General features: G+C 48.8%; 8 protein-coding genes, 2 non-coding genes and 1 pseudogene across 21 annotated transcripts; 1 reads left to right on the top strand and 10 right to left on the bottom strand.

Annotated features, from left to right (window-relative positions):
• Window positions 1-491: 491 nt before the first annotated feature.
• Window positions 492-14,340, bottom strand: PABPC4 (poly(A) binding protein cytoplasmic 4). 6 transcript variants are annotated; one of them, XM_061412408.1, is made up of 16 exons: window positions 13,596-14,340; window positions 10,722-10,915; window positions 9,882-9,997; window positions 8,513-8,652; window positions 8,085-8,179; window positions 7,289-7,426; window positions 6,664-6,759; window positions 4,655-4,927; window positions 4,233-4,305; window positions 3,952-4,071; window positions 3,364-3,450; window positions 3,139-3,269; window positions 1,929-2,022; window positions 1,676-1,806; window positions 1,308-1,410; window positions 492-801 (listed from the first exon to the last, which is right to left on the bottom strand). In XM_061412408.1, exons 1-15 carry the CDS (start codon window positions 13,786-13,788, stop codon window positions 1,321-1,323), a joined length of 1,971 nt encoding a protein of 656 aa, XP_061268392.1. In that variant the 5' UTR covers window positions 13,789-14,340; the 3' UTR covers window positions 492-801; window positions 1,308-1,320. The 6 variants fall into 6 exon arrangements, with proteins under 6 accessions (XP_061268392.1, XP_061268394.1, XP_061268391.1 ...); XM_061412410.1 differs by having other exon boundaries at window positions 4,000-4,071; window positions 13,596-14,339; XM_061412407.1 differs by having other exon boundaries at window positions 4,218-4,305; window positions 13,596-14,337.
• Window positions 6,260-6,394, bottom strand: LOC133245459 (small nucleolar RNA SNORA55). The gene has a single exon (XR_009735716.1). It is a non-coding gene; the product is annotated as a small nucleolar RNA SNORA55 (small nucleolar RNA).
• A 159-nt stretch (window positions 14,341-14,499) lies between the features above and the next one.
• LOC133244792 (uncharacterized) lies at window positions 14,500-31,412 on the bottom strand. The gene is made up of 2 exons (XM_061412414.1): window positions 15,894-31,412; window positions 14,500-15,303 (listed from the first exon to the last, which is right to left on the bottom strand). Exon 1 carries the CDS (start codon window positions 24,195-24,197, stop codon window positions 23,289-23,291), a length of 909 nt encoding a protein of 302 aa, XP_061268398.1. The 5' UTR covers window positions 24,198-31,412; the 3' UTR covers window positions 14,500-15,303; window positions 15,894-23,288.
• Window positions 31,413-50,018: 18,606 nt separating this feature from the next.
• HEYL (hes related family bHLH transcription factor with YRPW motif like) lies at window positions 50,019-65,601 on the bottom strand. 4 transcript variants are annotated; one of them, XM_061412404.1, is made up of 6 exons: window positions 65,463-65,550; window positions 63,706-63,835; window positions 57,969-58,031; window positions 56,867-56,950; window positions 55,541-55,622; window positions 50,019-52,980 (listed from the first exon to the last, which is right to left on the bottom strand). In XM_061412404.1, exons 2-6 carry the CDS (start codon window positions 63,760-63,762, stop codon window positions 52,307-52,309), a joined length of 960 nt encoding a protein of 319 aa, XP_061268388.1. In that variant the 5' UTR covers window positions 63,763-63,835; window positions 65,463-65,550; the 3' UTR covers window positions 50,019-52,306. The 4 variants fall into 4 exon arrangements, with proteins under 4 accessions (XP_061268388.1, XP_061268387.1, XP_061268390.1 ...); XM_061412403.1 differs by lacking the exon at window positions 63,706-63,835 and having other exon boundaries at window positions 57,969-58,035; window positions 65,463-65,601; XM_061412406.1 differs by lacking the exon at window positions 63,706-63,835 and having other exon boundaries at window positions 65,463-65,547.
• Window positions 65,602-67,484: 1,883 nt separating this feature from the next.
• Window positions 67,485-67,557, bottom strand: TRNAG-CCC (transfer RNA glycine (anticodon CCC)). The gene has a single exon. It is a non-coding gene; the product is annotated as a tRNA-Gly (tRNA).
• A 13,405-nt stretch (window positions 67,558-80,962) lies between these two features.
• NT5C1A (5'-nucleotidase, cytosolic IA) lies at window positions 80,963-104,778 on the bottom strand. The gene is made up of 6 exons (XM_061412402.1): window positions 104,484-104,778; window positions 96,601-96,768; window positions 95,438-95,567; window positions 93,871-93,993; window positions 91,299-91,483; window positions 80,963-89,745 (listed from the first exon to the last, which is right to left on the bottom strand). Exons 1-6 carry the CDS (start codon window positions 104,616-104,618, stop codon window positions 89,380-89,382), a joined length of 1,107 nt encoding a protein of 368 aa, XP_061268386.1. The 5' UTR covers window positions 104,619-104,778; the 3' UTR covers window positions 80,963-89,379.
• Window positions 104,779-109,827: 5,049 nt separating this feature from the next.
• HPCAL4 (hippocalcin like 4) lies at window positions 109,828-122,792 on the bottom strand. Of its 2 annotated transcripts, none has more exons than XM_061412400.1 (4): window positions 121,640-122,792; window positions 115,649-115,818; window positions 115,290-115,505; window positions 109,828-113,962 (listed from the first exon to the last, which is right to left on the bottom strand). In XM_061412400.1, exons 1-4 carry the CDS (start codon window positions 121,797-121,799, stop codon window positions 113,765-113,767), a joined length of 744 nt encoding a protein of 247 aa, XP_061268384.1. In that variant the 5' UTR covers window positions 121,800-122,792; the 3' UTR covers window positions 109,828-113,764. The 2 variants fall into 2 exon arrangements, with proteins under 2 accessions (XP_061268384.1, XP_061268385.1); XM_061412401.1 differs by lacking the exon at window positions 121,640-122,792 and adding an exon at window positions 119,230-119,416.
• Window positions 122,793-164,141: 41,349 nt separating this feature from the next.
• Window positions 164,142-180,322, top strand: PPIE (peptidylprolyl isomerase E). 3 transcript variants are annotated; one of them, XM_061412395.1, is made up of 10 exons: window positions 164,142-164,208; window positions 165,208-165,306; window positions 167,892-167,935; window positions 168,616-168,642; window positions 170,222-170,303; window positions 170,967-171,067; window positions 172,338-172,461; window positions 177,131-177,316; window positions 178,286-178,428; window positions 178,619-180,322. In XM_061412395.1, the coding sequence occupies exons 1-10, from the start codon at window positions 164,178-164,180 to the stop codon at window positions 178,685-178,687; spliced, it is 906 nt and encodes a 301-aa protein (XP_061268379.1). In that variant the 5' UTR covers window positions 164,142-164,177; the 3' UTR covers window positions 178,688-180,322. The 3 variants fall into 3 exon arrangements, with proteins under 3 accessions (XP_061268379.1, XP_061268380.1, XP_061268381.1); XM_061412396.1 differs by lacking the exon at window positions 167,892-167,935; XM_061412397.1 differs by lacking the exon at window positions 167,892-167,935 and having other exon boundaries at window positions 164,164-164,200.
• Window positions 180,323-183,765: 3,443 nt separating this feature from the next.
• On the bottom strand, window positions 183,766-214,145 carry BMP8B (bone morphogenetic protein 8b). Its single transcript, XM_061412399.1, has 7 exons — window positions 213,809-214,145; window positions 198,241-198,430; window positions 197,659-197,807; window positions 189,647-189,847; window positions 188,864-188,943; window positions 188,271-188,381; window positions 183,766-184,387 (listed from the first exon to the last, which is right to left on the bottom strand). Exons 1-7 carry the CDS (start codon window positions 214,143-214,145, stop codon window positions 184,238-184,240), a joined length of 1,218 nt encoding a protein of 405 aa, XP_061268383.1. The 3' UTR covers window positions 183,766-184,237.
• Window positions 193,918-195,757, bottom strand: OXCT2 (3-oxoacid CoA-transferase 2). The gene has a single exon (XM_061412394.1). It carries the CDS (start codon window positions 195,678-195,680, stop codon window positions 194,127-194,129), a length of 1,554 nt encoding a protein of 517 aa, XP_061268378.1. The 5' UTR covers window positions 195,681-195,757; the 3' UTR covers window positions 193,918-194,126.
• Window positions 214,146-230,029: 15,884 nt separating the features above from the next.
• LOC133244781 (etoposide-induced protein 2.4 homolog) lies at window positions 230,030-231,068 on the bottom strand (annotated as a pseudogene).
• Window positions 231,069-243,793: the final 12,725 nt, after the last annotated feature.

The following is a 243,793-nucleotide window of genomic DNA, read 5'->3' as shown; positions in this document are numbered from 1 at the left end:
TATGGACCTAACAGAAGCAGAAGGTATTAAGAAGAGGGGACAAGAACACACAGAAGAACTATACAAAAAAGATCTTCATGACCCAGATAATCATGATGGTGCGATCACTCATCTAGAGCCAGACATCCTGGAATGCGAAGTCAAGTGGGTCTTAGGAAGCATCGCTATGAACAAAGCTAGTGGAGGTGATGGAACTCCAGTTGAGCTCTTTCAAATCCTGAAAGATGATGCTGTGGAAGTGCTGCACTCAATATGCCAGCAAATTTGGAAAACTCAGCAGTGGCCACAGGACTGGAAAAGGTCAGTTTTCATTCCAATCCCAAAGACTTCTGTTTACATCCTTCCATAATAGAACACAAGGGGACAGTCCTACACACCTTGTTAACCCAGAAAATCTGCTCACAGAACTTCATTTGACCTTATTTACATCCAAAAGTTGTTTTCAGCAAACACTGGAATTTACAGAAAACTATAGTCTGAGAAAAACAGAGTCAGTTTTATGGAGTTTTTTTCTTTATTGAGAAACTTAAGACTTGGGTACATCAAATAAAACCAATTTCTGGGGGGGAAAAAGCAAAACCCACAATAGAAAAAAAAGTTAACACTGTCTGGGCCACATCAGAACCCAGAGAATATATTCTTTAAATTGAAAAATTCTAGGTGCTTCATAATTGACCTTTTGATACAAAATGACCTATTAAATTTGCAATTGTGGTTCTTGGTGTTGAGGTCCATAGGACAAGCTAGGAAGTCTTCAAACCTTGAGCTGAATTCCATGAGGGTTTATTTGGCTTTTGAATCCTGAAAAGCAAAGCGCCAACACAATAAATACATAATCAAAAAAACCTCAGAGACTCCCAGAAATCTCTTACAGAAACACAGCAGAGTAGGGTTTCTCAGCCTTGGTGCCCACTGACATTCTGGCCCAGATAATTCTGTTGGGGATATTCCTGTGTATCTTAGGCTATTTAGCTGCATCCCTGCCCGCTACTCAATTAGATACCAGTAACACATTCCCAGTTTTGACAACCAAAATGTCTCATGTCCTCTGAGGAGGCACCCCTGGTTAAGAACCAGTGACTCTGTGGCTACTGCACGGAAAGCCCCACCTCTGACCTTTCCTGAGCATCCCTACTTCAACTCCAAATGACAGGGCTTAGGCTGTGAACAAGCAGGACAAGCCCTACCATCACTCCAGCCCCGGCCCTCACCGTGGGCTCTTTTCCCCTGCCTCTGCCCATGTTTATCTTTCAGGCGGATATTCAGGAGTTAAAATCATTGCAGAAAAGAAAAATAGCCAAACATACGGTTCGTCCTTGTCTAAGAGGTAGCAGCAGCGACAGCGCCCACCTTCTGAGCAGCTTCTTTCTTGGCATGATGAGCCTGAAGGACCGCCACAGCCTCATCCACCTGTGAGAAATGTCCAGGTGGTCAGTGACATCTGAGGAGAGCTCCTCTGCCCCTCCCTGGAGCCAGGCCCCGTGGGGCATCTCCTGGTGCTGACCACTTTCCCAGATCCCCACAACCCAGCAGTACTTAGGTCACAGGTGAGGCACCAAGGAAGTGGTCATGGGGGTAGCAGACTCTTCTCTCTGCCACTCCTGGGTGTTCACGGCCACCCCTCGTCCTCCTGAACCCAGTGAGCAGAGGCCAGAGGTTCTGAGAACCCGCTCACCTTGGAGCGGAGAGACTCGGGGGACTCCAGCATGTGCAGCAGCTCTGAGTTGTCGATCTCCAGCAGCATCCCAGTTATCTTCCCAGCCAGGTTCGAGTGCATCGTCTGGATGAGTGGGAACAGACGTTCACCTGTGGGAAGGTATTCCATGAAAAACCCAGTGGAATCCCAGTAGAGGATGGACGCTGGCGTCTAGATCAGTAGTTCAGCCCCCTCCCCACCCCCCACTTCTGCAAGCGCATGGATCCCTCACCCAGCATCTGCTTCTGTTCCTGGGGGGGTGCTGCAGCCAGCATGGAGGCGGTCAGCGGCTCCTGCCCCTGCACGTGGACCGCAGGCTGGGGTGCCTGGGAACCAGGAGAGGCGGCAGGTTAACACACGCAAAGGACAGTGACAGCGGTCATGAGCCCAACCGCTCAAGTCTACTGAGTGAAAGAGGAGATGGACGCAGCTGTCCTTGCTGTCGGGGAACTGACTTCAGTCTTGGCGGACTGAGAGGGAGGAAGAGAGTGGTGTGAGGAAAAAACCAACAACCAATTAAAATGGCACGCTACTCGAAGGCAAGGGAAATGATTACGAAAAACCTACAGTGCTAGGCAGTCATCTACCAAGTAATTTTAATTGACTCAAGGCCAGTGATCATAATTTACGGAAGGCATCAAAGCCTTGATAATAAACAAGGTCCTGTGAACATTGGTATGTGCAGTTGTCTACTAAAAGTTTTCCTTTAGTGGTGAATTTCAGTAGAAACTGGGTGAAAGGACAGAAATAGCAAAATGCTTATAACTGCATCCTGTACCTCCTTTACTGCACCACCTGTTTATTATATCAAATGCTTGAGGACCGTCAATTCGCAATGTCAATACCAGTCACAGTCGTTTAAAAGAAGGGCTTTGTAGGCAAAGTTCACATAGGGCCTCCTGGGAAATTTCCCACCTACAGCATGGAGCAGGAGGAAACAAGGCCCAGCAGCACTCCCCCAAGCAAACTGCAGAGTTCTATCACAAGCTCCCTGTCTGACCTCCCTGAGGGGCCCAGCTCGAGAGACAGCAGTTCCAGATCAGAAACCCTGGGATCCGGGTCCAATTCCTCCAACTCACCCTAATACCTCTGAAGCCAAGCCTTTCATCTGTAAGATGTTCACCCCATTACCTTGCAGAGCAACTAAGGATCAATTCAGCCGCTGGATGTGAAAGTGAAATGGAAGCTCAGAGCTGCGAGAGCCCCTGCACATGGTGAGGAGGAGAGCGGGAAGCAGGCTTCTCCTCTGGGGCATTGCTGAGTCAACTCTCATCAGGAAGAACACCTGCAAGCCCCTTCTCTCCCACTAGAGTCCCCCACAGGACACAGCCCCCCGACACAGAGCAGGCATTTGATACCTAGTAAAGGAATCCAAGCAAGGCAGCTTTGAAATCACGGGGAGAGGGGGAAGCCCTTCTAGGGTTCTGTTTGGTAGACCTCACCTGCAGGGGCTGGATGGCCGGGTGAGGACTGCGGATGCTGGAGGCATATTTGTAAGGTGCAACAGCCCGAGGAGCAGCAGCAGCAGCAACAGCGGCACGAGGCGCTAAGTTCTGCACAGCTGTGGGAACACCTTAGGAGAAGGACAAGTGAAATTAAAGCCCAACGGTCTGGGCAAAGACCCGTCAAATCCCATCTTTCCCCATTCTCTGTGCATCCAATACCACCTCCAGACTGGCAGCTGTCAGTCAGCCCTTGCTGGGCGGCACCAGCCCCACCAAAGTCCATAGCCAAGCGGTCCGGGCACTCAGACCCTACAACAGACCAGCAAATGCACATCAGTGTTGGCGGCAGACGTCCAACTGGCCACGTCCCACGGAAGGAGCAATTCCAAAGCATGTTCACACAGCACACACGGGGCCACTAGCGCTACTTTCGAGGAAAAGCCAACAGATAACATACAACTCTCGCCACCTCTTGGTTGGAATACAGGACATAAATCTGCAAAGAAGTGCCTTGAATCTCCCAACCCCACCCAAAGAACAGGCTGCCTCTGCAGTCATTCAGCTAACACATTTCTACACTTAAACTTTTACACACAGAGTCACCGATGAGGCAAAGAATCTTAAAAGGAACCAACACTCAGAACACAGGTTGTTTTCCTGCTGCTCAAGTACCTACCTAAGCACACAGCTAAGATTACAGAACCAGGACCGGACAACACGGTGAGCCCAACGAACGGACCAACCCTGGGCAGAGCCTAGTCGTCCTGACTCCCTCCTCCCCGGGCCACACTTCAAGGCCAGTTTGCTCACCGACTCTCTGAGCGGTAGTAGGGAGGCCGCGAGAGGCCGGAGCATTACCAGTTGGAGCCAGATGGCGAAGAGCTGGACGAGGCCCAGACTGGCGTATAGCACTTGGCATTCCTTGGAAGCCTTGTGAAGAGACAAAAACCGCACATCACTGGTGAATGACATGGACCAGAACCTAGGTTGTACCCCAGAGCAGGCAGGGAGGGGAGGCGGGGGAGCCCAGGACAGGTACATCCTGGAGGATCAGACCACTGTTCCCCACCACCTACCTTGAGGTCTCCCACCTTGCTGCCAGCGTGGATTAGGCCTCATCTGTGCTAACTGGTTAGGTGTGTAATATGGAGGTCTTCCCTGAGCCTGGAAGAAAGAGCAACCAAGCCCTTTTACTTAAGGACCTGAAGCCACACTAGAGTAGTATCTCATCTCATCTCCGTATCGGGCTCTAGGCTGATTATTTGGGACAGAGGCACTCTCTACTCAAGGGCGTGGGTGAGGGGCAGTCAGATAACAGGGACTCTTCTACTCTACCCCTGCCACTGTGTGTGCACGACCACAAGTAAGTCCTTCCTTGTTTTATCTGAAGGATCTTTACTCTGACATTCTAAAGCTCTAATATCCAAAAGTCCATCTCCCCCACCACTGTGGGCTGTAGGACCAGGTGTTAGCAGGCAGGTTCCAAAGAGGTGTGAACAGACAGCAGACCCACCTGTGGAACTGCTGGCACAAAGTAGCCCCCAGCTGCAGGCTGAAACTGATTTAAGATGGCATTGGCGGGCAGTGCCCTCATCCCGGCCACCCGCTGCATATATTGGTTGGTCAGGTGAGCCTTTCTCTCCTCCTTTCTCTGGGCCAGAGCGACATAAAGTGGCTTGGAGCCCACGATGCGTCCATTCATCTCTGTGACTGCTTTGGTTGCCTCTTCAGGGGATGAGAAGCAGACAAAGCCAAATCCTTTGCTTCTCCCATCCTCCAGCATCACCTACAAAAACAAGACCAGCCACTTAGGACAAAAGTGTCCATGTGTTAAAACCTGGGCTCCCTACTCTGAGAGTTGCCAGGTCGAGTCAGGGCATCTCAGCCCAGTCCCATGATGGGCCCCAGACCAACTGAGTCACCAAAGGGAGAACCTAAGCATTTTGCTTTTTTAGATCCCCAAGTGACTGAAATTCCCAAATACTGTGAGATGCCTAATGGCTGAAGCAGGAACCCAAAGATGTTTTCTGAAACCCAGAGACATAGCTATCTCTGGGAACTCAGAGATCTGGACAGCAGCGTCAAGCAATTTATCTGTAGAACTCATCTGCCTAAGACGTTGGTGAACTGAACTTCAGGAGTTGTAAAATCAATGTGTGCCACCCTCAATTCAATGGGAATAAACACAGCAGAAAGACAACCAGCCAGGAGACAGAGCTGGATTCGAGCCCTGCTCTGTAATCTCTATGCTATACTGCTTAAAGAAAAAAAAAAAAAAGGCGTTTTCCTCGCCTGAGCAGCTCATTTCTTGCTCTTCCCAGCCTCTCTCCTCAGAAGCACTGGGAGCAATGTGACTATGTGGGGTTGGATCATTAGCTCACAGCCTGGAAAATCTCCTAAAGAGGCGCCTGGGGAGTGAAGACTTGTAACCACCCAACAGCTGTCTACCAACAAAGTGGACCAATAATGCATGTGAAAGTCCTATGACATCCTCATCTCGGAAATGACACCCAGCAAACTTCAAGACACAGTGCTTCTGCTCTCTTCTGGCAAATACCATCATGACTCCTGTGCTGGGCAGCTAGAAGAGACTATCTATCATTTATTACACTACTGGAGGCCCATCAAGAGGGTGATAAGAGGGAGGGGGCGAGGAACTGAGGAAATTCCTGAAGGTGGCCTCTGGCCAACACCCTGCTACCACTGATAACGCTCCTGGGCTCTGAGTGACAAGCTAAGGGCCAGGGCAGGGTTGCCAAATCTTAACTGGCCCACTGGCCTCCCTTCTCGTCACCTGAAGGACTCTGTGATGTGGGCTACACCTCTATGAAGTGGGAACAGAGTCCGTATGAGGCTCTGCCCCAAACTTTCAGGCGCCACCAGTTCCTACCACAAACGCTGAGCACTTAGGACATGGTGTGACATCTTCACCTAACCAGTATTCTCTTGCTCCTTATTTTTACAAGGGGGTTTGCACTTACTCCTCCTGGCTAACTCGGTTGATATAATTAACAAGGAAAATCAAGCAAATGCAAAACACAGAAAAACAAACTTTCTACTGTCCTCTCCTTCTTACAAGACCCAATTCGAAAAATCCTCAAAACACCTCCGGTTTGAGAAGTGTGGCAGAGTTGTAGAGACAGGCCCCAAGACAAATGGCTAACAGCCTGTCTGGATTTCCTCTGCTCATACTGTAGCACCATCTGTCCCCACACCAGCACGAAGCAGCAGAGAATGGGAAAGATTCAGGTGCTCTCGGGGGCTGGAAGAGAGGGACTGAGTCAGGTTCACCTCCACACGCCAGGGCCTGGGGGACAGCACAACGTTAACCCAGTGAACTGTCCTTCTCCAGAGCGCATACTCAGATGGTAAGTGAGGCCAGGAGAAACTCCTAGGCCAATGTGGTAGCTACTCTCAGAAATGAACAAAATTCAGATCCTATCCCTTCAATGAAATAAATGCAATAAATTTCTACACGATTATAACTTCTGTTTTCAATCCCCAAACCTCAGTATCAAATACCTTAGCACTGGTGATTGACCCAAAAGGAGAAAACTCTTTCCTTAACTTCTCGTCGTCGATGGTGTCATCCAAGTTCTTAATGTAGAGATTCACCCCCTGAAGCAGAAAGATCTCTGTTACACATGCCCTGAAATTCTGGTTCTCAAAATGTGATCCCCAGACTCGTTAGAAATGCGAATTCTCAGGCAAGCACCTGCCACTGAGGCAGAAGCTGTGCGCCCAGCTCCATGTCCTCCCAAGCTCTGCTGGGGACCCTGATGCAGGGTCTAAGCTGAGGAAGGGCCACCTGAAGACTCGACGGGGCCATCAATGCAGTCCCAGCCTTCCTCACAGCTGCACAGGCTCGCCACCAGCCCCAGCAGGGCTCGCCTCACCACCATTCCAGACAAATGGCTATCATTTAAGTACACAGAACAGAGTCCCTACACAAATAATTTAAACCTTTGTCCCTGTCCTAGAATTGCTGCTATATCTGGTAGGTATATCCTTTTAAACCTGATGATCTTGGGAGAAATCAGAAGAGCAAACTCGTGGTCCCCAAAGAGAAAGCCTACCAATCAAAGGGTGCTTTTGCCAATACTTTGAGGTACATCCTTGCTGGCAGGCTGGGCTGAGACCACCTCACCTGATAGCGACTAATCCTCTCCTGCTTCAGCTGTTCAAATTTTCGCTTTAACTCGGCCTGCCGCTCCACTTTCTTTTGTGCACGGCCAACGAAAATGACCTTCCCAGTGATTTCTTTTCCATTCATCTCTTCCACAGCCTGAAGAGGAAATACATGACTTTAAACCAAGATGCAGAGGCAGGGGTCTTGCTCTGTAGGTATGTTAAATCCCACCAAATATTCTGAGAGAAAGAAATCTTCCCTATAGGGCTAAAAACTAACTTCCCTCTGAAGTCAGCTAAGCCAATCCAAACCTTCTCATCAGTAAAATAGGGTTAATATTTAAATAGGTCATTGGTCGAGATAATACAGTGAAAAAATCGTACAGCTGTATAAATACAAGCATAGCAGACACGAGCCTAGGCTGATAATTTGGCTGTCACTACATTTCTTGGGTTCTTTCGAGGATACTGAGTGATACTGAGTGCTGAGGGCCTAGCACAACGCTTTCCCCAGAAGTGGCTACTGCTCACAGATCAGCGACTCTGGGCTCTTGGTTCCCTCACCTACACGTGGGAACAAACCCCTGCCTTACACTTTCAACCTACAGGCCTGAAGAGCTGAGGTGACAGGCACATGCCAAATGCTTTGAAAAGTTATGTGAAATGCCTCGGGAAGATAACTCCAGAGCACAGAGACTGCACATAACTACTAGATTCTCAGGGAATGCCAGCTCCACCCTACGTGATGGTAAGACCCTGCCCACACGCTGGGGCCACTCCCTACAAATTTTCCCCAACCCTCATATTACTCTCACCTTATTGGCATCCTCGTGTTTTTCGTAACTCACAAAGCCAAAGCCTTTGGATTTCCCACTGGGATCTCTCATCACCTTGACACTTAGGGTCTTACCTATTGCCAAAGGACAGAACTATTAGTCACAGCATCTCCACCACAGCTCAGAGAGGCTTCTTAGGGAGCTCACTTGACGCTCCTGCTGAGGCCAGAAGGACTCAAGAGGCACCATGCCTGGCCTTCTAATTCTGACCAAGCTGCTGAGATGGTCTTGGGAATGGGACGGAGTAGGATGAAGCCAAGAGCTGAGGCCTGGGCTCTATTCCTATCTACCCTGTGGCCTTTGTCATTAAGGCATTTTACTTCTGGGTCTAGATGCCCTCATCTCTTAAGTAAAAAGATGAATTGCAGGTCTGGTGGGACACAGGCGGGCAAGGGACCCTGACTTACCAAACTGGCTAAATAGCTCTTTCAGATTCTCATCATCAACCTCTTCCCCAAAGTTTTTGATGTAAACATTGGTGAATTCCTTGGCTTTGGCTCCAAGTTCGGCTTCCCGCTCTTTTCGAGACTTGAATCTGCCCACAAACCTATAAAGAAACCATGAAAAATACTCATCACTCAGAGGAACAAAACATGATTTCCAGGGGCCCAAAGGAATGCAGATTAAAGGCTGACAGGAGAGGTTAAAACATGAGTCCCCCTCCAACCACCAAGAGAGCAAGCTCAGAGATGCCCCAACTTCCCAGCAGAAAGAGAAAGAGGCGGGACTATCCTTCGAGGATCAGCCCCAGGGCTCCTGGCTCAGGCCAGGGCCCCTCCTACCACATCACACTGCCTTCGTGAAGAAACCTGATGACCATGTTTTTAAAACGTTCATTTCTGTACATCTATGTAAATGCATAGAAAAGGTCTGGAAGGATACAAACCAAACTGTTAACAGTGGTTAATCCTAGGAATGAGATTGTTGGAGTGAACCAAGAGGCAGCCTTTGTTTTTCACTGTATTCGTTTCGGTGCTGCTTACAGTTAACTGGAAAAGGTACCCTTACATTAAAAATCTTTTAGATTTCTTTCTAGTGATACCTTTGGAAGACCTGACCACTGAGGCAACCCATTCCCTGGTCCATTCAATAACACAATGGACAGAAAAGACTTTTGCTTGTCATAACTAAGATTTACTGTATGGTCCCTTCTCTCTCTGCGTGACTTAACTAAGATCACCATCTCTCCACTCTAAAGTAACCACACCAAAGCAACACGGTCTATTATGAACAGCCTTCTGCACCGGGATGAGATTTTTCACTGTTAAAGTGCTACTGTGGAGCCAGCCTAGTATTTTGAAGGCCACTGACTCATAAGTTAGCCAAGTGGAGGGGACAATTTGGCATCAACTCCTAGCGAGTGACCCCACGGACAGACCTGAGTCATGGAAGGTCAAGGTCACATGGCTAGTACACAGCTTCTGGTCAGTCCAGGGCCCTCTCCACTCTGCTGCTGGCCAAGACCCCTGCTCAGAGTGGGCTCAAGAGCTGCCTTCCAGCCAGCCCCTGTTGTCAATGCTCACAAAACCCACAGACGGATGCTTCTAAGGGAGAGGCGGCAGGCAGGCCATGGCTTGGGCTGGAAGCCCACCTTGGCGAGTCAAAAGGGCTGCCATGGCTCAGGCAGGGAGACTCACCAGCCCTGGAGTGGAGAGGTAGGAGCAGGCCACACTTGGGCCGAGAGAACCAGTAGCCGCCTTGTGTGTGCCAGTTTATACCGAGGTGGGGCCACGGCTGGCTCATGCGATGGCTGTCGCTCCGGACTGGGACACTCACACTTTGCGGTCATTGAGGAGCATGCCGTTCATCTTCTCGATGGCCTTGTCGGCAGCCTCCTGGGTCTCGAAGTGGACAAAGGCATAACCCTTAGAGCCGTTCTCATCACACACCACCTGTCAAAGATAAGGCGAGCCACTTCAGCACCACTGCCCAGCTCCAAGGACTCGAGAGCCGTGTGGGCTCCTGAGTCTGAGAGGCTTCTAGCCCACCATCCATGGTCAAAAGGAAGGAGATTACAGCAGGTACCTAGTGATGCTCCACTTACAAATGGTAGCCACCATTAGGCTGTGTTCTATTCCAAAAGTTTTATTTCATTAAAAAAATATTTTGATATCTGGGTACAAAACCACAAGGTTACAGAAAGACAAACCATTTTCCAAGCCCACAACAGAATTTCAGTCTAGTGTGGAGTCAGCTATGCAAACCACCACCACACAAGTTGCACAAAATGCCCCCAGAGAAACAGGTGCATGGAGAAGGAAGAGGGTGAATTCATGCTTCTAAAATGACTAAGTACAGCTTCCTGGAGACCAGGCATTGCTCGGGTACTTGCTACCCTCCCCCCCAAGAGAACCTTTTGATGCCTCCCAAAGTTAGGAAACAGGAAGGATATTTCAGGCAAAGGGAAGAATAAACAAAGACAAGAAAGCACCTGCTGGTTTATGCTGGGCTGTGGCACTGAGATTATCTACAGGGAACTTTTAGACTTCTGAGCCATTTCCAGCATTTTGAAAATTATCATACCCAGCCACCCAACTCCAAGGCAATTCCCCACTTAATATTTGTTTTTATGATTCAGTTAATTATTCTGCTGGAAATCATTTAATCAGTGTTTACCTTGCAGGACAGAATGTTCCCAAAAGCAGAAAAAGTATCATAAAGTGCCTTGTTATCTATAGATTTGTCCAGGTTCTTGATGAAGACGTTTCCCACACCAGATTTTCTCAGAGACGGATCCCTCTGAGACCACATGATCCGGATCGGCTTTCCCTTAATTACATCAAAGTTCATGGTGTCCAAGGCCCGCTCAGCTGCAAAATAGAAACACGTTCCTGTCAAGGATATAAAACGCTACCTTGCGTACTTAAATGACTGTCACCATCCCAGGAACAGATAGCTCCAGGACTTTTCAAGGTAAGCACTCTGATACAGGGAATTCTATTAAAATTAAACGACATCCATCTCCTCTAGCCTGCAACACCACTGAGGACAGAAGTTCTAGCGAATCGTCCTCCTGCATGGCAGAAGTCTCAGTGCCTCTGGACTAAGGCAGTTAGACAAGATAATCTAAGTGCGTTTATGGCACCAGGATCAAATGATAACACCTTACATTTGATTAAGCTTCATCATCTATAGAGACTCTGCAGCCTATGCAGCCTACTACCCACAGGGAGGGAGATGGAAGAGGTGAAATGATCCATCTTATCAAATGGACAAACTTACGATCAGGACGGCTAAACAGTATAGCTAACTACAGATTAAGAAACTAATGGCCGACTTTCTGATTATTTTTCAGTAACATATTGCATCAGCGTTATCAACTAGCTGTCACTTAGTTTGTAACTCGTCTATTGGACGAATGACTAAAAAATCCTGTGAACAATCAACTGGGGAAAATGTGCTATCTGAATTCAGCCCAGTTTCCTGTATTTTTAATTTCTGGGAAAATTCAGACAAAAACCCTTAATTATCAAAACGATGGTCACACATGGAAACATCCTTTGTATTATCAGAATGAGCAGGATGAAACCGCAACACCTCGCTGTCTAAGTTGCCAGCGCACGCAGGCCCTGCACCTGGTGGTTTCTAGGCTATCAAGCCTCCATCTAAGTTCCAGGGAATTCCAGGAATTCCAGATGTCCCAGTGCCCAATCAAGTTCTCAACCCAGTGCTCTGGGATGTTCCTTCACTTCTCAACCAAATCCAGGTACACACCATCTGTCAGCAGAACACTTCTTTTCACTGGCAGTAAATGATTCAGACCCACTTTTCCTGACTTACGCACTGACATCACCCAGAATCTCCTCCTCCACGAAGGGATGGGGGTAGGGGGTGTTACCCCTGCCTCAAGACACCATCTCCCTTAAAACAGGGACAAGATCCCTAACTCTGCCCCTCCACAAGCTCATCTGTCCAGTCAGCCAGCAGAGTAGCTCCTTTTCAGTACTTCCAACCACCTTTCCCACTGTTCTCAGCTAGATTCGTTCAGTATGAAGGAAGGTGGTCAGGGAAAGGGGAGACGGCAGGTCCAAGTCAGCAAATGTCCAGGACAGAAGGGCTCGCTTGTGAGGACTCTGATCCACAGCCTGCGACCCCAAACTGTGTTTCATGAATTAGCAAGGAAGAAGCCCATTTCAACACAGCTCCTGTCTATTTCCAGACAGCACTGCACAAGGCAAGTCGGCTTAGTCTGACAAATCTGGCTGCACTTATTTATAGCAGGGAGAGGTCCTGCAGAGGTATGTGTTGGCAGACACACTAACCAATGGCTTGTGCTACTATCTCTAAGTGACAGGACTTTTGTTCAGAAGAGTCAAGGAGGCTGACAAGAGCCAATGGGCCCACTGCTCCCCCCTAAAAAGGCCACACTTAGCTACTTCCTTGTGCCCTGTGGCCAGAAAAACCCCAGAGCCCACTGAACTGACCGGAGCAGTGCTCAGTCTCTCAAGTCCACTTCTCTGGTCTCAGCTGCATCCTGGGCAAGTGACATTCTGTGGGTTTCACGGACAGTGGACCAAGTGGGGGCAAAAATAGGGACCTGGAGATCCTCTGCCACAGGATGGCTTGTTTCTCCCAGTAATGGTCTGTCTCTACAGTTGTTCCCTTCCGTTCTGGAGTCACGTGCAGCCCCCGATTAGGTTTCTTCTGGCCTCACTCAGGCCAGGCCTGCAGCATACCTCAACATGCTCCAGCCCCCCAGTTAGGGCTGGCAGAGCACTGCACCCACAGTCCCAGCTTCCACAGCCTCCAACCTTCCGCAGTTCCTTTTCCTCTTCGGAAGTCCTATCTTTTTCAGATGAGACGAAGTGAAAGGGTTTTTGACAAGTGTAAAGCACTGTCCACAGGTGAGGTGATAATCCCCAACAGCTTAGCGGATTTCCAAGGGGCGCCTCCCTGACTACCTGCGCAACCTGCTCCAAAGCCCAGGGAGCTGGCCTGGCACCACACTCTCCTGGTGCTAACACAAGTGCCTGCTCAAGTTCAACACACAGCATTGTTCCCCTGCTTCCTACCTGCCCTGAAAGATCCATCAGCACAAAACCAAAGACTCTTAAGCTCAGGGTCAAGTGAGGGGAGGGGATAGCAGCTTTGCCATGTAAAATTTTGGAAGAAATTGTGTTTTAATCATCCTACCTTTTCCTCAAGCCTGTGAGGGGCCAGAGCCTGTGGCCAAGGCTCTAACAGAGCAGACCCCCCCAACCCCCACACGGAATGACAGCAAGTTCCTTCTGGTCCTCCTTGGGCTCCAACACCCCCTCCTCCCACCACTGATTAGCCCAAGGTCACCCAGTTAGCAAGTGGTGGAAGCAAGACTGAAACTCTAGTCATCTGATGCCAGGACCCCGGGTTCTCAACCCCCGCAGCCAGTCCCCCACTACGGCTTCTGTGCGCTGTGGCAATGCCCCCTCCCCGGGGGTGGGGACCGGCCTGGAGAAGGACCCCCAGGGTCTCCTGAGAGACCACAGGTTTGTGGCCACAGCTTGTACTCACCGTCAGCCGGCTGCTGGAAGTTGACGTAGGCATAACCCAGGGAGCGGCGGGTGATCATATCGCGGCAGACCCGGATGGACAGCACAGGCCCCGCAGGACTGAACTTTTCGTACAGCATGGCCTCGGTGACGTCCGAGTGCAGGTCACCCACGTACAGGGAGGCCATGGGGTAGCTGCTGGCCGCAGCGTTCATCTCCCCAGCCCCCACCACCCCGAGCCCCGCCAGGAGGACTTCTTAAGAGGGACCGCACAGGACAAAGGGGGCTCCGCTCGGAGCCGTGGCCCACGCCGCGGCTCACAGGTGGCAGTGAAGCTCGGAGAAGCTGGGAGTCGGCTCCGAGGGCCGGAGAGGAGTTCGGGGACGGCTCGGACGAGACTGCCAAACCGCAGACAAAAGGCTCTCAAAAACAATATGGCCCTCCCTGGGAGTTTTTAATTTTTCAGCTGTCCTGGTCTGAAGCTCCCAATTTCAAAAAAAAGGAAAAAAATTAAAACGGGGACTCCCCTCCGAATGACAAAAAAATTTCCAGAGGCAACCCAGCGGTGCCCACGGCGGCCTCCGGGACGCGCGTTTCTCTATAAATATAGGCCTCGGGCTCCCGGTGGTTTAAGATTACAGCAGCCCGGGGAAGAGGGAAACCAAATATTTGTCGGTGCCGACTCGGCAAGCCCCGGGCGGCCCGAGCGCGCAGCCGCCTCCCACGCCGGGCCGGCGAAGGGCAGCGCGGACACGTGGTGCGGGGAGGCTGGCGCGCGGGGGGCGAGGGCGGCGGGCGCGGGGCTGCCACGCGGCGCAACCGGGCGGCGGCGCGTGGACGCGGGCGCGCGGGCGGCTCACCACCGGACCGACGGACGGGGACCGACAGACGCCCAGGTGCGGCGGCGGCGGGCAGGCCGGAAGCGTGCGAAAGTGACTTCCCCGCGGTTTCTCCGAAGAGGATTCGTTTTTTTCTTTTCCTTTCTCTCTCTTTTTTTTTAAATTTTAAAGCGTTTTCGGGTTTTTTTTTCTTTTTTTTTTTTGTCTTCAGGCTACTAGGCCCGAAAGTGGTGGAGGCTGCGGCGACCCGGGGCGGAGAGAGGCGGCCAGGGGAGCCACCGCTCCATTTATACCCGCCCGCCCCGGGCGCTGCTGGTCGAAGGGCGCCTCGCGACCTGGGCGCAGTCGTGCCCGCCCACTCGGCCCGGGGGCCCGAGGCGGGGCGGCCACACGAGAGCGTCCCGGCGCGGCCGCTTGGCGCCACAGCGACCCCTGGCGCTCGGAGGACCGCTCCGCTGGGGCCTCTGCCGGACCCAAGCGCCGCTTTCCCTACGGAAGGCTGGAGTGTAAACCACCCGCTCGTCTGTGACTAGAACGTAAGGATAATGTCACCCGCTCGCGCGCATCATGTTTGTAATCAATGTCTTGCCGAAGTGTAAAATAAAGATGATATAAAGTAGATTATAGTTACATAATAGGTGCTCCATGTACATGATTGGGCCCAAATAAAGAAGCTTTTAGATTACTGGGACCTAAAGGTAATGGAGAAGGAAATGGCAAGCCACTCCAGTATCCTTGCCTGGAGAATCCCTTGGACGGAGGAGCCTGGTAGGCTACAGTCCACGTGGCGGCAAAGAGTCGGACACGACTGAGCGACTTTTACTTTAAAGGTAGAAGCATCGGGAACACGACAGCTACTCCTGCAGTAGTACCCATGGGTGATGAGATGCTCTGGAAAGATGAACAAATTTTGGAAAAGCTTCACTAAAACAAGATACAGTCATCCCTCTATTTACAAGGTTGTGGTCTTCCTGGAAATTTAGTTGATATTTAAGGACACAGAATCTGTTCTGTTCCCATGTAAAAGGGAGTCACAGTCTAAGATCTAATCGTTATAAAAAGATTTTTCCTCTGTATGAGGATCCAGCAGGTCCTTTGAAAGTCATGCAGTACATGGGACAAATCTACTCCATGTGGGACTGTCCCTGTGGACATGGTGTTGTAAGATATAATCCCTTCTTCCATAAATACCAGGAACCACCCTCACTGTCACTGTGATCATTGATTTGATTAAATGAATGAAGAGATAATAGTATTTATATATTTACTCAAAGAAATGGGCTCACTCTATGTCAACACCAGATAAAGGTGCTAGTGGATACCGTGGCGGACAAGGCAGATGAAGTCCCTCTCTCCCTCTTGACATTTATACTCTAGGTAGTGTATTAAATCAAGAAACATTTATGGAGCACTCCATCTTTAGATAGATCCCCTCCTGAGGGAAGCCTTCCTAGACCACCAAGTCGTTTAAAGTAGCTTACCAGCACTGTACATCTCAGCACACCATTCTGTCTTATCTTCAAGGCTCACTATCTGGAATCATGTCATTCACATATGTGTTTGCCTGTTTGGTTTGTTTCCCACTATAAGAATGCTTCATGAGAGCAGAAACATGGACCGGTACCTATATGGCACATACTAAATAATAAATATCTGTTAAACAAATGAATACCATAAGCAAAGCTTGCATAGTCCCTAACCTTGTGTAGCTATCTAGTGGGGAACTTACTACCTGTGTGACCTTGAACAAGCTAGTTTACATCTCTGACTCAGATTTCCAATCTGTAAGCAAATTAATTGGGCTTTCATGGTGCTTCAGACGGTAAAGAATCCACTTGCAATGCAGGAGACCTGCGTTCAATCCCTAGGTTGGGAAGATCCCCTGGGGAAGGGAATGGCAACCCATTCCAGTATTGATGCCTGGAGAATTCCATAGACAGAGGAGCCTGGTGGGCTATACTCCACAAGGTCGCAGAGTCAGATATGACTGAGCAATTCAGGGTGGGAACACAGCCCCATCCATCAGCAGAAAATTGGATTAAATATTTACTGAGCATGGCCTTGCCCACCAGAACAAGACCCAGTTTTCTGCACAGCCAGTTCCTCCCATCAGGAAGCTTGCACAAGCCTTTTATCCTCATCCATCAGAGGGCAGACAGAATAAAAACCACAAACACAAAAAACTAACCAAAATGATCACATAGGTCACAACTTTGTATAACTTAGTAAAACTATGAGCCATGCCATGTAGGGCCACCCAAGATGGACCGGTCATGGTGGAGAGTTCTGACAAAACATGGTCCCCTGCAGAAGGGAATGGCAAACCACTTCAGCATTCTTGCCTTGAGAACCCCATGAACAGTATGAAAAGGCAAAAAGATACGACACTGAAAGATGAACTCCCCAGGTCAGTAGATGTCCAATATGCTACTGGAGAAGAGCAGAGAAATAGCTCCAGAAGGAATGAAGAGGCTGAGCTAAAGTGGAAACGATCCCCAGTTGTGGATTTGTCTGGTGGTGAAAGTAAAGTCCAATGATACAGGAACATGGAATGTTAGGTCCATGAATCAAAGTAAATTGGAAGTGGTGAAAGGAGACAGCAAGAGTGAACATTGACATTTTAGGAATCAGTGAACTAAAATGGACAGATATGGACGAATTTAATTCAGATGACCATTATATCTACTACTGTGGGAAAGAATCTCTTAGAAGAAACAGAGTAGCGCTCACAGTCAACAGAAGAATCTGAAATGTAGTACTTGGGTGCAATCTCAAAAACGAAAAGGCAAACCATTCAACATCACAGCAATCCAAGGCTATGCTCCCACCACTAATGCCAAAGAAACTGAAGTTGAACAGTTCTATGAAGATCTATAAGACCTTCTAGAGCTAATACCAAAAAAAAAAAAAAAGTCCTTTTCATCATAGGGGACTGGAATGCAAAAGTAGGAAGTCAAGGGATACCTGAAATAACAGGCAAGTTTGGCCTTGGAGTACAAAATGGAGCAGGGCAAAGGCTAACAGAGTTTTGCCAAGAGAACACACTGGTCAAAGAAAACAGCCTCTTCTAACAACACAAGAGATGACGCTACACATGGACATCACCAAAATCAGAGTAATTATATTCTTTGCAGCTGAAGAAGGAGATATAGAGCTATACAGTCAGCAAAAACAAGATTGGGAGCTGATTGTGGCTCAGATCATGAACTCCTTCTTGCAAAATTCAGACTTAAATTGAAGAAAGTAGGGAAAACCACTATGCTATTCAGGCATGACCTAAATCAAATCTCTTATGATAATACAGTGGAAGTGACAAATAGATTCAAGGGATTAGATCTGATAGAGTGCCTGAAGAACTATGGATGAAGGTTCATAACATGGTACAGGAGGCAGTGATCAAAATCATCCCCAAGAAAAAGAAATGCAAAAAGGCAAAATGGTTGTCTGAGGAGGCCTTACAAATAGCTGAGAAAAGAAAAGAGGTGAAAGGCAAAGGAGAAAAGGAAAGATATACCCACCTGAATACAGAGTTCCAAAAAATAGCAAAGATACATAAAGCCTCCCTAAGTGAACAACGAAGAAAAATAGAGGAAAACAACAGAATGGGAAAGACTGGAGAGCTCTTCAGGAAAATTAGAGATACCAAGGGAACATTTCATGCAGAGATGGGCTCGATAAAGGACAGAAACAGCAAGGACCTAACAGAAGAAAAAGATATTAAGAAGAGGTGGCAAGAATACACAGAAGAACTGTACAAAAAAATGTCTTAATGATAACCATGATGGTGTGATCACTCACCTAGAGCCAGACATCCTAGAGTGTGAAGTCCAGTGGGCCTTAGGAACAAAGCTAGTGGAGGTGATGGAATTGCAGCTGAACTATTTCAAATCCTAAAAGATGATGTGGTTAAAGTGCTGCACTCAATATGTCAGCAAATTTGGAAAACTCAACAGTAGACACAGGACTGGAAAAGGTCAGTTTTCATTCCAATCCCAAAGAAGAGCAATGTCAAAAAATGTTCAAATTACCACACAGTTGCACTCATTTCATGTGCTAGCAAAGTAATTGTTCAAAATCCTTCAAGATATGCTTTAACAGTGTGTGAACCGAGAACTTCCAGATGTACAAGCTGGATTTAGAAAAGACAGAGGACCCAGAGATCAAATTTCCAACATCCACTGGATCATAGAAAAAGCAGGGGAATTCCAGAAAAACATCTGCTCCTGCTTTGTTGACTATGAGAAAGCCTTTGACTGTGTGGATCACAACAAACTGTGGAAAATTCTTAGATCTGGGAATACCGGACCACCTCACCTGTCTCCTGAGAAAACCTGCATGCAAGTCGAGAAGCAACAGTTAGAATCAGACATGGAACGCTGGACTGGTTCAAAATTGGGAAAGGAATACGTCAAGGCTGTATATTGTTACCCTGCTTATTTAACTTACATACATAGTACATCATGAGAAATGCCAGGCTGGATGAAGTTCAAGCTGGAATCAAGATTGCTGGAAGAAATATCAATAACCTCAGATATGCAGATGACACCACCCTAATGGCAGAAAGCGAAGAACTAAAGAGCCTCTTGATGAAGGTGAAAGAGGAGAATGAAAAGGCTCAACATTCAAGAAACTAAGATCATGGCATCGGTCCCATCACTTCATGGCAAATAGATGGGGAAACAATGGAAACAGTGACAGACTTTATTTTCTCATGCTACAGAATCACTGTGGGTGGTGACTACAGCCATGAAATTAAAAGACACTTGCTCCTTGAAAGAGAAGTGATGACCAACCTAGACAGCATATTAAAAAGCAGAGACATCACTTTGCTGACAAAGGTCTGTCTATGCTTTGTCTGTAGTCAAAGCTATGGTTTTTCCAGTAGTCCTGTATGGATGTGAGAGTTGGACCATGAAGAAGGCTGAACACCAAGGAATTGATGCTTTTGAACTGTGTTGCTGGAGAAGACTCTTGAGAGTCTCTTGGACCTCAAGGAGATCAAACCAGTCAATCCTAAAGGAAATCAGTTCTGAATGTTCTTTGGAAGGACTGATGCTGAAGCTGAAGCTCCAATACTTTGGCAGCCTGATATGAAAAGACCCTGATGCTGAGAAAGATTTCAGGCAGGAGGAGAAGGGGATAAGAGAGGATGAGATGGTTGGATGGCATCACTGACTCAATAGACATGAGTTTGAGCAAGCTCCGGGAGAGAGTGAAGAATAAGAAGACCTGGCGTGCTGCAGTCCATAGGGTCGCAAAGAGCTGGACACAACTTAGTGACTGAACAGCAAAGTACACTAATAAAGGTGCTTACTTAGTAAGGTTTTCATGACAATACACATAAATACACATGAATCGCTGGTGTAAATGATAATTATTATTATCAAGCTACATTTGTACTGAGAAGAGAGGAGAGTTACCTAAGTGAAGACAGGAAGAACAGCTTGTGCAAAGGCCCTGAGAAAGAATGGACTGGAGTGGAGTCTGAAGGACAGACTGGTGCTGTGAGAGGTGGACAAGACAGCCTGCTCTAGGAGATTTGAACCGTTTTGGACTTTATCCTGAGATCAAAGGGCAGAGCTAAAGGATTTTAAGAGAGAGCTGCCTTGGTTCAAATTACATTTCTTAAAAAACCTTTTGGGAACTTCCCTGGTGGTCCCATGGTTAAGAATCCACCTTGCAATGCAGGGGACACAAGTTGGATCCCTGATGTGGGAGCTAAGATCCCACATGCCATGGAGCAACTAAGCCCGCCTGCCGTAATCACAGAGTCTGTGCCGCTAAGCAATATCTTGCATGGCACAATGAAGATCCCAAGTCTGCAGCTAAGATGAGATGCAGCCAAATAAATTAACTAATTAAAAAAAAACCCTTTTGGGCTACAGAATATAAAAGGATTAGAGGGTGATTGCAAGGAAGAGACTTGGGAGGTGAGGGCCACTAAGGTGGTGGCCGTGGCAATGGAGAAAGTGACTTGATTAAAAAAAAATTTAGTCAGTCTAATCTGTGACTAGTCAGATGTGATAACTGAGAGAATAAGCGTCAAAGAAAATAAAAAAAGAATTCTGGGAAAATGGGGAAAAAAAATTTAGATTCCTCACATGTCAATACAAGGATATCACTTAATAATAAGTCTTAGAGGGACGCAAAGCCACCAGAGGAGACTTTTGGATTCCAGGCCTGCAAAATCCAAACAGGACTGGGTCAGGGTCTAGTCAGATGGGTAGAGGCTGCACAAATGACCAGACTGGTGATCAGGAAGGAGGCCTGAGCACATCAGTGCAAATCTACCTTTGCTGGGATGGGAAGGGGTGCGATGTTTTTTTCACTGGGGCAGAACTTACTCTCAGCGGGTCTATACTTGATAGATGGTATGATGTGTCAAGAGAAAGAATGAGTCCAGGGTGGGAGGAGGAAGGGAAAAAAAAACTTGATGGTGACGACATGGCTGCAGGGGAGGTCTCTGCAACTGAGGATTCTGTAGTACAGCAGAATGTCAGAGCTTTGCTTTCTGGAGTCATTCATTTGTCATTTAATTAAGGTCATGTGGCATTTCTAAGAGTCAGGCTTGCTCTGTTCCTGGTGCTGGGGACAACCTGTGAGCTAAACATTCACAGAATGTCCTGCCCATACGAAGGAGAGAGATAAAAAAGCAACCAAATATGTGTGTGTATGGAACTTGTGAAAAGTGCTTTGAATCTAGAAACTTTTTGAGGGTAAGAGCAGGGGAAACCCAGCCCCATCCTCCCAGCAGGAGATCATTCCACCTACAAAAGCTCCATTTCCTATAAGCAACAAAGGCTCTGCCTCTCAGGAAGGAAGACCCTTCCTCATCCACAGACAGGGTCTCTGAGATCATGGAGGTTAGGTTCAGGCAAAAGACGAAACGCACAACTTCGGACCATCGTCCCATCTGCGGGCCTCCTCCATCGTGTGATGGGCTCAGCCGGCCCTTTAAGGAAGAGGGACGTAGAATCTGCCAATAAAGGGAGGATGTTCTTTCCTTTCTGTCTTTCCAGGGAAAACTTCCTGGAGCTGAACCTTTAACAGAAGGTGGTGTTTTGTAAGGTAGAAATGGAATGGAGGCCAGGAAATCATTCGACAGACAAAAGTCCAGTGATGCATAAAACATCTACTTGTTTAGTAATGAAGTTTGGGCCTCAGTTTCCTCACTGATAGAATAGAAATGTATGAGATAATATAGATAAACTTTGTACACAGTACCAGGCATACAAAGAGCATTTGGTAGACAGTGGATAATACAATACTGTATTATTACAACATGACATTTTCAAGGTTGCTATGAGTGGCCCAGTGAGGCTAGAACTTGGAGTGTGTGTCTGTGTGTGTGTGTGTGTGTGTGTGGTAGGGAAGGGAACTGCAAAATAAAGTTGAAATCTTTCAGAGGTTTTGAATACCATTCTGGAGTGTAGCATTTCCCAGGAGTAATTGATCCAATGAAGACTATTATTTGGAAATAATGACATTAATAGCTAATGCCACGTGGTATTTTCTACACCCTAGGCACTACTCTACACTCTGTAGAGTAGCTGGCCAAGATCAAAACACTGACAAGCGTGGGTTGAGGCCTAAGTTTTTTCTTGCTCTAAATCTCGTGCAATCTAGCATAGCACAGGCAGATCTCATTTTACTGCACTTTGCTTTCGCAGACACTGTGTTTTTTACAAACTGAAGATTCGAGGCACTCCTACATCAAGCGAGCCTATCAGTGCCATCTTTCCAATGGCCTTTGCTCACTTCGTCTCTCTTTCACATGTTGGCCATTCTCACAATATTTCGCATTTTTTCATCAGTATTGTATTTGTTAAGGTGGTCTGTGAACAGTGATCTTTGATATCATTATGGCCAAAAGATTATATGATGTGCTGATGGTTAGCAATTTTTTAGCAATAAAGTACTTTTTTTCTTAGCAATAATGTACTTTTTGATTAAAGGTAGGTATATTGTTCTTTTCTTTCTTTTTTTGAATTTTTGGCCACGCTGTGGGGCTTGGTGGATCTCAGTTCCCCAGCCAGGAATCGAACCTGGGCCACGGCAGTGAACACCTGGCATCCTAACCACTAGGCCATCAGGGAACGCCTGGCACTGTTCTTTTAGACATAATGCTATTGCACATCTGACTACAGTATAGTGTAAAAATAAATATTTTGTATGTACTGAGAAACCAAAAAAATTCACGTGACTGGCTTTATCGTGAGACTTGCTTTATTGCAGTGGTCTGGAACAGAACCCACCGTTATCTCCAAAATCTGCCTATACTAATCCCGGTAACTAACGTGTATTGAGGCTTACACACATTATTTCACTTAATGTTCACAACAGTCATAGAAAGTCAGCGCTATCATCCATCAATATGCAGATGAGGGAACTGAGGCATGGGAGAATGAGTGACTTGTCCGTGGCCTGATCACTGGTAGCTGGTGGGACACTGGGAGCCATGGAAATGTGCCAACCGAATTCCTTCTGGAGAGCCTGCTGTGGGGTGCACTTGATTGACAGCTGCTGTCCCTTTGGCTCCACCATGGTGTTCACGAGGGGCCACAGCCAATGACAAACGTGGTGGAGGTATGAGTGCTGGCCTATTGCTGCCTGGTATGAGACTCTTCTACTGGGTGTCCTTGGCTTGAGGACTCACCATCTATCTAGCCAAGATTCTCTCAAAGCTGTAGTGTGAAGCTCTTCCTACCCAGTCCTTCCTTCCTGCTCTCCCAGCAGGTATCAGATCTGCAACCTGGTGTGAAGGCTCTCCACACCCATCTCCTTTATCCTTCATTGACATTTTCCTGATAAATCTCTTGCATACTTAACCCCATCTTAGTGTCTGCTTCTTGAAGGACTAACAGACAGAACACATGTTATAGATTCTCAACAATCCTGTCTCTTGTGGATGACCCCTGAGGTTGACAAAGCAGTTCACACACACTGATTATTTTGTGTTGACAAGAAACGTGTCCAGCAATGGGTTTCTCTGGTGGCTCAGTGGTAAAGAATCCACCTGCAATGCCAGAGACATGAGTTTGATCCCTGGATAGGGAAGATTCCCCAGAGGAGGGCATGGTAACCCACTCCAGTATTCTCGCCTGGAGAATCCCATGGACAGAGGAGCCTGGTGGGCTACAGTCCATAGCGCTGCAAGGAGTCAGACATGACTGAGCGACCAAGGACACATCTACATGCTGACTCCTCATTTGATATCTCTGATTTTGGAAAGAACTCACCCACCCACCACTCACCCACAAAAAGAGGTGATCTTGGTGGCTAACGGGATTAAAGGCATGTGGATGCCTTGTATGAGAAAGAACCCAATTTCCCTGCCCAATGGGTAGAAATCCTCTGTATCTCTCAATAACACCTGAGAGCTTCCTAGCAATGTAGCACCTCAAGCCCCACTCCCTGCCTACTGAACTGCTGCTGCTGCTAAGTCTATTCAGTCGTGTCCGACTCTGTGCGACCCAAGAGACAGCAGCCCACCAGGCTCCCCGGTCCCTGGGATTCTCCAGGCAAGAACACTGGAGTGGGTTGCCATTTCCTTCTCCAATGCATGAAAGTGAAAAGTGAAAGTGAAGTTGCTCAGTCGTGTCCGACTCTTCGAGACCCCATGGACTGCAGCCTACCAGGCTCTTCCGCCCATGGGATTTTCCAGGCAAGAGTACTAGAATCTGCATTTTATCAAGATCGCCATTAAAATTTGAGAAGCTATATACTGTTGTGCCTACCCACCACCACTCTGCTCTGCCCAGGGCCCAGGCCCTTGGAATATCCATACAATTCAATATTATTCAGATAATAATAAAAAAATAGTAATAATGTACTGTTACATGCTACAACATGAAAGAACCTTGAAAACATCATGCTAAGTGAAAGAACCAGTCACAAAAGACACCATATTGTAGGATTTCATTTACATGAAATATCCAGAAGAAGCAAATCCGTAGAGACAGAAAGTGCATTGGTGGTACCTAGGGCTAGGAGATGGAGGTGGGTGGGAGGAAATGGGGGATGACTGCTAAGGGATAAGGGGTTTCATTTTGGGGTGATGAAAAATATTCTAGACTTGATTGTGATGATGGTTGCACAACTCTATACTCAAAACAATTAAATTGCACACTTTAAACGGGTGAATTGCATGAGTTGTGAATTGTAGCTCAGTGAAGCTGGGATATATGTAAGAGGGTCTGGCCTCAAAGAATTGTTATGAGAACTCAATAGCACACTCATGTGTGTAGAGCTTTGGTTCTGCAAGAGTAGCTACTGTGGAGGAGACACAGACCCTGTCGCTGAGTGGCTCATAGTCTAGTGAAAGAAATGATAAAGTCATAAGAAATAAAAAAATCCAGAAATGAATGGACAATGATCTCTAAATTAGGCACACGTACCATGTTGGGCAGATCATAAGACAGAAGTAACTTGCCTATTCATCCTTCCAGCCATCCATCCATGCATCCATCCACCCAGTAATTGCTTGATACCTATTATAAGCTGGATATGGGGAGCAGAGATGAATAGTATAAGTAGGCACACAAACATATACATTTCGTCACAGTACGGTAAATGCCTTGGAGAAGACACAGTGTAAGTCCAAGATGGGTGTAACTGACTAACTAAAAAGAGAAAAGTTCTCTCCAAAAGGGGACAGCTGGGCCCTTCTCTTTGTTTCTGCTATACCTACTTATCATTTCAAACTAAAGAGCAATGCTTGCTTATTGAAATAAGACAAATTGTAAGGAACAGAATAAAGATGAAGGCAAATTTCCCTCTCCCCAGTGGAATCATGGTTTTGTGAATTCCTTCTATACTTTCTCTCTGTGGTCACACAAATGTGTATCTACTTAGCACTGTGTCATGTGTGACCTGTCATACACAGATCAACCCAGGTAGATCTAACTTACTCCTTGTCAATAAGAGTGAACCATAATTCCTCAAACATTCTCTACCCACAAACACACAGTGTTTCCAGGTTGGCTGCTGCTGCTAAGTCACTTCAGTCGTGTCCGATTCTGCGAGACCCCATAGAAGGCAGCCCACCAGTCTCCTCCGTCCCTGGGATTCTCCAGGCAAGAACACTGGAGTGGGTTGCCATTTCCTTCTCCAATGCATGAAAGTGAAAACTGAAAGTGAAGTTGCTCAGTCGTGTCTGACTCCTAGCGACCCCAAAGACAGCAGCCCACCAGGCTCCTCCGTCCATGGGATTTTCCAGGCAAGAGTACTGGAGTGGGGTGCCATTGCCTTCTCCGTTCCAGGTTGGAGCCATGATAAAATATTGCATAAACAACTTGACCTTAATTAGCAGGGCTTTTAATTTGACTGAACAGAGTCTCAAAAGGATTACAAGGGTCAACGAGTACATGTATTTTAAGTTTTAAGAGGCACTACCAGGGTTTTCTAAAAGCTTTCTTTAATTCAGTCTCCCAAGAGAAATGTATGAAAAGGCCCAGTTCTCTGCATCTGTGCCAGTTCTGAATGTTATCAATTTAAAACATTTTCCTCAAGCTGATAGGCAAAATGGTATCTCTTTGTTGTGCTGTTGATGCTACTAGGGTTACTGCCTTTTCATATGGTTATTGACATTTCCATGTCTTTATTTGGGAGGTGACTGAGCCTGACTTTGAACTAAGTAAATGGCATTTAGAAAGCAAATGGGATCCTTAGCAGAAGACATTCCATGCAGAGGGTCTATGCAAAGAGCTGCGGAGGAAATCTGTTGAGAGAATTATGAGTGGTTTAATGTCGAAAACTTTTCAGGATGATGAGAATGGCAGGAAATAAAACGATGAAATGGCAGGGTATATGTGGGGCTTCCCTGGGGGTCCAGTGGTCAACACTCTGAGTTTCCACTGCAAGGGATGTGGGTTCGATCCCTGGTCAGGGAATTAAAATCCCACAAGGTGAAAGGTATGGAGAAAAAAGAAAAAAAAACAATTGAGAGGAAATGAAAATGGACATACCTTAAAAAAACTGGGTAGGGCTTCCCAGTGTCGCAGTGTCGATAGGTGTCGCAGTGGGAAAGAATCTGCCTGCCAAACAAGAGACTCTAGGTCCATCCCTGGGTTGGGAAGATTCTCCATTCACCAGAGTAGGAAACGGCAATCCACTCCAGTATTCTTGCCTGGGAAATCCCACGCACAGAGGAATCTGGCAGGCTACAGTTCATGGGATTGCAAAGAATTGGACATGACTTATCGGCAAGATAACAGCAACAATAACAGATCAGTCTGGGCTTCCCTCGTGGCTCAGTGGTGAAGAATCCACCTGCCAATGAAGGAGACACAGGTTCGATCTCTAGTCCAGGAGGATCCCACATGCCGCGCAAAAATGAAGACCCAGCACAGCCATGAATAAAACAGACAAACAAACAAAAGCTGGATATATGGACAGAGGACAAGATCTATTTTTTTGACTGTGTTGGTTGCAGTTGCAGTACATAGGATCTTCATGGGTCATGAGGGATCTTTCGAACTCTCTCTGGCTGTAGTGCCCTGGCTTAATAGTTTCAGTGTGTGGGTTTAGTTGCTCCACAGCGTGCAGGATCTTGGTTCCCTGACCAGGGATTGAACCCTTATTTCTTGCATTGCAAGGTGGATTCTTAACCACTGGACCATCAGGGAAGTCCAAGAAAGGGCCAGATCTTAAAGTGACTTCATGCCATACCCAGCATCAAGGTCTTTTCCAATGAGTCAGCTCTTTGCTTCAGGTGGCCAAAATATTAGAGCTTCAGTTTCAGCATCAGTCCTTCCAATGAATATTCAGGGTTGATTTCCTTTAAGATTGACTGGTTTGATCTCCTTGCTATCAAGGGATTCTCAAGAGTTTTCTCCAGCACCACAATTCGAAAGCAACCATTCTTTTGCACTCAGCCTTCTTCATGGTTCAACTCTCACATTCATACATGACTACTGGAAAAACCATAGCTTTGACTATACGGACCTTTGTCGGCAAAGTGATATCTCTGCTTTTTAATACACCGTCTAGGTTTGTCATAGCTTTTCTTCCAAGGAGGAAGCGTCTTTTAATTTCACCTTCCATTATAGTTCCAACTTTTTGATATCTTCAGCTCAGAACTCTCTCCCTTCCCTTCTTCCTGCAGCTATACTGGAAAGGCCTCCTCCCCCACTGCCCAGGTATGCCAGGTTGTCAGTCTTGCTCACCACCTGATTTCCGGTTTTTAGCAGAAGGTGTTATGGAGCATCCTCCTTCTCTGTGTGCAGTGCTCAGTTGTTCCAATCATGTCCGACTCGTGTGACTCTCGGGTGACTCCGTGGACTATGGCCTGCCAGGCTCCTCTGTCCATGGAATTTTTCAGGTAAGAATGCTGGAGCGGGTTGTCATTTTCTACTCCAGGGGATCTTCCTGAGTCAGGGATCGAACCCCAGTCTCCTGCATCTCCTGTGTTGCAGGCAGATGCTTTACCTGCTGAGCCATCGGAGAAGCTCCTCCCTTCCCAATCCAATAGTTAACGAACTGGAGGCATGGACAGCAGTTTTGTTTTAAAGGAGACTTGAGGAGCCATGGTTTTTCAGCAGCAATGAGGACAGGTCACTTCTAGAAGGAGTGGGAGGATGAGCAGACAGCCCCTCAGGGAGGCAATGGCAGAGAGAGTCAAGTCTTCCAGAAGGTAGAAGGCTTTTGAGTGAGGCCGTCAGGAGATGGAGGGTAGGGCATGAGGATGAATGAAGCAATGTGGTCCAGTGGTTAAGGGCAGGGCCTGAGTCATCAAGATATTGTTGTTATTCAGTTGCTATGTTGTGTCCAGCTCTTTGTGACCCCATGGATTGCAACACGCCAGGCTCCTCTGTCCTCCACTATCTCCTGGAGTTTGCTCAAACTCATGTCCATTGAGTTGGTGATGCCATCCAACCATCTCATCCTCTGTCTCCCTCTTCTCCTTTTGCCATCAAGATATAGGTAATAGAAACCATGGAACCTTAGTTCCTGAACATGCAGAGTGATCAGTCTCTTGTTTTTGAACTGGAGACCATAGGGCCTGATTAGACGTGACCCCAGAGTCCTAACTGTGATCAGCCTGAACCAGTCCAGGAAGCTGGGCTCTCGTGAACAAGTAGTCCAGAATTCTGGGGCTGATATGAAATGGTAGGATCACAGAAGAGCCTACTTATCTGGGAAAACCTTGAATCAGCACAGGGAGATAAAAGAAAAGAGATTTTTGGTTTGGGTGGAGGGAGAGGCTCATGTGGGCGCTGGTGGGCAGGGCCAGCTCCCTCTCCCCTCAGGTCCCCATGGCTCTTCCCTGGAGGCCTGCCTCCTCCTCTGTCTCCTTCAGGAGGCCCTGCCATACACCCTGCACTTGGCAGCCAGAATCTGTTTAAAAATATGTAAATGAGACCATGCTATTGGCCTCGCCCAGTCAAAATACTGTTAAAGTTTTCCCATGTCTCTTAAGATAGAGCTGTTGATAAAATGGTATTTTCCAAACTCAGATGGGAAAGGGGGTGATTTTAGGTGGGACAGGGAGGAACATTTTTAAAAATTTTCTACTGTGTATTAGGAAAAATACGTGGTATGCCAATCCTTTGACGTCATGAATATTTTTGCCTAGGGTAAGGATACAAAGGGAGCCGACGAAAGAAAAAATGTAAGGCAGAGAGTACAGGTGGAGGCCCATGAAGGCCCTTCTCCAGTCTCATCTGGCCTCTTGTCCCTCCCTCCCTGGCTCTAGCTGGGCTGGCCTGCAGGTCCTTGAAGACGTCACCCACTTATCTACTAGGCCTGTGCCTCACCCCCACACCACTGCCCCCACCCCTCTTTGGCTAAGATAACATCCACTATCAAGGGCAGGAGAAGGGAGCGACAGAGGATGAGATGTTGGATGGCATCACCAGCTCGATGGACATGAGTTTGAGCAAACTGTGGGAGTTGGTGATGGACAGGGAAGTCTGGTGTGCTGTAGTCCATGGGGCTGCAAAGAGTCAGACACAGCTGAACAAGTGAACAACACCAGCAACATCCCTTAGACCTCCACTCTAGTGCCATTCTTTTGTGGGGGGCATCTTGTGGTCAGGGGCTCGCAGTGATTATTTCTCAGGGCCCCCTGTTTGGCCTTCATAGCATTTCCCATTTTGCGTCTGGGATTAAATCCGAGGCTTCTGCTAGAAGGTAGGCTTCTTGAAGCTGAATGTGCCTTGCTCACCACTGTAAGCCCAGCAGCTAACATAGCACCAGGCTCGTACTAAGCACTCATCTGAATTAAAGATGCAGGAGAGCATGAATGAATCCGGTGATAGAGGCTCTTGTATGCTGATATTGCCCAGCTGGGGCTGCCTTTGTGGAGTTAGGAATTGCTCCTCACCAGTTCACCAGTCTTTTAACAAAGTACCCCACATTCCCACTGTGCACTGGGCATCATAATTAGCTGGTGCCGAGTTGAAAGTGAAAGTGTGAGTTGCTCAGTCTCGTCCAACTCTTTGTGACTCCATGGACTGTAGCCCACCAGGCTTGTATGTCCATGGGATTCTCCTGGCAAGAACACTGGAGTGGGTAGCCATTCCCTTCTCCAGGGGATCTTCCCAACCCAGGGATCAAACCCAGGTCTCTTGCATGGCAGACAGATTCTTTACCACCTGAGCCACCAGGGAAGCCATAGGGAAGTCCCAAGTGGGAGCCTGAGGAATTTGGGGGACAAGGGAGTGGGATTCCAGTATGGAGATTCCTTCCAGAAGTGTGGCTAAGAAGGAAGGAAGAGGGGGCATCTCAAACTCTCTCTCCAGGGGTCTTAGAGACCAGATCTGAGCTCTTTCCCTGGAGGGCCCAGGAGAGACCTGCAGGAGGGGTGAGGGGCTTCTGCCCCAGGCTTCTGTGGGCCTCCAGTCACTTCTTCCTGACCCTAGGCTGGGCCTCCTCCTGGCCTCTCTCCACCCCTCAGTGTTTGCTTTTCCTGGCCTCCCCCACAGCCCCCTGATGCCAGAAGTTCTTTTTCTTTGAAACATTTAAGAATATTTCAGAAAAGCCCAGAGAATAAAGTACTGAAAACCCCTGTGCTCATAACCAACTATTAACATTTTTGCTTCAGATAGATTTTTTTGTATAAAATAAGTAGAACATCACAGATAAAGCTGAAGGTCACTCTGTTCCCCTCTCTGGTGCAATTTGCCTTCCTCCCTTTCATTCCCAGGCACAGTTGTTATTATTAATCTAATGTGTATCCTCCTAAGCTGTTTCAATGCACAAAACAGAATGTTGATAGCAGGACTATTCACAACAGCCCCAAAGTGGAAAACAACCCAAATGTGTATCAACTGATGAACAAATAAATTAGTGTGGTATGTCCATATGATGGAATATTATTAAACAATAAGAAAAAAAGCACTGCTACCATGCTAACACGGACCAGCCTTGAAAACATCATCAGTGAAAGAGGCCAGACAGAAAGGGCCACATATTATACGACTTCTTATCTACAGGTAAGTCCACAGATGCAGAAAACAGATGAACTGTGGATCAAACCAGTCCATCCTAAAGGAAATAAGCCCTGAATATTCACTGGAAAGACTGATGCTGAAGCTGAAGCTCTAGTACTTTGGCCACCTGATGTGAAGAACTGACTCACTGCACAAGACTCTGATGCAGGGAAAGATTGAGGGCAGGAGGAGAAGGGGACGACAGAGGATGAGATGGTTGGATGGCATCACTGACTCAATGAACATGAGTTTGAGCAAGCTGTGGGAGTTGGTGATGGACAGGGAAGCCTGATGTGCTGCAGTCCATGGGGTCGCAAAGAGTCAGACATGACTGAGCGACAGAACTGAACTGAACTGATCTGTGGCCAGAGACCAGGTGGGGAGGAAGGAGGAGGGACAAGTAACTTTTCAACTCGTATGGAGTTTCTTTTTAGGGTTATAAAAATGTTCTGGAAGTAGATGGTGATGCTGTTACTGCTGCTGCTGCTGCTGCTGCTGCTAAGTCACTTCAGTCGTGTCCAACTCTGTGCGACTCCATAGACGGCAGCCCAGTAGGCTCCCCCGTCCCTGGTACTCTTGCCTGGAAAATCCCATGGACAGAGGAGCCTGGTAGGCTGCAGTCCATGGGGTTGCGAAGAGTTGGACATGACTGAGATGGTGATGATGGTTGCATAACTCTGTAAATAGAATAAAAATCACTGAATGTTCACTTTAAAATGGTTAATATGGTAAATTTTGTTGTGTGACTTTTATCTCAGTAAAAAAAAAAAAGAAACGTGATTTTAAAATATTTTCCTAAGTGATTTCACACTGCAGGTATATTTCTGCACCTTGTTTACTTGCTCAGCATGATATTGATACGTATAGCTCTGGTTCATTTATTTTTAGCTCCTCGGTTATCTTTTATTGGAGGAACATACTATAATTTATTTTTCTACTGGTGGGCATTATTGGTGATAAAATGTTTCTCTTTTTTCTCACTCAAGCAGTGCTCCCAGGAACAGCCTTGACAGTTTCCTGGGGCCCATTTGGGGAGAATTTCTCTAAGGCATACCTTTGCTGGGTTGTAGGAAATATAACTTTTCACAATATAGTCAGTGGTATCAGTTACATTCCCACTGGCAGCTTGTGAGTATTCCAAGCCCTGGTTATTTTCCACCTTTGACTTTTACCTATCTGATGGTTGTGCCATTTTAATTTGCGTTGCTGTTGCTGCTGCTGCTGCTAAGTCTCTTCCGTCGTGTCCGACTCTATGCGACCCCATAGACGGCCGCCCACCAGGCTCCTCTGTCCATGGGATTTTCCAGGCAAGAGTACTGGAGTGGGGTGCCAGTTAGTATTTCCTTTATTTCTAGCTATTTTTTCTTTTGTTTCCCCCCTTCTCTCTTTATTCCTTCTTTCCTTTCCTTTTTGGTATTTTCTTGACTATTCTTGAATCTTTATCCTCCATATGGATTTGGAATCACTTTGTCTAGATCCATGAAAAACCTTGTTAGATTTTTGACTGGAACAGATGTGAGATCATAGATTTACTTGCAAGTTACCTGGCATCTTTATTCTATGAGCAAATCCCATGCATGAACAAATAATATATTTCCATTTATATAGATCTTCCTTTACTTTAAAAAATATTATTTATTGGGCTGCACCAGGGCTTAGTGTGGCATGTGGGATCTTCGATCTTCACTGTGGCATGCAGGACCTTCTTTTTTTTTCAGTTGCAGAACATGGGACCTATTTCCCTCCCCAGAGATGGAACCCTGGGCCTCCTGCATTGGGAGTCTTAGCCACTGGACTACCAGGGAAGTTCCTCCCTTTATGTTTTAAAATAGACTTTATTTTTTAAAAAGTAACTTAGGTTCACTGCAAAATTGAATGGAAAGTACAGAGAGTTCGCAAACATTCTTTGCCTCCCTGCATGCACAGCTTCCTCCAGTATCAACATCCTGCCCATCTGCACATTCCCCACCAGAGGGGTCCATTTGTAACAATCAGTGGACCTACATTGACACATTACTATCATCCGAAATCCATAGTTTACATGAGGGTTCACTGCTTTTAAAAAAATGTTTGTTTATTCATTTATTTTTGATCGTGCTGGTCCTCATTGCTGTGAGGGCTTTTCTCTAGTTGGGCTACTCTCTAGTCACTGTGTTTAGGCTTCTTATCAGGTCGACTTATTACCGTACTAATCCAGACACTTCTCTTGTTGCGGAGCACAGGCTCTAGGGTTGGAGGGCTTCAGTAGTTGTGGCTCCAAGGCTCTAGAGCACAGGCTCAGCAGTTGTGGCGCATGGGCTCAGGTGCTCCATGGCTTGTGGGATCCTCCAGGATTAGTGATTGAACCCGTACCTCCTGCATTGGCAGGCGGATTTTTGACCACTGAGCAATCAGGGAAGCCTAAGCGGTTCGCCCTTCGCCTTGTACATTTTATGGACTTGGACAAATGCATGATATATATCCACCGTGATCATACAGAGCAGTTCAGTTCAGTCAGTCAGTCAGTTCAGTCGCTCAGTCGTGTCCGACTCTTTGCGACCCCATGGATCGAAGTTACACTGTGCTAAAAATCCTCTGGTCTCTGCCTCTCCCCAGCTGCTTCTGCCCGACACCTTACAACCATTGATTTTTACTGTCTTCATAGTTTTACCTTTTCCAGAAAGTCATACGGTTTGTACCTTTTCAAATTAACTTCTTCCACTTAGCAACGCTACACGTTTAAGTTTTCTCCGTGTCTTTTCATAACTTGACAGCTCATTTCCTTTTAGAGCTGAATAATATTCTATTGGCTGGATGTACCACACTTTATCCATTCACCTGCTAAAGGACAAATTGGTTATTTGCAAGTTTTGGCAATTATGAATAAAGCTGCTATAAACACCTGTGTGCAGGTCTTTGTGTGGACGTCTTTTCAGCTCAGTTGAGTAAATGTCCAGGAGAACAGTTGTTAAATTATTAAATTATTATTAAACTAAACATAAGAGTACATTTAGTTTCATATTTCTTTACATTAAGAAAAGTTTTACAATTTTCTGAAAAAAAAAATCTAGAAATTTTTGTATATATATTCTTAGATGCCTTGTAATTTTTGTTGCTATAGGAAATGGTATCCTTTTAATTACATTTTCTTGTTTCCTGTTGGTAATCCAGTAAGCATTCAATAAAATGTCATTGATTTATGTAGGATGCTCTGCTGCTGCTGCTAAGTCACTTCAGTCGTGTCCGACTCTGTGCGACCCCATAGACGGCAGCCCACCAGGCTCCCCCGTCCCTGGGATTCTCCAGGCAAGAACACTGGAGTGGGTTGCCATTTCCTTCTCCAATGCATGAAAGTGAAAAGTGAAAGTGAAGTTGCTCAGTCGTGTCTGACCCTCAGCGACCCCATGGACTGTGGCCTTCCAGGCTCCTCCGTCCATGGGATTTTCCAGGCAAGAGCACTGGAGTGGGTTGCCATCTAGTATTCAACAATTCTGCTAAAAACTCTTATTCGTTCTAATACTTTACACGCAGATTCCTTTATTTACTGGAAAGAGAATAAACCGTATGCATATAAGGATGGAGTTAATTCTTCCTTTCTATTTTCTAAACCTCTTCTTTTCTTTTACTACATTTAGCTAAAAGTTTCAGTAAAGTTGAGAGTAAAGAGCATTCTTATCTCATTTTTTATCTTTATTCTAGAATGCTAGAGTTTCACCCTTAAGTAAAATGTCTACATGTTTATTGAATATCTTATCAGGTTGACTTATTACCATATTAATCCTAATTTGCTAAGATTTTTTAAAAAATGAATGATTTCATCAAATTATTTTTACACATTTATTAAAGTGATCATATGCTTTTTCAGTCACTCAGTCACATTTGACTCTTTGCAACCCCATAGACTGCAGAATGCCAGGCTTCCCTGTCCATCACCAACTCCTAGAGCTTGCTCAAATTCATGTCCATTGAGTTGGTGATACCATCCAACCATCTCATCCTCTGTTGTCCCCTTCTCTTCCCACCTTTAATCTTTCCCAGCATCAGGGGCTTTTTCAATATGCTTTTTATCTCTTAGTACATTAAGGTTCAGAATATAGGAATTTTTTTCTGGTGTTAAACTACCCTCACTTTTTTGGCTAAACCCTACTATATGTTTCTATATGTTTGTACAATATGGATTCTGCTTTCTGTTTTATTATATAGGATTTTTGCATCTTGTAATTACAATTAGGCTTATTCTCTGGCGTTCTTGCCCCTACGTACCTTGCCTTGGTCTGCTGTCGAGGTCACACTAACGCTAGAAAATGAGTTAGGTAGTTTCCTTTTATTCCATCTCCTAAAACAGTTTGCATAAAATAATCAGGGTTCTCTAGAGAAAGAGAACCGATAGTATGTATGACAGTGTGTGTGTCTGTACCTATTTATCTGCATCTATCTATCTTTAAGGAGAGGAAGAGATTTATTATTAGTAATTGGCTCACATGATTGTGGAGACTGAGAAGTCCTAAGACCTGCAGTTGGGAAGCAGGAGACCCAGGAAAGCTGCTGGTGGCTTCACTCTGAGTCTGAAGGCCTGAGAACCAGAACAATCAATAGTATAAGTTCCGGTCTAAAAGGAGCAGGCTTGAGACCCAGAAAGATCTGACATTTTAGTTTGACTCTGGAGGCTGAAAAAGGCCTATGGCCCAGCCCACCCGTCAGACAGGCCAAGTTCCCTCTTACTCAGAACTTTTGCTCAGGTCAAGCCTTCACCTGATTGGATGAGGCCCACCTGCATTATGCAGAGCAATTTGCTGACTCCATCTACCAATTCCAATGATAATCTCATCCCAAAATACTCTCACAGACACACCCAGAATAATATCTGACCAAATGTCTGTATATCCTGTGGCCCAGCCATGTTAACATAAAATTAACTGTCATTTACGTAGAATATGTTCTTGGAAGGTCTGAGAAACTCAACTGTAAAACCTGCCACAATTTTTTGTGTGTTTGTTTGGATGGGGCTTCCCAGGGGGTGCAGTGGTAAAGAATACACCTGCCAAAGCAGGAGACACAAGAGATGTGGGTTTGATCCCTGGGTGGGGAAGATTCCCTGGAATAGGAAGTGACAACCCATTCAAATATTCTTGCCTGGAAAATTCCATGGACCGAGGAGCCTGGCAGGCTGCAGTCCATGGGGTCACAAAGAGTAGATTATGACTGAGCTACGGAGCACACACACGTTTGGATGGAGAGCTTGGATAACTTATTTTATTTATCTATTTCAAAATATGTATTTTTATTAATTCGGCTGCACTGGATCTTAGCTGCAGCCTGCAGGATCTTCCGTCTTTGTCGTGGCATGCAGGATCTTGAGTCGTGGCATGTGGGATGTTTTCGTTTAGGATGCTAACTCTTAGTTGTGACAAGTAGGATCTAGTTCCCTGATCTGGGACTGAACTTGGCCCCCCTGTTTTGGGAGGTCGTGTCTTAGGTGCTGGACCACCAGGGAAGTCCCTAGGGTGACTTATTTTTCATGAGGATCATGTCCTTGGAGTCAATCTGCCATTCAGGGACCCATCTGGGCTAGTCCTTTCTGCTTCCCTTTGGGGAAGCCTGATCCTCACTTAGCCCCTGAAGACTAATAGGATCTAGGACACCAAAGGAATCAAGAACCCTGGACTATTTTACCTGCAGAAACTACTGGCTTTGGGTCTACACTAGGACTGTGTTTCACATAGAAGGTATGAGTTATTTTGACTGACCACTAGAGGGCAGTGATTGACTGAGCACAGGTGTTCCGCCTGGTGTGAGGACTCTTGGACCCTGTGGACTGGAGCACACCAGGCTCCTCTGTCTTCCACTGTCTCCTGGAGTTTGCTCAAATTGATGACCATTGAGTCGACGTGAAAAACAGGTCCAGTATAACAAAACGGCTGAAACAGCAAACATTTGGTAGATTTTCCCATTTGGGCCCATAAGACCCTGAGATTTAGAGAAGATAAGAAACCTATCCAAATCTTGTATTCTAGTACACAGAAAATCTGGCATTTTACCCTACTTCTGTCTGATTCTAAACTTCATTGTTTCTGCTGTGGTTGCAATAATAACTCATTCATTTTTTTTTTCATTTATTAATTCATTCATTTGAGAGCAATATAGCAGAGTGGCTAAGAAGTCAATATCTGGAGTCAGCTATCTGGATTAAAATTCTGGCCTCAACACATATTAGCAAGCACCATAATAGCTCTGTGCTTCAGTTTCCATATCTGTCTATGGGGATATTAGGATTTGCTCATGAAACTATGGCAAAAATGAATTGAGATGATATGTGAAAAGTATTTTTGAAACAGCGTCTGGCACTCAGTAAATACTTTAGCTACTGTTATTAACTCAGCAAATATTTATTAAGTGGCTCCTGCGTTCTAATACTACCACCATTGTAGGTACCAAGGATGGAGCAACCACACACATGCACACGCAGACCTCCCTGCCTCCTGAAGCTTACATTCAAGGGAGGGAGATGAATAATAAACAAAATAAGAAACAGTTTGTATTTGTCTTAGCATAAGTAATGAAGATGGCCAAAAATAGAGCATGGAAGGGGACAGAGCACGGGGCTTGAGGCGGACTTGCAGTTGAAAACGGGGCTGTCAGGGATTTCCCTGGTGGTATAGTGGATAAGAATCCACCTGTCAATGCAGGGGACATGGGTTTGATCCCTGGTCCAGGAAGATCCCACACGTTGCACAGCATCTAAGCCCATGCACCACACTACTGAGCCTGCGTGCTGCAACCACTGAAGCCCAAGCACCTAGAGGCTGTGCTCTGCAACGAGAGAAGCCACCGTAGTGAGAAGCCCGTGCCCCACAGTGAAGAGTAGCCTCTGCTCGCCACAACCAGAGAAAGCCTTCTCACAGCAAAGAAGACTCAGGACAACCAAAAAATGGTCCGCATCAAAAAAATTCTTTGATAAATAAACTGGGATTGTCAGAGAAGGCTGCATCGAAGTGATATTACAGCAAAAACCAGAAGAGAGTGGGCCAACTTCTGGATGTCTAGGAGCCATGTGGATTCTGGAAGTCAAGCATTTGGGCAGAGAGAATGTCTTCAAGGAGTGGCAAAGAGGCCAGGGTAGCAAAAGATGGAGGGCAATGGGATGACTACCATGACATGGGACCAGAGGTGAGGCGGGGAAATAGGGAGACAATCTTGTCGGGCCTTGAAGCCTGGCAAGCGCTTTGGACTTTATGTGGGCTGGTAAGACATTGGCAGGTTCTGAGCAAACCGGGGGGCCTCATCTGATTTCTGTGTTCCAAGCCCCCTGCAGTTGCTGTTAGGGGAATGGACTGCAGGGAAAATGGAGGCAGGGAGCCCAGGGAGCAGACCACCGCAGAGATCCGGGGGAGAAATGGAGAGGCACCGAGGGCTTGGACTGGAGGATAAAAGTGCTGGAGGTGCTGGTGGTGAGACGTGGCCAGATTCTGGATCTGTTTTGATGACAGAGCTGATAGGATTTGCTGACAGATCCAATGTGGGCTGTGAGAGAAAGAGGTGTCAAGGACAACTCCAGGGACTTTAGCCTGAAAAACTAGCAGGACAGAACTATCAAATCCTGGGACCTTGAGGATTCAGGGAGGACAGTGTCAGGGACGGGGGGCAGGGTGGGAATCGGGACTTTGGTTTTGTGCCTGTTAGTTTGGACGCTTCTTAGACACTTGGCTGTTGGGCATCTGAATCTGGACTTTAAGGGCCTGGGCTGGGGATGTGACTCTGGCAGCTTTGAGCTGACTCCGCCCACAACCACCCAGGGAGGCCAGTGGAGCTCTGCCTGGGACTGGGGCCTGTGTTCTCCACTCAGAACCTCAAGCCTGGGTTGTGTCCTAGGGAGCCTGCTGCAGCCCCCCTACCTCCCAACAAGGGGTCTTCAGCAGAAGCACCCACTCCCTAAGAGTGGGTAACACCCAGGCCTCCTCCCCACTGTTCACTGCATGGGGTCATTGCACTGCAGGTCACAGTTGTTCACAGAAGACAGGACAAGCCCCAAGCCCAGTTACCCATTAACCCAGCCCCGAGTAACAGCCAAGTGGACAGGCCTCATTTTCTCACCAAAGTTGGTTAGTCCAGGGAAGGCACCTTATATGCCAACCTCAGTTAACTGGGTTTGGCCCAGGGTAGCACTGTCTTAACAAGGGGAAGGCATGTGGTGATTGATTAGCAATGTCTGCCACGCAGACAGGATCAGAGAGTGGTTGTTCATGTACCAGATATTTGTTATTCCTGATCTACCTGCAAATACTCACAGGTTTTTGCTTGAAAGGACCTGTTGGACCACTGTGTAGTGTGGTCAGCTTGCCAGCTTCTCAGATTGAGTGAGAAGCTTTCAGTCCTTCTTGAATCGAACAGAAAGAGCCCCCAAAGCCAATACCTGTCACAGTTTCACTCACCCCACCAGCTATGTATTGAGGGCCTCTCCGTAGCTCTTTGAACTGAATCAGAGATTCACCTTCACAAACGGAATTTGAGGTCCTGGTGAGGATGTGGCTGGAGACCACAGCCTCACAGCTGTCTTTCTTAGTGGACCAGTGACCTCAATGGATGAGACGGCCGTGGTTTTGTTTTTTTTTTTTTTTTCCTCTTAAGCAGAAACACATCTTTCAACCCTAGGAAGGTTAAGAGTTAAGTTCTGCTACCTGGGTGGAACTTTCTCTTTTAGAGAGTACTTGATGTGGGTATACAACTTAGCTAAGGATGATTTAGGATTAAGTGCATGTGTGTGTGCTAAGTCGTTCAGTCATGTCCAACTCTTTGCAACCCTATGGACTGTAGCCCATCAGGCTTCTCTGTCCATTGGATTCTCCAAGCAAGAATACTGGAGTGGGTTGTCATGCCCTTCTCCAGGGGATCTTCCTGACCCAAAGATTGAAGCTGCGTCTCCTAAGTCTCTTGCATCGACAGGCGGGTTCTTTACCACTAGTGCTACCTGGAAAGCCCCTTAGGATTAAGTAAGTACAGCATGCTAAACAAGAATTAAAACTTGAGTATTATTAATAACATTTCTGTTTAAAAAAGAAATCTCCATACATTTAGCTTCATATGTAAATAGATTTTTAAGAGAACTTAAGGCTCATCATATTTATAAGTTGGATTTATTAGATTTATAAGAATGAAACTTTAGGAAGGTTTTGTTTATATCAGGCAAATGAGATACTGGAAAAGGAAATCAAAGGTATTCATTTATAAATGTACTGTAAATGTTTGAAGAGGCAAGTTTGTAAGAAGTCCCTTAATAACACTTGCTAAAATCTGCTAGATTCTCAAACATGATTTGTAGGCTGAGTTTTAAAGGTTAAGAAAGAACTAGTGGAGAAGGCGATGGCACCCCACTCCAGTACTCTTGCCTGGAAAATCCCATGGACAGCGGAGCCTGGTAGGCTGCAGTCCATGGGGTCACGAAGAGTCGGACACGACTGAGCGACTTCCCTTTCACTTTTCACTTTCATGCATTGGAGAAGGAAATGGCAACCCACTCCAGTGTTCTTGCCTGGAGAATCCCGGGGACAGGGGAGCCTGGTGGGCTGCCGTCTATGGGGTAGCACAGAGTCGGACACGACTGAAATGACTTAGCAGCAGCAGCAGCAGCAGCAGTGTTTTGAATTAGTAACGTTAATGAATAGAAACATATTGTGTACTCCCAAAATAAACTTCTAAATAACCTTTTTGTATTCTTAGAGAACAACCCAAATGATCATCAACAGGTGAACGAATCAACAAAGTGTGGTCCATACTTGCAGTGGAATACTACAGCTCTAAAGAGGAAGGAACAGCTGATGGACAGAACTTGATGAATCTCTAAAGCATGATTCGAAGAGAAGGAAGCCAGACTCAAAAGGTTATACACTGTACGATTCCATTTATATGAAAATTCTTTAAAAGGCACAAATGTAGTGATGGAAAGCAGATCAGTGATGGCCGGGAGCTAGAGTAGGAGCAGGTGATTGACTTCACAGCAGTAAGTAGAAGGGAACTTTCTGGGTGACAGAAATGTTCTATGCTGCAATTGTGGTGATTACCTGCAGGTATACATCGTCAAGACTTACTGAACTGTACATTTTGAATTTTATCAGATGTAAATTATACTTCCATACTGTTGACTTTAGAAAATAATATGATTCTCAAGGTCACCTAAAAGCTCCATATTCAATGTGAGGGATGAAGCAGGACCATCATATCTCTTTTTGGTTCTTTTTCTTTTGTTTTGAGGGGATCATCTTCTGATGATGGTTCAGGTAGGGCAATGAGGTTGTGAGGAGAGAGACCAAGTAATACTGTAGTTATCTTGAAAAGCCTGGTGGAAGAGCTGATAATGAAACAAACAGGTTTCTGATTATGAAACAAATCAAACCAATGGCTTTTCTAGTTGGTCAAATGACTCTTTTTTAGCAAGTGTAAGACAGGCAGGACGTTGGTTGTAACCAAGATTCAGGTCTTGCCTGGTGTGTTAATTATCTATTGTTGTGTAACTGTGACCACAAACTTAGTGCATTAAACAATACACACTTATCTCAAGGTTCTGTAAGTGGGAAGTCCTGGCATGACTTAGCTGGGTCCTCTGTTCAGTGTCTTAGGAAGCTGAAATCATGATGTTGGCCAGGCTCATCTGGAGCCTCTCCTGGGGGAAAATGCACTTTCAACCTCATTCAGGTTGTTGGCAGAATTCATCGTGTGGTGGCTGATGGAGCCCTAGCTGTTTGCTGGCAGTTGGCTGAAGGCCACCCCCAAGGCCCTAGAGACCACTTACAGCTCCAAAGTGGCCACTTACTTCATCAAACCTGCAAGGAGAGCCTCTCTCTCCAGTTGGTTAAGACAGACCCCCCCTTTTTTTTTTCAATAAGTTGTGAGCATCACTTTACAGCTGGAAAGCCCTGCAGTAATCATCCAGTTTAAGCTCAAGGAAATTGAGGTCCACAAAACTTAACAGATTTAACCGTGGGTAGCAAAAATGAAACTAGAATTTAAATTAATTGATTCCTAGTCCAGGCATCTTTTTAACCAGACCAGGTTACTTCCTATATTTGCTTCATTGTTTAAATGAGAATGGCAATCAGTCAATACACACTATTCATAATATTTGAACATAATATTTTCCTTAATATTGATCAATATTCTCCCATTTTCTGGAATATCAGCCAACATAGGGAAAAAAATACCAGTAATAATAGTGAGTGCCTTCTACTTGCTGGGCCTATAGAATCTTCACTGATTTTCACATAAAACACAGATGAATAGATAGAGAAGATGTGATGTGTGTATACTGCTGCTACTGCTAAGTCGCTTCAGTCGTGTCCAACTCTGTGCGACCCCATAGACGGCAGCTCACCAGGCTCCCCCATCCCTGGGATTCTCCAGGTAAGAGTACTGGAGTGGGTTGCCATTTCCTTCTCCAATGCATGAAAGTGAAAGTGAAGTCGCTCAGTCGTGACCAGAGACTGGAGAGGGGGTGGTGGGGTCAGTGATTTGAAGACTGTTTAAAAAGTTTTACTTATTTATTTATTTTGGCCACACTGAGTGACTTGCAGGATCCGAGTTCCCCCAGCAGGGTCAAACCTGGGTCCTTGGCAGTGAAAGCCCATGTCGTAACCCATGGACTGCCAGGGAATTCCTGAAGACCTTCTTAAGTTTGAAAGTTTTCACCATGGGAAGGTTGAGCAGAGGGAGCTTGAGGTGAGATGCAGTGGCTGGAGAAGGGCTTGTATGAAGTCAGGATTTCCCAAAGGAGCCATTTTGGGGGAATGGTGAGTTCTTGGCTAGCAGGCAGTTAGGTAGTGTGAAGGAGGTCATGGAATTGGGGAGGTTCAGATGGCCTCCCTGCTCCTACCCTGGCCCCGTCTAAGTCTGTTCCTAACTGCATGACTCCTGATATGCTCATCAGATCATGAGTCTTCTCTGCACTTAACCCTGCCAGGCCTTCCTGCCTCATTCAGAGTAAAATCTAACACTCTTCCATGACCTGCCTCCCACCATCCTCAGCTACCCTCCTCCCCTCACTGTCTACACTTCAGCTACGCTGGCCTCTGGGACTAGCCCTTGATGTTCCTGGCCTGGAATGCCCTACTCACTGATGGCCTCGTGGCTTCCTCCCTCCCTCTAAGTGTCTGTTCAAACGGCTACTCTGGACTTGCCTGTCCAGCCTGTATAAAACAGCACCTCTCCCCAGTCGCTCTCTGCCCCCTTAGCCACCTTATCCTTCTTTCCTATCAAGTATTTCATGTATGTCTTCTTTTTTTTAAAGATATTTTTAGTTATTTATTTGCTGTCCTGGGTCTTAGTTGTGGCACACGAAATCTTTGTTGTGGCATTCAGGATCTAGTTTCCCGACTAGGGATCGAACCTGGACCCCCTGCACTGGAAGCGCAGAGTCCCAGCCACTGGACCGCCAGGGAAGTTCCGCATGTGTGTCTTTGTCCAGGTGTTTATCATTTGTCTCCCTTAACAAGAATGTCAGCTCCAGGAATCTAGGGGTTTGTTTTATTCACTGCTGAATCCCAGAACCTAGATGGATGCCTGGCACATGGAGTGTTATTATGAAGGCAGACAGAGCTGAGGGGTGTCTTGAGGAGTGGCTGAGTTTATACCAATGGGTCTGAGGCCAAAGGGTTGAGGTGTAAACTAGGAGCTGTTTTGGAGGCCTGAGCACCACCTCTGATATCTTTAAGGGGTGAACATGGAAGTTACAGCACTTGACAGACTGTGGAACTTGGCAGTTAAGAGCTCTGCCCCTTAATAGCTGTGTTACCTGAGAAAGTTACTTAATATCTCTGAGCCTTTGTTTCCTCGTATGTAAAATGGAGATAATGATAGAACCAAAGTCTAAATCATGGACTTATGCAGATAAACACACACTCTGCATGGAAGGTACTTGGTTCAGGACCATATGCATATGGTACATACTTGGTAGTAACTGGATAATGTTATATGACTTCTCTGTGCCTGCTTACAATCTGAGACTTTCCTCTGCTGTCCAAATAAGCTTTGCCGTTTACTATTATTCCAATCTGGGCAGATCATTTTACCTGAAATGAGATTCAGTTTCTCGTTTGCATCATGGAGATAATAATTCCTGCCCTGACTCCCTTGACCAAACTGTTGAGAGCTGTAAGTGAGGTGATGCATAGGAAAGCACTTTGAAATGTTTTGTTGATGTGTGACATAAAGGATCACTGCTTTTCATGCTTGCTGACTGGTTCCCTTCAGGGTTGCTGGAGTTGTAGGCAATGAGTGGTTGGTTAATTTTCAGAAGCTCCAACAGAATACCTGGGGTGCCCGAGACAGGGTGTTGCCACAGTGGACTTCCTTGAGCAGAGGAATGGAATCCAGATTTTGCCCAAAGCCTGAATTTAAATGGCCCATGTGTGTGTGTGTGTGTGTGTGTGTGTGTGTGTTAGTTGCTTAGTCGTGTCCAACTCTTTGTGACCCCATGGACTGGGGCCCACTAGGCTCCCCTGTCCATGGAATTCTCCAGGCAAGAATACTGGATTGGGTTTCCATGTCCTTCTCCAGGGGATCTTCCCGACAGAAGAATTGAGCCCAGGTCTCCTGCATTGTAGGCAGATTCTTTACTACCTGAGCTGAGCTTGGCAGGAATGAATTTAAATGGCCCTTGGGCGTCACTTCAGTCCTGTTCGACTCTGTGCGACCCCATAGACGGCAGCCCACCAGGCTCCCTCGACCCTGGGATTCTCCAGGCAAGAACACTGGAGTGGGTTGCCATTTCCTTCTCCAATGCATGAATGTGAAAAGTGAAAATGAATTCGCTCAGTCGTGCCCGACTCTTCGCGACCCCATGAACTGCAGCCTACCAGGCTCCTCTGCCCATGGGATTTTCCAGGCAAGAGTACTGGAGTGGGGTGCCATTGCCTTCTCCGTCCCAGACAAGAGCTAGTGGTAAAGAATCCACCTGCCAATAAAGGACACATAAGAGATGACTCAGATTTGATCCTGGGTCGAGAAGATCCCCTGGAGGAGGGCATGGCAACCCAATTGAGTAGTCTCAGGGCTTCCCTGGTGGCTAGGATGGTAAAGAATCTGCCTACAATGTGGGAGACCCAGGTTCTATCCCTGAGTCAGGAAGATCCCCTGGAGAAGGGAATGGCTACCCACTCTAGTATTCTTGCCTGGCGAATCCCATGGACTGTAGCCTTCCAGGCTCCTCTGTCCATGGAGTCTCAGAGTCAGACACGACTGAGGGACTAACTGCAGAAATAGAGAACAGACTTGCACACACAGCAGCGGAAGGAGAGGGTGGGACAGCCTGAGAGCAGCATTGGCACCCATACATCACCATGTGTACAACAGCTAGCGGGAAGCAGCTGTGTAGCACAGGGAGCTTAGCTCAACGCCCTGTGACAACCTAGAGAGGTGGGATGGGAGACAGGTTCCAGAGGGAGGGACACATGTGTACTTATAACTGATTCATATTAACGTACAGCAGAAACCGACACCACATTGTAAAGCAATTGTCCTCTAATTTAAAAAAATGGCCCTTGGGCTGAGGGCCAGCAGCTTTCTGAGACTCACGGACTGAACAACAGCCTGGCTTCTCTTACCTCCTACACGCATGCTCAGTCGCTCAGTCGTGTCCTACTCTGTGTGATCCCATGGACTGTAGCCTGCCAGGCTCATTCTATGGAATTTTCCAGGCAAGAATACTGGAGTGAGTTGCTATTTCTTACTCCAGGAGATCTTCCTGACCCAGGGATCGAACCTGCGTCTCTTGTGTCTCCTGCATTTTGGCAGGTGGATTCTTTCCCACTGAGCCACCTGGGAAGCCCTCTTTTAACTCATACATGAAGCAGAAAAGAAGAATCCAGAGCCTGGATGTCTGTCTTTGGAGACTCGGCACCTGGCCCCCTTTCACCTGCTGTCAAGTAACTAATGGAAGGCATCTCAGAGGCTCTATTCACGTGAGGTTCAACTTAGATAAACAGAACCCACAGCCCTGTGAGACCCAGAGCTCCTGAGCTGGCTGTGTCCCTGGTAGCTGGGAAGACAAAAAGACACAACAGCCATCTAGGTCAGGGAAGATGTAAGCATTTATCCGTGCCTCCTCCCCAAGTGGGAGACAGGATGCAGAAAGGCCCTTAGGGTTCCATGTGGTACACAGTCCCTAGGTGATGATCATCAGCCAGCGTGGCGCCCACTGGGCACCCACTGGGCATCCTAGAGCAACAAATGCTCCTTTCTTACACGGTGTGTCCCTAGGCAATTTCTCCAGGGACCTGGGTCCAGTGGACACAATGCTATTCATGGGTATCCAACCTACCCCACTGGAGCCCCTATACTTGGTTCCTCCAACTCAAAGTGAATTGTCTTCCAGATCAAGTGCGCACACACACACACACACACACACACACACACACATACACACAACCAGCCAGGTGGTAGCTACTGATGACGCTGATTCCCACATTGTTTTTAGCCTCCCAGGATAGGAGGTAAGCGTGAAGTGATAGAAACTATCTACCAATATTTATTCACACTTATGTCAGAGAATAGGGCAAAAATTCACTTCCCAACCTCCTTCACAGTTCGATGTGGCTATTCATTAACGTTCTCACCAGGGAAATGTGGATGGATAGGACACCTTTGTGCCACTTCGAGGCCCAGGCTTTAAGTCTGTGGCCACATCTCTGCCAAGTTCTCTTTCCCTTCCTGCTGGCTTGAATTCAGGGAGACCTAGCATAACAATGCAGGGAGAATGCTCTGCAGAATGGCAGGGAATCATGATGGAAGGAATCTGGGCTCTACAATGTCTGCAATGGATATAGCTTCTGGCTGCTCTGGAATGGTCAACTAGGCAGTTAGGTGAAAGATAAACTTCCATCTTCTTTTGTCCACGGAGTTACTGGTGGGCCTCTTTGTTACAGCTGCTGAGCTTTACTCTGACTAGCACTGGGGAAAAGAGCATGGCCAAGCTGAAGGGCTTCCCAGGCTAACATGGCAGGCCAGACCACCAGCCCTATATGACCTGCCACTGAATGGTTTGGGTTTGTGTTACAAGAGGCCGCTGGGGAAAGAAGCTGTGTTCCGTATTAAGATGGAATCAGACAGGGACTTCCCTGGTGGTCCGGTGGCTAAGACTATGAGCTTCCAATTCAGAGAACCTGGGTTCTATCCCTGGGAACTAGATCCCATATGCTACAGCTAGGATTCAGTGCAGTCAAATAAATATATATATATATATATTTTTTTTTAAGATGGAATCAGACAGACCTAGGTTTTACTTTTGGTTGAAAGTGAAAGTGAAGTCGCTCAGTGACTCTTTGCGGCCCCATGGACTGTAGCCTACCAGGCTCCTCTGTCCATGGAATTTTCCAGGCAAGAGTACTGGAGTGGGATACCATTTCCTTCTCCAGGAGATCTTCCCGACCCAGGGATTGAACCCAGGTCTCCCACATTGTAGGCAGACTTTACCATCTGAGCCACCAGGGAAGTCTAATTTTGGTTAGAAAATTCATTAGTGTTTTGAACCTTGGATACTTTCACTAACAAATTAGGTCTCAATTTCTTCTGTAAAATGATAATAGAACCTACTACTACATGAAATATCATCCATATGATTATATGAGATAATATAGCTCAAGGGCTTGAAAATGTTTGCTGCTATTAATGGGATCAGATGATATCCAGATGTGATTTTTCCCACCCTCATTCTCTAGGAAGGAGGGAAGGAAGCTAATGTCTTTTTAAAAATATTTATTTATTTTTCTTTTATTATTTGGCTGCTCTGGGTCTTAGTTGTAGCATGTGGGACCTTTTAGCTGTGGCTTGTGGGATGTAGTTCCCTGACCAGGGATTGAACCCTGGGCTTGCTGCAATGGGAGCGTGGAGTCTTAACTGTTGGACCTTTGGGAAGTCCCTCTGGAATTAAAAAAAAAATTTTTTTTTGATCCGTGGTTGGTTGAATCTGTGGATGTGGAAGCCACAGATACAGAGGGCAACTGTGTAAGTCCCTAAAGTTTTCAACACATAAAGTTTCTTAAGTATCTACTATGGGCCATGGACTAGGATGGTGCTGGAGAACAGAGATGCCCTTGTGGAAATTAACTTTTCTCTACTTTTCAGAAGGCAGCAGCCTTTACAGGCTCATAAACTGGAGTCCAGACCACCTATTGAGTTGAAATTTACCTTGACCAAGAAAGAAGTCCTGATTCTTCACATTGCCTTATGGGATGCCCAAATCCCACTGCAGGTAAGTTAAACCATCATCTCTAGAGCCTGGACACTGATGTTTCAAAAGATTGAGGTGTCTCCAGTGAACAGGTGGCACTGAGTCTGAATACTGCTCCTCCCAGGTGTCCACACCACACCAAAGAGAAGTTTCTTAGACAAGGTCTGAGCTTGGCATTCACCTGGCAAAACCTTCCATGGCTTCCACTGCCTATAGGCTGAAGTCCAAACTCGGCATGACATTCACAATTTGGATCCAGCCTCTTTCCATCAATAACACTAATGGCTTGGACCGGGCATTTCATATGTTTCATACATACCCCTTGGCATTGTACCAAGGACTTTCTGTGTGTTATCCATTCACTTGTTGCCTAGCCGTAGTAGACTATGTCTTGCCCAGCTTCTATATTGTAATAAGATGGGGATGTTCCAAGAAAAGCATTTAGCACAGTGGTATGTAGTCTACTGCTCAGTTAACAGTAGCTATGACAGCTATCGTCCCTGTTCTAAAGATGAGAAGGTTCAGGGGTGTTAAGTAACTTGCCTAAGACCACAGTCCTGATAAGTGAACAGAAATGGGGCCTGAACCTGAGAAGTCTGGCTTCAGTGCCCAGACTACCTGTCTTTCACTCTGCCACTGAAAACAGTGCTTGTCTCAGGCCATCTTCCAGAGCTGCCCCAAAGGATGTTCCCTTCATGGTTAGAACACCTCCCTTCATCCTCCTCCAGGAAGGCTTCCTTCCTGCACTTCCTTCCCTCACGACCCCTGCTAAGCAGAGGCTGATACCCCTTAGCCTTCTCAACAGACCTCCCTCTCACTCTCATTCCACCCAGCTGCCACTTAGAGGGTGCACCCCCTCAGGGGGACATTGTCCTCATCACCTCTGGCTCTGCCATGCCTGGCCTGGCATGGAGCAGACCTCTGTAAATGTTTGCCTGGATTCACCACAAGCCAAATCCATTGACGAGAACCGGGCCAAGAGTGGAGAACAAGACCTTCTGGCAGAAACGGCCTGCCTGTTCCCAGCTGTCAGAGTGCACTCCAGAGCAAGCACGCTCGTGCTTTTATTTGGCCAGAGTCCCCTCACCATTGGCCAGAACTTCCAGTCCCCTGGCCCTGGCTCTCAATGTGCTCTCCAGCCACCCCATGAAGTTGACCAGCACGGGGTTCAGCCCAGAGGAGCCCGAATCATCCAATAACACAAGTCTATAAGATTCCTCACCTCCCCCAGTTCATTTTTTCAACAAATATTGATTGAACCCTGACTTTGAGCCCAGCACCGTGCTTGGCACTGGATACAGGGTGGAGTGCAAACCAGGCATGGTCCCTGGCCTCATGGAGCTTATGCGCCAGTGGGGGAGACAGTTCACCAGCAAGTAAACACACAAATGGATGTGCAATGGTAAATTCCATAGGAGAAAAAAAGAATAGAGGACTCTGAGATAGAGTCAAGCCCAGTAGTCAGGGTGGGACTCTCTGAGGAGGTGACATTTCAGCCAAAGCCTGAGGGTATGAAGAGCTTTCAGCCTGCAAAGGGTAGAGGAAGAGCATCCTTGGCAAAGGGAACAGCAGATGCGAAGTCCTAGAAATGGGAATGAGGCTGGAGTAAGGAAGAAATGAAGGAAGGCCAGGGTGGGGGAAGGCCAGGGTGGGAGGAGCACAGGCAACAAGCTTGAGATTGGCAAGAAAAAGGCTGAAAGTGAATTTGGGAGCAGAAAAAAAAGAGCTTGGCTTTTATCCTTAGAATAATAGGGAAGTGGAGTAAGGACGTGAAACCAGGGTTGATATGCTATGGTTTGCATGTTTAGAGCTCTCTCTGGCTGTGCTGAGAACTGACTGGCAAAGCAAGAAGGAAGCAGAGTGACCTTTCGGAGGGCAGAGGTCTGGGGAGAGGTGCTGTGGCCAGAACAGGGTCGGGGCTGTGGGCTCAGAGAGAAATGGATGGACTCCAGACACATGCAAGAAGTAGAACTTTGCAGAGGTTTTCAGAAAAGCTAAAAAAAAAACTTTATTGAATATGTGTGACAACCCCAACGATGGGGTGGGAGTCAGCGGCACCAGAAAGGTTTGGGAACATAAACAAAGATACACGTGCCCTCAGCCATGGAAACCAATACACAGAGTCACTGTTTCCCCCACAGTCTCTCAGGGAGAATGAACCCGAGAGCAACTAAGACGCTGAAGGTCCTGGGTCATTCCTACCTCATTCAACGGTGTCAACTGATTCTTTTGAAACAGGGTATTTGAAACGTGAAAAACGTTTCCCACTATCCTGCCATGAGATGTTGGATTCTTGGGCTAGGAGGTGGTCAAACTGCAGGACTGGAGCACTGACCTGATGTCCGGGGAGCAGTGGCCGGGGAGGAGGAGGGTGCCAGGGAAGAGAGGAGGCGGGGGAGGGGCCTGCCCCTTGTAAGAAAGGTGAAGTTGGTCTTTGCCTTCCACCACCACCCTCTGTGGCCCCTCCCAACTCCAGGGAACCTGCTGGCAGCCCCCCTCCGTCTCTGTGTCCCTCAGCAGCAATCCCGGCCAGGGACCTGTTCCCTGAAATGACGTCTCTCTCTCTCCACACAGAAAGAGGTGGAAGACAGCAGAATCTGATCCAACCACCTCACACTGAGGCGTAAAAGAATGCCTTTAGTTCTTTATCCCTCCTTGAGGAATTCGCCTTCTCAAAAGAGCCTTCTGGGTCATTTAAATGATCTCTGCTCTCCTACCCACTTGTCTGAAAGGGCCCTTTCTCCCCAGGGCTTTTGCAAACTCTACTTTTTAAGCCCATGCAGTCTCCTCAAACTCAGCCTCTGGGGATGGTAGTTCCATCACAGGGTAGGGGTAGGAGACTCCTCCAGGGGTGGTAGAAGCATTTGATAACCGCACAGTCAGCACCAATGACTTGCCAGCGGGAGGGCCCCAAGGCCTTGGGGCAGCCAGGAGTTAACCAGCCCAGGGTCCTGGGCAAAAGCCACGTGGTGGGGGCACCCGGAGGCAGTCGGGGAAAGCAGATACTTGTCAATAGGCACAGAAGTGCTTCTTCATTTTAACAGCCATCTGGCAGCGCTGGGCGGGCGGTGTGTCAGCTCTGGCCCTCCCCATCTTGTTCAGTTTCTGTCCCACCGGGGGCGTCTCTGGGCCGTTTGTCTCCTTAGAGGGAAAGTGGCGGGCGGGAACTGGGGAACCCAAGGGCCTTTGGGCAAAGCCGGCCAGCACATGGAATCCCAGGTGAAGAGGATCCCAGGCCCTCGACCCACTGCGTGACCTTGAAGGGCCGAGCCGCCTCTGACTGTCCTTCTTCTCGCCCCTCCTCACAGCTATTTTTGTCCAGCCTGACAGCCCTTGGCGATCCCAGCCGTCTGGGCTCCGTGAGCCGGATGCAAACCAGGCAGCACAAACGTCTGGTGCTGATTCCCAAGAGGATTCCTCTCTGGACGCCGTCACGTGGGAACGCGGCTTCTGTGCTGTGTATCCGACGGGGCCACAGGCCCGGAGGAGGTGACCATCCGGGAGGCAGGGAGCCGGGTTCTCTGCTGCACAAGCCTGGCTCCTGTCTGGGGACACTGTCTGAGGCCTGGGGGTGAGGACACCCAGTCACGGAGCCCAGAGACCTCCCAGCTGTGTGCAGAGAGCTGTGGTCACCTGAAGGGTGGGTGTCGGCAGCTGGGAAGAGCGTAGGCGCCGGCCCTGCTGGGCTCCCAGTCCCCAGTCTTGGCTGTGGTGGACAGCAGGTCTGTTCTGGGGTTCACTGGGATGGGGAGCAGATAGGTGGGCTGGGGCAGACAGGGTTCCCAGGAGACCTCTTAGTGGCCCCGTGTGGTTTCTATCTCAGGAAGTGAAACAGACACTATGTTCCGGCCCAGGGGCCTGGGAAGGCTGCAGCCAGGCAGTCACTGCGCCTGGCTGGGGTCTGATCTCTGGGGAAGCAGCACGCCTTAGGTCATTGGGCCTTTTAAAGCGTTGTTCCCAGACCTGAGATTAACGCCTCCTGCCCCTTGTGTTCTCAGGCAGAAAGGGGGTCCGGGCACAGTTCTTGGGGGACTCTCCTGGGACTCCTCTGTCCAGGGAGGACATGAGACCCAGACTCTGAGATCAGAACAGCTCCAGGAGAAGCTGGGACAAGCAGTGAGGAGGGGAGATGGGCCAAAGGAGGAGGGTTCCTTGGATGGGTGAAGATACCTTCATACATAACCAGTCCAGGAAGCAGAGCAGAAAAGGCAACGCCGTTTTTAGAACTCCTAGAAAAAGAACTCTCCTCCTTCCTGGGGGCAAAGCCAGCTCAGAAAGCCCCAACTTCAGTGATCTCGGAGACCCAGGAGCGGCAAAGCATAGCTCCTGCTGGCCTCCCAGCTAGCCCCGGGGAAGAGGGCCTGGGGGCAGGAACAGCCATATAAGCAGGAGACCCCACCATGCCAGGGGAGACAGGGGAAGGAGACCGAAGGAGGGGTGCCATGTGGCTGCCCCTGGTGGCCCTGCCACTGGGGGCCGCAGGCAGGGGGGCAGCTGGCCTTTCCAGGGGGCGTGCCCTCCGGGTAGAAGATGCCCCTCGACTGGGCAGCAAATTCCTCCGGGCTGGCAGGATGGTGCCAGCAGCTCTGCGCAAGGGGGCTGCTCGGAGGGCCGGGATGGGGTAAGCCAGAGAGGAGGCATTGGGAAGCATGGGACCAGGCACTCTTCCTAGGATGGCGAGCTGGTTGCTCGGGGCAGAGAGCCCTGGACAGCTGTGGAAGAAGGACCAGGGCCAGGCAGGGAAGGCCAATGGGCCGGGAGGTGTGGGTGAAGGCTCCATCTCGGCTGCATAGCTGTTGAGGTGGGAGAGAAGGCGGATCCGCACGGGGTCTGCACGGCTGCTGGGTCCTTCCAGGACCCCCAGGTACCTGATGACCTCAGTGAGGCACTCCCGAAAACCGATGCTCCGGAAGTCGACCGCCAGGGCTCGAGCATCAAAGAATCCTGAAAAGTGAGGCATGATGAGGGCATGCCGGGCAGGGGACAAGCACAGAGCCTGAGATCAGACTGTCCTGAGTTCTGAACCTGCTTTCCTCACTCACCCCCTTTGTAACCTTGGGCATGTCACCTCACCTTTCTGAGATCCAGTCTCCCCATCTGTAAAGTGGGAGTGGTAAAGAACCCGCCTGCCAATGCAGGGGACACAGGTTTGATCCCTGGGTCAGGAAGATCCCCTGGAGGAGGAAATGGCAACCCATCCCAGTATCTTGCCTGAAAAATTCCATGGACAGATGTGCCTGGTGGAGTACAGTCCATGGGTTTGTAAGAGTTGGATACAAATGAGCACATGCACACACACCTGGGGTTGAGGAGGTGAGGTCTGAGGACCAAATAAATTCACTAACCACAGAGCATTATAAAATATATTGTTTTCATCATAACTCATGATTAACCCAAAGAAGAAACTCTGTGGCCAAGATAACTTCATTTAAGCAGACGCTTGCCAGGTGTACACAGAGGTGTGGAACAGCTCTGAGGATGGGGTGGATGCTGGGCAGTGGTGTAAGAGCCATCAGAGCTGGGAGAGTCCTTGGAGAGGGGAGCGGAGAGTAGCAATGGAGCGTGAGGTCTTCGGAGGCCAGCTGATTGACCATGGACTTAACCAGCACTCTGACTACAGACAAGATTCTTAATCTTTCCATGTCTCAATTTCCCGAGCTGTGAAATGGGCATGTAACAGTACTTGCTACACACAGAAGGGAGGACAAAATGAAATGGTGCACAGAAATACCTAACAAATGAAAAGTGAACTATCATTTATATGACTGCTTGGGCCCCCATAGGTATTGGAGTTTGTTTCCCAGCACAAAGTGCAGTCTAGGAAGCAGGATCCCACCCTGGAGCTCAGCTGCTGCCCTCAAGCCAGAGACCCTGTTTTGGGGACCTGTTAATTTGGGGTGACCAGGGGGACTGCCAACAAGAGTATTCACATTCTCACTGCCTCTCCACTCCTGCCCCTCTCTCAGTCACCTTCTGGGCAAGGATGGAACAGCCCCATTGAGGACTGGCCTCATGATCATGGCAACAAATATCAGTCCCCTGGTTCATGGTTGAGGCCCCCACAGAGGGACAGCTTGGCAGGAGACTATGTTTGGAGCCAGGCCTCCCTGGAGGCAAGACCTGGCCCTGGTGTCTACTTAGTTGTGCAACTTTGAGCAAAGTAAATCACCTCTCTCTGTAGACTGTTCTTTTTTCACTGACATTTGCTGGGTTCTTCCTAAGTACTTAATTTGCACTAGCTAATTTGAACCTCATAAAAACCTATCATTAGTCCCATTTCAGAGATGAGGAAACTGAGGAATAAAGGGCTTAAATCAATCATCTAAGGTCCTAAAACTAGTAAGCAATAAAGTCAGGGTTCAGATCCAAAGCCAGTGCTCTCAGCCACAATTCTCTGTCTTTCCATCAGCCCTTAGCCAGAATACAGTGAGGACACCACCACCCACCCTCGAGATTCTTATGAGAATCAAATGAGATAACATTAGAGAAAGCATTTTGGAAACTATAAAATGATGCCAAAATATTAGTCACTATTTTTCTTTAAATTGGATAAATATAAATGTAGCTTGAACTGTCTCCTCCCTTGGTTGATTAGAGACAGTTTCCACTGTCAGCCATGCATTCCTTTAGTGGAAGTTTTCCAAGTCACTCCTTGCAGCAGGGTCACCAGGCATGTTTGCTAAACTGGCAGATTCCTACACTCCAATCCAGACCTGCTGCCTTGGGATGGCTGGGCTGTGACCCACGACTCTGCCTGCGCCTACATGACACCGCTGCACACCAAGGCTTGAGAGGCACCAGGCTGGCTCACTTAAAATGCAACTGTCTCCTTGACGGGTAGCAAGTTAAGGTTTCAGGGCTTAAGTCTTCACAGCCAAGGTCTGTGGAGCTTTCACAGTTTCCCAACGGTGAAATTACGAAAACACACAGAGCACCTTCAAAATTTCCATTTGCCCAGAAGTCTTTTAAAAACCGCAGTTCCGTGACTTTTTTGTAGTGGACTAGCTCAAAATCACAGAATGAATTACATTTGCATCTTACTACCATCCCACAACTGATCTTTAACTGTGAGTGTGGCAAGTTCCCCCCAACACCACCAAGATCACAAGAGTCCAAAAGCCTAGATCAGTGGGTTGGCACACCAATGAACCGCCATGGCTAAAAATCTCCCACTGGGATTGCACTGAGAATGCGCTCATTCAGGCCGATGCTTAACAAGGCCCTGGAGGAAGGGAGGGACCAGTAGTCTGTTATAGAAGAGTTCCTCCAAGGTTCAAGGTTGGCAGGAGTGGAGCTGAAGAAAGGCCAGGACACAGGGAGACAATGAAAGTAGAGAGGGTGATGCCAAAGGAAGAAGAGAGACAAGCTCTGCTTCAGCCCCTCTGTGAACAGTGAGCTCCACGAGGGCAGGGACCGTGTCTGCTTTGCTCACCACTGTATCCCCAGGGCCCAGCCCCCAAATACTGGCTGTAGGAATGACTCCGGGAGAGTTTAGGATCAGTACCTGTGCCTCCAGTGGCGTGGAGCATTTTCAAGTGATCTACCGTCATCTGCAGGACCTCAGCTTTCTCCAGCTTGGAGGAGCCCTGTGTGTACAGAAGACAGAAGAGCGATGGTCTTTAGCTGACCTCTGTCACTCACCTCCCCTGCACAGCGTAATCAACACTCATTGCCTCAATTTTCCCCTCTTCCTCCAGTTCCACCAGTGCCTGAACCTGGGCTTCTCTTTTGGCCAAGCTTTCCAAAGCTAATAGATTCTCTTCGGTTCTCATTTTAGCCTGCTCTACCATCAGTTCCTAAACGCCCTCCTCCCCTGTCTTCTTGCTCTAACTGACCCTTAAAACAGTGGTGTTCCCAGTGGGTGATGGCCCACTTTTCTTGCTCTGTGCAATCTCCTCAGAGGGTCCCCTCTACCTCCGTGGCTTCCAGCACCATCACCAGAATGTCACTCCTGCATACCCACCTGCCTCCTAGATCAGCTTTTCCAGAAATCCAACTTCATACTCACTACACACACACCCAAGATCTGGCTCATAGTCTTACCCCAAAGCACCTGCTCGTCCTTCATTCTCTCTTGGGAAATGTTTCTGGAGACTCCAGCATCACCTGGTCTCCCAGGTGAAACCTAAGGGCTGGACTCTCCATGCGAGTCCCTTGAAGGTAGGTACTGAGTCTAGTTCATGGCTGGGCTTGTGAAGGTTTTAGTAAAGGTCGGTGGAACGACTCACTTGTTCTCTCCAGCAAAAGGAAGTCACAGGACCTATGATGGTGCCGTAGTGCACACAGTGAGAGTCTTTGAGGCTGTCTGATTGATTCAACTGTCTGACTCCCGACTGGAGTCCCTCCACCCCAGCATGTTCAATGACAGAGCCTTACTCCCCAAGCAGCCTGTTCTACTTTCACATAGCTCTGGAAATGTCAGTAGTGCCGAGGGACAGGGCACTTTAGGATCACACAGTCTGTTCCAGTTCCACTCTGCTATTTACTAGCTGTGTGATCTGGAGTACGGAGTAAGTTACCTCACCTCTCTGTGTTTCAGTTTCCTCACCTGTGCAATGGGCATCATAGTCCCAATCCTTCGGCATCATTTGAGGATTGAATTCAACCCGATGATGGACATAAAGCCACAGCCCCTAAGACACCCCAAAAGCCACAGCCCCTAAGACACCTTGGTCAATTTGAATTTCCATCACCCTTATTCCTGGCCATCGACAGGCACTTCATGGCACTTCAGGCAGCTGCCACCAATCAATAAGAGATGCCATGAGAAGTGAATCCTATCTGCAATCCACACTGTATTTCCTCGAGCACATTCAGCAGTGTCACATACCTGCTTCTCAAAGGCAGTGGGGACCAAGCGCCGCAGTTCAGAAAGGCTGCTGTTGATGCGGTCCCGGCGCCGTTTCTCTATGATCTAAAAAGCAATGAGGAAAGAAACAAAAACCAAGTAGGCACTTCATCACAGTTTCCAACATGTTTTGATGGGCACTGACTCATATCTTCCTTCACAATATTCCTGTGAGGGCAATAAATCCATTCTTACATTATGGAGGAAGAAAATAAGGCTCAGAGAGGGGCAGCAATTTGCTTAAGGTCACACAGCAAGGAAGTTCAAGGCTGGGAATAGAACTCAGATCTCTTGTCTTGATCTGAGGAGTGATATTCAACACATTTAACCACTGATACAACAGGGCACCAATCAATTAGAATACAAACACCAGCCACAGCCCCAGAGCAGACCCTGGAGACCTCTGCTGGGCCAGGGAGACCCCCTTCAGTTGCTGGGTCATGAAGTCAAGGAGTCCTAGGCATGGCTCTCTGCAGCTGGGAAGGCCTTTCATTCCCAAGAGCTCATTCTCAGCTCATGACACTGGTAGCGGAATGCTTATCTCAGGATGGAAATTATGACGCCCATTTTACTGACAAAGAGAATGAGGCTGGATGGAGAAGGTTTTTTGTTTAGTGAGTGGTGGGGCTGGTCTCTGCTGGATTCTGGGTCTCTGGACTTCCAGGACAGAAGCATGGCTACATCCTTCTTCTGTCCCCCTAACTCACCCCTCAGCACACTGGGAGGGAGTGAAAGTTCCTGGCTCAGAGAGAAGTGGGGAAGACTGGGATAATTAATAATGGCTAGCTGCGTGTCACCTTTTGTTCTGAGCACATTATATTAATTCACTTCAAAACAGCCCTTTGAGGAAGGTGCCATCCTGATTTCAGTTACACAGATGAGACAATGAGGCACAGAGAGCTTAAGTGCCTGCTCAAGGTCACTCAGCTTGCTACCGGCAGAACTGGGACTTGAACCCAGGCAGCATCACTTCCCCGCTCCCCCCACCCCCTGGGGGGTGTTTCTGACCAGGGTTTTCTGGGCCAGGCCCCTGGGAACTCAGGGCAAACCTCTGTTCCGCAAATCTGCTGAGAAAGACACTCACCCCTCTGCGTTTCTTTCTGGCTTGCATTTGTGAAGGGCTGGGGGTGGACAGCGGCCGGGCCATCTGGCTGGAGAGGAAGAGAAAGGCTGATTTTTTAGAGGACCATCTCCCTGGCCTGGGCTGACCTCAGAGCCGGCTGTAGGCGGGCACAGCCCCCTCCCAGCGCCCGAGGTCTCCCAGGCCCGGGGATAGGAGGCACAGGGCAGGCGTGGGTGGGGACGCTTTCTCTCCCCTTCTCCCCGGGGGCTCTTTTCTCCTTGGGCCAAGTCCTCCCCTGCACCGAGTTTCCTGCCCCAGTGTGGCCGGCGGCTGGGGCCATGGGATGGGGGGGCTTGACTCTCGCCCGGACCTGACCCACTGGGCCTCGGCCCCTGCCCCTCGCCCTCGGGAGAACCGCACCCGGCCAACCGGCTCCTGCAACCCGATCCCCCGGGCGGGGCGGGCGAGGGCACGGGCGGCGGCGGCGGCAAGGCCGGGCCGGCGGGTTGGGTTTCAGAGGGAGCCGCTGGGAACGAGCGTGGAAAGAACAGATGCCGCCGCTTCCCACGGGCCGGGCGCGCCGGCCGCCCGCCCTCCGCCCGCCTGCAGCTGCCGCCTCCTCCCACGCTGCGCGGCCAGGCCGAGGGGGAGGCAGCATCTGGGTCACAGGCCCCTCTCGGACTCTGGGGACGCGGCCCCGGCCTGCCCAGAAAGCCCTAGCCTCGCATCGCTTCGGGCCTCCGGTCCGCCGCGCTTGGCTGAAGGATGGATGTTTGCTCACACCCCAGGAGTTCCCATCACGTGGAGGAGGCTCAGCCCTCTGGGGCTTTCTGTGCCCGTCTGATATTCTCAGCCCAACTGCTTGCCGTCTTAAGGGTCTCCTGCTTCAGAGGCTCTCCTGGAGTGAAGGGGATTTGCTGGGCTGCACTTAGGATCATTCGTTTGGCCAACATGCCAGGGGCCCCACTCAGACCTAGGACTGGACTGGATGCCCTCGGCCAGGCCCCGGACCCCCAGAGCCCAGCTCCCATTGAAGATATCACAGCCACAAATCACTGCAGACAAGGGGACTCCTCCTGCTTTTTCAGACACACATCTGAACAGGAACCCAAGAGCTCCTCTCCACCTAAAACCTCCCCGCACCCTCCCCACCCCCGCCCGGGTTCTCATCTCAGCAAAGGCACCCATCTCCCATTTCTGCAAGGTGAGCACTCGACCACCATCTTTGATTCCTTCTCTGTCCTCACCTATCCCATCAAAACCTGCCCACTCATGTCTAAAATATATTTTACATCTGTCCCCCATATCTCCATTGCCAATCTTAGGATCAAGCCTCTATCACCTTTCTAGTCTGCAGGAGTCTATTGTATCCCACTACCCCCTACAAGCAGGCAGAGAGATCATCTAAATGCAAATGCTGGGACCTCCTTGGTGGTCCAGTGGTTAAGACTTTGCTTTCTTATGTAGGGGGTGCAGGTTTGATCCCTGGTCGGGGAAGCTAAGATCCCACATGACTCGTGGCCAAAAAACCAAAATATAAAACAGAAGGAATGACATATACATTACCATATGTGAAATGGATACCTAATGGGAAGTTGGTATATACCAGGGAACTCAACCTGTGACAACCTAGAGGGTAGGATCGGGTAGGGGTGGGGTGGGGTTAGGTTCAAGAGGGAGGGGAAATATGTATACTTAACAGCTGATTAGCACTGTTTTATGGCAGAAGCCAACACAAAATTGTAAAGCATCTATCTTCCAAATAAATTAACAACAAAAAATCCCAGAAACAATATTGTAACAAATTCAATAAAGAAGTTAAAAAAAAAAAAAGTCTTTAGTATTTCCCTGGTGATCCAGTGGTTAAGAATCCACCTGCCAATGCACAGGATGCGGGTTCGATCCCTGCTTGGAGAAGATTCCCTGCACCACGACTACGGAGCCCGAGCACTGCAGCCCACGCTCTGTAACCACAGAGGTTACCGTGGTTGTGTTGTGCTCAGTCGTGTCCGACTCTCTGCGACCCTACGGACTATAGTCCACCAGGCTCCTCTGTCCCTGGAATTTTCCAGGCGAGAACACTGGAATGGATTGCTGTTTCCTGTTCCAGGGGATCTTCCCGACACAGGGATAGAACCCACATCTCTTGCAGCTCCTGCACTGGCAGGTAGATTCTTTACCACGGTGCCACCTGGGAAGACAGTAACAAGAGAAGCCACCACAATAAGAAACCTGAGTCCTGCAACCAGAGAGTGGCCCCCACTCACTGCAACTAGAGAGCCCATGTGCAGCTTCGAAGGCAGAGCGCAGACAAAAATAAATAATTTTTTTTAATCTTAAAAAAAAAAAATCAGATCATGTCTCTCTCTTAAACTCCTCACGACTTCCCAAAGATCAAGGCCATCATCTTTCAGGTAGCCCCGCTGGCCCGTCACCTCCTAGACGCAACTCTTTTCGGCTCTGTGTGCTCAGCTTGTGAATGCACTAATCCCTTCTTGTGGTGTCACATACTGTTCCCCTGGTCCACCCCATCTCCTCACACCAACTCCAGCCCCTGTGCCTAGTAACTTCTACCACCTTTCAGATCTCAACTCAAATGCCAACTTCCTGGGGCAGTCTTCTCTGACATCACCCCTCCCACCCGATACTTGATTGTCTATCTCTCCATGAAGTCCATAAGTTCCATGAAGCCATGAACCATGTCTGTCTCATTCACAGTTGTACCCGGTACTCAGCAAAGCCTAGAACATGACAGAGCTCATAGTTGAGCTCCGTCTCCTGCCCTTGCCTTTGGCATCACTGAAGGACAGAGAGGTGACACCATAAAATCCGACGTCTTAGGCCTTCATGAAACAGCATATGTGACTCACCCGGAGAGTTCTAGCCCACTTGACAACGCTCTTGGCATTAGAGGCTGGATCATTTTCATCACTGCTCAAAGAGAGAAGGTTGCAAGGGAGACCAGATCAACATTTGCCAAACCTACTGCTATGGCCCTGGCTTTGTCCAGCTACATCTGGAAAAGGCTATTTCCATCCAAACATCTGGACAAGAATGTAAGGCGGGTGAAAACTCCTGGGAGGGATGGCTCAGCAAGCTAGGCCCAGGGCTCAAGGGGCCAGATCCTGAGATCTGTAGGGCGGCTTGTTTACAAAGCTTCACTCCGGACAAGCCACAAGAGCCAAGGTCTACTAAGAAACAGGGCCTTTGTCCCTCCAGGGTAGGTAAGGTGTCTCCAGGGGTATTGGGTTAGCACTGTGCGCGTCACTGCCTCTCAGCCTGATCCCTCCTCAGGGACCATCTGCTGGAGGCTGACACCCCCCTTTCAGGGGAGCTCAGCCATCCCTTTCCCCACCCTCCTGATTCTCTGCAGTGTCATCCCTCTCCCTCCACTCTTGTATCCCACAGGCATGCCTCATATCACAGCTTTCCAGGCATCACTACAGGTATTAATACTTCTCTGAGGGACAGCCCCATTTCACCCAGGCATCACCACAGGTATTAATACTTCACTCCTTTGAGGGAGAGCCCCATTTCACCTGGGCATCACCACAGGTATTAATACTTCACTCCTTTGAGGCAGAGCCCCATTTCACCCGGGCATCACCCCAGGTATTAATACTTCACTCCTTTGAGGGAGAGCCCCATTTCACCCGGGCATCACCCCAGGTATTAATACTTCACTCCTTTGAGGGAGAGCCCCATTTCACCTGGGCATCACCACAGGTATTAATACTTCACTCCTTTGAGGGAGAGCCCCATCTCATGGATGAGGATGCTGAGCATGGGGAGCTACAGCAGCTTGCCCAGCCTATGCAGCTGCTGAGAAGCAAAGCCCACGTGGGAATCCATGTCTTCTGGCTCCAAATTCAGCATTGTTTTCCCTCCTAATTCCTACTTCCTGTCTGTCTGAATAGCCCTCCAGTCCCCTTAGCCGTACAGCTCCCAAGAGCCCAGCCAGAGCGAGCTCTTTTCCAGGCTGTGATCTGGCCCTGACACCGGGAGAGGGTGTGAGAGCTTCTTGACTGAGAGCCTGAAAATAAAGCAGATTTTCAGGGACTCAGAGAAAATACATTGAGTCCCAAGATCGGTTCCATGGGCATCAAGGGATCCCTAGCCAGAATTCTGGGGTGGTCTCTTGAGGGAGAGGCAGCGTTCCAGGTGGTCTGGCCACCAGTCATGACCACTGTCAGCGGTCAGCCTCAGTTCCTTTTAGAGAAATACCCTGAGGAGCCTTTGCAGGTGACCCCATTCATTTTCCATCAACCAGAGGCAGACTCACAATGTCTCCAGTGAAAGGCTCTCACAGAGCATTCAGCCCATTTGTAAAATGTGGAAACTCAGAGAGGGGAAGGGATCTGCTCCAGGTCACACAGCAAATTAAACGAAATTCCAGAGCTGAAGCCAAGTCTACTGGTTTTTCATCCACTGCTCCCCATGTAGTCATCATCCCACCGTGTATACTTCATAGCCAGTACTTTCTGTTCTAGACAGCACTTCCACATTTGCTTGTTTCATTTATCATACAATAACTCTGTGCGTTAAGTATTGGGGCCATTTCACCGTAAGGAAAAATAATCATTTGATAGCTGAAGGGACAGAGACACAAAGTCCAGTCTACAGACATCCAGGCTTTTCATCAGACCATGCTGCCTCATGAACATGGCACCTTCCAACTAAACAGTGACCCCTTAGAGAGCAGTTTTTTTAAAAATTAATTAGGCTGCATTGGCTCTTCATTGACTCACAGGGCATCTTTCCCTGAGGTGCAAGGACTCTCTCGTTGTGACCCATGGGCTTAGTGGCTCCACGGCATGTGGGATCTTAGGTCCCTGCCCGTGGATGGAACTTGTGTCTTGTGCATTGCAAAGGGGATTCTTAACCACTGAACCATCAGGGAAATCCCTAGAGAGCAGCTTTATTTGGATATGCCTTAAGTCCATTACCCTATCAAAGCCTCATCCTGTGAGGTAAGGTATTAGCATCCCCATATTGTAAAGGAAGAAAACTGGGATTCAGAAAGGGGTAGTCACTTGCCTAAGTTAATGGTGGTGAGAGTCACACACAAGTCTGTCTGACTTCAAAGGCCACCATGTGCCTCAAATCATGTAGAAGCAGCCCACAGACCCTGAACCAGTGCCTGACATGTGGCATGGTGCTCATTAAATTTTTGCAGAGGGGAAGGGGAGAGGTATATTCCCAGTTTGGACCCACATGTGTCAGGGGGCTGGGTTCAGATAGGAGCTCTGAGGGTGATTCTCACATGTGGGGCAGGACACGGCCACCAGGCAGATGCCCACAGTGACAACAGAACACGCCCTGCTCTTTACTCTGAGTGGGGAGGGCTTTGAGCCCTGCCTCTGACCCTGGGGAGAGGCTGGCTGCTTCAGTCCCCTGGCCCTCGCCACTGTTTATCTGGCTTTCTTTGTCCATGAAGCTCTTCTTCTCAGAGAGTTCCCTGAGGGCAGAGGCTGAGCAGGATACATCTGGGCACCCCCCTCCCACCCACACCCAGCCCAGGGTCTGGGCCACAGCAGGCATCGTTCAGCGCTCCCTGAATTAAAGCATTGATGTCTGCCTGGGGGAGGGCCTTTTGGTGAGTGCTACAAAGAGGGGTCTATAAGTCCGCCTCTGCCAGATGTCCAACTGCTTTCTCTCCTCTGAGGGGGTCTGCTCGCCAGAGAATCTAGACAGTCTCAAAAAATGGGCTCTGGTTGAAAGGACAAAATGTTGTATAGGAAAAAAAACAACTACGTACCGATCCTTTATGCCATAGTCCAAATGCCACTGCCTTCAGGAAGTCCTCCTGGCACATTTGGTTGTGCGTGACCTCTCCCCGTTCAGGTGCCCTCACAGCTCACAGTCTGTCTCTCCTTCCATCTTCCATCCTGCCCATGGACTTTGTGTGACCTGGCAGGTCACTGACCAGGCTGCAAATTCTTGGGAGGACAGAAGCCAGCTCCCATTGGCCTAGCTCTCTGACACCAATTTCACGCCTCTGATTCATGAAGACCCAATGACACTGAGCTTGAGACACCTCCCCCAACCCCCCCATCCCACCCCCCCACCACATGGCGTTGGTCCCTTCCTCTGCTCCCAGCAGGCACAGACTCAGAGAACTGATTCTTTAAATAGCAGTTTCTGCTAAACAATTTTTAAAGGCTAGTAAGTTGCATAGGGAATTGTATTATATACTCCCAAACCTCATGGACAGGAAATTACCTCCTATTATAAGCTAGAAATAATTGGAAGGTGGTGGCCCTTTACTGGACTCGTGATTGAAAAGGATCCCCTGGTCTCAGAAAACTGGAGCTCACTGAAATTATGACATACTCTCAGAAACATCCCTAAGAATGAACGGAATTCCCTTTGCAAATCTAGTCTAGAGATTCAGGTTTAGATGAGCCAGGAGGCCTCCCTTTTCTACTCCCTGTTCTCCTTTATTTCCTGATGAGGAAACAGGCTCACAAACAGAAAGCAATGGCCCAAGGTCAAACGGTGAGTTGATGGCAGATTTGAGGCTAGGACCCAGGCCTGCAGGCTACAGTCAGTCCCCACTGCTCTTTCAAGTCCTGGGTATCACATATGGAGTGCCTGATACTAATTAAGCATTTGCTATGTACTAGGCTCTGTGTGAAGCTTTTGATATAGGTTATCTCATTTGATTTTCCTAATAATCCTATGAGGTCAGATCTATTATTTATACCCATTTTACGGATGAAGAAACCGAAACTTAGCTTGTTCACAAAACTTGGATGTAGCAGAGCTTTTACAAGTCTAGTTTGTTCTACAGGTTTGACACCAGGTCTGAAAATGTACCAAGAGTTGAAAGACATTGGCAACAGGCTCTTGTGGTAGAAAGGGCACTGGAATTGACTGGAGTCGAGGCCCTTGCATTGACCATGGGCAAGTCAGCGATTATTTTTTTCAATATTCAAACCTTAATTCCAAAGTCCAGTTTGCTTAAGGGGTATTTTCTTCCCCTGCAAATTTTTCTGTGTGTAGTATATGAAAACCCACTCCAGTGTTCTTGCCTGGAGAATCCCAGGGACGGGGGAGCCTGGTGGGCTGCCGTCTATGGGGTCGCACAGAGTCGGACACGACTGAAGCGACTTAGCAGCAGCAGCAGCAGCAGTATATGAAAAGTGCACCCAAGCTAGAGTAGAATTAAGAAGGTGTGGTTACTCTTCATAGCCACTGCATTCTGAACCGGGGGTGTGATACCAACAGCCCGGGAGGGTTCCTAAGATCTTCAGGGAAAGTCCTTGCCAGTAGCCTCGCCCGGGCACTTAGAAAGACATCGCCAACCGGACCTCAGACCCCGAGCTGAACTCTCCCTCCATGAAGCATCCCCAGCCCTAAACGGCGGAGACGCGCGGGATCCTGGATATTCGTGTGCGTAACAGTGGCGCCACACCTGCGTCGCCCCAGGATTCGCCCAGCGCTCGCCAGCCCGGCGGACGGCCTCGCAGCCGGCTCGCCTCCGCGCGCCCCGCAAACCCCAGCCCGCCTTACCTCAGCTCGCCTTCGCGGCCCACGTCGATGGGTCCGTCGGACTCGCTGTCGGAGCCGCTCGGCTCCCGGGGCCGCTTCATCATGAACGCGGGCTGCACGGGTCTCCGCCGGGCGGCGCGGGCGGCGAGCCGGGAAGTCGGGCCCCGCCCCGGCCCCGCCCCGGGGGCGCCGCCACCGCCCTTTCCCAGGGCCCTTTCCTGCGCCGCAGCCCCGGGCGCCCCCTCGCCCCCGCCGTGACGCGCTGGCCGAGCCGTGGGAAGGCCCCGGGCGGTTGCCGCCCCCACCGACGGCTGGGAGGTCCGGCTCCGCTCCGCCGCCTCGGCCGCCGCGAGCTGGGTGGCCTTGGGCAGGTGCCCTTGGAGGCCCCCGGGGAGTCCAGGGGGCCCCCGGGGAGTCCAGGGGGTCCCCGTCTGGCCCTGGCTCGCCCCGGGGCGCTGCTGACTCCGCGATGCCCCAGACTGCCGAGGTCTAGTCGTGCTGGGGTCCTGGGGGCGGCAGACACGTCCGGTTTGGGAAGGTTGGTGGGGGTGGCGGTGGCCTGATCCTCGACCAGAATCCTCCAGCAGTTTCTCTCGAAAGGGTGGAGAACAAGTGCAATGTGGGGCGGGGGGCGGCTGTCATCCCAAAAGGGATGGCCGAAGTTTAGGCTGCACCACCTGAGCAGGACCGGCTCTGGCCAAGGTGCCTGAGGACCTGTCTTGGTGGTGGGGGTGCTGGGTGTCCCTGGGAATCAGTTCACTAGAGGCCAAGCTGTCCTGAGAGGCCAAGAAGTCTCGGAGAAGACCCATTCCTGAAGCGATGCCTCAAAAAGGAGTGGGTGGCAGTCTCCAGCCTCCCTTCCTGGGACTCCCCTACAACAGACCAAAGTGTTCATTCGGCAGGGGCTCCTACTGCTCTGCTCCTCGGAAGGGAGACTCAAGGAAGAGTCTGAGAGATTCATCTGCCATCCTCATGGACCAGAGGATTGACCCCCAGGGCTCAGAAGGAAACCAAATGGGGCATCCTGGAAGGTGGACTTCATGAGCAGGGAGGAGGAGGAGACGGGAAGGCCATCTCCATGTGGTGGGTCAGACACCAGCGAAGTCTTTCCCTTTGACTCACCCACCAGGACACGGAGAAAGCCACTCCCACCCCAGCCCCACTTGGGAGAGTGGGATTGGTCATCTGAGAATAACTGCATTTTCACTCCCTCAGCAAGACCTGCCTGGGGACACTTGATTATGGTCCGGGACGAAACCATCCCATGCCCCCTTCCACACATGACCACAGACAGTATCTCGTGGCCAGGTACACACACACAGGTTTCCTTGATGGCTCAATGGGTAAAGAATCCACCCGCAATGCAGGAGACACAGGAGACGTGGGTTGGATCCCTGGGTCAGGAAGATCCCCTGGAGGAGGAAATGGCAACCCACTCCAGTATTCTTGCCTGAAAAATCCCGTGGCCAGAGTATCCTGGTGGGCTACAGTCCAAAGGGTTGCAAAGAGTTGCACGTGACTGAGCGACTAAGCACAAGAACACAGACCCAAACATGCAGACACACAGATAACACAGCTGGCGTGCACAGGCAGAACCGACAGCCTGGGCTTCCTCGGGAGACCCTGACGGTCACACCAGCCACACCTGTGGGCTCTCTTCCTCCAGATGTCCTCGGCACTCACACAGCTTCCGTGGGCACCCATTAGTGGAATGGAAACTTCAACCAAAAGAGGTTTGCAGCCATAACATGTTGAGATTTTGTAATTTTTAAACATATTGGATTAATAAAACATTAAAAGTTAACTTGTCTTTTTAGGTTTTTTTTGTGGCTGCTGGAAAAATTTTAATTGTATATGCTGCTCCCCATTCTATTTCCGTTGGACAGTGCTAATCTAGTACAGGTTTTCTTTCTTTTCAAAAAATATGTATTCTTTTGGCTGCGCTGTGTCTCAGCTGTGGCACTCAGGATCGTCTGTCTTCGTGCAGCACGCGGGATCTTTAGTACAGGCATGCAAACTCAGTTATGGCATATGGGAATCTAGTTCCCTGACCGGGGATTGAACCCAGGCCCCCTGCATTGGGAGTGCAGAGTCTTAGCCACTGGGCCACCAAGGAAGTCCCTAGGACAGGGTTTCTTGACCTCAGTCCCACTTGACATTTTGGGCTGGAAAATTCTTTATTGCCTGGGGCTGTTCCGTGCACTTTAGAATGTTTAGTAGAATCCCTGGTTTCTACTCGCTCCATACCAGCAGTACCTGCCCAGGTCATAACAATTAAAAATGTCTTCAGATAATAATACCAAATGTCTCCTGGGCGAGAAATCCTGCACCCTACCCCACCCCCCACCCACTGAAAACCACTGGTCTAGAGAAACCCCCAAGATTTAGAGGCTGAGTAGAAGAAAAAGAGCTGCCAGAGGAGGCTGACAAGAAACAGCCGGGAGGTGGAGGAGAGCCAAGGGTGGGGGTTACAGGAGCCAGAGGGTGTTGCAAGGACTCGGTCATGATCATTTAAAACGTCAGTCAGATCACATCACTTCCTGCTCAGAACCATCCATAAGCTTCCCATGACATTCAGAATAAAATGCCAGCTGCTTACCCTGGCCTATACACAGGGTGACATGTGAGACTGGGGCACCTCTGAGAGTGAAAGAAAGCAGCCCTAGTAACTCTCAGGACCGCCAGGGCGTTCCTGGGTGTGAGGCCATCCCAAGCCCTGGGTCTGCCCCTCTCCTGTTCACCCATGCACTAGAGCCTTCGTGCCCTTCCGCTGACATTTCCTGCCTGTGGTTGCTGCAGGACTTCGAATTGGTTGTTCCATTTCCCCAGAATCCTCTTCCCCCAATTGTCTCGGACTCATCATCTCACTTCATTCAGGTCTTTGTTCATATGTTACGTCCTTAGAGAAGACTTTCCTGACCACCTGTCTAAAATGGCCACACATCCTCGGATCACTTTGTGCCCCCTGCCTCACACCATTTTACTTTACAACATCTATTAAGCTCATGGTTGTTGGTTAGTCGGTTGTGTCCGTCTCTTTGCGATCTCATGGACTGTAGCTTGCCAGGCTCTTTGTCCATGAAATTTCCCAGGCAAGAATACTGGAGTGAGTTGCCATTTCCTTCTCCAGGGGATTTTCCTGACCCAGGAATCAAATCTGCCATCTCCTACATTGGCAGGTGGATTCTTTACCACTGATAGGTTGAGATATTTATTTATCATCTGTGTCGTCCACCACAAGATAAACTCATTGAGGGTAGACACTTGTCTCTCCTGTTCCCTGCTGATTCTCCAGCACCTAGTACAATGCCAGGCATTAGGTAGATGTGCAATAAATATTTGAGAGCAGAATAAACTCATTTGAGATGCTTGACTACGATGGGAATGTAAGCTAGGATAATAACTGGAGGCAGACGTGGAATCTGGGTTTGTTTATTTTTGCTTTTGTTTTATTTTAAGATGGAAGTGAATAGGGCATGGATTGAGCAGCAGGAAACTATCCCTCTGTGGATTCTATGAAGGCGCTTCCACCTTAACTGTGAAGTTCTTGGGGGTAGAAGTCATTTGTGTTTTTCATTATCATGTCCCTTAGTGCCTAGTAAAGTGTCTCGTGCAGAGTAAACATTTAAAATTGTTGTGAGGGACATCCCCGGTGGTCTGATAGCTCAGACTCCGCACTCCCAATGCAAGGGGCCCGTGTTTGATCCCTGGTGCTAGTGATAAAGAACCTGCCTGCCAATGCAGGAGACACAAGAGATGCGGGTTGGATCCCTGGATCGGAAAGATCCCCTGGAGGAGCGCGCCGCAACCCACTCCAGTATTCTTGCCTGGGGAATCCTATGGACAGAGGAGCCTGGTGGGCTACAGTTCACAGGGTCACAAAGAGTCAGAGACGACAAAATCAACTTAGCGGAGCACAGCTCAGGGAACTAAATCCTACGTGCTGCAACTAAGAGTTTGAATGCAGCAACTAAAAAAAAAAAAGGTCCCGCAGGCCACAGTGAAGATCTTGCATGCCACAGCTGAGCTCTGATGCAGCCAAATAAAGCTCTGATGCAGCCAAATAAATAAATATTAAAAATAAACTTGTAAAATAAATAAATGATCATAATACCAACGCCAAAATAAATTTTTATTGTGCTTTTACTGCATCAGGTATCAAGCACTGTACTATTTGACATGTATTAACTCGTTTCAACCTCACAGGTGTTCTTAGTTGCTCAGTTGTGTCCAACTCTTTGCAACCCTCTGGACCCACTGAGCTCCTCTGTCCACGGGATTTTTCAGGCAAGGAATGGGACGCCATGTCCTCCTCCAGGGTATCTTCCTGACCCAGGGATCGAACCCACCTCTCCTATGTCTCCTGCATTGCAGGCAGATTCTTTACCTACTGAGCCCAGGGAAGCCCATTTAAACTTCACAACAACCCTATAATAGAAGTTACTATTTTTACTCTATTTTAATCCCATTGTACTGAGACATAGGGAAGCTGAGTAATTAATCCAAGATCACACAGCTAGTAAATGGTAAAGTTGGGACTCCACCCAGGTAGGCTGGCACCAGATTCATGCCCTGGAGTGTGGTGGACCAATCAGAAGCCTCGTACAATAGTCCAGGCAATAGGTTCTGGTTTAGAAGGGAAAAAAGATGAAACAAATCCGCATGATGCAGGGCTTCTGTCTGGATGACTGAGTGGGTGAAGGTGACAGGCACCAAAGAGAAACACACGAGAAGGTAAATGCACTGTGACCTTACTGCTTGTGTGACCCATGGAGAACACCCAGGAGGAGAACTCAGGGAGATGTCTGAGCTGGAATAGGGATTTGGGGACTCTCAGCTGAAGCTCCAGGGTACATGGGGTGTCTCAAAGAGCTAGTGCAGAGCAAGGAGGAGGAGAACTTAGCCTAGATCCCTGTGAACTATACCCAGAGAAACTCTGGGGGTGGAAGAGGAAAATTGAACAAGAATAGAGCACCTGGGGCCAAGGTCAGAGAGGGTCGGGAACACGGGTTCGGCAGCCAGTCCAGGGGCTCTAAGAGAAAGACATGTGCAAACACAAAATGATACTTTCGTAATCCCTGAGCCCACATTAGGTCAGCCCCCTTCTTCTCCTAGGGCTGGTAGTCAAATAACTAGACAGACATGGCTTGGTGCCAGTGGTTAGATTGCACATGGGCCATATGTTGGAACGGGGTTTCAGAGCCCTCTGCTGGGCCAGACACTGAGCGCCTAACTGCAGAGTGATAAAGGTGTTGGGCGTCCTAGAGGAGAGGGTGATTGTCATAGAGATGCTCTGGACAGGCATTGTGTGGGGGTGCTGAGTCGCTTCAGTCGTGTCTGACTCTTTGCAACCCTATGGACTGTAGCCAGGCTCTTCTGTCTATGGGATTCTCCAGGCAACAGTACTGGAATGGGTTGCCATGCCCTCCTCTAGGAGATCTTCCCGACCCAGGGATCCAACCCATGTCTCCTGCATAGTCAGGTGGTTCCTTACCACTAGCGCCACCTGGGAAGCTGGTAGTTAATCATGTGATAACTTATATCTGTCTCTGGGACATAAAGGCAAAAACCAAACTGTTTGCTCCTCATCCTCTCCTAACAAAGCAGTGTTTGGCACATAATAAGTGTTTGGTAAATATTAGTGAATGACAAGCGATGGGGAGGGAGCTGGGGGCTCCTGAAGGTCTCTACAGGAAAACAGCAGAGTTACAACAGGCGCAGTCCCAGTCCAGGGTCTGGGAGGAGTGGCTGGAGCACCTGGGTGCCACTCAGCACTCTCTCTGCAGGCCCTTGCCCTTCTCCATGTGTCTGTGGACACTGAGACTCAAAGAGGGACAGAACATCCCTAGCGGCCACACAGTGAGGCAAGAGGTGAGCTGGGATAAGAAAGAATTTCCCGTGCCTTGGTTTTCTCATCTGTAAAATGAGATGAAAACAAAACTACTCACTCCATAGTCTTGTTGTAAGAATTAGATGAAGTGAGATGCATAGCGCCATGCCTGTTGTTTAGAAGGAGTACTTGGTAATGTTAGCATTTGGGCTCAGCCTCTGTCTCCATGTATTTTCTCTCTAGGTGATTCATCTCCTCCCATGCCTTTACCTCTTATAAGCCAATCATTCCCCAATTCTTTCTGTTGGGCTGCACCTGGTATTAGTGGAGGCATGCTGAATCTTTTAGTTCCAGCATGTGGCATCTAGTTCCCTAACCAGGAATCAAACCCTGACCCCCTGCATTGGGAGCTTGGAGTCTTAGCCACTGGACCACCAGGGAAGTCCTGGTTCCCTAATTTTTAATCTCTAATGCAGACATTTTTTCTGAGCCGGACCTATGTATCCAACTGCACAGTCTTTCTCCTTACACTCGTGTCGGTCCGCCTGTGTGCCAACACCTCAAACAAGTAGAACCTAGCCACCCTGGAACTCCCCCAGGCTCTCTTTGCCAAGGTACATACTGCCAAGGCCTCCTGCCCAGACGTCGAGCATTCCCCATCACTGCCTTTCTACTCGGTATTCCATCCTGAGAACAAACTGAGCCTCCTTGCCTCACCGCCTCCCTGACTCCTGCTCCTCCCAGGCCCTTCCTGTCCTCCCTTTGCCCTCCTCCCCTGCTCCCCTGGGACCCATCAGTGCTCACTCCCTACCTCCCCAGCTGCCGCCACAGCTGGTCACTAATGGAATGTGCAGCTGCTGGGAGCCACATGTGCGGAACAGGCGGTGCACAGCCACCCCTGGGGCCAGCAGGGTGGGGGCTGGAGCCATCTGTCTATGTCTGTTTGTCTGCCTATAACACACACATACACACACACTCTCCCAGCTCCCTGTCCAGGGGAGTGATGGACAATACTGCTTTGGTTCCTTTCCCAATCCCTGGGCTGCAGAATTCAAAGGGGTCTTTTTCATCTATAGCAGGCTCAGCCTGGGACCCCTGAGAGCAACTAGCCTGGCCCACTGTCTTGATGCCCACACGCTGCCACACCTGTGTGCAGGCAGCGCAAAGCTCCACATAGGCCCCCCGGGGCCAGGTGGTCAGGGCTTGCCTAGATTTCTCAAGCCCTGGGGGTTGGCCTGTAACAGAGGAACCTGGAGGCCCTGGACGCATCCCAGAGCCCCTTAGGCAGCATCCAGACACTCTGCTGCTGGGGCGGCGCCAGCAGCGTCTGTCCGGGTTCCCACGCTCTGGCCTTTCTGGAATCTCCACGGATTTCTCTTCCATGTGTACATGACGTCAGCGGGATAAGGACATGGGGAGTGGGGGAAGGGGAGGGGCTGAGGACACCCTGCTCCCTGAAGTCAGATGGCCATGAGGGGTGGGGGAGAGCCTGGTCCCTGGTACTGCCCACCCAACAAGGAGAGGACCACTTGGCCTCTGGCTCTCAAGCCTGATCTGGTCTTGACACTGCCCAGAGCATTCCTGTCAAAGCCCCTCACCATCTCTGGGGAGGCCTCAGTTTCCTCATCTGTAAAATGGAGCTAAGCCGTCTAAGGGCAATATAAAGTCTGTAAAATCCTCAACCTTACTGCAGGTCCTTTATGGGCACAACTTACTCTTTCAGTGCTTCCCTGACCTCCACCCCCGCCCTGCCGTTTCTCTTATGTTTTAGGACACACAAATAACGTAGGTTCATGCCTCTGAGTCTTTGTATTCTGTCCATTTTGAAAGGCTTTCCCTTTTCTATCTGGGCAATTCTATTCCGCCTTCAAATGTAACTGTGTTAGTCAGTCAGTTGTTTCCGACTCTGTGAAATCCCATAGACTATAGCCCACCAGGCTCCTCTGTCCATGGAATTCTCCAGGCAAGAATACTGGAGTGGATTGCCATTTCCTACTCGGGAGGATCTTCCCGACTCAGGGATAGAACCTGGGTCTCCTGCATTACAGGTAGATTCTTTACCATCTGAGCCACTAGGGAAGTCCTCTGCCTCTAAAGCCCAGCACAAGTCCTTCTCTCAGAGGCCTGTCCATCCTCCTTCGGGCGCTGGTACCGCCTCCTTGTACTTCCATGCTTCCCTCTACGGCAGCCTGACCGCCTCGTATCACTACTGTCTGCTTACCTCCCCTGACCGTGGCTCCTCAGGGAGCTGTCGGTCCCGGGGTAGATGGCCACCCCCAGGAGTCCAGGCATGGCACTCGGCAACCTGTGGGATCAGACCATAGTCAGGCATGGTTCTAGGCCTGGCCTCCCTTGATGCTGTCAGGTAGAGCTTCCAACCTGTACCGTCTGGTCTGGTTTCAACAGCAGAAGCGAGTGTGTGTGCATGCTCACAGTCATGTCTGACTCTGTGACCCCACAGGCTGTGGCCTACCAGGCTCTTCTGTCCATGGGATTTTCCAGGCAGGAAGACCAGAGTGGGTTGCCATGCCCTTCTCCAGGGGATCTTTCCAATCCAGGGATTGAACCCACATCTCTTGCATCTCCTGCATTGGCAGGTGGATTCTTTACCACTTGGGCTGCCTGGGAAGTCCTAACAAGCAGAAGAATTAGCTTAGTCATCACTAGCTGCCAAGGCGTTTCTTAAACCCAGACCCCCTTATATCCCCCTTCCCCTACCTGGGCCAGTCAAGCCAAAGTCACACTGTACAGATGGGGAAAACTGAAGCCCAGAGAAGGGAACTTAGCCATAGGGACAGGATTAAAGCTCAGGGCTCCTTGCTGTGCAGCAGAAACTAACACCACATTGTAAAGCAACTGTCTGTGCGTGCTTTGTCGCTGCAGTCACGTCCCGCTCTTTGCGACCCCATGGACTATAGCCTGCGAGGCTCTTTTGTTCATGGGATTCTCCAGGCAAAAGCATTAGAGTGGATTGCCATGCCCTCCTCTAGGAAATCTTCCTGACCCAGGGATCAACTCATGTCTCTTAGGTCTTCTGCATTGGCAGGCAGGGTTCTTTACCACTAGCGCCACCTGGGAAGCTCAAAGCAACTATACTCTAATAAAAATCAATTTTTTTTTAAAAAAAGAAGGACTTGCCTTGTGGTTCGGGCTTCCCTGGTATCTCAACTGGTAAAGAATGCGCTTGCAAGGCAGGAGACCTCCATTCAATTTCTGGGTCAGGAGATCCGCTGGAGAAGGAATAGGCTACCCATTCCAGTATTCTAGGGCTTCCCTGGTGTCTAAGCTAGGAAAGAATCCTCCTGCAGGGTGGGAGACCTAGGTTCGATCTCTGGATTGGAAGATTCCCTGGAGAAGAGAATGGCTACCCACTCCAGTATTCTGGCTTGGAAAATTCCATGGACTGTATAGTCCACGGGGTCACAAAGAGTCAGACATGACTGAGTGACTTTCACTTTCCCTGGTGGTTCAGTGGTTAGGAATCTGTGCTTCCATTGCAGGGGACAAGGATTCGAATCCTGGTTGGGGAACTAAGATCCCACATGCCATGCAGCACCGCCAAAAAAAGTAAGTAAATTTTTTAAAAAAGGAACTCAGGGCTCCTACCCTAGTCCAAAGCCCTGAGGTCCTTTTTCTCTACCCTGAAATTTCCTCCAGGCAGAGGGTCTGGAGGCTAGGAAGTGGGTGGGGTTGAGACAGAGTATGGATAGGGTGGGAACCCCAGATGTGGAAAGCAGCTGTTTCTCGCCTCTGGCTATGGCTACCACTGATTCCACTATGTCCCCTGGTGGTGACAGGGAAGTCACACTTCTATTCCACCACTCAGCAATGATGGAGAATTGTAAGGCCATCAGACACGAGCTATGTTGAGGGGCAGATGGGTTGTAGGGCCTGTGGCGTAGAGAGGGTATATCATTCAAGTCTTCTAGGTCCTAGAACCTAAGAAACACACACTAAGATGAATTGGCGGTGCAGGAGACTTATTGAGGAAATCACTCTTAAGGAAAGAGGGAGCGAGCATGAGGAAGCAGGAAGAGCCTTCTGACCATGATGGAGGTCTGACACCTGTGAAGGGGAGGGAGCAAGAAGGAGGATTGGGGAGGAAGAGCCCTAGGCTGCAATGCAGCTTTGAGAAAGTCTTGGTCAGGCCTAGGGCAAAAACCGTCCATTAGAGGAGCCCCATGTAGCCTGGCTGTGGTCTTCCCACTGGGCCCAGTAACTGACAGAGAGCGGCCTGGGAAACACACCCTCTAGGCAGATCTACAGAGACAGTAGCTGAAGAAGTTAAAGATACTCCTTGCAGCAAGTTCTCTCTCTCTCTTTTTTAAAATCAATTATTTATTTTAATTGGAGGCTAATTACTTTACAATATTGTGGTGGTTTTTGCCATACATTGACATGAATCAGCCATGGGTGTACATGTGTCCCCCATCCTGAACCCCCCACCCACCTCCCTCCCCATCCCATCCCTCTGGGTCATCCCAGTGCACCAGCCCTGAGCATCCTGTCTCATGCATCAAACCTGGACTGGTCATCTGTTTCACATATGATAATATATACATGTTTCGGTGCTATTCTCTCAAATCATCCCACCCTCGCCTTCTCCCACAGAGTCCAAAAGTCTGTTCTATACATCTGTGTCTCTTTCACTGTCTCGCATATAGGGTCATTGTTACCATCTTTCTAAATTCCATATATATGCGTTAATGTATTGTATTGGTGTTTTTCTTTCTGACTTACTTCACTCTGTATAATAGGCTCCAGTTTCATCCACCTCATTAGAACTGATTCAAATGCATTCTTCTTAATAGCTGAATAATATTCCATTGTGTATATGCACCACAGCTTTCTTATCCATTTGTCTGCCAATGGACATCTAGGTTGCTTCCATGTCCTGGCTAGTAAACAGTGCTGTGATGAACATGAACACGTGTCTCTTTCAGTTCTGGTTTCCTTGGTGTGTATGCCTAGCAGTGGGATTGCTGGGTTATATGGCAGTTCTATTTCCAGTTTTTTAAAGAATCTCCACACTGTTCTCCATAGTGGCTGTACCAGTTTGCATTCCCAGCCAGTTCTCCTGAAGGTACCTACAAGTTGTGTACCCTCCTGGCAGCTGCAAAGGTTGTGTGCTTTGCAAGGTCACCCAGCCCAACAAGCAGGTGACAAGTTCGCAGCCTGGGCAATGGCTTTGCTACCATAGCACAGGGGTGAGCTTTAAACCACTTGGGTCTTCACAAGGCTTCTAAGGGGGATTTTGACAGATGAATGAAAATTCAGGTGAAATTACAGGGTTTCAGAGAGAAAAGCACTGAATTTGGAGCAACAGCCTGGCATCACAGACATGTGTCCTCGGACAACTTGTTTTCTGTCTCTAAGACGGGGTTTTCACTTTTTTCAAGATGTGGACGGAATAGCTCAGCCATGCCTCTCCTGCCAGATCCAAAAACAACGGGGCAAGGGGAACCAGTAGCTTTGTCTTTGGAAAGATGGCTCAGCTTCTTCCAGAGGTGCCTGTGAAAGACCACTCCTCAAACATTTCTCCTAGAGTAATCCAAATGGCCAAAAATTATTTGTATTACCTCTGAGGCATATCTCAAACTAACAGTGTAAACTCAAAGTTTTTTACATGTGTTTAATCTTAAAATGTACATGAGAATCAGTATAGTATAGCATTTAAGATATGCAGTTTGGAGCCAGACAACTTGAACTTAAATCAAGCTCTGCAACTGACTATCTATGGACCTCTAGTGACTTAACTTACTTCTCTGAGCCCTAGTTTCCTCATCTGCGAAATGAAGATAAAAATAGTAACTGCTTCATATGATTGTTGTGAAGATGAAATGGATTGATTTGGATTAAGTGTTTGTTTAATTTTTCAGTCACACCACACAGCGTGTGAAATCTTAGCTCCCTGACCAGGGATCGAACCTGTGTCCCCTGCAGTGGAAGCACAGAGTCTTAACGCTGGACCACCAGGGACGTCCCTGGATTAAGTGTTTAGAACAGAGTCTATCCTGTTCACTGTTAAGATGTGAATTTGTGATTTTATTTCTTGACTGATCTGTTTGTAAAGTTTTTAAAAAATAATTTATGAGCAAGTGAAACTGACCACCAATAAGAAAAAAAAAAGACAAAAGAAGAAAACACATAGCTCTCAGGTCTTAGGAGAGCTTTGCAAGTGGAAAAGGAAAAGAATAGAGGAGGAGAAAGAAGCGTGTCCCTCATTTCTCCATCCCATTGCTCCTTCTCTGTCTGTTGTAAGCCACAGTTCCATCTCAACCATGTTGCTGGGTTTTTGCTCCCAAATCTAGTCTAAGATCATGTCAGAAAATAGAAGATTCAGTTCTGGCACCAGAGGGTTGAGTCTGTTCATCCAAGGTCCTAGCAGGCAAGGGCCAGCCCCTCCCCACCCCTGCCCTTCCACTCACCTTAGATATGGTCCATTGGGTACAAACCAGCGTAAGCAGCTCCAGTACCACTAGCCTCATGGACGCTGTAGAAACTTCACAGTGAGACCAAGACACTCAGAACACAAAGTTTCCATGACGTTCCTAAGTAGGTTACCCCAGGGCTCCTGAATGAGTCTGCTGGGCAGGAGTATAAAGAAGGACCTTATCCCTGGTGACTGGGTGGGAAGTGGGGACTTCAGGTTGGAGAATTGAGGAAGCACATTTGGGTCTAGTCTAATTTTTTTTTAAGTTTCCTTTTTTTAATTTATTATTTTTTTAAAAATTTGGGTCTAGTTTTAGCCAGAGGCAAGAAACTAGCTGTGATAAACACAGAGGCCCCTAGTTATTCTAGGCTGAAGGGGGTATGATAATACAAGGGAGTCGACTTCAGACAGCCCCTGATTATCTCCACTCCCGAGTGTTTCACACCATTGTATGGTCCTGTTTCACACTGGATCAAGTGGGTCTTTGTGATCAGTAGACGATGGTAGAAGTGATACTATGTCACTTCTGAGGCGAGGTCATAAAAGACGGTTTTTAAATTTGGGGCTGTGCCTGATCTTCATTGCAGCGTGCTGGCTTGTGGAACATGGGCACGAGGGCACATGGGCTCAGTTGCCTGTGGCATATGGGATCTTAGTTCCCCGATCAGGGATTGAACCCATACTCCCTACTTTGGAAGCCAGATTCTTAACCACTGGACCATCAGAGAAGTCCCAAAAGGCAGTTTTTAAGAGCAAATTTGCTTTCCTCTCTCTTGGATTACTCTAGGGGAAGCAAACAGCTATGTTGTGAGAACGCTCAGGCCACCCTGTGGCAAGGAACTGAGAGCACCTGCCAATAGCCATACAAGCGCGTCATCTTGTAAGCATTCCCTCCATTCCCAGTCAAGCCTTCAGATGATGGCAGCCCAGCTGATGGCTCAGTAACAACCTCACGAGACACTCTGAGCAAGAACCATGCAGCTGAGCTGCTGCTGAATTCCTGCGGCATGGAGACTGTGAGATAATAAATGTTTGTTGTGTTAAGCAGCCAAGTACTGGGGTAATTTGTTACATAGCAACAGATAAACTAATCCACCATAAGATTCTCATGCTTTTGGTTTCCTTTTGAGAAGAGATAATTAAAATACTTTACAACCAGTTCAGAAACAACCTCGGCTGCAAACAGCTGGCTCAGTCCCATCAGCCCTGAGTTCAGCCATTCGATGATGGGCATGTTGATTGACAGCTACTCAGGCTGGAGGACACCAAAACCAAAGCTGAAGATGCCCTGTTGGGCTACGGGAGAAAGAAGCGTGGACCTAAATACTGTTCAAGGGAGGAAGTGATCTGTCCCTCGATACACAGAGTTTTGAGGGAGCCTAGCTGAGAAAGTTGTGTTTGAGATGAGCCTGGACAGGGCCTCAACAGACAGAGGTAAAGAAGAGTGCAGGAGAAATGAAGGTGGTGGATGGAGCAGAAGAGAGGTACCCTAGGTTGGGTGGGCTGTGGGCGGGGGCGGAGGTGCTGGAGGACAGATGACGTAGGGGCCGAGGCTGGAATCTGAGTTCCTCCCTTCCTTCTGCAGCTCGAATGCTCTCTTAGCTCCTCTTCTTCCTCCCACTCCGTCCCCCTCCCCACCCCCTCGTAGTCTCAGATGGGGATACTGAGTCCACGCCGAGAGCACTTCTGGAGGAAGCTGGCCTTCTGATGGGCTCACACCATCTCCCTGCAAGTTGGCATTCAAGTGGATAGGGAGAGACCATGGAAAGGGACTGATACTCAAGGATGGGACAGATACCAGGCCTGCTCACTCCATGGGTCCTCACTGGCATTTCTTTGTTTAATCTTTTAAAAACGTTGGCTGCACTGGGTCTTCCTTGCAGAGCGCAGGCTCTCTAGCTGTAGTGTGTGGGCTTCGTTGCTCCGATCAGCATGTGGAATCTTAGTTCCTGATCAGGGATCGAACCCGCATCCCCTACATTGGAAGGCAGATTCTTTACCACTGGATCACCAGGGGAGTTCCTCTATTGGCATTCCTTGAAGGGACCCTGAGCCAGCTGGTGAGTACAATTGTGAGGGGGCGACAAGAAGGCAACGTAAGTTTATTTTAAAAGTCTTCTATTTATTTGAGTGGCTATTAAGAAGCAGAAGGCCAGATTGTGACACTAGGAGTAGGACAAGCATGAGCAGTGAGAGGAACCCACGCCAGCAAGCACATAGCACCCTTTCTTGCGTGACTGGGTAAATGCTACAGAGCCAGACAGGGCTGGGGCCTGCGGAGGGCTGAGGGCAGACCACGGAGGGGCCATGCTGGGAAGAGTGGGAGCGGTCTCACCCCCAGGCCAGGGAAGCCCCACAGATGAATAAATACGAGCTCCACCTGTTTAAGGAGGCACTTACTGGTCTACCACGGAAAGTAACCGAGAGAAGCTAGGTTATAAGGAAGGCCAGGGCAGCCCATGTTTGCAAAAGACTGAAGTAGACCTACTATAAAACAAATGGTATAAAATAGGGCTTCTGACAGGTAGACACAAGCCCACTGTGTGTAGAGGTTTCATTTTAAATCTTCTTCTAAATTGGGGGTACCAAGATGTTTGTAAGTAGAAATTAGAACTTAAGGATATGGGCTTCCCTAGTGGGTTGAATGGTAAAGAACTTGCCTGCAGTGCAGGAGACCTGCGTTCAATCCCTGTGTGGGGAAGATCCCCTGGAGTAGGAAATAGCAACCCATTCCAGTATGCTTGCCTGGTGAATTCCATGGACAGAGGAGCCGAGCAGGCTACAGTCCACAGGGCCACAGAGTTGGACACGACTGGACAACTAACACGTCCACTAGAACGTAAGGATATGTGTGTGCGCAAGCTAAGTTGCTTCAGTTGTGTCCGACTCTGTGTGACCCTATGGAGTGGAGCCTGCCAGGTTCCTCCGTCCATGGGATTCTCCAAGCAAGAATACTGGAGTGGTTTGCCATGCCCTCCTCCACGGGATCTTCCTGACCCAGAATCAAAGCTATCTTTTAAGTCTCCTGCATTAGGCAGGTGGGTTCTTTACCACTAGCGCCACCTGGGAAGCCCAGAGACATGTGTACTGTTAATAAAGGAGTTTATATGCACACAGTTTAAAACACACAAAGGGATGAACCAGGTTATCTCCAGGATCTCTTAGGATCCAAAGCTCTGTGAGTCTGAGTATTATATCTTCATACTGTTAATTACTCGTTTCTGAAAAACCCAATTCACCAAGCCTGGGTCAGAGGGGGCAAACTGGAAACTCAGAGGCCGGATTTGGCCTGTAAGATGTGTTTTATTTGGCATGCACAGTGTTTTCTAAATCCATAATATCTGCCAACATTTAAAAGTCCAAATTTCTAGCTTCTCTTGGAAAATGGAGAGGAATATTTGGCAACAGCAGCCCACATTCCCACACAGCAGCAACCATGTCAGACGACAGTATCTGTGTTCCCCATTTTGCTACAGTCCTTGCCTAATCCTCTTGCTCATTCATGTCTCCTGCCTGGCCCTTGGAGGCATCAGAGTCTGTGGCCTGGCCCAGATGTCCAGTCTATAGTGACCTCATCATTTTCTATCTGATGCAGCTACACGCCCAGCCTTGAGGCTTCTACCCTAATTCCAGAGCAGACCCATTTTAACAGTTGGCTCATGAAGATGTATTCACCTGCAGGCCAGGAGTGTGGAACTCAGGGTTCCTGTCTGCAGAGTTTTGGTTTGTGACCGAAAAGTTGCCAGCCATATTTCAATTTCATAAACAGAATCCAAAGCCCTCTTGGGGGATGACCCATCAGATACTTCCTGATCAAGGCCAAGGGTAAGTCCCTTCTGGATCAGTCCAGAACACCCAAGTGGAGGACAGTCCCAGTCTAGGCCAGGCTGGACCAGGAGGGCAGGGAAGAAAGCAGCTTTCCTAGCTATGGCCATGAGATGACCAGGGAAGCTGGGTACTGTTAGCGGCTTTTATAAATGCCTAGGAGGTATCACTCACAGTGTAAATGACTCCATTTGCATTTGTGCAGTGCACAATCTGCCCGACTGTACATGTTGGCCTCGGGACTGTCAAGAGAAGGGAAGAAATAAATGTAGATGGTGAGGCAGGTGCATTCAGAAGTGATTCTACCGCTTTGTCTTTAAGGCTGCAGGGATGAAGGGTGGGAGGCAGAGGGTGAGGAGCCAAGACCTTGTTTGCCAGAGGATAGAAGCTGGAGAAATAGATAAGGGGCCTGGCCTCAGAGGGCCCCACACTGCACATGTGCTAAGGCCCATGAGATGACAGGAAGAGCCAGGACTAGTTCCAGGAAGCAGGGCTGGCCATCAGTATACCCAGGACCCCTTGGTTAACAGAGATAACCATCCTGTGCACACACACACACACGCACACACACACACGCACACACACACATTCAGTCATTAGCAGAGTTATCTGCCCCGTTATACACACCCACAAAACATTATACAAACCCACAAAACCACAACATGTACAAAAAGCATGCATGTGTGCAGTTTTTTTCCTGTTGCACATATTCATATGAGTGTGTCCATACACACCATCACAGTGGTTGTTGGTAAGAGCAGCTCATCACAAAGGTATGTTTAATGAACATCTTCAAAGCACCCAAAGTCCTTTTTGACTGAGCTACTTGCAGGAGTCCAGCACAGCACCAAGTAACATGGGAGAGAAAAGTAATCAGCACAGAAAACCAGAAACTGTGGCCAGCAGCAGAGTGTTGGCCTGCAGTGCCCCCTACTGGTAGGAGGGGCATTTGTACTTTGCTTGAAGACAGTGAAACCTGAGACACTGCTTCTCAGGCACCTCTTCTTTTATTTTTTAAAAATTATTTTATTTCAATTTTGGCCGCACCAGGTCTTCTCTAGTTGTGGAGAGTGGGGGATACTTAGTTGTGATGCGCTGGCTTCTTATCGCGGTGGCTCCTCTTGTTGCAGAGCACAGGCTCTAGGGCGTACAAGCTCAGCAGCTGCAGCCCGCAGCCTTTAGAGCACAGGCTCAACAGTTGCGGTGCATGGGCCTAGGTGACCCACAGCATGTGGAATCTTTCCAGACCAAGGATCGAACCTGTGTCCCCTTCATTGGCAGGCAGATTCTTAACCACTGGACCACCAGGGAAGTCCTCAGGCACCCCTTCTAAGGAAGCCGCCAAGCCAGGATGCCATTCTCCGTCCTCCCCCTCCCTTCTCTCACCTAGCCAGGTGAGACCCTGGCATCCTCAGAGCTGCAGCAGAGCATCGGAGAACGAACATTCAGGGCCTTGCACACCGCCCTGGAGAGCAATATCCACCACCAACAGGGATGGCAAAACAGGTTTTTCATCTTCCGTGTCAACTCCAGCTCACCAGTGGTGGCTGCCTAGAATGCTGGGTTGAGAAGGCTTCTGAAGCCAGGTCTGCGCTTAGCACTGAAGGGTATCCTTCTACTGTGGAACAGCACCAGCGATCATGGCAGTAAGCACCACTTCTACACTTGCCATTCCCTAAATCTCCAGATTTCCCCTGACCCACAATTCCAGCATGAGGGAATGTATGTCTGTGATTCTCTCACAACCACAAGGAAACTGACATTCCAGCTTTCACCTGAGTGTTATCTTACTTGATCAGTAACTTCTGAGCCAGCTGAAATTCTCCCTGGAATCCTCTTTGTGAAGAGCTATTTCTTGCTTCCACAGACAGCATGTGGATGACTCGTTAGATCCAGGTCCTTAAGTCAACAGGGGGCACTTCACTTTATCCCAAACTAATATTTACCTAAGGCCCATGTATCTACCAGCACTTATCACTTCTCAAGAAACTCTTCAGGGGCACTCATGAGCTGAGAACCACACGGCTGTGCTGAGCAGATACTAGCTAGCCAGCTGGGCTCAGCTTTAGCCAGGGGTCCTGTTGCCTGCCCTGCACCCAGCACTCAAGTCATACGTGTGCATCGAAATTCCAAATTACTATGTGCCAAGGCACTTGAAAACAGACCTTGAAATCTTCAGTCTTCGGATGCTAAGGGCCTACTGTGTTTAGCATCAAGATTCCCAATGCCTACAACCCCTGATGATGCCCGCAGCTGGGCACAGAACCTACTCCTGCTGCCCTCCTTTGCAACCTAGCCAGCCTCTACCTCCGAATGGATGTAAGCTGGTCTCTGCCACTAAGGAGTAGGCCAGGGATGTTTGCCTTAACCCAGGGGTCAGCAAACTCTTCCTACAAAGATCCAGAGGAAATTTTTCACCTCCTTGATTTCTGCTGAAGCAATTCAACTCTCTTGCTGTAGTTCAAATGCTGAAGACATATGTAAACAAATGGGCATGGCTATATTCCAATAAAATTTCTTTACAAAAACAGGTGGTAGGTGGAGAAAGAAATGGCAACCCACTCCACTGTTCTTGCCTGGGAATCTCATAGACAGAGGATCCTAGCAGGTTACAGTCCATGGGGTGACAAAAAAGAGTCAGACGTGACTGAGGGGAGAAAATAATCCCAGGAAAGTTGAGGCACTTGCCAAAGGCCCCCCTAGAGCCTGGAGCCGCAAACTGCTAAGCCCACGTGCTGCAGCTACTGAAGCCTGCACGCACCCTGGAGCCTCTGCTCCGCAACAAGAGAAGCCACCACAAGGAGAAGTCCGCACACCGCAACTAAAAAGTAGCCCCTGCTTGCCGAAACTAGAGAAAAGCCCACGCAGCAGCCAGGACCCTGCGCAGCCAGACATAAAGAAAATCATTTGAAAGAAAAGCTGGTGGGCTAGATTTGGCAATGGCACCCCACTCCAGTACTCTTGCCTGGAAAATCCCATGGACAGAGGAGCCTGGTAGGCTGCAGTCCATGGGGTCGCGAAGAGTCGGACACGACTGAGCAACTTTATTTTCACTTTTCACTTTCATGCATTGGAGAAGGAAATGGCAACCCACTCCAGTGTTCTTGCCTGGAGAATCCCAGGGACGGGGGAGCCTGGTGGGCTGCCGTCTAGGGGGTCGCACAGAGTTGGACACGACTGAAGAGACTTAGTAGCAGCAGCAGATTTGGCCCAAGGTGCCACAGTTTGCCAAATCCAGCATCAGCCCAAACATATGGATTCCACAGAACATGGGGGTGTCTGGAGGTGCTTCAGAAAGTCTGCAAATGTTTGATTCTAACTTAAATTCTTCTTTGCTGTTTAGGAAGCTGCAACAAAGATGTACCCACTCAAGTCTATTGTGGCATTTTGCCAGGCAGGGAGTCAATATGTTCAACAGACTGTCCGGTGTTAAGAAGTGTCACATCTATGCACATGGATGGGCCATTTGGCAGAAGAGTTAAGAGCCTGATTCCCAGCATCAGACAGACATGAGCTCGAGTTCTCCTGTTGCCACTTCCCAGCTGTGTGACTTTGGACAACTCACTTTACCTCTCTAAGCCAGCAGACCCGGGAGACCACCAGAGTGGACACTGGCCATCCATCATGCTCCCACAGCCCCTTTTTGCTGAAACGTGAGAAGATAGAGGGGCCAGGGCATCGGGGAGGGGGCACTCAGGAGCTCAGGACAATGCTATTTATAGCTGTTATGGAGGCATTTCAGTATCACCAGTTTGGCTGGACTGGTGCACACCAGTTGAATATCATTATAATGCTGAATCCACCTTGGATTTAGACTTCTTTCTGATTTCAATTTCCTCTGGCATCTTCTGCTACATCCCCATCGCTCTGACTGGGTTCTCAGAAAGCGGAGAGGACTGTTTTGCAGTGACCTTGGAAATCTCAGTGCGTAGTAACAGGGCTTCTGTTTTAATTAAGTGGCAGTTTCCACTGGGTCTGGGACTTGGTTGGTAAGTATTTCCTGGGACATGTTCTGCAGGAGTGCCATGCTTTTGGCTAGAAGCTGTGTCCTCTCTGCTCCATTGCTGCAGTCCCTGGCTGGGCCAGGGGCTCTGGTGCTTGTATGGCTTTTTAATTTGCCTCAGTTCAGTTCAGTTCAGTTGCTCAGTCGTGTCTGACTCTTTGCAACCCCATTGGCTGCAGCACACCAGGCTTCCCTGTCCATCACCAACTCCCAGAGCTTGCTCAAATACATGTCCATTGAGTCAGTGATGCCACCCAACCATCTCATCCTCTTTCATCCCCTTCTACTCCTGCCTTCAATTTTGCCCAGCATCAGGGTCTTTTTCAATGAGTCAGCTCTTTGCATCAGGTGGCCAAAGTATTGGAGTTTCAGCTTCAGTATCAGTTCTTCCAATGAATATTCAGGGTTGATTTCCTTTAGGATTGACTGCTTTGATCTCCTTGCAGTCCACGGGACTCTCAAGAGTCTTCTCCAACACCACAGTTCAAAAGCATCAATTCTTAGGTGCTCAGCTTTCTTTATGGTCCAACTCTCACATCCATACGTGACTACTGGAAAAACCATAGCTTTGGCTAGATGGACCGTTGTTGGCAAAGTAATGTCTCTGCTTTTTAATATGCTGTCTATGTTGGTCATAGCTTTTCTTCCAAGGAGCAAACGTCTTTTAATTTCATGGCTGCAATCACCATCTGCAGTGATTTTGGAGCCCAAGAAAATAAAGTCTGTCACTGTTTCCATTGTTTCTCTATTTATTTGCCATAACGTGATGGGACCGGACACCGGTTTTGGAATGGGACTGGATTTTCGCTTTTTGAATCTTCAGTTTTTTTTGTTTTGTTTTGTTTTGTTTTTTGAATCTTGAGTTTTAAGCCAGCTTTTTTCACTCTCCTCTTTCACGTTCACTTTTAATTTGCCTGCTGACACAATTAACAATCTTCTCCCCAGCACACCTCCTCACCACTTGAAATGATCAGAAGGTGTGTCTGGCAGCTGCCTCAGCCTGCCCCCAGGACTTCTGGCCTTTTATGGCAGCCACTGAAAGCTCTTCCAGGCCTGAAATGCTCATTTATGGTTTCAATTATAGACTTTGGACCCTCGTGTCTCTCATTGCCCAGGGCTGTCCAAGTCTATTAACCGTGCTCCAGTGAAATAGATAGCTTTTAGCGCACCTTATCTTGCTGCTTTCCATGTCATATCTTCCTGCTTCCCGAGAGCCCTGGAAGAATCAGCCCTGTAATCACGAGGCCCTAGAGGCAGGACCTCTTGGCCTCAGAGTCCCTGGGGTGTGTCTTAATTAGGTGACATCTGGTGCTGCCCTCGGAGTGCACGTGTCCACCCTGCTCACTCAGCCCAGTCCAAGCAGTGAGCCGCGGTTGTGCCCAGACTCTCAGGCTTCTTATGGCTACCGGCCAGCTCTGAGAGCCCCAGAGGCTCATCCAACCGGTGATTCTGACCCCAGAGGGAGGCGAGGCAGAAGGCTTTGGTGTAGTTCGGCCAAGAGCAAGGGTGACTGGGGCTGAGCTCCTTCCCTCACTTCCTTTTCATCTCCTCGAGGTCGTCCTCAAGCCTCGCAGTATCTCTGCCTGGGCCAAGAGCTTCGGCAGAGGAAACAGCTCCTGACCAGGGCCTCGGACTGGAGGCCTGGGAGGATCCTGGCTGTGGCTGGGAATGACCTTGTGCAAGGACACCTTTATCACTTGCTCATTCCCTGATAAGGCGTCAGCAGAGCTGCCTCAGCACCCTTCCACTCCCCACCCGTGGCACAGCCTTACCCTTCTTCCCCACAGTCAGACTCCTGGCTGCTCCAGCACTGAGAGGGACAGCGAGCCCAGGACTCTTCTCACACAAACTGCCGCTCATTTCCAGAGCCAGCTCAGTCTTCTCACTTTGTTCTCCCTCCTGGGTTATTTGTCTGACTCTGCTACTATGCCCTACATTGCCCAGAACCTGGGCCGTTCGGACCCTGGGCTGAGTCCTCAAAAGGACAAAGGACAGGCTCCACATTGCCCATCACTCCTTTCCCTGCCCCCAGAAGCATTCCAGCTCCCCTGCACACACCTCCAATAGCACCTTTGGCTTGCCTCATAAAGTGGTTGCTCACAGCTGGGATTGCCCCTGGGGAGCTAGACAATCAGTCCCCACCACTGATGTCTGCTTATCCCTCTGGGTCTTCCTGTGGGATTAATCACTGGAGCTCCCACCTTCTCTCCAGAGAGAGCCAGGCTTGTCAGCAAAGGAAGAGGCTGATTCATCAAGCAATGAGAGTTCTCCCCTGCAAGTGGTGGCAAAGGTGCCGCAGGGGCTCCTGCAAGCTCACCGGTCACCTCATCCTGGAGTCCCTGCGCAGCGTCTTTAGAGACAGTGAGCTCACTACCTCCACTCAGAATCCCAGCGCTGGAGAATCTTGCTAGTGGACATTTCACTCCTTCCTCACTAATCAGCCACAGCCCAAACCAGACCTCTTCACACTTCCTACATTACCCCAGGCAGGCCTTCCCTCAGGCTAATCCTGGATGACTTCCCACTTCAGTCATTGAGCTTTCTTCCATGCATTTGAGCTCACAATGAAAGGTGAAAGTGAAGTGGCTCAGTCGTGTCCAACTCTTTGCGACCCCATGGACTGTAGCCTATGTCCAACTCTTTGCGACCCCATGGACTGTAGCCTGTCAGGCTCCTCCGTCCATGGGATTTTCCAGGCAAGAGTGCTGGAGTGGATTGCCATGGTAAACACCAGTTCTCCACTGCTTCCTCCACCAACACGGCTGCTTGGCAGCAGAGTAGGATACAACCACTGAGGGAGTAAGGGCTGAGATGAGAGAGTTGGCAGGGAGGAACAAATCAAATTTGGCTAAAAAAAACACACAAAAGCAAAGGAAGCATTGATCAGGCAGTGCCCCCTGCTGGCCATAGGAGAGTTTGCATGCAGGTTAAATTCACTCCACTCCTTCCACAAACTCCTGCACCTGTCTGCTGACCCTTGATAACTCAGGGGATCGCAGGAAGCAGACAGGTCGTCTAGTCCAGTGGTTCCCAAATGTGTAAAACTGTAGGGAAGTGGCTGTGGTTGATTGTGCATCTTGCCCATTTGACAAAGGCCTCTGGGCTGAGGAGCCAGCAGGTGCTGAAATCCAGCCTATATCCTGCTAACCAAGCTGTGCACCCCAGTGTGGTCTGGGTCAGTTCACAGGAATGGTTCTCTTTTCGTAATTCATTCCAAAGACCTCATCCTTCTATAACTTGTACAAAAGCGCCATATATATCAGGAGCAGCCCCAGCATACAATGCTTGCTTCAAAAAGGGCAATCTCATAAAACCCAAGCTTCTTTAGCTAAAGGAGAGTTTGAAGACCACCTAGAAGATGGGGAAACTGACTCATCAAGTAGTGAGCGTTCTCCCCGGAGATGGTGACGAAGGGGCTGCAGGGGCTCCTGCAAGGACGGAGTGTTCACCAGTGCACCTCAGGGGCAGGCCACCTCATCCTAGAGTCCCTTGCAAGGGAGCTTAAAGTCATACACTTAATTTGCCAAGACAGAGCTTAGAAGCCAGATCCCATTTCTTTGTACTACACTGAGCTAGTTTCAGCAGCCCCCCTTGAGGCATCCTGGCTGCTCTGACTCTCCCACCCTCAGTCTCATCAACTTCCCCCTGAAACCCAGCTACTGTGCACAGTCTTACTTTCTGAGCCAGGATCATGGCACAGTGTTTGCCTAAAAGGAGGGCTGGTGAGGATGCTGGCCCCGTCTGCAGTGTTCTACAGGTACCTCACTCCCAGGGATGAGGGCAGACATGCAGAAGGGCAGAGAGGTGGGGAACCAGAAAGGTCCATCGGGTGGCGCTGGTGGCTCAGCTACTGCGCAGGGGCGGCCTGCTTCGTAGGTGAGGTCCGCCGGGATGTCTGAGCCACGCCGTAAGGCACGTGGGCGGCCACCGTGCCCATCTCCTGAGCCCCAGCCACGTGGAACATCTGGTCGTCAAAGAAGATATGCGGGCGGATCTTCTCCAGAAGGGGGCCCTTGGGTGCTCCCGCAAGGAACAGGGCCTCATCTGTCTCCAGGCCCCAGCTGCGCAGGGTCTTGAGAGCCCGGGCCCCCGAGCTGGCTGCACTGCGTGCTGTCACCAAGTAGGTGCGAATCGGACACTCCAGTCGCAGGCCCTTGGAGTAGAACTTCTTCTGCAGTCTCCCCAGTGCCTCCAGGAAGCCCTTTAAGGGGCCCTACAAGAAGGCGAAGGAACGCTATGAGCTTACCCATCTCCCAAACACTTTGCCCCCTCACCAGCTGGGCTCCCTACAGCACTAAGATCTTGCTGTTTGTGGTTGGAGTGTTTTGCAGGATCCCTATTAATCTCTCAGTTCTGCTCTGCCTGCTCAGGCTACTGCATGCATCAGTTGGATTGTAGGTACCCACGGCATTCTAGGTGTCCACACTGCTGTGTCAGAAAAAACACACCTGGGCCCCTGCTACTATAGCAGCCCACCAGGTACATGGGTGTCTGTCCTACAGCTCTGTAAGTGTGGCTTTTGTGCTCATCAGCAGGGAGGAGATTAAAAATATTTAGTAACTATGGCATGGGCACCCTTTAAACAGAATGGATTCTGGTTGCAGACTACTGGGACAGACAGACCAGTGTGTCACTGCCCAGTATCGACCCTGCTCCTGGGGCGCATGGGTGGCTCAGAGTGTCGTGCTCCAGTTTCGTAGGATCAGGGAAAGGATCAGGAAAGGTGTGCTTCTAATCTTGGAGACCCCTCACTTGCTGGGTGACCTGGGGAAAGCAGAGGTCTCCTGGGGCTCTGCCTCTCACTTAATGTAAGAAAAAAAAACAAAACACAAAACCGTCCTGCTCTGGATTCCCAAGGATTTAGGAAGGACCAAAAAGAAAGGAAGTGAAATGAACACTCAGGGGTCATAGCTAAAGCCAGCTGAGCTCTTGGAGAGAGGGACTTTGGGGTTACTGAGCACCCAGATTTTTGTTAAAAGCATAGACAGGAGCTCCCCAAGGGCTGGAGAATCCCAGTAGTTCCAACCCCAGGGGATTTCCACCAGCTCTAGGTCGTGCTCTGCTCTCAGGGAGACTCTGAGTAGTTTGAGGGTGAGTGAGGATCCCCGAGCCCCTGGCCAATGGATGGAAGACAGAAAGTGAGAAGGGCTGGTATGGTCCAGAGCAGACAGGCTGCCCCAGACCCCACACCAGCTGGATCTCCCTGCCCCGAGGAGGGACACTTGTCTGGCTCTTCCTTTCCTCCAGTGAGGGAATCGGGGGCTTCTTTAGAGGACGGGACCCTGCTCAGAGGGGTGGGGGAATCTCAGAGAGGGAAGGGCAGCTTCAGAGAGAGAGAGGGTGAGGCATTCAGAGAGGGATGGGGACTTCAGAGAAGGGATGGAGACCCAGAAAGAAGATAGAGGCCTTCAGAGAGGGGATGGGAATTTAGCAAGAGGATGGGGACTCCAGGAAATGGACAGAGACTTCATAAAGGAGCTGCAAAGAGGCAGAGGCTTCAGAGAGCAGCTTCAAGAGAGAATGGGGGCTTCAAAGAGGGGGTAGGAATGTCATGAGAGCAGTGGGGGCTCAGAGAAGAGGTAGAAGCTTACTGAGGGGGGCCAGGGGTCAAGGTGAGAGAAAGGCTCGCTGGAGGCCTGGGGAGGGGCCCTGGCTGGATTCTGGGCTGAGCTTGGGGTTTGGCTCTGGGCTGGAGGTTCCAGCCAAGGGCAGGTTCTGGGGAGCTTCCTTCCTCCACCCAGGGGTTCCCAGGAGTGTGTGGAGCACCTGGGCCAAAGGCTTGTTCTCGTGAGCCTTCTCATGCTCAAAGAACCTGTCCAACCCATGGGCCTTCACGATGCGCTCTGACTCGTCCGAGAAAAGCACAGCGTCCCCGTCGAAGGCCACGCGCAGCTGACTCTGGGACACAGCCACGTCCCTGCTGGGGCTGAAGATGGTGGCCGCTGCGATCCCTGCATGGAGAGAGGCAAGACTGTCTCCCCTCATCTGGGTAATAGGCACCCCGACACCCACCTCAGCTGCCTAGGGGGCCAGGAGAGGGCTATCTCACCCTATCCTCGCCCCACCTGCCTCACCCAGGACTCAGGGCCCAGCAAAGGAGGGCCAACATTCAGAATATTACAAAACAGGCCAGTAAGAGTGGACAGCGGAGGGAGTTTCCTATCAGTCCAGTGGTTAAGACTCTGGGCTTCCAATGTAAGGGATGCAGGTTTGATCCTCAGTTGAGGAACTAAGATCCCACATGCTACATGAAATGAGGCCAAAAAAAAAAAAAAAAGGAATGGAAAGTGGCTTTATCTCTGAGTAGGGCTCTGAGGACCCCAGACTAAGCCAGGGTTTCCCCTTTAGTTGCTGCTTTGAGGGACGGTCTGGGGGGAGGGGCTCCCAGCGAACAGGAGGGCACTTGGAAGGCACAGGGCAGGAGCTATTTATCTGTATCCATCAGTATGGGGGCCTTTCGATACTCTAGCAAGGGCAGACTGGTGTGGACAGTTGAACATCAGTCCTGAGTAGAAGGCAGGGCCCCCAGGTCACCACTGTCCTTCCTGGGGCTCCTCACAGGCCCCTGATGTAGATCTACAGGAAGGACTCCTGACCCTGGCTGGGCCTCAGTTACTCTCTTACTATTGGTTCCTGCAAGACCCGCACCCTCTCTAGACCCAGATAAAATTAAGGATGCTTCAGCTCTGTCCAGGGATCCCAGGCTTCAGTCTGGGGTGGGGGCACTGTGGGCAGCCCCTAGTCTGCAGCCAGGCATGCCTTACTCCCTGGTATGGTAAACAATCTGCCTGCAACACAGGAGATCTTGGTTTGATCCCTGGGTCAGGAAGACCCCTTGGAAAAGCAAATGGCAACCCACTCAAATATTCTTGCTTGGGAAATCCCATGGACAGAGGAGCCTGGCAGGCTACAATCCATGGGGTTGCAAGAATAGGACACGACTTAGCAGGTAAACCACCCCTACATGCCCTCCTTAGGGCTGCCTGGTCTTTAAAGTTTCCCTGGGGTAACCCGGGTGGCCATGGGAGGCAGCACTATTGACATGTGACTCAGTACAGACTCTGGACTTCTCCATGGGGTCCAGTATGCCTGTTGCGAACCCTAGCTCCAGACTAGAGCTCACTGGATGACAGAGAGCAGTTTCAGGAGGCTGGAGACCTGGCCAATGTGCTCAGCCCATCCTTGATTGTTTACCTCTCCAAAGACCACATCAGCCCTGCTCTTTGGGGATCTAGGGTCCTTAGGCCTGGGAAGAGGCAGAGCTTTGGGAGGAGTGAGCAATGCCGGCTTCACCTCACCTTCACTTAGACTGAGGATGCTATAAGCAAGCTCAGGCCCTGGACATCAGGCCAGCTTCCTTCTCAGCTTTGCCAGTGCTAGAGCCAGGATGAACCAGAATCATCTGATCTTGAGCAGGGCCTCCCTTCTGACTATGCCCTGCTCCCCAGCCTGGGCTTAACTTAAAGACATATAGAGGGACTCAAGCAGGACAGTGCCAAGGTCCCAACCAGAGGGTGTGACATCTGTCTAGGAAAATGGGTTCTGCTTTGGGCTTAAAGAAAGCCTCTTGGAGCCCCATGCAGCTCAGGTGAGTAAGCCTCAGCAGGGAGAGAGGCCAGGCTTCTAGGCAGGAGATAGCATGAGAGAGGAAGAAGTAAGCGAACACATTGTTGGCTGCAAAGCAAACTTATTTGGAAACAATATTTCCAAAGGGGAAATATTGGTGGCAGAGGTAAATTAGAAGCTTGGGATGAACATACACACACTACTATATACAAGACAAAGCGCCAACAAGGACCTACTGTATAGCACAGGGAACTCTATTCAATATTCTGTGATAACTATATGAAAAAAGAATCTAAAAAAAGAATGAATATATGTATAACTGACTCACTTTTCTCTACACTTTGCTGGAAAAGTACTGATCTCCTTCCTCACTGGCCCAGAGAGGGACAGAGGCTGCCCATGGTCACACAGGAATCAGAACTCCTACTGATCTGGAGGATTTTTTTAGAAGGGAATAGCTTTCTGGGCTGCAAAGAGGGTTCCCACAGAAACTGACGGCTGGGTGATGTGGATGAGTAAAAGCATCCTCAACATGGTAGGGCAGGAGGTGGGAGAGGGAACTAGATGGGCAATGAGTGAAACAGATGGGACCTTGTTCTCAGGGTTTACAGGACAGGCCATAGGAATTAAGGGAGGTACTGCCCTTCCAGTTACCATGGCAACCCCTAGAGCCTGCTCAGAGCTTTAGGACCAGGCTGCCCATCTCTGACACTGGCTCCCTACACTCCTTTTTGCCAGATCCCCCACACTCTCCTTCTCCAGCTTGACTTACCTTCATCAATGGCCTCCTGCACTTTTTCTGCATCAGCCGACAGGTAGAGGTTGGTGTGATAGGCCTTGAGGTAGCAGATGGGGCTGTTGCCGCCTGTCATGCAGAACCTCTCGATGAACAGGTCTGGGGAGGAGGTAGAGAGGAGCCAGGTGATGTCTGGGTCAACCCTCAGCACCTCAGAGTGGTCCCTCCATGTCCAGTGGATGCCATCTTGGTTCTGAGTGGTGGTGGGGCAGCAGAGTGATTCTCTGAGCGATTTTAGGCCAGTGTTCCCCTCTTTGAGCTCCCCCCATCCTTCATCCATGAAATGGGGATGACCACATCTCTGAAGGAGCTGCCTGGCTCACAGTAACATCCCCTTGTCAGGGAACCACAGTACTACAAAGGCAGGTCCCCAGCCATGTGATTTCGAGGTCAATCCTTCCTGATCGTAGTTGATTGTATCAGGGTAGGCACCTGCCTCAAGCTGGGCCAGTCAGATTCTCTTCCAGCCTGGGTTGATAGTCACTGGTACCCATGTCTGTGCAGGTTGTAAAACTGCTTGTCAGTCAACAGCTGCTGCTCTGAACCCACGGAGTTACCGCATCATTGCCCCAGCCCCTCACACACGACGGTCCACCTTGGAAGGGCACAGCAGGGGTCCTTCAGGACCCTGCCTCAGTACCATAGGTGGTGTCCATCCTATTCCTCGGAGCTTGTGTCACAAAGTGGGTAAATATTTTTAATATCACCCCTGCTTCCAAGAGTTTGAAATTAGGATTAAAACAATGCCAACTGGTTCTCTTGCTTGCTGAAAACAAGGACTCGTAAACTGGTAAATTTGGGCCATATTCAAGAAAAGCAAAGAAACACAGTTTGGAGAAAGAGAAAAAGAGACAACAAAGGAAAATAAGAATGGGTTTGCTGAGAGAAGCAGAAATCAGGGCTCTTGTGGTCCAGAGAGAAAAAGAGCCCTGGAGAGATTACCAGTACTTGGATTCAGGCCCTTTGGGCTCAGTTTTACTTCCTTCCCTGTGGTTCCAAGAGGCACTCCAATAACCTAGTAAGAAATCATTCTCTTGAGCTAAGGCTGGCTCTAGAGGGTCCATTACTTTCAGTCAAGAGTTTGGACTAAGACACAAAGTCTGTTCACTCTGACGACTGCACCTGCCTCCCCCAACAGCCCTGTAAGACCTGTCAGCCCCACTGCAAAGAGAAACTGAGACACAGAGGCAGCAAATATCCAATTGCATCGCAAAGGGAGTGGGGCCTGTGCAAGGATGTGCTGGAGCTGGCTTGTACCAGCTTACAAGGGCCAAATGTCAAACATTCAGGGACTTTGGAGCCAGTTAGATTGTTCAGTTATTGATAGCTGGACATCAGCCACAATGGGAATATTAACACCCTGAAAATGGCAACGCTATGATCAGAGTCTGGGGAGGGGTGGTTTTGTTTTTTGAAAGAGCCTATTTACCAGAACCCCACTGGGCTTAAGATTCCAGTGGGCATACCTGCACCCTGCAGAGCTGGGATGCCAACCCTGGGTGTCCGCTAGGGATCATGTCATGGCCAAAGCTGTCATGCTTACCATAGTGGTTGATGCTGTTGATGAGACGGACACCCACTTGAGCGTGGTTGTTGGTCACCAGGACGATGTCGAAGAGGTCCTCGCTCTCAGGGTACAGCTCCCGCAGCCGCCTGTTCACAGCCTCCAGAGCCTGGATGGGAAAGTGGGTCCTAGGGCTCAGACTCCCCAGGGACTGATGCCTGGGGTTAGTAGCCAGGGTTGGGGATGAGGGGTGGGCTGGGATCCAATGCTTGGAGGGGAGGGGAAGTCAGGGGCTGGGCTCGAGGTCAGATCAGTGGACATGGACTATCACCTCCTAATCTCTGTCCTTGTATGGGTTGATTATTGCCCATTCAATAATGTAAATTATTAGATTTTGACACCTCACTAAAAGGGTGAGTGGAAGTCGAAATTCATCTCAGGTTCCATGAACTAAGCTGGGTATCTGAAGTGGGGCTGCATTCGTTCAGGGGATGGGGAGGACTCTTCTTCTCACAATGGCTGTCCCCTTGCCAAGTCACGCTCCTGTGGGGTAGCACTACCCAGAGGGGACCCTTTTCCTTTACTCAAACCCCTATGGGAGTGCTTTTATTTTTAAAAAAATAAGAAGTAATTAAGATTTCTTTAAGTGAAAGCAAATTCAGTAGATAATCGTAAATATAAAATATAAAATAGTTCAATATATTAGATTAAGGTATTTTTCAGTTACATTATTATGTTCCTCTCTAGTTAATCTGTAATAGAAGACAATGTTCTTTGGGGGGACTTCCCTGGTGGTCCAGTGGCTAAGACTCTGGGCTCCCAATGCAGGGGGCCCAGATTTGATCCCTGGACAGGAAACTAGATCCCACATGTGACAAGTAAGAGTTCGAATGCCACAGCTAAGACCCGGTGTAGCCAAATAAATAAAGATTAAAACACAACAAAAACAGTGTTCCTTGGATGAATACTCTGTCTGAAATTATAACAAGATTTGCGGCAGAATATACTTTTTTATACATTCCTTTTCTCCTATTTTTTCTATTATGGTTTATCACAGGATATTGAATATAGTTCCCCGTGTTATATAGTAGGACCTTGTTTATCCATCCTAAATGCAATCTACCAACCCCAACTCCCGTGGGAGGGCTTTTAGCTAATGCCCATGAAGGCTTTGTATGGCCAGTGGTGGGACTGCCCCTCACCTTCACAAAGGGGAAGGCTGGTCCAGGACTGAAGGGCTCGTTCTCGTGTTCCAGCTGGTAGCGCACGTATTCCTCCACGCCCTGCTCCGTGTAGATCCGCTGCTCCTCGTCCATGCGGAACAGGGCTCGGGAGGACACAGCGATGGTGACGGCATTCTGGGGCTTGGGCTGCAGGGATACAGGAGAAGGGGTCTACCCTCAGACTTCCCTGAGGCGGGTCTCATGTACCAGCCTTTCTGGGAACTGGGGCAGGGAGAGAGCCCAGGCCTGGCCTCTGCCCTAAAGGAGCCCAGTCTTGGGCAGGGACAGACCTAGATCAGGATCCCCTCTGTGAAGGACCCAGCTGGGGACTGGGGGGAGACGATGGCTCCCCAAGGAGGAGGACAATCTGGTGGGAGGCCATGTCCTCAGGGAGTTTGCAGTCTAGCTGCCCAGCTTGACATGACAGAAAAATGAATACAGTGTAAGCAGCCAGAGTATGATTGATGCTCAAGATGGTCTTCAGAAGGTGTCCTTTATAAAATGGGAGCTACATGCCCCTGGGAAGAAATGGCTCCCAGAAGCATGACAATTATAGAAGAAAATCTGTCTCCAGCCTAGATCTTTCTCCTGAGCTCCAGACTGTTATTTCTAACTGCCCAGTTGACTAACAAACACTCAAACTCATCATGCCCAAGGCTGAATTCCCAAGGACAGCAATCTGTCCACCCTCAAGCCTCACCCCGCTCCCCTCTTCCTCATCTCAGTGCTCCGCACAACCAATCACTCATCCCCCAGCCCAGAGCCCAGAAGTCAACCTCAAGTCTTCCCTCTTCCTCTGCTCCCTTCCCCTTCAATCAGTCACCAAAACCTATCCACTCTACTAGAATCCATCCACTTCTTCCCGTCTTCCCTACCATGGGCCAGCCATCACCATTTCTTATTCCCTCCAATATGTGGTCCATATTGTCGTCAGGGGATTTTTCTCAAATTCAGATCTGATCATGCCCACCCCCTTCAGTAGTGCCCTCTGTGTGGTAAAGAACCTGCCTGCCAATGCAGAAGACATAAGAGACACAGGTTCAGTCCCTGGGTTGGGAAGATCCCCTGGAGGAGGGCATGGCAACCCACTCCGATATTCTTGCCTGGAGAACCCCACGGACAGAGGAGCCTGGTGGGCTACGGTCCATAGAGTCGCAAAGAGTCAGACACAAGTGAAGTGATTTAGCACACATGCACCCACTGTCATCAAATTCTTCTCACACTCTGATCAGCAGCCTTGAGGATGGAGTAGGAAGCCCTTCATGAGACTCCTACCTCTGTCTCCTCTCTTACCTTCTCATTACCCTGCTTTGCTCTATCTGACCTTTCTATGTCTGAGCACATCTTCCCCCACCCCTTCTCTGAACTTTTACACTGGATGTTTTCTCTGCCTGATTTGCTCTTTCCCTGACTCCCCATCCAGCCAACTTCTACTCAACCCTCAGGTCTCAAACTACATGTCATCTTTACAAAACTGTCCCTTATCCCTAGTAATGGGCTTGCTACATTTCCTACCGATTTCCTTTTTAGTAAAATTTTAGTAAACTTAGTAAATTTTTTCCTTTTAGTATAATTCATTGATGTAGATGCTTGACACTAAGGAAATGCTGAATCTCCTGGACTTTGGTAGTCTGTCCAATCTGCCAGTCACTCAGCCTACAGCTGGGATGAATTTCAAAAGACCATGTGGAGCCATTTGAATCTTTCTGCTCTGCTGTAATATTTTCAATAAACCTCTGACAACAACTGTATATGTGCATATATGTTAATATACATAATTGCTTATCTGTTGTTGTTGTTGAGTCCTTAGGTCGTGTCTGACTCTTTTGCGACCCAAGGACTGTAATCCACAAGACTCCTGTGTCCATGGGATTTCCCAGGCAAGAATACTGGAGTGGGTTATCATTTCCTACTCGAGGGGCTCTTCTTGACCCCAGGGACCAAACCAGAGTCTCTTGCATTAGCAGGTGGATTCTTTACCACTGAGCCACCAGGGAAGTGCAATTGCTTATTTAACTATTTCCGTTTCTAGGCAGAGTTCTAGAAGCAGGAACCATGCTTAAGTTCTGAGGGAGCAGGAACCAGAGTTATCTTGTTCATTTATTGTATCTCTAGTCCTCCAAAATGTGCTTAGCATATAATAGGTGCTCAGTAAATATTTAATGTCTCTGAACTTTTAAGCAATTTATTTTAATGAAAGACAGTATTTGCCATAACAAATTTAACACGAACCAGAAACTCCACTGCAGTGCCCTTAACTGTTCAAATTGCTTGAAATATAGTAGACGCTCAGAGAATACTGTTTGAGTTGATGCAGATTTGACAAACATTTATTATTGTTTCTTTGTGCCAAGCACCTGGGCTCTGCCTGAGGATGGTCCTGGTAGAGACTCGGCTCCTGCCCTGAGAGTCAGAAGCTGGTGGGGGAGAAAGATGGGTAAACAGAGGTGCAAAAGGGCCTGAAATGAATGCTAGAACCAGGCGAAAGCAAAGTTCAGAGGAAGCTGCTATGGGAGAGGGGGCGTCTCAGCAGAGCCTTGAAGGAGGAGTGGGGTGAAGGAAGGCATGAGGAGCTGTGAACACATGCCGTGCCTTCACAAAGGTGAGCAGAGCCCTGTGCATGGGGGCAGAGTGTAGCTGAGCCCAGAAGAGTAGGCAGGTGCCAGATGCCAGAAGGCTTTCTTTCAGGGGCCCACGAGGGTCTCAGAACTCCTTCAGCACCTCCTGTGGAACAGGGAGAGGGGAATGCCGCCACAGGCAGCAGCCGGACCCTGCATAATCCCTGCGGAGGATGAGAATGCAGGTCCCCAAGGGACTCACAGTTGTCTAGAGAGTCCCACTACATCTCTGTGACTTGAGCAATCTTGGGACCATGGTTCCCATTTGACAGATGAGGAAGCAGGGACTCAAGTTGGGGGCAAGGCTCATAAATGGACCTTGCATTGTGGCCTGCTCCTAGCAGCCCTGGCAGCCACGCAGTCAATCCCAATTTTTCTCTCTGGAGTCAAGCCTGGGTCCCAATCAGTTGACAACACTGAGTGATGACCATGTGACAGGCACTGTGTGGGGGACCATACAGATGTGATCCCCGCCCCCAGGGAGCTTATGATCTATCCCCAAGGCAGAGGTCCATGCCTCCTCTAGAGGAACAATGTCCAATAGACCTCTCTGTGAAAATGGAAATGTCCAGCACTGTCCGTGTGGCTGTATGTGGCTAGAGAGCCACTTGAAATGCAGCCAGTGAGAAGGAGGAACTGAATTTTTAATTGCATATAATTTTAATCAGTTTAAACTTAAGTAGCCATAGTGGCTAATGAAGCTTTAGAACCTCAAAGTAGGAACAGAAGACCAGAGTCCCCAGACTCATGAGGCAGACCTCAGTTTGCATTTGACTTTTACCCCATTCAAGACAGTGTGTGGGGCCAGCAGGGCGAGTCTAAGGTGTTGGCAGGACAGGTGACCGTCGTCTGGGGCTCAGCCCAGTAACTCTGTCAGCCACCAACCACCCCCAGTGTCTGTGTGTCCTTGGGCTGGGTACCTCCCAACCCCCTTAGCCACTGTGAGCCTTCAAGGAAGGAAGGTAAAAATTAAAGAAAAGGGGTAATAGAGGGATGGCCTGGGACAGTAAGAGTACAGTTGCGAGGGGGGTGGGGAGACCCGCTTTCATAAACCCAGGAGGTCTGCTGGCCTTCAAGGCAGGAGCTGAGCTTGCCTCGCCCCCTGGACTTACTGCCCCAGGGACAGCCCATCACCCCTTCAAGGACAGAGAGCCAGCTGCCCTCCCAGCCCCTTCAGGCAGGTTCCCAAGCCGCCGCTCCAGCCCAGGCAGCCAGCCAAGGTCTCGCTCCTCACTTTCTGTCCCACAGTCCCTGCCAGACTGCTGTGTCCTGGGTCTTCTCCGGCTGACCTGCACATATCCCATCGCATCCCACCTCTGGCCATTGCAAGAAAAAGATCCCAGCTGCCTCAGTCCCAGGAGTCTCCACTTCCTTCTTTGACAGATGGGGAAAGAGGCCCAGAGACGGGCAGAGTATTACTCGAGGTCATCCAGCAAAGCCACGGCAGAGCCAGGATAAGATCTTAAGCCTCTGGCCTCCATCCACACAGCAGCACCACCCACCTCTACTCCCCTCCTCAAGCACTCCTGGAAGACCCCAACCCCTGCTACATCCACTGTCCTGGATGCTTCCCTACCCTCCTGGCCTCCCTTTCCAGATCTGGGGGAACTGGTGAGGGGCACCATGTTTTCAGACGGAGGTTTCAAAGGGTAGGACTCTTTACCCCCAAAATGGAGAGTCCCAGGATGGGACCCTGCTCTCCTGCTTAGCCTGCTCTGACTCTGTACAAATGAGGAGGAGTCTAAGGGCCTAGAGGGCCTTAGATGCTGTGGAAAATTCAGATCCCAGCTGGAAGAGAGGAACAGCCTGTCCAGGCTCCAGGCAGAGCTGAAAGAACAGGGGAAAGGGGCTGCTCAGAGCTGGGGAGAAGCCAAGCACCTAGAGATGTCCTTGGACCTCGCTGCAGAGGGAGGCCACCCTGTCAAATGCCATCAGGTGTACCTCAGGGCAGTTCCTCCAGAAATTAGGAAGAAGTCCAGACATCGGACTGAACCATGGATCAGAAAGACCCTCTATGCCAGACCAAGGTCTCAGTTTAAGAGCTCTGGACTCCAAGAAGCCAGGTCCCTCCAGCTCTCTCTGTCTTTCACTGGAGTGGTGTTGGGGAACCGGCTGGTTACTCCTGCTTCAGGGACAAGATTGAGGCATCATGCAGGGCAACCTGGCCCCACCTGCCTGCCCAAAGAGCTCGCATTGAGGCCCTGGGATTTTGCCTGTTGGGCCCAAGATAGGAACATGGCCACAAACTGCTGTTTCTAGAAGGACTTAGAGACAGAAGAATTGCTGGAGGAGAGGGGAACAAGATAGGTCTGGACTTAGGAAGTCCTCTGACCTCTTGAGGTGAGGGCCTCATATAGACCTTCAGGGTTAACTATTTCACTCAGGAGCCGGGGGGTGAGAATAAGTCTAGGCCAGACCAGCCCAGGAGGCCCAAAGCCCCCAAAATAGCCAGTGGGGGGAGGGGTTCCCACAGGAAGGAGTAGGGGCCAGGAAGCCGCCAGTCTCCTTGCCACCCAGAGAACAGCAAGGTCCAGGGACTGACCGAGAGGTCATAACTGACGACTGGGCCTGAGCTCCCGGAGGAAACGGACTGGTGAGCTCCACTCACCACCCTAGTCTCCATCCCCTTCTTTCCATCCCTGAGGCTGTGACATTAGCCCAGCTTCCTCCCCAGGCAGGAACCAGCCTCTTCACTGCTCTGCCTGTTACCAGGCACACCTTCTCCAAGCCATCCACAAACACAGCCTCACTTTAGCAAAGTGACCTTGCTAAAATGAAAACGAACCAAGTTAATCCCTTGTTGAAAAATCCTGTAGTAGCTCATAATGGTTTTCATACTTGTTTAAAAAGTAGGTTGACATTGATGCAAATAAACTTTTTGGGAGAGCCCCAATATGTAAACCATATAGTACCATATTTTATTGGTATAAATTCATACCATGAATTCAATAGGGCTTCCCTGACAGCTCAGTTGGTAAAGAATCTGCCTGCAATGCAGGAAGCCCCGGTTCAATTCCTGGGTCAGGAAGATCCCCTAGAGAAGGGATAGGCTACCCACTCCAGTGTTCTTGGGCTTCCCCGGTGGCTCAGCTGGTAAAGAATCCACCTGCAATGTGGGAGACCTGGGTTTGGAAGATCCCCTGGACGAGAGAAAGGTTACCCACTCCAGTATTCTGGCCTGGAGAATTTCATGGTGCAGTCCATGGGGTCCCAAAGAGTCAGACACGACTGAGCGACTTTCATTTTCACACACATGAATTCAAATGTATTATGTATTCAGATGTTTGTGGTATATTTATATTTAATGTCCACCAATGAATACAGGAGGCCAGTGAGAATTTAAACTTCATCATCTAGTCAGTTTGTTTATGTTTCAATTTGCTGGGTTTTGCACAGCATTGAGAAAGTCCTGATTCATACCAATAAGTGGCTGCGAATGGTAAAAAGGCTTTTTTGTTTTGTTCTATTTTAAACTACAAGCCTCAGGAAACTCAACCACAGTTGTCAGCAATCTCACGATACTCTTCTGTTAAAACAGATCACCATAAAAACTTCATTCTGAGGTTTGCTAAAAGAGATCATCGACCTGTAGCATAAGGTAACACACTGGCGGTCTCCAAGGTGCTAACATGTCCACCAACACATTTGAGTGAGCTGAGTTTTATCACATATTTTTACTTTTGTAAAACATAGTTTGAGGAAGAAAGAAAATGAATTGACTTCATCTGTAAGCAGACACCCTGAAACATGGGTCTTCATGGAGCCTAATTTTAAGACCTCTAACCCCACTGGAGAAGGCAATGGCACCCCACTCCAGTACTCTTGCCTGGAAAATCCCATGGATGGAGGAGCCTGGTAGGCTGCAGTCCATGGGGTCGCTAGGAGTCGGGCACAACTGGATGACTTCAGTTTCACTTTTCACTTTCATGCATTGGAAGAGGAAATGGCAACCCACTCCAGTGTTCTTGCCTGGAGAATCCCAAGGACGGGGGAGCCTGGTGGGCTGCCATCTATGGGGTCGCACAGAGTTGGACACGACTTAGCAGCAGCAGCAGCAGCAACCCCACTGAATAAGATCTGGACTTTTTAATGCGGCACTCAAGGCCCTCTGTGGGTCTCTGGCATCTTCCCAACTCCTCTCCTAAAGATCCTGCATTTTACTTTCTCACTCAGTTTCAAAGACATCGACCGTGTGTCTTTTGCTCATCCTGTTTCCCTGTCTGGGAAGGTCCACCTACTCGGGCTTTAAGATCAGCTCAAACCAAGCCACCTCTACAAGACTTCCTGAGTTGGCAGTCACTGCCTTATGCTCCCACTGCTAAGGTTTTCACCTGGGTATTCACCATATCTAGGGTCTCTGTGAGCTCCTGGGGCAGGGACTCAGCCTAATTCATCTCTCAATCTGCACTGCTGAGCAGGACTGGAGGTGCAGCAGGGAATGACTGTTGACAAGGTGGGCCTCATGGAAGGGGTCTTTGGAGGGAAGCAGCAGGGTGCTTTAAGGTCAGTTTGGAGCTCTTTGGAGGATGCTCTGAGCTAGCTTCCATCCTCCATCCCCTTCCCAAGCTCTGAGATTGGGGAAGTTGGAGTGAGCAAGGCCCAGGAACCAAGGGGAGACGAGACTCCTCCTCTGTGTGAGTCCTGGAGGGCTGAGGCGACCACCTAGGTAGCAGAAACGCTGATGCCAGCGAGGGCTACCCTGTGAGGGGAGGAGAGCCCGGAGCTGGGGCACAGTCCAGCGCTGGGACCCCAGAGTCAGGGACGCAGAGCCCTAAGCTCAGAGCGCAGATTCCAGTGCAGCTCCCTTCTCTTAAAACCCAGGGAGCCTGGGACCCCGAGCCGGAGCCCTGTGCGCAGGATGGCAGAAACCAGAGCGCACAGCAAGGAGCCGGATTTACAGAGTTCGGTTACCTGAGCCCCGGCGCTTCTGCAGGCGCCGCTGACCGGCTTTGCCAACAAGTGCTGCCCCCGTGCCCCCGGCTGGGCCGCGGCTCGGAGCTGGGCCCTGATGACAGCATGGGGGAGGAGGATCCTGGCGTGGAACCGGAGTCCCGAGATAAAAAAAACACCCGACCAGAGCTCTCAAAATAAAACGGAGCCTGTGCCAACGGCCTGGCATATGCTGGTGATGAGGACCTGCGTCCCTTCTCGGAGGGGCACCACGGGTCCCTCTCCGAAGGGCTGACGACCCCTCCTAGAGTGACCCTCACCCTGCCCTGCCCCATACCCATGCCCTGGTCTTACCGATTTGGGTTTCTTCTGGGGCGCGAGGTTGTCATAGAAAGTCTTGGCTTCCTCCCACTGCGGGGCCGCGGCGGTCTCTGCTCCTGGCCGGGGCTCGCGGGGCTCGCGGGGCTCCCGGGGCTCCCCGGGTTCCATGCTCGGCTCTGACCCGGCCTGGCCGAAGCAGGAGGCTGCGGAAAGCGGAGCCGGCGGGACTGGGCTGCGGGAGGGAGGGAGGCGCGTCCAGGGCGTGAGAAGGGGGCGGGCAGCCGCGGGAGAGTGCGCGTGCGGGCCGGCAGGAGGGGGGCAGTGCGCTGGGTGCTCAACCCGACCAGTCGGCAGGCGGTGTGTAGCTGCTGTTGCTGGTGGAGTTATATTTCGGGACACTGAGCTCTCCTTCCCCGACCGCCCCACCCCTACTGAGGGTTTAGACCCTTCGGCTCGCAGGACTGAGCCTGAAACCAGGCCTTCGGGCTGCTGAGGTTTCGGGATTGCGGGAATCCTATTCTTCGCAGGCGGTCAACGGCACCGAAAGAAGGGGAAGCCTGACTACTATTTTTTTTTTAAACCCAGGGTGGTGATCCACAAAGGAGAAAATGAAATTCTAGCCACCCCCCCCCAAAAAAAAATTAAAAAGCTATTCTCCCCTCCCCTCCCCCGCCCCCACCGTATTTCCTCTCTGATGCCAGGACCCTGGAACCCTGAGCGATGTCTCCTGGGATCCTAGTCAACTTCGTGGAGGGAGAGGAGGTGGTGGATGGACAGCTCCATCCAGCAGGATGGACAGTTCCTGCAAGAGCAGGAACCTGCTTCTAGCGGGAGCCACATTGGAGGGCCCAGCCCGTCAGCTCCTCCCCAACAAGGCGGAGGGACCCTTGAAGTCGGTGGCAACACCAGGCTCCCCTTGGCGGGGCTAGGAACCCAGACCAGACATCGATGGCCAGCAGGGGGCGCACCCTCCCAGGTCCCACCGGCTGAGCTTGGTTAGTTACAGGCCTTAAAGTGGTTAGATGGAAGGAGGATAGAAAAGCCTAGGAAACCAGGAGTCTTGGACCACCGTCCTGGAGTTCTAGAGCATTGTCCTCCTTGATGCAGAGCCCGAGGTGTAGACACTGATGCCACTCATTCCAAGGCACGGGTTAGGAAGCGAACAAGGGACATCTCTGTGTGTGTCTAAAAGAGTGCAAAGGTGGATGGGGGCAGCAGGAGAAAAATACCGGCTGAGCTTGGAGGAAGTATGACTGGGATGGGGTACAGAATGCAGGGGTCTGCCCACTCTCCATCATGACCTGGGAGGAACCAACCAAACTGCATGGGAGGAAGGGAGAAATACAGTAAGTCCCCTGCATACAAACGAATTCCGTTCCAAGAATACATTTGTAAGTTCAATCTGTTTGTAAGTCCAACAAAGTTAGCCTACGTACCCAACTAACACAGTCGGCTATATAGCATTGTACTATGTTTATAATATATTTCACATAAATAATACATATAAAACAAACACAAAAAATGAAAGAAATATTTTTAATCTTACAGTAGAGTACTTTGAAAAGTACAGCAGTACCAGCTACATCACCACTGTTTTTATGCTTGCTTCTGGCCATTCTGGGCTTGAAATAGATACTGTACTATTGTGCTCTATACAGTGCTATAAAATACACAAAAGCACAACCACTTGTACAGGAGGCACCCATGTGACAATATACACCAGACACATGAACTGACACGATTGGCCAGGTGATTGTACGTTCACATCTGTGTTCGTAACTTGAAGGTTTGTATGTAGGGGACTTACTGTAATCATAACAAGACATTTTAAGATTGAGGGAAGTATGTTTAGAGTTGTCTTTCTCCACTCATGGTAGATTGTTTCCATAAATGGCCCCAAACTCCCATCCTGCTTGCCCCTTGGCGGTGTGACTTGAATATTCCTCCCTTCCAGAGGTGGCACTGAATCTGAGTCGACCCAGTGTCTTGCTTTGACTGATAGAGTGCTGTAGAAGTGATGTGCGGTTTCCAAGCTTAAGCTTTAAGAGGTCTTGCAGATCTTTTTCATGCCCTCTTGGGAGCCAGTTATAGTGTAAAGAAATCTGCAAAGGGCCCTGGAGGATCAGAAGCCAATGATTTTTCAGGCAGCTGTCAGCTGCAGACATATGAATGAGACCATCTTAACAGTTCCAGTCGCAGCCCATCTCTTAGTGGGGTGCTGTGGGATGAGTGACCCCAGCCGTGGGATGAGTGACCCCAGCCAACAGCGTGTGAAGCAACAAAATCTCCCAGGTGAGCCCAGCCAACACACAGAATCATGAAAAATGATACATTTTTGTTGTTTCCAGCATTAAGTTTTGAGGTGTCTTGCTACATAATAATAAATAATGCAATTCTAGGAAGGGGTCCATTATTCTCCGGTGCCTCATGGAGGAGGAGAATGTATAGTCGTTATTTGGCTGGCAGTGAGTACCTGATGCAAAGGTGAACCATCCCCTTGCTGTCTAGTGACCTTTGACCATGTAGCCTGAGTTGGAAGGAAAGATCTGGGCCAATCAGATTTCTCTTCCTCAGGAACTGGGAACTGGGAAACAGAGGCTGGCTAGTCAACCATAGGAAAAGAAGCTAAGAATACTACAAAATATAGTTGGCTTCTAAGAGACCTAGATGGGCCTTAGCAAGCTGTAGTTATGTGCAACATAAAGCGAAGAGGAGGCAAAAACTCTGTGAGCAGATTGAGCCCACCAGGATATAAAGATGGAAGCAATGTGCAGAAGGCAGCAGAGACTCCACGAAAGAGAAACCATGCTGCCCTGAGAGGGAGCTACTTCTGGTCCTGACAGCTTCCCAAGTCCTAGCTTGAAGCCTGGCTATAGTGCCCACCTCTAAATTTCCATGAGATTCTCCACATCACTTCTACAAATGCTCCTCAGAAGTTGGTGGCTATTGGATTTGCTGACTAGCATCCTTTCCCACTCTCTTCTTCTAGTAACAGGCCCTGCCTCCCTGGTCACAGGAATAGGCATGTGACATAGACCTGCCCAATGGGAGAACCCTATTTCCCTGGACACAGTGATTGAGCCAGGATGGGCACATGACCTCAGCTGCATCACTCACTCTCCTATACTCTTATATACAGGTACTGGGAGATTTGCCTCTGTCTTCTCCAGGGTTATTAATTTGGGACAATATGAGCTGAGAATCCATCTTTCCCTGTGGCAGGTGAAAGCACAGGAAAAGCCCATCTAGGGAGGACTCAGGATTCTACCTGAACTGCTCCCCTGTGGGCTGGTCTTTAGCAAGACCAGGGGTGGACACCACCTCCTGCTCTCTTGATGAACAGGAGCTTCATCCTTCACCTGTCCTCCTCCCCTACCCCTCCTCTACCCCTTGGCCTGCCAGGGAAGACTCTCCCTCCTCTGAAGCACAGAACTTGAGGTCTGTTACCTCTGTTTTCACATTCAGATTTGGATTCACTCCCCACGGATGAGAATGCATGATAAATAGTGGCCTTGAGGTTAAGATATCTGAGTTCAAGTCCTGGCCTTACCATTCATTCTCTGAGCCTTCATTTCCTTTAAAAAATTTTTTAAAACAGAGACGTAAGTGTGCATTCAGCTCAGCTGGCAGGGAATCGCATGGGAAGCTGTTTGGTGACTATGATGGACTGTGTGGACGCGAGGGGCCAGTTGCTTGAGATCTGGGAGGGCTTCACAGAGGAGATCACTGAGATGGGGGCATGGCTGGCCCAGGGAGGGGCAGTGGCTTGCGCAGAAGCACAGAAGCCTAAGAGATCCCTTAGGGAAATGGAGGGCAATTCACAGTGATCCATGTGCAGGAGGGATGGTAGGGGGCAGAGCTGGCTTCTGAGGTCAGCAGGTGACGGGGTGGAGAGGGACTTTGAAGAAGCTTATTATACTGGAGGAAGAAGCAGGGCTTGGAGAGCTGACGTGATAACATCCACGCTTTAGGAGGAACATTCTGGATCCTCAGGGCCAGATGGCGCAGAAGGCAAATGTGAAAGCAGGAGGTGGACTGACCTGCGCCCTCAAACTAGGCAGGAACAAGGCTCTCCCTCCCTCCAGTGTGGCTTCAGCTGGAAACAGCAGCCCCCCCAGTTCTCAGGCCTCTGAGTCACCTCCTTAGGTTCTGTTGCCCTGAGGCCAGGTCAGCCTCCCTCCTCTGTCCTAATTGCTTCCTGTCAAGGGAGCTGGCCCCCTCCAAGCGTCCTTGAGAAAACCCTTGTGAAAGTAATTGAGCGTTTCAGGAGGAAGCAGACACCTGCAGCTGACCGCTCCCCCCTCACTGGCCCCCACTCCCTGCAGGGAACAGTGCTTCTCTGGCTATTGAGGGGGGCATGTTCTGAGAAAAACACTTTGCCACCAACTCCCATCCCCACCCCACCACCTTTGGGTCAGCGTAAGCGGGTCTCAGGGCTCTGGGCTCCTGTAGATGGTGGAACAGTGTCTGCACAACACCCCTGACCAGGGGGGCAAGCAGGGGCTGAGATCCAGGCTGTGTGCCCCTTGCCAAGCTGTGAACTGGGGCATGACAGGCTGACTGTTCAGAAAGGGGTAGATCGTTCTCATTAGCTCAAATGTGCCATCTACTGGCCTAGCTGCTTGCTTATGGGATTGCTACATTCAAAGGGGCACCTTTTCCTAACATGTGCAAAGAGCACCAGGTGGACTAATTGTAATCCCGACTCTCGGCCTTTGTCCCCGCTGCCCTCTGCCCACTAACTCATGTGGGCTCTGACCACGTCTTCCATTGGACAGAGGGAGAAACTGAGTCCAAGGTCTGCCGCCACTAGCTCCCTTTTGGGGACAGTACTCCTGCCCCCAGGCCCCCCAAATCAGCATCTGGTCTGGCGCCGATGAATGGACCAAGGGCTCCCAGGAAAAGCTAAGCTGAACCAATCAGATTCCCTTGCTTGAAAACTGAATTAAGAGACACGGAAGGGAGCTGTTAGTCACTGGTGAGTCTGGATACAGAGCTGAAGAAGCAGCCACTTTGTGCAGGGAAACCAAAGGGGTCTTAAGAGAAACTAAAGAAAAGAGTATAGACGCGAACATTGCCAAAGGGATGAGAACCCTCAAGGCCCAGAGATGAGAGGGCAGAGGTCCCACTGACAGTGCCTGTTCTCTTGAGGCCCAGTCATTCTTGAATTTCCATCTTTAGGGTCCCTTGTAATCTGCTCACCCCTTGCTGTGAACTAGCTTGAGTGGGTCTCTGTCCCCTGTAACTTGGAACAAGGACCTCTGCCCCAAGGAGGATGCCGAGGTTCCCCCATTGTGTGAGCTCCCTCAGGTCTCTTCTCCCCTTTTTCTCCTCACCCCAGCCCTGTCTCCAATGGAGGAAGAGAAGAGGCCCCCAGCACGGTCACACTTTTTATTCAATGTCAGTGAAAAAAAAAAAAATACACGACACAGCACAGGGTTGAACAGTGAGGACAGTCACTGCAGGCACAACCAGGAGCAGCACATCAGGAGAGAGGGGGCCACGCTGGAGAATGGGTTGGGAGGCCCCCCTTCTGCCACCCAGCGCCCCCTACTTCTCCAGGCCTCCACCAAAGCAAGCAGGGCCAGATGCCCTGGGAGGCCCAGTCCCGTTCCACCCTCTGGAAAAAGTAAAAGAAAACCCTGAAAGTTTTGGAAAGAAAATTCCACATTTTTCTGAGACTTTTCAATTGCAGCTTCCAATGACGTTTTTTCAAAACTGATGAATAAAATATGTAAGCAATGTATTCTTGCCCCCACAGTGATCTCCAAAGTCAGCACAAAGCCTCACCCAGGGTGGATCTTCAAGAAATACTTGTTGTTTTAGTAAATTTTTGTGTAAAAGTATTTACAGGGTCAGCTTACTCCCCGCCCAGCCTCTTCTCTCTTTCCTTTTTCTCCCCTCTCCTCTCTTGCTCTGCTGTAGGATGAATTTCTTCCTCGAGGGACTGTGCTATTGCCAGGAAACACTTCAGTGCCTTTGCTTATGGGCTTCCTTTTTCTTAACTTTTGATTTAAAGGTAAGTCATATAATCTTGACTACAACTCAAAAGACTAGAGTGGACATCTGAAGTTCCCCTTCATAATGATATATATATATATATATATATATTTTGGCTGAGTCACTTGGTTTGTGGGATTTTAGTTCCCCAACCAGGGATTGAACTCGGATCCTTGGCAGTCAGAGCGTGGAATCGTAAGCACTGGATCGCCATGAAGTCCCAGTGATGATTTTCAGAGAGAAGAAACAAAGGGCTCATCAGTTAGCCCAAAAGGATGAATGAGGGCAAAATACAGTTAGAAGGCAGATTGGGGACCTTGCAATTCACAGAGCTGCTGCAAAAAGATACAGAACTTCAAGGGAGAGTTTGGCTATATCAACATTTTAACTGTCCATATATTTTCGTGTCTATGCAAGTCATACTTCATACTCTGCTAACTCTGTGGCAAGCCCTTCTTTGCTGGGGCAGGGATAGGAGGACTGCCTCTCTTCTCAAGGCAGGGCTGGTGCTCTACCACAGGAATTCCCAAGCACACAGTCCCCAGGACATCCAGGAGCATGTGGGAGCAAAGCCTGGCCTGCCTGTGGCTCCTCCCATGAGCAAGATGGGGGTCTCAGTTCCCAGCCTGACATTATGTGTTCACCCTGCTGGGATGGCTGAGAACCTTTGACCTGAACAGCAAGTATCACCATGGTATGTGTCCAGAAGCTTGGAGTGATCATGCTTTCATGAGTAGGATTTTCCCGCCAGTTAGAAAGAAAGAAAGAGAGAGGGAAAAAAAAGTTCCCTTAGGGAGGAAAATAGTAAAGACACCGCAAGATGCTTCCAAGGTTGAGTCAGATGTCTCCTAAGACAGCACTGACCTGTTAGCAGAGCTGCCCAGAAATAGAAAATAAGATGTTTGAAAATGTGGGGGCTTCATTCAAGCTCCTATTTCTTTTTGGAAGACCAGAGCCTCAGATACTTCTTAGAAGGAAGCTTGTAAAGGATCAAAACCAACTTAGCTTTCTTTACGGTCAACCTCTGTACCACTCAGAGTCAGAGGAACGAGCAGGGAAGAGATCCTCATAGAGCCCCGGGCTCAAGTCTGGGCACTGTGCCACCTCCTGGCTGTGCTCATGCGCTAGGAACTCCACTCTGTGCCTCAGTTTCCTAGCGTGGAGACATGGAATGAAGAATCCTATTTCCCTAGGCTGTGAGGATAGAATGAGATGGGGTCAATGGCAAGATCTAAAGCATGAAGTTCTGTGTGATTGTGAATTAGGTTAGAGTCAACATTTGGGGGATAGGAACCCCACTTTGTAAAAAGTCTCCCACTGGAAGTCAAAGCTGAGCTGGGCTGTAGAGTCCTATGTATCTCTGGTGCTGACTGGCAGCATAAAACAGACTTAACAGCCAGCTCCTGAGAGTAATGGAACATCCCTTGAGGCATTACTGGATAAAAACTTGCTGGTTACTGCCCAAGGATGTGAATTCCCCAGCCTGACCATGTGGCTGGTCATAGGCAGAAGGATGAAAAGAGGGTGACAACTCAGTGGACTTGCCATCTCCAAGGGCAGCAAGAAGGAAGGTCTAGGAGAGTTTGAGGGAAAAAGTCAGCTTCCCCGAGTCTCCATTTGCAGAGAGGGAGGACTCAGAAGTAAGAGGTATGCTGCATCCCTTTCCTGAAGATATACTCTTGTACTCCCCAACCCAGCAATCATTCCCTGCTCCCACACTGGGTTGACAGCACCTGTGAACTAGACTGTTTTCACCAGCAGTTCAAGAGGAAATCCACTGTCACTGCACATCAAAGCTAACTTCTGATTATAAGTACAGGAGAAAGTAAAGTGAAAGACTTGATGAAGAAGCAAGATTAATTTTCCGGCAGTCAAAGCATGCAGCTGTAGAGCTCACTGATCCAAAATTGGAAAGCAGACATTGAAAAGCAAAGCCAGTGTACTTGGAAGATGACAAATTACCTGGCAGATTCAGGATTGGGAGTTAGAAAAAGCCTTTCAAGTGGAGCATGCCCGGCACGCTTTTAGGCATTTAATCCATAAATGCAGCCTGGCAGCCTAAACAGTGGCCGGCTGGTCCTCTTCTTCTAGCTCCTTCTGCTTCTGGAGCAGTGAAAGAACAAAGCCCATCCTTAAACTAGACCAAATCCAGATGTGGGAACTACTTCTGTCTCACTCTTGGCAAGCCTTGTGTTCTCTGTTACTGAAGTCAGCACCTAACCAGCATTAAGTGCACAGTAGAGGGTTGCTCACTGAATTGAAAAAAAGACCATTTAAAAGGAAGCAGCAGAAGCTGCTGACAGTGACAGTTCAGGATATAGCCTGATAAGAAAATGTGTCATCTGGTAAGCTGGGTGATATTTTCCTCTTTTTCTCTCAGCTCTTTTTTACCCCCTGAAAATTAGCACTTTCTATATTCATTTAATCATTTTACAAGAAACCAAGTAATATAAAGTATGTTTTAACATCCTCAACTAATAAAATGAGTTTAGCTCTTTTAAAGGGTATTAAAAAATAAGTATTACATCAACTTCAATTTTTCTTAAAATCCCCACTGATGTGGTTCCTAGATTTCCAAATACTTTCCCTTTCATCCTTCTGCAGCTCTGTGTGGAGCTGAGCAGAAAGATTTAACTGTTCCTCTCAAACTAACCAGCTGTACCCTCTCCTCACCTGAGTTCAATGTCCGTCTGAGTCCCTGACCACTACCCTATGAGCTGCCAGAGGGCCAGAATGTGTCTTGTAAACTACCATAGCCTTAGCACCTAGCGGTGCCTGGCCTTGAATAGGTGCTCAATAAACATTAGTTGAAGAAAGGACTGAGTGAACACTCCAAAGGCTGGGGCCGGAGGGGCCAGGTAGAGTTGTGGGACAGGGCACAGACCACCCTTAAGGGTTCTGGGTCCTCAGTGAAGGACAGACCCAATCTGGCCCTTTAACTGGGGTCTGTAGGACCACATCCTATAAAGCACAATCCCAGAAGAACAGAATTTCAAAGCAGAACCCAGCCCCCCTGCCTTTACCCTGAACCTTGGGGCAAAAACCAGTTCCCCTATGCCCAGCAGATGTTGGTTCTGGGCCAAGACTGGGGCTGGGGCTAGGCCATTAAATACCTGAGGATCTTCTCTATTCCAGGGTGAGGTGGTCCCTTAAAGATCTTGACTGAGGAGAGCAAGGGCTTGGGCAGAGGGGTGGGTGGGCCAGAGAGTGAGGCTGGAGTCCCCCTCCCCCTAAGGAAGGGCCAGCCAGAGAGGTCACTGGGTTGGGAGGTGGCCACGCCCCTCCTGGCCAGAGGCCCTGCCCCTCACCAGCCTCTACTTCTGCATATCACACTGCAGCAGCAGCACAATAGACGGGTCGCTCTTGGCCGCCTCCTTGAACTCCTCCAGTGTAATCTGGTCGTCCTTATCTTGATCCATCTTCTTGAAGATCTTGTCCACACGCTGCTGGGGCGTGAGCCCATCCTGGTTCATGCGCATCATGATCACAGTGCCCACCATCTTGTAAATAGCCTGGTGGGGCAAGAAGGGGGATGTGAACACTCACAACGGGGACAGGAGATGGGAGATGTACGAAGGGACCCAGGGGTGGCATGGAGAACAAGGGGCCGTGTGAGGACACTGGAAGGTGATGTATAGTCACTAAGACTGGCTGTTTAATCAGCATCTCACACCAAACATGTCTACTACCCAACTCTTCACCTCCAACCTGCTTCTGCCCCAGAGGGCCCTGTCTCAGTGAACAGCAAATTCATTCTTCTAGATGTTCAGACCAAAAGCCTCGACACCATTCTTGACTCTCCTTTTCTCACACCCATGTCTAATCTTACAGCAAATCTTGTCAGCCCTAATTCTGAATAGGTCCAATAACGAGCCACCGCCTGCTGCTTCCACTGCTCCGTGGCTGTCGCCTCCATCCCCCTGTGACCGGACTGCTGTTGGAAGCCTCGCAACTGGTCTCTCCCTACTTTTGCTGCCCTCCCACCTGCTCAGTGTGTTCTCCACATGGAGAATAGAGAGAGCCCTTAAGGGCTTCACATCTCACTTCGAAGAAAGTCAAGTCTCTACCCCAGATGATGATGCTAAGAAACGGCCTCCTGACTACCTATCTGACCTCTTCCTACCACTCTCCCCTTGCTCACTTCTCTCCCACCACCCTGGGCTCCCAGCCACTCCTTGAACACTGGAAACACAGTCTAGTGGGGTCTTTGCATTTATTCTTCCCCATGCACAGAACACTCCTCCCCCCGACACCTATGCAGTTAGCTCCCTCACTTTATCCAGGTTACTCCTCAAATCTCACCTTACACAAAATCACTTTTACTTCATTGCCCTCTCCCCTTATTTTGCTTTGGTATCTTGTTTGTAATACTTACTGCCTGACATAGCATAGGCTTTGTTTTGTTAAATTTTCTTGGTAGAAGGAATGCCCTGTGAAAGCAAGAACTTTGAACAGAGACTGGCTTGTGGCAGTCTCTGTTGAAAGAATGAGTTAAGAACTTGGACTCTTGTTGAAAGAATATATATTTGTTGAAAGAACACTGAGTTAAGATCTTGGGACTCTGGAGTCAGACTCCTTAGATTTGGGATCAAGAACCATCACCTGATACATTTCTTCAACCGTAAAATGGGGTTTCTAACAGTACCTACCCCCTAGACTTGTTGGGTAAAGTACTTAGCACAAGACCGATCCTACTCTGAACACCCAACCAAGGCTAGCCGCTGGATCCTGGGAGGAGGGAAGAGGGAGGAGGGAGTGGTGGGCTCCCGAGGCCTGAGCGGAGGGTGGCTGGAGAACGGCCCTCGCAGCGAAGACAGGAAGCGTGTCTTCCCAACCCACCTCAATGATCTCCAGCATCTCGAGACGCGTGATGCGCCCGTCACCGTCCAAGTCGTACATTTCAAAGGCCCAGTTGAGTTTCTGCTCAAAGCTGCCGCGGGAGGTGACCGAAAGGGCGCAAATGAACTCCCGGAAGTCGATGGTGCCATCGCCGTTCTTGTCGAAGGTGCGGAAAGCGTGCTGCGCGAACTTGGAGGCGTCGCCGTAGGGGAAGAACTGAGGCGAGGACACGAGGGGCTGGAGCCCAGCGACAGCCCCGCGCTCACGGCCCGCCCCCTGGCTGCCTGGCCCCGCCCCCTGGCTGCCTGGCTCCGCCCCCGCCCGTCCGGCCCGCCCCCGGAGTGCTGGGCTCCGCTTACCTTGATGTAGAGCTGCTGGAACTCCTCCAGGTTGAGGATGCCGCTGGGGCAGTCCTTCAGGAAGCCCTTGTACCACTGCTTCAGCTCCTGCTCACTGAACTCGGTGTTTTGAACCAGGTCTTCCAGCACCTCTGGGGCCAGCTTGCTGTTGGTCTTCCCCATGGCAGGGCCTGGCGGAGAGGGGCTCCCTCAGTTTGGTCCAGGGCAAGGCCGTCACCTCAGCAGCCTTCCGCCAAGTCTCTCTAGGGCGGGGTTCCCTTTCTCCACAACAGCCCCTTTCTCTAACCAACTCCACATTCCCACAGCCAGGACCACCCCCCCTCCTTCCACAGCCGGGGGTAGGGGGGGAGGGGTCTTCTTCTCACTTACACGGTGGACACCCCCGCCTCCTACAGATGGGTTCTGTCATTCCACCACACTCCTTCCCATAGAAGCTCCTTCCTCTCCTCTGCTCGCCTCTTTCCCCGCACACAAAGTGGGGGCTTTCCCCTTATTACATCCCTATTACAGGGCCTCCTCTCCAAGCAGGCCCCTCCCCTATCCTCACAGCAGTTTTCCTCCCCTGGCAACCAGGGTCTCTAGCCTCCCAGGGCTCAGCTCTCCTCTTTCTCACTGACCGGTTTGCAAATCACAGTCTTCATTCTCTCCTCTCCTCTTTACACCTTCCATAGCTCCCTACACCCATAGAATAGTCGTAATCCTCTCCTTGCTCTTCAGAGCTCTCTGCACTCAGCTTCTACCCACCACTACAAGCTCCTCTCCTACCTGGCAGGTTCCTCATGTATTCCCCTGGCGCTGTCTCCCAAGTCCTTCCTCAAGACCTTCCAGGGCACCTGAGCAAGAAGCTTCTCTCCCTCCTTCCTTTGTACAACAGAAATCCTAGCTGGTAGCCCTGATGACCCTGACTGTCTTCTCCTTTTCATTAGTTCATTCATTCCCTGAGCATTTATTGAGGCTGACCATGTGCCAGGCCCTGTGCTGATGATGGGGATAAAGTCAACATGAGCCAGACTTCACTAACTCATAATTGGATCAAAGAGGCTGATTGTAAAGCACCTTAAATCCACGCCAGGGAGTTTGGCGTGGGGCACAGAAGCTCCTGTGGTTTACATAAATACTTATAGATTGTTTACAATATGGTGCCGGGAACCCACAGAGAAGGAATGCATTTTTCAGATTTTTCCCTGGCTACAGTGTAAGACATGACCTGGACATGACCTGGGTCGGGAGAGGAGGAGTAGCTCTGCTGCAGAGTTCAGGTGGGAGGCGATGACAATAGGGTGGGGTGGTAGAGGGATGTGGATGGACTGAGAGATGCTAGGAGGAGGCACTGGCAGGACCTGGGGACTGAATGGATGTGGGGCTGAGAGTGACAGAGGACTGCTGCCAATGCTCAGAACCGGGGCTGAATGGATAGAGGTGGTATTTCTGAGAAGCAGGTTTGGGGAGGGTGAAGAATCAGGCCCCAGTGGGACCATGAGCCCCTCAAGTATCTTGTGCCTGAGGAAGTTCCTGCAGAGGGAGGTACAAACCCTCCCCAGGAAGCCTGGCTGGAGTGAGGCCCCTGGCAGGCCCTGAAGGCTGAGTTGACATTCTTGTCAGACTTCCATGGGGGGAACGTCCTGCTAGAGCCTGACTTCCCCAGGACATGACCTGGGAGGTGAATTTGACCCACTCTGAGTCTCTTTGGAAGACTGCCAGACCCCAGCTGCAGGGTGGCCTGTCATGAAGACACTCTGGAAAAGGACACCCGCAGGCTTGCAGAAGGAATTCCACTTCCACAGCCCAGTGCATGCCTGTGTGGCTTCTAATCCTTACTGCTGGGAGTACCCTAGACAACCAGGTCTGAGTTTGGTCAGTTCCATGCCCTCTCTCGCTTCATGACTCCAAGCAATGATCTCCAGCCTTTTTGGCACCTAGAACCTGTTCCATGGAAGACAATTTTTCCACAGACCAGGGTGGGGGGATGGTTTCAGGATGATTCAAGTGCATTGCATTTATTGTGCACTTCATTTCTATTATTATTACATCAGCTCCACCTCAGACCATCAGGCGTTAGATCCCAGAGGTTGGGGACTCCTGAGTTATAGAATACCTCTGGATCTCAGACCCTCCACAGGGCCATCAAGAAGATCAAGAAGCAGTGGAGGCAGCAACATCCTCGCCTGCCTCCCACCCCCAGAGGATGATGAATCCTATACGCTCCCAGGGAAAGCCAGGGACGGGGAGGCATGCCATCTTCAGGAACCTGGAACCAGGGGGTCCCACACAGCTGTCCTGGGACCGGAATCAAAAGCACAACTGAAACACACTTGGGCAGAAGGAGGCGGGCTCCATTCTCAGCTGCCCCCTCCTCCAAAGCACACTGAAGGCTCAGGTACCGTCAAGAAAGTTCGAGAATGAAGAGGTAGTGGTGTCTGGTGGGGGAGGCAGAGCCTCTCCCTCTGTCTCCTGTGAGACGTACCCAAGTGTCTGCGTAAGCAGTAGGAGTGGGTGGGAGCACGTCAGTGTATAAGACTGCAAATCTGCCAGAACGCACACACACACACGTATGTGTGTGTGTGTTTGTGTGTGTGATGGAGTCTATGTGGCTCTTACCTCCTGCCCCTTTTCTCTCCCCCGCTCTGTGCTGCCTTCCCACCATTTTCTGTCTCCTGGCCATACCTGTTCTCAGTCCCCATTTGATTCCTGGCCCACCAGGGACTAAGAAGGAGGCTTCATCTCTCTTCATTCCTTCTACCACTCTTAGGTCAGCAGGCCAAAGCTTTTAAGATCATCCCCTTTAAGATCATCCCCTTATGTTAGTGAAAAACTGGAAGCCAGAGGGAGGAGAAAACTGGCTCAGAGTTACACCCAGGCTGAATCTATGCCACCTGCCTGGACTGCCCTCTCTGAATCACCTCTTGTCCACTACAGACTCCTACCTGCCTTCCAGGAAAACTATGGCTCTGCTCTGCCTCTTGGCATAGATGGGACCATTTTGCTGGCTCCAAGTCACACTATCTGATACCTAGGAAATATCCATCCTTGGGGTGGACCACCAGGGCCTCTGACTCAGCACACCTACAGCCAGATTCACCCTCAACCTGTGATGGTCCTTCTCCCTCCATGACCCTTCCTTCCCTCCCTGGGATCAGGGAGGGAATACAATCATAGTTACATTTAGTTTCCCCTCTTCCTTTTCCCTAGATCCCACCTGCTACTAAGGCCTATTGTTCCTTCTTTTGAAGTGCTCCTGGAATGTACACCACGTCTTCTCCCCATGCCCCTCCTCCCCACCCCCGCCACTGCATAGTCAGGGCCAGGGGCACAGCCAAAGGGGCTGAAACCCAGCTGAGGCACTGTTTGCCAAGCCATCCTATGGACTCAGCTGCCTCAGAAGGAGGGCTTTCCTTGTGATTCCTCTGTTCAACAGAATGTCTTTTCTAGTTTTGCCCAGAGGTACAATATAGGCTAAGGGCTGCCCTACCCATGGGTCCCCTTAAACTCCAGAACCCTCTAAAATCTCATGTCTCGAGTCAACTGTCTACCCTTACCTCCCACTACTCCCCTCACAACTACATACTTCAGTCAGAACCTACTTCAATTGTTGTTCATAATCCTTCCTTCTCTTCTGGGCTGATGCAGCTACAATCAGCCTTCAGGGCTGACTAAAGCCCACTTCCTTATGATCAGCCTCTCCCAGACTGGAGAGCGGACAGTCAGCAGCCTGGACTTGGCATTCTGGGCATGAGTAGACCCTGTGAGGCCACAGAATTGATCCTGACAGGCGTGTAGACTCCAGAGCTCTCTGATTCTCACCTGGTGTTCTAGAATTCCAGAATGGAGCCTGATTTGGGGAAGAGTTTTGCATTACTCTCTTGTCTGGGCCAGAAACATTTCTCCAGACATTTTGCTCAATGGTAAAGAGCTTATCCTCTCCCAATATTAACCCTGCCTGCTTGGGAGCAGCTCGGACAGTGAGAAAAGTCATCTTCCCTTATTCCCATTTTCCCTCTTGTAGCTGCCCACACAGGTTCCCACTCTGCCCTCTGTGGCAGGACAGAAGTGCCCTGCAGAGACCTACTCTGGAACCCAGAGATGTTCAATGAATGTCCCTTTGTGGATTATACTCAAGGGGCAGAACCCCCTTCTTTCTCCTTGGAACAGCATCAGGCTGTTTATCTGTGTTCTCCTGCCGTTGCACCCTCTTAGAGACAACAGAACCTAGATCTGAGGAAAGGAAGAGTTCACCCAAGGTCAAGTGGAGTCCATCAGCAGGAAGAAGGCCAGAACCTGCGGGGGCATGTTCTGTTGGAGCTGTGGCCTGGCTGAACGTAGGCAGGCTCCTCTTGAGGGCTGCCTCCAGCTCTGAAGAAGCTGGCCCTTCCCCATGCGTGAAGACACTGTGCCTCTGGGCTCAGAGGTTTCTTTCAGAGGGCAGAACTCAGAGTTGTGGGCTCCAAATGGGAAGGTGGCAGAGAGGGTGGGAGGAACTGAGGGAGGCAATAATCCCACACCCTCACCAAGCTTCAGAGGAGCTGGTGCTGAGACTGTTGCCATGGTGACAATAGCTCCCTGGTCAGGAGATTTTTTTCTTCTCCTCCCTTTGCTCTTCTCCAAGCAGCAGCCATGGCGGCAATAGCTAGGTCTTCTCCTTCTTATTAGTGAGTGGCAGGGGATGATAAACCAAAGGTGGGCTTGTTGACTACCTCCACCTTGGAGCTGCCCATGTCATGTGGGCTCTTGGTCAAGAAGGGACTCCTAATTGCTAAGGAGGAGCCTGAGCCTGGAGAGTGTGTAGGAAGGGGGAGGCCCATACCCAGGCCTGGGTAAGAAGCAATGTCCTTTTGGTGAGGACTAAAGCCCCTCAGACCTCCTTTCTGAAATGTCCTAACGGTTCAGGAAAAGAAAAAAAGGGTCCTGTTTTCTCATAATTAGCCATAGAATCAGAGTGCGTCAGAGTTGGAAGGTTATCCAAGATCGTCTCATCAGATCCACTCTCTGTCCTGCCCACCCACCCTCTGTCTCCTATCTCATGAAGGATCAGAGAGGGAAGTTTGACTTGGTCAAACAGCAAAGGCAAGTTCTTCTGCCCTCCAGACTCAGGCTGCCTTAGGGAAAGAGCCAAACAGTCCATGGAGCTTTGGCACGATCCCCACTGAGCAGAAGGAAGACGGGAGAGGGAGCAGCTGGCTGGGTGCAAGAAGGCCAGAGAGGGTATGAATTAGAACGATATTTGAGAGGTGGAATGAGAAAACTTGGTGCTTTGGCCATGAGGGGTGAGGGGAACGGAGGAGGCTGGGACCTTGGCAGCAGTGACTGACAGGTCTGCTGAGGGGTAGTGTTTATCTTGAAGCCAGGTGAAAGAGGCGGAAGATGGGCCTCTGTCTCTCACTGAGACCATGGGGAGAGGGGCCTGCTGAGAGAGAGTCATGAGGAGGAGAACTGGGTGGCCCCCAGGTATGCTGTGAGCTCTGTCAGCTTGAGAAGTGGAGGTGGAGACGGTCTGAGGGGCTGTGTGAAGTGGGAGTGGGCTCTCTGTGGAGGTGGAGGCTGTCTTTCGGGACAGGGACACTGTGGTGTGAAGTGCAGTGAGCTGCTCCTGGGGCTGGGTGGTGTGGCTAGGGGCTGTCTGCGGAGGTGGAAGGTGGTCATGGGGCTGAGCTGACTACCCATGGGGGAGGGGGATGGGTTCCTCTAGCATCAGCCACCACACCCCCAGGGGTGTGTGTCTGTGTGTGGTGTGTGTGTGTGTGTGTGTGTGTGTGTGTGTTGGGGACCAGAGCAGTTGTTGCTTTGGGGTTAAGGAGGCTTCTTTGCCTGCTTCCCTGGGACCTGCGGGGCCAGGACTCGAGTGGGTGGTCCCCTGGCCAGGGGCGGGACCCCCATAAGCCGCCGCCTACGGTGGAATCAGGGGTCAGGGAGATGAATCCGAGGGAGCAGAAGACGAGGGAATGGAGAGTGGAGGGGGAGGGGATACGTGCCTCCGCCCGGCCCTACCCGCGTTACCTGAGGCCGCTCGCCGGGTCGCTGGATGACTCTGAGCCTCCGCGGGTCGCGGGGACCGAGACGGGCTCGCGGGCCGGCCTCCAGGTTCTCCAAGGTCCGCTCCGAAGCCGCCTCCCAGCTCTTGGATCACTCTGTCGCTCGGAGGCGACACGATTTGCATAAGCCCCGCCTCACCCCGGGCATGTTGGGCGTTGATTGGGTCGGCTGAGGCGGAGTGGCAGGCGGGGTTTCAGGTGGGGACCGGGTGGCCAGTGAGGCCCCGCTACAGGAGCGCGCCTCGCCCGCCCGCCCTGACCTTCCCAGAGTCGCGATGAAAAGGGGAGGGCTGTACCTTCGCCTGTATCCCGCCCCGAGACTCAGACCCCAGGCCATCGTCTGAGGTTAAAAGTGTCCACGATTGAAGTGGATTCGCAAAAACAACTGCACGGTTGCTATGGGAACGGAAGAACCACAGCAGAGGCTCTAAGCCTTTCCTTCTTGGGCCCAGAGAGGGTGGGGATGGAAAAGGGGATGAGTCACAAGATGTGATCCCCCCTCCCCCGCACATCCCACCCAAAATCGGAGAAGGGCCACGAGGAACTGAGTGGGGAGGGAAGAGATGAGGTGGTCAGCAGCCCACGCCTTCACATCATTCATCGCCTCCCCCAACACACCCACTCCCCCCAAGCCATGGCAGGTGGGCGAGGATGGCGAAGTACCCAGTCTCGACCTAACCTCACGCTAGAATTTCGATCCTTCCCCCACACAGGCCTTCGTTACTTCTCACGGAGTCCTAGGAGGCCTCACGGGATCTCCCCGAGAGGTATCTCTCTGCCTGCCCCATGAACCCCTCCATTTCCCACCCTCCCGTCTTCCGTCCTGTAGACGGAGCCTGTCCCCAGCCCCCGCCAGTCTCTGGCCTCGGATGTTGACACAAGCTGGAGGCGGTTTACACTGAGCGGGTCTGGAAGGTTTCAGGGCCCTGGGAACACCTCCTCCCCGCATTTGGGGGTCTCCCCAATGCCGGGCCCAGCCGCCCGCCCCAGCTGCACTGGCAGCTGAGAGCTTCCAACCCAAGGCGATAATAAGGAACCCTTTTACTCCAAATCGGGGGCGAAAGGGGAGCAGATAGCTTCGGGTTGGGCCACGTGCGGGGGAGGGGCGTCTAGGGATCTGTCAAAAGTAGGGCGGGGCTTCTGGGGATTGGTTGAATCGGAGAGAGAATGTTGGGGGACAGGGGGCTGAAAGGGAGGCGGGGCCTTTTGCCAATTTTGAGGGCGTTGAGGTGGGAGGGGCGATAGGGGATGAGGATCAGCTTGCTGAGAGTGGAGGCTTGATCCCAGAAACTTCAGAGCCAAACTCCCTGGGGAGGAGCCAGTGGAGTTCTCTCTTTTTCCTTAGGAAGCGTCCGTTCCCCCTTGAATCTGTTTTGCTGTCCCATCCTCCCAGCTGCAGGCTTTGTCTTCTCTTTGGGGTACTAGCAGAATGACAGCATACCTGGCACGTCCCTGGCCCCTTAGTTGGGTGACATCCCAAGACAGGTGTTTGAAAACCCTGACTTTGTCACGTCCTGAGCACCTGGCCCTGGGAACCCAGAGAAGAGCAAAAATTCATTCCTGCTCACAGGTATCATAACCAAGGCATGAGCAAGTGGGGAGAAGCAGCGTGAGATGCTGGAAACGGACTCTGGAACTCAGGTGGAATCCCATCTCTGCCAGGGAGCCCACAGATGAGCATGGGCAAGACCCTTCCCTCTCTGTGCCTTCCTCAGTCTGTAAAATTGGGAGCTGACACAGGAGGCCCAGGGACACAGGAGGCAGGGGAAGAATTTCAACTAGGAGGCTGAAGAAAGACTGTCATTCTGGACAGAATTTTGTGGACATGAATCCGACTGCTCTCTGCTACACTTATGAGCTTCTTAACAATAGGTGACATATAGAGAGCTTACTTTGTGTCAAATACTATTCTAACACTTTATATGTATTGCCTATTTTTTTTCCTCATAAGAACTCTTTGCAGCAGGTACATTTTTTCAAAGATTTTTTTTTAATGTGGACTATTTTGGGTCTTTATTGAATTTGTTAACAGTATTGCTTCTATTTTATGTTTTGGTTTTTTGGCCCTGAGACATGTGAGATCTTAGCTCCCTGATTAGGGATGGAACCTGCAACCCCTGCATTGGAACGAGGTTTTAACCACTAGACTGCCAGGAAAGTACCCCAGAGCAGGTACTTCTATCCCTCCCATTTAATAGATTGAGGCATTTAACAGTTAAATAACTAGCTCAAGTTCTCATAGTTGGTAAGCTGCAGAGCTGGGATTTAAATTCAAGCAGTCTGGCTCCAGAGTCCACACTTGTAGCCAGTACACAGTATTGTCTCTCTTTAAAGATCCTTCAAATCCTCAATGGGAAGGGCTTTGGATTGGAATATTCTTTTCTGATCCCCCAAGGCATTAGAAAGGCAAAGCCCAGTGGGATATATTGGTCCTCCTCTGGCTCTTTAAACCAGGCAGGACATCTAGCCAGCCTTGCCCATGAATCATCACAGGCCCTGTGACTGTTCCTGAACTGCCAGTCATAACCCATCTTCACCAGCTTATGACACTTGAGACTTGATCTTGATCCTGCCTCTGCCCTTTAGATTCAATGTTTAAAGCAATAGCAACTGACATTGACTGAGTTGCTTCACTATGTACCAGACACTCTGCCAAGTCCTTTATCTGTATCATCCCAAATATGACTTCTGCCAAGGGTGACATTTAAAATATCTAACAACCAGTTCAGGCACAAGCGTTACCAGTCAGAACGGATGCTGGCCTTAGTTTTAGATCAAGGACTCTGTTCTTCCAAAAATGAACACTTTAGTTACTGGATCAAGGGGAGCAGGCAAAAGAGAAGCTAGGAAGATAGGGGCCCAAGGCTAGGCTAACCATTTACCAATCAATTTAGAAATATTTTGATGTTTTAACAACCTGCTATACCAGTGTGTACAGACTAAATTTCAGTCCTGGTATCATTATTTTATTTCTTGACAGTGAATGGCAGCTCAGAAATGTTAGAGAACTTGCCCATTGTAACACAGCCCATCAGTGACAGAGATTCCAACCTCAGTCCACTCCAGAGTACACACTCTTTTTTAAATGAAAATATTTATTTATTTGACTGCACTGGGTCTTGGCTGTGGCATGTGGGATCTTTGATCTTTGTTGCAGCTGCTGCTGCTGCTAAATCGCTTCAGTCGTGTCCACTCTGTGCGACCCCATAGACGGCAGCCCGCCAGGCTCCCCCGTCCCTGGGATTCTCCAGGTAAGAACACTGGAGTGGGTTGCCATTTCCTTCTCCAATGCGTGAGAGTGAAAAGTGAAAATGAAGTCACTCAGTCGTGTCTGACCCTCATCGACCCCATGGACTGCAGCCTTCCAGGCTCCTCCATCCATGGGATTTTCCAGGCAAGAGTACTGGAGTGGGGTCAGGCAGTATCTTTTAGTTGCAGCATGTGGATCTAGTTCCCTGACCAGGCATTGCACCTAGGCCCCTGCACTGGGGGCTTGGAATCTTAGCCACTGGATCACCAGGGAAGTCCCCAAAGTGCATGCTCTTGACCACTAACTGACCTGTGTTCCTGGGAAAGGAGAGTGTTCAGAACAGAGCTGTTGTTTCCACTGTTCTGCAGCTAAAGGCTGAGCCAGAGGAGTGAGGTTTAAGTTCTGGAGTTTTGCTGTGACCGATCTGTTCTCAGGCTTGGCAGCACCTGTGAGGTATGTTGAAGGAAGGGGCTCGGCAGAATGAGGAGGGCAGAGCAGCCTGAAGGGAAAAAGGAGCAGTGTGGTTGTGTAGGAGACCCCCAAAAGGAGGCACAGAAGAACTGAGTCCAGCGGGGTTTCGGTGAGGGCAGACATTTGTAGGCAGTGGCCGGCGCTTCAGTTTGCTCTGCTGAAATGCTAGCGTTCTTCCCCTGCTGGTCCCAAACGGTGCCTTTATGATGAATAACGCTTCCTGACTCCCTGGGTTTCCTCAGCCTTCTCAGTGCAGCCTAGTGACAGCTGGAATTCCCCTGGGTTCTAGATATTTTGTAGTCTTCTTAGTGGCTGGGAGAGAGTGAGATCACCAGCTTTGGGCTCTTTCCTTTTCTCTATTGGCTAAGCAGGATTTTTTTTTTTTAACTTTCAAAATAGAAATCTATTATTTTTTTTTCTTGTTAGTACACAGTGGCTAAAAAATTCCCCATACTCTCTCCCTTGAGCATTACCTACAGGAGACCTTGTGTTTTGATGGCCCTGCTCTCATTTATTTTCTGCTGCAGAAGCCCTACGGTGTAGTGGGTCAAATGCGTAGACCCTGGGGCCAGGCTGCCTGGGTTTGCATCTATCACTTTCCAGCAGGGTGACCACAGGCAGGTTACTTTATCTGCATCTCAATCTCCTCATCTATAAAACAAGGATAATAGTAACAGTACCTATACCAAGGGCTACTCTAAGAATTAAAATGAGTTAATACATGCCAAGTGCTTAGAACAGATTTTACTTTGGGAAATCACTCCTTCCCCATTGTATACAGTCTTGGTGGGACTATCAATCTAAGTGTCCTGCCTTCCTATGGACAAGGATTGGTCATAAGACTCAAATAAGGCTAAATAGTCTCTCTCGCTGTTCCTCTCAAGCTAATCTGAATCTTGAGTTAAAGTGATTCAAGGGTGATAAATGATTAGCTCTGGTTTATTCCAGAGCAGTGCCCTGATGATGCTATAATTCATTCCTGCTATCTGAATCCTCAGAACCACTTTGGTACACGTTTCTTCCAAAGACTTACTTCTGCTTTTCCTTTGGCTCTGTGAGCCATTTCACATCCCTCCCTCAAATTTATTTTCTTTTCTTTTTTAAACTTAAGCTCCCCAGAGGTGACTTTTGTTTGCTTGCAGGAAGTACATGTGAGTTTGTCATATTTCTCTATCAGTTATGACTCTTGGTTGCAAGAGACAGAAAATCCAACTCACAATGGGCTAAGCAAAAATAGGATAAAGTGGCTCTAGCAAGGGAAAACTCCACAAGTAGATTGGACTTCAGGGGGTGACTTGATTCAGAGGCTTAAGCAATGTGATCAATATCTGACCTCTTTCTGGGGCGTGGCTTCGCTCTCCTGTGTCAGTGTCAATTTTGGTTCTTGGGATCCATATAAAGGCAAGATATCTGCTATCATCTCTAGCCACCATCCTTTCCAGGGGAGTCCTACAGAAAAGCAGACTTTCTCTTTTGCAGAGCAGCCAGTCAACACCTGGGTTGGTTCTCATTGGCCTGATTTGGGATCCAGGCTAAACTCAGAATCAGTTTTTGAAAACAGGGGGATCCAGTGCTCTCCTTAGCTAGGGCTGGGTTATCCACCCCTAGAACTGGGAGGTAAGTTCAATTCCTCCTAAAGCATGTGTATCCAGAGTAGGGAAGGAGGGTGTTCTTACCAAGGACAATAGAAGTTCCTAAATTATAAAAACACACACAGCTAGGTCAGTTTTCATTCCAATCCCAAAGAAAGGCAATGCCAAAGAATGTTCAAACTACCGCACAATTGCACTCATCTCACACGCTAGCAAAGTAATGTTCAAAATTCTCCAGGCTGGGCTTCAACAGTATGTAAACTAAGAACTTCCAGATGTTCAAGCTGGATTTAGAAAAGGCAGAGGAACCAGAGATCAAATTGCCAACATCCATTGGATCACAGAAAAAGCAAGAGAATTCCAGAAAAGCATCTACTTCTGCTTCATTGACAATTCTAAAGCGTTTGATCATGTGGATCACAGCAAACTGTGGACAATTTTTCAAGAGACGGTAATACCAGACCACCTTACCTGCCTCGTGAAAAATGTGTATGCAGGTCAAGAAGCAACAGTTAGAACTGGACATGGAACAATGGACTGGTTCCAAAATGGGAAAGGAGTACGTCAAGGCTATATATTGTCACCCTGCTTATTCAACTTCTATGCAGAGTACATCATGCGAAATGATGGGTTGGAAGCACGAGCTAGAATCAAGATTGCCAGGAGAAAAATCAATAACCTCAGATATGCAGATGACACCACCCTTATGGCAGAGGGTGAAGAGGAACTAAAGAGCCTCTTGATGAAAGAGGAGAGTGAAAAATCTGGCTTAAAACTCAACATTCAAAAATATCATGGCATCTGGTCCCATCACTTCATGGCAAATAGATGGGGAAACAATGGAAACAGTGACAAGACTTTATTTTCTTGGGCTCCAAAATCACTGCAGATGGTGACTGCAGCCATGAAATGAAAAGACACTTGCTCCTTGCAAGAAAAGCTATGACCAACCTGCTGCTGCAAGCAGAGACATTACTTTGCCAACAAAGGTCTATCTATTCAAAGCTATGGTTTTTCCAGTAGTCATGTATGGATGTGAGAGTTGGACCATAAAGGAAGCTGAGTGTTGAAGAACTGATGCTTTTGAACTGTGGTGTTGGAGAAGACTCTTGAGAGTCCCTTGGACTGCAAGGAGATCAAACCAGTCAATCCTAAAGGAAATCAGTCCTGAATATTCACTGGAAGGACTGATGCTGAAGCTGAAGCTCCAATACTTTGGCCACCTAATGTGAAGAACTGACTCATTAGAAAAGACCCTGATGCTGGGAAAGATTGAAGGCAGGAGGAGAAGGGGACAACAGAGGATGAGATGGGTGGATGGCATCACCAACTCGATGGACTTGAGTTTGAGCAAGCTCCAGGAATTGGTAATGGGAAACCTGGTGTATTGCAGTCCTGCTGCTGCTACTGCTAAGTCGCTTCAGTCGTGTCCGACTCTGTGCGACCTCATAGATGGCAGCCCACCAGGCTGCCCTGTCCCTGGGATTCTCCAGGCAAGAACACTGGAGTGGGTTGCCATTTCCTTCTCCAATGCATGAAAGTGAAAAGTGAAAGTGAAGTCGTTCAGTCGTGTCCGACTCTTCGCTACCCCATGGACTGCAGCCTACCAGGCTCCCCCGTCCATGGGATTTTCCAGGCAAAAGTACTGGAGTGAGGTGCCATCGCCTTCTCTGGTATTGCAGTCCATGGGGCCGCAAATAGTTGGACACAATGGAGCAACTTAAATAAATGGAATTGTACGGGAAGCCAGTTGATAAAGAAGTCTGAGAAATGTCATTTGTAGGCTTCCAGCCCCTGGCTATACAGAGGAGGGCATAGTAAGATGAGAAAAGAGAGAGCAAGCAGGTAAGTGGCTGGTATTGTAAATTCAAAGTACTAAGTCTTAGTACTTAGTTTCAGCCACCTTCCTCAGTGTTTGCTGAGAGATGCCCAACTTCAAAACTAGCCAGAGAACCTTGCTACTCTCCCAGTAGGTTTCTGTAAAGAATACTGAGACCTGAACAGATTAGGATTATGAAGATGGAGACAAACTGCCCTCGCCCCTCTTTCCTTTTGAGTCTATTCATATGGTTCCTTTCTGATAGTTCTTGGAGGGGGAATCCCAACAATTAGCTCATGGAGTTTTGGGGTATCCTCAGTATAAAGGAAGAACCTCAGTTTTCTGCCTCATGCATCTTTTTTTCTTGTGTGTCTTCTTTTTTTAGAATTAAAAAAAATTTGGTCGGGAGGGGGAGGTGCTGTACTGCACAGTATGCAGGATCTTAGTTCGCCAACAAGGGATTGAACCCACATCCCTGGCAGTGGAAGTGTGGAATCTCAACCAACAGACTACTAGGGAAGCCCCACTGTGTGTCTCCTTTACATTCACATTACTATCACACTCACCCAGAAGACTTCACTTTTGACCCTCTGGTCCCCACACCAAAGCAATTCTCTGTGACACCATCAGGGTGTCTTAAAATTTAACTCAATTCTGATGCTGTCTACCTGGACATAGAAGCTGGAAGATTTTATGGTTAAGGGCTCAGTCTTACCAACTTCTCCCATCCTACTTCAGATGCCAATCACAAGTAGTAGATCCCCAGATCACCCACAATTTCTAGCCCAGTTGGCTACAGATCAGTGCCTTGGGATCGATTAATCTGCTAGTGCCACACAGAACTCAGGGAAATATTAATACTTAGGTTTATCCATTTATTAAAGGATATGGTAAAGGATACACATGAACAGCCAGGTGAAGAGATGCACAGGGCAAGGTATGTGGGAAGGGCTCAGAATTTCCACATCCTGTCCAGGTGCCTTGCTCTCCCAGCACCTCCAGGTGTTCACCGACCCAGAAGCTCTCCAAACCCTCTCCTTTTTGGGTTTTTATGGAGGCTTCATTATATAGGCATGATTAGCTATGTAATAAACCTGTATGCGGGTCAAGAAGCAACAGTTAGAACCCCATATGGAAGAGGATTGAGAAAGGAGTACGACAAGGCTATTTGTTGTCACCCTGTTTATTTAACTTTTACACAGAGCACATCAGGTGAAGTGCCAGGCTGGATGAGTTACAAGCTGGAATCAAGATTGCTGGGAGAGATATCGACAACCTCAGATAACACGAATGATACCACTCTAATGGCAGAAAGCAAAGAGGAGCTAAAGAGCCTCTTGATGAAGGTGAAGGAGGAGAGTGAATGATCTGAGAGAACAGCATTGCAACTTACGTATAATGTGAAATAGATCACCAGTCCAAGTTCGATGCATAAAACAGGGCACTCAGATTCGGTGCACTGGGGGAACCCAGGGGGACAGGATGGGGAGGGAGGCGGGAAGGGGGTTTGGGATGGGGGACACATGTACACTGATTCATGTCAGTGTATGGCAAAAACCACCACAATAGGGTAAAGTAAGTAGCCTCCAATTAAAATAAACAAATTAATTTTCTTAAAGCCAACTTAAAGCTCAATACTAAAAAAACCAAGATCATGGTATCCAGTCCCATCATTTCATGACAAATAGAAGGGAAAAAGGTATAAGCAGTGACAGATTTCCTCTCCCTGGGCTCTAAAAGCACTGCGGTTGGTGACTGCAGCCATGAAATTAGAAGACAATTGCTTCTCGGCAGGGAAGACATGTGTTAAACTTTGTTTTAAAAAACAAAGACATCACTTGGCTGACAAAGGTCCGTATAGTCAAGGCTATAGTCTTTCCAGTCGCCATATACAGACATGAGAGCTGGGCAATGATGAAGGTAGAGCACCAAAGAGTTGATGCTTTCAAGCTGTGGTGTTGGCGAAGGCTCTTCAGAGCCCCTTGGACAGCAAGGAGATCAAATCAGTCAGTCCTAAAGGAAATCAACCCTGAATACTCTTTGGAAGGACTGATGCTGTAAATACTTTGGTCACTTGATGTGAACAGCTGACTCATTGGAAAAGACCCTGATGCTGGGAAAGATTGAAGGCAGAAAGAAAAGAGGATGAGATGGTTGGATGGCATCACCGATTCAGTGGACATGAACTTGGGCAAGCTCTGGGAGATAGTGAGAGACAGGGAAGCTGGGTGTCCGTGGGGTTGCAAAGAGTTGGACACAACTTGGCAACTGGACAACAACTTTGTAGTTGGTGATCAGTTCAATCTCCAGCCCCCTCCCCTTCCAGGGAGGGACAGAAAGTTCCAACCTTACAACCAAAAAGTTGGTTCCCCTGGCAACCAGCTCCATCCTTAGGTAACCCAAGTGCATGCTAAAAGTCACCTCATTAACGTGATGAAAGACACCATTCTCTATCCATTTAGGAAATTCCAAGGGTTTTGGAAACTGTGGAGGTGGACACTAAAGACAAAATATACATATTTATTATAATTCACACAATCAGGAAGGGGAGCCAACTCATTTCTCAGTTCTGTCTCAGCTGACCCATAAGGTATTAATAAAATTAATATATCATCTGTCACTACTTCCATGGCTGGGGTAGGACAATATAGGAAAAAGCATTGTGGAGAGATGATGTAGTGATAGTGCCAGTTGGAGAGAGAAAACAGTGTGCCCTAGAGTGGTCAATTCCCGAGAATTACAGAAAACAGATCCTGTAATCCAGCACTGATCCACTGAACTTTTCGTGACAATGAGCATGTTACACCTCCATGCTTATCCAATATGGTAGCTTCTAGCCACTCATGACTGTTGAGTACTTGAAATGTGGATAGTGCTAATGAAGAAATAAATTTAACATTTTTATTTAATTTTAATTTAAATAATCGCATATTGTCATTTGTTGTTTACTCACTAAGTCCTGTCTGACTCTTTTGTGACCCCCATGAACTGTTGCCCGCAAGGCTCCTCTGTCCATGGGATTTCCCAGGTAAGAATACTGGAGCAGGTTGCCATTTCCTTCTCCAGGGGATCTTCCTGACCCAGGGATGGAACTCACATCTCTTGCATTGCAGACAGATTCTTTACTGCTGAACCATGAGGGAAGCCTCACAATCACATAAAAATTGTGGTTATTAGATTGGACAGCACCTGCTGCAGAACTTGAAGTTCAAAATAAAAAGGCTACCTAAGATTGGGAGCTGTAGGCTTGCTGGGACTATTGCAGAGGAACCTAGTGTGCTGCCAGCTGAAGGTCAACAGAAAAATGTGACTATGTTTCAAGAGTCCATTCAAGAAGACATACAGACGGCTATCAAACACATGAAAAGATGCTCAACATCACTCATTATCAGAGAAATGCAAATCAAAACCACAATGAGGTACCATTTCACGCCAGTCAGAATGGCTGCGATCTAAAAGTCTACAAGCAATAAATGCTGGAGAGGGTGTGGAGAAAAGGGAACCCTCTTACACTGTTGGTGGGAATGCAAACTAGTACAGCCACTATGGAGAACAGTGTGGAGATTCCTTAAAAAACTGGAAATAGAACTGCCTTAGGACCCAGCAATCCCACTGCTGGGCATACACACCGAAGAAACCAGAATTGAAAGAGACACGTGTACCCCAATGTTCATCGCAGCACTGTTTATAATAGCCAGGACATGGAAGCAACCTAGATGTCCATCAGCAGATGAATGGATAAGAAAGCTGTGGTACGTATACACAATGGAGTATTACTCAGCCATTAAAAAGAATACATTTGAATCAGCTCTAATGAGGGGGATGAAACTGGAGCCTATTATACAGAGTGAAGTAAGCCGGAAAGAAAAACACCAATACGGTATACTAACGCATATATATATGATTTAGAAAAACGGTAACGATAACCCTGTATGCAAGAGAACAAAAGAGACACAGATGTATAGAACAGTCTTTTGGACTCTGTGTGAGAGGGAGAGGGTGGGATGATTTGGGAGGATGGCATTGAAACATGTGTAACATCATATAAGAAACGAATCGCCAGTCCAGGTTCGATGCAGGATACAGGATGCTTGGGGCTGGTGCACTGGGATGACTCAGAGGGATGGTACGGGGAGGGAGGTGGGAGGGGGTTCAGGATGGGGAACATGTGTACACCCGTGACAGATTTATGTTGATGTATGGAAAAACCAATACAATATTGTAAAGTAATTAGCCTCCAATTAAAATAAATTAAAAAAAGAGTCCATCCATATCCAAGAGAATGGTTTAGGGTCAAATCTCTCACAGCAGTCTGTAGGGATGTCACTATGGACTCTGAGGCTATAGTCAGTGAGTTGGGTTAGTGGTGGAAAGGCTGAAATTTACCAGAACAATATACCAATCATTAAAATATTGAGACATTTCCACATCAGTTGGTAAATAGCCATTTTCTCAAGCGCCACCTGCCACCCCTACCACCCTGCCCCAACCCCAGTAGGACTCCCTGGACTTTTGAACCACCATGCGGAATCAGCCCTGCCCATCTGCCTCTGGCCTGACACAGAAAGGGGCTTTCAGGACTGGCAACTCGCCAGCCACTGTTCCGGTGGGCTGGTGCCTGTGCCACTGAGGTTGTTAGATGCTTGGAGCATCACCCCTGGTTTAGTCCACTGAAAGCACAGCAATTGCTCTGTGGTTACTTGTGCAGGGGAAGGGCGGTTATGACCCTACCTGCCCAAAGAGGCCTGCCCAAACTCACCATGGGCAGTCACATGAGAAACCTGTTTTTCCTTTCTCCCTCTTCCCTGAAACTCACAGCAGAGAAGCAATCACAAGGAAGGGGGTGGGTGTGTAAGAGCTCCCTCCCTACCCCCAGGAGCTGGAGCTTTAAGTCCGCCCTTCTTGGAGTAGAGCTGGGAAACTGTAACTTTAATTGAATTTCAATCTTTAAAGGTGATGGAAAGGGTGGACTGAAGAGTGGTTTGGGCAGGGGCAAGGAATGTGCTCCGTGATCCAGTTGCTGATCTTCTCCTGTCTGCCACTGTGCATCTCTGGCACGTCTCCTCTTTCTCCCTGGCCCTGGGATGCTCAGCCACTGAACCCATGACAAGCCCTGTCCTTTGGCCACACACACACATACACACACACATCCTAGCATGCCTGGCTGCCTCTTAACACTTCCAATGGCCTTTGGGGATACTGGAACAGATCAAAGCATACAGGGGCCAGCCTGGCCATTAGAGGAGAGAGCTGTCATGCGGCCCCACGGCTTGTGGAAATAACTGATCAAATGCTAGGAATTTTGAATTTTGAATGGAGAGGCATAGAAATCTCAGTGTCAGTGGACAAGAAGCCCATTGATGGCAGTGCTCTAGGAAAAAAGCCCTGTAATCTCTTGCTGGGAGGTCTCCAGGTCTGCCCTTCTGTGGCAATTTCTTGGCTGTTCAACCCTGTCTTGGAATCTATGAGCTATCCCTTGACCCTTCTAATGTTCATCCCCTGCTCGCCCCACCTACCTCCTGCCCTCTTCACCTTAAGTTAGCCAGAGCTGGTTTCTAGGGCTTGCAGCCAAACCACTCTCAATTAATGTAGGCCACATAAGGTCAGAGACAGGAGGCGCAATAAGAAGCAGTGTCAGCAGAGGGCACTCTGGGCTAACTTTGAAAGGGGGCCTTTTAGTGGTCCCAGAGGTTTGGCTCAGATGGTAAAGAATCTGCCTGCAATGCAGGAGACCTGGGTTTGATCCCTAGGTTGGGAAGATCCCCTGGAGAAGGAAATGGCAAACCACTCCAGTATTCTTCCCTGGAGAATTCCACGCAAAGGTACTCTTTGCAACAGTCCATGGTGTTGAAAAGTCGGAGACAACTGAGAGACTTACACTTTCATAAAGGTTCTGAGGCCTTTGAAGCAGAGATGGGTGGCTCTTCCCTCAAGTATTTATTCTAGCAAGAGCAGGGAGGGTGCATGAGCAGATGGTGAGACGAAAAGTTGAAGCCTCTTTTCCAGCCATGGTTGCATCGTTAACTTCACTCACTGTGTGACCTTGGGCAGGTCACCTTACCTCTCTGGTTACCTCATTTGTGAAAATGAGATAAAATTAGAACTGACCTTACAAAGTTGTTATGAAGAGTAAATGTAAAAATGCATTAAAAAACATTTAAGTATACTTGATTTACAATATTGTGTTGCTGCTGCGGCTGCTAAGTCACTTCAGCCGTGTCCAACTCTGTGCGACCCCATAGATGGCAGCCCACCAGGCTGCCCTGTCCCTGGGATTCTCCAGGCAAGAACACCGGAGTGGGTTGCCATTTCCTTCTCCAATGCATGAAAGTGAAAAGTGAAAGTGAAGTCGCTCAGTCGTGTCCGACCCTCAGCGACCCCATGGACTGCAGCCTACCAGGCTCCTCTGTCCATGGGATTTTCCAGGCAAGAGTACTGGAGTGGGGTGCAATGTTAGTTTTAGGTAAATAGCAAAGCAATTCAGTTATATGTAATTTTTCAGTTTTGTTCCGTTATAGATTATTATAAGATATTGCATATGATTCCCTGTGCTATACAGTATACCTTTGTTGTTTATTTTATATATAGTGATGTATACCTGTTCATCCCATACTCCTAATTTACTCCCCACCCTCTTTCCCCTTTGGAAACTGTAAGCTTGTTTTCTCTATCTGTGAGTCTGCAACAATGCATCTTAAGTGCTTAGGAAAAGGCCAGAGACAGAGCCAGAAAATGATAAGTGACAACAAAAGAGGGCCCCTGGACAGTGGTCACTGACTTCAGATGCTTCTAGAGGACAGAGATGTTATTGAGATAAGGGGAAGGGTTCTTGGTGCAGAGGAGAAGGGGTAAAAGGAAGATTCTGACGGCAAAGGTTGGAAGAACCATCTGCGAAAGGGAAATGGGGACACACTCTCCTTTGAGGTGATCAGAAGGGAAATTAGGACAAATACTGGAAAACTGAGGATAGGCGTGTAAGCTGAGAGACTTCCTCCCCTCACACAGGCCTCTCATCTTTGTGAAGCACGGCTCAGTGAGGGTCTGATGAGAGAGGCTCAGCCCCGCCACCTTCACAACCCCGAGCCTCCTTTTTTATGCGGATCCTGCATCATTCTTCCATCATTCTTCTCTTAACTTGCATCATTCATTCATTTAATACACATTTTTGGATTAAAGTAGTACTAAGTACTACACTCTGGGGATACAAATGTGAAGCAGACTGTATTAGTCAGGGTTCTTGAGAGAAGCAGAACTAAAAGCGTTTATCTGTCTATCTATTGAGAGAAGGAGAGAAGGAGCATCTTCCACGTCTGCAACCAGCAAGCCGGGGCCCCAAAAGAGCCAGTGGTGTGAGTCCCAGTCCTAGTTTGTGGCAGAAGAAGACCAATGTCCCAGCTCAGAGATAGGAGAGAGAGCAAATTCTCCCTCAGCTTTTAATTCTATTTGAGCCTTTGTGGATTGGATGAGGCCCACCAAGCTGGGGATTGAGGCCCACTGCTTTACTGAGGGCATGCATGCGTGCTTAGTCACTTCAGCCATGTCCCACTCTTTGCGACCTCATGGACTGTAACCCACCAGGCTCCTCTGTCCATGTGATTCTGGACACCCCAGGCAAGAATACTGGAGTGGGTCGCCATGCCCTCCTCCAGGGGATCTTCCCGACTCAGGGATCAAACCAGCAAACCAATGTCTCCTGCATTGGCAGGCAGGTTCTTTACCACTAGCGCCACCTGGGAAGCCCAGATGCTTTACTGAGTCCACTGAGTCATATGCTAACCTCATCCAGAAACACTCTCCCAGGCATACTCTATGGCCCAGTTGAGTTGACACATGACATTAACCATCATAGAGTCCAACATGGCAACCCCTCTCACAGTTTACAGTCAAACAGGAACAATAGACATAAAGTAAGCCAATAACTGTATAATTCCTCATTGTTATAATAGGCCTTGAGGGAAACAACAGAGTGCTTGAAGGAGTAAGGGGGTGTGGAATCTGGAGCCAAACGGGAGGTGTGGGGAAGCTCCTCAATGAAGATGGCATCTAAAGGTCTGTGAGTGGCCAGCTTGGTGAGAGATGAGGAAGAGGGTGCCAGGCAGAGGGACTGCGTGGGCAGAGACCCTGAGGTGGGGCAAGAGTGGCTTCTCACATGAGCTCAGAGGAGACCCTTGCAGCCGGAGAGAGGTGAGTTCCTTGAGAGAAGACTTCGGCTGAGGGGTTGAGTCTTATATCCAGTGCCACCGGGCTGTTTTGTGGCTGGGGGTAGGTAAGGTGAACAACCTGAATCACGCGTTATAGGATTTCTCAGGCTTCCAGGTGTAGAGTGAGCTGGGGGCCCGAGAGCTGGAGTGGTTCAGGGGATGGGGGCCTGGACCGGAAGTGCTGCCACGTGGTGGAGAGGGGTGAGCACATGAGCGCTGTTGGGAGGGGAGTCTGCAGACCTGCCACACCTAGAGTACAGAAGGTGATCAGGAGCCTGGCTCCCCATTCCTGATATTGGGGACTAGCTGGCTTGTGGGTGCAGAGGGGTGTCTGTGCATTAGGAGGCTGGGGGTGAGTGGGGAAGCCTGGGGGAGAGTCGTCGCCATGGAGAGTGAAGTGCTAAGCTCATCCCGCTCTTCCTGATGGACAACAGGGAGCTAGAGTGAGTTTCAGGGTCACTTCTGGACCCCAGTTCCAGCTCCTGCTCTTGGGTGAGCACGTAGGAAAGAAAAGAGAAGGTTTCAGGACAGGTCTGAATGGAGTCCCGACTCTGCCCTACATTCCCTACTCGGGCTTCACTGATGTTTGGTGTCCTCCTTTCAGAAGTAGGATTAATCATGGTCCCAGGACCCACCTACACTGTTGGTAGGAATGTGGATCAATGTAGTTACTATGGAAAACAGTATGGAGGCTCCTCAGAAAACTAGAGTTGCCATATGATCCTGCAATACCACTCTTGGGCATATGCCCAGACAAAACTATAATTCAAAAAGATACATGCACCCCTGTTATGTTTGCAGCAGCACTGTTTACAAAGGCCAAGACATGGAAACAACCTAAACTTCCACTGGCCGAGGACTGGATAAAGAAGATGTGAAGATGTGGCATATATACAGATGTGTGTGTGTGTGTAATGAATACTATTCAGCCATAAAGAAGAAGGAAATAATGCCATTTGCCACAACATGGATGGACCTAGACATTATTTTACTAAATGAAATAAGACAGACAGGAAAAGACAAATACCATGTGATATCACTTATATGTGGAATCTGAAATAGGACACAAATGAACTCATTTATGAAACAGAAACAGATTCATAGACATAGCGAACAGACTTGTGCTTGCCAAGGGGCTGGGGGAGGGATGGACTGGAGTTTGGGATAGCAGATCAAGCCGTTATACACAGCACGGATAACAGCAAAGTCCTACTAGCACAGAGAACTGTAGTCAGTCTACTGTGATAAAGTTTGTAAACTGCTGACCTGTCCATCTTATTTATTTTACATTCAGGAAAACTGGAGACCCAGGGAGGAGAAATAAAAGCAGGGTAGTCTGTGCCCTCAGGTGAAGAGCATTGGATGGGAAAGAAAGGGCCCCAGAATAAACCAGATGTGCATGGGGTAAGGACATGGGAATGGCCTGCATCTGGGAAATGTTTTTCTTGTTTGAAAAGATCAAGCAAAATGTTTCTACAATTTGAATTCTGAAAGGAGGACTTGCAGGTGGGGAGACATCTAACTAGATGACCAGTTCACCCCGCCCCCTGCCCCCCAAAATAGCAGGCTCTAGCAGGGCTGCTGGGTGGGCGTGCCCTGTGCAGCCTGTGACAGTGGATGAAATGTTGAAATATGAAGATATTAGTTGGGAAACGGTAAGTAGCAACTGCAATAAATAGTACAATCAATTAATTATAAATATAAGTTCATCTGTTGATGGTATATCATCATGAATATTGATAAATGGGCCTCCTAAAATAGCCACTTCTGAGAAAAATTGATGGCATTCTGCTGCTTCGCCCACGTCCCTGCCCACGGCACACACCACATTGCTCATTCTTTAGGGAGAACTCTGCTCTGTGCTTCAGAGGAATCATCAGGTTATCTTTATCCTCCAATTACTCACTTGTTAGTGCACCTAAATAATTTACCCTTTACTTTGGTTTTATTGTGGGTGTGTTCTAACACTTGTATAAGTAGTAAGTCAGTAGGATTTTGTTTTCTTAAAAGATACAGAACCCACGGGTGCAGCGCTCTTACCACTGGGAATGACAATTATGTTCAGTTCAAGTCCATAGTTGGTTAGAATTTGGATCATATAAATAGAAATATGAGACTAGTATAGGAAAAGGAATTTATTAAGGATTAAAATGTATACAGTTGTAGGATTTTGTTCAGGGCAGAGTGGGAAGCAGTGGGTTTCAGTTCCTTGGTGTCTGGGTCCTCAATTGGGAAAATTCAACAGCTGAGGGCTGAAGTCATCTGGAGACATCCTCACACACACATTGGGGGCTTGATGCTGGTCTTGGTGGGAACCCCCCGTGGGGCTGTTGGGGTGTAAGCATGCAACTGAGAACTAACAGACAGAATATGAGTGGAAGTGATGTGCCTCACTTCTTCAAACAGACCTCCAAGCATGACCCTTTGTCTTCTCCATCTATCAGCTGAATGGAGAGGACTTTGGGAACCTGGAAGGTAAACTCCTAAGGTGGGAGAAGTCTGGGTCTCTGACTGACTATAGAGCAAAGCCCTCACCATTCTGCATTGGACGGTGACATGCATGAGAAATATCTTTCTATTAAGTTCAGCCACTTACATTTGGGGATGTTTGTTGCAACAGTGAATGTTACTCATCCTAACGAACAACCATCTCCAGTCGTTTATTGAAGTTATGAATGGCTGGAGACGTTCAGATGGTGAGACCTGGCACTGGGAACATCCATGGTGGTTTTTCTCACCATCATGACTGTTACATAAGCCCTTTTTATAGTCGCAGGTTGGTCTCGTAGGTCATGTTACCTAAAATGTGTTTGATGGCATTTTTATGATCTCATATGCCTTTTTTGACTCATGGCCACAACTCATGAGGTCATTTTATTGACATATTGTTAGGACAAAAGAGGAACTCTGTTCTCCTTCTATCACCAAGTTTACAAACCGCTCCTGTCTGGATTTATCTCTTCTGTCCCTACGCAAATGCAAAGTGTTCATTTCCTACCTAAAGGCAGTCCAGAGTACAAAAGTCCACCACTCTACCAAATCCAATATCAATTTTACATTCTTGTCCCTCTTAATCCCTTCAACAGCTTTCAATGCAATTGAACAGATTCCTCCTTGAAATACTTTTCTCATCGACTTCTGCCACACACCTTTTCTGTAACTCACTGGCCTCACTTTGGACTCTTTTGCAGGCTCTTCAGTTAGGTATTTATTAGTAATCTCCAGTCAAACACACCCCCATTAGAACTCGTGAATAACCCTGCCACATGCGTGCCTCCCACAGGCATCCCCACACCAATACGTGGCACCACAATTTATCTGGTGGCTCAGGCCAGCCACCTAGGAAGCATTCTCTTCACTTTGCTCTCACGTCTCCAAACTCTAATCAATCATCAAATCCTATCAAGTCTAGCTTCAACTGAGAGATATTAAAATCAGTCAATTCTTTCCATCTCTTCTTTTAAGACTCTAGTTCCAACCATCATCTTTTATATGGATGACTGCAATAGCCTTGGAACTGGTTTGCCTTCCTCTACTCTTGTTCCTATATGGTCTATTTTCTGCACAGAAAGGAGAGTGATCTTTTAAAAGCCAACGTTGTGCTTACAGTTCCCCTAACATACTAAGTTCTTTCGTGCCCCAGGGCCTTTGCACTTGTGGGTGTCTTTTCCGGGAACACCTTTTTCCTGCTTGTTGAATGGGTAGTTCTAATCCTTCAGGTCCAGACCTAAATGTCACACCCTCACAGAGCACTTCCCTCCCTGTAGAAATTAGATTCCCTCTACTATTCTCGATCACAGTGCCCTGTTTATTGTTTTTAATTAATTAATTAATTTGGCTGCATGGAATCTTCATTGTGGCCCATGGGTTCTTTGTTGCAGTGCGCAGGCTTCTGTCTAGCTGTGGTGCATGGGCTTTAGTAGTTGTCCTCACCAGCTTAGCTGCCCCACAGCTTGTGGGATCTTAGTTTCCAGACCAGGGACCAAACCTGCATGCTCTGCATTCTTAACCACCAAGGAAGTCCCCCACTCTATTTACTTTTTTAAGAGGACTTGTAATTATATCTTTGTTTACTTTCTTATAGTGTTAAATTGTCAGTCTTCATGAAACTATAGTCTCCATGAGGGCAGGTGCTGTGGACTTAATTTTATCCCCACAAAATTCATGTTGAAATCCTAACACCCAATGTGACTATTTGGAGATAGGGTTTTTGAAGGTAATTAAGATTAAATAAGGACTTCCCAGATGGTGCTAGTGATAAAGAACCTGCCTGCCAATGCAGGAGGCAGAAGAGATGTGGGTTCGATTCCTGGGTCAGGAAGATCCGCTGGAGGAGGGCATGCAACCCACTCCAGTATTCTTGCCTGGTGAATCCCACAGACAGAGGAGCCTGGCAGGCTATAGTCCATGGGGTCACAAAAGAGTCGGGCACGACTTAGCACACATGCACACAAGATTAAACAAAGTCACAAGGGTGGGACCCTAATCCCTCGATAGATCTGCTGACCTTAGGAAGAGAGAGGGAAATCTCTGGCAGTCCAGTGGTGAGGACTCTGTGCTTTCACTACAGGGGGCCTGGGTTCAGTCCCTGGTCAGGGAACTAAGATCCCCCAAGCTGTATGACCAAAAAGGAAAGGGAAAAAAAGAAGAGAGAGAGTTCTCTTTCCCCTAGAAAATACACACAGAAGAAAGGCATGTAAGAACACAGAAGAAGACTACACAGTGAGAAGATGGCTGTCCAAAAGCCGGGAAGAGAGCTTTCATCAGGAACTGAACTGGCCGCGGCACCTAACCCTGGACCTCTGACCTCCAGAACTGTGAGAAATACAGTTCTGCTGCTTGAGCCACCCAGTCTGTGCTCCTTTGTTATGGCAACTGGAGCTGACTAAGACAGCACAGCAGATTTACAGAGTCGGCTTGTTGCTACTTTTTCATCCCTTACACTGCGCTTAATGACTGCTACATGTAGGCTGTAATTATTTGCTGAATAAATGAATGGGCTCCACACAAACTTCTCCCTACTTAGCCCACTGCTTTAGCTATCTGCCACCCCCATGCCAATCCGCAGATCCCCTACCTGGGCTGCTTTGAGAGGACAGAGCTAAATGTTGCGGCCACGTCACGGGTATTGGAAGAGCAGCCTTTCCTTTCTTCTGCCCCTGTTCATTTTCCGTGTCTCCATTCCTGAAGGATGACCACGCCACTTCCCTCTGGTTAATATAGCTCTATTCAGAGCCAAGGGGCTTCCCAGGTGGCTCAGTGGTAAAGAATCCACCTGCCAATGCAGGAGACACGGGTTCAATCCCTGGGTGGAAGATCCCCTGGAGAAGGAAATGGCAACCCACTCAAGGATTCTTGCCTGGAAAACCCCATGGACAGAGGAGCCTGGCAGACTACAGACCACGGGGTCGCAAGAGAGTTGGACACGACTTACAACAACATGCAAGCCTAACTAATCTAGGTTTGCACATGAGATGAAACCTGTTTGCCTTGCCAGGACTAACAGAAACCAGTTCTGGTAAGAAAATCAGGACTGTCTGCTTGGCCCTCCCCCAGGGCTGGGTTAATAGACAACTGGGTTTAGGGTTTTCCAAGCTTGTTTCTGTTTTCTGTGAATAACTGGCCTGCAGTGGAATGACCCTGTGCCGTGAACAGTGGGGCCGAGGCTTGGGTGATAGCCTCAGACACAGAGGCCAGTGCTTCTGTTGGGAGACCTGCCTGGGGGAGGTGTGGGTGTTGCGGCAGGCTCTCTAGCACACAGCCCACACTCGAGGTGCTGAGTGGAGAACCCAGGCCCCAGTCCTGGGCAGAGCTTGGCCGGCATCCCTGTGTGGTCATGGCCGGGGCTGGCCCAAAGCCACCAGAGTTACATCTCCAGACCAGGCCCCTGAAGTCCAGATTTGGCAGACCAACAGCCAAGTGTCTAAGAGGCATCTCTTCACTTCTGAGCACCTGCACTGCCATTCCCCGACCCTCCAGACCACGTGTCCCTCCCTGCAGCGGCCTCCTCCTGGGCTCCCTGCCTCTGCCCTTGCCCTTTGCCCATTCTCCCCAAGGCAGCCCGGGAAGCTTTGAAAACACGAGTCAGAAGGTGTCACCCTTCTGCTCAGAACCCTCCAGTGACTTCCCAGCCCACATGAAGGCCAAAGCCCTCCTGCTGGCTCCAAGGCCCTATGCCATGGCTCCTCCCTCCCACCCCTCATCTCTAGCTCCATCTCACGGTACTTAGCCCATTAGTCACTCTCTTCTGCTACCCTGGCCTGTATTAGTCAGAGGACTTCAGAGAAACAGAACCAATAGGGTGCACATTATAACTATGGAGAGAGAGATTTATTTTAAGGAATTGGCTCACAAAATTGTAGGGGCAGGCAAGCCTGTAATCCACAGGGCAGGCTGGAAATTCAGGCAAGAGTTGATGTTGTGGTCTTGGGTCTGAGGGCTGAAAACTCAAACAGAATTTCTGTGTAGTTTGGGAGCAGAATTCCTTCTTCTTCAGGGGTACCTCAGTTTTTGCTCTTACGGCCTTTAGCTGGCTGAATGAGCCCCACTCCCCCACCCCAACAAACACATACATGTTATAGAGGGTCATCTTCTCTCCTCAAAGTCGAGTGATTTAAGCGTTCACCACAACCAAAAAATGCCTTCATAGCACTAGCTAGACTAGTGTTTGACCAAAGAACTAGGCACCATAACCTAGCCAAGCTGACACAGAAAATGACCATCACACGCTCTCTTTGTCATTTCTTGAAGACAAGTGAAATGAAGTGAAAGTTGCTCAGTGGTGTCTGACACTCTTTGCGACCATGTGGGCTATACAGTCCATGGAATTCTCCAGGCCAGAATATTGGAGTGGATAGCCATTCCCTTCTTCAGGGGATCTTCCCAACCCAGGGATTGAACTCAGGTCTCCCGCATTGCAGACAAATTCTTTACTGGGGAAAAGAGCCACAAGGGAAGCCCAAGAATACTGACAGGGCCATCCTGTTTCAGAGCCTTGCCCTTATTAATTTTTAAAAAATTTTCTGTGCTATATACTCTTTTTTTTTTTAAATTATCTGCCTGCAGTGGATCTTAACTGCAGCACATGAACTCTTATTTGCTGCATGTGTGACCTAGTTCCTCCACCAGGAATGGAACCCCGGGCCCCTGCAGGAAGCACAGAGTTTTAACCACTGGACCACCAGGGAAGTAAGTCCCTGCCCTTACTCTTTTCACTCCCCAAATGTTCTGCTCTCAGATATCCACATGGCTCCTAGACAACCGCACAGCTCACTCCCTCCCCTCCTGCAGATTTTGCTCCTTGTCCCTTCAGTGAAGCCTTCTCTGACAGCTCCATCTCAAGTTACAAACCACCACCCACCCCACCCCCACCCCCACCCCGCCAGCCCCAGCTCTCCCAGGCCCTCCCTGCTGGACTTCCCTGTGTGGTGGTCTCAGGCGAAGCATGTCTCAAAGGTGCGGTTTTCACTGCTACAGTACAGTCATAAACTAATCTTGTCCTAGACTAGAAGCTCCTTCACAAACAGACCTTATTTAACTTGCACACTGGCTAGAGGATCCACTGTGGTCTCTCCGCTTCAGACCCTCCCTTATGTACCCTCCTTTGTGAGGCTGGAGCTGGGCCTCTGAAGCCCACATTTCTGCTTTGCTAGCTGGTTTCCTGTTAGGCTCTGTCATTAGGAGGTGCTGCAGAATGTTTTAAGGGTACCTGGAACTTGTTCAATCATGACACACAGATAATGGAACGGATCATCATGAAAGAAGAAGTTTGCTCACAGTTCCCTAGAAACAGGAGGCATGGCTGCCACCCAGGGTCTCATGGGGAAGCACCAGGGTGGGCCAGGAGGCAGAAGGGGTGAGGGGGATATGTGGAAAGAGTCTTTACTGTGGTTTTCACTGGAAGGAATGGACAAGGCAGGGTAAGCAGGCTTAGGACTGGCTAGTTTGAATAATTTCAGTGGGCTCTGGTGTATAGGGACTCTCCTTAGTTGTCTAATACCTGGCATTCCTAGACAGCATATTAAAAAGCAGAGATATCACTTTGCCAACAAAGGTCTGTCTAGTCAAGGCTATGGTTTTTTCAGTAGTCATGTATGGATGTGAGAGTTGGACCATAAAGAAAGCTGAACACCAAAGAACTGATGCTTTTGAACTATGGTGTTGGAGAAGACTCTTGGAGTCCCTTGGGCTTCAAGGAGATCCAACCAGTCCATCCTAAAGGAGATCAGTCCTGGGTGTTCATTGGAAGGACTGATGTTGAAGCTGAAACTCCAGTACTTTGGCCACTTGATGCGAAGAGCTGACTCATTGGAAAAGACCCCAATGCTGGGAAAGATTGAGGGTAGGAGGAGAAGGGGATGACAGAGGATGGGATGGTTGGAAGGCATCACCCACTCAATGGACATGAGTCTGAGTAAACTCAGGGAGTTGGTGATGGACAGGGAGGCCTGGCGTGCTGCAGTCCATGGGGTCACAAAGAGTTGGATACGACTGAGCAACTGAACTGAACCTGGCCTTCCAGTGATTTGGATGGGTAGATAGTGGCCCAGAGTGTGGGAGCCCAACAGCAAAGGTGGCTGGGATCACAGGCTCTGGATCAGTTGGTTTGCATATGAAAAGCACATTGCTGTCTCTAAAGGGGATTTTAGCTAGCCCTAGAAGAAGCACTCCTTCCAGGGTCCATAAGGCCCCAGAATGCCCAAGCATCAAATAACAGAAAATTAAAAGGCATGATTAATATACAGGGAGAGAGAACATGCAAGGACACAGGGAGAAGAATAAACTTGCTTCTGGCTTCCTTTGGGCTCTCTGATGGCTTACATTTTCTGAATATCACCCCAGCGATGCTCCTATCCCCTGGTAACAGAAGCTACATCCAATCACAATCTCCATCACTTGCAGAGACAGCTCCAATTGTGCTCGTCTCTAAGATACCAGCATCAGCCAGACAGTGCCCTGTTTCTAAGGGTCTGAGTCTCAGCCCCATGGGACCCTCTTCCAGGTTCAGAGACACTAAGCAGTGACCCATTCTTAGGGGTCTGAGTTTCAGCTACAGGGCCCCTTCTCTACACTTAAATGTTCTGATTATTCACACCTCTTCTCTTAGGTCCTTCAGCCCTGATAGTAGCTGCTTCCTCCAAATACTACAATCTATGATGAGTTGGTATATTTTTTTACTGCTCTTTTAGTTATTACCACATCAACAAGTTTATACCTACTTTGCAATGATTTATGATCAGCTCTCTCTGTCCAAATAACTGATGGGGTCTGTCTCCTAACAAACCCTAGCTGGTTGAGAAATTGGTACCAGAAGAGGAACTTTTTGACATTGCCTTGGTTGTGTTCTTAGAGTTGAACTCAGTGCTGAGCTCCTTAATGATCGAAAGTACTAGCAATCCATGGCATGCAGTGACATCGTAACAGATTAAGTTGTCACCTGTGGTTGATAGTGATGAAGTGCCCATTGAAACGCATGGGACAGAGGGGCTGTTTCACTTGGTCTTAGGGCAGTAATGATGACTGCAAGGACTGTGGTCTGGGATGGATCCTTCTGAATGCCCTAGAGTGCATATAGAAAGGAAATGACAAGCTCAAGTGAATAATCATTTGGGATTAAGGCTACATTTAAGAAGTAAGTAACATATCTTAGAAATGGATGGTATGAGGGACTTCCCTGGCAGTCAGGTGGTTAGGAATTTGCCTTCCAGTGCAGGAGGATGGGGATTCAATCCCTGGCGTGGAACTAAGATCCCACATGCTGCAACTAAGACCCGACACAAATAAATAAATACATGTTTTTTAAAAAAGAAATGGATGGTATGAGTGTCTCTCAAAGATGGACATAATGATTATTGTAACTTTGCATCTTCTTATTTGAAGGAGAGAATTAGATATCTTCCTTTGAATAAAGGACAGCTGTATCTTGTTGGAAAGAAAGATCAAGTTGTTTTTATTGTCTCATGGAAGTTGAAATATGTGAAGAAGATATGTGGGGATGCTGAAGAGATGAAGGAATGGATTGCATATTAATTAACCTGTTGTCTGTTAGCTCCAACCCACCCTCCTACACTCTGCATTATGGTGCTGGGGCAGGGACCAGAGCAACTGTATCTCTGCTTTGCCAAAAGCAAGTTCCTCTTAGACTCTGTGCAGAGGTGGTATGAGAGAGGTGTCTACAAGTCTGGAGGAGGAAGAAGGAACTGGTTTCTTCCCTTGGACTTCCTGAACTTGTGAGCATCTCCCAGCAATGCTTCTTTACCCTGGCCACAGTACTTCCTTCCTGGGGAGGTTGCTGAATTCAGTTTGCAGTTTTTCCAGTACTTGCAAACCAGCCTTACTGTGCTTCACCCAGAAAATCCAGCAACAGCTGAACTGTACCCCCACCTCAGAGATACCACTCCACTAAACCTGAGTTTTAATCATTTAAATACATACCTCCCTTTGTTCTCCCAGCCTAAGAGGTGGTAGATGCTTCCTTTATTGCTGCTTCCAAGATACCTTACTGTCCTTTTCTAGAATTGTCAGTTATGCAGTTAATAACTTTATACCTAGGTAACAAGTCTTTTTTTTTTAGGCCACATTATGCAGTATATGGGATCTTAGTTCATTAACCAGGGATCAAACTCGAGCCCCCTGCGTTGGAAGCATAGAGTCTTGACCATTGGACCACCAGGGAAGTCCCTGTTAACAATTTTTTAAACTCTGTGCTCAAATAACCAATGTAGTTTCTATCTCCTGATCAGACTCTCCCTGTTATACACACAGCTTTCAAAGTGTCCTTTGAATGGAGAATAGTGATGTCATAGATACTCAAAAAAATACTTGTTTTACAAATAACAATAACACTTAGTGAGTTCTTACCATCTCAGGCTTTGTTCTAAGTGCCCTACATGTATCATTTTGTTTCATTATCAAAATAATCTCAGGAGATAGTAACCCTGTTGCTGCTGCTGCTAAGTCACTTCAGTCCTGTCTGACTCTGTGCAACCCTGTAGACGGCAACCCACTAGGCTCCCCCGTCCCTGGGATTCTCCAGGCAAGAACACTGGAGTGGGTTGCCATTTCCTTCTCCAATGTATGAAAGTGAAAAGTGAAAGTGAAGTCACTCAGTCGTGTCCAACTCTTAGCGACCCCATGGACTGCAGCCTACCAGGCTCCTCCGTCCATGGGATTTTCCAGGCAAGAGTACTGGAGTGGGGTGCCATTGCCTTCTCCGATAGTAACCCTAATCCCTACTAAAAGAAAAATAAACACTGATATGCAGTGAGTGTTAAAGACTGTACTGCCAGGTAAGGCAGGGAGATTTGATCTAGAACAGAAGTTAGGCCATGTAAGATTGGGTCTTCATATTAAAAGTCAGCAAACAACTCAGGACAATTAGCTAAAGCACAGAGGGTTTACTCTCAGCAACTAAACAACAGCAACAAAGGTAATCTACAAGGAAGAGCAGGACTCACGAAGACTGGCTCCCAGTCCAAAAGCAAAGATGAGCTTCTGAGAGGAAAAGGCACTGTTTATAAGGAGTGCCTTATGGCAGAAATCAAAGGGGAATGAAAGAGGCTCCTGATGAAAGTGAAAGAGGAGAGTGAAAAAAGTGGCTTGAAACTCAACATTCAAAAAACAAAGATCATGGCATCCGGTCCCATCACTTCATGACAAATAGATGGGGAAGCAATGGGAACTGTGACAGACTTTATTTTCTTGGGCTTCAAAATCTCTGTGGATGCTGACTGCAGTCATGAAATTAAAAGACTCTTGCTCCTTGGAAGAAAAGTTATGACAAACCTAGACAGCGTATCAAAAAGCAAAGATGTTACTTTGCCGACAAAGGTCTGTATAGTCAAAGCTATGGTTTTTCCAGTCGTCATGTATGGATGTGAGTTGGACTATAAAGAAGGCTGAGTGCCAAAGAATTGATGCTTTTGAACTGTGGTTTTGGAGATGATTTTTGAGAGTCCCTTGGACTGCAAGGAGATCAAACCAGTCAATCCTAAAGGAAATCAGTCCTGAATATTCATTGGAAGGACTGGTACTGAAGCTGAAGCTCCAATACTTTGGTCACCTGATTCGAAGAGTTGACTCATTGGGAAAGATCCTGATGTTGGGAAAGATTGAAGCAGGAGGAGAAGGGGATGACAGAGGATGACAGAGGACGACAGAGGATGAGATGGCTGGATGGCATCACCGACTCAATGGACATGAGTTTGAGCAGGCTACAGGGGATGGTGAAGGACAGGGAAGCCTGGCATACTGCAGTCCATGGGGTTGTAAAGAGATGGACATGACTGAGTGACTGAACAACAGCAAATAAAGAGACGTGATCGGCTGGTTTAAGCAAGTCTTTAGCTTGTCCACACAGAACTGTTTGGTTTGTAATGAAGCAGAGCCCCAATTCCATTTGTGGCTTTTTAAGACTTTATTAACCCAATAGGTCCATTAGGTCGAGTCCAAGTAGTACATCTAAGACACAAATCACAAGCATAGTAAGTTCATCATCAGGCGGTTTTTGTTGTTGTTGTTTTGTTTTATGTTGATTCTGATCAGTTCTCTAAGAGGGAGTTGCTTTGGCTCCTTCTTCTGGGACCCTACCTGATTGTTTTCTTGCATTTTATTAGCAATACAGGTTCAGAGTCATACAGTGTACTTGCATATGCTCAAGACTCAGCAAAAATTTCCTTTATCATATCGCTTTTGCTGATGGTGAACCTGAGCCACAGAGCAGTTAACTTCCTCTTGGTCACATAGCCGGCAAGCATTAGAGCCAGAGCTTGGGAGGTTTGGTAGACGACTTGCTCTTCATGAGACTCACTTCTCTGACGTCATTCTGCCCTGCCGCCTTTCTAGTCCAGCAGACTGAGTTTAGAATTGTTAAGAGTTGGTACATTTAAGCAGTTTGGTATACTGTTTCTACTGAGAAGAGAAAGGGGGCAGGAGGAGAATGAGACAGGGAGAATGAGAGAGAGCCTGAGAATATAGTGTGGGTAAGAGCATGGATTTTAATGGTTAATAGATTTAGGTTAAAATCCCAAATCTGCTTTATGTGACTTACATCTCATGAAATAAGCAAATTACTTCGTTTTTTAAGGCTCAGTTTCCTCATCTATCAAGTGGAAGAAATAATAATACATACCAATAATACATAATACATACCAAAATCGGGCACTCCGTTTAATCTATTTTTAGGTAATGGTCTTTTGGGGCTTCCCTGTTGGCACTAGTGGTAAAGAACCTGCCTGCCAATGAGGAGACACGAGACTTGGGTTCGATCCTTCGATAGGGAAGTTCCCCTGGAGGAGGGCACTGCAACCCACTCCAGTGTTCTTGCTTGAACGGAATCCCATAGACAGAGGAGCCTGGTGGGCTACAGTCCATAGGATCGCACAGAGTCAAACACGACTGAAACGCCGTACCTCCCACAACGGTCTTTTAAAACAGTCCTACCAATTTATGATCTATGACTGCCCTCTAGAGGTAAAACTAAAACTTGGCCTCCGTAACCATGCTCAATGAAATCCCTGAAAAGTCTTTTTCTTCTCAAACTATCCAGCCCCAAAGCGGTAATTTCTGCAAATCAAATTGTCCAACAACAACAGGTTTTAATGTGTTTCCAATATTTTTGAATTTCAGTATCAACCTTTCACAAGGGGAAGCAGGAAGGCTTGGCCCAGTTGGGCAATGCAGGGCAGAATGGAACCAAAGAATTAATTGCCATGAAAAATAAGTTACATACCACCAACAATAACACACACACACACCATTAAGCCCAACTGGCTTCACAAGATTTCCACACTTAAAAAAAAAATAATCCCCATCTTATGCAAACTACTTCAAATACACCCATCCCCTCCAAAAAGAAAACAAAACAAAACACACACACACACACACACACAAACCAGAGGAAATCAGACCAGTTTATTATGATAAAATATCCTTCATCTTAAACTTTTTAGGGTTCGGAAGTTTAGAAAGATGATGCAGTAAGTAATTTGTATTTAACTCCCTTAGCACAGTTGGGACCACTTCCCTACAATCAAATATGTTTACTGTTTCTACCATAAAACATATTAAGTGGGGAAAATAAAATCTATAAATAGTCTCACATTAGTTCAGATCAGGTTTAGTGGCCAGGTGAGTTTGCTGAAAATGTGTCCTTTCCCTATACTTATTGCTAGTTTTCAGAACTTTTCAAATTTTGGAATTGCAGATAAGAATCGTCGACTTCTATAACTGGTGCCAAACCAAACTTGGATGCTAGTACATGAAAAGAATATATTTGCAAAAACCCTAAAATAAAACGCTAGAGATTTGAATCTGGCAACATATTTAAAAAATCATATATCATGACAACTGGAATGGAAGGTGCAGTACCACTGCTGTGATTGTGGGTTCGGGTCTCACGGCAATCAGACTCATGAGACACAATAGATGTTAATCTAGAACACAAAGCAGGAGGTATGGCGTCTTCCTGGGCGGCCCAGCAGCTACCCAAGCACACAGGTTCTTTTGTCACTTACTCACAGGTCATGTACAGTAGAGCCAAGGTACGTGAGGGTCACTACTCATAGAAGTTGCAGCCTCTATTTCCCATCAATAATTTACATCATTCTGGTTGTGTAAGCCCATTGACAACCCCCCTAAATTTAAGCACACAACAAAGGAGGTATTCACTATAACCCTTTTTTATTCAAACTCTGCTGTTTCCAAGGAAACATTATTGTGGAAGATCAAGGTCAGTATCAGGCAGGCTGGCATCAGGCCAGGATGGATATTAATTTTGTTTACTCACCAAAGGATAATTTAACATTAGAAAATTTATCACTGTGATTTGCTAACTGATAAAGGAGAAAATCCATTTATCCTTTCAAAAATTCAGAAACACTGTTCAACAAAATGAAACATAGATTCCTTATAAAAATGCTTAGCAAATTAAGAATAGAAAGGAAATTTTAAAAGGTCAAAAGGAGAGTTATGACCAACCTAGACAGCATATTCAAAAGCAGAGACATTACTTTGCCAACAAAGGTCCGTCTAGTCAAGGCTATGGTTTTTCCGGTAGTCATGTATGGATGTGAGAGTTGGACTGTGAAGAAAGCTGAGCGCCAAAGAATTGATGCTTTTGAACTGTGATGTTGGAGAAGACTCTTGAGAGTCCCTTGGACTACAAGGAGATCCAACCAGTCCATTTTGAAGGAGATCAGCCCTGGGATTTCTTTGGAAGGACTGATGCTAAAGCTGAAACTCCAGTACTTTGGCCACCTCATGCAAAGAGTTGACTCATTGGAAAAGACTGGATGCTGGGAGGGATTGGGGGCAAGAGGAGAAGGGGACGACAGAGGATGAGATGGCTGGATGGCATCACCGACTCGTTGGACGTGAGTCTGAGTGAAGTCCGGGAGCTGGTGATGGACAGGGAGGCCTGGTATGCTGCGATTCATGGGGTCGCAAAGAGTCGGACACGACTGAGCGACTGAACTAAACTGAACTGAGCCCAAAACCTAAAGTTTATACTTAAGATGAAAGTTTGGAAGGATATCCACTGAGTCAAGAACAAGAAAGGATTGCTGTCTGTCACCTTACTACTCATCACCATCTCAACTTTCTAGCTTACATTAGCTAGGCCTTATTTCTTCCTAATTCTTATCCCTCTGATTAGTTTTGATCATTACATTATGAGGAAAACTAATCAGAGGGATAAGAATTAGGAAGAAATAGGGCCTTCTCTGGCAGTCCAGTGCTTGAGAATCTGCCTTACACTGCAGTGGCTATGGGTTTGATCCCTGGTCTGGGAATTAAGTTCCCAGAACCTGCGTGTTGCAATGAAGACTCAGCAGTCAGAAAAAAAAAAAAGAAAACTTAGGAAGAGACAACAGTTTTTGTTTTCAGGTTACATTATTGTCAATTTAGAAAATCTAGAGAAAAACTATTTGAACTAATAGAGGAGTTTAGCAGGGATACAAGATACAAAATTTATATACAAAAATCAATAGATTATCATATTGATTGTAATAAGAATGAGAAGCTAGAGATGTGATAGGCAAAATAATACGGTCCACAATGTCAGTAAAAACTCTCATGTGTCTGAGAATATAGCTTATAAAAAAATGCACTAGACATTTACAGAGGAAAATACAAAATAGTTCTAGAGTTATAAAAAGAATATTTTTAAAATGGAGCAATATAACATGTTTATGCATAAGAGTACTCACTGTCGTAAAGATGTCAATTCTTCCTTAAAATAAACCTACAAATTCAATTTATTTCAATAAAAATGTATGAGGATTTTTCATGTAACTAGATAGATAGCTTCTAAAACTCATGTGAAAGACTAAACATCCAAGAATATCCAAGATAATTCAGAAAAAAAAGAACAAGATACAAGATATAAAGATTTTTCTTTAAACTATAGAAATTAAATAGGATAGAATTAATTCGGGATCATTCTAAAGAAATTGGAGACACTATATGATTGCAAGGGCACAATCAATCCTACAGGATGATGGAGTGGAGGGATGGGACCATGTTATTAAATAGCATAGGAACTATAGTATAGAAACAATCAGCTGGAAAATCTCTAAATCAACAAGAGAAAAGCAAATCAGTGGGGGGAAAGTCTAGTGATATGTACAAGCAAATCTCAACAAAGGAAAACACCATGGCCATCCTCAAAATCATTAATATTCCGATAAACACAAGTCAAAGCCACATTAAGATACCACTTCACACTAGCCAGCTTGGCTATCGTAAAAAAAAGACATACAACAGGTGTTGGCAAGGATGTGAGAAACTAGACTCCTCATACATTGCTGGTGGGAGTGTAAAACAGTGCAATTACTTTGGAAACGGCAAAAATGTCCTTTATTATTTCATTTTTACAGATGAGGGACCTCAGCCACAGTCCTGTATCTGGTTAGTGATACAACAAGACTTAGAGTTCTTCTAAAAGCTGAACATAGAGTAACCACGTGTACATATATTAGTCACTCAGTCATGGGTGCCTCTTTGCGACCCCATGGACTGCAGCCTTCCAGGCTCCTCTGTCCATGGACTTCTCCAGGCAAGAATACTGGAGTGGGTAGCCTATCTCTTCTCAAGGGGATCTTCCTGACCCAGGGATCAGTCTTTTGTGTTGTATGCAGTTTCTTTACTGTCTGAGCCACCAGGGTAGTCCAGATTTACCATATAATAAAGCAATTGTATTCTTAGGTATATGCCCAAGAGAATTGAAAACATATGTTCACACAAAAATTCGTATATGAATGTTCATAAAAGTGTAATCTATAATAGCTCATAGTTCAACTGATGAGTGGATAAATAAGATGTGGTATACTCAGATAGCAGATTCTTACGCAGCAGTAAAAGGAAATGAAGTACAGACACATGTTACAACACGGAGGAGCTTTGAAAGAATTATGCACGTGAAAGAAGCCAGTCTCACAAAAGAGCACATATTATGCGATTGACTTATATGAAATATCCCACATAGGCAAATCCCACAGAGACAGAAGGTCAGTTAGTGGTTGCCAGGGGCTGAAGGCAGGGGAAACAGGGAGTGGCCGCTAATGGGTACGGGGCACCTTTGGGGGTGTGATGAAAATGTCCTAGAATTAGACTGTGGTGACGGTTGTACAACTTTGTAAGCGTACCAGAAAACACTGATTGTACACTTTGAAATGGTGACTGTTATGGTATGTGAATTATGTCTCAATGAAGAACATGTTAAGCACCTTTCAAGCAAAACAAAATGAGAACAAAAAACAGAATTGGCCCAACTAACTACAGATACCTATCAGAAAATCCTGCCCAAGCATCTGGTTTGCCACCTGTGCCCCAAGCCTTCCATCTCCCCTGCTGGCCTTCTGCAGGCTCTTGTTCTTGCTCCCCCTCCTCCTGCTCCCCCATTAAATGCTGGCATCCCAGGGCTCCATCCTGCACCCTTTCCTCTTCTCACTCCACTCACCCTCACCTGAGTGAGCTCATCCACTTCCGTGATGTCAGCTTCACAGACTCCCAAATTCCTGTCTTCATCTCACACTCAGCACACCCCCCAAACAGCATCCGTTCCTTTTTCCTGTGCATCTGTTCCTTTACCACAGTAAATGGCACTGCCAACCTTCTATTCATGAAAGCAAAAGCCAGAGAGCTATCCTAGGGACCTCCCAGCCCTTTCTGTCCTGCCTCCTGGCTCATTCCCTGCCCCCTGCAGCCTCTGGCTTCCTTCAGGCTGCAAAAGCCTGTAAACAGGAGGGAGGCAGAGACCATATACATCACTCCCTCACCCCCATCTCACCCATTCCCTCTTCATTCTACAAAAACCTGGGTGATTTTCTGAAAGACAATCTAACCATGTTACCTCCCAGGTCAAGGATAGACTATGTCCTAAATCCACTGATGGCCTAAATAGAATAAAAAAGGTAGAAGAAGGCAAATTTGCTCTTTGCCTGAGCTGGGACATTTGTCTTCTATTGGCCCTTGGCCATCAGTTCTCCTGGTTCTCTGGCCCTAGTGCACAACTGGTTTATATCACCTGCTTTCCTAGCTCTCCAGTTTGTAGATGGCAGGCTGTGGCTTCTGCAATTACTTGAGCCAATTCCTATGGTTAATTTATATATGATTTACACTTTATAAAAAATAATAAAAATGGGATAAATACATCCTGTTAGTTCTGTTTCTCTGGAGAGCCATGTCTAATACACTATCTATGGATTTATTTGGAATTTAGTAACTTTCAAATGTCTCCACAGTCAAAAAATTTCCATCAAAATATGTTTGCTACTGCTAAGTCGCTTCAGTCGTGTCCGACTCTGTGCGACCCCATAGACGGCAGCCTACCAGGCTCCCCCGTCCCTGGGATTCTCCAGGCAAGAACACTGGAGTGGGTTGCCATTTCCTTCTCCAAGGACATTTATTGAGCATTTCTGTTTTACTTAGTCTTCTTCTGCAAAAATCAGAGAAATTGGCTGAATAATAAACACAAAATTATGTGATCCATTGGTTTAGAATGAGTGTCTAGTTCTTCGTGAAAACAATTTAGTCCTTCAAGCATTATCTTTTTTATTTCTTCCGAGTGAAGACCAGCATCTTTTGTTGTTTCTTTGAGCATTCAAAATTAAATTCGATTTTTCTATGCAAACTTCCATTTCCTCGCATTTTGTTGTTCCATACTTAATGGCTTTCTCCACAGTTTTTGTGTACCAGTTGAATGTGATTCATTTTAAAACAACTTTATTGAGATATAATTTACATATCATGGAATATGCCCATTATAAATGTGTAACTTGATGATTTCTAGTAAATTTACAGTTTGACAACTCTGTAAATCACAATCCGATTTGAGCAGATTTCCATCATCCCAAAAAGTTTGCTTGTGCCCATTTTTAGTCAATTCTGCTGCCACCCTCAGGTCCAGGCACCCAGCTGATCTGCTCTCAGTGTCTATAAGTTTGCCTTTTATGGACATTTTATAAAAGTATTTTTATATAATATGTGGTCTTTTATGGTTGTTACCATTTTGTTTTGAAGTTCACTCATGTTGCAGCATGCAAATTTTATCCATTTATATTGCTGAATAGCATTGCATTATATGGCTATCCTCACACACTAGTAAAGTACTGCTCAAAATTCTCCGAGCCAGGCTTCAGCAGTATGTGAACTGTGAACTTCCAGATGTTCAAGTTGGTTTTAGAAAAGGCAGAGGAACCAGAGATCAAATTGCCAACATCCGCTGGATCATGGAAAAAGCAAGAGAGTTCCAGAAAAACATCTATTTCTGTGTTATTGACTATGCCAAAGCCTTTGACTGAGTGGATCACAATAAATTGTGGAAAATTCTGAAAGAGATGGGAATACCAGACCACCTGACCTGCCTCTTGAGAAACCTATATGCAGGTCAGGAAGCAACAGTTAGAACTGGGCATGGAACAACAGACTGTTCCAAATAGGAAAAGGAGTACGTCAAGGCTGTATATTGTCACCCTGTTTATTTAACTTATATGCAGAGTACATCATGAGAAATGCTGGGCTGGAAGAAGCACAAGCTGGAATCAAGATTGCCAGGAGAAATATCAATAACCTCAGATATGCAGATGACACCACCCTTATGGCAGAAAGTGAAGAGGAACTAAGAAGCCTGTTGATGAAAGTGAAAGAGGAGAGTGAAAAAGTTGGCTTAAAGCTCAACAGTCAGAAAATGAAGATCATGGCTTCTGGTCCCATCACTTCATGGCAAATAGATGAGGAAACAGTGGAAACAGTGTCAGACTTTTTTTGGGGGGGCTCCAAAATCACTGCAGATGATGACTGCAGCCATGAAATTAAAAGACGCTTACTCCTTGGAAGGAAAGTTATGACCAACCAAGATAGCATATTCAAAAGCAGAGACATTACTTTGCCAACAAAGGTCCGTCTAGTCAAGGCTATGGTTTTTCCAGTGGTCACGTATGGATGTGAGAGTTGGACTGTGAAGAAGGCTGAGCACCAAAGAATTGATGCTTTTGAATTGTGGTGTTGGAGAAGACTCTTGAGAGTCCCTTGGACCGCAAGGAGATCCAACCAGTCCATTTTGAAGGAGATCAGCCCTGGGGTTTCTTTGGAAGGACTGATGCTAAAGCTGAAACTCCAGTACTTTGGCCACCTCATTCGAAGAGTTGACTCATTGGAAAAGACTCTGATGCTGGGAGGGATTGGGGGCAGGAGGAGAAGGGGACGACAGAGGATGAGATGGCTAGATGGCATCACTGACTCGATGAATGTGAGTCTGAGTGAACTCCGGGAGATGGTGATGGACAGGGAGGCCTGCCGTGCTGTGATTCATGGGGTCACAAAGAGTCGGACATGACTGAGCGACTAAACTGAATTACTGATGACATAATGACATTGATTTTTTTTTCAGCTTTACTGAGATATAACTGACTTATAATATCGTGTAAGTTTGAGGTCTACAACGTCTTGATTTAGTACACTTATAAATGGCAAAATTATTACCACTATGAAGTGAAGTGAAGTCCCTCAGTCGTGTCTGACTCTTTGCAACCCCGTGGACTATAGACTACCAAGCTCCTCTGTCCATGGGGTTCTACAGGCAAGAATACTGGTGTGGGTTTCATTTCCTTTTCCAGGGGATCTTCCTGACTCAGGGATCTAACTCGAGTCTCCTGCATTGCAGGCAGATGCTTTACCCTCTGAGTCACCAGGGAAGACCACCATAGTTAACTAATACTTCCATCATGTCACATAATTACCATTTCTTTTCTGTTGTGAGAACATTTGAGATATACTCTCTTGGTAATCTTCAAGTATTATTAACATTGAATCCTCAGAACTTATTCATCTTAAAATGCACCCCTTGACAGTATCTTCCCATTCCTCAACTCCTTATCCCCTAATAATACCAATCTACGCTTTGTTTCTGAGTTCAGTTATTTGAGATTCTACATATAAGTGATATAATGACACTGATCTGATCATGCACTTTTGATCATTTGTGTCTCTTTGGAGAAAAGTCCTTTGCCCATTTGTTAATAGGGTTATTTGCCTTTTTGCTGTTGGGTTGTAAGAGTTCTTTTCATATTCTGGATAGAAGATTCATCATATGTATTATTTGCAAACATTTTCTCTCACTTTGTGGCTTATCATTTCACTCTCCTGATACTGTTCTTCGATGCACAATAATTTTTAAATTTGATGACGTCTAATTTACCTATTTTTCTTCGGTTGCTTATGCTTTTGGTGAGAAAAGCATATCTAAGAAACTTTAAGAAACTATTGCCAATAGTTGACATTTTTGACAGTATCTCTCAATTGCTTGTTTTTTTAATTGAAGTACAGTTGATTTACAATGTTGTATTATTTTCTGGTGTATAACAAAGTGATTCCATTACACATACATATATTCTTTTTCATATTCTTTCCATGATAGAGTATTACAAGATACTGAATATAGTTCCCTGTGCTATACAGTAAGACGTTTGTTGTTTATCTATTTTATATATAGTAGTTTTTATCTGCTAATCCCAAACTCGTAATTTATCCCCTTCCATTCCCCTTTGATAACCATAAGTTTGTTTTCTACGTCTGTGAATCTGTTTCTGTTTCATAAATAAATTCATTTCTATCATATTTTAGGTTCCACATACAAGTATCATATGATACCTATCTTTCTCTGTTTGGCTTACTTCACTTAGTATGATCATCTCTAGGCCAATCCATGTTGCTACAAATGCAAATGGCATTACTTCATTCTTTTTATGGCTAAGTAGTGTTCCAATGGGTATGTATATAGTTCATCTTCTTTATTTATTTGTCTGTTCATGGGCATTTAGGTTGCTTCCATGTCTTGGCTGTTTAAATAGTGCTACTATGAGCACTGTGGTACATGTATCTTTTTGAATTAGAATTTTCTCCAGATATATGCCCAGGAGTGGGATTGTTGGATCATATGGTAACTCTGTTTTTAGTTTTTTAAGGAACTTCTATACTGTCCTCTGGAGAAGGCAATGGCACCCCGCTCCAGTACTCTTGCCTGGAAAATCCCATGGATGGAGGAGCCTGGTAGGCTGCAGTCCATGGGGTCGCTAAAAGTCAGACACGACTGAGTGACTTCACTTTCACTTTTCACTTTCATGCATTGGAGAAGGAAATGGCAACCCACTCCAGTGTTCTTGCCTGGAGAATCCCAGGACGGGGGAGTCTGGTAGGCTACCGTCTATGGGGTCACACAGAGTCGGACACGACTGAAGTGACTTAGCGTAGCATAGCATAGCACACTGTCCTCTATGGTGGGTGCACCGATTTACATTCCCACAAAAAGTGTAGGAGGGTTCCCTTTTCACCACACGTTTTCCAGCATTTATTTGAGCCATTTTGACTGGTGTGAGGTGATACCTCACTGTAGTTTTGATTTGTATTTCTCTGAAAATTAGTGATGCTGTGTATCTTTACATGTGTCTATGGGCCATCTTGGAGAAGGCAATGGCACCCCATTCCAGTACTCTTGCCTGGAAAATCCCATAGATGGAGGAGCCTGGTAGGCTGCTGTCCATGGGATTGCTAAGAATCAGACATGACTGAGCAACTTCACTTTCACTTTTCACTTTCATGCATTGGAGAAGGAAATGGCAACCCACTCCAGTGTTCTTGCCTGGAGAATCCCAGGGACGGGGGAGCCTGGTGGGCTGCTGTCTATGGGGTCACACAGAGTCGGACACGACTAAAGTGACTTAGCAGCAGCAGCAGCAGCATCATGGGCCATGTGCAAGGGACAATTTTAAAACAATATTTTATTGTACATTTTTCAAAGCTGAACCCTATAGTTTGCAAATATTTTTGTCTTATTAACCTCATCTAAACTTTCACTCCAGAAAAAAAGGTAACTTGAAAGAGAAAAATCACATGCAACTATCTCTTTGAATACTTTTTAAATGCAGGAATCCATAGTTACACAAGGGTTAGAGACACAAACTGCACCCAAAGTGAACTTGAAGGAACACAAACCATTCTGAACCACTAAGAATTTACTCTCCAAATAAGTGCACGTAACTGAGTCCAAGTGTCTTGGGGACTGACCATATAGATTCCCATTTTAGCTTTTAAACAGAATACAATATTTATTAAAGATAAGTACTCAAATGTACTAATAGGAAACAGGTTCAAGAGTAGCCACAGTAATTGTTTTATACCAGCAGTCCCCAGATATGGCAGGCGAAGATTTGCTCTCCTGCCGCTCACCTCCTGCTCTGTGGTCTGGTTCCTAACAGGCTCTGGAATGATCTGGTCTGTGATCTGGGGATTGGGGACCCCTGACTTAGACAATTAAAAAAATTTGATTAGAGTTGCCTTCACATGATAACAAAAAATGACTGACTTTTGGTAATTCACTGGCAGTCCAATGGTTAGGATTCTACACTCTCACTGGCCAGGTTCAATCCTGTCTTGCGGCACAGCCAAAAAAAAAAAAGAAAAGACTTATACAATCTCTCCTTTATGGATAATTTTTTTGTCCTTATTCTCTGTTCAGGATCCAAAGGCCCAGCAAGTACAGTATTTTCCCTTGTCACATCCCTCCCCCAAAAGAAAAAACGACTGACTTTCTAGTTGTTTTATTACTGTTTGAAAATTCTCATACACCATATACTCCTTTTTGTTTTCAGTCAGAAGGGATTGGTTCTATGCCTTGCTCTTGATATGTCACTTCTTTTCTTGGAAGAGATGTTTCTCAAACCATGCTTCCCAGGCCAGCAGCTTAAAGGTCACCTGGGCACTAGTTATTAATGAACAATCTTGGCACCCTGGACCTACAAAATTAACAACTCTGAGAGTGGAGCCCAGCAACCTGTGTTCTAATAAGCCTTCCGGATGATTCTGATGCCTGCTCCAGTTTAAAACCACATTTAGTGTTTTTACATGTGGTTTTACTATCCAGACATGATTGATTAAGTCACTGGCCATTGGCGATTGAACTCAATTTCCATCCCTTCTTCCCTGCCCGGAGGTCAGGGGTGGAGCTGAAAGTTCCAACCCTATAAATCATGTAGTTAGTTCCTCTGGTGACCAGCCCCCATCTGGAAGCTATCTAGGGACCCGTGTTGAATAATTTTATGTATCTACTGGACTAGGTCATAGGGTTCCCAGATAGTTGGCTAAACATTATTTCTAAAGTCTTAGAAGGTGTTTCTAGATGAGATTAGCAGTTGAATAAATGGACTCAGTAATGCTATTGCCCTTTGTAAGGTGGTGGGCCTCACCCAGTCCACTGAGGGCCTGAATGGAACAAAAGGTAGAGGAGAGGAGAATTCGCACCTTCATCTGCCTGAATGACTGAGCTGGGACATGGCAATGTTTTCCTACTCTTGAACCAGGATTTATATAATTGGTTTTACTGGTTCTCATAATAAATCTCTCCATATGTATCCATATAATGTGTGTATATATATCTATATATACATATATATTTTTTCCTACTATATATAATATATATACATATATATTTCTCCTATTGGTTCTTTTTCTCTGTAGAACTCTAACTAATACACAACTCCACCATGAGTCACCTTAGAGTAAACTCAGGTATGGTCAAAAGGGTTCATTATGAATTTAAAAAGAACCTCTTTCAGAAAAGTTTAAGGGTTTTAAGGGCTCTGTGCCAGGTAGTGGGGACAAAGACCAAATATATAAATATATATAATACCACATCTTCATAAAGGATACCTTGTCAGATTCCCTTGAGAGTGTCCTCGTTAGTAGGGAATAGTGATAGGTTCACAGGGGAATCTTGTAATCAGATCTCACAGCCTCATTTCTATGAGTGGTATCCCTCTGGTTTGTCCTGAGGACAATGAGGTTTGTGTTTGTATCCACTGCTTAGCTCTCGGACCAAAGTAGGCACAGGCCTTGTTGTCAAAGAAAAAGATAAACACACACTTGGCTACAGTCACAGGATGTGTTCCAGTCAATTGTTGGATGTGGAGGCCATGACCCCCATCTGTGGGGTAAGCAGGACCTTCAACAAGGACTGGTGGGCGCCTCCAGATGGAGAAAGGAGAGACCTAAATGAGCAGAGGCAAGAGAACTGAATATATGGTCAGAGCCAGAGTTGGAGTGTTGGCAGGGGTTGACTTGGCATGGCCATGTCATGTCCCCGTATCAAGGGCTGTAGGAGCCTTGTCATCAGCAGCACTAATTGAAGACGGGAGCTTTAGGGGCTTCCCTGGGGTCTCTGTGGTGGGGAATCTGCCTGCCAATGCAGGAGACAGGGGTTCAGTCCCTGGTCTGGGAAGATCCCACACACTGCAAGGCAACTAAGCTGGTGTGCCGTTGCACCATAAATACTGAGATTGCGCTCTAGAGCCCAGGAGCTACAACTACCGAGCTCTCATGCTACAACCACTGAGCTCTCATGCTACAACTACTCAAGCATGCATGCCTAGAGCCTGTGCTCTGAAATGAGCGAAGTCACAGCAATGAGAAGACCTCACACAGCAACTAGAGAATAGCTCCTGCTCCCTGAAACTAGAGAAAAAGTCTGTGCAGCAAAGACCCAGCACAACCAAAAATAAATAAGTAAATAAAATTTAAAAAAAGGGAGCTCTAGAGACTTGAAGTTTTTTTTTTTTTTTTCCATAAGATCACCCTCGGAACAAGGCAGAGGGTAGACTTGGGGGACAGAACCATCATCAACTCTTCCTTAGTCTTGACTGCATTAACCTCCTGGTCTCTAGGCTTCCACCCAAATCATTCTGGGCACAAGGGTCAGAGACTATCTTGAAGTATAAATGTGACCATGTAACTACCCATCACAACCTTCAGTAGCTTCTCAAAGCCCCCAAGTACTCCACATGGTTTGCAGGGTCATGCATCCTGCCACCCCTACCCATCTGTTCTGTCTGATGTTCCACGTCCCTCTCCTCCCCAAGCCCCACAAGAAGGTACAGAAGCTGTCTGCTCTCCCGGAAACCTTTTCCCCTGCTCCCTCCTCTCTCTGGCTCCTCTCCTGTATGGTTTCAGCTTAAATATGGCCTCAGAGAGGTCTTAACCAACTGCTCTGCCTAAAAGAAGTGGCCCCATTATTTTGTACCACTTAGGCTAATTTATGTTTTGCTACTAGTTGATGTATTCCAGCAGTCGGTCAACGTTTTTCCCAAAGATCCAGATGGTAGGTATTTCAAGCTTTGTAGGCTCTGGGTTTGCCCCTGCAGCCTAAAAGCACTCACATATGAATACTAAAAAGAATGAGCAAGACTGCGTTCTGATAAAATTTTTTTAATGAAAATTGAATCTAATATAATTTTCACATGTCACGAAATATTATTCTTGTTTCTTCTTCTTTCCCGGCCCCCCAGCTCTTTAAAAGTGTAAAAACCATTCCTAGCTCTTAGTTGTCCAAAAATAGATGGGCGAGGTGACCCGCTGACCGTATTTTATTGGTTGTTTATTACTTGCTGACTCCTTCTGAATCCGCAAGGGAGTGTGTTCCACAGCAGGGACCACCGGTAGAGCCAAAGCCGTGTCGGTTCAGGCCCTAAGATGCACCTACGCTTCACTCGCAGCTCAACGGCACCCAGAGGCCACCACAGCTTTTGCCATAGTGGGCGGGGTCTGCGATAGCCGTACGCGGGGGCGGAGCCTTGAGGAAGGGGCGGGCCGAATACAGGCTTCCGGCGGAAGAGCGCAAGAGCAAGATGGCCACTACCAAGCGAGTGTTGTATGTGGGTGAGCAGGCTTGGGGGCTAGGCGGAGGGTGGGCGAACCGGGCCGGGAGTGGGTCGTGGAGTGGAGCTGGACAGGTTTCCGGACGCGGGAGGCGGCGAGCAGCTGTCTAGGTGGCATCTGTGGCGGTATTGCTTGGGTCTCAGAGAGTGAGCCTGAGACATAATTGCACCTCTTTTCGAAGCCCTCCATCCTCTAACAACAACCTCTTCATCACCTGGGGCCGGGGCGATGGTTGGAGGAATATTAGGGATCTCTGAATCCTCGCGTCCATTCATTTTACATTCACCGCAGCAAAGGCTCAGCCCCCACTCTTCAGGGAAAGAGTTCCCAGGCTAGCCGCCTAAAAATGAGAATAACCCCAATAGCACAGTTTGATGAGAGCTTTGGTGGGGACGGACTCTGGTGACTTAGGGCTCGGTGTGGGGAGAAATGACCCCTCCATCTGGAGAGGTGAGAGCAAGTTTACAGGTTGCGGTGACGCCGGAGATGAGCTGGAATTAGCCAGGTAGCGAAATAGGAGCAAGTGTGTTTACTGAAAGGGAGCAGCACGAGCAAAGGCCCAAAGGTGTGAAATAGTATAACACTTGCAGGGAAATGTGTCGTTTTGCGGGGAAGCAAAGGGTAAGAGGCTGAAGAAGTGGGCAGGGCCTTGTGTACAGTGCTAAGTTTGTTCTTTATCCCGAGGATTAAGTACTTTAAGCAGGGAAGTGATGAGTTAAAGTCTGTGCGTTCCCAGGATGGTACTGGTTGGCTTTGTGGAGGAGAAGGGAGGCAGTTATGAAGCTGTGGAGGGAATCTCCGGGCTAGATGAGGGTCTGAAAGGAGAGTGAAGAGTGTGCTTCGTAAGTAAGTGTGAAGGAGCAAATGAGAGGGATATTTATGAACCCGAAGGACTGAATGGAAAGATCCCTGCCCTGACAACGGCATGCTGATTTTACAGCAGGGACTTCTCAAGAGAATGGAGGACGGTAGTTCAGAAGGCACTTAATGTCTTTGCAGGTGGACTCGCAGAGGAGGTGGATGACAAAGTTCTCCATGCTGCTTTTATCCCTTTTGGAGACATCACGGATATCCAGATTCCTCTGGATTATGAAACAGGTGAGTTGTCTTAGTGTTTCTCATGCCCAGAATCCTCCTGCTAGGAAAGAACTTAAAATTTTTGTAAGTCATATTACAATACGTTCTAAATATGCTTTGGGCAGCGTGACAGTGATCTTTATGCAGAAGGACTTCACGGAGACTTGGGGTTGTGAGCTGAAGTATGCTTTTTAGATCCCATATATTGCATTTGAAGTAAGACAAGGTTTTCATTTAGCCAGTAGGAAGATTGGTTTCGAGCTACATGGAGAGCTGTTGTTTCAAACTGCCTGCCAGGCACTCTCCTACACCTGCTCTCTCCTTGGCAGCTGTGCTGCTAAATAGGGTAGCAGGAAAGCCCAGCTTCAACAATGGGGCCTCAGCTTCTTTGCACCTGAACTTTTCCTTCAATTAGTATCACAGCTGCAGTTCAGTTTTCTGTCTTAACCTTTGTTGTCATTTTTAAGGTTGGAGTTTTAGGCCCAGCTCTAGAGTACACAACTAGTTTAGAAATCCCACTAGGGGATCATAGAGAGGGAATTTTGGGAGACCCATGTGAGTTAATTGATCATTCAAGAAAGCAGGCTTACTCAGCAACAAAACCAAGCAGCCCCGCTTAACAACAGCACCATATAGCAGTGACACCTGCATTCTGCTGGTTGAGGTCAGTAAGTTAATGATCCCTTGGCTGTGCTCCTGCTGCTGCTGCTGGTGCTAAGTCGCTTCAGTCTTGTCGACTCTGTGTGACCCCATAGATGGCAGCCCATGAGGCTTCTGTCCCTGGGATTCTCCAGGCAAGAACACTGGAGTGGGTTGCCGTTTCCTTCTCCAATGCATGAAAGTGAAGAGTGAAAGTGAAGTCTCTCAGTCGTGTCTGACTGTTAGCAACCCCATGGACTGCAGCCCACCAGGCTCCTCTGCCTGTGGGATTTTCTAGGCAAGAATACTGGAGTGGGTCGCCAGTGCCTTCTCCTGGCCATGCTCCTGTGCACACACTAAAAACAAAAATATAGGGGAAAGGTGACATTATACTGAAACCCGAAATGATTTACCATATTTTAATATCTGTTACTGCCTTCTTGCTCATTTCCATAGCGCCATGATAGTCCTAGCGGGGCCACACAGGGTCAAAAACTCCCCTACCCAGCAGGTAGGAAGAATCAGTGATGGGAGACTCAAAGAATGAGGAAGAGGGTAGTCTTCTTCTCCTCCTCACTTTTCCTTTAATTATAAAAGTATAGCCCAGGACTTCGCTGGTGATCCAGGGGTTGGGAATCTGCCTGCCAATGCAGGGAAAATTCCACATGCCTTGTGGCAACTGAGATAGTGCTCCATAACTACTGAGCGGTGCTCCACAACAAGAGAAGCCACTGCAATGAGAAGCCCACACACTAGAGAGGAGCCCACGCAACCGGAGAGTAGCCCTGACTCGCCACCACTGCAATGAGAAGCCCACACACTAGAGAGGAGCCCACGCAACCGGAGAGTAGCCCCGACTCGCCACAACTAGAGGAAGCCTCCATGCAGCAGCAAAGACCCAGCACAGCCAAAAACAAATAAATGAATTTTAAAAGTAAAGAAAATTAAATTGTACCCCACTAAGTTCTTGTCACAGCACTCTCTTGCCTGCCTCCTTGTATCTCTCACAAGCGTCATATACTAATAAATGACTTTTTCCATGCCGCTTTGCCTCTCAGCGAATTCTTTTCTCAAGGAGACAAAAGAACCTCAGCTACATTAAATCCTGAGATTGTTTTGTGGTTTCAGCAACCTGTGCTCTGCTGAGTCCTGAGACGAGTTGTATGGCTTCAGCTCTTATCATCAACATTGTATATGGATTTAACCTTCCTGGGACCTTTATATGTATAAAAACAATAAGGTTATGTTGACTCTGTAAGGTTAATTGGTTACTTAAACAAATGCTTTTGTGCACTTGGCCTTTCTAGTTGGTGTTGGTTAGATTAGCATTTTGCTGAGGATTAAGACTGAGCATCCTTACCCAGGTTTTAGGATTCACGACTTATGCACAGTTGATGTTCAGAATGTATGTTTGGAATGATTGATTGATAGGTTAAATGACTTCATTTTTCTAGCTGCCTTTCGTGCAAAGGTTAAGATTTGGCTTTGGTAAAGAATGCTGCCTTTAAAGATTAAAAGTATAGTTCATTATTTAGTTATGTTCACTACAAAACGGGCTTCTGTGGTGGCTCAGATGGTAAAGAATCTGCCTACAATGTGGGATAATTTCCTGGGTTTGATCCTTGGGTTGGGAAGATCCCCTGGAGAAAGTAAAGGCTACGCACTCCAGTATTTGGGCCTGGAGAATTCAATGGACAGAGGAGCCTGGCAGGCTACAGTCCATGGGTTCACAGAGAGGGGGACACAACTGAGTGACTTTCACTCACTACAAAACAGTTTAATTTAGTTGCTTAAAATGTTATTTAAACTAGAAAGAATCAGAGTAAGATACCTTTTTCCTAAATAGTGATGGTGTAGAATTTCTAGTAAATGGATAAGGCATGTGACTGACTTCACTTTCTTTGTGACCACCTGCTTCTTCCTGTTGCCAACATGATAATTGCTTGATATTGTCTGCCTTTTTTCAGAAAAGCACCGAGGATTTGCTTTTGTTGAATTTGAGTTGGCAGAGGTGAGAAAATTGTTATCTGTGTTAAGTATTTGGCTTGTTATTATTGTTACTGATTACAAAAGGAGCTGTTCTTCATTTGGGATTGGGGTTTTGGGCCTCATGCTGATGCTTCCAGAGAGATGAGAAACACTGTTTGAAGGAAAGCTGCCTTCACTTAATGAAACCATGGGCTGTGATAAACATCACAGACCTGCTAGGTCCTGCCCCTCTTGCTCTGCAGAACTCCTGCAGCCCTGCTCATTGAGCATCTTTGCCTGGTAGCACTGGTGATTCTTTGTCTTCCACTAAATGTGGCTCAGAGGTTAAAGCGTCTGCCTGCAATGCGGGAGACCTGGCTTCAATCCCTGGGTCAGGAAGATCCCCTGGAGAAGGAAATGGCAACCCACTCCAGTATTCTTGCCTGGAGAATCCCATGGACGGAGGAGCCTGGTGGGCTAGAGTCCACGGGGTCGCAAAGAGTTGGACACGACTGAGCGACTTCACTTTCACTTTCAAATGGCAAATAGCTGAAGTCAGCCAGGAAGTGTACTTCGTTAGACACGTGCAACCTGGGTGAGGAAAAAAAAGAGACCTTTTCTGTTGGATTGTTTTTTTGTTGTCATTTTACCAAGTATGTGTTTAGATACTACAAGAAGCATTTGACTGCAAACCTAAATTCGTACCTTGTCTTTTTTTGGCAGGATGCTGCAGCAGCTATTGACAACATGGTAAGGCTGGGAATCCTGCTTCTTACAGAAGTTGCTTTTTGGTGGTACAGAGGGCACTTAGTTCTACATTGGGTTTGCTAAACCTCCAAAGTTACAAGATTGCATGAGGAAGTATATACAAATTGTCATCGTGTGAAAATATTCACTGTGAATTGATCACTTATGAAATTGTCCTTTCTCACATATCTTTCTCCATTTGATAATAATGTAAAGGCTAAACATTCTTGTTGACCAGTCTCTCACTGGCTGCCTGTGTCTAGGATAGGAAATTGTAAACAATGCAAAGTAATTGCACAGTGAAACTGCATATTTTACAAAAGAGGCAGGGTTTCATGAAGTGTTAGACCAGTTAACAATTGAGAAGAGAGATTTGATAAGGATAATGATAGGATGTGCTGCTGATCCAAGTGATTGGGACAGCCTGGAGAGCTCCTTGGGGCAATGATGTAGCTCTTGAGTGTGTGTTCCCTCTTCAGGATACTTAGGATTTTCACATTAGATAGGAAATGCAAAGATAATCATACTGTTGATAGGATTTTATTGGAAAAAATACTGCAGATGTATAAACATCCATTATATCTCTGTTCTTCAAATTAGGCCATAGTTTAAAAGCTGAATTTTAACTGTAAGAAATTTATTTTCATTAATTTCAGTTTCATCACAGTACATTCCCAGTTTTTTCCCCCTTCACATTTTACCATGTGTTACTGTCTTTAAGTGATTTCACATTGAGTGACCTTTCCTGGTACCAGTTATCCTAGGGTAATAAGGCTTTCCTTCATTCCTGTTCTCTGTTTCCCATTCATCAACTGTTGTCCTCAGCTCTCAGAGCGAGATCACTTCTCATTGTTTAAGGCTGACCTTGACTTTTGAAAATGAACTCAGGTACTTGGAAATTGCATTTATCCTTGTAATTTCAGAGTACTCTGAAAACAGCATCACTTTTGCTAGCACAGGTCATTACTAGAAAGAAAGGAGGTCAGATACTACTGCATATAAACTAGATATACAACAAGGTCCTACTGTATAGCACAGGGAACCTGTTATTTAATATCATCTAATAACCTACAGTGGAGAAGAATCTGACAAAGATATATATATATACACACACCCAAAACATTGTAAATCAACTATGCTTCAATTTTAAAAAAGAAAGGGACTTCCCTGGTGGCCCAGGGGCTAAGAATCCGCCTTGTAATGCAGAGGACACGGGTTCAGTCCCTGGTCAAGGAATTAAGATCCCACATTCCATGGAGCAACTAAGCCTGTACTGCAGCTAGAGAGTCCATGGGCCACAGCAAAGACCTCATGTGCTGCATCTAAGACTCAGTACAGCTAAATAAGGAACTAATAAAGTTGAAAGGAAGAAAGGAGAAAGGAACTGTATGATGGCTCCCAGGAGGAAATTCTCTGCAGCCCTCGGGCTGCCTTGTGGCAGGTGTATAACTTGCTGTTAGGGGATCAGGGATTAAGGGAGAACAAATCATGAGCTTGTCTCAGATGTATCAGAAGTAAATGGAAAGCGTCTGACTTTCTTTTAACCTAACAGTTTAAGCAAATGGATTTTCACACTTTTCAGAATGAATCTGAGCTCTTTGGACGGACAATTCGTGTCAATTTGGCAAAACCCATGAGGATTAAGGAAGGCTCTTCTAGACCAGGTGAGTGGGAGCAATACAGATGCCCATCACACCCTCCAGTTTAGCCTTGCCTGCCTTCCTGTCCCAGTTTTTTTGAAAGTAGGCACTGAATGCTTCTCTGGCGGACAGTAGTAGAGGATGGTTTACATTGGCAAAGGACATGTGCCACCTTTGTGGGGAAATAAAGAGTGTAGCTTCTCAGCCACGCCAGGGTAATTGTTTCCTTTATGAGAGAAGCCATGCCTGATCTCTCATCTGTCCCAGTGTTCTCAACATTCCTGGCAGGTTCCATCAGGGGCTGGGACTGGCAAGGGCTGTACCTTTCCCTGGGGCTTTTAATGTAGCTTTTTAATGTAGCCCTGCTAAGAGCTTGGAGAAGGAAATAGCAACCTACCCCAGTATTCTTGCCTAGAGAATCCCATGGACAGAGGAGCCTGGGAGGCTATAGTCCATGGGGTCTCAAAGAGTCAGACACGACTAAGCGACTAACACACACAAGAGCTGGACTTGAGGGCTGGCAGTCTATAAAAGATGGGAACTTGCCTGACACATGTGACTTCCCAAAGTGGAGACCTCTGGCCGAGAGGGCCACAAAACATGTTCTGCTTCACTGACCAGAGCACCTACTTAGCAGCTGGCTGATGGCTTGAGTTGGTTCTCATCTGCTCGCTTCTTTCCTTTCAGTTTGGTCTGATGATGACTGGTTGAAGAAGTTTTCTGGGAAGACGCTTGAGGAGAACAAAGAGGAGGAGGGGTCAGAGCCTCCCAAAGTGGAAACGCAGGAGGTGAGATTGCAGGCTGGCACTTCCCCCCAGAAGACTGTTTTTTTTTTAGGTTTTTATGGAAATCTGTAAATGTATATACAAAAGTAGAGAGGATGAAAAGTGAACTCACAGTGTTTTGGTGGAGGTTGGTAATGAGTGAACTGAAGAGAAGCTCTAAGCCTCTCGACCTTGTGCTCTGCGTGAGGAGCTTCTCAGCTCTGCTGGGTTCTGTTCTGTGATTGTTTTTGACTAGGAGGAAGTATGAGGTGAGGAAGGGCAGTGAGTGGGCCTCTGCATCCTCCTGGTCAGTCCTCCTCCTTCACGCAAGTGTTGTGCTCCCAGCTCACCGTCTTTCTGTTCCTGACGCAAGGGAGGCAGAGCGGGGTGAGGGTACCTTCCCTGCAGTCTGGGCACAGGTGTGAGGTCCTCCCTTCCAGGGAATCTGCCTTGGCACTTCCTTCTGATTCTCAGTGCACCTCTCTAACCATTGCCTCTCCGGCTGCCCCTCCCCATTATAACTGATATTCTGGGTTTCTTTCTTGACTCGTAATCTCTCTCCCCTCTCTGCCAAAACAGCAGCAGTCACTCTGATCTTTCGCAGCCTCTCCTAGGCTCTTGGACTCTCCTGGCCTCTGTTTCTAGTCCTGAGCTTCAGACATTTCTAATGCAAGTCTTGCCCTCCCTCCTCTAATCTTGTTCATCCTGTGTTCTCCAACTCACTAACTTGCCACTTTTCATCCACATTGACTCAAGCAGGAAATAGGCTAAGCAGAGTGCCTACAAGTGGAGTATAAAGCAAGGTCCCCGCCACCTCCATTGTGAGCACTTCGGTACTCCTTGCTTCCGTTGCAGCCAGCCTGTGCACACGCAGAGCTATGCACAGGGAGGGGATGGTGTTACAGAAATGGGTCCTTTTAACTGGATCAAGGTGGGTGACCTTGAGCTGGGGTGTGAAGATGTTGCGAGTTGTCTGTTTGGGGCCAGAAAAGTGTTGTTTGTGAACACACAGGAGGGTGAAGGCGAGGCAACCTGATGTGTCTGAGGGAGTGTGATGAGATGACATGCCTGCCGGGTGGGGCTCCAGGTAGACGAGCCTGAAGTCTCCTGCCACTGGATGCCAAACTGGGGGCTGTGGCCGTGGCCTTCACCTTCTGCAGCCCAGGGCCTTCCCTGGCGTCACCTTGTTCAGCTTGCTCACTAGTTGGGTTCTCAGGTGTGTGCATTCACACTCTCTCTCCTAGTTGGGGAGTCAGGGCATTCTCTCTAACCTGGCCATTTCTCCTGTATCTAGGGAGAGCCCACTGTAAAAAAGGCCCGGTCAAACCCTCAGGTGTACATGGACATCAAGATTGGGAACAAGCCAGCTGGCCGCATCCAAATGCTCCTGCGTTCAGACGTCGTGCCCATGACCGCAGGTGAGCAGTTTTTTCTTTAATACAAGTGAATGTGTATTCATGGTTGGTTTGTTTGTTTCTTCTACAGTACACACACACACACACACACACTCTCTCTCTCTCTCTCTCTCTCCCCACCCCCCCCTCTCTCAACAGTATTGAAGGCAATAAATTGAAAACCTGAGTCTTTGTTCCTTCTCCATATCTAATCATACTCTTCAGAAGTAACTACCGATAACTAACAACTTCTTGAATATTTTTTCATTTGTTAAATACTGAGTTCTATTTATCCTTCTTTTAATCTAAATTTTATTATGTAGACACATAGTTAGGAGTGTTAATTTCACAGTTTGTTTTGAAAAACACAGCAGTGCCCCCCTGCCCTACTGCCATCCCCCAGCACCATTTGCTGCTTCTCAGAGGCAGCCAATTTCAACTCTTAGCTGATTCTTTTGATTTTTAACCTCCATATTTGTAGATAATAGATGTATGTTGCTACTTTCTGATTTTTTTTGTGTTTTGTTTTAATGTCTTTTCATTTTAGACATCTATTGACTTCCCACTTGAGAAGATAAAGAATTAGCTTTTGAAATCAGTTCCCAGTTCCTTCATCCTTTTATGCTGTTACCATAATTTTAGTTAGGTCACAGGTCATTCTATTTAAGCATCATACTGTGATAGCTTCTTTTCATACACAGCACTTTGTGTTCCCTGGAATTCATAATTCTCTTGTTTTCACATTTGCTTAGTATTCTGTACACATATTCCTGAGCTTTCCCAAATTTTCCTGCTTGTGTAAATCTCCATCATGTTCAAACACATCAGATATTTTGTCAGTTTCACTTATTCCTCCCTGGAGCCCTCTGACCTCCTCCAGCTTGGACCAGTTGCCTTCCAGGCCCATCTCATAGCCTTTGTCTTGGGATCTCCTGCTTTCGCTTCCTGTGTTGGGACCTCTGTTGTCATTTTTTATCTATTCCCTCACTTTGGTAGAGGATATAATTCTGTAGCTTCTGGAGAAAAGAACTTGGAGGGTCAGGTTTTTGAGACTGATGTGTGGAAATTTCTACTTTCCCACCTGATAGTTCGGATGTAGAATTCTAGAGAAGTCTAATGTCATTCTGATTCTTGGTCCTTTATACAAAATCTTTTTTTTTTTTTTCTGTCTAGAGCTGAGCTGTCCCAATATGGTAGTCACTGTCCACGTGTGACTCTTTAAACTTAAATTAATTCAAGTTATATAAAATTAAGTTTCACTTCTTCAATTATTCAGATGCTTAACAGCTGTTAGATAACACTGGTCTAGATGCTTGAAGGGTCTCTGTGTCCTGTGTTCTGAAAAACTGTCCCCTTGGAGTAGATCTCCTTCCATCCATCCTGCTAGATATTCAGTGGGCCCTTGCTGCTGTAACAAACTACCACAGACTTAGCAACTTACAAGAACATAAGTTTGTTGTCTTAGCTGTTCTGAGGGCCAGAAGTCCAACACAGGACTCACCAGGCTAAAGGAAGATGGTGGCTGGGTTACCACATTCCTTACTGGAAGCTCTATGGGTAGATCTGTTTCCAGAGACAGTCACTTTGTTGACAGAATTCAGTTTCCTGCATCTGTAGATGAAGGTACCCATTTCCTTGCTGGCTGCCAGCTGAGGGCTAGTCCCAGCTTCCAGAGGCTTGTGGCCCCCCTCCTTTATCATCACAGCCAGCAGTGATTGATCCAGTCCCTCTCACGTTTTGAATCGCCTGCCTCCTTTCCCATCCACTTCTTTTTTTGGGGGTGGGTTGTCGGGGAGATGGAATATAATTGCTTTACAGTGTTTTGTTAGTTTTTGCTGTACAACAGTCCATCCACTTCTAACTCTCTCTTTCTGCCTTTAGCTGGGAAAGGTTCTCTGGTTATAACCTGTGATTATACTAGGCCCACCGGGGTAATCTAGGCCATTCTCCCCATCTCAGTGTCTGGAACCTTAATCATATCTGCACAGTACCTTCTGCTGTGAGCAGCATTTTCTCAGGTTCCAGGAATTGGGACCTGGACATCTTTCGGGGGCCATTATCCTGCATACCACAGCCATCAGTTAGGACAGTACTGTCTTTTGAAAAGTTTTCCTTGAATTATTTCTTTACTTTTATCCCTTCTGATTTTTCTCTACTCATATTTTGGAACATTTTTAAATGTTCTTTTTCATAGTATCCCCTGCTTATTTCATGCATGTACTATCATTTCATCTTGGGAGATTAGTATACTAAAATTTCTTTTTCCTATACAGCTTATGTTTGAAATTATTTTTTTCAGTTTTTTTTTTCTCTTTGTTTTTCTTTGTTTGTTATTGATCTGTTTGCTTGTTTCAGTCTTTGCTTTTCACATTAGATGCCTTTCTCATATATAAGACTAGGGTCCTTAAAATCTGCTTGGAAACTCCCTGGACATTGGTAAGGCTTGCTGACTGAGGCTTCCTCTATGAGGTGATTCTGTCTTTCTGTTGGACCTCGGATATCAGTATCCCTGAGTCATAGTCTCTTGGACAGAGCAGAGGCCACAGAGAAGACTCTAGTCTCTTGCTAATGGTTCTATGTCCAGTTGTTTGTCATGGAGGGTGGGAGGTTGTGGGAGCAGTATATGAACTTCAGTAAATCTCCATTTGTCATCATGGTACCTCAACGCTCAGGTATGTATAAAGCATCCCAGACCAGAGACCCTCTGCTTTAACCTGCTGGAGGGTAAACCTCCCACCAGCAGCCAGGGCTAGGGAAGAGAGAGGATCTGGGGGCTAGCTACTTTTTTAAGTGAGCTTTCAACCAGACTTACTGCTTTTAGAACCATCTTCATCCTTGTCACTGAGGTTTTGGAATTTCTGCAGCAGAAATCAAATTGCTTCTTGGCTTTATCAGCTTAAGCTTCAGCTTTGTTAGGTCTGCTCTGTCAGTTATGGCTCCTGTTTGTCTTCTAGGTTCCAAAGATTTTTGTTGCTGTTGTCTCTTCTCTTGCTCCTTTTTAGGGGATAGTCATTTTATCCATATTTTAAGTGTATGATTTACTGGCGTTAATTGCATTCACAATGTTGTACAACCATCGCCACTATCTACTCTCAAAACTTTTGCACCACCCCTAATAGCAACTATACAGTCCATGGAATTCTCCAGACCATAATACTGGAGTGGGTAGCCTTTCTCTTCTTCAGGGGATCTTCCCAACCCAGGGATCGAACCTAGGTCTCCCACATTGCAGGCGGATTCTTTACTGTCTAAGCCACCAGGGAAGCCCAAGAATCCTGTGGATCTTCATGACCCAGAAATCGAACTGGAATCTTACAGGCGGATTCTTTACCAGCTGAGCTACCAGGGAAGCCAAATAGAAATTCAGGATTCGTTAACAGTCACTCCCCTTTCTCCTCTACTCCCAGCCTCTGGTGATGGTTAATCTACTTTCTGTCTCTCTGAATTTACCGTTCTAGACATTTCATATACATGGAGTCATAACAGTAGTTGTCCTTTGATGTCTGATTTACTTCACTCAGCATTGTGTTTTCAGGGCTCATTTAGGTATCAGTACGGCTGGCTGATATTCCCTTGTCTGGATAGTCCACAGTTTGTTTCTCTACTCATTTGTTGATGGACACTTGAACACTGGTTCCACTTTCCAGTTATTATGAATAATGATACTGTGAACATTTGTGTACAAATAAGGATTTAAATCCCTGTTTTCAATTACTTTGGGTGCCTCCCTAAGACTGGAAATACTGGGTCATGTGGTAATTCTAGTTTGACTTTCTGAGGAACGACCAAATTACTCTCTACAGTGGCTGCACCACTTTCCATTCTCATAAGCAGTGTATAAGCATTCTAGTTTCTTTACATCCTCACTTGTTTTCTGTTTATCATAGTCATCCTAGTAGTTCGGAAGTGGGATCTCATTGTGGTTTTGATTTGTATTCCCCTAATCACTAATGATGTGAAGCATCTTTTCACATGCTTAGGGGTAGGGGCCATTTGTGTATCTTCTTTGAGGAAATGTCTGTGAAAGTCTTTTGTGTATTTACTTACTAGGTTGGTTTTTTGTTGTTGATTTGTAGGAGTTCATTGTATATGAACACTTAAGAGATGTGATTTGCAAATGTTTTCTTCCATTCCCTAAGTTGCCTTTTCATTTTGTTGAGAGTGTCCTTTGATGTCCAGAAGTTTTTCATTTTGATGAAGTCTCATTTGCCAATTTTTTGTTACTTATACTTTCAGTGTTGCAGTTAAGACATTGCCAAGTGCAAAGTCACAAAGACTTGACCTGTCTTTTTCTCTAAGATCCTGTTTGGTCTTTGTTTTTAAAAATTGCTTTACCACCAGTTTAGGGTGGAGCAGCTCTAGAATGCATGTTTTCACGCCTTCTTTAAGTAGAATTCCATCTAATCCTTCGAGATAATCATATCTCAAAGATTTATAATGAACATGTCATATTTTGAAATGAAAATACGAATATTAAACAAATATAACATAGTTTTTCAGAGTCTAGTTAGAGATCTCGTTGTTTGGTTTTTTGTGACCATGCCCCCGAGGCATGTGGGATCTTAGTTCCCCAACCAGGAATTGAACCTGTGCTCCTTCCTTGGAAGCATGGACTCTTAACCACTGGCTCACCAAGGAAGTCCCCCCATTGGTTTGTGTTTTAATCAGGTGCCTTTTCCTTTCTCGGCCCCAGAGAATTTCCGCTGCCTGTGCACCCACGAGAAGGGCTTTGGCTTCAAGGGCAGCAGTTTCCACCGCATCATCCCCCAGTTCATGTGCCAGGGCGGTGATTTCACCAACCACAACGGCACCGGGGGCAAGTCCATCTACGGGAAGAAGTTTGACGATGAAAACTTTATCCTCAAACACACGGGACCAGGTGGGATCTGGCTGGTGGGTGATGGTCGCTGGGCTGGGCTGTGGCAGGATGGCTGTGCAGGGGGTGACAGGCTGTGGTTCTGGTCTCCTCCAGACCCCCACCCAGGGAACAGGAGAGGCGTTCAGTCTGGCTGGAACGGAGCGAGCCTGTTTCCATCACAGTGTCCACAACTGTGGGCATAGTTTAAATTTTGTGGTCAGCCACTGTAAGCCCGCTCTTCTTCCCTCAACCCCATTGCCTGCTTCTCTGTCAGACTCTCTAGTAAAAAATTGCAGTGGTTGGTTCCCCAGCAACTAGAAAAAAATACAGAACTATACTGATATTTAAGACCGCAGTTCTCTAGGGGGCCCTCGGCAGCCACAGTAGACAGAACTCCCTAGTTCACGCTCAGTCCTGGTCAGAGACGACAGTTGCCCCTTCACTCCCGAAACCTCCACGTCACCCTCTGCCCCAGCTGATGCTTGGCCTCCCACATCTGTGCACACCTGCCTGCGCTGACTTCCCCCCAAGTACAGGGGCTGAGCCACCTCCCCTCTGCTCATGACCCGGACCCTCCCCACCCCTCGCCCTTCGGAACCTGGTTCTGCACTCATGCCCCGCCGCTGCCCCCTGTAATGCACGTCCCCTGCTCTGCTCGATCAGCACAAAAGCACACAGTGTCGATCTTTTCTTTGACTCACGTCCCCCCGTCAGCTATCACCCATGCCTCTGGTCCCCTTTTTAACCGAAACTTCTTGACAGAGTTATCCAGGCTCCCTGCCTTTGGTTCTCTCGGTCCCCCTCTAGACAGACTTCAGGCGCCACTGGCCCACTGAAGGCACTCTTCTCCACCCGGCCCATAGTCGGCTCCTGCTCCTCGTCCCGTTCGCCCTCCCATCTGCAGGTGCAGAGGCAGCATCTGCACTCCCCGCTCCATGCCCAGGACCACCAGCAGGGTCAGGGGAGCTGACGGGCGCTTCTCTCCCCCAGGCCTGCTGTCCATGGCCAACTCCGGCCCAAACACCAACGGCTCCCAGTTCTTCCTGACGTGTGACAAGACGGATTGGCTGGACGGCAAGCATGTAGTGTTTGGGGAGATCACGGATGGCCTGGACGTCTTGCGGCAGATTGAGGTGGGTAGCTGCCAGGGCCCCTGGGGCACAGCCATGAATGTGGGAGAGCTGAATCGGGGCCTGGAGAGAGACAACAAGCTGCTGTTGGGGGGTAGGGGGTGGGACGGGCAGGGGGGTGGGTATCCCTGAGCCACCCTTACTCTCCCACCCTCCCTCCCCTGATTCCTCCTCTTCTGTTCGGCCCGCAAAGGCCCAGGGCAGCAAGGACGGGAAGCCCAAGCAGAAGGTGATCATCTCCGACTGTGGGGAGTACGTGTGAGAGGGGAGCTGTCAACCCGGGGCACTGGCACCCGAGGTGTCCCATTGGCAGCGAGCAGGGCTTCGTGTCGTGGCCCTTCCTCAGGGTCAGCGTGGGACGCCTCCTCTGGCTCTTCCTCAGGTGTGGCCTTGGGCCCAGGGCTGCCCCCCCAGCTGTGGACAGCTATGCATGGCCTGTCCAGGCCTTTGCCACCAGGGCTTCTCGTGGGCCCACCTGTGTGACTCCTGGACATTTTCTTTTGGTAAAATAAATCCTAGTTTTGATACTACTGCCTCCAGCTAGTTCCTGGGAGTTGTCAGATGTCACCTATAAAGCTAAACTGTCCCCTGAGACGGATTGGTGAATGAATAGGGCATAATCTCTTCCCCACGGTTTTTCTTTTCTTCCCTTGGATGATTCCCTGAGATGCTGGGTGATATATCTTCAGGTCAGATACCCTTGTCAGACCACTGTCAAGACCATGGGCATCAAAGACAGTGGAAAAATTCCTGTCTTCAGTGCCTCCACTCCCGCATCACACTGCCGGCCTCAGAGCCAGTGAGTGTATTGCTGAGTCTCCGTGACGCATTTGCTTATTTGCTCACTTTCATTTTACAGATTTTTAAAAATGATACTTTATTACTCACAGTGCCTTTTCCATGCTAGGTACTATACCTATTTGTCAGGAGACAAGGGGTTAGCAAACCCCTTGGTTCTAATCCAGCCCACTACCTGGTTTTATGAGTAAAGTTTTATTGGAAAGTCAGAGCCATTGGTTTACATATTCTTACTGCAGTGACAGAGTGGAGTAATTGGTGACATACCATATGGTCCCTGTATTAGAGTTCTTCAGAGAAACAGAACTAATAGGATATGCATATGTGTACACAGAGAAAGATCCATTATACAGAACTGGCTCTACAGTTGTGGGGGCTGACAAGTCTGATAGCTGCAGGACAGGCCAACAGCCTGGAGCCCCAGGGAGAGTCATGTTGAAGCTTGAGTCCAAAGACTGTTGTGAAGGCAGAATTCTTTGCCTCACAGGACCCTAATCTGTCTGTCTTGAGGCCTTCAACCGATTGCATGAGGCCCACCCACACTGGGGGAGAGTCATCTGCTTTACTTGACATACTGATTTAAATGTCAGTCACATCTGAAAAATACCTTCACGGCACCATCTGGACTGGTGTTTGGCTAAAATGTGGATACCACAGCCTAGCTATAGACAGAAAATTAACCAAGACCATCCCTCACTAGCTCCTCCAGGGCCAGGCCCCATCTTTGCTGGGTGTGGTGGCTGCACAGAGGAAGAGATCCAGGGTTGTGGCCCCAGGACTCTGTGGCTTAGGAGTTTCTCACAGTGTGTCTGCTCCAGATGCTGCTGGCACAAAAAAAGACTGTTGGACCTACTTTTTAGTGGTGAAAAAGAGTTCCAGGTGATGAAAAATCAGAGAGCTATATTTTCAAAATGTATTTATTATGGGAAATTATACCATATAACGTGGAGAAAGCACATCGAAAGCAGTTTATATAGTACAGTATGATTCCTATTTTGTACAAATACCTATCTGTAATATGTAAACATCTATATTTTTTATATATATATATATATCTCCTAAGAAAAAAGCCTAGAAATAAATTCAACAAAATATTAACGAGCATATTTTTATCTGACTTGTAAGATTATGGTGATTGGAATTGTATTTTATTTTTTTGTTTTTTCCAAACTTTCCTCCAAAATTGTATTATTGCTGTAATAAAAGCACATTAAAAAAAGAGTGGGTCAAGTGCTTATAAAAGGCCTCTCCATGAGGAGTAACACTCAGGATGGACAAGCCCTGTTTAAATTGCCTAAAGGGCACCTCGGCAGTGTTGGGTGCCCTCAGCAGGCTCCTGGGAGCACAGAGCACGGTGTCACCACCCTGGCCACTGCCGCATAACCGGCCACTTGCCCAGGCCTTTAAAGCAGGTGAGAACACAAGTCCTGTCTTCAAAGGATTGTGGTGTGTAAATGTTTTAGGAAAAAGCACAGCTCTGAACAAACACCATCACCCACAAAATACATTCTCAGAAGAAGAAAGTTTTAGTGACCAAGCATAGAAGGGGCTCAAAACTAGCAAATTCTTTTGTAATAATACCGACAGATACCAGTTGTTAAATAGAGTCTGCCTGGAATGCAGGAGACCCAGGTTCAGTCCCGAGGTCAGGAAGATGCACTGGAAAGGAGAATGCAACTCACCCCAGTATTCTTAGGGGCTTCTCTGATGGCTTAGCTGGTAAAGAATCCCCCTGCAGTGCAGGAGACCTGGGTTCAATTCCTGGGTCAGGAAGATTCCCTGGAGAAGGGATAGGTTACCCACTCCAGTATTCTGGCCTGGAGAATTCCATGGACAGAGGAGCCTGGCGGGCTACCGTCCATGGGGTTGCAGAGAGTTGAACACAATTGACTTTAACCAGTTGTTAAGTATTTATATGCCAGAATGGTACTAAATGTTTGTGTACACAGATGATCTTTTTAATAGCTTGGAAGGAGAAAGCCACTATCCTGCTCTACAGAGGAAGAATACCCAGGATTCAAGTCCATTTGGCTTCAAAAATCTGTGCTCTTGTTCTGCCTGCTGCCTCTTTTCCTGTTTCTTAGGAAATTTTCCAGAACATGTTACTAGCCTGCCTTGGTTTGAAACAGCCTGGCATGATGGCGTGCTCTTGAGGCCAGGATTGCACTGCAGAGAGCAAAACTTGTGTGCTTCTCCTTTAGCTTTTTTTCCCCACATCCTCCTCAACTATCAGTTGTCAGTGACTTCTCATTGCTGTCAGTGGGTCTGAACTGACCACCTTTATTTATCCTTTTAGTCTGGCCAGGTAAACAAGCCAGGCCCTGAGCAAGAGAAAGGGAAATGGTGGCATCTCTCCTGCCACTGCACCGCTTGGCTGAGCAAAGATAACTCTCGGGATAAAATACACGGGCCTTGTGTTCATTCACTACTGTTCCACCACTCAGGCTTTTTCCTGTTGATTTCACTTAGTGACCGGATGGCAGAAGTCGCTGGAAGTGTGACGACCAGGTACATAAACAATAATACTGTTTTTCAGTTGTTCTGGATGAAAAAGCAAGACTGCAGCTCTGTTCTGCTAAGCACTGCTTGGTTGGGAGGTGAGGTGTACTCAGTATCTGCTAACCTTTGGGTGACCAGACAGACATTCCTGGTGTACCCCTAACTAAGCCAATCACTGGCTGGGCCTAAAAATACCAAATTGAAAATCAGTTGTCAATTCTTCCATTTTAAAGGTAGTCATTGATAAGAGTTTTTTGGTAATTTGTAGCTGGTGAGCTAACATGTTTTGACTTTACTAATGTGCAATATATCAATTTTCAAATAAAATTATCAAAATAATTGGCTAATTTAAGGTTTATACTTATTTTTCCCTGGTGGCTCAGATGGTAAAAAATCCACCTGCAATGCAGGAGACCTAGGTTCTATCCCTGGGTCGGAAGGTTCCCTGGAGAAGGGAATGGCAGCCCACTCAAGTATCCTTGCCTGGGAGAATCCCATGGACAGAGGACCTGACGGGCTACAGTCCGTGGGGTCACAAGAGCTGAACATGACTGAACGACTAAGCACATGCACAAGAGACAATCTTTGCTGTTGGGAAGAGAAAACTCTTAGGTAAGTACTAGAATAAAAAATAGGTTCCACATTATGTGCCAGTTCTGATTCATGATGGCCACCTGAGCTCCACGTTCAGGGTTACCGGGCTGCCTCTGGGTTCAGTGTGAGAAAGCTTGGCAGACACAGTTTCCTAGGCTGAAAGCCCTTTGCAGATCAAAAAGCTTCATATTACAGATGGGAAATGAGGCCCAGAGGAGGAAGTCACAAAGTCACATCCCTAACATGTAAGCCAGAGCCTAGATCCCTACACTGTTGGGGAGCTCACTGCCTTCCTGTGTCCATGGAGAGTGGCTCTTCCTGTGCACTGGCTCCCAGAGCCCTTCCCAGGTCCAGGTGGAGGGGCTGCTGTCCCACAGCCCAACCCCCTCCTCCACCCCTGCTGTGCTCCTGGAGCCCCTCGGCACAGAGTGAACTCCAGGGGTGTCATCCTGGGCTGTGCCCATGGGTTGGGGCGGGCCCAGGATCTGTTTTTAATGATATTTTGGGGTTTGGACAGCTGGGTTCTGTCTGCTTCAGCAGGTAAATTACAGGCTTACCAAGTCAGAAATCAAATAAGCACTCCAGCTGCTGGTGGCCTCTCCAAGGAGAACAGTGGTTTCCGGGAACCTCCCCACCCAGCTCAGCCTAATTGCCACCTGTCACTCCCCTGGGACCGGGGCCTTTACTTTGGCTTACAGGCCCCAAGAACAGGACGGGACTCCAGGGTACACAGGGTGACGCAGACTTGCGTGACCAGTCTGTTTTTGACAACTTGACACAGGCAGGTGCTGACCAGCCCTGCCCTCGCCCCACGCCTGGCCACAGGCCACCCATTGTCCCTGGGTGCAGTGAATTGCTCCTTAGCAGGAGAAGACAGACAGTTTTCACTCTACATGCCAACTCTAATCTGTTGGTGGTGGCCACTTGAGTTTGGTGCTGATCACTGAAATTCTCTCCAGAGTTAAACGAAAAAATATCAAGGTTGATTATTGATGACTCCCGTGCAGAAAGTTAAGAGAAACTTTGTCACCCTTGCTGGGTATTATCATCCTGGGCCACCCGATGTAGCCACCATACTGGGCTCAGCGAAAAGGTAATTTTTTCACAGAGCTGAACTCCTGATGGTTCAACACAGTGACTAATAGATTGTAAAGCCCCCAAGAATTTTTTTCACCAAAGTGTCCATGCAAGGCACATCTTCCCCCGACAGCAGAGACAAATCAAGGCAGGAAGACAGGGAAGGTAATTGACACTGGCCTTGGCCCTAAATCATGCTATTCATTCAGCTCTTTCTGGAGGTGACCCACATGCCTCCTTGTGGCCAACAGATTGGTCATTCAGACCCACAAATATAGAAAACAGGATGACTCCACACTCTGAGTGCCCAGAAATGCCCAGTTTTGCACCCGGGGGCGGGGGGGGGGGGGGGGGGGCGGGGGGGAGGGGGGGGGGGGGCGGGGGGCGGGGGTCAGGCAACTGGGGATGGACCAGGACCTGTCCGCACATCCCCAAACCCAGTCCTGGATGGTGAAGGGCCTGAGGTGGCCATCCTGGGCTCAAGGTGCCTCAGTTCACCCCACAGCCCCCGAAGCTGCGCCAGCAATGGACAAGAGTAGGTCCTCAGACAGGACTCTGTCAACCCCAAAGAACAGTCAGCCTGAGCCTCTGGGGAGGGAGCTGGGATAGAACCCTGCTGGATGACCACCATGCAGAGTTCCACCACGACCATCAGGCACGTGATGGCGCAGAGGGCCTGGGGAGGACCAGCCCCTGGCAGGATGTGGGCAGGGGAAGGGTGCCTCGCTGCTGCCCTGCCTGAGCTGGGACGGCGCTGGGGGGGGCGTCTCTGCCTGAGCTGGGACTGCGCTGGGGGTCTCCGGGCCCCTGCCCCCGCGGAGGGCCTGCCGGTGGAGTTGGGGCCTCAGTGGCAGCCGCAGGCGCGGACCACCATGTTGCGGTGCTTGCGCAGGATGACGTTGTTGCTGCTGTCGTAGTAGAGCACGGAGGTGGCGCTCAGCTTGGTGGGCGCGCAGCACGCCTTGGGGACCGCGTGCGGCTTCAGCAGGTGCACCTGGCGGGGGCGGGAGGGGGCAGCGGGCAGAGGCGTGAGAACCTCGGGCTCCTCCCGGGACCCCCGTCCCAGCGCCCAGCTCCTGCCGCCTGGGGCTCCGCCGCTGGCCCCTTCCCAGCTCCATCTCCTCCCCGCCCCCCGCACCCTCCCCCCGCAGCCCGCCGGGCAGGTGCTGGCCTGAACTCTGCCCCGCCCCCGCCCCCTTGACGCCCGCCCTGCCCACTACCCTCAGGCCCAGACTGAGCACCGGGGGCTCCTGCCACAGCCCCTCCCCTTAGACGGGAGAACCCTGACCCTGCGGATCCCCCGCACCTGTGCCAGCGCCGGCCTGGCGCCGCAGCGACACTGTCTCCCCTCCCCCACCCCCTCTGCCCCTCCTTCTTCCCTGATCGCTTCTGTAACACCCCGCCTCGTGTCCTGTCCGCATGAGCTGTTTCTGGTCCATCCGCCCCTCCAGGCTGCGAGCCGGTGAAGGTCCCTTTTACACCTCGCAATGCCCAGACTTCAGGCTCACACTTGGGGTGTCCAACACCATTGTTTCTCAAAGCACCTCCACCCTTGTAACAACTTCCAGGCAGGGATTGTTCTGGGTGGATGACCGCTGGGGGCACAGGGGCCGAGTCACCTGCACAAGGCTGGGACCGGACTCGGGGAGAGGGCCGGGAGTCCCTGCTACCCTCCTGCAAACAGCTCTACCCCTAAAAACAGTCCATCTGAGGAAGCTACTGCAGCCTCCACGCAAATATTTATGCAGAGACTCGGGCAGGATGAGCTGCAGTTCGTACTGGACTCTTCATCAGGGCGCCACAGGGATGGGCCTTGAAGGCACCCTCAGTCAGTCGGGGCCTGAGAGAAAAGGGAACCTGCTTCCATCCAGGGGACCTCCCAGCCCTCACCAAGGCCGATGAGCAGGACCAGGATGAAGCCGTCTGATGAAGGGGGTGGGTTGGGGGGGGTCTGTCCAGCAGCTTGGCCTGGGGTCCCCAGAGCCCAGCCCTTGTCCTGGGAGCCCCAGCTTGGAGCCAGCCTGCTGCCAGGACCATCAGCCGGGCACCAGGCTGCTTTGGGGCCCAGAGCCTCTCTCAGGCCCCAGGGGGAGCTGAGGCCTCTGTGGGGATGTCCGGCCAGACTGGGCTGTGAGAGCACTGCTCCCCAACTTCACAGCCTCCACCTGGGGTGGCTGGGCTCCACTTTCATAGGCCCACATGAAAGAAACCAGGCGACACTGCCCACCTGTGCCAGCCGCCTATGGGGCTCTAAGTGGCTGGAAACCTGGGAGGGCCTTTCCTGGGTTGGGACCCTCAAGAGAGGAGTCAGCACCACAGGGGCGCAGCTGTTCTGAAAGTCCATCATGGACCAGGCTTCACCACGTGATCAACAGAGGACGGTCTTTGCCCTATCTGCACCAAACAGACTGACCTGAAGCCTAATTTGCCTTTGCATTCAATTCACTTTAGAGCCATGTAGGAGACCAAATCAGAGGCTCTGTAACTTATTGGCTGTGCATCGTTGGGAAATAGTCCTGCATCTGAGGGCCTCTGTTTTCTCCTCTGCCAAATGGGTACAATGGTATTTTCCTCTCTTCCGACACAAATGTAATTTCACATGCCTTGTGCCAACCCTACCCAGGTTAAGAATACAAAAGGGTCCCAGACATGGTCCCTGCTCTCATCCTCAGCAGGGGAGGAGGGGAGACGGGGGAACATTCCAGCAAACACCCAGGACACTCAAGAGCAGCACAACATACAGCAGTGTCCTCGCTCTGGGAGCATGAGCGCTGGAGACCAACGCTGGCTGGGAAGGACCCAGAGACAAGGCAGCAGGGTGAGCAGGATCTGGCCTGGCCCGGGGCAGATGAGGAGGTCCTGGTCAAAGGAGGGGGGCGAGGGCACTGGGACGTGGGCTGGGGGATGCTTGGGAGGTGGGTAGGCCAGTGAGGGGCCCCAGGTCACAGGCCAAAGGTTCAGACTTCTCCCCAGGGATAAGAGATGCCACGGGGGGGGGGGGGGGGGGGGGTTCCTGGCCCAGAAGGAGGTGGTCACATTTGTGCTTTAGTGCGACCCTCTAGCTGCTGTGTGGGGAATGTGGGGGGTGAGGCTGGAGGGACCCACTTCCTCGTCTTCGGCCCCAGGACACCCCAACCACCATCTCACCCCCTCCCTCCCACCCAGGCTCCTCTTCCTCCCCAGGTCTCTCCCACCTCCACTGTCTCCCCAGAAAATCTCTTCTGCACTCACGACTCGGAGACTCCAGACTTGCACCCCCAACCCTCAACTTCTCACGTAGGGTCCTGCAGGGCCTCACACACATGGGGATGGAAGCAGAACCGCTGATTCCCTCCAATCCGTTCTTCCACCCAACACCTTTGCTGCCCCCTCCTCGTCCTGGAGGAGGGCCTCACCTGGAGGCCTGGGCTCCTGCCCTCCTGCCTCCACTGTCCACATCTCACCCCACCAGGTGCCTGGTCCTCCTGTCGGGACCACAGCAGCTCCTCACTCCTCCCTGCCTCCTCCACCCTCGACCCCATGGTCTGTCCTCCTGCAGCTGCCAAAGATGCTTCCAGAGAGTGCCCAGATCAGGCCCTGCTTCTCTGAAATCTACTCCAGCCCCTCAGTTTACTTGGGATTAAATCTACCACCTGCCGAGCCTATGGGAGAGGCCCTGCCTCCCCCCAACATCATCTCCCTTCATCCTCCTCCCCTCCAAGCCAGGGTCCTTGAGCCCACCCAGCTCACCCCAGTCTTCCCCTCCTCAGGGGACCCATGGTGTTGGCTGTCCTTTCTTCTCGTGTTCACTGACAGCCTCCCCAGAGGGCAGCCGCTGCCTTGACAGCACCGAGCACAGAGCTGGCGCTCCCTCCTGCTGACTGACAGCTCAGAGGCTGAGGGGCGGGGCCGCTGCAGAGCCAGGGGACCAGTCCTGGGAGGGGCAGCGCCGTCATCACCCTGTGCCCCCCTCACAGGGCAGAGAGAAGCCCACACACCGCTCATCACCCCTGAGATTCTGCAAGGAAGGTGGCTCCTGGAGGAGGGGGTGTCCAGCAAACCCCACGTGACCACTGGGAAAGGAGGCATTACCAGGCGTCCAGGCTGCTTTCTTAATTCACTCACTCTCACTCTGGCAACACCTTGAACAGCCTCTAACTAGAGTGCCCAGGTCAACGTTCTAGAAATAAGCCTCAGCACATACACACACACAAGCCACTGCAAACACTTAGCAATAAGCAGCCTCAACCATGTTCCTACTAGAAACTTCCAGCATTTAAAGTTACCCCAGACACAGGGCATCAGAAGATCTGTAGAAAGACAAAGAGCAAGAGGGACCCGGAAGAAAAACAACAGGAGAGGACCGGGAGGGGAAGCCGAAGCCAGAAGGGCACAGGGCAGCCCGCGACTCTCGTGCAGGGAGAGGACAGAACCTCCACGTGTGTAACTCAGCCCGACCCCCAGGGTGTGTGTCCCCAGGAGGCCAAACTCGACAGTGAATGCGGTGCACATGTGTGTACCTGGGGCACGGGTAGTCGTGTGGGATGCCCACCGGTCATGAACGTGCAGTGCCTCTGACCACCAGCAGGCAGGCCCACCCCATGGATGTGAATGTCCCCCATGTGCATGTGGAGTGCACACGTGTGTATGTGTGCACACCAGTCAGCAAGAGCCTGCTGCACGCTGTTCAGGTTCGTGGGACGCAGGGTCTCCATACAGAGTGGCCACACAGGGACCCGTCTCTGTACGGCCGTGGGATTTCACGGCACGTGCAGGCTGGGTTTCCACGTGAAGAAGGCTCCCTGACACAGCAGTCCACCGTCACCTCCTGGCTGCACGCCCCCTCCCCAGGGCGAACCCCTCCCCCAGGTGTCCGGGCAGGAGGGCGCGGTACTGACCAGGGACTGCAGGATGGCGTGGTTGGTGGCGTTCATGCAGGAGTCCAGCGGGAAGGAGCACTCCCCTTCACAGTAATAGGCTGAGTAGCCTTGGGGGGCGATGACCCAGTCCTGGGGGGTAGTGGGAGAAGGTGAGTCCCATCCACGTGCCCTCCCAGCCCTTCATCCAGCACCTGTCGCAGCATGACTCAGGGCTGCCCCCTCCCTCCCTCAGCCTCAGGACACCTCCCGGGGCAGAGTGCCACCCCCTCCAGGTCAGACATCCACTGAAGTCCCTTGGTGAACAGAGCTGGACACGAGCTCCGTCCCCTCCACACGCCGTCAGCGCGCAGCTGCGTCCTCCCCCGCTGCCCCCAGTCACAGCCCCGCCAGAGGCACTGCCCACCCTGGCCTCAGCTTCCCTGCTGCAGCTCGGACATTTTATGGCTGAGGACTCAGTCTCCATAGTCATGGTTTTACAAAACAGCCCTTTTCCCTTCTCCCTTTAGAGAACTTGGAAAACAGAGGAAAATAAAGACAAAGTTCTCTGTGGGTCTACCTCCCCTGGGACACAGGTGGGGACAGTCATTTTGGAAAGGAGAGTCGGAACTCACCAGCCAGCCCAGGTCCTGGAAGCTCACGTACAGCTCGTGCCGACGGCACACCTGCCGGCCGTGGGAGCCGTGGATGTCGTCTGCGGGGACACGCAAGGGCTTTGCTGGGCTGCTGTTCCCAGGGTGGGGGACGCCATGAGGCGCACGTTTGTTGAATAATAAATGCTGGGAAACTAACCCATTTGGTCTCATAAAGCCCATGTCTGCAGCTCTGCTGGTGCCATGACCCAGTTCAAGAACTTTCGATGGCTCCCTCTGGTGGCAGTCACCTCACACTCAGCCCAGCCTCCCCTGACTTTCAGCCTGTGGGGTCCTGATAATCCAGTAAAAGCCCCGGGGGCCCTTGGCCATCCAGCGGTCCCACCTCCTTCCCCCCCGGAGTCACCCCGACCTCCCCCACCTCTCCTGCCATGCCCATTCCGCAGGACATGTGCTCCCATTAAGGTCAAGCAAAGGCTGGCTCCCGTGAAGGAAAGGGCCCCTGGTGGCCTTGATCCTGCGGGGCTCAGCCTGGTGGGGTGACCTTCACACAAACACCTGGACCCTGCAGGGGCCCCTGGTTCTGACAGAGACCAGGGCGAGGCCTGCTGATTCCCAAGGGCAGAGAAGGGACTTTGGGGCCGCGGGGGCAGCAAGGGTGGATGCTCAGAGCCCTGGAGACTGTGGGGGGGTCGCTCCGCAGGGGGCAGGGCAGAGGATGTCAGGAAAGGCGGTGGGGTGACCGTCGGTCTGACCGCGCTGAGGCCAGAGGGGCTCCGTCCCTGCCTCCATCCCCAGGCTCACCGAAGATCCCCGGCAGTTTGTTCGGGGGCGGTAGCTCGTTGGTCCTTTTCGGCGGCCTCCTCTTCAGGGGCCTCACTGCCCGAGGGGCTCGGGCGGGGCCCGGGCCGGGGCTCGCCCTGAAAAAGGTGACCACGAAAGGCTGTTTGGAGCGCGGAGCCTGTCGCCCCAGCAGACCGGCCAGGCCAGGATCCACACTGCGCCCTGAGATGGAGAGAGCAGAGAGGGGTCACTCGAGGGTGGGCACTGCGCGGGGACACAGCGGGGACCTCTCTGGGCGGGCCAGGAGCTCGAGGCTGAGGCCTTGGGGGACCCACTGGGCCTGGGTTTCCTCCTCTGAAGACCCGAGTCCCCAGTCCAGCCCCAGCCCCTCAACCTCCCCACCTCAGCCTGCCTCCTGCCTGGGCAGGCAGTTCTATGGGGTGAGGGAGGGGCCTTGCCAGCACAGGGTGAGGATTAGTGATGTTTGAGGGCACGCAGGTGGACAACTTTCAGTCCGTTCACGTGACGATCTCAGCCGGTCTTCACGGTGACCCTGGACCGTGAAGCTCTGTTTGACCCAGAAACAGAGCTGCTCAGTGACGGCCCAGAGCCCCACTGCCAGGGATGTCAGAGGCAGGGTCACACCTCCATCGTGGGGCTCGAGCTCCCACCCCATCCTTTCTGGGGGTCGGTGTAGGATTTACAGCTCCTGGCTGGGAGGTGACCCGGACTCACTGCTTGCTCTGCTGACACCACCCAAGAATAGGGTGTTCATGTCCCCTGAAGCCCCCGAAGGAGACCCCAGGCTCAGCAGGCAGAGACATTTACCCCAAGTCCCAGAGTCGGGTTCAAACACAAGCGTCTAATCCCAGAGCCCAAGTTCTTGTCCACTTATGTTCTTAGCCACCAGGTTTGTGGTTTAAAAAGGAAGAAAGAGAAAAGCCTGAGGGCAGAGACACAACTGGGGCTTTAGCCTCAAAGCAGTGATGCTTGTAAAAGTGGAGTTTTACCCACATCCGCTTAAAGCCTGAGGATACAGGAAAAACACACTGATTATCCCTGGAAAAGTCAGCTCCACCAATAAAACTATCTTCCTGTACCTGTTTGTATTCCCAGTGACCTCTTGTTTTTTAATTGTCAAAGTGATATAAAAACAACTGTAAAGAAACTTAGGAAAAATATAAAACCCCTTCCGCACTACAATACACCATTTTCATTCTTTCTCGGCTTTCGTTTTTCATGTTAAATTGTGAGCATAGAGCTGCAACTGCTGAAGCCCGTGTGCCTAGAGCCTGTGCTCTGAGACAAGAGAAGCCACCGCAGCGAGACACTCAGGCACCACAACAAAGAGCAGCTGTGCTAGCCGCAACCGGAGGAAGCCCATGCACAGCAACAGAGATCCACACGACCAAAATAAAATAATTTAAAAAAAAATTTTCCGCATAACAAAGAAGTCCATATTTTTCCCCAAATTTTTCCACCTAAACATTTTCCCGGTTCTTAAGTCTCAACTACGAACATTTCAAATAGATAAAATTCCTTTGAGTAGATCTGAATATTTAGATGTTAGTTCATCTTAAGACATTTAGCTTATTTCCTGGCTCTCGTCATAAAGATGAGACTGTCTTTTCCTTTTCCATAAAGGGAAAATGTCATTTCCTTTCCTGATGGGATTTTCTCAGACTAAACCACAGGGATGTGACTACAAGCTCACTGTCACATTTCTTAAAACACAAGGTGGAGCATCCCATTTCCACGTACATTTCACCCCAGTGTTGCAACACTGATGCACAGGCATGTACACACGTGCACATAAATGTGTGTGTACACACAAACACACACAGGCATGTTGATATGAAGCAAATGTACACATTAGCGGGTCAGTCTCATGATCTCCACTGCACACGACGTGGCAAGGACATTGCCTGCCCCACACACAGCTCGCCTCAAAGGTCAGCCCTTACATGGCTGTGCTTCACGCCCAAGTCCAGGGGCCAGAGTTGACAACAACCAACTGACCAGAGACTAACCTTTGACCTATGACATCACCTGCCACAACATGCAGTGGGCCCATCAGAGGGCTCAGCAGAGATGACTCTGCTGAGATAGGAGCTGACACTGAAGGGGCCCAGGGAGAAGCCATTCGGGGAGTTTGGGTCACGACAAGAGAGAGTGACAGGAAGAGCCGGCCTGTGAAGAAGCAAAGTCACAAGACACACAGCAGCCCCTCCCCAGAGGGAAAGGCCCTGAGGGCACCAGGAGGTGCCTATGGAGCGATGTGGGCAGGTGGACAGCTCTCGGCTACGTGGCACTGGAGTGGAGCACCCCAGTGGACACCTGAGGCAACCTCGGCCCAGTCACCCTCCGGGCCTGTGTGTGCAGCCCCCTGTCCTGTGAGTTCCTGGAGAGCCCTGTCCATAGATGGACCAGGGAGACCTTGGATGACCCAAGGCTGGGCCCACTGTAGGCTTCTCTCTGTGCAACTGTCTGGTATTGGGGTCTCCTGGGCACAGAGAGGGGGGGTCACAGGGCAGGCCTGGACTGTCCAGGTGGTGGCGCCCAGGCTGCCTGGTTCTGGCAGGACCCTTTCGAGAAAGCAGAGCAGGAACTCCAGGAGCCTCTGGGGCCCAGAGTCCCTGCTCTAGACCTGAGCTGTGAGAGAGCCAGCAGGCACGCCGTCCCTATGCAGGGGACGAGGATGTGTGGCTACGCCTAGAGATGGGGGCCACACTGTGGCCTTCCCTCCCCTACTGCAGACCTGGATGAAGATGCTGCTCTTCTGGGCCAGGCGGAACCCTGACATGTCCAGCCTCCCCCATGTTTGAGTCCCCCCCATCAGGGTCTGGGTGTCATGGTAGCTCCCCTGCCCGTCCCATCCCCGGGCACTCATCCCCCTGCCCCTGGGCCAGGCCAAGGTCGCTCCCATCCCTCCCCAAGGCCTCTTTCTGCCCTGGGTGCCACCTGAGCCTCCCTGAAGCCCCTGCCCTCCTCAGCCTGCTGCCATGGATGGCACCCTTGTGCCATGTTGAAGGGCAGTCCGGGCACCTGGGGGCCCTGGGAGGGAAGCCAGCTGTGACCTGGCGCCTTTGTCCCAACGGGTTGTTCCTTCACCAGAACTAGGAACTCAGCGCTTTTCCTTCTTCCTACTGCTGAACAGCCCTCTCACTGCTCTGCTTCTGGAAACCTCTGCCTGTCCTGGCTGCTGCTGGAAGACTTCTCCCGACAGCCAGGGCAGTCAGGTCCTCGTCTCCAGAAGCCCCGGAAGGTGCTGCACCGTCCACCCAGTGACGCCCATCCCCTGCCCACCTGCTGACGGTCCCCTGACACCCCGTGGCTGTCCCTTCAAGTGCAACGTCTCCACTGCAGGATCTGGGCCTCCCACCAGGGTGAGGATCCGGGGAAGCCTCTCCGAAAGGCCTTCCTTGACCAGCTGGAGCTTCGTGTTCTTACCCACGAGCTCCTGTGCAGCCCTAGGGCCACACTGAGAAAGCCTGAGTTCCATGGCAGGCCTGAGTTTGAACCCTACACACACACACACACACACATTTTTTTCTGTTTAGCTTGTGAGACTGTGGATTCGGGATGAAGTACCTCTCTGCCTCTCTTGAGTTTCAAGGGAGTATGAACAAAAGGCCAGTTTAGGCTCTGTGACAGAGCGGAAGGGTCCAGTGTCTGATTTGGACGATCTGAGATGAGAAAACCCACTGAAGTCCATCTGTCAGGTTTCTAGATCCCTCCCATCCTAAGCCAAAGCCTTTGGAAGCACACGGCTGGACTGTTTATTCAGAGGAGCCCTCCCTGCAGAATATCGGCACTCACAGTCTCTCCCCCTTCAGTTGCCCCTATGACCAGTTTACTGGCTGCCTAGACGTTCTTGCTTCCCTTCGAGAGACAAATGCTTAGCTACAAGAAGGAGAAAAATAGTGGGAAGAGAAGGTGAGGCTACAATGAAAACAAATCTTAGGGACAAAACGAAAGGTCCAAAAGGAAAGTCAAAGGGGCCAAAGGAAAAGAAAGTCATTCTTTAAGACAGCATTTCTCCTGATCACAAATTCACATTTACGTGTGTATGTTTTCATGGTTCTAGGAAACTCCAGACGCAGACTCTGGGTGGATTTGTTCCTCCCCCATCACTTTCCCTATGGTTCATGATTCATTCATGCCAACAGGCACTTCAATGAAACCCCTTCTGTGGGATCATCTCAAACCACATAGAATTTAATGTAAATATCACAGACAGTGAGGAGGGCGATGGGAGCAGAGCTTTCTCAGAATTCACAGGACATACAAGGTCAACGTCTTTGCTTTCCTCTGGTTTTTAATTAAAGACACGTCTCTCCTGAGAGAACCTAGGCTATCCAGGGGCAGCCAGCCTGGGATGGCAGGACAAAGCTGGCCAGATGCTGGTGAAATGCACAAATGTGACTGTGGCTTCCTTGGAATGCAGTCCTGGGAGGTGATGGCAGAAGCGCACGCTCGGGGACCGAGGTTCACTCTTGGGCTACATTTTGACCTGCTGCATGGGTCTGAGGCTCGGGGAGATGGCAAAGGGGCTCCCCGTGCTCTTTTTGATGTCCTCCACTGTTAGGCCGTCCCAGAGCTCCATCAGGGTCAGCCCTGCCTTCTTGTGCACGTCAAACACGGCCTTCTCGGTGATGATTCGGTCCACGCACCGCTTCCCAGTCAGTGGCATGGTGCACTTCTCCACGATCTTGGGTTCGTTGGCCTTGTTGCAGTGCTCCATGGTGACTACCACTCTCGTCTTGGAACTGGACACCAGATCCATCGCACCCCCCATGCCTGTCACCTTCTTGCCGGGTATCATCCAGTTAGCCAGGTCACCGTATTTGGAAACCTGCATGGCTCCCAGCAAGGTCAGGTTGATGTGCCCCCCTCGAATCATGGCAAATGATTCATCGCTAGAGAAAAAAGAGCCCCCGGGAAGAAGGGTGACTGTCTGCTTGCCCGCGTTGATGAGGTCCGCGTCCACCTCCTCTTTTAATGGAAAGGGACCCAAGCCCAAGATCCCGTTCTCACTGTGAAGGTGCACGGTGATGTTGGGGCTGATGTAGTTGGGGGCCAGGAGAGGGATGCCGATGCCCAGATTGGCGTACATGCCGTCCTCAAATTCAAGAGCTGCCCGCTTGATGATCCGTGTCCTTATGTTATCTGAAGACGTGCAAATTTCATCATCCTCTTTCCGGACGGTTAAACGCTCAATTCTTTTCTCATATTTTTCCCCCTGTATTATGCGATCTACATAAATGTTAGGAACATGGATGTCTTCTGGGGCAAAGGACCCCACGTCCACAATTTCTTCAACCTCCACCACGGAGGTTCTGGCGGCTTTGCACATGGGCACGTTGAAGTTCCTGGCGCTGGCCCTGAAGATGACATTTCCTGCCCAGTCGGCCTTCCACCCTTTCACCAAAGCAAAATCAGCGGTGATGGCGTGTTCCAGCAGGTAGTGCTGCCCATGGAACTCCCTCACCTCCCTGGGCTGGCTGAGGATGGCGATGTGGCCGTCTGGTAAGTACCTGATGGGTGCGCCTCCCTCCTGGACCAAGGTCCCGTAGGCCGTGGGGGTGTAGAAGGCGGGCACACCGGCGCCCCCTGCGCGGATGCGCTCGGCCAGGGTGCCCTGGGGCGTGATCTCTAGCTCCAGCTCACCCGCCAGGTACTGGTGCTCACAGAGCGAGTTCTCCCCCAGGTAGGAGCAGATGATGCGGGTGATCTGCTTGGTCCCCAGTAAAAGGCCGAGACCGAAGCTCTCCACCCCCACGTTGCTGCTGATCACAGTCAAGTCCTTCACGCGGGTCTTCAGCAGCGCCCCTATCAGGTTCTCCGGGATGCCGCAGAGCCCGAAGCCCCCGATCATGATCCTCGAGCCATCAGTGATGTCTCCCACGGCCTTCACCGGGTCCGTGTAGAACCTGACGCGCGCGCGGGCGCTGCAGGCGAAGCCGCACGCGCCACCCTTCGCCAGCGCGCGCCCCGAGCGGCCGGCGGGGACCCGGCGCCCGAGCACCGACGCCAGGAGCCGCAGGGCCGCCATCGTCCGCTCCGCTCCGGCTCGGGCTCCGGGCCCAGCGGGGACAGGCGGGGACAGGAGGCAACCGCGCGTCCCCGCCCGCGCGTCACAGAGCAGGGGGCGCCCAGCCGTGATGCGCCCGCCCGGCTGGTTCCCGCCGCTCCGCTCCGTCTCCGCGCTCCGAGGGCCCGAGGGGCCGAGCTTCCCCGGCCGCGAAGGCGGGAGGCGGGACCGCCTGGATCATCTGGAGGACCAGAGGGATCCCGGGCCTGACTCGGAGACCCCGAGGCGACGTCCCTCCCGGGAAGCCTGGGCGCCGGCCTCCTGCTCTCTCCATCGCCACCCTTCCTCCCAGGCGCGCTACTCCCGTCGCAGCCCACCCCCCAAAATTCCACCTCTGGGGCACGGGCTCCAACACCTGTGTCCCCAGCACTCCCCGTCCAGAAACGACATTTCCACGGACGTCAAGCCGGGCCTCAACGACAGCCCCGCCGAAGACCTCTTGCTTTCCTGCATCAAACCTGCTCCTCTGTTTGTCCCCACCTCGGGCAAGAACAACACCAAACCTGTTAAAAAGAGCCACTGGCTCAGCCCTGTCACCAGCGCCTCCTCCAAGCACCCGCCTCCGTTCCCTGCCGCTGGACAAGCTCCCCCACCCCAGCTCCCACCTCGACCCTGTGAGGCTCTGGGGCCTCTCTGACTTCACTTCCGTCCCCCAGAGTCTACTCTCCTGACTGAAGTCAGGGGGTCTTTATTTTATGAGTAAGACAAATGAACTTTTCATTTAACCATAGTTGAGATTCATAGAAAATACACCGAGATAGTTATACACCCAGACCAGGTTTCCCCTGGGAAGTGTTAACATTTAAACAACTATAGTACATTTGTTACCCACTCAATGGACAAGAATTTGAGCAAACTCTGGAGATAGTGGAGGACAGAGGAGATTTGTGGGCTTCAGTCCATGGGGTTGCAAAGAGTCAGACAGGACTTAGTGACTGAACAATGTTTGTTACAACTAATGAACCAGCATTGGTGTCTTATTATTTACTAAACACCATGACTGACCCGAGTTCACTAGTTTCTCTAGTGTCTTTTTCCAGGATCCCACCCGGGGTCCTACATAGCACTTAGTCATCACAACTTCTTATGCGCCTATGGGCTGTGAATTTCTCAGATTTCCTGTGGGTTTTGATGACCTTGACAGTTTTTGTCTTTGTATTTGTATTCTGTGGCATGTTCTTCAGTTTCAAGGTGTCTGTTTTTCTCATGGTCAGCCTGGGGTTCTGGGTTTCAGGGAAAAAGACCACGGAGGTAAAGGGTTCTCATCTCGTCTGGGAGCTACATGAGGAGTTCATGGGAGCCCGAGCGCCTGGCTGAGGGGGTGCTGCTGAGGTTCTCCTATAAATTAAATTTACTGCCTCAGCCTGTGCACACCTTGGAAGCAGGTCACTAAGTGTAGCCCACACTGAAGGAGGGGGAGAGGCTACACCCCCATGCAGGGGAGTGTCTCGGAGGGTTGTTTTATAAAAAGCTGAATCAGATCCTGCCAGCCTCCATTGCTCTTAAATAAAATAATACTGATTTCATACTTTATATTTTGACCACTTCTATCAACCTCCTCACAGTCGCTCCCTGGCCCTCTGTGCTCCAGCCATGGCGGCCCCTTGCCGCACCTCAGACACACCAACGTGGGCCCACCTGCAGGGTTTCTAGTCCCACTGCCAGGATAAAAGAGGCTCTCCCCCAAACACCTGCTGAATGAATGAATGAAGGCATGAATCCTCATTTTACAGGTGAGTAAACTGAGGCCTGGAAAGGCAAGCAACCTGCCCTACTGTTGTCCCGCACTGAGGAACCCTCGTCCTCTACCCGCTGAGTCCCCTCCACTGAGAAAGGCCAGCCCTCCAGGGCCAAATGAGGGGGCTCCAGCTGTGTCTGCTGCCAGCAGCTTCCTTGGAGGAGCCCCCAGGGGAAGGTTCGATGCTGAGCCCTGTCTTACCATCATCTGTTTCCACATAGAGGCGGAGTCCCAGGTCCTTGTTACGGCTCAAGAGCCAGCGGTCACTGGCTGCTGTCACGTCCAACACCAGCCAGCCCTCGTCCCCAGATCGGAGCGTCTGAAGATCCAAAAAGAACAAGTCAGACTCCCTGTGGACACGAAAGAACAATTAACCAAGGGCCGGCACAGCTGCCTTTGTGTTTCCAGTGCCCACCGGGGGACCGTTAGTGGGGCATCTACCTGCCTGGCTCTGGCCTGGGTGCCTTCCAGGCCTTATCTCACTGTCTACTCTACAAAGATGTTACAGAGCCTGTGTACAGATGGGGAAACTGAGGCTCAGGAGCTCAGTGACCCATCCATGGTCCCACAGCCAAGACAGCAAGGTGGGGACTTGAATCCAGGACTGATGCTGGCCTGTCCCCGTGGTGAGACGAGGCCTTGGGCCAAACATCTTTCTTCTCTGAGGGTGGGCTGCCCAGGAAGCTCCCCTTCTGTGTTCTGGGAAATGCACCCCAGGGCTGGCTGGACCAGACACTCTGACAGAGATTTGAGCAGATGTGTGTGGGGGTGTGGGACAGGCACCTGTTGGACTGCTCCGGGACCACCTCGAACATGCTGATGTGGAGCGTCTGGTTGAGCGGGTGGGTGCTGGGCAGCTTGTAAATCCGGAACTCCGCGGCTGTGACGGCCTCCCCGGCCGGGATCTGGGTCAGGTCAAAGTGGAACTCCTTCCAGTGGGGCTCCTGGTGGCCCAGGGCGGGATCGCGCTCCACTGCAAGACAGAGTGGGGCTGGCGGTCACTCGAGGTTCAGGCTCGGGCTCCAGGGAGGGAGCCAGGGGCCTGGGCAGTCTGGGCGGGACTGACTCCCTCCTCGAGAACAGGCTTGTCTCAGCTCTGCCTCCTGGGTGCTCAGAGGGCTCCAAGAGCTGTGTGGTGAGAAGCCTGGCTCAGCACCCGGCACGTGGCAGTGCCGCAGGGCAGCGTCCACGTCTGGCCCCCGGGCCCCAAACCCAGCCTGCCCCACTCAGCATCCTACTGGACCCACAGATGGGGTACAGGACAGGTCCCTCCTCTGGGGAGACAGACTCAGACCCAAGGCAGAAAAGAGACATAACTGAGTGCACTCAAGTGGGACAAGGGCTCCCAGAGCCTGCTGGTGTCTGGATGGCAGGTGAGGGGAGACTGGGCGTGTAGCTGACTTTGTGGGCCTTGGGGTTGAGTGTGGATGTGCCATGATGTCAAGGGAGAAGACACCACAGAGGCAGGGACCAGTGTTAGTAAAGATCTAGAGCTGAGGGACAATGGCACCAGCAAGGAGAAACAGTCATAACACCCAGCAAAGGGGGAGAGGAACAAGGGGAAGGAGGAGGGGGACCTGAGGGAGATGTGGAAAGGACCAGAAAGAGGCGAGGTAAGATGACAGCTCCCAAAGATGCTGTGTCAAGTGCGGGGGAAGTTGAAGGGTCCCATGGCGTGATCTGAGGGGGCTTCCTGGAGGAGGTGACACCTGGACTGGCCTTGAAGGACGGGAAGGAGTCTTGGGAGGACAGGTTTTCTAGGCAGAGGGGACCTCTATGCACAGGTGTGTGGAGCTGGGGCTCGTGGTGTGAGTCTGGCTGTGGTCCAGCTGCAAGGGCTGGAATCCTGGCCTCAGAGCGTGGGCTGTGCTCTGACCAGTGGAGGGCCAGGGTTCTGGGCAGCAGGGGGTCGTGGTCTGAGGGTGGAGTGGAAGCTGTGTGTGGAGGCGAGGGTAAAGCCCAGACTGCAGGGACCCGAGGCAGGCTGGTGGTGGGGCTGCTCTCACTGTCTGGGCGAGAGACCGCAGGAGTGGAGTAAACCCCACATTTCCCCAGCTGCCGGAAATGCCCAGGACAGTATATTTAGGGCGTCTCACTTAGCCTCCTGTCACTTTCAAACACTAAAAATCTGTGTTTCCACAAAGCAGAGGTGGGAGCCGCCCCAAGCCTTCCCCTAAAACCAACACTGAGATTTTAATTACATGTTTGTGAGTCTTTTTAAAAATTCTCTCTCTGGCTACTGGACTCAGTGACCACAAGTCACCAGGCTGGTGCTGGAGGCGGATGTGGGAGCACTTCCTGTCCTCGCGGTGGGGACCTGGTCCAGGGATGGGCAAACAGCTGTGCTGGGCGGGGCCAGTGGACACACGTGTTTGGCAAGGAGATGGGCTGCTTTTCATCCCCAGACCAGGGAGGAGGGAACAGAACCCCCATCGTCTGATGGGGGCTGGACCCGCAGCAAATGCCCACCCAGAGCCAGGCTGTTTCGTGGGCAGCACAACACGGGCAGATCCAGGTCCTCCCACACAGGCAGGGCGTGGTGGGCAGGGTTCCGGACCTTCACCAAGTGATGCTCGCCATGAATATCACCACACGAGTCCCCTCCTCCCTACAGACACACACATACACAGCTTTGGGGACAATTTCCGTGGATTAGGTAACTGCAGAGACCACCTTTGTTACGTGGCTATGGAAGCAGCCCTGATCTGCAGGGTGAAATAGGTCCAGGCTGTTGGCTGTTCCAGGGAGTGACCCCAAGAATGAAAAGGGGTCGCCCAGCCATGCCCTGTGCCGGACCCCTCTCAAAGCATCCTTAGGTGTATCTGCCCCCAAGGCACAGAGGGGGCTGACAGGTGGGTCCCTGGGAACCTGTCTGCAGGCCTGACACTGACTCACGTTGGATCCAGGACTGAGGGAACAACCACGGACCTGCCAGCTCCGTAGGCACCAAGCTCTGTGGCCTCCCTCCCTTACTGACCTGGGGGCCCACATATGCTCCCCTGTACTGACCTCAGCTCCCAGCTTCCGTGCTGTGGGTTTGTGAAAGTGATGCCCATCCAACCCCCAACCCATAGTTCCCGCACAGGAAACTGCCTGCCCCAGCTGTTCCAGGCAAGCGCTGGCGGTGGGACATTTTTAGGAAAATGATTTTCATTAGAAATTGGTTAGGGTTAGGGTTAGTGGGGAGGGAGGGAGAGGCCACTTTGGATTTTCAGTGCCTGTGGCCTTGAGTTAGGAGAGAGATTTTTCCAAAAGTTGGTGTTCTAAGAAAATATTTTTTGGCACCTCTGTCCCCCTTGTTAACTGTGCAGACCAAGCGTGCTTCGGCCAGGGAGGCAGCCTAAGGCAGCCCAGAGAGCTCTGGCCAGGGGTCAGGGCTTCCTTGCAGGCCTGTCCCTGAACTAACCAGGAATGGACATTCCCCTTCTGGACCTGGTCTCCTCTTGTGTGAACTGAGAATGAGGAGACAGCCCAGCTTTCCTCACGAGGTCATGAAAGAACTTTGTAAACAGTCAGGCAATGGACTGGGAGGAATGGCTGTTCAGTAGGAGTTTGGGATGAGTTTGACTTGCATTCTCCTAACTTTGAGCGAAGATGTGAGAGGTTGTGTTAGCAGTTCCAAGGTCAAGGGGTGGAGGGGAAGGGGAGATTTTGAGTGATTGTTATCTAAACGAATGTACTCATCATTCATTTATTAATCCATTCATTTATCAAGTGCAATTTATAAACAAATGTATCAAGTTCTTACTGTACGTGAAAGCATACTGTTCTGAGCACTGGGAACACAGCAATGAACAAGACAGAACCAGACAGTGCACTCAAAGGACTTTGCTGGTGGTCCAGTGGCTAAGACTCCATGCTCTCAATGCAGGGGGCCCAGGGGCCATTCCTGGTCAGGGACCTAGATCCCACATGTGATTACTAAAGATCCTGGGGCTTCCCCTGTGGCTTGGCAGTAAAGAACCCGCCTATAATGTCGGAGACACGGGTTCGATCCCTGGGTTGGGAAGATCCCCTGGAGAAGGAAATGGCAACCCACACTCCAGTATTCTTGCCTGGGAAATGCCATGGACGGGGAGCCTGGCAGGCTACAGTCCATGGGGTCACAAGGGTCAGATATGACTTAGTGAATAAACCACCACCATGCTGTAGCTAAGACCCAGTGAAGTGAAGCTAAGTGAAGCTAAGTGAAGTCAAATAAATAAATTTAAATTTTTTTTTAAAGATGGTGCATGCATAGTGTTTCCAGTCTAATGGGGGAGACAGAATGGAAACAAACAAGACAAGTAAACTAGAGGCTGTCATTTCTATTGTAAGTGAACTACAGAGTGACCTGGGCTCAAGGAATTGGAAGGGGTTGGGGGGCTTGTCCGTGGGTGCTTAGCATGACCTGCGAGAAGGAAATAAGTAAGTGCTGTTGTGCATATTCCCATATATGGTGCTGATAGGAACCATGGAGAGGACTTTGGCAACATGCTTTTGCAATATCCTGAATTTATTCTTTGACACAAGAGTTCCAAAGACACACTGGCAAAAATATGAAAGGACAGCCACAAAGCTCTTCATTGGGCACAGAGAGAAGACAAAGCTACGTCTGGCTCCACAGGCACATATTTGTTTTCCAAAAATTATAAAAGCTGCCCAAAATGTTTAATCACTGATCCAGCTTTTCTGTCTAGGGGGTGTGCTCAGTTACTCAGTCATGTCCGGCTCTGTGGAACCCCATGGACTGTAGCCCGCCAGGCTCCTCTGTCCATGGAATTCTCCAGACAAGAATACTGGAGAGGGTTGCCAATTCCTTCTGTCTGGGGAAGCAGCAGCAAATGAATTTACCTTCTGGATCACCTTAATGTGGCCCTCCGAACAATGAGCAGACATGACTCACCAGTAAGTGCTAATTGGAGCCTCAACCTTCTCCTCCAGCCTCTGATAAACCAGCTGCAGGTTCTCCTGCTGAGGGAAGGGCCCTCTGTGGGCAGGAGGCGGCCACCGACACCATGTCCGTGATCCTCATTCTGCCTTTCCACTTCTGAGGCCCTGCACCCACCACTCACAGGCTAGAGCTCCAGATACCACACCCTACGTCCACCGCCCAGAAACCTACATAGGCTTTGGCTATTTTTGTGCCCTCAACAAAATTTACAGTCACCCGGACAATCTGACCCTTCTTTCTGACCAAAAAAGTAAGACTTCAAAACACACCAACTTCCCCCAGTTTGCTGTGGCTGCTAAGAGCCTGGAATCTTCTGCCCTGTCTGACAGTCCTTTCTGAAGCCCTTCCCTAGCCCCTCAGGGCCCACAGGAGGGTCTTAAGCTTGGCTCTGCTTCCAGGCCTCCTGAGCTGGCCTGGCCCATCCTCATGGTCTCCTGGACCCTCTGGTGTAAACACCCTACCCCGGAGACCCTCCTTGAAGCCCTCTCCCAGGGGTTGCCCCATCCCACCAAGTATGAAGGCTACTTTCTTCTCAGTCCAGCTGTAACAGCCCCCTTGCCCTCCCCTGACCCCACACATCAGCCTGCCAGTCTCTCCCTTTCCCTGTCCCAGGGTCCCCATCCCTGGCTCATCTGTCCTCTGGACGGTGGCCAATTTGGAGGCAGAGACTGAACAATTGGGTGGAAATGGGAGGCTTCAGCGCTCTGCTCATCCAGTCCCTCATGTCTCCGGCGCCCAGAGAGGGGATGTCTGGCCCCTTTTCCCAAGGGCCCCTGGTCCCCAGGACAGCGATTCAGCGTCCAGCAGTGGAGCCCCTGAACTGAGGTGTCCTGCTGGTCTGGGAGTGGCTTGCAGGTCACCTCAGGCCTCCATCTGAAGGACCCATGTTCTCAATTTGCTGTGGGACTCGCCTCTGTTCACAGTCTGACAAGGAGGACAGGCTCCCTCGGGGCCCCAGAGGCGAACGGGCTGGGCCTGTCTGGCTGGTCCCACTGGTAACGAGGCCAAGGGGCCCCTCAGACCTAAGACAAGACCCAGTCGCTGCGGCCCCAGGTCCTGGGAGAGCCGCGGACTCCATCACCTCCCAGTTCTGCCTCCTGAAGGGCTCCCTCCCACCCAGGAATCTCAGCGCTGCTTCATCCTGGGGCATTTTTAGTCAGTTCTCATTACTGACTTTTTCGGGACCTGTTTCCATAAATGGCTCCATGCTCATAATTACCATCCAGACCTCAGCCGGCTTCAGAGCCCAAATTAAAAGCGGCACCCGCCTGCCGCACCACATCAAGCCCGCCACGGCCAAAAATAGATCCCAGGAGATGTGAGCAAGGAGGATGCGGCTCCTCCAGGTCAACCCGGGAAAGACCTGAGCTGTGGGGCTTTCCAGAAGGACGTGGTCATGGTGACACACGCCCTCTGTCCCGCAGGGAGTGCGTGCCTGTGAGGACTGGCCGTGTGCTCCTTCCCCGAGCCTGCCTCACCCCTGGGGTGTGGGGGTGGGGGGCCACCAGCGGGCGGGGAGGGCGGGGGGCATGTTCTTTGGTGGGAGTTGGAAAGGCCTTCGGGGCCACCCTGCATAGATGAGGAAACGGAGGCCCAGGGGGGCAGAGGACCGCCGGGCATCATGTGTCAGGTTAGGGGTCTTTCACGTGGAATTGCAGACTTGGAGCCTGTGTGAAACGACTGGACTTGGACTTGCTCTGGTGGCGATACTGGGATGGGAAGGGAGGTCACCTGTTCACAAGATTCTTCTTGCCTGAGAGCAACTTGCTGAGACCATGGTCCTCCAGGCAGGGCCCTGCAGGGACTCGGGTCCCAGGGGAGGGGAGTGTGATCCGCACAGACGGGGAGGCTGGCCCTGCTCTGTCTCCTTCCCCTGGCTCTCGGTGCTCCCTGCCTCCCACTGCTTCCACTTTCCCTGAGAGCTGACCACACAGGGGTGGGGGGACAGCTTGGGGGAAGGCATGAGAGCCAGTTTGGTCCCTGCTTTCAGATTGTTCGTGGTTTCTTGGCAGGCTGGCAGAGGTGGGGGCATCCTGGGCGTTTTTGCTCATCGTTACTTAACTGTGTTAGTTAGCTATCGCTGTGTAACAAATCGCCCCGCACGTAGCAGCTGAGAACAACCAGCACTTACTATTTCACATGGTTTCTGAAGGTCAGGAATCCAGGTGCTTGGCTGGGTGGCGCTGGCTCAGGGTCTCTCATGAGGTGACAGGCAAGCTGTCGGGTGAGGCTGAGGTCCCTGGAGACCTGACTGGGACGAACAGATCCTCAGCTCACGCTTGGGGCTGAGGGTAGCAGCCTCCCACTGTGGACCTCTCACGACATGATCTTCCCTCATGATCACCCCCCACTTGGGGGTGAGGGATGCAGGGCACACATAGAGCTCAAGATGGAAGCTGCAGTGTTTTATAACCTAACCTTGAAAGTGACACAGCATCCCTATTGTCACACAGACCAGTTCTGTCCCATGGCAGAGGTGGGGGGGCATGAGGATGTGAAAACCAGGAGGCAGGGTTCTTTGAGAGCCATGTTGGAGGCTGGCAACCACAGCAACCCTGGAAAGAAGCATTATTCACTGCATTTTAGAGCTTAGAACACTGAAGATCAGAGAAGGTGGCCGATCTGCACAAGACCACACCCAGGACTCCCAAGGTGGGATGACATCTAGGTGTGTCTGTCTGCAAAGTGTACTTCCCTTCTCCTCATCTAAGGCCTCAGCAGGTCGGGGACGTGTCAAGGGAACACCATGGGGTGGCACTGGACTAGAGCTGAGTGTTGAGTACCAAGCTGGCAAGAAGAAACACACAGAAGGACCTCAAGCAAGAGGAGCCAGGAGTGGGTTTTCATGTGAGGAACTGCAGTTCCAAGAACAGACCAAGAGCTTCTTCACCTCCATGTCTCCCCTCTGCTTCTTCACCTTCTCCTCTCACCCACTTCTAACTAAATTCTACCCTTCTTTCAAGGTTCAGCATAACTCCACCTCCTCCCAAGACTTCCCTGTCCCTCAGCCAAGAGGCCATTCCTCCCCGTCTTCTGGCCTTGTTCATCTCCCATTGATGAGAGAGGGATCTGGTCTCTCTTCTGCAGTACAGAGCCTTCATGCTCACATTTGAGTGGGGAAATGGCCATTTCTCCCACTTGGTTATCACTTATATTGGGTTGTATGTGGGCCTATCTTTCCCACTGTAATGAGCGGACCTTGGGCTCAACTCTGCTTTGCAGTGGGCACCAAGATAACCAGGGAGAGCCAGAGCACACACTGGGTTCCCAGGAGTGTTTGTGAGGGTATGACCACAGGCTGAGGGATCCAACTTTCTCCATACCTGGGTCTTGCAGCCTTTGGCTTCCCTAGAACTCTTCCTGTACTTGGAGCCCTAGACTGTTCTGAAGGAATGGTTGCTGCTCAGGGGACAGAGCCAGCAGTCAAAGAAAATAACTGTGCTTTACTTTAGGTCTTGTCACTACCAGCTGGATTTACTGGGGCTAAAACCAAACAAACAAACTGAGCTAACATTTACTGAGCATTTACCAGGCACTGTTTCAGCCCTTTATGTAGAGTAAGTCATTTAACGCTCACAGCCATCCTAGGATGGCTGTATTACAGATGAGGGATCTGAGGCACAGAGCAGTAAATAACTTACACAAAAATCAAATAAATAGGGGACTTCCCTGGTGGTCCAGTGGTTAAGAATACACCTGCCCATGCAGGGGACACGGTTTTGGACCCTGGTCTGGGAAGATCGCACATGCCAAGGGGCAACTAAGCCCACATGCCACAACTATTGAGCCCTTGCATCTAGAGCCCATGTTCTACAAGAAGCCACCACAGTAAGAAGCCTGCACACTGCAACTAGAGACTAACTTCTGCTCACCACACCTAGAGGGAGCCTGCGCAGCAACGCAGACCCAGTGCAGCCATAAACAAGCGTATGTATTAAAAATCATATAAATATATCCTAGGCCAGACTTCCTGGGCCACAGACTGAGTGGGAAGGTTTAGTGGAGAGGGTTCTTGTAGGGAATGCAGGGAGCAGGAGCGGGCACAGGTGATGCAATCACAAAAGGGCCAAGCGACTCCAGCTGCATGGGGAGCTCTGGGGCTGATGGCCCTCCAGAACTGTCCCTCCTTGAGGCAATGAGGCTGGGCATTTATATTCTGATAAGCCTGTCACTGGATGTGGGGTGACCCCAGGGAGGGTACCCAACCTTGAGCAAGAAGCTAGTGGATTGATGCCTAGGGACAGACCCTCTCTCTAGGCAGCTGGGGCAATGAGTAACTCAACCCCAAAGAGAAGATCTGGGCAGCACCATAGCATCCACTAAAAAGTACACAGTGGAATGGGGATCTGATCCTGGCACTGTGCTCTTACCACTCAGCTCCAGGTCCTCAAGTGAATGATGGGGGCGGAAAGGTAGATAAACACAGCAGGCTCTTCCTCACCATTCTGGCTGCCGTTTGTTGAGCAATGCCAAGCACTTGCTTGGAGAAGGAGGTGGCAACCCATTCCAGTGTTCTTGCCTGGAAAATCCCATGGATGGAGAAGCCTGGCAGGCTACAGTCCACGGGATCACAAAGAATGGACACGGCTGACTTCACTTTTCAAGCACTTGCTAAGTTTTTCAGTGTCTTAACCTACTTATTTACCCATTGTACTATGATACAGATATCATTTATCCTGATTTTTAGAATGAGGAGGGACTTCCCTGGAGGTCCAGTGGCTAAGACTCCTCGCTCCCAATGCAGAGGGCCAGAGTTCAATTCCTGGTCAGGGAACTAGGTCCCACGTGCCGCGGCTGAGAGTTCGAATGCTGCAACTAAAGATGCCACACGCTACAAGGAAGGCCGACCATCCCACGTGCTGCAACAAAGACCCGGTCCAGCCACAGCAATAAAAAGAAAGAAAAATGATGAAACTGAGATGCCAAGGCTTTAAGTAAGCTCTTCAAAATTTCACAGATCTCAAGTAGCAGACCTTGAATTAAAACCTGGTCTTCCGAGCTCTGCTCTTCCATTACCAAGGCCAGCCCTCCTCGCTGCTGTGACCCAGCTCTCATGGCTGCTCCTTTGAATCTGGGTGCCCAGGACCCTGGGTCAGTCACTTAGACTCTGACAGTCTACTTCTCGTCTGTCACCCAGGGGCAGTAGTAGTCATTTACCCCAGAAGAGTGAGAAAAGACCGAGAAGATGGGGGCTGAACAGGAGTAGTCAGTTGTCAGGGATTCACAGGGCGCACCACCCTGGTGGCAGGTAGGGCTTTGGAGAAAAGAGACCCATTTCCAACTCTTGGAAACCATCAACAAAATGAAAAGGCAACCTACTAAATGGGAGAAAATATGTGCAAACCACATATCTGATAAGGGGTTAATATCCAAAACATATAAAGAACACCTACAATGCAACTGCAAAAAACCTCCAACAATCCAGTTTTTCAAATGAGCAGAGGAACTGAATAGACCTTTTCCCAAAGAAGATACACAAATGGCCAACAGGACCAAAACCACAATGAGATAAAACCTCACACCTCTCTGAATGGCTATTGTCAAAAAGATAAGAGATAGTGAATGTAGGGAAAAGGGAACCCTTGTGCACTCTTTGCGGGAATGTAAATTGGTGAAGCCATTATGGAAAACAGTATAGAGGTTCCTAAAAAAAATTAAAAATAGAACTACCATATGATCCAGCAATCCCACTTCTGGATATATATCCAAAGGAAATAAAAAGAAAGCATCAAGGAGTAAAAAAAGTATAACTATGTATTCAACACAAATATTGAATCATTATGTTGTACACCGGAAACTGATAGATGATGGCACTTACAGCTCAGTTTTTGAAAAAAGAGAGCCATCTGTACTCTCATGTTCATTGCAGCGCTATTCACAATAGCAAGACATGGAAACAGCCTCAGGGTCCATCTACAGATGCACAAAGAAGATACCGCAGGGACGTACTTGTCAGTTCAGTGGCAAAGAATCCGCTTTCCCACGCAGGGAACTAAGTTCCCACGTGGGTGGGGCAACTAAGTCCGTGTGCCACTAAGGGAAGTGCACACAATGCAGCAAAAGATCCCAGAGGCTGCAGCTAAGACCCAAGGCAGCCAAATAAAAAGAGAATATTTTTAAAAAGATACAGCATATATATAAATATAATATCTATGTGTGTATATATATACATATATATATATGATGTTATTCAGCTATGAGAGAAAAGGAAATCCTGTCATTTTCAACAACATGGATTGAAACTTGAGAGTATTATGCTAAGTGAAATAAGCCAGAGAAAGACATATATGCCATGGTATCACTTATATGCGGGTTTTTAAAAAAAGTCAAAAGAGTAGAAAAAGTGTGTGCCAGGAGCTGGGGATGGGAGAAATAGGGAGAGGTTGGTAAGACAGTACAAACTTTTAGTCATAAATTGAATAAGGTCTGAGGATCTAGTGTAAAATTTGGTGACTACAATTGATAATACTGTGTTGTATAACTGAAATTTGCTAAAAGAGTAGAAATTAAATATTCTCACATATGCAAAAAAAGGACACATATGTGAAGTGATGAGATGTGTTAACTGGATGGGGGGATGTTTTACCATCCTGATGTACACTTTAAATAACTTAGAATTTTATATGTCAATTATGCTTCAATAAAGTTGAAATATCCTAAAGGAAATAAACCCTGAGTACTCATTGGAAGGACTGATGCTGAAGCTCCAATACTTTGGCCACCAGATGTGATGACCGACTCATTAGAAAAGGCCCTGATGTTGGGAAAGAGTGACGGCAAGAGGAGAAGGGGGCGACAGAGGATGAGGAGGTTGGATGGCATCACTGACTCCAAGGACATGACTTTGAGCAAACTCCAGGACATGGTGAAGGACAAGGAAGCCTGGCATGCCGCAGTCCATGGGATTGCCAAGAGTCTGACATGACCTAGCAACCGAACAACAACAAAGTTGAAATGAAAATAAATAAATGAAACGTAGATAGATAAAAAGAGAAATAATGTGGTCATTCCAATATTCGACTTTCAAGATGGATAAAGGATTTATTAAGTGAAAGACAAAATGGCCAACCAGCAGGCGCTTAGATCCCACTTAAGATCTTAGAAAAGATTAACACAAATTGATTAAAAAAAAAAAAAAATCAGAGCTAAGGACTTCCCTGGTGGTCGTGGCTAAGAATACACCTTGCAGGAGACACAGGCTTGATCCCTGGTCTGGAAAGATCCCACATGCTGTGGAGCAACTAAGCCTGTGTGCCATAAATACTGAGCCCTTATGCCACAACTAGAGAATCCGTGCACTGCGACAAAGATACTGCATGATGCAATTAAGTCCCAATGCAGCCATATTAATTAATTTTTAAAAAGCAGGGTTGGTTGTGGGGAGGGTTATGCTAAAGGATTAAGACACTGGTTCTCTCTGAGGTACACAGAAGATTACTAGAGGCTTCCATATGATATATTTCTAGACACATGGTCTGAATTTTCTATAATGAAATTCTATAATGAATCTATATGGCATAAATTTTTTAGTGAACATGCATTAGTTCTGTAAATCCCAAAACAAAGATATTTTAAAAATCACGTCCTAGGGTGGGTACCATGAGTGTCTCCATTTATAGAGGAGGAGACGGAGGTTCCGAGAGGTGGACTGGAGAGTCCAGACCACACTGAGAGTAGGAGGTGGAGTCAAGAAGCAAGTTCTGAGGCCGGGTCAGAACCCCAGCCCGTCCTGCCCGTCCTCACACTGTCCACCCCCTCCTGATGCCTAGGGAGGGCGCCACTGTGGGGACCAGGTGACAGTCACCTTGCAGCTGAGGTGCAGGTACGTGTCTCCCACCAGAAGGTCAGCTCCACAAGGAGGGTCTTTGTTTCGTTCCCTCTTACGTTCCAGGAGCTAGAATGGAGCCCGGCACAGAGCAAGCGCCCCATGACCGTTTGTGGAGTGAATTCAGGAAAATATGAAAGAACTCTGTAGTAAGGAAGCAAAGTAAGTGACCCCGGGGCTCATGGAGGTGAGGGGTCACTCCTTTAAGGTCAGGCGATGAACAGGACCCAGGCAGGCCCCTCACTCCCATGGAGCCCTGCCTCTCCTGAACCCAAGAGCTCAGCTCCTTCACACCCCTCTCCTCAGCTGCCCGGGACCGCGGGAATGAGTGAGCCCAGCTCAGGGAAGGTCAGAACAAAGGAGAAGACGGTCCCGTTCAGTTCTGACGACACGTCAGCCTGCAGTGCTGATTGTGCCTCAGTTTCTCAGTCTGGAGCATGGGCACCCCTGCTCCGCGGACAGGAGGTGGGGAAGGATTCAGGAGAAATGCCAGAGGTGTCTCTCCTGCCTCTCTCCAGAGGGGCCGGGCCAGCCTGAGACACTCGGGGTGCAGCTGGTCACACCTGAGCTGGGTGGAGGGGTGGGCAGTGTGCTGAGAAGGGACCAGATAAGGGAGGGACGTGCAGGAATCCACAGCAGGCCCAGGAGGGCCAAGACCCTGGGTGCTGCCTCCCAGCTCAGGATCTCCTCCCCAGAGCTCAGGAGACACCAGGGACCAGCTCTGTCCACTCCTCGAGGTCCCGGCCCCATCACTACATTCTGGCCAGTGGGAGCCAAGAGTCCACAGGGAGAGACTGACAGGCAGGCCAGGCAGGGCCCGGCTCTGACCGCAGCCCCGGCCCCCAGTACAGGCTCCAGCAGTGACACCTCCAGTAGGCCCCTGAAGTGTCTCCTCGGACAGAGGCCCGACCCCTGGACAGGAGCCTTTGAGAGGCCCAGGCCTCTGGGTCCTACAGGTGCTGCTGATGGTCAAGGCCCAGCAAGCCCCAGGCCTGGCCTCTCAGGAGCCAGTGAGGCCAGCAGCAGAGGGGAGCTGGAGGCCACAGGCGTGGGAACCTCGGCGCGGGTGCTGACGCCACAGCGACTCTGCTGTTAGACTCCAGGGTGGTTCAGGGCCCGCCAACCTTCAGGGGCCTGGGGCTGGGGCCTCCAAAGGAGGAAACAACGCTGGTAGCTGCCTAATCCCCACATCAGCCCACATAATTACCAGTTAAACTGCTCCAACTGAAGAAGTTTTACTAGTGCAATTAGTACATCAGAATAAAGAAAGCTCTCTGACAGCTGGCTGGACCTGCCCACACACCAGGCTTCCCCTGAACAAAGATCAGCTTGTTAATCCACAGCGTCACAGGCCTTAGATCTCCGTGAAACATGCGGAGGTGGCGTGGGAAGAAACTGGAATTTGGAGTCCATGGTCTGGATGATACCGCGGATGTGCTGTGTAGCCCTGGGTTGCTTATTTAACCTCTCTGAGCCCATGGCTGGTAAAACAGCTTCACAAGTTGCTACATGGATGAAATGAGTATTCAAAGAACTATGGAACTTCAAATGTTAATTTTTATTCAAAAACAGAGAGACAGACACCTTTGGATGGCTTCAAAAATCTGTTTCTGGGTCTCGTGTGTCTATAAGACAGGTGAGAACATTTCCACACATCCATACCAAGGCTGAGCAGCAGCTGCAAGAGGCTGGGGTCAGCACTGACCAGGGCTGGGTTCCCCCGAAAAAGGAGCTGACTTTCTGCTCTATCAACCTATCTCACAACAACTCTGAGGACAGACTGTGAGGAGCCCCATTTTACAAGGAGAGCTCTGAGGCTCAGACAGAGCAGGGACTTCCCCAGGACCACACAGCAGAGGCAGGAGGGGAACCAGGTCCTGAGCTCAGGGTGCTGCTCACTCACAGCAGCAGCTCCCACCAGGGCCGTGTACCCCTTGCCCCAGGGGGTGTTGGGGAGAGAGGGACCTGGGCTAGGTGGTGACTCACACTTGGAGGGCTCCCATGGGGGCATTCTCAGGGGGGCTGTATCCACAGCTCTTCTTGGTCCTGTGCCCGGAGTCAGCTTGTCCCCAGCACAGAGCTCCAGCCTCAGTTCCACATATGGATGGCTCTGTCCCCAGTCCCCCACCCCACCTCTAACTAGGGAGGCGGCATCTAGAACCCACCAGCCCAAGTCCCGAGCTGGCACTGGGATCTCAGCAGAGGTTAACAGCTGCCTCCTGCTGCTCACGCTCCCACCTGAGCCCATCACCAGCTGTTTGAGGGGAACAGGCTTCCCTGACAGTCCCCTCTTCTTGCCCTACCATAGGAAGCAAATGGCTGAAGATGCATAAAACCTGCTGTCACTCTGACCCCTGAGTCCCTCTGCCGAAACCCCTCTGACAGCTCTTTCCACCATGAAAGCCTGCCCCCTTGACACAGAACTGCCACCTCCTTGAGCCCGGGATGGAAGGCCAAACAACCTGGGCCTGTCCCGGCTCAGCCACACAGAGGTCACGTTGTCCTGAGCAAGACACTGCCTCTCTGAGCCTCACTGTCCTCATCCGGGAGATGGGGATGAATATCATGTCTGCCAACAGGGTTGCTGGGGGGGTTACAAGGTGAAGGGAGGCTGGTGGCCCTGGCCAGGGGCCTCTCCCTGCTCTGGGTCCCACAGCTCTCCCCACCTGGGCCTGAGCTATGGTCCTTGGTCCCCAGGTCTAGCCTGGTGTCTGCCGCAGCCTAGATCCATGCCCCTCACTGGCCTCAGGCAGGAAGCAAAGTGGATGGGAGACCTATGTTCATGAATGTAGATTAAGAGAGTTTAGTTATGGAAAAGATGATCTTTGAGAACTTCAAGGGTAAATGGCTCCATGATTTGGAGTATAATTTCGGCAGAGAAGAAAAGCTGGGCTTTGCCTGGGAGAACAAAGGGGGTCCAAACTGCCCATCGGGTCATTCACTGGGGCTGGACACTCATTCCATGACAAGCCAAGTCCCAGATGCGAGCCCAGGGTGACAAGACCACAGTCCCTGCCCCACTGAACTCAGAGTCTACGCCTTCCCCTCCCCTGCCCCCACCCCTAGGTGACCCAGGCAAGAGGCTGCTAAATGTGGGCTCAGGACATCTGGGTCCTCACCTCAACTCTGGTGCTTTGATGACGTGACAGGGTTTTCCACGCTGAACTTTGTCCTGTTCTTCATACCGCCCTTATCACAGGGACAGCATCACAGCCTTTTACTCATCTGTCTCGCCAGGACCGGACTGTCTTCCTGGCACCACCCGCGTCCACCTAACACTACAGGATCTTACCGTCGGGGGTGTTCGGGGGCGGGTGAAGGCACACGCCTCGGGGACTCACGTTCCTCGTGCGTCCCTGTCGGTCCAGCAGCTCACCGACCCCCACATCCCTAAGACTTCGCTGCCCTGAGCCGGGCAGGTTTTCCTGCCGCAGGTCCCTGTCCACGACAAGGTGATTCCCCGCCCCCAGCAGGCGCTCCCCCTGCGCGAGGTGGCGCACACGCCCCTGCCGCTCGCGCTCAGCCCCGGTAGGGCCGTTCAGCCCGCCGCCTTCCCCCGGGGTCGCCGCCGCCCGCCCGAGGCCCGCGCTCACCCATGTTGACGAAGCTCATGACCAGGTCTGCGCGGCCCAGGCGCCGCTCGGGGGCCCCGCCGTCCTCGTCGTCGTCGTCGGCCACGGCGCGGTACAGGTCGAGCATGAAGAGCGGCGCGGAAGCCGGCAGCAGGGCGGCGGCGGGGGGCGGGCGGGGCCGGGGCCGCCCGGGCAGCCCGAGCACCGCCAGGATCTCGCGCTGCAGGTCTCGGCGCTCGCGCGGGCCCAGGCGGCGCTGCGGGCAGCCGAGCGGGGGGCGCGGGCCGGGGATGCCGCCGCCGCTCAGCGCGCACAGCGCCAGGCCCAGCAGCCAGAGCGGCCCGGGGCGCGCGGCCATGGCGGGACCCGGCGGCCTCACCGCGCGCGCATCCGCTCCCAGCGGGGCCCGGATCGGGGCCGCCTCGACGGCGCGCGGCGGGCCTGGCTTGGGGCCGATGGGACGGGGCGTGGGTCGCCCGCGGACGCGGCGCGGTGCCTAGAGCTGCCGGACCGTCGGCTGCTGCCGCACCGCCTCGGGCAGGAGCTCCTCCGGGAACCAGGGACGGTCGGCTAGTCTGTCCGTTCCGCTGCGCCCGACAGTCCAGCTGCCGCCGAGGCCGCTCAGCTTAGAGGCACAGGGAGAGCTGCCGTCGGGTTCGGCGAGGTGCGGACCGAGTCTGTACCGCTCCGAGGGGCCGCGGCCGCCTCTCTCTGTCCAGCTGGGAGCCGTCGGGTCCCTCCCCCAGGACCCGACCAATGGGGGCGCAGGGGCGGGGACAAGGCTCGGAACCTGTGCCCCAGGAAGGGGCGCTGGGTGGCGGGTCGTGACGCCCCCAAGGTGAGACCTGCCTGTAGGTGGCTGGCGGAACGAGTGAGGAGTTCGCAGCCCCGCCGTCAGGGGCCTAGCTGTCGTCCTGGGTTCCGCTGCCCACTCTGGGTGCGCTGTCCGGAGGGCGCGGGGACTGGGTCTGGCGACCCAGGGTACAGGCGCGATCTGAGATCAGACCCTGCGCTCCCACGGAGCATGTTCTTGATCGCCCTGCCGGGGCGAGATCCACACTCTCTGTCCCGCCGTGGAGTGACCCGAAAGCCCTGCCTGGAGCATGGGGTGTCGCCCCAGGGCCCGAAACGTCTCAGGCTAATCTAGAGGTGGAGGGGTTCGCGGGTACCAGCCAAGTCTAGAGAGTGGAGCTCATCCTTTCGCCAGTAGCATCCGGGCAGGAGTTCCTCGCCACCGCAGCTCCTGGCCGGGCTCTGGGCTTTTGGGGGGCTCCTTCCAGGACATCTGACACCTGTCGGGTCACTGCTCCCGGCGCGCCCACCCACCTGGCTCCGGCGCGCTCTGGATCAGCGCCTCTGGCCGGCCGTCCCAGCAGCTCCAGCAGCCGCGCTGTCACCGCCAGGTTTGCTGTGTGCCCTTCGGACCCCGGTGCGGTCCAGCCGTGCGCGAGATATGCCTCCGGTCAAGGAGCTCTGGCGCCCTTCCTGATTTTTTGCGCGTCTTAATTATCACGGCCCTCAGCGGTTTTTGAGAGAAGGATCGTCGCGGAAGCTCCTTGATTGACTATCCCCTTCTGTATAGCCTGCTCTTTCCTAGGTGCTTTCTCACCGCGTTTATTCAGTCCTGCTCTCCTTCTTCGGAGAAGGCAATGGCCCCCCACTCCAGTACTCTTGCCTGGAAAATCCCATGGAAGGAAGAGCCTGGTAGGCTGCAGTCCAGGGGGTCACTAAGAGTCGGACAGGACTGAGCGACTTCACTTTCACTTTTCACTTTCATGCATTGGAGAAGGAAATGGCAACCCACCCACTCCAGTGTTCTTGCCTGGAGAATCCCAGGGACGGGGGAGCCTGGTGGGCTGCGGTCTATGGGGTCGCACAGAGTCGGACACGACGGAAGTGACTTAGCAGCAGCAGCAGCTCTCCTTAGACTTTCTACCTGGTGATGAGCTCATCCATCTGAGACTGGTGCCATCATTCGGTCCTGCCGGACTCTCAAATACATCCCCAGCACAGACCTTCTCCTGGATGCCTGACAAGAGGTGACTGAAGCCAGAAACCCTGTTGTTGACCTAGGCCCTCCCTCCTGATGGCAGTTCAGTCTACCACTGACTGTACCTTCTAATGCCTCTTGAATCCCACACCACACTTACCTGGTTTATGGAGCATCTCCTCCTACCTGAACCACTGTAACAGGCTTCCAAATGGTCTCCTTGCTTCTCATCTCAACCACATCCCTCTCTCACTCCTCATTCCCCAGACTGAATTTCTAAATAAAAACCTGAACTCTTTAAACAGCTCCAAATCTTTCACGGTCTTTCATCGCTTATAGCAGAATTTCTCAAACAGGTTTTTGAGGGGGTTCCTACAAAAAGGAGTTTAGAAAACACTACACATTCCCTCCTTGGGCAAGCCCTAATGTCATTGGTGTGAGGCTCTGGGAAGTCCTGCAATAAAGAAATTTACTTAGCTTTAGTTCAGCGTCTTCCAAATGCATTTGATGATGATTCTGGGGTGTTTTGAGGACCACATCTAAGGGACTAGGAGGGCAGTATGTGATCAAGTGCCTGGCACTCAGTGGTCTGGCCTCCATCACCTGGTCCCTATGGCTGGACCCCTCTCCACAATCATGTCGAGCCATTAATAGTGTACATTTTGCTCTAGTCACAGGGGACTGCCTGTGGTCCCCTCACCAGCCCTGCTCTTGACATTTCTGTTCATCTGAACTTTGTTTTCATTTACCAAGAATGTAGATCCCCTTCGCCTGTCTGGTCAAGCATGAGCTCTCTTTAAGATACAGCTGAAGCAACACATCTACCTGATGCCCTATCCACCTTCGTGGGTAGATAGATCTTCCCGCCACCAGCTCATTCATTTTATCAAACTGAAGGGCATTTATTTGCACACATTTCCTCCCCTGAATCCATTCCTCCACCGTGGACTTTTTTTTGCATTTGTTTAGTTTTGGCTGTGCTGGGTCGTCACTGCTGCGCGAAGGCTTTCTCTTGCTGCAGCAAGCGGGGGCTCCTCTCTTGTGGTACGTGGGCTTCTCGTGGTTGTGGCTTCTCTTCTTGCAGAGCACAGGCTCTAGAGCACTCAGGCTTTAGTAGATGCCACACGTGGGCTCAGTAGTTGTGGCGCACAGCCTTAGTTGCCCCTTGGCACGTGGAATCTTCCTAAACCAGGGATTGAACCCGTCTTACTTGCATTGGCAAGCGGACTCCTAACCACTCGACTACCAGGGAAGTCCTCCACTATGAATTTCTCAAGACAGAAGTTGTCATGTCAATTTACCTTCAGATCCCAGTGCCAGGCTCATGTTTGGGGTTTTAATAAACATCTGTGAATTTACTAGTCTCTGAGAAAAGAGTAACCTCCAGTTCATGACTCTTTCCATTAAGAATTCTTCACTATTGCATGGGAGCAACAAACAATAGACCAAAGCTGTATTGGAGTGTGGGGGTTAGTGGCCAGCAAGCTTCCCTCTCCAGCTGTGTGCCTGGCTCTCTTGCACAACAAACACAAATGCAAATCCATGAATTTCCATGACCGAAACCACAAAGTTAAGTTTATGATTGCCAAGACCTACTCCGTACAGAATATGAAAAAGAGACAGCAATTTTAAAGAGACGAAGGAGTTCCCTGGTGGCCTGGTGATTAGGATTCCTGGCTTTCACTGCTGTGGCTTGGTTTCAACCCCTGGTTGAGGAACTAAGAACCCATAAGGTGTGCCACATGGCCTAAATAAATAAAAGAGAAAACAGTTTCCTATAAGAGGTACCACAGAAGTGGAGATTCTTCAGTGTTATCACCCATACATGTAATCGTTGCATTTTATGATCTGAGGACCCATCACAGATATGAACACTGTCACAAGATCCTGTCCTGAGGTCCTGTGTCATGACCATGTCAGGTCTCGATGCTGCCTTGGGGGAGGTGCACCATAATGCCTCGTTAAATGACCACTCAGGGGCCTCTAAGTGCCTCACTTACCTTCCTGGACGCATCCAGGATTCTGGGAAAATTCAGTCCATCGTGGTCTCAAGGTGTGATTACATGGCAAGAAAAAACTAGCACGATGAGACAGTCCTGTCTTCATGGGGAATGTCCAGCCAGTGGGTCAGGTTACCTCCTGTTAATACGCCAATTAAAAATCAGAGATTGTCAGAGGATTTAGGGGTGGGGGGAAAGCAAGAACAAATGATAAGCTAGACCCCGGTTCGATTCCTGGGTCGGGAAGATCCCCTGGAGAACGAATAGGCCACCCGCTCCAGTATTTTTGGTCTTCCCTAGTGGCTCAGCTGGTAAAGAATGTGTCTACAATGCGGGGGACCTGGGTTCAATCCCTGGGTTGGGAAGATCCCTGGAGAAGGGAAAGGCTAACCACTCCAGTATTCTGGACTGGAGAATTCCATGGACTGTATAGTCCACTGGGTCTCAAAGAGTCGGATACCACTGAGCAACTTTCACTTTCGTAATCTTTTCAAAATCATATCATTTAAAAGATTCACTGTAAATACAAAACACAAGTTGGAAGTAAATGGATGGAAAAAATATATCATGCAAATAAAACAGTAAGAAGGCTAGAGGGGCTGTATTAATATCAGGTAGACATTAGACTTCAATATGCAAAATGTTAATCAGAGATAATGATAAACGTGTCATTTCATGTGAATCCATCCTACTGAAACAGAAGGGCTTTGTGCAGCTGAAAATGACAGACTCATGCTATTCTAAATATTGATGCTTATGGTTCCAAAGTGGTTAAAAGGTCCTCACATTTATCTTGGGAGTCAATGGAAAAGGGCATCTGTCCATTTGAAATTAAATCCATTTTGTGACTCATGATACCAGTGGATGGTTGCACCAGGGATGGGGGTGGAGGTGGGAGGAACCTCTCAAAATGAAGTTCACATGTTGCCGAATCTGAATCAAACCAACTTTGGTCAATTCTTTGTGACTGATGCAGAATCCTGGCAGGAGTTTTGCTTAAACACACAGAGCTAGGAGACCCCTCTCCAAAGAGCAGAGACTCTTTGAAACTTTCTTTCTCCACTAGAAGGGCAGCACAAGCAGCAGGCACACATGGGTGGAGGACCCAATGGCTTCGCCCTCCACGCAGCCCAGATCTCATCCCTGACCTTGGGCATCCATGAGGTTCGTGATGCGATTGAGATCCCCATGCACCGGCTGGTCCTCAGCCAGCTTTGGCTTTGTCTTGTACTACCAGTGGAGCAAGACCTGCACAGTGTCCATGAACTGGCCTGAAATCAGCAGGGCCTCCCCCAACTTGTGCTCCCTGAGACAAGCACACATATCTCACCGCTTGGCAAGGGGATATCTCTTTTATGGGGCTTCCCTGGTGACACAGTGGTAAAGAATCCACCTGTCAATCAGGACACAGGAGTTCAATCTCCAGGTCTGGAAGATCCCCTGGAGTAGGAAATGCCAGCCTGCTCCAGTATTCATGCCGGGAAAATCCCGTGGACAGAGGAGCCTGGCGGGCTACAGTCCAAAGGGTCACAAAGAGTTGGACACGACTGAGCAAATGAGCACATGCGCACAATCCCTTTTATGAATGGCCCAACTGAAGAGGAATATCGCTTGAAATCTATAGAGATAAGGACCTCCATATTGGAATGGTTAGAAATATAGTTAAAAGTTGTCAAGATGATGGGAATTCCTTGGTAGTCCAATGGTTAGGACTTGTCAGTACATTCACTTCCATGGCCCAGGTTCGATCCCTACTCAGGGGAACTGAGATCCCACAAGCCATGTGGGATGGCTTGATAACAAAAAAGTTATCAAGCTGACAATAAAAGTACAGACAACAAAAGAAAAAAACAGATCAAATGGACTTTTAGATATCAAAATTTGAAACTGTTTATCAAAGGACATTGTCAATAGAGTAAAAGGCAACCCAGACAATGGAAGAAAATACTTGCAAATCATGTATATGATAAATTAATATCCAGAATAAATAAAAAACTCATAAAACTAAATAGCAATAAAGCAAACAACCAATTTAGAAATGGGCCAGGGACTTAAATAGACATTTCTCCAAAGAAGATGTATGTATGGCCAATAGCATATGAGATGTTTAGATTTATTAGTCTTTAGGAAAATGTACCCTGCTTATTTAACTTATATGCAAAATACATCATGCAAAATGCCAGGCTGGATGAAGCCCAAGCTGGAATCAAGATTTCTGGGAGAAATATCAGTAACCTGATATACACCACTCTTATGGTGGAAAGCAAAGAGGAACTAAAGAGCCTCTTGATGAAAGTGAAAGAGGAGAGTGAAAAAAACTGGCTTAAAACTCAACATTCAAAAAATCTAAGATCATGGCATCCAGTCCCATCACTTCATGGCAAGTAGATGGGGAAACAAAGGAAATAGTGACAGATCTTATTTTCCTGGGCTCCAAAATCACTGCAGATGGTGATTGCAGCCAAGAAATTAGAAGACTCTTGCTCCTTGGAAGAAAAGCTATGACAAACCTAGACAGCATATTAAAAAGCATAGACCTTTGCCAACAAAGGTCTGTCTAGTCAAGGCTATGGTTTTTCCAGTAGTAATGTGTGGATGTGAGAGTTGGACCATAAAGAAGGCTGAGCACTGAAGAATTGATGCTTTTGAGCTGTGGTGTTGGAGAAGACTGTTGAGAGTCCCTTGGACTGCAGGGAGATCAAACCAGTCATTCCTAAAGGAGATCAGTCCTGGGTGTTCAATGGAAGGACTGATGCTGAAGCTGAAGCTCCAATACTTCAGCCACTTGATGTGAAGAGCCACCTCATTGGAAAAGACCCTGATCCCGGGAAAGATTGACGGCAGAAGGAGAAGGGGATGACAGAAGATGAGATGGTTGGATGGCATCACTGACTCGATAGACGTGAGTTTGAGCAAGCTCTGGGAGTTGGTAACAGACAGGGAAGCCTGGCGTGCTGCAGGATTCGCAAAGAATCAGACACGACTGCGCGACTGAACTGAACCAAACAACATGGAAAAACCTTGAAGACCTTATGCTTGACTAAAGATAGACATAAAAGGACAGATGCTATGATTCCGCTTACATGAGATGTCTAGTCATCGGAATCGTAGAGACAGAAAGTAAATGGTAGTTTCTAGGGGATAAGGGGAGAGAGGAGTTATTTTGTTTTTAATGGGTAAGGAAATCGGTGTGGGATGCTGAAAAAGTTCTGAAGATGGTTGGCAGTGATGGCTGGAAAACAATGTCAATACATTTAATGTCACTGAACTGTATACCCAAAAGCAGTTAAAATGGTATCTTTCATGCTATGTACATTTTACCACCATAAGAAAAAACTTACCAAGAGTAACGCCTAGACATTTTTACTCAAACCACACTCTAGATGGTTTAAGCAGAGTGCAGGGGTCAGGTATAGAGTACCTCAGACATCTTATCATCCAACAACTATGCACATGAACACACCCTAATGACAAACTCTGCAGCAGAGGGCAATGGTTGAGGGTAAGGTAATGGTCAAGAGCACAGGCTCTGGAGTCAGACAGGCAGGAATTCTTATCAAAGGTCCATGCCAGCTGTGACACATGTCCCCAACCTGTGTCACCCTCTTACTCCTCATGTGTGAGATGGGATCATAATTGTATGCACAGTCGCTTCAGTCGTGTCCGACTCTGTGCGACCCCATAGACAGCAGCCCACCAGGCTCCCCCGTCCCTGGGATTCTGCAAGCAAGAACACTGGAGTGGGTTGCCATTTCCTTCTTCAACGCATGAAAGTGAAAAGTGAAAGTGAAGCCGCTCAGTCATGTCCGACCCTCAGCGACCCCATGGACTGCAGCCTTCCAGGCTCCTCCGCCCATGGGATTTTCCAGGCAAGAGTACTGGAATGGGATGCCATTGACTTAGCAGCAGATTGCTATGATAACAGCAGGACAGCTGTTCCTCATTCACCCTAGCCCAAGGCTGGGGTCCCAGGATCTCAGCCCCACCCCTCACTGCCACAGGACTTCCTGAGCCTCACTCCTCTTCTACAGAATGGCATAAGTGGCACCTGCCTCCCTGGGTTCAGTTCAGTCCAGTCAGTCAGTCGTGTCCGACTCTTCGAGACCCCATGAATCGCAGCATGCCAGGCCTCCCTGTCCATCATCAACTCCCAGAGTTCACTCAGACTCACGTCCATCGAGTCAGTGATGCCATCCAGCCATCTCATCCTCTGTCGTCCCCTTCTCCTCCTGCCCCCAATCCCTCCCAGCATCAGAGTCTTTTCCAATGAGTCAGCTCTTCGCATCAGGTGGCCAAAGTACTGGAGTTTCAGCTTTAGCATCATTCCTTCCAAAGAAATCCCAGGGCTGATCTCCTTTAGAATGGACTGGTTGGATCTCCTTGCAGTCCAAGGGACTCTCAAGAGTCTTCTCCAACACCACAGTTCAAAAGCATCAATTCTTTGGCGCTCAGCCTTCTTCACAGTCCAGCTCTCACATTCATGCATGACCACAGGAAAAACCATAGCCTTGACTAGACGAACCTTTGTTGGCAAAGTAATGTCTCTGCTTTTGAATATGCTAGCTAGGTTGGTCATAACTTTCCTTCCAAGGAGTAAGCGTCTTTTAATTTCATGGCTGCAGTCACCATCTGCAGTGATTTGGGAGACCCAAAAAATAAAATCTGACAGTGTTTCCCCATCTATTTCCCATGAAGTGATGGGACCGGATGCCATGATCTTCGTTTTCTGAATGTTGAGCTTTAAGCCAACTTTTTCACTCTCCACTTTCACTTTCATCAAGAGGCTTTTTAGTTCTTCTTCACTTTCTGCGTTGGCGTTGTTAATAATAAAATTTAGTAATAATAAAAATAGTAACAACCACAATTGTTGCTGGCCACAGTATTTCCACTGGAGATTGGAGTTGGTATCCAAAGAGCGTTAGCTTCGTGAAGTCTACCTTGTCTCAGATGTTAGTGATGAGTATTGCTAGAGAAAACTTATAGTTAAATGTTAGTGATTTAGTCCCATATTAAAAGTTAAAATTTTAATACAGCCCTGTGGAGTGGTCTGGAGAAAGATCGCTCATCAGGGATACAGCACTGCCAACACTTGTTTGTAAATATTGAGAACTTTTCCACACAGAATTGTCATAACTGGATAGAATATTTTTACCCATATTCAAATTAACATCACTAATTTTTCATTAGAGGAAGAAGTTATAAAACAAAAAAATGTTTATGCCTCATTTACTATCAAGGGAATGTTATTAGATCTGCAAAATAATTCTGTCAAGTTTTAAAACTGATGAATCAGTTGTTTTTCTCTGGGTAATAGGATAGAAACACTCATCCTAAAACTGTTTCAATAAAGGGAAACACTGTCAAGATGATCCCAACAAGAATTTAATCTGAGTGAGCAATTGCATGCAACACAGTCTCTGAAATCAGAATATACAAATCCGAACTGAAAATTGACAAAATATTACTTATCAGATAATTTTGTTAAAAGATGCTTAGTTTGTCATATTACAGAGTCTAACATTAAAAAGTCTGTCCTTTGCAATTGAAGAAAAAAATTTAGAAAGTTTTTAGTGTTAAAATCTTTTCATAAACACTTGAACAATAAACATTGTCAGTTTAGAGATAAGGGAGGAAGGATTTAATGTCTAATAATCTAATGCCTTTAGAAGAAGCAGAGGTGGAAACTTGCACAAAGTGTATTCTTCAGTTTTAGAGTAGTCTGAATGAAAGCAAGGGAATAAGGCACCAAGGAACTGGGATTGAGAGCAATAGGGATTTAAAAAGAGCCTTTGACTTCTCCCTGAAAGTGAAAGTGAAGTCGTGTCCGACTGTGGACTGTAGCCTACCAGGCTTCTCTGTCCATGAGATTCTCCAGGCAAGAATACTGGAGTGGGTTACCATTTCCTTCTCCAGGGGATCTTCCCAACCCAGGGATGGAACCTGGGTCTTCCTCATTGGAGGCAGATGCTTTAACCTCTGAGCCACTAGGGAAGCCCCCTAGGGAGGCTTTCTCTCTAGGGAGGCTCTTAATTAGGTTTTCATTTTCAAAGAGCATCAGGCTTGACAGGATCTTCAGTAATCTTGTCTCGTCCCTGTTCACAGCAAGATATACAGTTTATAATCCAGCCTATGTCTAGAGATGTCAGATAGAAAGATCTCACAATATCTAATCTCAAATTAAGCAACCTTCTCATTCAAGCCACTCATCCTCATAATGAAAGTGAAAAGTGAAAGTGAAGTTGCTCAGTCGTGTACGACTCTTTGCGACCCCATGGACTGTAGCCTACCAGGCTCCTTCATCATCCTCATATTTAACCTAAATTCAGGATTCTTTGCAATGTTAGCATATTTTCTGGAGAAGGCAATGGCAACCCACTCCAGTACTCTTGCCTGGAAAATCCCATGGACGGAGGAGCCTGGTAGGCTGCAGTCCATGGGGTCGCTAGGAGTCGGACACGACTGAGCGACTTCACTTTCACTTTTCACTTTCATGCATTGGAGAAGGAAATGGCAACCCACTCCAGTGTTCTTGCCTGGAGAATCCCAGGGATGGGGGAGCCTGGTGGGCTGCCGTCTGTGGGGTTGCACAGAGTCGGACACGACGGAAGTGACTTAGCAGCAGCAGCAGCAGCATATTTTCTCTGCCTTTGGTTCTCTTGTTAGAGAATAATTCTAATGAGGTAACTAGTTTTTGTTTGGTAACATATTAGCAACCAATTCCAGATCATTTGTTTTCATCTAGATGTGAGGTCTTTCTTTTATTCCCCCAATATTCAGGACACTGGTATGAAACACATTTGGGAACTTGATTTGTATAAGAATACCATCTTTAAAAAGATACTGCTCATCCTTTGCTTTTGGAGAAGGAAATGGCAACCCATTCCAGTATTCTTGCCTAGCGAATCCTGTGGACAGAGGAGCCTGGGGGCTGCTGTCCATAGGGTCGCACAGAGTCGGACACAACTGAAGCGACTTAGCATAGCATGCAACAACCACGATGATATAACCACCACTTCTCAAGTACTTCCTCTGTGTTAGAGCTTTGCATGAATCTGCACAGTAGTGCTATGAGGCAGTTGCTCTCCCCATTTTATAAAGAACTTAGTAATGACTGTGATGAGACTTGCTCAGGAAATGCAGCTGAATCCCTTCTGTGTGCAGGGCAGTGTGGGTTGTGTGGGGCCCCTGGTGTCTGTGGAGTTCACAGCTGGGGAAGGGGCCCCCACTATGGTCCAGAATCCATGCCCATCCTGTCTCTCCCAGGTGCTGAGGGTCACCTAAGTCTAAGGCCAAGGTCAAAGCTGCCAGGAGGCTGGAGTCCTGGGTTCTGGTCCCACTTGTGCTTCGAACTGGCTCTGCCTCCTGGGTCGGTCACTATCCCTCCCTCCCCAGGTTTATCCTGTTGTAACGTGAGAAACGGGGGTCAGATCCCTGATACCAAGATCTCTCACCACAGAGAAAGGCTGGAAGCTCAAACGTGGAGCCTGTGTCTGGATGTCTGGCTTCTCTCTGCCCCCTGGTGGACACCAGCAGCCTAGCACCTGGGGGAAATAGACTAGAGACTCCAGAGCTATGCCAAGGCTCCCCTTCTCTGAGATCCAATCCCCATCTATTAAATGCGGATAATAATAATACCTACCTCTTGGGGCTATTATTGAGAATGCAAAGAGATAATACATGAGAAATGCATGAGAAGTGCTTGGACTTTAGAAGTGAGCACAGACTAGTCAATCAACAGAAGCCAGATCCTACAACTGAAATGGCAAATCCTATCATCAGTGAAGAATGTAATGACTACAAGCTTTAGGACATACTTGTTACTGGCAGCTGTTTACTAAGTTCTAAATGGATTCAGTCTCTATGATAATTATCCCATCTCTGGACAATTACCAACTATATGTATTTTTTTTCAAGAAAATAAGTTTAAAATATTTTTCCTTCTTTTTTTGCTCAAATCATTTCCTTTGTTCCTGTTTTAGGGGTTTGTTTTATTGCTGTTCTTCACCATCGGATGCTTGCCTCATTAATCTACTTCTAACACTTCATTGAGGTATAATTTACACACCATAAAATTTACCTGTTTTAAGTATAAAATTGAACAATTCTTAGTATAGTTACAGAGTTGTTCAACCATCACCACAGTATAATTTTAAACTATTTTCCATTACCCTCAAAAGAAAGAAACATACCCACTTGCAGTTTATTCCCGTTCCCATCCCCAGCCCTAAGCAACCACCAATCTACTTTCTTTCTTTAAAGATTTGCCTTTGCTGGACATGTCACAAAGATGGAATCATGAACTATATGTGTCTCCTTTTACTTAATATGTTTTTGAGGTTCATCTTTGTTGTAGCATGTAGCAGTACTTTATTCCATTTTATGGTGGAAAACATTCCATTGTATGGACATGCCACATTTTGTTTATCCATTCAGCAGTTAATGGACATCTGTATTGTTTGTACTCTAGGCATATAATATATAAAACATTTGCATTATTATGAGGCTATTTTAAACAGTTGCTGCTCTGAACATTTGCTTACACTTGTCTGCGTGAATGTATGTTTTCAATTCTCTTGAGGGCTTGTTTATTTTTATACATTCACTGTTTCCACTAAATGTACTTTAATATATAAATTATGTATATAAATTTGCCTCTAGTACCGCTTTAGCTGTGTCCCACAAACTTTGACCTGTTCTTTTGTCATTATCATTCAGAACTAAATATTTGTCAAATTTCTTTTTTATTTCTTTTTTCAACAAAATGTATTTATCAATAGAATGGTTCCCAAACATGTAAGTCTATTATAATATGCAATTTTACTGACTCATGATTGGGGAACTTAGACTGTATGACGTTAATGCTTTAGGATTTGTTGAGGCTTTCTTTATAATTCTTAATATACATGCTTTATTTTTGTGATTGCTCCATTTGCGTTTGTTGGAAACTGCTTGAAGGAAATGATTTCTCTAAAATATTCTAACCCTATGGGTGGCCTAATGGTTAGGATTCCAGGCTTTCACAGCTGTGGCCTGAGTTCAATCTCTGGTCAGGGAACTGAGATCCCACAAGCTGTGTGGTGTGGCAAAAATAAATAAATAAACAAATTCTAACCTAAACACAATGCAAACTCTTGTGCTTCCACACACTCTCCACACAAGTGCAGCCAAGATCCTCTGAAAAGCTTCTACCTGCAAAGAAAGGCACAGGACCGTGGCCCATGACTCTGCCCTGCCTGACTCCTTATTCCTTACCTCCTCACTATCTTCTGAACTTCCCTGTACCCCTAAGGTCTGTGACAACCCCCTGTACCTTGTCAAAGAGAAGAATCACTGTAAGCTCACAGTTTTGTGTCTTTCCAACTTGTTTTCTCAACCTATCACACTCTTCTCTTCTTGAACTTCCTCAAGATATCCAGTCCACTGAACCATCCAATTTCTCCCTATCCATCAACTCTTTTCTGACTTCATTTTACTCTTTCAGTTCAGTTCAGTTCAGTCGCTCAGTTGTATCCGACTCTTTGCGACCCATGGACTGCAGCACGCCAGACCTCCCTGTCCATCACCAACTCCCAGAGCTTACTCAAACTCATGTTCACTGAGTCAGTGATGCCATCCAACCATCTCATCCTCTGTCGTCCCCTTCTCCCACCTTCAATCTTTCCCAGCATCACGGTCTTTTCAAATGAGTCAGCTCTTCGCATCAGGTGGCCAAAGTATTGGAGTTTCAGCTTCAGCATCAGCTTTAGCTTTGCTCTTTAACCGGCTTAAATTCCATGTTCTATTGTTTTATTTCATGTATTTATTTGTTTTGGGCTGTGCTGGGTCTACATTGCTGCACGGGGGCTACACTTTGTAGCCGGGCATGGTCTTCTCATTGCGGTGGCTTCTTTTGTTGCTGGTGAGCACTGGCTCTAGGGCTCTCAGGCTTCAGTATTTGTGGCTACTGAAGCGCAAGTTGCCCTGTGGCATGTGGGATCTTCCCAGACCAGGGACCAAACCCGTGTTCCCTGCATTGGCAGGAGGATTTTCAACCACTGGACTAGCAGGGAAGTCCCTGTTCCGTTGTGGTCATCACTTCTGCAAACATCCTGAACTCCATTGCCTTCACCACTTACATATCAAAACTCCAACTCTAGGTGAACCCAACTACCCATCTCCTTTGTGCCTACATCCATGCTGCTCAGTTGCTGAAGAACATGAACTATACGGTATGTGACAACTATAAATTCATAGTCACCAACTTCAAGGCTGCTATTCACTTTTATTATGTTTTGTTTAGATACACTGTTCTCAGACTTCTATCTTCCCTTCCAGCCTGTTCACACTCAGCAAATGACGGAATGTTCTACTTGACAGAGAAAATAGAAGCTGTCACACAACTGCCTTCTCCTCCCTTAATTCCCTCCTATCCAAGGACACTTCTTCTGTGCTCAGAATTCCATCTCTCCAGGCTTCTGGGAATTTTGCACTGTTCTTTGCAGGGAAACGGGATACTGTGAAGGGAGATGATTTAGGATATAGCTGCAGAAGTGCTTGCTCTATTTTATTTATTTATTTAATTTGGCCGCACCATACAACATGCAGGATCTTAGTTCCCTGATGATGAAACCCATACCCCCTGCATTGGAAGCATGGAGTCTTAACCACTGGATAGCTACAGAAGTCCAAGAGGTGCTTTTTTTTTTTTTTTTTTTTTGACCTTTTAAAATTTCATTTTAAAAACTACAACAGTTTATCTTAAATAAGGCAACTGCCGATCAGTTGCAAACTAATGCAACAAACTACACACTATTTTAAAACCTTCTGTATTCAAACTTGGTTCACATCTCCTGGCAACAATTTTTAGATCCTTATTTTTGTCTTGTATTTGGTAAAGGTTTCTGTTAACCAAATGTCTCTTCTCTTCCCTCATGAGAATGTCCAATTCATTGAAGTCTGGAAAGACCTCTCTTCTTCACAAATATAGAGGAGATGTACAGACTTTAAAACAACTCAATTCCAAATTCTTTCACTAGGTGCCAACATGATTATAACAACATAACCCAAACTTCCTCAGGGAGTATTTTTCAGAACTAATTTTCAGAATTAATCATGACAAAGTCTTGTGTTCCATGAATATGTTTCCTGAAGTGACAATTTATAAATTCGACAATTACACATATGTGAGAAACCAGCTCACACCCGTGACATCTTAACACTGTACAGGTGTCTTGACATCTGCCCCCTCCCTCCATATTTAGTCTCTTTGAAATGACAGGAAAAAAAACAACCAATCACAGGTTTAATGGGTTTAATAAGTTTACCCCTTCAGTTCCTATTTGCAGCACCCAATATTCCTTTGAAACACCAGACAGACCCAGCAGCGGCCAACAGTCAAGACCAGACCTCCAGAGTTTACAAGTCCAGGTTCTCTGAGCATCCGTGTTGCAGTAGCACTTGTCCGAAATTGGTACCTCCCTATCTTTGGGGAGCTTTAAATGTACCAGTGAGAAAAGCTTTTTCCCCTGCAAGGGGAAGCAGGAAAGTCATTCCTCAAACCCAGTGGAGATCTGGCTGAGGTCTTTCTTCTGTCCCATGTCTTCAGGCTTGTGTTTTTGTTTTTTGGTTTTTTTCAGTGGAGCAAGAGACCAAAATCTAACCTGAGTTACAAGAAACAAGACAGTGATGGCTATAAAGGGAGTGGCCAGGAGCAGCGGAGCCTCCTGTCCCTCCCATATCCAATATATGCGCTTCACAGAAAAACAAAAAAACAGGCCCACAAAACACAACAGCAAAACTACAAAATCCACTCATCCAAGGGCGGTGGGAGGCAGAAGGGGAAATGGAAGGGAGATGGCACAGGGAGAGAGTATTCAAATCAGTCCAGGCACGGGGCTGGCAAATGCTAGGAAAGAGCTGCAGAAAAACCTGTGGTCCTTTCAGACTCACCAGTGTTTAAAATCCATACTGGTCGCAGGAAGATTCTGCCTTACGTGCACCAGAGACAAAAGTCTGGATTCCTCAGAGAGAAGGGAATGCGGGCAGGGCCCTTGGCAGGGTGGGCCCTGCCTTCCCTGGGAGTGGGTGGAGGTGAACCAGAGAAGAGCTGCCACAGCATCCTTCCGATCCCCCCCGGCCCCTCTGGATGGCGGGTGATCGACTCAGCAGCCTTCAGTTTGTCAGGAGACGGGTGTGGCGAGGGTAATTTTTCTGCAGAAGTGGAGCTGCTCAGGGCTGACTGCAGGTAGACAGTCTTGTGGAAGAGTCTGTTGCTTAAGAAAACCACCAAGGAGAAGAGGTGCAACTGGAAAAGGTATGCTTTGCCAGGGGTCTTTGCTTCATTGGCGCTGATAATGAATAAAGGAAAGAGGATAGAGATGAGGCAGCCACTGACAATGTAGGAGGACTGCATTGCTGTGAGAAAAGCCAGGGGCAAACCAAATCCGAAGTAGTAAGGCCAATTCCTTTCTATGTTTGATAACCGCTGGTGCATTTCAATTCCTTTATTGAACCAACGATATTCGAAGCAGTATAGTGAGTAGAGGAGAGACATATGCAGGAGACTAACCAGCTGACCAACAAGATGGATGGGAAAGAGACTCACAAACATCCCCTGGAGAAGGAAGAGAGCCTGAAGCAAGAGGTTGAAGAGCATGTCAGCAATTATTTTGCTGACACTAGGAAATGAGTGAGGTTTCCTCCCAGATACCTCGAATGCCAGGTCCGCTATCTCCTGAAACCAAATCGCGTTGACGACTTTGCTGAGCACAAAGAGGGGGAGCACCCAGAGAGCACTGAAAATTGATGTGAGGAAGAACTCCAGCCACGACCAGACATCCCCGTGTAGCGATGGGTCACCAATAATCTGTTGGTTACAATGGGCCGTTACTGATTGAAGGACGGGAATAAACACTCGATAAAACAAGAGGAGACTGAACCAGAAAACTCCACCATTCCAAGCGCAGCACTGAAAAATTCTGCTAACAATACGTGGTTCACTCTCCTGCTTCCTCTCTATGCTCTGGGCTCTCCTCTGAGCCAGGATACTGCTTGCCCTTCTTCGACGCTGCTCCTCTCTTTTGTTGAATTCGAGCATCTAGCTTTGAAATGGTACAAATTCCCCAGATGGAGTCTTTGATTCCCCTGGCAAGGTCCTGCAGAAAGGTTGTGACACTGTCAGCCATCTCTTTACTGCCCAAACAATCAGCTACACAAAGGAGAGAGAAGTGTCCCCAGATTTTTCATCATGAAGGACCCGGCAGCTTCGCCACCTCGACTCCGGCTCTGGCTCCAGCCGGGTCTTTCGCCCACCGAGGGCCCGCTCCTCTCCTCCGAGCCCCTCTGCACCGGGTCGCACACTCCCGCCTGGGCAATGCCAGGGCCGGGGCCGCTGTGCCCACACTGGGCATACCCGGGCAAGAGGTGCTTTTTTAAAGTGCATATTTGGGTATATTCATTCCCAACAAGTAACCCTATAGCACCTTCCTATTGATCTTAGAATTAAAAAAATAAAATAAATAAAATTTAATATGCTTGACATGACCTTCATCAATATACAGTTCACAAGAAAAGAGATGCAATCTTCAAATATATCAAAATATGCCAACTTCATTCATAATAAGAAAAGTACAAATTTTAATTACATTGAGCTAAAATTTCACACCTATCAAAAGAACAAAAAAAAATCAAAAATTTTGTCAATACAGCTGTGATGAGACTCTGAGGAAACAGGTACTCTTAAATTCCTGATGGGAGTACAAAAATAGTACAATCTCTACCAATGGCAATTTGACAGTAAAGTGAAGTGAAGTCGCTCAGTCGTGTCCGATTCTTTGCAACCTCATGGACTACCTCAGTAGCCTACCGGACTCCTCTGTCCATGGGATTTTCCAGGCAAGAGTACTGGAGTGGGTTGCCATTGCCTTCTCCAGGGGAACTTCCCGACCCAGGGATCGAAGCCGGGTCTCCCGCATTGTAAGCAGACTCTTTACCGTCTGAGCCACAAGGGAAGCCCACAATTTGACAGTATCTATCAAAATTTTAAATGCATTTGCACTAAGACTCAGCAATCCTTCCTGTGAGAATTTACTGTATAGACAGGTCTCTGCACTGAGAAATGACATATATAAAAGGGAAATATTAAAACTATATAACAAGTGGATATGATCCTTAAAATGTATGTGATGTGTCTATATGCTTGTATAGCAATAATTTTAAAATATTCCCTTTTATCTACACCATATCTTCTATGACTAACAAGTGATACAAATTGTAGGTGATAATCTATCCATTATGGGCTTCTAAGGTGTCTCAGTGGTAAAGAATCCATCTGCCAATGCAGGATTTCTATCCCTGGCTCTGGAAGATTCCCTGGAGGAAGAAATGGCAACCCACTCCAGTATTCTTGCCTGGAAAATTTCCATGGACAGAGGAGCCTAGTGGTCAACAGCCCAGTGGGGTCACAAAGAGTCAGATATGACTGAGCACGTATGCAACCTATTCATCAAATTATTCTAATAATTTCCAAATCATATATTGGTTTTTAGAAATGTGAGCATGTTGCTCGTATAATTCAGTTGTCACTAGCTAAATGATACTGTCATCTGAGCCATGATTTGTCATTAAACTCTTCTTATACTTTCTCCATTAAATTGATCATCATTTAAAAAAATTGATCATTATTAGGTGCTGTGTCCTCTCAATAGAGAATTTTTCCTCAAAAGCAGTGATATTGTTCATGGTGTTAAAACTTTTCTTAGTTTGTTCTGAACTAACTGTTTATATTCAAAGTTCTAACCGTTATAATACTGTATAAGATTTTTTTTTATTATTTCGGTTATTTATTGGACTAGGTAACAAGAAAGGTCCTACATTTTCATATAAAATCATTTAAATTGAATAGAAAAAATATACAGTGAATGAAATTGAGTATTTCTTTAGAAAATTTACTACTGATATTCTCCAGTTTAGTAGATGTGTGAGATTTTTATATATTATAGATTATCTCTATTATCAACCAAGTCATGAATATAGTTACTTTACATGTCATATTTGATTAATTGACTTAATGTTATTGATTTTTTTTTTTGCCTTCAACTCACATAGCTTTGTAAGCATCCTTTGACCAAGTTTCAAGATTCAATAAGCCAGAATAATTTTTTTTTAATAGCATATTTTACAAGAGTTTATTCTGTCATCTGAAAACATTGAAGGCTGAGTCTGGGGGTTTGTTTCCTTTATTATTATTTTATTTTATTTTTGGCCATGCTGAATGTGGGATCTTAGTTCCCCAACCAGGGATTGAACCCCTTGCCCTTGGCAGTGAAAGCTCAGAGCCTTAACCACTGGACCACCAGGGAAGTCCCAAAGTTGAAGTTCATTATATGTTTTGTTTTTGTTCAAATAACCTCTTTGACTTGCTCCAACAAAATGTGCTGGGTCCTTGGCCCTAAGTCCCTTGCTGCTGCTGCTGTTAAGTTGCTTCAGTCGTGTCCGACTCTGTGCAACCCCATAGACGGCAGCCCACCAGGCTCCCATGTCCCTGGGATTCTCCAGGCAAGAACACTGGAGTGGGTTGCCATTTCCTTCTCCAATACATGAAAGTGAAAAGTGAAAGTGAAGTCGCTCAGTCATGTCCAACTCTTTGCGACCCCATGGACTGCAGCCTACCAGGCTCCTCCGTCCATGGGATTTTCCAGGCAAGAGTACTGGAGCAGGAATGGTGAAACCCACTGCATGTATAGCTTCCAACCTGGCCCCACTCTGTCTTGGAGACACATGTTTGTATGTGGGGGAGAGTGAGGCATGAATGTTTCCCCACTCGGATGGGGGTGCTTTCTGACTTACCTATTACCCTCTGTAATTAGTGACAATTGCCCTGCCCCTTGGGTCACATTTTCTTTGTTGGGTTCCCAGATAAAGGGTAGTTCTAGGGACCAGGAGCGTACACTGACCCCTGGTTCTGTATAGCAGTATGAGTCATACCTTGTCAACAGAGACCACAATCCCAAGACCATAATCAATGACCCACCTAGAATTCCCTGAGGGTCCAGTGGTTAGGACTCTGCACTTCCTCTGCAGGGGCACGATCCCTGATCAGGGAACTAGGATACCACAAGCTGCATGGTGCGGCCAAAAAAAAAAACCAGAGACCCACCTTTTACTTTAGCCACCAAGCCACAGAGATGGCACAAGTCCGAGGTCAACAGGTCAGTCTAAGCTCTCCTGTGTGGTTGCAATGGCTAGGAATCTAGCTTTATACTCTCTCATGGATGTATGGTTGTATGCATGTAAATTTGAATTAAGGCCATAGTCTAAGTGAAATGGCAACCCACTCCAGTACTCTTGCCTGGAAAATTCCATGGATGGAGGAGCCTGGAGGACCATTATAGTCCATGGGGTCTCAAATAGTTGCACACGACTAGGCGACTTCACTTTCTTTCTTTAAGCAGAACAGTCCACCTACAGCACAAAGAAGGAAGCTCAGGTTATCTGAAACAACCCCTCTGGGACTTAGTCATTTGGCTGAGTCCAGGAGCCTGGGGTTCGTGAATGAGGTCACTACTGCAGCCTGGCCTCATATGGCTGATTGGGCTTCTGCTGATGGGGTCTAATCTGAGTTTTCTGATAGGATGGTCTATTCATGTGAAAATTCAAATTCATTTACAAATGTGGAGCATTGAGGGGTTGGATTGTTGGGAAAGGCAGCCACCTTGGGCCCTGAGAGCCCCTGTGTATCCTTGCTGGACTCAATCAAACTACCTGGAACTGAGCAGTCTCTGCAGCTTATCACGAAGATGACAGGGCAGGTCAAGGAGACCACAGGAGGCCGATGCGCCCATTCATTTTCCAGGGGATGAGACTGGCTTGCTGCTCGTTTCAGAAAGTGCCGGGCCCTTGCAGCCGGGGTGGGAAACAGTATGGAGGTTTCTCAAAAAACTAAAAATAGCAGTTCTATGCTGGGTACATATTTGAAAAAAAAAACAAAAACACTAATTCGAAAACACACATGCACCCCAATTTTCATAATAGCTTTATTTATAATTGCTTAGGTATGGAAGCAATCGAAAAGATCATCAACAGATGAATGGATAAAGATGTGGTACATATATACAATGGAATACTACTGAGGCATGAAAAAGAACAAAATTTTGCCATTTGCAACAACATGGATGGATTTGGAGGGCATTATGCTAAGTGAAGTAAGTCACACAGAGAAAGACAAATACTGGGCAACTTCCCTGGCAGTCCAGTGATTAGGGCTCTGTGCTTCCATTGCAGGGGGCAGGGATTCAATCCCTGGTTGCATGCTGTGTGCTAAGTGCTTCAGTCATGTCTGACTCTGTGTGACCCAATGGACTGGAGCCCACCAGACTCTTCTGTCTGTGGGATTCTCCAGGCAAGAATACCAGAGTGGATTGCAATTTCCTACTCCTGGAAATTGCAGGTCAGGGGATCCTGACCCAGGGATCAAACCCACATCTCTTAAGTCTCCTGCATGACAAAGTAGGGTCTTTACCATGGTGCCACCTGGGAAGCCCTGGTCCCAGGTTGGGAAACTAAAATCCTTCATGCCTCACAGTGCAGCCAAAAAAAAGATAACCCCAAAGAAAAACACTTGAAAATTACAATAAAGATACGTCTATAGATCCAGTATCTGAAACCTCTGAGGTCTGTTTTTTTTTAATCTATTGTTCTACTGATTTTGTTCATGTTAACTCCTCACGTGCTTGTTGTGTGTTTGTGTTTACATATGTGCATGAACTGGGTTGTCAGTGTATTTGGAACATTCCTTATAGAAACAATTGCAGGCTGAGAGTATTTTTATCTTCCTCCAGAGACTAAGTCCAGAGGGGACTTACTGTTTTGCTTTTGCCAAACACCTGGAGAGATTTGCAATCTAGGATGCCCTTAGTACAATTTCAGAGATTGTGATGGTATGGAGTTGAGGTGCTTTCTTTCTTTCTTTTCTTTTTTTTGTGGCTAAGCTGCTTGTGAGATCTTAGTTCCAAAACCAGGGATCAAACCCATGCCCTTTGCAGTGGCAGCATGGATCTCTAATCATCAGCCCACCATGGAATTCCCAATGGACTCATTTAAACCCATTCAGGTGTTAGGTAGAATGATTTTTAAGTGATTATGTCCAACTTTTCCTCAAAAATAAGATTGATCTGAATTACCCAGGCTTCCCAGGTGGCGCTAGTGGTAAAGAACCTGTCTGCCAATGCAGGAAATGAAAGAGATGCTGGTTGGATCCCTGGGATGGGAAGATCCCCTGGAGAAGGAAATGGCAACCCATTCCAGTATTCATGCCTGGAGAATCCCATGGACAGAGGTAGGCTACAGTCCATGGGGTCGCAAAGAGTCGGACACGACTGAAGTAACTTAGCACATGCACCCAGTCCATAATAATCTGAAGCACAAAACTATCAATATTTTTATTCTAGAAATGCAAATTATTTGTCTGATTTTATACTGATTCTTGCATATCAATAAATTCTCCAGTCTCTGTAGATTTGGACGCAGTAATAAAAAGCTACCCCAAGCTGTGATGGATTATGGTTGTTGTTTCTTCTTCCTCCCGGGAAAGGAAGATTCACATTTAAACTATTTAAAAGAAATGTTCAGAACCATCCAACATTTCTTGTTTCTTCATTTTGGTGTTTGTTTTTAACATTTTACTCTAAGTCTTAAATTTACAGGTATCAAAGCACTGCATGCATCTGACTGAACAAGAATGAAAATGAACCAATAAAAGCTCAGTGCAAACTAAAATATATACAAGCAGTAGAAGCTAGGTAATTAGATGAGAACGATAAACTGGCAAATGTTCTAAAATACAAAACGTTCTGTAAAGAAGGCTCAATGCAGCTAGAGTCCCCCTGCAGCATGGGCCATCCTCCCAGCTGGTCCTGACATTGCTAATCAACCCGGAGGTCCTGTCAGCCTACAACCACAGCTTGAACTGAAGAATTCGAGCAGAGTTTTGTAAGTATATTGATCATTACAGATGCGGTGTAATGATTTAACTATTTACCAGGCACCACACAAGCATTTCAGGAGAAGGCGATGGCACCCCACTCCAGTACTCTTGCCTGGAAAATCCCATGGACGGAGGAGCCTGGTAGGCTCCGTGGGGTAGCGAAGAGTCGGACACGACTGAGCGACTTCCCTTTCACTTTTCACTTTCATGTGTTGGAGAAGGAAATGGCAACCCACTCCAGTGTTCTTGCCTGGAGAATCCCAGGGACGGGGGAGCCTGGTGGGCTGCCGTCTATGGGGTTGCACAGAGTCAGACATGACTGAAGCAACTTAGCAGCAGCAGCACACAAACATTTCAATATTTTAACCATTGGTTCAGCCCTGCCCTTGCTGTGCTCTTGACACTCTTGCTGTGCCCTTGACAGTCTTGCCTAATCATCAGCCCTGGGTTGGTAAGATCATTCATTACAGTCTTGTTTGTGATAGCCAGAGTCTGGAAACAGCCCAAGTGTAATAAGGAAGGGACTGGCTGATAAACTCTGCTACACCCCATCATGTACTAGAAAGCTCACAGAAGAAAGCTCTCTATGGACTGATTAAACTACAGAACACTTTTTAAAATATAATTTATATTTTTTAAGTATTTTTTTATTTATTGGCCATACTTTCATAATTGTATGATATTCTTGATGAATTGTTCCTTTGTCAGTATAGAATGTGTTTCTTTATATCTAGTTATGTTTGTTTGTTAAAACTCTATTTTGGTGGAAATATATATACGTAGTTATGACTGATTTGAGTTGTTGCACAGAAACCAAAACAAAGTAAAGCAATTATCCTCCAATTATATGTAAAGTAATTAATTTAAAAACACAGTATTTTGTAGAACAGACTTGTAGTTATTAAGGGGTAGGGGGGGTGGGGGAGTGAAGGATTGGAGGCTCGGGATTAATAGATGAAAACTAGTATATATAGGTTGGATAAGCACAAGGTTCTTGTTACAGCACAGAAAACTATATTCAATACCTTATGATAAACCGCAACTGAGTTGCTTTCTTGTATAGCATAACTTAACACAACATTGTATTCAATAAAAAATAATTTTTTGGTCTATTTTGTCTAATACTAGTTTAGTATACCATCCATCTTATGGTTAGTTTGCATGATATACATTTTCCATCTTCTCATTTCCAAAATACATGTCCCTTTGAATCTAAAGTGTATAGCCTATAAATATCAAATGTGCTGTGCAAAAAAAAAAAAAACTAGATTCTGCAGCATGCAGAATCTAGTTTCCTCATCAGGGATCAAACCCAGGGCCCCTGCAGTGGGAGCACAGAGTCTTAGCCATTGGGCCACCAGAGAAGTCCCCCAAACACTTTTTTAAGTGAAAAAGGTAAGATGCAGAGTATAGTATATCCTCTTTTAGTAAAAGAGGGGTGTGAATGAATAAGAATGCATATCCATATTTGGTTGTATTTACTCACCCAAAAAGGATACATAAAAAGCTAATAAAGTGTATTACTTGTAGGGCATATGCTAAGACACTTCAGTTGTGTCCAACTCTTTGCGACCCCATGGACTGTAGCCTGTCAGGCTCCCCTGTCCATGGGATTTTCCAGGCATGAATACTGGAGTGGGTTGCCATTTCCTTCTCCAGGGGATCTTCCCAACCGAGGGATAGAACTGGCATCTCTTACGTCTCCTACATTCAGTTCAGTTCAGTCACTCAGTCGTGTCTGACTCTGCAACCCCATGGACTGCAGCACGCCAGGCCTCCCTGTCCATCACCAACTCCCAGAGCTTACTCAAACTCATGTCCATCGAGTCGGTGATGCCATCTAACCATCTCATCCTCTGTCGTCCCCTTCTCCCACCTTCAATCTTTCCCAGCATCAGGGTCGTTTCCAATGAGTCAGTTCTTCACATCAGGTGGCCACAGTATTGGAGTTTCAGCTTCAGCATCTGTCCTTCCCATGAATATTTAAGACTGATTTCCTTTAGGATGGACTAGTTGGATCTCCTTGCAATCCAAGGGACTCTCAAGAGTCTTCTCCAACACCACAGTTCAAAAACATCAACTCTTCAGCACTCAGCTTTCTTTACAATCTAGCTCTCACATCCATATATGGTTACTGAAAAAACCATAGCTTTGACTGGATGGACTTTTGTTGACAAAGTAATGTCTCTGCTTTTTAATATGCTGTCTAGGTTGGTCATAACTTTTCTTCCAAGGAGTAAGCGTCTTTTCATTTCATGGCTGCAACCACCATCTGCAGTGATTTTGGAGCCCCCAAAAATAAAGTCTATTTCCACTGTTTCCGCATCTATTTCCCATGAAGTGATGGGACCAGATGCCATGATCTTAGTTTTCTGAATGTTGAGTTTTAAGCCAACTTTTTCACTCTCCTCTTTCATTTTTATCAAGCGGCTCTTTACTTCTTCTTCGTTTTCTTCCATAAGGGTGGTGTCATCTGCATATCTGAGGTTATTGATATTTCTCCTGGCAATCTTGATTCCAACTTGTGTTTCATCCAGCCCAGCATTTCTCATGATGTACTCTACATATAAGTTAAATAAGCAGGGTGACAATATACAGCTTTCACGTACTTCTTTCCCGATTTGGAACCAGTCTGTTGTTCCATGTCCAGTTCTAATTGTTGCTTCCTGACCTGCATACAGATTTCTCAAGAGGCAGGTCAGGTGGTCTGGGATTCCCGTCTCTTTCAGAATTTTCCAGTTTGTTGTGATCCACACAAAGGCTTTGACATAATCAATAAAGCAGAAACAGATGTTTTCTGGAACTCTCTTGCTTTTCTGATGATCCAAAGAATGTTGGCAATTTGATCTCTGGTTCCTCTGCCTTTTCTAAAACCAGCTTGAACATCTGGAAGTTCACGGTTCACGTACTACTGAAGACTCGCTTGGAGAATTTTGAACTTTACTAGTGTGTGAGATGAGTGCAACTGTGTGGTAGTTTGAGCATTCTTTGGCATTGCCTTTCTTTGGGATTGGAATGAAAACTGACTTTTTCCAGTCCTGTGGCCACTGCTGCGTTTTACAAATTTGCTGGCATATTGAGTGCAGCACTTTCACAGCATCATCTTTCAGGATTTGAAATAGCTCCACTGGAATTCCATCACCTCCACTAGCTTTGTTCGTAGTGATGCTTTCTAAGGCCCACTTGACTTCACATTCCAGGATGTCTGGCTCTAGGTGAGTGATCACACCATCATGATTAGCTGGGTCGTGAAGATATTTTTTGTATAGATTTTCTGTGTGTTATTGCCACCTCTTCTTAATATCTTCTGCTTCTGTTAGGTCCATACCATTTCTGTCCTTTATTGTGCCCATCTTTGCAGGAAATGTTCCTTTGGTATCTCTAATTTTCTTAAAGAGATCTCTAGTCTTTCCCATTCTATTGTTTTCCTCTATTTCTTTGTGCATTGATCGCTGGGGAAGCCTTTCTTATCTCCTTGCTATTCTTTGGAACTCTGCATTCAAATGGGTATATCTTTCCTTTTCTCCTTTGCTTTCGCTTCTCTTCTTTTCTCAGCTATTTGTAAGGCCTCCTCAGACAGCCATGTTGCTTTTTTGCATTTCTTTTCCTTGGGGATGGTCTTGATCCCTGTTTCCTGTACAATGTCACGAACCTCCGTCCATAGCTCTTCAGGCGCTCTATCAGATCTAATCCCTTGAATCTATTTTTCACTTCCACTATATAATCATAAGGCATTTGATTTAGGTTATGCCTGTTTATGGGGTCGCAAAGAGTGGAACAGGACTGAAGTGATTTGGAACGTAGCGTTTCCCCCTGGTTGCTAGGCTGCTTGTGTCCACCAGGGGGCAGAGAGAAGCCAGGCGTCCAGACACAGGCTCCATGTTTGCCTGAACTTCCAGCCTTTCTTTCTGGTGAGAGATCTTGGTATCAGGGATCTGACCCCCGTTTCTCATGTTACAATAGGATAAACCGGGTGAGGGAGGGATAGTGACTGACCCAGGTGGCAGAGCCAGTTAGGAGCACAAGGGGGACCAGAACCAGGCACTGCCTGGGGAGAAGGCTTCTCTCAGTGGTGCTGGGAGCTTTTTCTAGGGAACCCCTCCTGAGTCCTTGCCCTGCGGTCTAGAGCTGGTTCGGGCCGTGAAGAGGGACCGCCTCTGGAATGGCCTTCCTTCATCCAGCCCAGGGAATATCCAGGTCAGGGGAACAGCGTTTGGCCTGGGAATCAGGGGCCAAGGGTCATGGTCAGGGATTTTCCTCCCAGGCCTTGTTGCTCTGCATAAGCCACCGCACCTTGGATCTGCACACACAGAAACGAGAAGCAAGTGGGGGTTGAAGTTCCCTGCTCCACTTGGCACAGCTGGGGGCCCTGGAGGAAGGCTGGGTCCACCTGGAGAAAGCAGCTTCCTTTTCTGAACCATCAGAAGCACCACTTGGGCTTAAGTGCCCCGGATGACAGCGGTCACTAGGGCACAGGGGCGGGGAAAGGTGTGCTGCTGGCTGGGGCTGGGAGTTGGACCTGGGGCTCTGGGGTTTTTTGAATGAAAGAGCTGTGGTGAGGTGGTCTCGTGCCCAGATTCATGCTTCTGAAATCTTTTCACAGGAAGGAGGGGAGAAGGAATGGGCCATCGGCTGGCTATCCCCTCAGGAGGCTGGACCTCCCCTCTGAGGAGCTTCCAGCTTTGCTCAAGACATGTCCACCAAGAACCACGCCACTGCCCTGAGGGGGTTGTCCAGAGTCTTCAACCTTTCACTCTCCTGGGCCCCTGTGAAGACATCTGGGGGGAGAGTGGCAGTAACCGGAAGTCCAGGCAGCCCCGAAGAGCCCCTGGGCGGAAATGGGGTGAGAGGAAGAGCTCCTCCTGGGATGCCCACCGCAGAGAGTCAGGCGGTGTTCCCGGCCAGGCCTCCTGAGGCCACGTAAGGACCTGGCCTGGGCTGGCCCGGAGGTCAGATTCCTCAGCCGGGGCGCTGCAGGCACAGGAGAGGCGGCCGGTCGTGGCGGGAGGACTCCTTTGTTCCAGGTATTTTCTCAACGGTGGGGCCGGGCTGCCTGCCAGGTGCCAGGGCGCGGCTCTGGCCTCCCGCGCACAAGCAGCTTTGCCGCCAAGCCCTGGCCTGGCAGCTCCTTCCCGCGCTTCCTCTGCCAGGCCCGGCAAAAGGAGAGGCAGGACCTGGGGGGCAGACAGAGCGGTCTGGGCTCTCGGCCCCACCCAGCTTCATTGAGGACTCGCTCAGGGCTCCTGGTGGTGTTTAGCATTTAGAACGAAATTCTTCCAAGAGAATGCGTTAAAGATGTCTAAAAATACAAACTTCAGCTCAACAAAATATGGTAAAAGTGCAATGTTGGGCGTGGGCTCTGTCTGGATGTGAGTGAATCCCAGCTCCACCACCTCCTAGCTGTGTAAGCATGGCAAGTTACTTCCCCTCTGTGCCTCAGTCTCCACATCTGAGAATGAGAGATGACAGTGCTGCCTACCTCAGAGAAATGTTATGAGGATTTAACAAGTTATTACATGTAAAGCTCTCAGGCCAAAGTGTGGGGCAGGGTGCGAGGCGTGGAAGTGTTTACTGAGATGGTGACGTCAATGAGGTAAATGTTAGCCCAGACTCTTGGCTGCACAGAACAAAAACCGCTCAGCCAAGTTGAATAAAAGAGAAGAATTTAATACAAGTCTACCCCAAGGGTAGGGGGCAGCCAGGCCTCAAGGGAACAAGGTCAGGCTCTTTAAGCCATGGGGCAGGGGACTTCCCTAGTGGCCCAGTGGTTAGGAATCACCTTGCAATGCAGGTGATGTGGGTTTGATCCCTGGCTGAGGAACTAAGATCCCACATGCAGTGGGGCAACTAATCCCGCACGCCACAACTACTGAGTCTGTGCACTTCCGTGAAAGATCCTGCATGACTGAACGAAGATCCCGCGTGCCACAGTTAAGACCCAATGGAGCCAAATAAATAAATAAATACTGGTGTGTGTGTGGTGGGGGAAACATGGAGAGGAGAGCAAGCTTGTCTCCCTCTCTGGGCCTCACATTCTACTTCCTTAAACACATGGCCAAACGTGACCAGCTCTCGGTTCTCAGGGCAGATGAGCTCAGAAATGGACTAGCATATCTGAAGCCCAACAGCAAAAGCAGGGCAGGGAGAACGCATTCCCTAGTCTGGGTCATGCACCCAGAGCCCATCAGCTGCAGCTAGTGCCCAGAGACAGCAGCACAAGTGGGCTGACATCCCCCAGAGCATCCACCTGCCCCCCGTGGTGCTCCGGAGCAGGGAGCATGAGAAACCTGGGCACCAGTCCTGGTACAGCTTCGGGAAATCACTATGTCTCTGGACCCCTTTCCTCTTCCCTCGTCTTTTATCTCAGCGCTTGGGTTGTATTATAATGATGTGCTTGTGGATCTGTCTTCCTCGCTAAGCTGTGATTTTCATTCATTCTTTCAACATAATAAATGTCTACCAAGCGCCACCCATGTGTTAGGGGTACAGTGATGACTCCGACTCAGTGCTTGCTCCTTCCCAGGGGCTCAGTCTGGCTTGGGGTGTAGCCATGGGAAATAGGTCACAGCCTCAGTGTCTGTTCTGAAGACTGTCCTACACCTCTGATACTCAGTGACAGGATCCCTTATGAGGCTTATAAGGTTCCTGAGGGTTGTGGAAAATGAGTGTCCACAGGAAATGGCTCGGTGGGGCCATGGCATGGGTGGGCCCCAACCTCCTGCTGCGTGACTGATTCCAGGGCAACAGCAGGCAGCTGTTAAGAGAAGGACTTCACCGGCAAGTGAGGAGCAGAACGGGGACTGTGTTCCTCAGCACGGTGATGGCAGCGCGGATGCAGAGCGCCATGGATGGCGACGGACGTTGGCTTGACTGTCCTAGCACAGCCTGACCCAGCTGCTGGGCAGTCTCTTGACACTGACTGTGCTCCTCTCCAAGGGGCTGCCACGGAGTTCAGTGACTAAACAACAACTGCTGATTAACAACGTTGTGATGGTTTCAGGTGGACAGCCAGGGGACTCAGCCATGCATCTGTATGTATCCATTTTCCCCCAAAC

This window comes from Bos javanicus, chromosome 3, assembly GCF_032452875.1.
Source record: "Bos javanicus breed banteng chromosome 3, ARS-OSU_banteng_1.0, whole genome shotgun sequence".
Classification (NCBI taxonomy): Eukaryota; Metazoa; Chordata; class Mammalia; order Artiodactyla; family Bovidae; genus Bos; species Bos javanicus.
The sequence above is the reverse complement of the archived record's forward strand: the minus strand, read 5'-3'. Positions and strand labels throughout refer to the sequence as shown.

Excerpts from the sequence above, each read along its gene's own strand:
- PABPC4 (XM_061412407.1), bottom strand. The coding sequence starts at position 13,788 with ATGAACGCTGCGGCCAGCAGCTACCCCATGGCCTCCCTGTACGTGGGT. Across the intron at positions 10,916-13,595 it reads CTTCCAGCAGCCGGCTGACG|CTGAGCGGGCCTTGGACACC; the intron begins GTGAGTACAAGC and ends TCTATTTTGCAG. Across the intron at positions 3,270-3,363 it reads TGACAGCTGCCAGTCTGGAG|GTGTTCCCACAGCTGTGCAG; the intron begins GTGGTATTGGAT and ends CCTTCTCCTAAG.
- LOC133244792 (XM_061412414.1), bottom strand. The coding sequence starts at position 24,197 with ATGGATATTCCAAGGGCCTGGGCCCTGGGCAGAGCAGAGTGGTGGTGG.
- HEYL (XM_061412403.1), bottom strand. The coding sequence starts at position 65,545 with ATGATGAAGCGGCCCCGGGAGCCGAGCGGCTCCGACAGCGAGTCCGAC. Across the intron at positions 56,951-57,968 it reads CCAGAAAGAAACGCAGAGGG|ATCATAGAGAAACGGCGCCG; the intron begins GTGAGTGTCTTT and ends ATTGCTTTTTAG. Across the intron at positions 55,623-56,866 it reads CCACTGCCTTTGAGAAGCAG|GGCTCCTCCAAGCTGGAGAA; the intron begins GTATGTGACACT and ends CTGTACACACAG.
- NT5C1A (XM_061412402.1), bottom strand. The coding sequence starts at position 104,618 with ATGGAACCCGGGGAGCCCCGGGAGCCCCGCGAGCCCCGCGAGCCCCGG. Across the intron at positions 91,484-93,870 it reads GCAGGAGGCCATTGATGAAG|GGATCGCAGCGGCCACCATC; the intron begins GTAAGTCAAGCT and ends CTCTCCATGCAG. Across the intron at positions 89,746-91,298 it reads AGAACAAGCCTTTGGCCCAG|GGCCCCTTAAAGGGCTTCCT; the intron begins GTGCTCCACACA and ends GCCTTCTTGTAG.
- HPCAL4 (XM_061412400.1), bottom strand. The coding sequence starts at position 121,799 with ATGCAAATCGTGTCGCCTCCGAGCGACAGAGTGATCCAAGAGCTGGGA. Across the intron at positions 115,506-115,648 it reads TCCAGCAGCTCTACATCAAG|TTCTTCCCCTACGGCGACGC; the intron begins GTAAGCGGAGCC and ends TCCTCGCCTCAG. Across the intron at positions 113,963-115,289 it reads AGATGCTGGAGATCATTGAG|GCTATTTACAAGATGGTGGG; the intron begins GTGGGTTGGGAA and ends TTGCCCCACCAG.
- PPIE (XM_061412395.1), top strand. The coding sequence starts at position 164,178 with ATGGCCACTACCAAGCGAGTGTTGTATGTGG. Across the intron at positions 165,307-167,891 it reads TCCTCTGGATTATGAAACAG|AAAAGCACCGAGGATTTGCT; the intron begins GTGAGTTGTCTT and ends GCCTTTTTTCAG. Across the intron at positions 167,936-168,615 it reads TTGAATTTGAGTTGGCAGAG|GATGCTGCAGCAGCTATTGA; the intron begins GTGAGAAAATTG and ends TTTTTTTGGCAG.
- OXCT2 (XM_061412394.1), bottom strand. The coding sequence starts at position 195,680 with ATGGCGGCCCTGCGGCTCCTGGCGTCGGTGCTCGGGCGCCGGGTCCCC.
- BMP8B (XM_061412399.1), bottom strand. The coding sequence starts at position 214,145 with ATGGCCGCGCGCCCCGGGCCGCTCTGGCTGCTGGGCCTGGCGCTGTGC. Across the intron at positions 197,808-198,240 it reads GTCCCGGAGCAGTCCAACAG|GGAGTCTGACTTGTTCTTTT; the intron begins GTGCCTGTCCCA and ends TCGTGTCCACAG. Across the intron at positions 189,848-197,658 it reads CTATGTGGAAACAGATGATG|GGCGCAGTGTGGATCCTGGC; the intron begins GTAAGACAGGGC and ends TCTCCATCTCAG.